The sequence below is a fragment of the Microcebus murinus genome, chromosome 10 (assembly GCF_040939455.1).
Source record: "Microcebus murinus isolate Inina chromosome 10, M.murinus_Inina_mat1.0, whole genome shotgun sequence".
In the NCBI taxonomy this organism is placed as follows: Eukaryota; Metazoa; Chordata; class Mammalia; order Primates; family Cheirogaleidae; genus Microcebus; species Microcebus murinus.
In genome coordinates, this window is record NC_134113.1 from 55,158,969 (window position 1) to 55,413,818 (window position 254,850).

The following is a 254,850-nucleotide window of genomic DNA, read 5'->3' on the forward strand; positions in this document are numbered from 1 at the left end:
GGATGACTAGAAGGCTGTTTTTAGTTGAGGCTGTTGGACAGAGCACCTCACAAGGCCTTCCATGTAGCTTGAGATTCTCCCTGCAAAGCTGCTGAGGTGAGGGCTGGGGAGAGACCTGATCTCCTAAAGGACCAATTTTGGATTAGCATGGAAATGAAAACACTGGAATCTCTCACATTGTGGGGGAAGAAATAATAAATTCAATCATCCCCATGTCCGAAAGTTAAATATTATAAAAGAAAACATGAAGACTCTATTTAAAGCATCTGCCCCAGCAGTTTCTGGTAAAAATACACCAATGTTTGGACCCTACTTATATTAAATTAAAATTAATTATTTTTGGAACACCATTAGGTCATATGCTGAGGAGGATAAAATTGGATGAAGAAAGTACCAAAGTTCCCTTCTAAGTCGTTAGAAGTCAAGGCAGGAGGAAGCGGATTCTCCCTTCCATTGTCTTTCTAAAAGCTGTAACGGAAACAGAAACAAAGCGCTCCGGGCAGATGGGCCCGGGAAGCTCCAGTGAAGGAGGTGGCCTGTGATCAGGTCCTTATAAATGGGTTAGGTGTCAATCAGGGGAAATGGAGAAGAGGACGAGACAAAAGACATACGTTACTAAGTCTAGTAGTGGAAAAAGTAAGGGCCGGCGCCCCTGAAAACTCCTTGCTCGAGACTCGAGAGTTCGTAAAAGGTAAAAGCTACGTGTCCACACAGCGGTAAAGCCGACGTCCACACCCTGAGCCCATTTCGCGTGGGAGAATTCGGGCGGGGGGCTTGGGCCCGCCGTTTCATAAGTTGCCCAGTAGAGGGCGCCATAAACACGTGCGTCCTCAGCCGGACCGCGCTGCGGAGGCGGTGCGTCCTCCCGGCTCGGGGGCGGGCCCGCCGCGCTCACGTGACCCTTGCTCATGGCGGTGGCGGCGGCGGCGCTGGCGGCGCTAGGCGGACGGAGCCGGATCCTGTAGCCGGGGTGTGGGCCCGCGTCAGTCCGTCCCTCCTTCAGCCCTCTCTCTAGTCTTCCGGAGTGTGGCTGGCGGAGCCGGGATGGCGGAGCGAGGCCTGGAGCCGTCGCCGGCCGCGGTGGCGGCGCTGCCGCCCGAAGTGCGGGCGCAGCTGGCGGAGCTGGAGCTGGAGCTCTCAGAGGGTAGGAGCCGGGGTGGGGGGCGGCCGCCCCGGGGCCCTGCGGGTCGCCGCGAGTCTGGAGACGGGTCCCCGCCGCGCGCCCTGGCGGCCGTGCAGCGAGGGGGACGAGGGTGCAGGAAATCTGGCCTGGCTCTCCACAGCCGTCCTCCCTCCTCTCCACCCCGCTAAGTGGTTTCCCGTGGCTTTCATTGTTTTCCCTTGGAGGGGGCTAAGCAATGGCTTGGAGGAGAGGTTCTCCCGGGGCAGGGTTGCTTCTGCGCTTTCTGCCCTCCAAACCTGAGACAAAGCTGCGCCCTCCGGCTTCTGCCCGGGCGTCTGGGCAACGTAGGGGTGTGGGGGAGGGCCGCGAGGAGGGTGGCTGACAGCTTTCCCCTTTCCTCCTCTACCCTGTACGTGGAGGGCCCCATGCCTTGTTCCAGCCCCCACTTACCCCCTTCAGAAAGAAAGACACATGGAAAATCCACAGCAGCATTTCTTCTCCCTCCTTTAACAATGAGAGATTCCTCCCCAGTGACAAGACAGGAGTGAGATACAAGCGGGTGAGCTGTTGAGGGTCCTAGAAGCAGTGACATTAACCCAGAGAGAGAGAGAGAGAGAGAGAGAGAGAGAGAGAGAGAGAGAGAGAGAGAGAGAGAGAGAGAGAAAAGACACGGTGTTGCTTTTAGACTACATTTGTCATAAGGTTTTTTTTTTTTTTTCCTGGTGCCTGTATTCGGGCACAATTACCGCACCTGATCACCTTTTGGAGTCTTTGAAGAAGGAAGGAGAGGTGACTACAGGTTACATGCAAATCCTGGCATGTAACCTTTTCTTTTGACAATGGATTGGTACAGGGAGAGTTGGATTTATTTTGATAATTTTTTAAAAAATGGAATAAATCAAGCCACAATTATTAGAGAAGTCCCTTGGACAACAATGAGAGAAACACAGTTCTCTATTGTGGGCATGTGATCAGGCTTTTGGGGCAGTTGTGATCAGTTCTCCGTAAAGTTCCTGTTTTTATCAGAGGCTGCCTCTGAAACAAAAGCAGTATTTTCTCCAGGCTTGATATCGGTACTTTGGTGGTGTCCCCAGAGTTGCACATTCTTACTGACTTCTTGCCAAAGGAACTCTTCCCTAGCATTTTTCAAGCGGATCGAAAACTGTTGATTGGAGAAGAAGAATGTGACCATTTCCCAGGGGAGTTCTGACTTTTTGTTTACTTATCTAGGCATTGTGGCCTCCCCGCCTTTCCAAAATCCCTTACAATAAAAAACCAGAAGCAGATTGTGTATTATAAATCCAGTTGGTTATTGAAGGAAATAATTATTTTTAATAACCCTTTTAGGTTTTCTTAATGTATAGGGGAGGTGCTGTTTTCACCTGCACTTAATTGCCAGCATATTATTATTTAATTAATCAGTTGGGAATTTATTCTTTGGCCAGCCCCCAGAATGCTGGTGGTGCGCAAGTTTGCGTCTGTGAAGTGTTTAGGAAGATAAGAATCCTGTGGGCTTGTCTGCTCGGTTATATCTTTCATTGAAATATTCACCAGGTGCACCCAGTTGCCTTCAGTTCAGCAGACATACGTTTTGTGCCTACTACGGGCAAGGGATACGGAGTTAAGCAGGTTACTGTGGTAGCTTTCAAGGAGTTCTGAGTCTGGTAGGGAAATCACTTAAAAATGCCAACAAAACAGTGCATGAGACCATAATAGAGTTAGGTACAGAGGCTGCCATCTAAAAAAAGGATACCTGCTTTGTCATTGTCGTGAAAAAGAAACTGGAGAATTATAAATACAAGATTGGATTGTGGGGCTAGTAGAGAGGGCTGTGATTTAGCCAGTGCAATTCAGTCATAAGTGTGAAGCAAAGAAGGATGTTTCTATACTTCTGTGGCATGTCGGAAGGAGCTCAAGTCTTTCAGTGTCTGAGAACAGTCCAAAGATGACAACTGGAAAGGTATTTAAGATAAAATAACACTTACAGGAAGGGATCCTCCCTTTTCTTTTTGAAAACTTCTCCTAGCACAAACAGCACACACGGTCACATCCTCCCTTTCTCCTGCCTATTTTATCACATACCTCTGTGGTCCTTTAAGCATGGCACAGGGTCTTTCTAGAAGGAGGGATAAAAGAAGGCTGCTTCCTAGAAGTTGCAGTGAATTTTCTCTAGGAGTGGGAAAGAGGTGGGAAGAGTTGAAGAGGAAAAGGAAAAGGTGCTGGATAAAGATTGCATTTCATAGTCTCAGAAGTGGGCAAGTAGACTTAAGCCACCAGATAAATCCTTTCTGCTTTGCCTATAATGGGAAATGGTACCATTTTCCCCAAAATATGTAGCTAAATCATGGATTCATATACCTTTATCAGAAAGTTCTAAGCAGCTGTAACACCTGATGCTGGCAGTATTAAGGAAAGCAGGAATGTAGATTTTTAAATAACCAAAAATGGGCATTATCTTAGTTGTCTTCCACCCAAAACTTGCATGTATGCATTTTTGGTGGGCTGGAACTCATCTTTAGGATTTGTTGTCAGAGCCTGTGACACATTCTTTTGAAAATCCTCATGGTGGCAAATCTTAATTCATTGAGGGTGGCATTTCATTTCATAGGATACTTGGAATCAAGTAGAGAAAAGCTGGTTAATGTTCTCTTGGAGCCCAAACTAGTTGTGACTGAAAAAAGTAGAGTGATTTTAATTGTGACTGTCAAAAAATCAAAATGATTGTAACCTGGTTTTGAGGGACATTCCGGAAGAGAAATTACAGACAAATTCCTTGGAAGAATGATTAACTTTATTGAAGAGTGGCTTGTTCAGACACCCTTGTTTTGGTGTGTATTTTGAAAGATTAATCTTGTTATTTGACAGTCCCATAGCATTGAGCTGTTTTTTTTTAATAAGATAAATCATAACTTGTGACTCTTAGATGAGCCCTTCGTTGCTGCTGACTTTTCCAGCCTGTGTAAGGCTTTACACCTCAGGGTCAAAGTTCAGATGATTGCCTAAAGAGGGTGTTCACACTATATTTGTATTATAGTTACTAAAGTTTTCTGTGGTTCTTTCTCATATGACTAAATCAGGAGTATTCTTTGAAATTCCTCTTCTTCCTTGTCCACAAAATTTCTCGCAATTCTTTAAGGGTTCTGCTAAAGTACTACTTTTTATGAACTTGTCCGTGACCAGTGTGATCTCTTGCTTCAAACCTAACAGTGCTTTCACTATATATCATTTCATCAGTCATATATTTTCTAATTAATTAAACTGCTTTTCATTTTACCTTAATATAAGCTCCTACAGAGGTCATTCATATCTTCTTTTAAATAACTCTCAATTCTTTATTTTGTTTTAGGAGTACAATAAATTTTTATTGACTTCAATTTGATTTGAATTAAAAAATAAAATCTGTCTTGGGGACTTGATTTTAGCTCAAGGTGGGGTTGTGTAATCATTTGAGAAGCACACATTTTGGAATCTGGTGTGCCTGAGTCCAAGTCCTGGCTGTACCACTTATTAGCTCTGTGACCTTGGACAAACAGCCTAACATCCCTGGTTTTAGTTTCATCAATCCTTAAAAAAGGAATGATATCCTCGTTAGAGTTGTAAGAAGGTTTAAAAGGAGATAACAGAAAATCTGAGTGTAGTACGGCACAGGGTAAGCACTCAGCACAAATGTTCTTTATTGCTGTTGATAGTGGATGGATACACAGTGAGTTGGCTGTTTTTTTGTTTTTTGTTTTTTTTTGAGACAGAGTCTCACTTTGTTGCCCAGGCTAGAGTGAGTGCTGTGGCGTCAGCCTAGCTCACAGCAACCTCAATCTCTTGGGCTCAAGCAATCCTGCTGCCTCAGCCTCTCGAGTAGTTGGGACTACAGGCATGCGCCACCATGCCTGGCTAATTCTTTCTACATATATTAATTGGCCAGTTAATTTCTTTCTATTTATAGTAGAGACGGGGTCTCGCTCTTGCTCAAGCTGGTTTCGAACTCCTGACCTGGAGCAATCCTAGCCTCAGCCTCTCAGAGTGCTAGGATTACAGGCGTGAGCCACCACGACTGGCCGAGTTGGCTGTTTTTAATATCTTGTGTTACTTAGTGGAATAGGGTTACATATGAAGTGATGAATGGAATCAATTCACCGGTGATGTATTTTTTAAAAAGTAAGGCTTCACTGCATCATCAGTTGTTCCTCCTGTCAGCACCTGTACCCTTATTCCAGCATATGTTGGGTCACTGCGAGCAGTTTGTCTGTTCGATACAGACATCTGACATATGTACACTTCTGAGCCTGTAGGTTGAGACAAAATGACTCTGACATGTAAGCATGGGTTCTGAGACTCAAGCATCTACAAGCTATGAAAAGGCACTTGTGCGTGTTCAGAACCTTCAAATAGTTTTTGACTCTTTTTCTTAGTCTGCTATTTGTCCTTCGTGAACATATCCTTTTGGTTCCTCTTTCAAAAGTTTTCTTGCATCCTCTTTTCCTTTGAATTGCATTTACCACCAGCCTTGTTGAGTCCTCTGTCTGAGACCTAACTGGTCTCATTGTGGTTTGTTTTGAGCTCTAGATTGCTGTTTCATCTATTTAAAATACTGCTTTTATTTACAGCCATTACTAAGTCTAAGGCTGTGTCACTCATTATCTTTAAATTTTAAATTTCCTAAAGGTAGAGATGGTCTCCTATATTCTGTACCCTTAGGGTCTAAGTTAAGTTAGTGCTTTTGTCCATCTCTTTTTGTGGCTAGTTTATATTATAGAGGATTAAGTGAGAGTTCTTCATATCTTTGTGTTTATACTGAGTGAGATACTTTCAGGTGTGGATGTTCTTCTCTGAACAGGATAGGTTCTAAAAGGCCATTTCTTTGGAATTCCGTAGCATCAAAGCTGACAGAATCTTGGGAAATATGGGTTGGCTTCATTAGATCTTAAAACTCTGAAATTGCATGCAGAATTTTGAGTGTGAGTGTTTATGCGTCGTTTTTGGGAGCTGGGTCCACAGCTTTTACCAGTTCCTTCATGAGTACTGTGAAGCAAAGTTAAGAACCTAGTCTGGGCTAGGTGGGGTGGCTCACACCTATAATCCTAGCACTCTGGGGGGCCGAGGCGGGCGGATTGCTCGAGGTTAGGAGTTCAAAACCAGCCTGAGCAAGAGCGAGACCCCGTCTCTACCATAAATAGAAATTAATTGGCCAACTAATATATATATATAAAATTAGCTGGGCATGGTGGCACATACCTGTATTCCCAGCTACTCGGGAGGCTGAGGCAGGAGGATCGCTTGAGCCCAGGAGTTTGAGGTTGCTGTGAGCTAGGCTGATGCCACGGCACTCACTCTAGCCTGGGCAACAAAGCGAGACTCTGTCTCAAAAAAAAAAAAAAAAAAAACCTAGTCTGGGGCAGGCGCAGTGGCTCACACTTGTAATTCTAGCACTTTGAGAGGCCAAAGAGGGAGGATCACTTGAGGTCAGGAGTTCAAGATCAGCCTGAGCAAGAGCAAGACCTCATATCTATCAAAAATACAAAAATTAGCCGGGTGTGGTGGAATGTGTGCCTATAGTCTCAGCTACTCCGGAGGCTGAGGCAGAAGGATTGCTTGAGCCCAGAAGTTTGAGGTTGCTGTGAGCTAGGATGATGCCACGACACTTACCTTTCATTTGCACTAGTTTATAAGGAAAGCCAAACTCCCTCAGCTTCCCTCCTCATCACCGATAGACTTATCTGTGTCAGTTCTCACCCATAGTCCCTTCCAGTCTTTTCTCAGGGGAAGAAATATCCCCTTCCTGTTCTAAACTGTCCCTCTATGTTCCCACTCCCATCCCTTCTCCTCTTCTGGGGTCTTGGGATCTTACTTCATTGATTGATGTATTCATTCATAGTCTTTTTGTCTCTTTCTCTCATCTTGAGCTTCTCCCTTAACACTTGGCCCTTAACTCCTCCTTTCAGCCTGTATATTTGCTCAAGCTTCTCCCTTCTTAAAAAGTTCCTACAATCTTATATGAGAATCTGCTTGCTCTCACATGTTGGCATTCTTTCCCTCTCTAGAGCCTAGAAAGTGTAGCCTACATTTCCTTCCTCTTATTTCTTGCCTTTGCTTACTGCTTGGTCCATTGCTTCTGTCTCAAAAAGCCTCTGAAACATCTGTCTCCAAGAACACCAATGATTTCTAATTTCAGACTGCAGAGTACCTGCTGGGTATGACATCTTTCTCTGCATCATTGGATGTTGTGCATGATCTTTATGAAACTTTCTCCTTAATAACTCTTATGGCATAATTTCCTCTGGCTTCCTAATTGTTCTTCTCATGACCTCTGTTGGACTTCTTTTTCTCTCTCTCTTTCGTGATGTGGGTGTTTCCCAGATAAGTCATTCTTCATCTCACTTCACATACACTTGCTGAGTAATCTCATCCATGCCCAGGGGTTCAGCTGTCACAGCCATGCAGATGGTTCCTTAGTTTGTATCTCTGGCACTGAGTGTCCTCTACTGCAGGCCTTTCATTGGTTCCCCCCACAGGCAACTATAACTTAGTAAGTCCCAAACTATTCCCTGTTTTAACCTCCTCCTCCATTCCCACCCATACCTTCCTGTTCCACAGATATTCCCTACTTTAGAATGTTCACTTACTGTCTCAGTGTGTTCCTGCTGCTATAACAAAATACCTTAGACTGAGTAATTTATAAACAATAGCAATTTATTGCTCAAAGTTTGGAAACTGAGAAGTCCAAGATAAAGGTGCCAGGAGACTTAGTGTCTGGTGAGGGCTTGCTGTCTGCTTCAAAGACGGCATCTTCTTACTGCATCCTCAAGTGGCTGACGGGGCAAACAGACTCCCTCAAGCCTCTTCACCTTCCTGACCTAATCACCTCCTAAAGGCCCCATCTCTTAATACTATTGCATTGGGGATTAAGTTTCAACATATGAATTTTGATGGGGGGCACCAACATTCAGGCCATGGTAACTTACCCAAGTAAAAAATTGGGGGTCATCCTTAACTTCTAATGGATCACTGAGTCTTGTTGATTCTACTTCCTCTTCTCCATTCTCATCTTTCCAGTGTTAGTTCAGGCAGTTATATTTTGCTTAGAATATTGTAGTAGTCTTCTAACTCATCTGCCCGCCTCCAGTCTCTTTTCCCTCCAGTCCCTATTACTGAGTGACCATTCTGAAACACAAACCTAATTGTGCCCTTTTCTCTGTTTAAAATTTTTCATTGCACCTTTTATAGAAGAGACTGTTCTTTTCCTACTATATGTTCTTGGCACCTTTGTCGAAAATAAGTTCACTGTAGATGGGTGGATTTATGTCTGGATTCTTTATTCTATTGGTCTATATGTCTGTTTTTATGCCAGTACCATGCTCTTTTGGTTACTACAGCTCTGTAGTATAATTTGATGTCAGGTAATGTGATTCCTCCGGTTTTGTTCTTTTTTGCTCGGGATGGCTTGGCTATTCTGGGTCTTTTTGTGGTTCTATATAAATTTTAGGATTATTTTTTCTATTTTTGTGAAAAATGTCATTGGTATTTTGATGGGGATTGCATTGAATCTGTAGGTTGCTTTGGGTAGTATGGACATTTTAACAATATAGATTCTTCCAATCCATTAGTTTGGAATGTCTTTCCATTTTATTGTGTCCTTTCAACTTGTTTCATCAATGTTTTATAGTTTTCATTATAGGGATCTTTTACTTCTTAAATTTATTCCTAGGTATTTTATTTGTAGCTATGGTAAATGGTATTATTCTCTTGGTTTCTTTTTCAGATTGTTTCATGTTGATATATAGAAATGCTACTGATTTTTGTATCCTGTAACTTTATTGAGTTTATTCATTTTAATAGTTTTTGGTTGGAGTCTTTAGGTTTCACTAGATATACGATCATATCATCTGCAAACAAGAATAATTTGACTTCCTTTCTAATTTGGATGCCTTTTATTTGTTTCTGTTGTCTGATTGCTCTAGCTAGAACTTTTAGCATTATTTTGAATAACAGTGGTGAAAGTGGGTATCCTTGTCTTGTTCCAGATATTAGAAGAAAGACTTTCAGTTTTTCCCCATTCAGTATGATACTTGCTGTGGATCTCTCACATATGGCTTTTATGGTGTTGAGGCTAAGTTCCTTCTATACCCAGTTTTTGGAGAGTTTTTATCATGAAAGGATGTTGAATTTTTTTTTTTTTTGAGACAGAGTCTTGCTTTGTTGCTCAGGCTAGAGTGAGTGCTGTGGCATCAGCCTAGCTCACAGCAACCTCCAACTCCTGGGCTCAAGTGATCCTTCTGCCTCAGCCTCCCGAGTAGCTGGGGCTACAGGCATGCGCCACCATGCCCGGCTAATTTTTTTCTATATATATTAGTTGGCCAATTAATTTCTTTCTATTTTATAGTAGAGATGGGGTCTCGCTCTTGCTCAGGCTACTTTTGAACTCCTGACCTCGAGCAATCCGCCAGCCTTGGCCTCCCAGAGTGCTAGGATTACAGGTGTGCTGTGCCTGGCCTTGAATTTTTCTTTTTCTTTTTTTTTTTTTTTTTTAATTTTTTTTTTTTTATTTTGGCATATTATGGGGGTACAGATTTTAAGGTTTCAATAAATGCCCATTTCCCCCCCTCCCCCCAAAAGTCTGAGTCTCCATCATGACCATCTCCCAGATGGTGCACATCTCACTCATTATGTATGTATATAACCGCCCCCCTCCCCCCTGCCCAATACCCTATTACTGTAGTACCTATGTGTCCACTTAGGTGCTACTCAGTTAATACCAGTTTGCTGGAGTTTTTCTTTTTTTTGAGATAGAGTCTCACTTCTGTTGTCTGGGCTAGAGTGCTGTGGCATTAGCCTAGCTCACAGCAACCTCAAACTCCTGGACTCAAGCGATCTTCCTGCCTCAGCCTCCAGAGTAGCTGGGACTTACAGGCATGTGCCACCATGCCCAGCCAATTTTTTTCTATATATCTTTAGTTGGCCAATTAATTTCTTTCTATTTTTTTAGTAGAGACGGGGTCTCTTGCTCAGGCTGGTCTCAAACTCCTGAGCTCAAGCCATCCTACCGTCTTGGCCTCCCAGAGTGCTAGGATTACAGATGTGAGCCACCATGCCCGGCTGGATGTTGAATTTTATCAAATGCTTTTCCAGCATCAATTGAAATGATCCTATGGTTTTTATCCTTGGTTCTGTTGTGAGCCTTCTTTGTATCCCGGGGATGAATCCCACTTGATCATCATGAATAAACTTTTTTTTTTTTTTTTTTTTGAGACAGAGTCTTGCTTTGTTGCCTAGGCTAGAGTGAGTGCCATGGCGTCAGCCTAGCTCACAGCAACCTCAAACTCCTGGGCTCAAGCAATCTTTCTGTCTCAGCCTCCCAAGTAGCTGGGACTACAGGCATGCGCCACCATGCCCGGCTAATTTTTTCTATGTATATTAGTTGGCCAATTAGTTTCTTTCTATTTATAGTAGAGACGGGGTCTCGCTCTTGCTCAGGCTGGTTTCGAACTCCCGACCTCAAGCAATCCACCCGCCTCGGCCTCCCAGAGAGCTAGGATTACAGGCGTGAGCCACCACGCCCGGCCATGAATAAACATTTTAATGTGTTGTTGAATTCAGTATGCTTGTATTTTATTGAGGATTTTTGCATCTATGTTCATCAGAGACTTGGCCTATAGTTTTCTCTGTTTTTTTTATTAGTCTGATGAAAGGTGTCAATTTTGTTTATCTTTTCAAAAAAACTTTTTGTTTCATTGATCTTTTGTAATTTTTTTGTTTTGTTTCAATTTCGTTTATTTTTTCTCTGATCTTTATTATTTCTTTTTTTCTAAAAAACAATATTTTCATTGGCTTACCTCATCTGCAGGATAAAATCTAAGCATCCTTCTCTATGTACAAGACCTACCTTTCTTTTTACTTCATTTTTTGCTCCTTCTTTGTTTTTTCTCTGCTCTCCAGTCTTGCTGAATGACTTGCACTTCCCTGAATGCATTGTGCTTTTCACTTCTGTGCTTTTGTACACGTTTCCTTTCTCTAAATGCCCATTCTGGCACGTTCTTCCCCTTTTTCTGCCTGGTTAACTTCTGTTCCATTCAATTTCCTGTGAGAAGCCAGCCTTTCCTAAGCTCTCTTAAGAAGTTAAGATCTCTGTATAAGTAGTCATCAATTATTGAATTCTCATTATGTAACAGGTTCTGTGCTTAGCACTTTATATACCCTGCCTGGCTGGTAAGGAGGTGCTAAATACATAGCTCCTATTATCATAATGAGGAGGGAACTGAGCTAGCAAGAAGCACCTGAACATTGTCTAGAATATGCTGCATGCCACCTCCCACCTGTGGTTACACATAGCCTACTCTTCCCCATCCTCCCTGGCAGTAACGGTAACATTCTCTGTGCATGGCACTGGGGAAGAGCACTAGCCTTAAGAGTCAAATAGAATCGAGTTCACATCCTGTGTCTGCTTAGGCCTTGGGCAAGGCTCCGAAATGTGTTTCTAATCTTAACTCCTAAAGATAGATGTGCGATTTCCATTTTGTAGAGACTTGTTTAAGAACATGAAACCTGAAAATATAGGATGCTGGGATTAGAACTCAGGTCTCTTTGGCTCCAAAACCCATGATGTTTCCATACTGCCATTTTACCTCCATTTCTCTGAATCACATTTCAAGTAATTTTGGCAAAGTTCTCTCCCATTTTAACTGGCAGGCCCCACTTTCCTTAGGATACAGCTTCTGTCTGAAGGTTTTTGGGTAGGGCTCCCTGAAGGAAGAAGAATGGGAATGTTCTAGTCCCAGAAAAATAGGTACAGGGGTGGAGTTTATTTCTGACCTTGCTTTGTCAGAACCAGAGGAGTCATTACTAAATTATATTTGTAGGGTTTTCTTTACACCAGTGTAACTGTTGGCAAGGTGTGACTTTTTTTTTTTTTTTTTGAGATAGCATCTTGCTCTGTCACCCCAGGTAGAGTGCAGTGGGGTGATCATAGCTCACCATAACCTCGAACTCCCGGGCTTAAGTTATCCTCCTGCCTCAGCCTCCCAAGTAGCTTGGACTACAGGTGGTGTGCCACCATACCATGCTAATTTTTTATATTTTTGGTAGAGACAGGTTTTGCTCTTGCTCAGGCTAGTCTTGAACTCCTGACCTCAATTGATCCTCCCACCTCAGCCTCTCAAAGTGCTAGGATTACGAGTGTGAGCCACTGTGCCTGGCCATTTCTTTTATTTCTTAAAATGACAAAAAATATTGGATAAGTTCCTAAAGACTATCTATGAAGTGAAAGACAAGTTTGTGTACATGTGTTTTGATGTGAAACTAATTTTCTTCTTTGAACTGAGGATGAGAAGCTGAAAGGGGAAACCCAGGAGGAAAATATTTTGGATGCTACATAGGACAGCCGTAAATGATAATCTACAGATCTGGTGTCTTTTAAAGGTCCATTGTGGCCTGGCGAGGTGGCTCATGCCTGCAATCCTAGCTCTCTGGGAGGCCGAGGCGGGCAGATTGTTTGAGTTCAGGAGTTCAAAACCAACCTGAGCAAGAGCGAGACCCCGTCTCTACTATAAAAATAGAAAGAAATTAATTAGCCAACTAATATATATAGAAAAAATTAGCCGGGCATGGTGGCGCATGCCTGTAGTCCCAGCTACTCGGGAGGCTGAGGCAGAAGGATCACTTGAGCCCAGGAGTTTGAGGTTGCCGTGAGCTAGGCTGATGCCACGGCACTCACTCTAGCCTGGGCAACAAAGTGAGACTCTGTCTCAAAAAAAAAAAAAAAAAAAAAAAAAAAAAAAAAGGTCCATTGTCTGCACCAGTCTTAGTCTTGAGCTTCTGGGCTGTTGTTACCAGGTTGTGCTTATATTCTGGTGCAGAAACAGTTTTTAGTCCCCTCCCTCCCCAGGATATTTAATTTAAAAAGCAATGTATAAATTAATGATATTTCTGTAAATGACATGCACTTTAATTGGATTTTCTTAGAGTTATTTTTTTTGTTAAGGAATAGTGCTGTAATACCACTTTATTTTCAGAAGACTGTTGCATTTAGAGATACATTAAAGCATCTATATGGGATTTTACTATCTTTAAGGATCTAGGAGGATCACATTGCTTTAAATTAGTCATAGAGTAGAACTTGTGGGTTTTGATTCAGTTCAGGCGCAAGTGACTTGTGGTGCTGAATGACCAGTCTTTTCACCGAATCTCCTGTTTAAAAATCAACCCAGCAGGAATTTTTAGGTAGAGGCTTCTGATAGTTTCTTGTTTTGTAAATCTGTAATGAAGGCAAAGAGACTGTCTTAAAATTTTAAAGAGTTGTCATTCCTACTTTATTGGACTTCCTTTCTGGTTTAGAGAAACTTTCATTTTTAAGTTGAACGTGTAGAAAAAGCATTGTTACAAATTTTCCTCCCGTAGTTCTTTGCTTGTTGTTTTTCTTCAAGGGGACCAAGGGAAGTACTAGAAAATGAACTTCCTGTTAAAAAAACAACTTCCCCTTTTGTTGGTTCTCTGAGCTCTAATCTCGAATGTTACTCTTATATTATAGCTATTTTAAAAACTATTAAGCTTGTGAAATTATCATTTGCATAAATATTCTCATCTCCCCCTTAGTAAGCTGCTTGAGGACAGCACACAGTATCTTTTAGCGTAAATGCTTTTCAGTTCAGCTAGTGAACAAATGTAAGCTCTGTCTCAACCTCCTCATCTATGCTTATTTCCTTACTAGCATATGCCTCTCTTCTGTTATGGTTAGATGTGTTTCCTCACTCTTCCCTGACAGCCTCATTCCCATCTCTGTGCTTTTGCAGTGAGTATTTCCCCTGTCAGGACTGCCTTTTCTCCTCTTAAATTCCTACTCTTGTTTAAAGGCCTGGCTGATGTTCCCCTGATCATGAAACCAGCTGACTGCTTAAGTCTATATTAATCTCTTCTATTTTTAGACTATTGTTATACTCAGCAACACAGTTTAACACTTTATTGACCCCTATTTGTTTGTTTCATTTATGCTATTTTTATCTTCTCAGTCAGACCTTAGGTTTTTTGAAGGTAACAACAAGGCCTTCTACATTTTGGAACTTCTGCATTTTTAGTAAGGTGCTAAACATACCAATATGTCAGTAAAGAGCTATTGAGCACCTGTATTTCCAGGATCTGTTGAGAAGGTGAGAGATGCATAGAAGGCAGATTTCCAGCTCTCAATGAGCTTTCATTCTAGTAGTTCTTAATAAATAGGTGTTGATGTTTTAAGAAGATTAATTTAGGTAACTGTCTTTTCTCTATTTTTGAGATAGAGTCTCACTCCGTTGCCTGGGCTAGAGTGCTTTGGTGTCATCCTGGCTCACAGCAACCTCAAACTCCTGGGCTCAAGCGATCTTCCTGCCTCAGCCTCCTGAGTAGCTGGGACTACAGGCATGTGCCACCATGCCTGGCTAATTTTTTCTATATATTTTTAGTTGGCCAATTAATTTCTTTCTATTTATAGTAGAGACAGGGTCTCACTCTTGCTCAGGCTGGTTTTGAACTCCTGACCTTGAGCGATCCTCCCGCCTCAGCCTTCCAGAGTTTTAGGATTACAGGTGTGAGCCACTTTGCCCGGCCTAGGTTGTTGTCTTTTGAACTCTTAGAAGCATTTTTATTTTCTTCTTGAGTGCTAAGAGAGCATTTAAACAATCACATTTGAAATGATTCTGAGAAGATGGCAGCTTGACCACATCCCTCTTAACCTCTTTAACTTTGTTCAAGTAACTTACAATTTCAGAGCTTTGAACAAAAATACCAAGAGATGGAATGGGAACTCATAAAGATGAAGTTAAAGGGCCTGGAGGATAGATCCAGGAAACTGAAAATTATAATATTATTATTATTATTATATTATATAAATAATTTTAGAAGGATAAATAATAATTTTAATAATAATTAATTATAATATAATCTATAATAATAATTTTAGAAGGATAAATACACAATAGAAGATACATTCCCTGTGCTGAAAAAAATATTGTAAATTGGAAAAGAATGAGTTCATTGTGTTCCAGGCAAGATTGACAAGAAAAGGTGCAAACCTAGGTGTATTCTGATAACATTTCTGAATTCAGTGATAAAAAAAAATCATTCGTACTTAGAAAGATAATGTTAAAACTACTGCAACAACAAAGCAGACTGTTTCTTTTGCAATACTAGAACTTTGATGATGGTGGAAGAAACTTCATTCATAGACTATTTAGAGACGAAGTCTACACTCCAGGAATCCTGTATGCAATCTAGATATTATTCACCTTTCATGGAAAAGAAAGCTCTATGTGAGTGTGCAAGGATTCAGAGATTATATGACCCATAGACTCCAGTATGAATAATATAATCAATGTGAAACAGAGATTCCAAGATAGAAGAGGAAACAGTGATGAACAATGGATTTTAATGTAGAGAAAGTCCTCCCCATCATGGATAGGTTCTTGGAAACTTCAACTTTAAGTGAAATGACATATAATGAAACCAGTTTTACCATAGGTTAATTGATTAAAAACAAGAGTTAAGTTCCTGTGGGATATTTCTGGTTACAAAATCATCACCAAACTTCTAAATAAGACCAAAACACTTGTAATATTGAACATTGAAATAAATGTGAACTATGTATACATTTAAGAAAGATTAATAAAAACGAGAGGATTATTTGCCTGCTTATTCTAGTTCAGGGTTGAGGGTGGTGGGAACCTGTCAGTGTAGCTCAGGGCTCAAGGCGGGAACCAGCTCTGGACACTGGCAGCCATTCCCTCGCAGGGCACACTCACACACAGACTGGGGCAGGTTAAACACACCATTTTACGTAATGGACACAGCTTTGGGATATGGGAGGAAACCAGAGTACCTGCAGAAAATCCACGCAGGCATACATACTTGGGGAGAACATACAGACTCCACACAGTGGCCCCCGCCAGGAATCACTTTTTTCTCATCAGTGTTATGATGAAATGTTGAGTGAAATGATGTTGTTGAAGGACCTGCTGTATATATAACTATATGTATTGAGAGTGACATGATGTGCAATATAAATGCTAAGTAAGGATCCTTGAAATAGAAGAGCCATATTGCAAGAGAAAACCTAGTTGTGTGAATGAAACATTCTAAATGATTTCAGCAGAACTCAGACATTGTGGACGGGGTGGGTGGGGAAAAAAAGCAGTCTTTGGTGTCATTAGGATGTTGGCAGAGGAAGAATGGGAATGAACTGCCTTGGTGAGGAGAAAAATATTTATAATTATAAAATACTTAAATATCACAAGCAAGGCACAAAATGTGTATGAAGCAAATTGTAAAATCTTAAGGATGTAAAAGCAAGATCTGAAGAAATGGAAATATATACAGTTTTCCCTTGGTTTCCATGAGGAATTGGTCCCAGGACTCCCTAAGGATACTGAAATCCTCAGATTCTCAAGTCCCTGATATAAAATGTTATAGTATTTGCATGTAACCTAAATATATTTTAAATCATCTCTAGATTACTTATAATACCCAATACAATGTAAACGCTGTGTAAATAGTTGTTATACTGCATTGTTTAGGGCAGGGGTCCTCAAACTTTTTAAACAGGGGGCCAGTTCACTGTCCCTCAGACCGTCGGAGGGCCAGGCTATAGTTTAAAAAAAACTATGAACAAATTCCTATGCACACTGCACATATCTTATTTTGAAGTAAATAAACAAATGAGCAAAATCACCCGCATGTGGCTCTCGGGCCGTAGTTTGAGGACGCCTGGTTTAGGGAGTAATGATAAGAAAAAAACCCCTACATGTTCAGTACAGATGCTTTTTTCCCCTCCCCAAATATTTTCTCCAAGATTGGTTGAATCCACAGATGTAGAACCCATGGATATGGAGGGCTGACTGTACCATGTTCTTGAATGAGAAGACTAAGATTATGTGTGTGTGTGTGTGTGTGTGTGTGTGTGTGTGTGTAAAAGTAAATTCAGTGGGACTGCAGTTCTACTGGAACTCTAGTGGAAGATTCTTTGGGGGATGGGAAATTAGTTAAAATGATCTCAGTGTTCATATGAAAGAATAAATGTTTTAGAATAGTCAAGACAATTTTGAAACAGACTAGTGAGGTGATACTTGCCTCACCGCATATTAAAACAGATTCTGAAACTACTATTTTCAAAACATCATTGTATGAGTGAACAGAATAGAGTGCCAATTTTTAAATTTTTTTTAAATTTTAGAAAGAGGGTCTCGCTCTGTCGCTCAGACTGGAGTGTGGTGGCATAATTACAGCTCACTGTAACCTCAAACTCCTGTCTGAATGAAACATTCTAAATGATTTCAGCAGAACTCAGTTGAGGGCTCAAGAGATCCTCTTGTCTCAGCCTCCTCAGTAGGTGTGTGCTACCATGCCTGGCTAATTTTTAAAGTTTTTGTAGAGATGGGTTTTTGCTATATTGCCCAAGCTGGTCTTGAACTTCTAGCCGCAAGTGATCCTCCCTCCTTGGCCTCACAGTGCACTGGTATTACAGGTGTGAGCCACCATGCCCAGCCCCAAATTCTTGTATATGTTGAAAAAAACAGTTATGGAAACAAAAGTTTTATTAATTTAGACAACTTGTCTTCCCACATGCCTCAAATTAGAAAAGATTTTAAATTAAGTTGACTAGGACTCATAGGACATCAGAAATATTGAACTTCTTGATATTCTGCTTATCCCGACAAGAGGGGGCACACTGGAACCAGAAAGAAAAGCCCCTGCTTGGAATATCTTTCTAGTACTCGCTATGGATAAAGCTTAACATCATGGTAGCTGGCAAAGGAAAAATATTTCAAGGTCTTATGTTAATTTTCACAGAGCAGGCAACAAAGGGTATATTCGGAGCTAAGAGACAATAGGTTGATAACTGACACATCCTTGATTCCTGTCCTCCTTTGAGCCCACCTCTCCAATCAAATCTATCAGTACTACCTTGAGAATATATTCAAGTCAGCTTCTCTCTCTCTCATCCCTGCTGATCATTGCCTTGCTCATGTTATTACATCTGTTGATTTGGTAGCCCCTTAACAGGTGTCCCTGCTTGCTTCTCTCTAACTGGTTTTCCACATAGCAGCTAGAGAGCTTTTTAAACTGCACATTAGCAGTTAGCTTGTATTACTTCCTTGCTTTAGAGCTCTCCAGTGGATTCTTTTTATTTTTTATTTATTTATTTTTGAGACAGAGAGTCTCACTCTGTCACCCTGGGTGGAGTACAGTGGCAACATCATAGCTCACTGCAACCTCAAACTCCTGAGCTCAAGCGCTTCTGCCTCAGTCTCCCAAGTAGTTGGGACTACAGGTGGGCGCCACCATGCCCAACTAATTTTTTCTATTTTTGGTAGAGACGTGGATCTCACTGTTGCTCAGGCTGGTCTTGAACTCCTGACCTCAAGCAATCCTGCGTCAGCCTCCCAGAGTGCTAGGATTACTGGTGTGAGCCACCACACCTGGCCTCAAGTGGATTCTTTTTTGTCTTTTTTTTTTTTTTTTTTTTTGAGACAGAGTCTCACTTTGTTGTCCAGGCTAGAGTGAGTGCCGTGGCGTCAGCCTAGCTCACAGCAACCTCAAACTCTTGGGCTCGAGCGATCCTTCTGCCTCAGCTTCCCGAGTAGCTGGGACTACAGGCATTTGCCACCATGCCCGGCTAATTTTTTATATACATATCAGTTGGCCAATTAATTTCTTTCTATTTAAAGTAGAGACAGGGTCTCGCTCTTGCTCAGGCTGGTTTTGAATTCCCGACCTTGAGCAATCCGCCCGCCTCACCTCGGCCTCCCAGAGAGCTAGGATTACAGGCGTGAGCCACCGCGCCCGGCCCTTTTTTGTCTTAAAAATAAAATTCAAACTTCTCTCCATGGTCTACAAGACATACAGTCTGCCCCCTTATCTTTTCATCTCACCACTGTGCTTCAGCTATACTGTTGCTTCAGCCACACGGGGTAACTCTTTTTCTTCTTCCCTTTTCCGACTCCTCCCTGCCTTTCTCCCTCTCTACCTCCTCTCCCCCTCCTCTCCTTTCTCCCTTCTTTCTTCTGTTTATTTAGCTGGTATTTACTCAGTGCCTACCATGTGCTAGGTACAGGTGATAGATATAGCAGTAATTAGCATAAAAAGTCTTTGCCCATATGGGGTTTACATTCTGTAGGAATAGACAGAAAATAATAAGTAATGTATATTGCTTGTCATATGGTAAAAATTTCAGTGGGAAAACAGCATAAAGGGGGACAGAGACTACTGGGGCAGGGTTGGTAGGTACAATTTGAAAGAAGGTAGTGAGGAAAGGCTTCATCATATGACATATGAACAAAATGGTGAGGCTTTCTTTCACTTCCTTGAACCACCATACTTGTTGACACCTCTATGTCGTATACCTTGGTTTTATTCTGCCTGAAATATTCTGTTCCAACTTTGTCTCCTTTTTGTCTCAGCTCAAAGTTAACTTTCTCAGAGATGCCTTCCCTGATCCCTAAGTTTAAATTAGCAACTCTTCCCATCATTCTCCATCTCACTGTTCTCATTTACTTTCTTTTCTTTCTGTTTTAAAATTTCTAATTAATACCACCATTCGAAATGATCTTGTTCATTCGTTTGTTTGTTACCGTGTTCTGCCCGGTGAAATGTTGGTTCTTTGAGTGCAGAGACTTTGTTGTCTTATTCCCTGCTATCTCTCCAGTGCCTAGAATAGAAGACTCTGGATAGACACTTGTTCGGGGAACACATGGACTTTGCAGGGAGAAGATTCCAATGGGATTCCTGAGATAGTGGCAGCTTTAAAGAGCAAGGAAGTGTAGGCTTTGCCCTCAGGGTCTCTATGGAAGCTGACTAGAGCTGCAACTCAGAGGTGTTTGCGTTTCCTGGCATTTGGTTAGTTCTAATGTTTGTTTTATTTATTTCTGTCACTGTTTATTTGGCCTCTGATTTTACATGTGATTTTTACAGTTGGATGATGTGTGACAACTTTCCGTTTCATTAGTCTGCCTGGCTACTTTGCGTGTTCAATTCAGTTGGTATTTGTTATGCAAATATGGAACAGACTGCTCCAAGCCTGGAGCGATACCTGTGTGAGAGCTGGAGCTCTGAGTGCCTGTGCTCCCCGCACAGGGGGTGTATACTTCTTGCTTTTCTTTGTACTTTGTGTTACCTTTTTCCACTGCTTTAACTAAATGTAATACCCATAAGATCTGATCTGAGGCACAAATTGATTAGGTGGGTTTTTCTGTAGACCAGACATTATCAGCAACCTTCGTTTTGGTCTAACTGGTCCTGGTTTGGGAAAAAACTGAATATCTCACATGCCTGGTTTTCCAGCATGTTTTCTTGGCAACTAACTTTATTACATCTTTTGCAAAATGTTGGAAAACTAGGGAAGTGAAATAGTTAGCCATATGGTAAATATTGGGTTTGTTGAACTAAGTCAGACCTTTGGTCAGTTTATTCTAGTTTACGCAAACAGTGTGGCCAGCTAGACTTCCAAGGACATTCATGGGCTGTGCATAACTTGTCCAACTGTATACACAAAACATTTGTCTCTTAGGTCTCACTGACTTTCTCACAGGTGGCTATTTGACTACCTATATCCGAGATACTGTTCAAACACTAAATATATTATAGTTTTGCACATAAGATAAATTCAATAAAATCTCAAAAATTTTATGTACTTATTCTGTCATGAACTTTGAATTTATCTTTGTGGCTGAGAAATAGAACTTATGAAACTTCCTAATAATTAAGATTATCCTATTTCACTAAAGATTGGAAGAAACATGATTAAAATGATTATTTAATGGTAAAACACGATTACAGTGATCGTTATATGTTAATTAACAGCAGATCACCCATTGTCAGAAGTAAATTGCTTAGAATCCTGAATTTGATTTGATTATCTTCTAACTTTTCCTTACAATTGTAGAAAAAAATGCTTTTCATGAGAGGTAGAGATTCTTTTTTTTTTGGTAATCAGATTCAGTTGTCTTAGTTTCCTCATCCTTAAAATGAGGATGATAATAGTATCTACATTACAGGATTGTGCCTGGCACATGGGAAACACTTGTAAGTTTTTATTAATCTGCTGTCCATCTATGCAGAAGTTGTGATCAGTGATCAGAATATCTAAACTGGGATATGGACTCAAATTTGGTTTCCAGCTTTTTCCAAAGCAGGATGATAATTAAAGCCATGAGAATAGATGAGTTTACGTAGGAAAGAGGGTTTGGGGTGAATAGAGAGAACTATTTCAGATAGAATCCTAAGGAATACTAACGTGGGCAGAGGAAAAGAAAGCCTGCAGAGACAATTAGGAAGACATGGTTGGAAGTTTAGCAAGAAAGCCAGAGAAGGAAAATCAGGAGAGTTTAGGGGCCAGGAAGACAAAGGAGAGAATGATCAAATGTTGCTCCAAGAATTAGAATAATGGTAATGATTAAGATGGATTTGTTAGATTTAGCCATGTGGTGATTTGTGAATTTAGTGAGAGTGGTTTTAATGCTAATGCAATGGTGTGCGGGTCAGAAGCCAGATTATAATGGGTTAAGGAGTGAATGGGAGGAAATGGATCAGTTTCAAAAACAAAACAGAACGGCTTTCAGTAAGTTTGTGGTTAGGAGGGGCAGGACATGGCAGTAATTTCTTGTAGTTATTTGGGGAGATAAGATATAAACAGAATCTTTATTGCATAATAAATGCCATAAAGGAGACACATACAAATACTTGAAGGTGCTTCAGTGACAGACATCAGTGTTTCTGTAGTATTCTGGGAAGGAGTCACTAAAGTATTATCTCTTAGACTTAGACTTAACAATAGTATAGGATTTTGGTAGGCAGATGGACAAGGGGAGGAAGATATTTTAGATTTGGAGAAAGGCATGGATTTGTGAATTACTGCAGTATGTTTGAGGAATTAAGATGATTTAGTCACCAATAGAGCATAAAGTATAAGCTCAGTAAGTTCAATAAGCCAGGACAGGTGGGCAGGGCTGAGAGCATGGCAGGGATGTGTGTGGGATGCCTTTTGGCAACCATAGAATCTTAAATTTTATCCTGTAGGTCTTTGCTTACCATTGGGGATTTGTGTTGATGTGGTACGAGTACTTAAAGCTATAAACATAGTGTATCTTCTTAGAATATCCATTTAATTGAATTTTGGGGGAAATTATACAATATTAAGGCATTGATGAATGTATTAAAATATAGAATTGAAAATCTAAGATAAAATATAGTCTTAAATTTTAAAATTAAAACATAATGCATTTTTCTCTAGTGGCTGGTTTGTACCTCTTCTAAACCCTCCATCCTACCATCACTTTCTGCATGGGAAAGAGTTTAAAAAGCATTCATGTCACAGGGAGTCTCTGAAGAATTGTAAGAGGAGTGGGTAGCATCTGTATTTGGTGGAGATCACCCTAGAGTAGCAGATCAGTTTCATGGCAGACAATTTTTCCACCGACCAGGATGGGGTGGGGTGGGAGGGGGATGGTTAGGGGATGGTTTCGGGATGATTCGGATGCATTACATTTATTATGCACTTTATTTCTATTACTATTACATTATAATATATAATGAAATAATTTTATAACTCACCATAATACAGAATCAGTGGGAGCCCTGAACTTGTTTTCCTGGAACTAGACGGTCCCATATGGGGGTGATGGGAGACAGTGACTGTAAATGCAGATGAAGCTTTGCTTGCTCACTGGCCACTCACCTCCTGTGCACCCCAGTTCCAAATAGGCCATGGACTGTTACCCAGGGGTTGGAGACTACAGCTCTAGAGGAGGATAGTTTCAGGTTCCTGTGTCACACAGCCAGGGGATACCATTCTCATAGAGTACGATGCAAAGTAGCCCTTAATAAATGAGAACGGCAAGAGGGCAAGACAGGACAGGAAGATTTATAAGGAGGCTACTGAAATGAGCTGCCCCTACAGTAGGATTAGGGAAGAGGGAATGAAAAGAGGTATTTAAAGAGAGAATTGATGAGATTAGTATGGAGAAGGAGGAGGGCACATAGATATGTAGCTATGATGGAAGAACCTAGGTAGACTCCCAGGTTTCTGTCTTAGGCATCTTGTGAGAAAGATGGCACCATTTTCTTATATAGGGGACAGAGAAAGAAGAATAATTTTGGATATGGGGGGAGGTCAGTTCAGTGTTACTGAATTTGAGTGGTCTGGGAGACATGCAAATGGAAATCTGCAAATGGAAAACCACAGGCAGTGTGGGTTTGGAGTTCTTTAGAAGATACAAATTCAGACTGAACACTGTGGCTCATTCCAATAATCCCAGCACTTTGGGAGGCTGAGGTGGGAGGAAGATTGCTTAAGGCCAGGAGTTTAAGACCAGCCTGAGCAACATAACAAGTGCCTGTAGTCATAGCTACTGGGGAGGCTGAGGCAGGAGGATTGCTTAAGCCCTGGAGTTAGATGCTACAGTGAACTATGATCTTACCACTGTATTTCAGCCTGGTTGACAGATTAAGAACCTGTCTCAAAAAAGAAAACAGAAGGTACACATTCAGTATTCCTTAGTGTATGTCACTGATAATAGAAGCAATGGACATGATCGATGATGCCTAAGGAGAGCATATTGAGTGAGAAGAGGCTAAATACAGAGCTCTGGGAAGCACCACCGTTTAAGGGGGAAGCTGAAAAAAGGAACCAGAAAAAGAATGGTCAAAGAGGGAGTAGAAGAACAAAGCAACAAGGTATTTCAAGAAGTGTCTGTTGACGCATAGAGTTTAACTAGGATGGGGACTGAGAAAATGCCATTGAGATTCACAAGTAGAGGTCATTGGTGGTGACCTTTGCCTGAGCTGTTTTAGTAGCAATGCTGGGAGGGGTTCAGGGGGGACTGGAGCCTGTCAGTAGTGGGTAAAGAATGCGAGGCAGAGAGAAAGTGGAGGTAGAGGCAGGCAGAGTACACTGCTCTTTCAAGCCTGGCTATGTGAAGGAGAGAAAGGACAGTATCTAGGATGCTTATACATTTATCTGTTCTTTGTCTCTCTCCCCACTAGAAAGTAAGTTGCCTGAGGGCAGGGACTTAGTTTCATTCACTGCTTTATCTCCAAGATTGAAAAGAGCTCCTGGTACATAGTAGGTGCTCAATAAATATTTGATGGCCAAATGAATGAATTCTGTCAAGAAGAGAGAATGAACCTGTTCATTTGTGATATGGAGGGGTAAGAGGTCTTGGGGAGGAAGGAATGAAGGTCTAGAGTAGAAAGGTGTGATGGAACAAGGTCATCCTGAGCCAGCAAAGTTTGAGATCTCCAGCACTACAGGAGTGATCATCCAAAATAGCATGAGTGACTTCTTTTCTGCTGAAAGAGAAGGGAAGGAGGCCGGGCGTGGTGGCTCACGCTTGTAATCCTAGCACTCTGGGAGGCCGAGGCGGGCGGATTGCTCAAGGTCAGGAGTTCAAAACCAGCCTGAGCGAGACCCTGTCTCTACTATAAAAATAGGAAGAAATTAATCGGCCAACTAATATATATATATAAAATTAGCTGGGCATGGTGGCGCGTGCCTGTAGTCCCAGCTACTCGGGAGGCTGAGGCAGAAGGATCGCTTGAGCCCAGGAGTTTGAGGTTGCTGTGAGCTAGGCTGACGCCATGGCACTCACTATAGCCTGGGCAACAAGCGAGACTCTGTCTCAAAAAAAAAAAAAAAAAAAAAAAGAGAAGGGAAGGAGGAAAGGATGGGAGCAGAGGCAGATATTTATAGGTTGTGGAGGAAGTTGAGGGAGTTCTTGCTTGATGGCCTTAGGAGTATCCTTTCGGTTAAAAATAAGTTAAGAGTGAGTGTCATGTGTGTATCCTTGGAAAACACTTTGTGGACACATACAAAAAACCCCACCCCCATTTGAGCAGCTATGCTTACATTGAAAGTCATAGCCATATAATTGTAGGTACACACAAGGTTGTGGCCGATGACAAAGGTTAGGAGAGGTGAGGATGAGTAAGAGGAGGTGAGACAAGTGGTCTCTCGTCCCAGCCGTGAGTGTGGGTGTGGCTGTGAGCTGAGAGAAGGGAACACGCACACCTGCGTGAACACCCTTTCTACCCCAGAAATAGCAGGACACTGTCTTTGAACTCTTAGGCAAGTGGGAGAAAAAAGGGCAGTACATGAGGCTCACACTTCCCTCTGTGAGAGAAAATGAACAGAAACTTGAGCCCTGAGTGAAGCAGAGTAACTCTTTGTCAGCAGCTCCTCTGGTCCTCACCAGGCTGGTTTTCCAGTGCTCTGTTTCTGATTCATCGGACAGGATACTGCTTTCCCAACTTTTTACAAGCTGTTATCTAAAATGGTTTATCGGCTTAGAAGGAAAGGTAGTAGTGAGAAAGGATGTGACACTGTCATGGTGAGTCATGAAGAGCAAGACATGACTGTATTTGTTTATCTTGCCAAGTTTCATCTAGAATTTATTGAAAGAACATTGCAGTGTCCCTTTTATTTTAATTAGCAGTTGTTTAGTAATAAGCTCTCACTTCTTTAGAATTGTCTTGTTTTCGGTCTAATCAAATTCAAGAATACATATTTCTCAGAAAGTTTCTGATAAAGAAAAGAGAGTAGTAAGAATGGATCTTACAATCTTCTAGTCTTTAGTTGAAATTAAATAACACAACCAAGCTGATTGTTTTTGCTTTTGTTATCAATGTTATCAGCCATTATTGGCCCATGACAATTAAGCCGTGCAAAGCAGGGTAGAGTTGGACTTGTGTTCTGGCTGCATATGTTTTGCATTTCTTACATGTTAGAACATTCTCTGTGAAGTGGGCACAGGGTCCTTTAGAAAGGGAGCAGATTCTAAGGGGAAGAAGGGATTTTGCTTACAGCAAGTTGCAGATTCTAATAATTTACTTAACTACCCTATTAGGGAAGACAACTTTATAATATAAAAAGCACCCGTTACTTTTTGGAGATGGAGAGAAATAACTTTTCTTCCCTCTGACAGAAGATGAAATCAGAGATTGACTAAGATGTGGTAATTGGAACTTGGTATCATTATAATTGGTTCAATACTTAGAATTTTTTTTTTTTTTTTTTTTTGAGACAGAGTCTCACTTTGTTGCCCAGGCTAGAGTGAGTGCCGTGGCGTCAGCCTATCTCATAGCAACCTCAATCTCCTGGGCTCAAGCAATCCTCCTGCCTCAGCCTCCAAGTAGCTGGGACTACAGGCATGCGCCACCATGCCCAGCTAATTTTTTTTTCTATATATATATTAGTTGACCAATTAATTTCTTTCTATTTATAGTAGAGACGGGGTCTTTCTCTTGCTCAGGCTGGTTTCGAACTCCTGACCTCGAGCAATCTGCCCGCCTTGGCCTCCCAGAGTGCTAGGATTTAGAATTTTTTTTTTTTTTCTAAGCCATCCCACTTCTGTCTGGGAATGGGGAAACCCTCTGTTTTCCCACCTCTTCCTAAAAATTCTAAGTTGTTTAGCCATTAGTTGAAGAGTTAGAACAACAGTTAGGCATTTATTTTGGGGAAGAAAAAAACGACTTTATCAGCATTTTGGGGAGAACTCAGGGAACAAAAGTCATGTGGTCAATTTGACATCAAGATGAGGACCCATTTCTCATTTTCGCAGAGGGCTAAGTTATAGCCATATATCTGTTTTCCTGGAAGTTAGATTGTGTGTGTGTATGTGAAAAATCACTTTCAAGAAAGGGACTCAGTATCTGTAGTATACACTTTTTATAGATTCTCACTTCCGTTGGTTTTTAGAGGAATCAACTGGAAGATATTCTGAGAATAGAGGTGTGTCAGAGGCAGTGAGATAACTAACATGGAAAAGATCCTGGGTTCAGGTTCTGCTTCTGGTATTTATAAGCTTTGTGACCTTGGGCAAGTCATTTAACCTCTCCTATCCTCTGGGAGATAAGTGGCTAGATGAGAGAATCTAGTTCTTTCTTTTAGTTTCTGAGATGACCTGTGATTGGATATGTTTGTGGAACTATATGAAAAGGAGATCCTATTTTGAATTCATCAAGACTGTTGTTGTTTAAACAAAATTCACTTTGGGCATGGTGGTACGTGCCTGTAGTCCCAGCTACTTGGGAGGTGGAGGCGAGAGGATTGTTTCAGCCCAGGAGTTTGAGGCTCAAGTAAGCTGTGATCACACCACTGCACTTCTGCACTTCAGCCTGGGTAACGGAGAAGACTCCATCTCTTAAAAAAAAGAAAGAAAGAAAAGAAAAGAAAAAAAGAAAATCCATGTATCATGAGAACCATCTTTACCTGATTTATACTCAGTCAAAACTTACACGTTGAATTTTTTAAAATTTTATTTTTCATTGAGTAATAATAATTGTATATATTTGTGGTGAATTTTCTTAAAGCAAGTGATACACTTAATTATTCAGAATGTGTGCTATTGTTTTGGCCTAGTGAGGGTTAGAGGACAGGATGTTATTTCTGACTTTTGACACTACAGCTTGTTGAATTCTCCTCTTAATTTATCTCTTCTCTCCTTTGCCCCCTACCTCCAGCCTCATCATCCGGTGCCTTTTGCTTTTGTAACACTTACTGGATCTCTCTATAATTGTTTGCTTATACTTCTCTTTATTTTTCCAGAGAGTGTCATATTCATGTTGCTTTCCCTATTGTAAAACATTGAGGAAAGGAAAGATGGTGAGATGAGAGAAAATAGGTAGTGATGGAGTCAAAGATGGCCCTGAGTTTGAGTTTGGGTAACCAGGAGAATGATAGTGTTATATATCGAAATACCTGAGATGCTGGTTTGGGAGAGGAATGTAATTTTGGACATGATGAAATCTATGGCATTGGCAGGACATTTGGGAAAGGCTGTTCAATAGGCAGTTAGAAGTGATGAATTATATCCTGGAGCACTGAAGGATTTGGTTGTCATTGTCGTCGTCATCATCATCAGGTTCATCAGGGTGAATCAAATCTTTGAAAGGGAAAGTAAAAAATGAAGCCAATGAGGAATGCTAGAGGAAAAAGAAGTCATCCAAGGTGCCAGGGATGATCACAGAAGAGGAGGCGAACTGAGGTGGGGTAGTATGGTGCTTTTGGGGAGACAAATATTCAACAGTATTAACCCCATGGAGAGGTTAAGAGAATTAGAGGAGGGAATATAGAGGATTGGATTAGTAAATTCTTTCTGGTTGTGTGGCTGGATCAGAGGTCAGTTTGGAAAAGGTGATGAGGACATAGAAATGATGAGTGTAGGCTTCTTATTTTGAAGTTGGGGAGAAAGAAATGAAAGAACAGGGGCAGATTTAGAGCATTACTTATTTATTTCCCTTTATTATTATTTGTTAATACTAGAGGATACTGAGGAATCTTCATAGGCCCAGGGAAGGAGGCTGAGGAAAGCAATGCTTGAGTCGGCTGGGGAGACTTGGCACAGGTTAAATCGCTTGGGTGTGAAAGAAGTGAGCTTGAGAGCAGGAGGGCAGGGCTGCCGTCTTGTTGGGGTGTAGGGCGGAGCACTTCTTGTTCCAAGATCGGAAGAAGGGCTTGGGTGAAAAAAATTGATCTTGGGAGAGGAGGTTGGTAAAGGGAAAAGATTCTTCAGAAAGGTGGAAGCATGAGAGTTGAGAAATGTGCAGAGAATTAGAGCAGCAGGTGAGGGGAGTGTGAGAGGAGGAGTTAATAATAAAACAATGAAAGCAGTACCAGGGCTAGTGAGGCGGGGGCCAGTGTGGTTGGCATGAATTTGGAGTGGAGTTGCATGATTTTTGTGTAGAGCTTCAAGATCAGGATGTCACACAGGTCCTCCATGTCAGGCCTCTGGGTAAAAGCAGGCCCTGGGCCTAGAGCACAGGAGGAACCAGGCTGTGAAGATGGAATGTGCTTCAAGGAGAAGTGGGCTTCGGGACTGCAGCAGGATTGGCCTTGACCTCACAGCGAAACTGACCCATGTTGATCACCGTGTGTTCCTGTGTCACTGTTGTTTAATCTCTGTGTAGGAAGCAGAAAAAAAGATTGTCTTATTTAAGGTTTACTGAAGTAGAAATAAGGTAGGAAAATAATTGTAAGGATGCTGTACATTTTTCCCTATTAATTAAAAAACAGCATGGAAACACTGTTGAACAGTTCAGAAGTATGAAATGGAAAATACCTCCACCTTACCATCATTCCCAGCCTCGCTTCCCAAAAGGTAGCTTTCTTTTAAAGTCAGTTTTGTATATCTTTCAATAATGTGTCAGTAGCATCTCTTGATTTCCTGCTGTGAACAATGAGAAATTTGCTCATTTCTTACGCTCTTTTTTTTTAATTTACTTATTCTATTTTCAGTTGGCCAATTAACTTTTTTTTTTTTTTTTTTTTTTAGTAGAGACGGGGTCTCGCTCTTGCTCAGGCTGGTCTTGAACTCCTGAGCTCAAATGATCCACCCGCCTCGGCCTCCCAGAGAGCTAGGATTACAGGCGTGAGCCACCGTGCCCGGTCTCTTACACTCTTTTCCTCCTTAAAATTTTTTTCTTCTAATATTATTTTTCTTATGTTGTCAAAATAAATAATGTTTATAATCTTTTAACAATAATTAGTCTTCGTGCTGTATGTATGAAATAAGCTTAAATATTTATACTCCACAAATACAGCTTTTCCAATATTATGAACTAAATATTATTTACTTTGGAGTCTGGAAGTGCTATTGAATACATGGAGAAGGAAATGTAATATTTTATCACCAAACCTCTGCTTCTCAAAGAGAATGACCCAAACATTAAGATCTAGTGAATCCTCTTTTAATTTTTTTTCAGCTTTCTATGCTCTTTCTAGGTCTTACTCAACTGCTATTATTTCTCATACTTTAAATTGTCATTTTTATTTATTTTTTAACTTCCAATAGTTATTTTTAATATGAGATGCATGAGTATTAAGCTTTAAATTCTTGCCTTTCAAAAATATCTTTATTTCAGTTGCTTGTCATTTCTTTGAATATAACCCATTTTTATATTCTGGAAGCTTTTAAGGTGTACTTTTATCTTTGGAATTGTGAAATTTTATTAGGATGTATCTAGGTGTGTGTCTTTTCTCTTTCATTTTGTTTGGGTCTTGGTAGACTCTTTCAATTTGTCTTTATAGGCTGTCTTTCTACAATTCTAGGGATTTTGTTTTATTTCTTTCCTTCTATGTGTAATGTTTTAATCTGTTTTGTGTTTGGTCTATTTTTTTTTTTTTTTTTAGACTTGAAAAGTTTCTAAACTTTTTGAGTAGAATCATGCCGTATGTATTCTTTTATCATTTGCGTTTTTTGCTCTGCATTATTTATGAGATTCATTCTTGCTGATGCAAGTTACTGTAGTTATTTTTTCCCCCAATTGCAATAGCATTCCATTGCGTGAATTCACCTTAATTTATTAATCCATTCATCAGTTGGAAGATGAGTTGTTTCAGGTTTTATGCTATTGTAAATATCACAGCTATGAACATTCTTATATAATCTTTCATATTTAAAAAATACAAATACCTTTAGTCGTGGATTTTCAGTTGTGTATTTAGCCGTCTAGAATAAGAGAACAAAATCTCGGGATAGGAAATTGTGAATAATTAAAAATTCTTTTATTTATTTCTTTTTATTTTCTATAGTTCTTTAAATGCATTTGGTTTTATATTCCAGAATTTAAAAAGACAGTTTAACATATTAACACTATTTTCCTTTGGAAAATACAGAAAAGAGTTAGGATTGCAAGAGATGTTAATAAATGTGGAAAGAATCAGAGTAACTTTCATATGTTAACTACGGTTTTTGCAAGCTTAATGATTGTGTAGAATCATTGACAAGGTTTTCTGTATCAATAAGTGTATTTTTAACTACTTTCAGTCTTTAATTATAGTGTTTCTGTTTGTAACTTTTTTTTTTTTTTCTTTTTGAGTCATAGTCTCACTCTGCTGCCGGGGCTAGAGTGCCATGGTGTCAGCCTAGCTCACAGCAACCTCAGACTCCTGGGCTGAAGCAATCCTCCTGCCTCAGCCTCCCGAGTAGCTGGGACTACAGATACGCGCCACCCTGCCCGGCTAATTTTTTCTGTATATTTTTAGTTGGCCATTTAATTTCTTTCTATTTTTAGTAGGGATGGGGGTCTCGCTCTTGCTCAGGCTGGTTTCGAACTCCTGACTTTGAGCGATTCATCCACCTTGGCCTCCCAGAGTGCTAGGATTACAGGTGCTAGCCACCACACCCAGCCGAGTTTGTAACTTTTTAAATAATTTAATTTAATTTTTTTGTAAAGATGGGGGTCTTGCTATGTTGCCCAGGCTGGTTTCAAACTCCTGGCCCAAGCGTTGTTCCTCCAGCCTCTGCCTCCCAAAGTGCTGGGATTACAGGCATGAGCCAACACTCTGGGCCTAAATTTGTAACTTTTTTTTTTTTTTTTTTTGAGACAGAGTCTTGCTTTCTTGCCTAGGCTAGAGTGAGTGCCGTGGCGTCAGCCTAGCTCACAGCAACCTCAAACTCCTGGGCTCAAGCGATCCTCCTGCCTCAGCCTCCCGAGTAGCTGGGACTACAGGCACGAGCCACCATGCCCGGCTGATTTTTATGTTATATATATTAGTTGGCCAATTAATTTCTTTCTATTTTTATGGTAGAGACGGGGTCTCGCTCAGGCTGGTTTTGAACTCCTGACCTTGAGCAATCCGCCCACCTCGGCCTCCCAGAGTGCTAGGATTACAGGCGTGAGCCACCGCGCCCGGCCCAAATTTGTAACTTTTAAAAACTTTTCTCTTATTTTCCTTTTTATCTATCTGTCATCACTCAAATTTCCTTTGTCAGCATTGTTTAGGATAAAGGAGACCCATCTAAAAGTTAGAGGATAAAGAACAAGGATAAAGAAGGATAAAGATACTCTTATCTTATCCTTTACCAAGGATAAAGAACATTCTTAAAGTGGTGAAATGATTTAAGAGATTTATTATAGGTTAATTGGGCTTTCAAACTGTAAAGGTTTTTTGTTTTTGTTTTCAAGCTAAAGTTTTTCAGACTAAGACATGCTATGTTTTTGATAATGACTTTTGGTACTCTCTGCCTAAATTAACATAGGCTTAGGTATTAAAAAAACAGGCTTACTTGGGCTAACAATTTTTTTTTTTAGAGACAAAGTCTCGCTTTGTTGCCCAGGCTAGAGTGAGTGCCGTGGTGTCAGCCTAGCTCACAGCAACCTTAAACTCCTGGGCTCAAGCAATCCTCCTGTCTCAGCCTCTCGAGTAGCTGGGACTACAGGCATGCGCCGCCATGCCCGGCTAATTTTTTCTATAGATATTAGTTGGCCAATTAATTTATTTCTATTTTATAGTAGAGACGGGGTCTTGCTCTTGCTCAGGCTGGTTTCGAACTCCTGACCTCGAGCTATCTGCCTGCCTTGGCCTCCCAGGGTGCTAGGATTATAGGCGTGAGCCACCGTGCCAGGCCAGCTAACAATTTTTTTATACCTCATTGACTCAGAGCTAAATGTGATTGAGCAGATAGAGGGATTCAAAACAACTGATTATAGAGCTCAGAAAAATTATATTCAATTTTGATTGATGGATAGATGCTAGACCTGATAAACTTGGCCTCAGGCATGGGGAGAAATCAACCCATTGTTTATACCGATAAACTTTGGGGAGCAGTTTGCTTCAGCCTTCATTAAAGATGCACCCCCCTGTGTTAAATATCACTTACAGGTCCCCTAAAGCAGACATCATTCACTTCAGTGTTTTTGGAAGTATAAAATTTGGTGATACATTCATTGAAACATGTTTCGGGAGTTGGTTGGAAATTTTTCTGATGATCCTTACGGTAATTAAATTTAGGTAGTGGAACGTGCTTGAACATGAGAAACCGTAAGTGGTTTTCCTCACTTGAGTTTATGAAAGAACCGAAACGTTGGGTTTTGGAGGGATCCTAGATGTCCTTCTCACCTGCATCAAGCCTTTGCAGCAGACACACATGAGAAAAATTTGACCACAGTGCCAGTCCTATTTCAGGAAAGTCAAGTTTCAGAGTTCAGGTGGATGAAGAAAGTTTCATGATAATAGCTCAGATTTATGTATGGCTGAGGAGATTAGAAAGTAAAAATTGCAGTTGATGCAACAACCCACTTAGTGTCAATATTAACTCCTAAAATGTGAGCAATTCATTGCCTGTATCATCTGCTTTTCCTGTTTTACCAAGTTTAATACTCTTGGTCCTTCTGTGCCCTGCTATGGGAAATGCCATTTAGAGCATTAAAAATATTTATAAGTTTATTGTAAAAGGAATGTTAGTTTTCCCCATACGGAATGTAATGCTCTTTATTTATTGATCAGCCAATCCCTATCAAAATTTATAGAGTCTAGAGGAAAAAATGGGGAGAAAATGACCCAAAATATTGTATTTAATATTTTTGTTATTATTTTTAAGACAAATTAATAAGTGAAAGGTATCCATATGTTGGGTCGAATAAGAATCAAAACCCCTAAAAGTGCTTAGGATGTTTGTAGTAGTTGAAATTCTGGTTCAAAATTTGCATCATTGCAGCATAAGAAGAACGGATGTCTTTATAGTTGGAAGGGACTGTTTTTTTAATCCATTGTCACAAACTAATGTTTGGAGAACAGAGAAAGTCAGACTGAGGAAAATACAAATAGAAAATGTTTACTCCTATATTGTGGCTTACTGTAGCATTATTTATTTCCTTATATTTTGGTCTAGACTGTCTCCCAAATCCTATAAACTTGGGGGATGTATGTGATTGCTGGCTGTCTGACACCTTTCTAGATTTGGAACTTTCTGAAATTTAATTCCTTTTAGTCTCTAGCCTGTAGTATGAGAAAGAAAGTAACGCGCGCGCGCGCACACAATTAAGGCAAGCTAGAAAGTATCATAAAGAGAATGGTAAAAGGCTATAGTTGTCTGGGAATTCATAAATGTGTACAAAAACTTTTTAAAAAATCCTGTTGATGTCTATTTTGGTAGTAGTTTTTCCTGTCTTCATTTTCCTTCATAAAGGAAAAGATTTGATGTTCGTGAGTTATCACTCTCCTAAAATCTACTTAGTTTTACTCAGACGTGTGCTATGTATAGAGTGTTACGTTCATGCCCATGTCTGATGTGGAAGGAAAGACACAGACAGGAGAGTGGGTGACTGACTCAGATGTAAATGATCTTATTATACTTGTGCTGCAACCACACCTAGAAACCTTGACAATAACAGGGCCTGTGTTTGATATACCTCACTTGTTAAGTCCTGTCTAGATTTTAGTATGTCATATGTCTGTTGTTCATCAGCAAAATTGAACAGGTGCTAGAACAATTACAAAGCCTTAATCAGACTTATGATTATACTCTTTCTCACTTTAGCTGTACAAAGAAAATGAAACACAATAACCAAAACAGACTTCTAGTTGTTTCTGTATTGTTGATTCTGGTTCAGTGGTTTCAGCGCTATATACCTTCCACCAAGATAGATTCATGGTTAAATCAATTAAGGTTAAGACAATCTCCATGTCTTGTGACGAACCTTTAATGGTTTTGTGTTTTTTTTTAAATAGAGGCAAGGTCTTGCACTGTTGCCCAGGCTGGAGTGCCATTGCATGATCATAGCTAACTGCAACCTTGCACTCTTAGGTTCAAGCGATCCTTCTGACTCAGTCTCCGGAGTAGCTGGGACTGCAGGCGCACCTCACCATGCCTGGCTACAATAAATGTTTTAATTCAATTATAACTTACATACAAAAAAGAGTCCAAATAATAAATATATAGTTTAGTGAATTTGTAATGAATTTTTACAAAGTTAGCATACCTTTGAAACTACCACCTGAATCAAGAAAGAGCACATCACCAGCATCCAGAAGTCATGCCCATTCCAAATTATTACCTCCCTCAAAATTAACCACTGTTCTCACTTTTGTCATCATTGATTGGTTTTGCCTGTTTTTGAAATTCATTTAGATGGGGTCATATGTATGTTCTCTTTCATGTATGGCTTCTGTTGCTCAACATTCTTTGAGTTTCATCCCTGTTGTTTCTGTATGTTTATTGGCTTTTTGGATATCCTCTTTTTTGTTTTGAGACAGTGTCTTGCTCTGTCGTCCAGGTTGGAGTGCAGTAGCTCAGTCATAGCTCACTGCAGCCTTAAACTCCTGGGCTCAAGTGATTCGTCCACCTCAGCCTCTCCAGTAGCTTGGACCACGGGCATGTGCTGTCATGCCTGGTTAATTTTTAAAATCCTTCATAGAGATGGAGTCTTGATTGTTGCCCAGGCTTGTCATGAACTCATAGGCTCAAGTGATCCTTCTGCGTTGGCCTCCCAAAGTGCTGGGATTACAGGTGTGAACCACCACACCTTGCCCTTTTTGAGCATCTTCTTTTGTGAAATATTAATACCTGTTCCAGTGTTTTGGTAGTTTTTAATTTGTGTTGTCTTTTTGTTATTGATTTGTAGGTGTTCTTTATGTATTGTGGATGTGAATTCTTTGGTTTTATACTTTGCAGGTGTCCTCTCTCTGTGTCTTGAATTTTTACTTTCTTTTAATGATGTCTCTGGATTACACAGTAAATTTTTAGAAATTGACAATCCTATTCTGATAAAAGAGTACAAACATCATATCTCCTTACGGGCCACTTACTTGGAGGACAATGCCTAAGAGAATAATAAGATCAGAGTACTGTTGTACTCTGTACAGCAGTGCTGGCTGTCTTACAAATAAATGTGGGCTTTTGGTTGCATGGGGAATCAGCCAAGTGTGTGACTGTATCAACATAAATTCATCTCTAACCCTGGAGACTACCAAAAGCTCAATCCCTGGTGATACTGGCTTAGTAGAGGCATGTTTTTATACAAAGTGTGGAACATACAAATTAATACTTAATTTGTGCACAGTGGTGTAGGATCTTGGTATGTTTTAATCTATCCATTTAAAAATTAGGTACATATAAGCAAGTTAAATTTACTTCAGTTTTCTCTAGAGTTAGAATAAAATTTAAAAGAGCTGTAAGCCAAAAGTTAAAAATGTAGATAAGTAAGGGCAAAAGACATAGAAGGGTGGTATTATTCAGTGGTTAAGACTTCAGACTCTATAGTTAGTTGAAATTCTAGCTCTTTCATTGAACAGTTTAGCAGTTTAGGTATGTAATTTAGCCCCCTTAAGTTTCAGTTTCCTTTTCTTTGAAATAATGAACCCACCTTATTAGGTTTTTGTGCAGATTGAATGAGATAATCCATGGTGGTTGGCCCATAGTGAGAGCTCACTAAATGGTTGCCATTATTAGGAAATAAAGGGTAAAAAGATGAGATTAAGAACATCTATTTATTTGTAAGGACAAATGGAATTTACATATGCTTTTGGGAAAACAGAATTTTTTTTTTTTTTTTTTTTTTTAAGAGACAAATCTTGCTATGTTGCCGACTGGAGTGCGGTTGCTGTTCACAGGTGCAATCCCACTACTGATCAGCATGGGAGTTTTGACCTGTTCCGTTTCCACCTGGGCCAGTTCACTTCTCCTTAGGCAACCTGGTGGTCCCATGCTCCCAGAAGGTCAGCATATTGATGCCAAACTGAGTGTGGACACCTGACTGGCATAGTACACTACAGCCCAGAACTCCTGGACTCAGGTGATCCTCCTGCCTCAGCCTCCCAAGTAGCTGGGACTACAGGCATACCACTGTGGCTGGTTGAAAACAGAATTTTTAGGAGAGTTAGGATAAAGATATTAGTCATCCCAAAGGTTTAAAAATTTACATATTCAAAAATTTTTTATCCCCATTTTCTTGCTTTTGGGTTCAAGGTCATATCTGGGTTTGAAGTTGCCTCCACTGTTGTCTAAGACTTTGTCATATGCAGCTAGCTCTTCCAGTCAGCACTTGGCAGTGGACACCACGAGTTCTGTTTATTCAGCACAATCAATTGCACTTAGAAAAAATAAAGTATTTTTAAAAATATGTAATATGCTGTTTTAAAACAATGTTTCTTTGTTAAAGAATGAATCTCCCACAGCTATAATTTTCTGTGTTACATCCTTTGATTCCTTTGGAGGACATTGTGGGGATCTTAGGATTAATTATCTTCTGTAAGGGTAGGGAAGTGACACAGGCATTGTCTCCTGGTTAGGAATTTGTTCTATCCTTTCTGTGATTTGAAGTTCTAAAAAGGAAACAAGATGTATCTGAAATATCTTATAAAAACAAAGGGAACTAGTGATTAGTTTTTAAATATTTCTTTTGCCATAGGTTTCTAAATGAACACAAGGCAGGAAGAAACTTCATTCTCTACTGTTATAGACTGTCTAGATTAGTGCTTTTAAAAAAATACTTTTTATTATGGAATATCTCAGACATACATACAAGTAGAGAGAATAGTGTAGTAAATCCTTATGTACTACTCATCCCCCAGTTTAACAGTATCAACTCATGATAATTATCAATAGTTATCAGTCTTCATTTATATTTCAACCGTCTTCTGCCACCCACATATTATTTTAAAGCAAATTCCAGATATGTTATTTCATCCATAAATATTCAGTATATATCTCTAAAAATGATTCTTACAAAACCACGTAGTAACATTAACACCTTAAATCAAAAGAAAAAAATTTCATTAGGGTGAGTATGTGGCTCATGCCTGTAATCCTAGCACTTTTAGAGGTTGAGGCCAGGAGTTTGAGACCATCCTGGCAACAGACCCTGTCTAGATAGACCCTATCTCTACAAAAAAATAAAAAAATTAGCTGGGTGTGGTGGCACACGTTTGTAGTACCCAGCTACTCAGGAGGCTGAGCTAGGAGGATTGCTTGAGCCCAGGAATTTGAGGTTGCAGTGAGTGATGATGATACCACTGCACTGTAGCCTGGGTGACAAAGCAAGACCCTGTCTCAAAAAAAAATAAAAATTCTTTTTTCATCAAATATTGAAGCATATGTTCAGAATTTCTCCATTTGGTTTATTTATTTATTTATTTTTAGTGGTTTGTTTAAACTGGGTGAATCAGTGCTTTTTTGGCTGCTGGCCTCATTTCCTATTCCTAGTATACTATATTTGGACATTATATTTCATGTGTGAATATTTTATAACCCTAGGATTTGGGGGAGGGGAATGTAGGGGATTTGGGTATCAGAATCGTATGAGAGTATATGAATTAGTAAGCCTGTTTGTGGCTCTGATTATTTGAACAGGAGAAATGCTGTCAGTAGTGGACAGCTGCAATTTTTTAAATTTCACCAAGGAGCTGTCTGTACTTGCTGTGGCTACTTTCTTCCTTCTAGTCCTCCCTACTTCAGTGTGACTTCTGCCTCTTCCACCTCTCTGGGTATGTTAACTCTGTATCTGAAATATTTTATCCTCTTTTGTTTTAAATTGTATTCTTACCTGTATTTAGGACCTTATCTCATGGTGTTGTAATTATCTTTTTACTTGCCTTTCTTCTTTAACCTGAATGTAAACCCCTCGATGGCAAGTACTTTCTTGTTTACAGTTATAATTCCAGTACCTAGCACAAATATTGTGGAATTATAACTAGATTTCAAAAATTAATATTTGCTATCATTTATTACAAGACTTCAGATCTGTTATAATATTTATCTCTTTGTATTAAAATAATAGTCATGACCAAAAATCCTCATTGCTTGGGTCCTTTACACAAAATTTCTCTAATCCTTATAAGAACCCTAATTGATAGATAAAATCCTAATTTTATATTTGAGGAAACTGAAGCTCAAGAGCTTAAGTAGTTTTCTTAAGGCCATAGTTGTCTATGCCTCTTTAACTTTTAAGCTAGTTGTCTTTCTATGACACCCCCCCTCATAAAAGGCTGATGTGTCTGCTGGGGGAGAGACTGATATGAAGCCCAGGACACTGCCTTAGCCTCCTGAGTTAGTATTCAGGAAGAATAAGCAGGGCCAAGTTAGAGGCCAGTTATCACTGCGGTCCCTAGCCCCTGGTACTGGTCTGTGGCCTGTTAGGAACTGGGCTACAGAGCTCTGCCTCCTGCCCCTGCCCTGCCATTCCATGGAAAAATTGTTTTCCATGAAACCGGTCCCTGGTGCCAAAAAGGTTGGGGACCACTGATTATCAGTTTCCGTGAAGGAACTAGGGAGCCGAGAAGTAGACCAGGAAATAAATTGGGAGGGTCAAAGAGGAAAACCTGCTTAGTTAGACATCAGATTGGAAGGACTAGAGCACATAGGAGGCAGGAGAGGAAAAGATAGGGAACAGAGAAGGGACAAGGGACAGGCATATCACTAACGGTTTTTTTTGTTTTTTTTTTTTGTGAGACAGAGTCTCACTTTGTTGCCCAGGCTAGAGTGAGTGCCATGGCGTCAGCCTCGCTCGCAGCAACCTCACACACCTGGGCTCAAGCGATCCTCCTGCCTCAGCCTCCCGAGTAGCTGGGACTACAGGCATGTGCCACCATGCCGGGCCAATTTTTTGTGTATATATTTTTAGTTGGTCAATTAATTTCTTTCTATTTTTGGTAGAGACGGGGTCTTGCTCAGGCTGGTTTCGAACTCCTGACCTTGAGCAATCCGCCCGCCTCGGCCTCCCAAAGTGCTAGGATTACAAGCGTGAGCCACCACGCCTGGCCTCACTAACGGTTTTGAGTCAAATCTCACAAAGAGTTCCTCTAGAAGCAATTTCCCTTAAAGCACAGTTTGATGTTTCTTACTGGGCTATGGGTAGATCCTCAAAGTAAAACACCAGACTGAAGAGAGCCTGAGAGCCAGGAACCAGGAATGCTTAATTAGTATTTTGAGGTCCATACACAGTACTTGACGCAAAGGAGACACTTAGTACATGCTTTTTTGAGTCAATGATGAAGGTTCCTTCTGTGGAGAAGATAAGAGTACAATTGAATATAGCAGGGTATGGTGCCTGTCAACTTTTGTTTCCACTCTGCACTGATTCCATTATCTTACTGTAATCCAGGCCAACCAGATGTTCTTCCTTTCTGATATAAGATGGTAACAGTTTGTTGTATATACATACATGTGCAGATATGTGTAAGTATTGCAAAAGTTGGTTCAGTCCTTCAGAAATATCATTAACTAGTATCAAGTGGTAGGCAACATGGTGTCCTGCAGGGACAGTATATAGTTTTAGATGCTTAACTCCTTCCAGTTGGTTGGAGTTCTGTGTTGTGAAGAATTCTGAGGCCATGCCTGAGATCAGTAATCTAGTGGTCCTGTCACTGAGTAGTCATATCTGTCCTTTTCGTAGGGGTGACAAGCATGCCACATTTTTGCCTTTCCATATGTGTTGGAACAAGGGAGAGTAAAGAACCTGACCATTGTAGGTATTTGTAACACTTATTTCTGGGCAAGTTATTTTGTTCTCTGAGACTCTCTGTGTCCTTATCTGGAAAATAGGACCTTATACACTTGCTAGGATTAAATAGGGTAATGCATGCAACGTACTTATCCAGTGCTGTGCAGATAATAGATGCCTAAATATAGGAATATTTTTAAACCATAGAATGATTGTATCACAGCCCCATGGCTCACTTTTCAGGGCCAATGTAGGAGGCAGTAGAGAAAGAAAAATAAATGAGATCTTTCTTTTGAAGTTATAACTGGTTTTATGTATAGATAATTGAGAAATGCATTACTTAGATACTGCTGACTCAAAGGTTAACAATTCACCTTGGCTTATTTTTACTCCTTTTGTCCTTGACTTTCATGGCCTGTTAACATTTGTAAAACTCTTTTATCCCTTTAGAGAAAACACTTTCTAAACAATGAATTTCATGGCTTCTTTTTTTTGAGGGGGCTTTCTTTTTATAGAGTTGACAAACTTGTATGTTTAACTTTGACCATTGATTATTGATTCAGTTGGTAGTAAAAATTAAAGTTTGGCTCAAAAGAGTGAAAAGTTTCTGAAAAGTGATTGATGACTGCCCAACACTAGACAAGCATAATTTAATAGTGGAAAAATGTTAATTGATACCATCTTTTTAAAGAAGCTAATTTAACAGTAACTCAGAGTAGTAACCTAAAATCCAGCAATCACATGTTTAGCAATCTGTTCCACAAAAATAGTAGTATGAATGGTAAAAATATATGAAGCCAGTTATTAATTGAAGCATTATTTATAATAGCAAAAAATGGGAAACAACTGGAATGGTTGTCATTAGAAAAATAACGAAATTATGATTTATCCTTACTATCCATCCTTTTTATTTATTTATTTATTTATTTTTTTTTTTTTGAGACAGAGTCTCGCTTTGTTGCCCAGGCTAGAGTGAGTGCCATGGCGTCAGCCTCGCTCACAGCAACCTCAAACTCCTGGCTCAGGCAATCCTGCTGCCTCAGCCTCCCAAGTAGCTGGGACTACAGGCATTCGCCACCATGCCCGGCTAACTTTTTCTATATATATTAGTTGGCCAATTAATTTCTTTCTATTTATAGTAGAGAGGGGGTCTCACTCTTGCTCAGGCTGGTTTTGAACTCCTGACCTTGAGCAATCCGCCCGCCTCAGCCTCCCAGAGAGCTAGGATTACCGGCGTGAGCCACTGCGCGCGGCCTCCATCCTTTTTAAAAATGATCTAGAATACATGGGGGCAAGGGATATATGGGAAGTCTGTACCTTCTGTTCAATTTTGCTGTGAACCTAAAACTGCTCAAAAAATAAGTCTATTAAAAGAGTTAGAGCTATAGATGTACTGAGCTAAAAAATATCTAATATATTGTTAAGTGAAAATAGACTGTGACATATATATAACATTATTGAATTTTTTGCTTAGAAAAACGGATGTATAGGGTAGGCATGGTGGCTCATGCCTGTGTAATCCTAGCACTCTGGGAGGCCAAGGCGGGAGGATCGTTTGAGCTCAGGAGTTGGAGACCAGTCTGAGCAAGGGCGAGACCCCATCTCTACTAAAAATAGAAAAAATTATCCTTTACTAAAAATAGAAAAATTAGCCGGCATCATGGCCTGTGCCTGTAGTCCCAGCTACTTGGAAGGCTGAGGCAAGAGGATCGCTTGAGCCCAAGAGTTTGAGGTTGCTGTGAGCTAGGCTGACACCATAGCACTCTAGCCTGGGTGACAGAGCGAGACTCTATCTCAAAAAGAAGAAAAATTGATATATAACATTTTTGTAAAGGAATAGAAAAACATCAATTTTAATGGTAATTTCCTCCAGAATTGGGTTTAGAGGGGCAGAGTAAGAAATTTTCACTTCTTACTAGATGTATTTCCAAAAAAAGTGGTAATTATGAGTGACACATTTGTGTGTGCTTTTCTATAATTTTTCAAACAAAACAATCTTAAGAAAGAACAAAATTAAAGGAGAACAGGAAAAGGGAGATAAGAATCCATCTAGCTACTTTAACTTTTAATTTAGCAAGAATGTCCTTTAAAAATGTTTGTATTTATATGCATACTCATGTATGTGTAAGTTATGTATATGGGAATATATACACACATAAAGTAACTACAGTCAGACATACAATTATGCTACAAAATGCATGGTATTGGCATGTATTCTTAAAGTGTAAGACACAAAAAAGTGTTTTTCCACACATCACAAGGTACAGTAGTTCTTAAGTTCTTTAAGAAGTGAAGGAATTTGTTTTGAAAATGTAGTTTTCTAGTGTTGTAGTAATATGAGTTCAGCTTTCCTTAACACAAGTTACAGCTTGTTCATGATTCCGAGTTAAAATTTAAATTTTATGGTAATTAACCAACTGTATGACCTTTGAATCTGAGCAAAGAAAGTATTCTAGAGCAGTGAAACTCTGAGTACAACTGCTTCGGGTTTGGACTATAAATTGGAATTGGAATTCCCTTCTGCTGAGCAAGTCAGGGATTAGAGTGGGGGCTGGTTAAAAAGCCATGTGGTTGGTTCATGATTTCTGAATTTTATGTTTAATAAGACGCTGAGCTGATAGCCTGTTTAAATTCATTTTATAATGGCCACTTAGAAATAATAGCTTAGTATTAATAGCTTATGTCTGTGTGCTCTTAATTATGTTTCATTCAGAAAAAGTTTTGAATAATTGGATCTTATGCCTTGTTCTTTTTTAGATTGAGAGATTTAAGTTCCTTTTGTAACTAAGGGAAGGTCCTATTCCAAATTTAACAATTAGAATACCAAGGTGTAGGCCAGGCGCGGTGGCTCACGCCTGTAATCCTAGCACTCTGGGAGGCTGAGGCGGGCGGATTGCTCCAGGTCAGGAGTTCGAAACCAGCCTGAGCAAGAGCAAGACCCCGTCTCTACTATAAATAGAAAGAAATTAATTGGCCAACTAATAAATATAGAAAAAATTAGCTGGGCATGGTGGTGCATGCCTGTAGTCCCAGCTACTCGGGAGGCTGAGGCAGCAGGATTGCTTGAGCCCAGGAGTGTGAGGTTGCTGTGAGCTAGGCTGACGCCACAGCACTCACTCTAGCCTGGGCAACAAAGCAAGACTCTGTCTCAAAAAAAAAAAAAGGATACCTAGGTGTATGACATTTGGACATTTTCTTAACCCTCCCCTTAGTCTTACTGGCCTTTGTAGATTTTCTAGGTACTCCGTGGTTTGCAGGTTATCAAGGCCTCATGTATTCAGTTCCTTGCCCAGGGAAGGAAAATGAGATGCCTAGAAAGCGAATCTTGCTTTTTGGACCAGATTCATTTTGTGTGTGATGGATAACGTTAAGTTTTCTAAAATTCTCCTGTGATTTTCTTGGGTTTAAAATGTAGGGCTTTAGTTGGTGGAGCAATTTGCCTAAAAAATAAATAAAATAAAATAATAAAATTGAGATCTTTGTAGCAATACTCTTGAGGCTACTTGAATTTTGAGAATTAAAGCTTCCTGCAGATTTATCGGACGGTTTCTTCATTGATTTGTTGTTGTTATTGTTCATCTTTTCCATGAGGTCAGGACATTCACAAGTGAATGGAGAAATTGAACGACTTAGAATCTAACTATGAATGTTTAATGAGAGACACCCAGTTTAAAAGAATGATTAGCCTCTAAGATATTATTCATAACCATTAGTTTATTAATACTGCTATAAAAGTTTTCCATATTCTAGGGTCCTGAGGGGAATGGTCTGGGTAACCTAACAAGCTTTTCTGTCTCTCATGATTCATTTTACCTGATTGAAAAATTATCTTAAAGAGAAGGAAATGAATAGGCCTGGTAGAACCAGATTCTAAACAGTGCTACTTCAGTGGGAAGGGAGTGGTTTGTCAATCAGTGCTTGTGGTAGCTGCTATTCCAGAAACAGCCAAACTTCTGTGCAGCTAACGCTACTGGAGGCTGCCAACAGGTGCTGCCTACATAAATCTCAAAGCTCATGACAAACTGTTATTTTTCTAGAGATTCCATTTAGATGTAAGGTTTATCAGTAGTATTTTCAAAACATGAAGTATTTTGAGGATTTGTCATTTGTTTTGAAGTCTGAGTCGAAAGCAGTTTTAGTTAATGTATATATTATTAATATTTCCACTTATCAAGAAACTTTTATGTATTGCGGACCTGCTTTGTGCTTGCACAGTGCTAAGTGCTTTTACAAAATAAATTATTTCTGCAGCAACCCTGCAAGGTGGGTATTGTTATTTTCATTTATGTATGAGAATCTACATATAGAACTTCTACAAGTCTTATTGATATTAAAACATTTAACTAGGCTGGGCGCGGTGGCTCATGTCTGTAATCCTAGCATTCTGGGAGGCTGAGGCAGGTGGATTGTTCAAGGTCAGGAGTTCAAAACCAGCCTGAGCAAGAGCAAGACCCCGTCTCTACTATAAATAGAAAGAAATTAATATATATAGAAAAAAATGAGCCGGGCATGGTGGCGCATGCCTGTAGTCCCAGCTACTCGGGAGGCTGAGGCAGTAGGATTGCTTGAGCCCAGGAGTTTGAGGTTGCTGTGAGCTACGCTGACACCACGGCACTCTAGCCCGGGCAACAAAAGTGAGACTGTGTCTAAAAAACATAAAAAATAAAACAAAACATTTAACTAATTGAGTAAAAGGCCTGGCATCTGGAAGAATATTAGACCCATTTTATTGATAAGAGTATTTCAAGCACTTACAACTATGTAACATAATACTATGTATTTGTTTTTTGTCTCTGCCCCACTAGGAGGGTGTAAGTTCCAACGTAACCTCTATGTGTTGTTTCATAATGTGCACTGGAACAATCATAGTCTTTAAAAACCTTAACTCTTCAGTCTTAGCCAATTATATATGATTTCTATTTCTATTATTAATTCTCCCCCCCCCCTTTTTTTTTTTGAGAGTCTCACTCTGTTGCACTGTCTCACTCTGTTGCAGAGTCTCACTCTGTTGCACTGGCTAGAGTGCTGTGGTGTCAGCCTAGCTCACAGCAACCTCCAACTCCTGGGCTTAAGCAATCCTTCTGCCTCAGCCTCCCGAGTAGCTGGGACTACAGGCTGAGGCTGGTTTCGAACTCCTGACCTTGACCGATACACCTGCCTCGGCCTCCCAGAGAGCTAGGATTACAGGTGTGAGCCACTGCACCTGGCCAATTCTCCCTTTTTTTTTTTTTTTTTAAAGAAAAATGTGGAGAGAGGGGAGTTCCTTAAAAATCTTGGACCTTTTATCACATTTCTTTTTGACTTTTGTTTTTTTTTCTCTCCTGTTTTCTTCTGTTTTTAAATAACTTTATTGAGATATAATTCACATTCCATAAAATTCACACTTTTAAAGTAAATGTACAATTTGATGGTATTTAGTATATTTACAGAGTTGTGCAACCCTCGCCACTAATTTTAGAGTATTTTCATCACTTCGTAAAGAAACCTCAAGCCCATTAGCATTTAGTCTCTGTTGTCCTCTCCCCCAGCCCCTGGCAACCACTAAACTACTTCCTGTCTCTATGGATTTGCTTGTTCTGGATTTTTCATATAAATGAAATTGTATGACAGTATGTGGTCTTTTGTGACTAGCTTCTTTGACTTATCCCTTTTCTTTTAAAACTATCAATTAAATGTTACATCATTCAGGGTAGTTGATTCAGAAGAATAAAGCAATAATAATGTGGTTGTTATTCTTTTATTGAGTAACATGATATTTTGGATATGTGCATTTCCCAGATGACTGATACTACCCTAAGTACATTTTAAGAGCTGAAACTATTTAATTTGAGTCATGGTTGATGGAAATCTTTTTAAATTGTAGGACATATTTCTGTAATTTCTTGGTAATAGCATAATTTAGGCTTTTATTCATAACCTGGGGTTTATTATTTTGAGTATTTATTGCCCTGTACTATATGACGGTTGTATCCTGGGGTATTTGAAGTGTATGACACTGTTCACCTTTTTTTTAATTTAAAAAAATTATTTTTTAAATAAATTATAATTTTTCTTTTTTGAGACAGAGTCTCGCTTTGTTGCCCAGGCTAGAGTGAGTACCGTGGCATCAGCCTAGCTCACAGCAACCTCAATCTCCTGGGCTCAAGCAATCCTATTGCCTCAGCCTCCCGAGTAGCTGGGACTATAGGCATGCGCCACCAGGCCTGGCTCATTTTTTTCTATATATATTAGTTGGCCAATTAATTTCTTTCTATTTATAGTAGAGATGGGGTCTTGCTCTTGCTCAGGCTGGTTTTGATCTCCTGACCTCAAGCAATCCGCCTGAGTCGGCCTCCCAGAATGCTAGGATTACAGGCGTGAGCCATCGCGCCCGGCCTAAATTTTAATTTTAAACAGCTAATTTCTTTATATTTTTAGTAGAGATTGGATCTTGCTCTTGCTCAGGCTGGTCTCGAACTCCTGGCCTTGAGCCATCCTCCTGCCTCGGCCTCCCAGAGTGCTAGGGTTACAGGTGTGAGCCACCATACCCGGCCAACACTGTTCACCTCTATAGTGAATGGCCTCAGCTTGCTGTGCTTTAATAATGTCTGATACTTCTGTCTGAGAGCAGTTAACTTAATGTTGAATTTGATTAAAATTTTTTCTTTATTTTTCTCATACACACCCAGCAGTGTATGTTCATTGTTAAAAAAAAGTAGAAAATCATAAATAAGCAGCAAGATGAAAAATTAGCCATGTAACAGAGATAATCATTATTAATATTTTGTCTTATATACCTATGTATATTCCATATAATTCCTTTTTTATGCACATATATATCTATAGGGGTGTATACGTTTATGTAAGGACTTAATATAATTCTAAACATATTTTAATTTTTTTCCCAAGTGGAATTATATTCTTTTTTTTTTTTTTTTTTTTTTTTTTTTTTGAGACAGAGTCTCACTTTGTTGCCCAGGCTAGAGTGAGTGCCGTGGCGTCAGCCTGGCTCACAGCAACCTCAGTCTCCTGGGCTCAGCGATCCTACTGCCTCAGCCTCCCGAGTAGCTGGGACTACAGGCATGCGCCACCATGCCCGGCTAATTTTTTGTATATATATTTTTAGTTGGTCAATTAGTTTCTTTCTATTTTTGGTAGAGACGGGGTCTCACTCAGGCTGGTTTCGAACTCCTGACCTTGAGCGATCCGCCCGCCTCGGCCTCCCAAAGTGCTAGGATTACAGGCGTGAGCCACCGCGCCCGGCTTGAAATTATATTCTTTTGTAATCTGCTCTTTACATTGTAATAAACATATCTCCACAGCATCACTTAGAAAAAAAATAAATGAACACATATCAAAGATTTTTTTTTTTTTTGAGATTGAGTCTCACTCTCTTGCCTGGGCTAGAGTGTCATGGCATCAGCGTAGCTCACAGCAAATTCAAACTCCTGGGCTCAAGTGATCCTCCTGCCTTAGCCTCCCCGGTAGCTGGGACTACAGGTGTCCACCACTACGCCCAACTAATTTTTCCTATTTTCAGTTGCCTGGCTAATTTTTTTTCTTTTTTCTTTTTTCAGTAGAGATGGGGTCTCGCACTTGCTCAGGCTGGTCTCAGAACTCTTCAGCTCAAGTGATGATCCCCCCTTGGCTTCCCAAAGTGCTAGGATTACAGGTGTGAGCCACTGCGCCTGGCCCAGAATCATTTTTAATAGTTGCAGGCTATTTCATAGTATGTTTGTAACCTAACTTACTTAACCCCTCCCTCATTCTTGGACATTTAAGCTATTTCTTGTTTTTCAACTGTATAAACAGCATGTATTACATAGGCTTAAGCACTGTATCTCATCTTATTTTTTAGAATCAATTCCTATGTTCTGCCTGCCTGCTTCTCTAGCCCTGTAGTAACTAACACTTGTGGGTCCTAGAGTAAGCCATGTCATTTATATCTCTGCTCTTTTGCTGAAATTACTCTTTTTTATTTACCATTCTCATCTTTTAGATCACAGCTCAGGGGATTCTTCTTCCTCCATCACCAGCACCCCAGGATGGGGTGGATTTCAAATGCTAGGTGGATTTCAAATGCTACCTTTTATTTATTTTTTTCCCTTAACTCTCTTGTAGCATTTCTCACACTGTTGTCTGTTGCTTGAACTCACTGTGGCAGTGTTGGCAGTTTTCTCTCTCCACAGCATTGAAGTGGTGTTGCCTGGCACATGATAGATTTCTTCATGTTTTATACAGGTGTTTTTTCCGTCTTTAGTATGGGAATCAAACTGTACCTTCTCTATTCTTGTACAGTACATACACCTGTAGTCTAGGGCTTACCATATACTACTTGGTATTATAGTTTAGTATGCCAAGTATGTCCTCTTCTTAGGTTGTCAGTTCTTAAGGCATGGCTACATCCCATTCATTTTATACCCCCGAGAGAATCCAGGGCAGTGCCTTGTGTGTAGCCATAAATGTTCACATTTAATTGAGTCATATGCCCCAGAGGGCCTAAGTTACTCATTGTGCTTCTCTTCCCATTTAGTTGCTTCATAAGCTTTGCTTGCTTCTCACCTATGCTATTTTCTTCAATTTCTTCATTTTTATTGTGGTAAAAAATATATAACATAAAATTTACCATCTTAACTGTTTTTAAGTATATAGGTCAGTAGAGTATATTCAGTTAGACAGATCTCCAGAACTTTTTCGTTGTGTAAATCTGACACTCTGTACCCATTAAGCAACTCCCTTTTCCTCCCTACTGCCAGCTCTTGGTGACTACTATTCTTTCTGTCTCTATGAATTGGACTACTTTAGATACAGCTATAAGTAGAATCATACTGTTTTTGTCTTTTTGTGCACCGGCTTATTTCAGTTAGCATAATTCCCCAAGATTCATCTATGTTGTAACATGTGACAGGATTTCCTTTTTTAAGGCTGAATAATATTCTGATGTATTTATATAGCCCATATTTTGTTTATCCATTCATCTGTAGATGGACATTTGAATTGCTTCTGCCACTTGGTGATCGAGAATAGTGCTAATGTAAACATGGGTGTACAGTATCTCCTTGTGACCTTGCTTTCAGTTCTTTTGGATATATATCCAGAAGTGGGATTGCTGGATAATGTGGTAGTTCTATTTTTAACTTTTTATCTTTTTTTAGGAGATGGGGTCTTGCTATGTTGCCCAGTCTGGAGTGCAGTGGCTTTTCACAGGTATAATTGTAGCACGCTGCAGCCCCCAACTCCTGGCCTAAAGTGGTCTTCTCAGCTTAGGCTCTGGAGTAGCTGGAACTATAGGCACATGCCACTGTGCTTCTATTTTTAATTTTTTGAGGAATCTCCCTACTGTTTTCTGTAGTAGCTCTACCATTTTATAGTCCCAACAACAATACACAAGAGACTGTGCACCTTTATCAACACTTGGTTATTTTCTGTGGTTTTTGTGAAATAGTAACTATCCTGATGACATTAGGTGATCTTTCATAGTGGTTTTGATTCGTATGTCTCTGTTGATTAGTGATGTTGAGTATTTTTTCATAGGCTCATTGGGCACCTTAGGTGAGATGCCTATTCAAGCCCTTTGTCCATTATTTTTTTTTTTGAGACAGAGTCTCACTTTGTTACCTAGGCTAGAGTGAGTGCCGTGGTGTCAGCCTAGCTCACAGCAACCCCACACTCCTGGGCTCAAGCAATCCTACTGCCTCAGCCTCCCGAGTAGCTGGAACTACAGGCATGCACCACCATGCCCGGCTGTTTTTTTTTTTTTTTTTTTTGAGACAGAGTCTCACTTGTTGCCCAGGCTAGAGTGAGTGCCGTGGCATCAGCCTAGCTCACAGTAACCTCAAACTCCTGGGCTCAAGTGATCCTTCTGCCTCAGCCTCCCGAGTAGCTGGGACTACAGGCATGCGCCACCATGCCTGGCTAATTTTTTCTATATATATTAGTTGGCCAATTAATTTCTGTCTATTTATAGTAGAGACAGGGTCTTGCTCTTGCTCAGGCTGGTTTCGAACTCCTGACCTCAAGCAATCCACCTGTCTCGGCCTCCCAGAGTGCTAGGATTATAGGCGTGAGGCACCGCGCCAGGCCCCTTTGTCCATTTTTTAATTGGATTTTTTTTATTGTTGAGTTACAGGGGTTCCTTGTATATTCTAATATTAACTCTTTATCAAATATATGATTTGCAAATATTTTCCCCATTCTGTAGGTTGCCATTTCACTGTGTTGATTGTATCCTTTGATACACATAAGTTCTTAAGTCTTTTATAGTCACATTTGGTTTTTTTTGCTTTTGTTTCCTTTTCTTAGTGTCATATCCAAGAAATCATTGCCATATCTCATGTCATGAACCTTTTCCTCTATGTTTTCTTCTAGAAGTTTTATAGTTTAGGTTCTTAATGTTTAGGTCTTTAATCTATTTTGAGTTAATTTTTGTATATGGTGTGAGATATAGGTCCAGCTTCATTCTTGTGCATGTGGATATCCAGTTTTCTCAGTACCATTTGTGTAAGAGACTTCCTTTCCCCATTGAGTGGTCTTAGCACCCTTTCACCTAAGCTATTTTTCAAACTGCCATTTTATTTGTGTGATCCTTTGATTACATCTCTCCCACTATATTGAAGTACCATAAGGGAGGGATTATGTTTGGTTTGTTGACCATTGTATCCCAGTACCTAGCACAGTGCCTGGCACTTAGCATAGGCACTCAATATTCATTTATTGAATAAATGCATTAAACAATCCTGAATATAACAAGAGACAGCTTGTATATTGCAGGTCAGTTTGATAAACATTGTCAGCGACACTAATAATTTTGTCTAAATAGGAATGTTATTCTGGCAGCTAGTATAAAGTCTTTTTAAAAGTCTCGCTAAAAGAGGACTTTTGGTTCGTTTCTGTTTTCCTTTATTCTTAGATTTTTACTGAAATTGTATTTTTTTTTTTTTGAGACAGAGTCTCACTGTGTTGCCCAGGCTAGAGTGAGTGCCGTGGCGTCAGCCTAGCTCACAGCAACCTCGAACTCCTGGGCTCAAGCAATCCTCCTGCCTCAGCCTCCCAAGTAGCTGGGACTATAGGCATGCGTCACCATGCCCGGCTAATTTTTTCCTCTCTCTATATATATATTAGTTGGCCAATTAATTTCTTTCTATTTATACTAGAGACGGGGTCTCGCTCTTGCTCAGGCTCGTTTCGAACTCCTGACCTCGAGCGATCCTCCCGCCTCGGCCTCCCAGAGCGCTAGGATTACAGGCGTGAGCCACCGCGCCCGGCCTGAAATTGTATTTGTATTAAAGGTTTCTACACACATATTTGGAAGAGTCAAATAATTTTTTAAGATAATCACCACAAACAACAGTCCTCTGTTTACCTCTTCCACCCAGTTTCCTCCTCCCCAGAGATAACTCCTTCTCCTCTTTAACTGATTTTTTAATGTTTTACCTTCATACATTTAAATAACATGCATACATTTCTTTTTGATTTTCAGTTCTTTTGCATTATGTATTGGCTTTCCACCTTAGCTACTCACCCATGTTTTCTATACCACCTTCCTCTCCATATAGTTACAGCATAATTTTGGTTAAGTGTTAGGTTGATACTCAGTATTTACATTATTATGACTGTGTAAATGTTATTGACAGCTAAATCATGTGGTACACCATTGATAATTTTTTTTTCTTTCCTGCTTAAATTTTGTTTTCTCTGGAATTGTTAAACTTTTATCTGCTTATTTTCTGTGTATTTATCATTGATAGGTCTCCACTCCTCTCTCTTATTGCATGCATCTCCCTCTAAATGATCATTCACATCAGATATTTTTTAGTTTCATCTTCTTGAATAAGTCTATCCTAGAATCTTCTGATGCACTTCAGTTTAGATGGGTTGATTGCTGAGTGGCAGAAGAATAGAATGGTTCAGCCTTCTTCAGCTTCTTAGGGATTTCCTTGGCTTCCATGGGTTGTATCCTTTCTTTTCTGGGTCTCGTGTCTTCTTCACCTTTTTGAGCTTACTCCCTCACTTTGGCTGAGTGCATCTCTGAAAGACGTCTCTACAGATCTTGTTTTTTCAGAATGGTGTCCTTGCCCTCAACTGTGCCTGGTGTCTCCCTAGAGACCTTCTGTTTTGCCTTTCTAGAAAATAAAATCTGTAGTCTTCTGCTCAGGTGAGGAAAGAACATTTTCTTGGCTGTATGGAGGAAGGAAGAGGATCTGTGAGTCTAACTTTTTAAAAATTTTCTGTGAATCTTCCTATTTATAACATTTTGCCCCCATTTGCAGAGGGAACTGGTCCTCCCATTCCTATGGATTTTCATAGTGTAAATTGCTTCAACACTCACCCCTCCACGCTTAGGATTCAGCTTTTTTGGGTCTCCTAAGACACTTATCACCTATCTGTCTGCTTTCCGGATTAGAAAATTTTGTTGCTACTGTCTATTCGCTTCTTTTTTGTCCTTGTGGGTTAATGCTTTTTTCCCCTTTTTACTGTCAGTGTGAGGTATGAGAAAGAACAGAGGCTGTGTATGCATTCTACTATCTCTGACTGGAAGTTCCCTGAGCTGCCCTTTATCTCTTCTTCCTCCCATGCTGGTCCTCTAGTCACTTTTATCTGCCTTTTATCTACTTGTTGTCTCTGACTTTTATCCTCATCTTGTTCCAACCCTAGTCACCTTTAATACTTATTTTTTCCAGGTTACTGGGCCTTACACCTCTCATTTCCTTTCACCCCACACTCCTTTGGTGCCTCATGTTCTCTAATTTCTAGGGGTCTCCTCTACGCAGAGTAGCCCTTCTCTCCCTTTGCTTCTTGTCAGTTTCCCTCCCCTCCTGTGCTTCCCCAAGCCACTAATATACAAAACACACCTCTTATAGGGTAGGTTCTGGCTATGTTTGGGTAGCTGCTCAAGAAACTATTCTGAATAACAGCAAAACCACACATCAGTCTCTAGAGATTAAATCTTTGTTGATTTAACGCATGTCCTGACTTTGCTTCTCTCATTCTTGTTACCCTTTATCCTGTGTCACCTCTCTTTGACTCCTTAGCTTTTTACTCATCTATTGATGTATCATCTTCCTTGCAGGGTTTTGCCATGGAGATGTGTGTTTTTAAGTCAAATGAACGTAACTAATAGTAGAACAACCATTATATTGGGAGTTAGATGGCTTAAATGACATTATATATTGTGAGTCACGGAGTCTTGATCCTTTATCTGTAAAATGGGGATAATAACCTCTTCCTACTTTATAGGACTTGGAGAAGCAAATAAGAAAAGCTGAGTGAAAGTGTTTGGGAAGCTGTAAAACAATTTATGCACCCCACCCATCTTGCCTTCCACAGATGGTCCAGGCTGAGATCTGTTTTCTTATGTGGTACATGGGCACAAGCAGGACCGAGTAGATCCCCAGAGGATTAGCTGCCACTTGAATGATCTCTCTCCTTTTGGGTAGATGCCATCCCAGCTCTGTCCTCTTAGCCTTGCAGATCTGAAGCATCAGCTGTACCATTCTTAGTATGGACACTAATGTTCTCACAACAGTGGCAGGGACTTCCTAGGCAGAGAACATCTGTAAAGAGTATATTATGCTGGCTGCCACCTGCTGAAGTGTGGCTAATGGGATGCTGGGGGGTGGGGGGAACATGGGGGAAATTCCCTGAGGGATCTGCTGGAGCCTACGGTGGGCAAAAGCCAGCAAAAAATTTATTATTGTTATTGTGACCACATCAATATTTATGGGCTGCTTAGACCTGGAGTATAAGCTTAGCAATTCTTAGCAAATGGATTCTAGAGTTCTTGCTGTTCCTCCAAGGTTGAGCTTGCATCTCGGCCATATAATTGGCAGTAATGATCTGTTTAGTTGACCATTTCTTCAAGAACAACGAAAAGTAGGTACATAAATGTTAGTGTTATAGATAGTAAAAAGTAAACTTCAATACAGTACAATATAAATTATCACAAATTTCAGTGTCTCAACAGTTGGTAACACCATTTTTCTGAAGTTGTATTCTACCAGCAAGGAGCATCTCAAGTAGCAAAAAATGGAAATAAAGAACAGTTGAGGTAGCTTCTGGTTAGAAATGGTGGAATAAATATTCCTAATAGCCTGTGTTCTTTCTCATACCTTACTAAATGATAGTAAAGAAAAATAAAAGCATTAGCTCAGAAGGACAAAACAGCTGCAGAAGAGACAGTAACAACAAAATTTTAGAAATTGGAAAGCAGGTAGATGAGTGATCACTGACTTAGTAAACTTGAGAAAACTGAATCCTTAGTGCAGTGGGGGAGCAAGGCGATGTACACTTTAAACCTAAGAGGCTTAGGAGTAAGTGGACCACTTCCCCCTAGAAATGGGGGTGAAAGTAGGTTGCAAGCAGATTATTGAAAGTTTAAAAGTCCCAGATCCTCTCCCTTCCTATGTGTAGCCAAGAGAATGTCTTCCCTCACTCTAGCAGAAGGCTTCAGATTAATTTTTTAGAAGGGCAAAATAGAGAGTCTCTAGAATGGGGAACACTAGGCACAGTTGAGGGCAAGGAGAACATGCTGTCAAGTACTTCTAATTTGTATATAATTCTGTCCATAACCAGTATCATATATTAGAGTTGTTTAGTTCCAAACTTGGAACGTGGGTAATTAGGTGATTACCCCCATTCTCCCATAAGTGTCAGCTTCTCATTAACTATTTTTCACTGAGTGAGTCATTTGGGTTTTTGGATAATGTTTCCTTTTCCTTTTTCTTTCTTCTCCTGTAATTTAGAAGTTAATTTTCACAGAAAAAAGGAAGGTAGTATAATGATGTTTGAAAGATTGAAAGGTAAATATTTTCTAGGGCATTATACCAGTTTTGTCCCAATGGTTTGATTGATCAACAATTGGTGCTTTAAAAAAAGTATTATTTTGCTAGTTCTGTAGATCTTTAGCACTTGCAAGGTATCTTAGATATTTTGGCCATGGGAGTGGGCGTGGCATATAAAGATATCTAAAATGTAGTTTTTGCAATTAGAGAAGGGATGAGATTGTAGCACACAAGTTCAATCCAGCCGTCATTCTTTGTGCACCAGTATACAAGTGTAAGCCTATGTAAAGATATTTTATGATATTTTTATTTTTTGAGACAGGGTCTCCTTCTGTTGCTGGGGTAGAGTGCAGTGGCATCATCGTAGCTCACTGCAGCCTCAAACTCCTGGGCTTCAGACTCCTGCCTCAGCCTCCAGAGTAGCTACTATTACGGTGCCCTACTAATTTTATTATTTTTAGTAGAGACAAGGTCTCGACTACAGGCATGCACCACCACGCCCGGCTAATTTTTTCTATATATTTTTAGTTGGACAATTAATTTCTTTCTATTTTTAGTAGAGATGGGGTCTCACTCTTGCTCAGGCTAGTCTTGAACTCCTGAGCTCAAATGATCCTCCCACTTTGGCCTCCCTGAGTGCTAGGATTACAGGCATGAGCCACCATGCCCGGCCTCAAATTATATTCTGATGGCCACTACTCTCAGTGAGATATTCCATCTATAAAAGATTTAGTGGTTTAATTTCTTCTCTTTGACAGTTATAGTAAATAGTATTAAAGGCTCAGGCAAGTGTCTGGCAAATAAACTGTTTTAACATTTTTATGCCTTAGTATTTCTCACATTTATTTCATAGAATAAAACTTTAGGGGAAATAACCTATGTAAGAGCTTACTCCTCTAAGCCCCATGCAAATAAGATTGCCAGTAAATTATATTTTAATCATCAGCCTTTTTCCTGTTTACTCAATATAGATTGCTTAAGAAAAATTAGACAACCTCCCTCCCATTCTTTGCCTTTCTCCACATAGCCAAGGTTGAATACTTGAGATTTTATTTTCATTTATTGTCCTTCATAAACTGTGCTTAGGGGTCATCATTTTGAATGTGAGACCTTTCTAGTTTCTTAAAGCACAGTGTGTTTTTATACTATATATTCTGCAGTTTGTCATAATATATTCAGAGTTAAACGGTGCAAGAATCTTATGTAGATATTTCCTAATGCTTCTAAATGCAGACTTTCATTCATTATCTGTGTGTTAGGTTGTGACTTTCACCTAGTTAATGTTGTTTTTTTTTAAAGAGAGCTACAGGCCAGGCATGGTGGCTCATGCCTGTAATCCTAGTACTTTGGGAGGCCAAGGTGGGAGGATCGCTTGAGGCCAAGAGTTTGAGACCATGTGAGCAAGAGTGAGACCCTGTCTCTACAAAAAATATAAAAATTAGCTGGGCATGGTGGCACACACCTGTAGTTCCTGCTACTCTGGAGGCTGAGGCAGGAGGGTCACTCAAGCCCAGGAGTTTGAGGTTGCTGTAAGCTATGATAGCACCACTACACTGTAAAGCATGTGACAGAGCAAAACCCTGTCTCAAAAAAAAACAAAAAACTACAAATTGATCTTAGGGCTTCTGTGGAACTATACAGAGTACAATAAGTTAAAGTAGCACACCCATAAACACATTGCATCTAGGATAACAGAATACCTTGATTTATGGAAATAATATTCCTGAGAGGCTTTCTATAAAGTAATTTTTAATATATAAATTTATTTTCCCATTTAATTGAGGAAATTAATTGGCTATAACATACTTTTCAATATCTTTTGTAATTATTGGTCTGCTTCCCTTTGAGGAGTTCTTAGTCTGGTAGTAAGGGACCATATTTTTACTTCTGTATTGCTAGGGCTATAAGTGCCTTTTGATTGAAATAAAGAGAATAAATAATGTAGTATCATAACTTAAATATTTGGAATCACTTTCTGAAGTGACGTGGGAATTGTTTTAGTTATCGCCCAGACCTTGACTGCCAGGAGCAGGCTTTTGAATAAAAAGAAATGGAGGGCCGGGCTTGGTGGCTCATGCCTGTAATCCTAGCACTCTGGGAGGCCGAGGTGGTGGATTGCTCAAGGTCAGGAGTTCAAAACCAGCCTGAGCAAGAGCAAGACCCCCTCTCTACTATAAATAGAAAGAAATTAATTGGCCAACTAATATATATATAGAAAAAATTAGCCGGGCATGGTGGCGCATGCCTGTAGTCCCAGCTACTTGGGAGGCTGAGGCAGGAGAATCGCTTGAGCCCAGGAGATTGAGGTTGCTGTGAGCTAGGCTGACGCCATGGCACTCACTTTAGCCTGGGCAACAAAGTGAGACTCTGTCTCAAAAAAAAAAAAAAAGAAAAGAAAAGAAAAGAAATGGGGGAGGGGGCATTGTGGACCGTGGAGAAAGTGTCACAGCTGTTCTTCTAGATTTCCTAGCAAGTCTTAGATGATGGTAATACCTGATTCTAAAATACAAAAGATTACGTAGCATAGTGAGGGAGTGTATATGGTAATAGAAATAGGAAGGAAGTCATTTGGCTGTCCTGGAGCAAATGCTTATAAGCATACAGCAAGGCCTTTCCATTCTATTTTAGCAATGCTGTTTATATATTTGAAAGTTAGAGTTAATTTTTCTTAAAAAAATCATCAGACTTTTTAATGATTAGGTTAAATTCTCACCTAAATACAATGGATATGACTTTATGGCTGTGAGTGTGTGAGAGAGAGACACAGAGAGAAGGAGAGGGAGAGAATGATTGATTATAATACAGTGATGTAACATAAGCCAAATAGTTTAGCCTTGTCAGTGCCAAGGGAATAATTTTAACTCTTGTCTTGTAAAATCAGTATCTCACTTGACTTAGCAGCCACAAAATAAATAATATAATAAAACTAGCTATAAAATGATTGTTTCAAGTTTTAAGATTATTAATTACAGTTTGATTTACTCATGGAAGCAACGGAAGACCTGTGCATCAATTTTCATTTGTTTCATTTGTTTGGGAGCTGCTGGTTGTTTAGTTTCACTGTATGTTTAAGTTTAGTTGAGTTGTAATTTCTTTCTCTCACTTTTTTTTTTTAAACCCTTTCCATGCGCCTTAACTTATTTGATCCTTCATTCTTGAAATTTTGACAGGCTATGTGGTAAATTTATTTTTTAGTCCTCAGGAGATGAGGATTGAGTGAATCACATAATGCACTTCACAACAGAGTATTAGCATTGGTCTATGTAAGTCCTCTCTCAGCTTTTGAGATTAATTTCCTTTTTATCTCCACTTCCCACTTGTTTCCCTTCCCCTATAGTCAACGGTTTTATTTATTTATTTATTTATTTATTTATTTATGAATGACAGTGTCTCACTTTGTTACCCAGGCTAGAGTGAGTGCCGTGGCGTCAGCCTAGCTCACAGCAACCTCAAACACCTGGGCTCAAGCAATCCTGCTGCCTCAGCCTCCTGAGTAGCTGGGACTACAGGCATGCACCACCATGCCCGGCTAATTTTTTCTATATGTATATTAGTTGGCCAATTAATTTCTTTCTATTTATAGTAGAGACGGGGGTCTCACTCTTGCTCAGGCTGGTTTTGAACTTCTGACCTGGAGCAATCCGCCCGCCTCAGCCTCCCAGAGTGCTAGGATTACAGGCGTGAGCCACTGCGCCCGGCCTAGTCAACTGTTCTAATGTGTCTGGTAAATATCCTGTGTATATGCATTTTTGTAAATATGTATTGCTATGTTTTGTGAGTGTTAAATTCACCTAAATAATATTGTGCTATATAGTCTTTGTTCTGCTTCTTATTTTCCCCTCTTGGTATTATTTAAGGACTATGTTGCAGTGTATGTATCTAGTTCTTTGTTTCTAACTGTCATCTACTCTTCCTTAAATGATTTGTTCTCTCAGTGATGGGCAGCAGATTATCTTCCACTCCTTTATATCACAAACTATGGGTTGAAACATCCTTCTCTTTGTTCTCTTATGGTCCTATGGGAGAATTTGTTTGGATGTATACAGAAGAGTGGATTGCTGTACTTAATTTGACTAAACACTGCCAGATTTGGGCTCTTTGTCAGAGTATGCAAAGGTTCCTATTTTTCCATCTTCCTGCTTGCACTTAGCTTTATCTGACTTTCAAATTTTGGCCTATCTGATAGGGTAAAGTGGTATCTTAATGTTGTTTTAATTTATATTCTCCATTTACTAATGAGTTGCAGCGTCTCTTTTTACTATCAGGACCATTTAGAATGTCCCCCGCCTTTGTTATTAGGAGCTCAGTTATACATATATTTTTTATTCTATTTTTTCTCTTTTTTTTTGTTTCAGAATATTATGGGAGTACAAATGTTTAGGATACATAGATGCCTTTGCACCACCCGAGTCAGAGCTACAAGTGTGCCCATGACCTAGAGAGTTCACACCTCACCAGTTAGAGTTCACACCTCACCATCTCCACCTCTCTTCCCACCTGCCCAAGGATGCCCCTTCCATGAATTACCTGTTCATGTCCTTTGCCCATTTCTTTAATTAGGTTCCTGTCTTTTCCTGTTTGATTTACAGAAGTCTTTTGTATAGTCTAGAATGTTAGCCTGGTATTTTTGCCTTTTCCTCATCTGTCAGACTATGTTAGTTTTGTCATTGATGCCTTTTGTTGACGAGGACTTAACTTTGATGTAATAAGTCTATAATCTTTTACCTTATGGCATTCTGAGTCTCATTAAATTTAATGAAGATATTCTACATTTTTTTTTTTTTTTAAGTCTAGGAGGCCTTGGGATATATTCTACATTTTTAATTATGCATTTTATAGTTCACCCTTTCACAGTAGGTCTTTAATCCATCTGAGTCTATCATTGTATATGACATAGAATAGTAATCCAATTTTATTTCTCTCCATGTGGTGAGACTTTTCCCAATCCTATGAACTAATTTGTGGTGCCACTATTTTTATATGTCATATTCCTGTATTTCCCAGGTACTCTCTCTAACAATTTTAGTCTGTTTATTGCGTATAGTGTAGTTTTTTTCTCACATGAGTACCAACTGTTTTTTGTTTTTTTTTTTTGAGACAGAGTCTCACTTTGTTGCCTAGGCTAGAGTGAGTGCCCTGGCGTCAGCCTAGCTCACAGCAACCTCAATCTCCTGAGCTCAAGCAATCCTGCTGCCTCAGCCTCCCGAGTAGCTGGGACTACAGGCATGCGCCACCATGCCCGGCTAATTTTTTTCTCTACATATTAGTTGGCCAATTAATTTCTTTCTATTTATAGTAGAGATGGGGTCTCGCTCTTGTGCAGGTTGGTTTGGAACTCCTGAGCTCAAACGATCCACCCGCCTCGGCCTCCCAGAAAGCTAGGATTACAGGCGTGAGCCACCGTGCCCGGCCTACCAACTGTTTTTATTCCAATGCTTTGTGCTGTATTTTAAAATCTGTACATCGATTAAAAATATATAATTTCTCTCTCAAATTAATCTAAAAGGTTAATGTAGTCCCAATTAAATTTCACCTATTATTTTCTTGAGGAATTTTGTAAACATTCTAAAATTTGAATGGAAAAATAAAGTCCTTTTCAAAATTGATTTACCCCTTCGTGGTCCTCTTACTGCTTAATTTATTTAAAGTCCTCTTATTGCTTTATTTAAGTTTATTAAGTTTATTTAATTTAACATAATTGCCATAGTTTTTCTTGTGCCAAATGTGGCATTTTATATTTTTCTTATTTTTAAAAATTCTATTTATTCATTTTTTTGAGACAGGGTCTCAGTAAAAACTCGGGCTAGAGTGCAGTGGTGTCATCATAGGATCACTGTAGCCTCAAACTCCTGGGCTTTAGCAATCCTTCTGCCTCAGCCTCCCAAGCAACTTGGACTACAGGTGTGTCCTGCCATTCCAGACTGATTTTTCTATTTTTTTTGTAGAGATAGGGTCTTGCTATCTTGCCCAGGCTTGTCTTGAACTCCTGGTCTCAAGTGATCCTCCTGCCTCAGCCTTCCAAAGTGCTGGGATTATAGGCATGGGCCACCATGCCCAGTCACATTTTTTTTTTTTAATTTTTTTTTTTTTTTTAGTAGAGACAGGATCTTGCTCTTGCTCAGGCTAGTCTTGAACCTCTGACTTCAAGAGATCCTCCCTCCTTGGTCTCCCAATGTGCTAGAAATGCAGGCGTGAGCTACTGCAGTTGGCCCAAAATTTTTATTATAGAACAATTTTATGTTTATAGAAAAACAGTGAAGACAGTACAGAAGTTTTCCACTCCTGCTGACAAATTCTTTTGCTTTTTTTCATCTTTGTTTTACCTTCATTCTTGAAGGATATCTTTACTGAATTTAGAATTCTGGATTGATAGTGCTTTTCTTTCAGTACTTTAAAAATGTTGCTCTACTGTCTTCTAGCTTCCATGATGTCTGATGAGAAATCCACATTTATTTTAATCATTGTTTCCTTATGTGTAACATATCTTTTTTTCTGGTTGATTTTAAATTTTTTTCCCCATAATGTTTGGTTTTCAGCATATTGATTATGATGTGTCTGGATGTGGTTTTCTTTAAGTTTATTCTGTTTGGGGTTCATTGAACTTCTTCCATCTGTGAATTTGTGTTTTTCATTGAGTTTGGGAAATTTGCAGCCATTATTTCTTCAATTACTTTTCTACGCTTCAATTTCTTTTCTTCTCTGATTGCAATGACATTGATGTTAGATCATTGATGTTAGATCTTTTGATGGTGTTTCATACATCTCTGAGGTTCTGTTAATTTTTTTTCAATCTCTTTTCTTTCTGTTCTTCAGATTGAATCATTCTGTTGATCTTTATGTTCACTGAATTTTTTCCCTGTTGTTGCAGTTTTACTATTCATCTCGTGTGATCTTTTTTCCCCTGCTTGTGTGATCTTTTTATCTGACATACTTTACTTTTCTGTTGTAAAATTTCCATTTGGTTTTTTTAAAAACACTTTTTATTTTGAAATAATTATGGAGTTTTATGAAGTTGCAAAGAAATGTATAGAAAGGTCCCATGAACTTTTTCCCTCCTCTGCCAATATTAACATTGTGCATAACTATAGTACATGATTAATACAAAGACACTGACATTAGTACAATCCATGGAGGTTATTCAGATTTCTCCCATTATACCTGTGTGTGTGTGCATGTGTGTATAGTTTTTTGCAGTATTACCACATGTGTAGTTTCATGTAACTACTGCCACAAAATGCAGAAGTTTACCATCATCCATTTATTTCTTTTTCATGATTTCTATTTCTCTGCTGAGAACTTCTATCTTTCAAGAGTATTTGCCTTTATCTCATGGAGCATGGTTATAACAACTGCTTTAAAATTCTTTAATAATTTTATCATTTGTTTAAGTCAATTTTAGCTTCTATTGATTGTCTCTCCTCCAAGAATTGGTCTTTTTTTTTTCTTTTGGTTCTTTGTATGTTGATTAATTTTGGATTGTGTCTTGGACATGTTGAATATTATGTTGTGAGACTTTTGGGTCCTGTTAAAATCCATCGGAGAATGTTGAGGGATTTTTTGTTTTTTTGTTTTTGTTTTTGTTCGCAGGCAGTCTGGTTAGGTCCAGATCTCAGGTTCGGTCTCAGCTTTTGTGGGTGGTGGTTCCAGTGTTACTTCAGTTCTCCGCATTTTGGGGCTGTTTGGAACCAGTCTGCCCACACACTAATTGGGTTAGTCTCGGACTTGATCATTATCTTATATCAGGTCTCAAAGCTTTTGCTATCTGCCTTTGGAACTGTGGTACACACATGAGCTAAGTCTTAGGCTGTATGTCAGCCTAAGACTTGTGTTTGTATGTAGAATTGGGGATCCCCTTTTCCAGCTTCCTCTTGTTTGGCATATCTCCTCATTGTTGGGTGAGGTGCCTCTTTTCCCAATATAGTCCTGTGACTAAGCCAGACCTCCAGGTAGGGTCAGCAGAGGAAAACAAAGGGAAAAAAGAAAAACAAGGAAGATTTATCTTGTACTGTTTGGCTTGTTGGGGCTCTATTTCAGTCCTCTTGCCAGGACAAGGGAGTTTCTCTCAGCATTTTTAGTGTGTGTGTCCCCTGTGCTGTTTTGTAAATTGGGCCACCAGGACCAAGGTCAAAGCCAAGAGATGAAGGAGTGAAAAACAAAACAGGCAGGAAACTCACCAGTTCTGTAATCCTGCAGTTCTGACTCCCCCTCCTATTTGCCTACTATTTTCTTTACTCATCTTAGTCCTCAAGTAGTTGCTTATTGTATTTAGTTTAGAATTTTTAGTTCCAGTCAGTAGGAAAGAAGGCTGTAATGAGCTTCCTTTTTGGCTGAAACCATAAATCTGTTTTGAATCATTTTTTTAAAACTCTAAAATTTTGATAAATCCACAAAAGTTGCAGGAAATCAAACTTTGTATGAATGATTTCAAAGTACACTGCCTGCTTATCCCAAATTAGAACAAAGAACCTATAAGCCTTGCTTTAAAGTGCTTTGTCAATTTTTTTCTCCATAAAAATTTTTCTTCCCTAGTCATGTTTCCCTCCCCTCTCAAGTAATGTGAAATAGTCCTTGAGTTCCATGCTGAAATTTGTTTTGATAGAGTATAATTTGTTAATTTCAAGTATCAAGTAATTTAAAGTATCAAGTAACAGAGAAACTAGTTAATGACACGGATTTGTGGAAGCAGAGAACTAACTGGTACTCAATATACGTTTTCCACTGCCTCTCAGTATGGGGAGAGCCTTGAGCTGTTCTCTACCAGTGTGTTCTATCTCATGGGGAGATTTGAGAGGTGGGCTGGGTGTGCACCTTTTGGTAGGCCATACAGATTAGGTTGTTTCACTGTGACATGTTCAGTGACTTTTTGTTATTGAAAATCTAGACTGTGTTTTAGGATTGGTAATGTCCCTTTTAGCATACCAGACATTTGCAGGTGGAATGGAATGTGTGTGTTATTTCCGCTGTCCTGAACCGATGGGCCCCTTCTGTTGGCCTGCTGTCTTGTCACAGTTATTTTCAGTGAGTTTATGGGAGAGAATGACAGTCCCAACTCCTTCATAGATGGCAAAGATTACTTAGCCTCACTGTTGGCCACCAGACTCTTTTTTTATTTCAGAAAATACATTTTACCAAAGCATGGCTTGAGAGTCAGCTGTGTTTTATAAAATTATACTCCATCTTTAAATAAACTATAATTATTAAGAGTTATTATATAAATATCAGGTAAATATTGATCTCTTTAAAGATTTTGCTTTTGTAGTTTTTATAATTACTACTTTAAGACTTATATAGCTATCAAATAAAATATTAGTGTTTTAATATATTTTATTTTTACATGTTTTTATATTTATTGTGAAACTAATAAGTTTAAAAATCATGTAACTTCCAGGGAGAAATAACAACTGAAGTTCTCTTGTGTTGACATCTGCTACTGGTTGTTAAACTTAGAAGTCTTTTGTGGTTTGGTTGTAGAAACTTGTCACTTTTATGAACGAAGTTCTCTGATTCTTTTTTTTTTTTTTTTTTTTTTGAGACAGTCTCACTTTGTTGTCCAGGCTAGAGTGAGTGCCGTGGCGTCAGCCTAGCTCACAGCAACCTCAAACTCCTGGGCTCAAGCGATCCTCCTGCCTCAGCCTCCCGAGTAGCTGGGACTACAGGCATGCGCCACCATGCCCGGCTAATTTTTTTTTTAATATATATATCAGTTGGCCAATTAATTTCTTTCTATTTATAGTAGAGACGGGGTCTTGCTCTTGCTCAGGCTGGTTTTGAACTCCTGACCTTGAGCAATCCGCCCGCCTCGGCCTCCTAAGAGCTAGGATTACAGGCGTGAGCCACAGCGCCCGGCCTTCTCTGATTCTTTTATGAGATTCAGTTGTTTGGGTTTTTGCTGTGTCATGATTCCTTTATCACATCTGAAAATCAACTCTAGAAGATTTTCCACGTCCTGATTTAGAATGAAAAAAAGTTTTATGATTTTCCTTTAGATACTATTTAAAATCTTGATATCTTGAAAAACAGACCTGGGGAATTTGTCTTATATTCTGTGGTGTATAAGATATATATATTCTGTATGTGTGTGTGTGTTTGTGTGTATATGTATATATATTTGAATACCCAGAATGTTCTAGATGTATTAACTGGATCAGCAAATATTTGAGGACCTACTAAATGCAATCATTGTTTACATGAGACAGTGCTGACATTTTAAGGTATAAAGATATAAGGCTGCGCGTGGTGGCTCACGCCTGTAATCCTAGCACTTTGGGAGGCTGAGGCGGGCGGATTGCTCAAGGTCAGGAGTTCGAAACCAGCCTGAGTGAGACCCCGTCTCTACCAAAAATAGAAATAAATTAATTGACCAACTAAAAATATATATACAAAAAATTAGCCGGACATGGTGGCGTATGCCTGTAGTCCCAGCTACTCGGGAGGCTGAGGCAGTAGGATCGCTTGAGCCCCGGAGATTGAGGTTGCTGTGAGCCAGGCTGACTCCACGGCACTCACTCTAGCCTGGGCAACAAAGCGAGACTCTGTCTCAAAAAAAAAAAAAAAAAAAAAAAAGATATAGTCAGATAGTATGTGCATACATGATGCGTAAACAAATAATTTTTGACAATACTTTAGGTTACTGGGAGCCTTCCTTTGAGTGAGTAGCTTTAGGTTTGCAAAACAAAGTTCTCAAAAGTTGGGCTTCATTCTCTCAACAAAACTTTTATTATTGCTTAACTATTTAGAAGATACTAGATGTAGCAAAATGACTGTGACCTAGCTCCTGTGGGCAAAGAGCTCATAGTCTGATCAGGAACTGATTTGTAATAAAAGGGAAATTAAAATATGATTGTAGGTTGAGGTAAGTGATAATAGGGGTATGAAAAGAAAATGCCATGGCAACTTCGGAGAGGGGTTGGGGAAGGATAAGGTTTTCAGGAAAGGCCTCACAGAGGATATTATTGTTAGCAGCCTGTTGAACGACTTGGCTGTAGGTAGATGGGAGTCAAATTCTCTGTGACCCTTGGAACCTAGGCCTTTTAATTATTTGTATAACTTTAACATGTATCCAGCACTGGAATTTTATTTAAAAGATGCATCTGTCTTTTCAGTTCAACTTTTAGTTTAACTATTCCTTTAGGAAAAGATATTTAGGGATGCAGCTGTATGACAGTAATACAAAAAGTTTGCTCTTTAGAATTAACAACATAGCTCTAGTTATTCTGCTTTGCTTACATTGTGCTTTGCTTTTTAACACAAAATATTTCTCATTTGTCTTCATCCAATCTATAAAAATAAAGGTAACTATTTAAAAAATCACAAACTTGGATTTGTTGTACTTTATCATCCTCATGTGTCTTCCTTTTCTCTTAAAAGCGAAGATGTCCATTACATGCTGATGTAAAAATATTACCCCCAGACTAAGACTGTAGTTATTTCAAACTGCTGAGTATGTGCGCCCCACCCCCACCTTTAAAAATTACACCTTATAGGAGATTCTGGTAATTTTCACTTATATATTGTGAAGTTAATATATATTTCCTAGAAGAAAAAATATTTTGCAATAAGGGGAACTGAAAGCATTTGCTAAGGAGAAGTTAAGCATTGCTAAACTTGGGGCATGCTGGATTGGTGGTGTGCTGGTAGTGCTTTTGCAAGAGTTTGATTCAGCAAACATTTTACTGAATGCTGTGGGCAAAGGACTTCTGCTAGACCCTTTGAGGGATAAGAAAATGAACAAAACACAGGCTCTGTTTTGTTGAAAAGACCTTCCACTTCACTGTTTCTGAATCTCCTCTCTTTCATTCTCCACCTTTGCCATTCCCCAGATAATGAAAATTGGAGCTTTAATTTATCAATTCTGTAAGCTGAAAAGTATGTAAAATGAGTTTTCTTAAAATGTTGGTTACAGGTTGTCCTTTATGCCGACACAACTTAGAATAAGAGAAAACATTTTGGTGTCTCAGTGCCTCCTTCCATAAATTAACATTTACTTAAGTGAGTGCTTTTCATGGAGCATCATGATCCAGCTCCTCTCATGCTGTCTCTCTTCATGGACAGTATTAAATCAGATCTGAGCAGCTCTAGGAGACAGTTGGGAGTTTGAGAATATTCCCAGTGTCAGCATCTTGGCTAGGGTGTGCTGTTAAAACAAAGAACTCTCTTGGCACTCAAAAACGGATTAGGCATGTACCATTCTACATGTGAGCTCTAATAAATAAAGCCACATAGGGTGTTCTTTGTTTCATTTGGGCTGAACTAAATAGTTAAGTATCCTTTTAGGATTCCCCCTAAATCTACTGCAGACTATTAGCACATAATCCAGAATAAGTAAATCCTATAAAATTTCCAAATACAGACAGTTATTCAGAAGCCAGAGTTCTGGCTTCATGAGCCAAAACACTCAGTTTCATTAAACAGATAACTGCTTGAACACCTACTAGTAATAATATAACTCTGTGCTGGGTGCTTCAGGATATAAAGAGACAAATAAGATTGAGTACCTATTAAGTAGCTTACAGATTTAGTAGAGCACCCTGCTCTCATTTCACTTGCAATCTCATTTTAACTCCTGTTTCTTCCTAGCCTATCCTGGTCTGTATCCACCTACAACTCAGTGTTGAGACAGACCCCTTCAATATGTTTATTACAACACAATCTGTATAACCTTATCCTTAATGTACAGTAGATGTTGAAAACAGTAGAGATGTGCCTTGAGCCCTGGACAGTCTCTGTAATGATTGATGGAAAAACTCATTGAAGTACTAATCACTTGAGGTACTTTTTCAGGGCAATTTTATTTTTCTAATGGAGTCCCACGATTGGCATCGTTCAAACAGGCTGAACCCAGACAGGAGGCAGTCTTTAAAAATAGTTAATCTAACTTTATGTTTCCTTTCTCTGCAGAATGTATTTCCCCTTCCTCAAACTAAAAATGTCACAGTGTAATGTATGATAATGTTGGAGGTTTTTTGCATGAAATCAGTAAATTCATTTATTCAAATAATTTGCCCTTTCAAGTATTTTTACAGTGACCAGAGATAAATATTTATGAATCATATTTAAGTATTTGGAGGGCATTTTGGAGATATTTTTTTCTTAAGAATAGAATTATGCTGTGATTACCTTGGTTATGTTTGATAATACTAAGAATTCTTAGAAATCTTTTCCAAAATCTTGCAATCTGAAAGTGGATAGAACATTCAAAGTTAGTTTCAGCCATAATGATGTCTTTAATGTTGGTAGTTTCTTGCCTGGTTCATTTTATAAACAAATGTGAGGTACAATATTTTCTGTATCAAAATACATAAAGAAACTTCCCTGCAAAAGGAAGACAGGGAACTAAGGTAGCCTTTCAAAAAATCTTGAATTAGGTCGGGCGAGGCTCCGGGAGGCCGAGGCAGGCGGATTGCTCAAGGTCAGGAGTTCGAAACCAGCAAGAGCAAGACCTTGTCTCTACTATAAATAGAAATAAATTAATTGGCCAACTATTATATATAGAAAAAATTAGCCAGGCATGGTGGCACATGCCTGTAGTCCCAGCTACTCGGGAGGCTGAGGCAGTAGGATCGCTTGAGCCCAGGAGTTTGAGGTTGCTGTGAGCTAGGCTGATGCCACAGCACTCAACTCTAGCCTGGCAACAAAGCGAGAATCTGTCTCAAAAAAAAAAAAAAAAAAAATCTTGAATTATTCTACTAGGATTAAAGTAGATTGATTAGATTAGATTAATCTAAAATTTGATCGTTGTTTAGTTAAGCCTGATGTTAGTTAGGATCTGGAAGTGGGGGGGGGGAGAGGGCAATCAAATCAATAGCATCTCTTTTCCACCTAGGTTCTGGATAAATGCGAAAAAACTAAAAGATTAGCAGATGAGGGCTATAGTATTAACCTTTACTATTATTATTTTTATTTTTTGAGACAGAGTCTCACTTTGTTGCCCAGGCTAGAGTGAGTGCCGTGGTGTCAGCCTAGCTCACAGCAACCTCAAACTCCTGGGCTCAAACGATCCTACTGCCTCAGCCTCCCGAGTAGCTGGGATTACAGGCATGCGCCACCATACCTGGCTAATTTTTTCTATATATTTTTAGTTGGCCAATTTCTATTTATAGTAGAGACAGGGGTCTCGCTCAGGCTGGTTTTGAACTCCTGACCTCGAGCAATCTGCCCGCCTTGGCCTCCCAGAGTGGTAGTATTACAGGTGTGAGCCACCGCACCCAGCCTAACCTTTATTATTGATAAAGGTGAAAGTAAAGGAAGCAGCTTAATGTTAGAGCCAAATTGGCTTGCTAACAGAATTCCATAATTAGGCAGACCAACCTCCTGGTCACAGTGGTGCTGGATTGGAGAAGGCATATACAAATCCCTCCACCGAAGACAGGCACAACTGGACTGTTTATTTTCCCCAGATATACCAATGAGATCAGTTGCTCCCTTCTCCAGGATAGAATCATCTAAGTGGCATGGAAATGCCAGAGATGTTAGAACCATTGGGCCTTGATTCATGGAAGGAGACCTCAGAAATGTTCCCTTGTAGCACTTGGTTCCTCCTTCCATGCATGGTTTATATGAAGAATGGGATGGTACTAGGGCAAGAAATAATAACATAACTAGGCCAAGGAATAAACCTTTGTTTTGGGAAAGAGACCTTATAATAATTGGCCTTTTGGAAATTGTAGCAAAACTTTTATTGGAATGATGGAAATTATTTTTCCTCAGGTAGTCCTTTCTGCCTTTCCGAAACATTTGTGATGTAGCATTATTCCTGGACAATAATAAGTCAAAGTCCACAACTTGGTTTTCTGCTGTCCATTAACGTTTTTTGTTTGTTTGTTTTGTTTTTTATTTTGACATATTATGGGGGTACAGATTTTAAGGTTTCAATAAATGCCCTTTTCCCCCCACCCCCCACAAGTCTGAGTTTCCATCATGACCATCCCCTAGATGGTGCACATCTCACTCATTATGTATGTATATACCCGCCCCCCTCCCCCCTCCCACCTGCCCAATACCCTATTACTGTAGTTCCTATGTGTCCACTTAGGTGCTGCTCAGTTAATACCAGTTTGCTGGTGAGTATATGTGGTGCTTGTTTCTCCATTCTTGGGATACTTCGCTTAGTAGTATGGGTTCCAACTCTAACCAGGAAAATATAAGATGTGCTATATCACCATTGTTTCTTAGAGCTGAATAGTACTCCATGGTATACATATACCACATTTTATTAATCCACTCATGGATTGATGGGCACTTAGGCTGTTTCCACAGCCTTGCAATTATGAATTGTGCTGCTATAAACATTCGAGTGCAGGTGTCTTTTTTGTAGAGTGTCATTGGATCTTTTGGGTAGATGCCCAGTAATGAGATTGCTGGATCAAATGGTAGATCCACTTGTATTGCTTTAAAGTATATCCATATTGCTTTCCACAGAGGTTGAACTAGTTTGCAGTCCCACCAGCAGTGTAGGAGTGTTCCTCTGTCTCTTCTTTTTTAGTTTTCTTCACAGACTCCTTATGTTTTCCTTCCCCCTTCAAGTGCTGGTGTTTCACGTGATTATAGTTAACTTTCTTTTCATTTGACATTCTCTCCTTGGCTAATGTCAGCTACATACACAGTTTTAACTATTACATGCCTTGATGATTTCCAAATCTCTATCTCCTACCCAGACCTAAGCTTCACATTTATTAGGTTATTGAGTATGAAATGCCTGATTTCCTTAAGAACTAAGTTTGACAGTTGATATCTCTGACATTTTATTTTGACACTTCTTGTTTTGTGCTTATTGTGAAGGTATATCATCATTCTTTCAAATGCACAGTTTGGCTTGTGATTATCTTTCAAATTTTTTTAGAGTAATTTTTGTGAATCCATGGATAAGTCAAAAATTAGTGTTATTTTCAAATATGTATTCTATTGTGGAACCAATGCAGTGCAGACAGCTTAAAATATCAGTGAAGTATTTAGGAAGGATGTGGCCAATGAACGCACAGATGATTTGAGAAGTTACGTTCTGGAGATTTTAATCTTGAAAATGAGCCGTGTGGATGACCTGAGACCAAGGTAGATAATGATGAACTGTAGTGCAAGTGAATCCATCTCAGCCTACGTGTGAGTTAGCAGCAAGGTTTGACGTTACTATTCCAACAGTATTGGAGCATTTGAAACAAATGGGCAAGGTATAGAGCTGGATAGATGGGTTTCTTGGGAATTAAATGAGCCTCAGAAGAGAAATCATCTCGAAGCTTGCCTTTATTTGCTGTCATGACATAAAGGTGAACCATTTCTACACTGTATTGTTATGTGTGATGAAAAATGGATTCTTTCTGACAATCACAAGCATTCAGCACAATGAGTGGATAAAGATGAAGTGCTGAAACACAGTCCAAAACTGAATATTCATCAGAAAAAGCTAATGGTGTCTGTTTGGTGGTCCAGAGCTGGTATTATCCACTATAGCTTCATGAAAACTGGTCAATCAATGGTAGCAGATGTTTACTGCAACCAATTGGATGAAATGATGAGAATGCTTGTGATTAAGCAGCTGAGATTGGTCAGTAGAGACAGTCCAGTCCTCTTGTAAGACAACACTTGACCACATGTCACACAAACAACACTGTTCAAACTAAAGACGCTGGACTTGGAAAAACTCTGTTATCCACTGTATTCACCAGACCTTGTACCTGCTGACTACCACTTCTTGCAAGGAAAAATATCCAATTCTCAACAAGCTGTGGAAAACGCCTTTTGTGATTTTATGGCCACTCACTCTCTAGGCTTTTTGGCTGCTGGCATAAATAAGCTACTGTTAAGATGGCAAAACTGTGTCAATAGTTTAGGTGCACACTTCAATTAATTGTACTACTTCTTGTTTGAGATATAATGAAGTACACTTTTGATTCAAAATCAGACTTTTCATAATTAATGACCTAATATATCCTATACTATTTAACAGTTCCACTTGGGCCATCAGAGCCCATATGTGGTCTATACTGCTTAAGTATGTATTTACTATCTGACCCTTTACGGAAGAAGATTGATTGCCCCTGCCCTCAGTCAGCCCTGTCAGTTCTCCCTCCAAAACACCACTTTTAATTGTTTCCTTCTCTGTCCATCCTCACTGCCCTCGAGATTTTTCCTGCCCTGTTTTCCCCCAGAACTAACATGGTAGCCTTCTCACTTGCCTCTTCCTCCACACCATTGTCAAATTTCTTTATGAAACACAAATTGAGTCATGTCTTCTCTTGTTTAAAATCCTGCAGTGTGTTTACTCTTCTCTCCTGTGTTTTCTTCCTTCAGCCATCTCTTCTCCCTTTATGATTCTGCTTACTTGTCTGTCACCTTTTCCATTAAACTGTCCTCTGAAGTTATGTGTCCACTCCACCTTGTATGTACTTCTGTTTTTTTGTTTGTTTGGGTTTTTTTTGAGACAGAGTCTCACTCTGTTGCCCGGGCTAGAGTGAGTGCCGTGGTGTCAGCCTCGCTCATAGCAACCTCAAACTCCTGGTCTCAGGCAATCCTTCTGCCTCAGCCTTCCGAGTAGCTGGGATTACAGGCATGTGTCACCATGCCTGGCTAATTTTTTCTATATATTTTTAGTTGGCCAATTAATTTCTTTCTATTTTTAGTAGAGACGGGGTCTCGCTCTTGCTCAGGCTGGTTTCAAACTCCTGACCTTGAGCGATCCGCCTGCCTCGGCCTCCCAGAGTGCTAGGATTACAGGCGTGAGCCACCGCACCTGGCCCTTGTATGTACTTCTGTTGCACATTCCCCATTGCATTCTCGGAACTCATTTGCCTTTCAGTCATCTGTACTGTGCACACCTTGAGGGCAGGTTCCATGTCCTCCTGTTTGTCTTTATATCCTCTTTACCTAGCACAGTGTCTGTCAGGATATATAGGACTGTAGTGAATTAATACTTACAATGGAATACATTGAGGAACAGTTTTTATTCCTAATATATGAAAGATATTAATAGTCTAAAGATAACGATCAGTTTGAGTTGATGGGCAGGATTTATAGCTTCTAGATTTTTTTTTTTTTTTTCCTGAGACAGAGTCTCACTTGTTGCCCAGGCTAGAGTGAGTGCCGTGGCGTCAGCCTAGCTCACAGCAACCTCAAACTCCTGGGCTCAAGCAATCCTTCTGCCTCAGCCTCCCAAGTAGCTGGGACTACAGGCATGCGCCACCATGCCCGGCTAATTTATATACATATATTAGTTGGCCAATTAATTTCTTTCTCTTTATAGTAGAGACGGGGTCTTGCTCTTGCTCAGGCTGGTTTCAAACTCCTGACCTCGAGCAATCCGCCCACCTCAGCCTCCCAGAGTGCTAGGATTACAGGCGTGAGCCACAGCGCCCGGCTGCTTCTAGATTTTTTTTTTTTTTTTTTTAAGACAGAGTCTCGCTTTGTTGCCTAGGCTAGAGTGAGTGCCGTGGCATCAGCCTAGCTCACAGCAACCTCAAACTCCTGGGCTCAAGCGATCCTTCTGTCTCAGCCTCCCAAGTAGCTGGGACTACAGGCATGCGCCACCATGCCCGGCTAATTTTTTCTATATATATTAGTTGGCCAATTAGTTTCTTTCTATTTATAGTAGAGACGGGGTCTTGCTCTTGCTTAGGCTGGTTTCGAACTCCCGACCTCGAGCAATCCACCCGCCTCGGCCTCCCAGAGAGCTAGGATTACAGGCGTGAGCCACCACGCCCGGCCTGCTTCTAGATTTTTGATACAACTGTGCGTGCCTCATTCTGTTGATCTGTTTCATAACTTAAACAATCACACTTTTTGAGTTAATTGTAGATTCACGTGCACTTATAAGAAATAATGGGAAGAGATCCCAATTACCTTTTACCTAGTTCCCCCGTGGTAACATATTGCAAAACTATAGTACAGTGTTACAACCATGATATTGATATTGATACAGTCAAGATACAGAACATTTCCATCACCACAAGGATCCTTCTATTGCCCTTTATAGCCACACCCACCTGCACTCCCTCCTTGTCCCCTGGCAACCTAACCTGTTCTCTATTTCTATGATTTTATCATCTTAAGAATGTTATATAAATGGAATCACAAAGTATATAACATTAAGGGACTGGATTGTTTTTACTCAGCATAATTTTCTAGAAATTCATCCAGGTTGCTCTGAGTATCACTTGTTATTTTTGTTGTTCAATTTTCATAGCTTTTAAGAGATGAAATAATCCCCTGTTTTTATGTACCACTGCAGGTTTTTTTCTTCAATTTAATTTTATTATTTTAATTTTATTTTTTGAGAGACAGGTTCTGTCTCTGTTGCCCAGGATGAAGTGCAGTGGTATGATCATAGCTCACTGCAGTCTCAATGCCTGTGCTCAAGCAATCCTCCAACCTCAACCTCCTGAGTAGCTGGGACTACAGATGATCACTTGGCTAATTTTTAAATTTTTTGTGGAGACAAGGTCTCTCTGTAATGCCCAGGCTGGTCTTGAACTCCTGGCTTCAAACAATCATTCCTTGGCCTCCCAAAGTGCTGGGATTACAGGCATGAGCCGCTGTGCTTGGCCCCACTGCAGTTTCTTTAAAAGCTGTTTAAACTTATTACCTTTTGTTCTTTATCTGCAACAGTGGTTTTCTAACTCTTTTAGAGCTTTTGTTTATTAGCGTTGTATCTATCACTATTTACCATATTAGAAATTGAAATGTTCATCTTAATAATAATCTATTATATGTAATATATTTTTATATGAGAAATAACTATGCTTTCCGAAAGAAAAAATGTTTAATGAGAAGAAAAATATTGTTCTACATTTTTGTGAATCTCTTTAATGTTTGGATTCTCATGTGTTGTTTCATGTAATCTATTATAATAAATTGTTTTGATTGGTATATATGAAGAAAATCTGGCCTCATGCAGCAATGTAGTTGGAAAAGTCAGGAATATGGTATTTTTTGTTTGTCTGTTTGTTTTTTTAGACAGGTCTCACTCTGTTGCCCAACTAGAGTGCCATGGCATCAGCCTACCTCACAGCAACCTCAAATTCCTGGGCTCAAGCAATCCTTCTGCCTCAGCTTCCTGAGTAGCTGGGACTATGGGCATGCGCCACCATGCCTGGCTAGTTTTTTCTATATATGTTTAGTTGGCCAATTAATTTCTTTCTATTTTTAGTAGCAACTGGATCTTGCTCTTGCTCAGGCTGGTTTCGAACTCCTGACCTTGAGTGATCCTCCTGCCTGGGCCTCCCAGAGTGCTAGGATTACAGGCATTAGCCCTCCCCAGCCAGGAGTATGGTATTTTATTAGTCTTATCAGATAACTGTGGCTAGTCTTCTCTGATACCACATCCAAACTCCACAAGTGGTAGTTACTTAAAGATGAGTTACAATATAGAATGTGAAACTGTATCAGTTAACTTTTCTTACCATGTTACTTAAAACCCATTGATCTGTCTTGGTACTTTGAATGAATCTGTTACCCATGCATATTTTTTTAAAGTATTATGTGTTGGTCATTTGGAAGATATTGAATCACTGAGTTACATACATCTTCCAACTTTTGATATTTTTCATTATGCAATATCAAAAAATCATATTTGTTAATATCACCTCCTTGTTAATAAGAAAAAGTGGTATTGGGAAGCTGTAAAATTCAGGTTTCTGCAATTGTGATTATTGCTTGAAATCATTTATTGAATTTATCATTGTTAACAAATGCTGCCAGTGACAGGCTCATTTCATTCATTTTTTAGAAAATGTCTACCAGATACCCAAATCTAACCAAGTTTACCTCTCATTTGTTCTTTGAAGTAGAAATGGTGTTAAAGAAAAAGGCAGGCAGTTCGGCTCACAACTCAAACAGTTGTAGAAGTGCTTTTCCTTGAGACAACACATAGTATTAAAAGGATAGGGACTCAGGAGTCAAGATGTAGTAAATTAGTAACTTTTACTGTGAGTGCATGGTTTAGGTTGCCACTGTCTTGGTCTGTTCTAAGGCTCCAGCAGTTGTACTCAGCCATTGCTTTTGCACCATCAGTGCTAATAATTTTAGAGTGTAAAGTTGGAGAACCATTATTGTAAATAAAGAACAAGAGATAAACATTTAAAGCAGCCTTTAGGGCAAATAATATCTTAATATCATTATTGAAATCCTTTTTACTTGGTGGACCCCTATAAGTTCTTGGGGGACCCCCAAAAACCTGTGGACCACACTTTGGATAACTGCTCGTTTAGAGTAAGCAATATCTGACTTGACTGTATTTCTCTCATTTTCTCTCTTTGCCTTTACCTTTGCTGAGATAGGCTCAGTAGGTGCACCGATCTGGGTTGAATACCATTCCCAGTCAGATTGCCACTCCTGACTGGTTGCCTCAGGACAGGCACTAGACAAATGCTGGGAATAATGTTGGGCACAAAGGAAAAGACCGGTTCACAGCCTCACCTCAAGCCTTGAGAGGCAAAAGCAACAGGGAAGGGCCACAAACCTGCTAACCTTGTCGGCTTGCTAGTGTGTGCATTCAGAAATTGGTCACATCACATGGACTTGAGTCTACAATGAGACATTAGTTATGAGTCAAGTGCTTTCCTTCTAAAACGTCTTTGGGCTCCATGGTGGGAGAGACTCAGGCTGAAAAGGGCCCTCCAGAGGTCTCAGGACTGCACACTCTAGTCCCAAACCTTCTGAGTCATACCATAGTCATTTCATTCTAGTTCATTCTAATTATCTCCAGGAAAAGGTCTCTAATTTCCTGACTGTAATATACCTTCAGAATTAAGAGATTTTCCTTATGAGTACTGTAGATGCCTCCTTTTGTTATTGAAACCTATTTCCTTTAGGTTTTTTTTTAAGTTAAAAATAAATAGTTAATAACAGTGCTTTTTATACTTTTTCTTTATATTTTGAAGACAATTTTGTTTTCTGTATCCTCACCTCAGTCTACTTTAGCCTTTCTTAATCCTATTTTTCATACAGTTTCTTCATTCTAATGGTTCTGAACTGGGGCAGTTTTGCCTCCCAGGGGACATTTGGTAAAGTCTAGAGACATTTTTAGTTCTCAGAACTTGGGATGGAAGGGTGGGATTGCTACTGGCATCTAGTGGGTAGAGGTCAGGGATCTTGCCTTCATTTCAGTAAAATCAGTAATTTTGTTGTTACAATAAGATTTTCACAGACTTTATGTTCTAATGATAGAACATTCTGCAATGTGCAAGGCAGCCTCCATCAACAAAGAATTATCTAGCCCAAAATGTCAATAATGCCAGTCTTGAATGACCCTGCTTTAGTCCTTCATTGTAATTTGTTACCTCTTTCTTAATGTTTTTCTGCTGAATTAAGAATTCTGTTTTAGGTCAGGCGCCATGGCTCACGCCTGTAATCCTAGCCTTCTGGGAGGTTGAGGTGCGTGGATTGCTCAAAGTCTGGAGTTCAAAACCAGCCTGAGCAAGAGCGAGACCCTGTCTCTACTAAAAATAGAAAGAAATTAATTGGCTAATTAAAAATATGTAGAAAAAATGAGCCAGGCATGGTGGCGCATGCCTGTAGTCCCAGCTACTCGGGACTGAGGCAGGAGGATGGCTTGAGCCCAGGAGTTTGAGGTTGCTGTGAGCGAGGCTGACACCACGGCATTTACTCTAGCCTGGGCGACAGAGTGAGACTCTGTCTCAAAAAAAAAAAAAAAAAAATTGGTTTTACTTTATAGAATTATGGTTTTATTTTGGAGAAAATATTTTGACAGTGTTCAGAATAACAAAACAGATTTTAGAGGTAGCTTACTTTTTGATGATGACTTACATTTGTGCCTTAGGTCATGCTAGATCATTTTTTTCTAAACCAGAATGGGCACAATTATCTGATGACTTTTAAAAATGCAGATTTCTGGGCCCCAGTGAGTGATTAAAAGAACTCCTCTAGAAATGCCTGTAATTAGGCAAATTTGGGAATCAGTGAAACAGGTATGTATATTCATAAGCTAAAAAAACCAGGTGGGCTTTTAAGACTGCTACTGTGTAAAGAAAACGTCCTCTGTGGCTCTCAGAACTAATATACACCCTCCTGGGCAACCAGTTCCGTCAGTAAAACCAGTCAGGTCACCCTCAGGTTGGCAAGACTGGGGGTGTCAAATAGGAGTTTGGCTCTTTCCCGCTGTATGCTGTACAGTTCATCTTGTTTGCCACAAGTTAGTTGTTTGAAGGGGGAAGGGTGAAAACTAATGTGGGAGGGGATGGAGGAGATTGCTAGGAGAATCAAATGCTATTTACCTTGTATCCTAGCAGGGGAATTACCTAGTACTGATTTTTCCTCGGTAGCATCTGTTTGCTACCCACATTCACCACAATGGTAGGTGTCCTTAAAAGCTACTTCTGGTATAAGTTAACCTGCTCAAGGCAGTGGGTGACACTGGGAAACACAAGTGATGTCCATTCCACTCCTGCTGTCAAGGACATACTTGTCCCCATCCACATACTGTACTTCTTGGCTAAAAGGAAAGTTAACAAAGGTGAGCTTATTTATTGCAATGGTTTTATGAGCTGTATAGATGAGAAATTTCTTGAGGAAGGAAAGAAAAAAAATACCTTTTCTTTTACTTTTCATTTCTTTGTTTGTGGCCAAGATGTCACTTTTAATACTGACAGAGACAGTTTAGCGTGAGAACCAGGTGAGCCTGCACTGAACCCTTGAGTTCAAGCCACACACACAGTGTAAAGCACATAGCATGGTAGAGCAGGCTTGATCCCTGAAAAAGAGAAGAAGGGCAGAAAATTCTGAAATGAAGTGAATTTTGTTTAGAAGGATAATATTAATAGCTTCTTTTTCTGATTAGTTGTTAAGGAAGCAGACTAGAATTTTATGAAACTCTGTAATATTAGTTTATATTGGAAGCATAAAATAAATATTGGTTCCATTTTGGCCCTCTGGATTTTTTTTATTACATTTTTTACCCCCCTTTTTTATTTTTAAAGACAGTCTTCCTCTGTCACCCTGGCTAGAGTGCTGTGGCATCAGCATAGTTCACTGCAACCTCAAACTATTGGGCTCAGACAGTCCTCCTGCCTCAGCCTCCCAAGTGACTAGGACTCAGGTGCAGGCTACTGCACCCAGCTAGCTTTTCCTATTTTTAGGAAAGAGATGAGGTCTCACTCTTGCTCAGGGTGGTCTCGAATTTCTGACCTCAAGTGATTTGCCTGCCTCAGCTGCCCAGAGTGCTAGGATTACAGGTGTGATCACCGTTACTTTTTTTGGTGGAATTTTCCAACATACACCAGAATAGAGAGATTAGTGAATCTCTATATGCTCATTACCCAGCATCAACATATATAACACATGGCCAGTCTAGTTTCATCTATGCCTCCAACCTCAGTTATTTTAAAGCATATCAGTATATAATTTCATCCAGAAGTATGTGAGATGGTCTGTGGTTATATAACCTATACCCATGCTTCAGTCCTTCCATCTATGCTGAGCATCCAGCTCCTTCACAAGGACTTTGATGCTGCTGTGGTCCCCTTTCCACTTCCCTGTCTGCAGGCTCTTCTCCTGGGGCATACTATTGATATACAGATGGTTTCCGATTTAGGATTTTTCCACTTTATGATGGTGAGAATGTGACACACGTTCAAGTACACTCCTTGACTTATAATGGAGCTACATCCAAATTAACCCATCCTAAACTGAAAATATCCTAAGTTGAAAATGCCCTTCTGACTTACAGTATTTTCAAATGATGATAAGTTTATCTGCATATAGCCCCATTGTAAGTCAAAGAGCATCTGTACAGATGTGCTGTGGTGTACTACATCTCTTCCATTTACTCTTTTTTTTTTTTTGTAAGAGTTGGGGTCTCTGTTGCCTTGTCTGGAGGCATTCATAGTTCACTGTAGCCTCGAACTCTTATGCTCAAGCGATCCTCCTACTTTAGCATCCTGAGTCATTGGGATTATAGGTGTGAGCCACTGCGCCCAGCTTTTGTCTGACCTCTAAATCTTGGAGTGCCTCTGAGCTCACTGTTGGGCCTCACTTCTCTTTATTTGCACTCTCTTCCTATCTGATTTTACCCATTCCCATGACTTTAAATGCCATCTTTATACTGATGACTTTTAAATCTATATCCACAGCCTAGACCCATGCTTTGAGTCCCACCTGGATATTGGTAACCTGTGATCCAGACTTCACAAGTGCAAAAGAGAGTTCTAACTTTACCTTTTTCATTTTAGTAAGTGGACCCAATACACCCAGTTGCTCAAGTCAGATGCCTGAGAGTCATCATAAATCCTTTCCTGCCCCCATCCAGCCCTTCAGCATGTCTTATCAGTTCTACCTCAGTACCTTTCTCAAATGCATTCGCTTCTCTCTGCATTTCCATGACTAATCACCATCATTTGTCAACTGGAAAACTTCCTAATTGGCCCCCCTGCTTCCACTTTTGTCTCCTGTATACTGTTTTCACAGCAGGCAGAGTGCTCTATTAAAAATGTTTAACCATATCATGTAACTCCTTGCTTAGGCCTTAATGACTGGATTTCATGTAGAATCAGTTACTGACTCCTTCTGGATCCTGTCTGCTTCTCCTGACTCATCTCTACTACTTTTCCTGTTCTTCGTTATGCTGTGGCTTCACTTGTCCTTTCACACCAAGGTCTTTCATGCCTCAGTGCCTTGACTCTTGCTGTTCCTTCTCCAGAACTCCTGTTCTCTTCCTGACTCTAGTTCTTATTCTTCAAAAGGCAGCTTCATTGTCATCTCTTCTGAGAGCCCTTTTCTGATCACTCTTCCCAGAGTAGTCACTTACCTACTTCAGTCTCTTCTTTGTCATATTATCTGTTTTCTCCAGCATATATTTATTGAGTGCCTACTCTGTGCCCAGCACTGTTCCAGGTACTGGAGATATAGCAGGAACAAGGTAGATACATTCAGGAAGCTTAAACATAGCTTCAGATAAATCATATGCTGACTTATCTGTGTCATCTACACACATGAAACAGGCTAAGGGAATTGAAGGATAGCTTGTTCTTTTAGACAGAGTGGTCAGAGGAGGAGGCATTTTGGCAAGGACTCCAATGAAGTGAGAGAACATCTTGTGAAGATTTTGGGGAAGAGTGTCCTGGCAAAGGTGACCAGCAGTTAGGCCCCAAGAAAGAATGAGTTTTCTCCCTTGGAAAACAAGGTTAGTAGGCATGTGGTCAGAGTGGAATCAGGAAGAGCAGAGAGGGAAGAGCTGACTGAGAGGCAGACAGGAGTCAGATCACTTGGAGCTTCATAGGCCATGGAAAGGAGTTTGGTTTTATTCCTAGTGTGGGAGGTATTGAGCAAGGTATAGATACGATCTGATTTATATTTAAAAAGGATCATTCTTGAGTGGCAATTAGTGCTTAGGCAAAGAGAAGACAGAGACTCCCCAGAAGTTGACTGCAATAATCTAGATAAGAGGATAATGCTTTTATAATTATTTTGAGTATTGCTTCTTTTCTAGAAATGTATCTAGAAATAAAGCTCAATAAAGTCAGGGATCTTGTCGATCTGTTCACTGCAGCTCCTGATACCTGTCAAATTGCCTGACCTTCAGTAAATACTTTTGAATGAGTGAATAATCTTTAGCTTCCCACATACTTGTGGCATTCTGAGAACCTGTGCATTCTAGCTGTGGCCCATTTTCTTGTCTCTGAGGGCCTTAGTCTTTTCATGTGTTCTACAAGGGTATCCAACTCTGGAGGTGATTTCTAAAGGCTTTGTCAGCCTCACTGTGGACAACCATATATCTGTTCTTGGTTTTACCAATGGAGTTGAACATTCACTGAAAATGAGATTTGCATTTAAAAATTATTTCAGCTGTAGTCCTGAGTACACTGGCTTGGGGGAGGCAAAAGGTAGATTATTTGGAGGATGTGGAGAGACCGGGGCAAGTCCAGGCAGATGATGTTGTGGCCTGGACTCAGTGGTAGCCAAGGAGATAAGGGAGCATGCCAAAGAAGTGATGAGACTTTCCCAGACTTGCACAGAGTTGAGGCTGGAACCCATACTCCCAGTGCCTAGTCTAGCACTTTCACTCTGCCGCCTCTTTTGATACTTTAAAAAATGTCTTAAAGGAGTCAGCCTTTTAGACAAGTTATAACGGATGTGTATGTGTGATGCCAGTGAGTTTAGTTAAAGATCTACTTTTTAAAAAATTATGAACATATGGATCAAAATTTATCTATATGAAAACATGTTTTTGCTTGTATATGCCTCTTTGGGAGGGTTCTCAGGATAGCGTTTTACTGGAAAACAGGAGAGGGAAGGATATTTCCACTGTATGTGTCTGTTTTTGTACCTTTGGGTTTTGAACCATGGGTGAGTCTATTACAAAAATGGTCTATAGTAATTAAAACTTAAGCTGGTCTGCTCTTAAGGTCTTCTCATTTTCAGGTGCAGCCATTTAGTTGTTACACCTGTACAAGTTAGGCAGGTGGGCATAGTCTTTCTTCACTGCAGGTGGAAGTACATGTGAAGCTTAGATAAAATCAGAGCTTGCCACAAGTTAAGATCCCCTTGTCTCTTACCCTTTCCCTTGTCTTCTTAGCTTCTGTGGCTGTTCTTTATTGACCCCGCCCAGCCTTTAGACCACTCCTTGTTTTGCCCTTCACTTGATATATGGACCTTATTAAAATATTTACTTGATGGTTAATTAATGCTGTTACCTTTTTGCCATTTTGGGTTTTTTTGGACACCTGGCCTTGCTAGAAGTTACCTGAGGGGCAGGGAAGATTTTTCATGAGGCAGCTTGTTAAATTCTGTCCAAAATAAAACTAACAGCATACCATTTTAATTCATACAGGTGTATAGAAAGAAATGCCTTAGGCCAGATTGTGATAGTCCAGGAATTTGTCAATACTATCTTACTACTTCAATCCTAGTTTCTCCATTTTCAGTTTTTTCTTCCTTCCCTCAGTGTCTCCCGTGTTTTGAGATCTCATATGGAAGGAACAACCCTAAAAATATTTTTACCTTTAACAATTGATTTTCAAAAGCTGAAAATCCACGCACATGTTGCCTGCTACCGCTGCTTCTCTACTCTTCCCACTGGTTCTTTTGAGTTTATCATTTGTCAGGTATTGCAGTTGTTCTGCATACATTCTGTATGCTATCTGAATAAGATATCTTTCTATGCCCCTGGGTTGGGTCCCCCTGCTGGGTGGAGAGCAGGTGCCAATAATAAGACCATGTTAGCTAGAATTCATTCTTAACCCAGCTGCTGGGTTCTATAAATACAGCATCTGTCCAACTGGATTTTGTGCTTGCTTCTGTACAATATTATCAATTTGGGGGGTAGAGAGTGGTGGGGTCTGATGAAATGAAGTATAAGAGAAAATTTCTTAATTGCCGGAATTTATATTTGCTCACCTTTAAAGTCAGTTGAATCAGGTGATCAGCAAGCGTCTCATTAATTTAAAATTTGTGGTAATCATGCTGGTTGCCTTAAAATGGATTGGTTTTCCTTGACTGTCGTGACAAGTAATTGTTGCTACAGTGTGTTGTTTGCCATTTTTAGTAAAATTAAATTAGAGGGCTAGAGAGTGCTGCTTTCTCCAGGCTGGTCAGAACAGCCTTTCTGAAGAAGTGACCTTTGAGATGAGACCTGCATAATGAGAGGGAGCCAGTTTATGAGAAAATCTGGGGAAAGTGTGTCTCAGGCACAGGAAATAATTGGTGCAAGGATCCTAAAACTTGGTATATCTGAGGAACTGCAAGGAGTGTAAGTAAGGGAATGAGTAAGGAGGGTGGTGGGAGACGGGGCCCATAGGCACAGGCAAGCAGGGCCTGATAATGTAGGCTCTTGGGGGCCGGCCAGAGAGTGCATCTTTTGTGTTACCTAAATTTTTAACAACAGAATGATTTTGGACTATTTTGAAAGAAAAACTGGTGGAAATATATGCTAATCAGGAACTGATTATCTTCCAAAATCTTCTTGCTGATCTCTTTTCTCTCTTATCTACCTTGTAACTGGTGAAAGTAAGGGGGCAGAGGAGATAGGCATAATAACATTTTCAGCATGGTTTCCCTCTGCTCTTTCTCTGTCTTTTTGAAGATATCATTTGTGGGCCCCACTGGAGAAGTGATTGAGGGTTAATAGTTGTGACCCAATGAGTGAATCTTTGTCTTAACTGTCACAGCACCTGCTGTTAGAGGATCATTATAGTGATCATCATTTCCAGTGAAAGCATTTTAAAAAAACACACGCACACTTGTGGAGCCTGAGGCAGGAGGATCACTTGAACTCAGGAGTTGGAGACCAGCCTGAGCAAGAGCAAGACCCCATCTCTGCTAAAAAAAAAAAAAAAAAATACAAAAATTAGCAGAGTGTCTGGCACATGCCTGTAGTCCCAGCTTCTCAGGAGGCCAAGGCAGGGGGATTGCTTGAGGCCCGAAGTTTGAGGTTGCTGTGAGCTACGATGACATCACTGTACTCTACCTGGGGCAACAGAGTAAGACTCTGTCCCCCCCAAATAAAATAAAATAAGTAAACACACAGGAATTTAGACTTTAATACAAAATTGTAGATTAATCAAAATATGGTGATATAAAATTCTAGGTTGTTTATGGACTAAAATCTACTTCTATAAGTTAGATATACTGTCTGCTATGGTTTGAATGTGTTGCCTCCAAAATTCAGATGTTGCCAATGTGATAGTTTTAAGAGGTGGGGCTTTTAAGAGGCGATTAGACCATGATGACTCTTCCCTTGGGAATGGGACTAAGGCCCTTATTAAAGAGGCTTTATGCAGGTTCAGCTAGCTTGCCCTTTCACCTCTGCCATGTGAGGACTCAGCAGGAAGGCCCTCATCGGACACCAAATATGATTCCTTGATCTTGAACTTCACAGTCTCCAGAACTATGAGAAATAAATTTCTGTTCTTTATATATTACACAGTCTTAGGTATTATGTTATGGCAGCCCAAAATGGACCAAGAAACTGTCTTTTCAGAGAGCAGGAATTCTGTCTCACTTTTCCACAGACTTTGAAGGCCAAGAAGCTGAAAGCTAAATTTTATGGCCAATTATTAAACCTGAAGTTACTCTAGCTTTTTATTATATTGATTTTTTCTTTTTGTTTATCCATCTGGTATACATTATTTTTATTCTTATTTTTTCCCTTCCATTGTATTCCTTTTCTAATCCTTTTGGGATAAGTGAGATCCAGATGATACATGATAAAATTCTTAGACTACATTGCATAAATGAGAGGTTTTGCATTTGGCTGCTATTTTACATATCAGGGGACTAAAATGGTACCATCTCTTAAATTTTTTTTTTTTTTTTTTTTTTTTTTTGAGACAGAGTCTCGGTTTGTTGCCCAGGCTAGAGTGAGTGCCATGGCTTCAGCCTAGCTCACAGCAACCTCAGTCCCCTGGGCTCAGGCAATCCTGCTGCCTCAGCCTCCTGAGTAGCTGGGACTATAGCATGTGCCACCATGCCCGGCTAATTTTTTCTATATATATTAGTTGGCCAATTATTTTCTTTCTATTTATAGTAGAGACGGGGTCTCAATCTTTCTCAGACTGGTTTCGAACTCCTGACCTTGAGCAATCCACCCACCTCGGCTTCCCAGAGTGCTAGGATTACAGGCGTGAGCCACTGTGCCTGGCCCATTTCCTAAATTTTAGATTCTTTTCTCTGTCTCTCTCTCTGTCTCTCTCTCTCTCTCTGTCTCTCTCTCTCTGTGTCTGTCTGTCTGTCTGTCTCTCTCTCTCTAGACAGAGTCTTCCTCAGTTGCCCTGGCTAGAGTGCAGTGCTGTGATCATAGCTCACTGCAACCTCAAACTCCTAGGTTCAAGCGATCCTCCTGCCTCAGCCTCCTGAGTAGTTCTGACTACAGGTGCCCACCATGACTCCTGGCTAGTTTTTCATAGAGACAGAGGTCTCACTCTTTCTCAGGCTGGTCTTCAACTCTCCTGAGCTCATCAAGCAACCCTCCTGCCTTGGCCTCCCATAGTGCTAGGATTACAGGTGTGAACCACTGTGTCCCGCCTAGATTATTTAATTTTCCATAGCTAGAACATTAAAGATTAATGCTTTTAAATAAAATAATGGGTCTTAAGGTCTCTAGCCTGTCACTAATAGGTGCTTCTTAAATGTTAGTATCCTCCTTCTCTTTGAACTCCAAAGCAATTGGGCATTATTCTCTGGGCACCTGTGACAGACCTATCCACTGGAGAATTTAAATATGACAAGTTGTTAATGTCATCACTTGCCTTTAGACCTATTCTCTATACTTTGAATTTGCACACATGGCAACTATAATAAATTTCAGTCTGAGCTAAACTTGACTTTTACACGTTTACAACTTTTCTCTTTGGTTTTGACACTTGCTGGAATTAAAACTTATACACTATGTAGAATTTATGTATGGCTCTAGACTTAATGTTCTAGTGTAGGACCATAGCTCAGTTCAGTCTTTTAGAAATGTAGAACATGTTGACTTTACGATAAACACAAAGCAACCCATTAAGGATGTGTCCCAACCTAACAAATTATTTTACTCGGTTTGCAGATGAGAAAGAGCTCATCAGAGATTAATGAATCACCTACAGCCACAAGTGGAGATTAAGTGTGGGCATTATCAGGAAATCAGTAGTTCCTGCTAGGAACACACCCTTTGTTTTATTTTAAGTAAGAGGTATCACAGCCCAACCAATCCTTCTCTGCTGCCTCAGTAATTAGAGCACAGAACCAAATGTCATCCTGAGTTTGAATATGAACCATGACATCTTTTGCTATTTTCTCTTTGATCTGAATTCCCACATCTGAAAGGATAGTGTTTACTTCAAGGGATTGTGTGAGAATTAATTTAAGTTTAATTTTATAGATGAGGCATTTACAAGGACAGAAATTCCTTTTCCCTTTTGCATTTGGCTGATGTTTAGGCCAACTTTAGAATTTAGCAGAATTTTTATAGAGTAAAGTCAAGTATATATCAATGTTAAGCTTGGTACATGTATTACCTCATCATGTGATATAGATTAAGACATATTTAATCAGTACCATGCTTTTTATGTAGATGTGAAACAGCTTAAACATCACATTATTAATCGAGAGCTTGACATTGTCACATAGGAAAAGATCAACAAAAATATTAAAATACTATATTTTAAAAGTTTAGCCCAGTTCAAATACAACATATCTATTAAAGGACATTTATAGTTTGATATGTAATAAAATATGCTTTGCTAATCTGTCTTTGTCTTATATCAGTTTAAATGTTTTGCTGTTTTTATTTTGCCTAACTAGTTTTTAGATAAGATTATCTGGCTTATTTAATTTTTGTTTTGTTTTCTGCCCCATATGACCTGTAGGAATGGCTTATTTTAACAATGAATAATAACAGTGTCAGGTTTCACAAATCTTCATGGGCTTGTCCTGTGGAGTATGAGATTCACCTTTTCACTTTTAGCTGTAGTGTAGTTCTTTCTATGACATTTTCTTCATGTTGAGTGGGAGGAGCTCTACTTTGAATAACATGATATGTTTAAAAATGATTTTCAAACTACCGTTGAGTTAAATTTGCCATATAAATTACCATGGAGCTCAGGTTCAAGGTTTAAAAAGAATAACCCATTGGCAGCTGTTGACTCTAATGAGAGTAAGACCATGCCAACTCTGGTAGTGCATGTCAGCAAGCGCATGGTGCACACAGCTGGTAGATTCTCTGGCCCTTTGTGTATTGGTAAATATATTTAGAACTGGAGAGTAAACCGCTAAAGTTTTTATTAACAGAAAGCTTCAAGTAAACCAAGATTATAGTTACTGTGGCCATTGAGGAGAATACCATATACATGTTCAGATATGGTTTCCTGTTACATTGTGACAATTGAATGTATTCAGCAAAAAGTTTATGTATAAAAGAAGACATTTATTCACAGAAGAAAAATCTCCAGATGGACTCAAGTAAAAATATATGATAATTAAATAATGGCCTTGGTGCATGGCCTCCTGGGAATATATTGAAGTTTGCCTACCTTCTTCCCCTCCACTCTCAGCCTTCCCTTATTGACCCTCAAGGAGTAAGATTTCTTTGTGATCTCTTAACTCTAGTAGGTCCTGGGACATAGTTTCTTTCCTATTGTATTTTAGGTATATACAATGTTCAATAAAGCTGAATAATTTTATCACACTTTGCCAACAGGCACGCCCATCTTGCATCTTGCATGTTGTATTCTAGCCTGAGAAGTTCATGGCTTTAAGACTGGTTTATATAGGAAAAATTCAATCTCATTTATCAGTGCTTTATATTTGAAGTTCCATGTTTCTGAATTTATTTGTAAGATAACTTAGTATATCAGAAGGGGTCTTTGGGAGGGATAGAATTGTTTGAGAAATATAAAAGAAACATAAGTAGAAATATTGGGAGAGAGTCTTAATGACTGTTTTAACTGTACAAGTTTGGTTATGTCTGTTTTGCATGGCAGTAAAACAGGTTAACAAAAGCAATGTGTGGATAGTTGGAGGAGGGTCGTTCATATCCACTGCCAGTCTTGGGCTGTGGAACCTAACAATTTTCCTGCTTGCCTCTTCCCCATAGCTATGTAAATGCCAGGCCAGCCTGGGCTTCTCCTTTGTCATGTATCCAGGACCAGGAGCCTCTCAGACCTGGTTTGGATGGTCCTAAAAGAGACAGTTTTCAAGTGGAACTAACATAAAATAGACTGAGGATTCAGTATCTAAAGAGTTGAATAACAACCCACGGTATTTAGATATATCTGATTTGCATGTTTTTAAAAATACCTATCACTTGTTTCAATTAGTTTTATTTCCTTAAAACTGGTGGTTGTTACTTTTTATGACAGAAATTAAGTAATATTTGCTTTAAGTGTAGTCAGATACTTATATAAGGTTAGTAAATATTTCCACTAATGTTTTTTTACTTAAGCTAGTTTTTTTGTTATATAGGTAGTTTAAAACTTACCCATTTCCCTAGTCTGTGAATCCTCCTATTAATTTGTCTTTTAGGCAAAACTAGAGTATACACACAGAGGTACTCTTTTTATAGAGGCACTGTACTATACAGACTCATCTGCTCTTCATTTTTCCCTTAATGTATCTTAGAAAACTTTTCATGTCAACATGCAAATTTGCTTGATTTTTTTTTAAGGGCTCGATAGTGCATGTTGGAATCGGAAAACTATCATTTGAAAACATAATTACTTAAATCATTTTTTAAAAGCTCATTTAAAAAATCATTTTAACCATTTCGATACGAGCGTCAACTATAGGCAGCAGCCACAGGTGAATACGCACAGTGACTATAGCCGACACCTGTGATATGAAGGTGCACAGCCGAGCATTGACTTTAGCCGACAGCCGTGATATGACTTTTCTCATTTTTCATTTATCAAAATAAAATTGTGAACATTTAAAAATAATGTAATAGGCTGGGCGTGGTGGCTCACGCCTGTAATCCTAGCTCTCTGGGAGGCTGAGGTGGGCGGATTGTTTGAGCTCAGGAGTTCGAAACCAGCCTGAGCAAGAGCGAGACCCCGTCTCTACTATAAATAGAAAGAAATTAATTGGCCAACTAATATATATAGAAAAAATTAGCTGGGCATGGTGGCGCATGCCTGTAGTCCCAGCTACTCAGGAGGCTGAGGCAGTAGGATTGCTTGAGCCCAGGAGTGTGAGGTTGCTGTGAGCTAGGCTGATGCCATGGTACTCACTCTAGGCTGGACAACAAAAGTGAGACTCAAAAAAAAAAAAAGATAAAGATAACATAAAAACATATATGTATATGTTACCTATTCTGATTTACATTACAAGTAAAGCTGCCTATAAAGTAAAACAAGCTTTCAGTACTTTAAAGCTTTCCTCATCACCTGAGCAAAACAGATTTGTCAGTGCACAGCACAAACTATCGTGAGGACTATGAGTGCTGGCCGTGGGCAAGGTTTCGCGGCCAGTGAGCGCCGTACCGAAGTGGTTAAGAAAAGGCATTTGAAAGTCTGGCATCTTATTGAAATGTTTGGATTCTCTGTCAGCATTATGTTGCTTATAAATGATTTTTTCAGTTTATACATTGTGCTAATAACTAGAGTTTGCAGAAAGCGGCTACCTCACTATTCTGATTACTCTAGAGAGGGAAAAGGTAAAAAATAAGAATGTTACCTTAATATAAGACCATTAGGCAGTACTGAGGCCTTCTGTGCGTGGAGGAGTGTTATTAAAAATGAATATCACTTTGAATCAGATGGTGGTGTTGGGATGCATGTTGTCTGATGGATCTGAGGGAGTTTGAGAGGAGGGGTGTCATGACAATCCAGCATATGGGAGTCAGTGAGGGTGGCTCATGCACGTTTCCTGCTGTTTCTTGACTGAGTCACAGGTGACACAGACTGACATATGTGTTATGAATGCTGGCTCCTGTTTAGCTGAATTAACAGAGTGCTTTAATAATATTTTAGAGCTTTTTTGTAATTATCTTTTCAATCTTTGTGAATACAAAGTATATGTTAAAGTAAATTCTCAATTTAAGGAAATGGTTGAAAACTGAACAGTAAAGTTCTTCTTTTTTTTTTTTAGACAGACTCTCATTCTGTTGCCCAGGCTAGAGTGCCATGGCGTTGGCTTAGCTCACAGCAACCTCAAACTCCTGAGCTCAAGCAGTCCTATTGCCTCAGCCTCCCGAGTAGCTGGGACTACAGGCATGCGCCACCATGCCTGGCTAATTTTTTCTATATTTTTAGTTGGCCAATTAATTTCTTTCTATTTTTAGTAGAGAAGGGGTCTTGCTCTTGCTCAGGCTGGTTTCAAACTCCTGACCTTGAGTGATCTGCCCACCTCGGCTTTCCAGAGTGCTAGGAGTACAGGCGTGAGCCGCGCCCGGCCAGTAAAGTTCTTTTAATGGTTTTACTCATTGACTTCGTTGTTTCAAGTCTTTCAAACTTCTTTTTTTAATCACATTTGGCAAGTTTGCTTTTCTTCCTCCCACTGGCATGAAGTGAGCACTGTTGCAGAATGTGATCACATTTAATTCCATCAGGTTGGGTCCAAAATAGTCATGTGATTGACTGATGTAAGGTTCAGAGATAACTTAAGTAATTTCTAAATACGAGTTTGATATACCTTTTTTAATGCCATCAAATCATCCTTACCTTTACCTGCTTCTGCATTGATGAGCAAAGGACTTTTTTTGTTTTTTTTAAAGGAAAGATGGTCTAGGAACCCTGATAATTTATAAACTGGGTAAGCCACTTAAGTAAGGTAATTATGATGATACTGTCTTGGGAACAGTGGGTACAACCTATATCACAGAAGGTACTCTTCTTGAACATAATGTTATTAAGTATTTTTAACCCTAGACTTATAACCTTAGGGAGAATCTTTGGCAGGACCTACCTCCTGTCCCTCAGTCACGCTGCCCTCTTCTGTCCCTCCCTCAACCCCCACCCTATCCTCCTCTTCTTAGAGACTTTGGAACATATTATTTTACCTGGTTTCCGACTGCTTCTCACATTGCTCTAAGATGTATCCTTGTACAACACCAGATTCTTCATGACTGCCCCATCTCTCAGGTCATCTATAAATGGGTGCTTCTACAAAGCAGCCTGCTCACCTTCTCTTTTGTCTAATGAGCATATAAAATATCTCCTTTCTCTTTTTTATTTCCTTCACATGCAATTTTGATAATGATCATCCTTTACTTTTGAATTTATTATCTTCCTTTGGTCCTTATACATACCAAAGCACCGAGGTAGCTGAATTGGATATTCATATCCCCGTTTTACAGATGAGGAAACTAACAGAAGGCTGGAAATGACCTGTTTAGGGTCACATAGCTAGTTGGGAGTGGAACCAAATCACCAACCACATCATTTTATTCCAACATCAGTGCTTTTTACACTGTACTATATTGTCTATATTGAATATTTAAAAAGGTATTTTCTTAAAGATAGTTCTTTTTGTTAGAGAAATTCTTAGCATCTTCTTTGCTGGTTACATAATATTCCAGGATAATTTATTAAACTGTTTCTGAGGCCAGGCAAGGTGGCTCATACCTATAATCTCAGCACTTTGGGAGGCCAAAGCCAGAGGATTGCTTGAGGCTAGGAGTTTGAGAACAGCCTGGGCAACGTAGTGAGACCCCATCTCTTAAAAAAAAAAAAAGTGGCTGGGCATGGGAGTGTAGTACCAGCTACTCAGGAGGCTGAGGCAGGTGGATCACTTGAGCCCAGGAATTCAAGGGTACAGTGAGCTATGACCATGGTGTTGCACTGTAGCCTCGGTGACAGAGCAAGACCCTGTCTCTTTAAACAAACAAAAACCTATTCCTGATTGTTGAGCATTTAAATATTTTATGATTGTCACTGTAAAAATAACAATTTTTCATCTTTCTTTTGGGTAGATTCTTTGAAAAGCTATTGGATCAAAACATATAAGCATTTTGAAGACTCTTGAACACTCCACAATTATTCCCTCTGGGAGGATGTTCTAATTTCATTATTTCTTCTTCTTCTTCTTCTTTTTTTTTTTCCTAAGAGGTTTCCCCGACTGGATTTGAACTCCAGGGCTCAAGCAATCCTCCTGTCTCAGCCTCCCAATTAGTTGGGACTAGTAGCATGCACCACTATGGCCAGTTTATTTTTTCATTTTAGCCAGATATCCATATAACATTGAAAGCTTGACAAGGGTGTAATTATAGCCTTTGCCCAGGGAGATTGGAGTCACTTGTTATTTATTGGTGTAACAGTTATCACCAACACCATTTCTATAAAAATTACCTGTTTTCTGTGATGGCAGTAGGAGATTTTGAGATTATGATCTTTTGTATTGTTTTGCTCTTTTCCTGATCATGTAATTTATGACAGCAGTTCTGTAAGGACATCCGTGTTTACATTCACATTCAACTGCTTCCATTTCCTGCAGTTCAACTGAGCAGGAAAAAAAAATTGAAATATTGGGAACCTTTGTTTTTAATAAGTAAGCTACCTCAGATGTCTGGGAGATGGTGTCAGCTTTTTAGAACCAAAAAGTTATTTTCATGGGGCTTAGTAATTAGTATTTACTCATTCAGGGTAGGAGTCTTGTCTCCACAAGTAAATTCAAGAATCATATATGTTTGAATGGAATACATCTCCACCCCTTAGTTTTTAAAATACTCCAGAGCAGTTGATTCAGACATCTTTTGATGTTTCAAAGTGATTTCCAAAACCACACCTGGCTCCTACCAGCTAGTATTTGATAAGAAGAAAATATTTTCTGAAAACTCACTGTTTTAATTATTAACAGTATTTATACTAGAATAAGTTATCCACAGAAACATCATTGTTATAGTATGCATAAATGTGGGTGTAAAGAACACTTTCCAAATGAGAAAAACAAATCTCCCAGTTACCAGACATAGGTCAGGTGTCAATGTCATGGAGCATAGTGTTCAGATAGCCATGTAGCGAAGATGTACTCACTGGAAGCTGAGGTTGGGTCAGGCCTTCTGTAGAGAGCAGGGGGGCTAGGCCCCAGGAACCTGGCCTGGGATTACTGTCCCCAGGCTCATCCTTCCCCCTGTTGGGTGATTCAGAAGAACATTTACCTGCCTGTTTAGATAACCATTTTAATTGGTTAGTTTTAAAACCAGTGGCATGTTTTTAGAAATGTTTCTGTAAAATCCAGGTGTTCTTATTTCTTTTTTCCCTTCCAAATATTATTTTCCAAAGATAAGTGGGAGAAGCCTCATATTTGTTTGCTTCAAGTGTTACAGACTAGAACATATGCTTATATTTCTCAGTTCATTGGTTTGCATAGCTGTTCTCTCTTCCTGGAGGGCTTCAGCTAGAAGGCTCTTCCCAAGGTATCTGTATGGCTGACACCTCCTCCTCCAAGTTACTCAAATCTCACGTTCTCAATGAGTTCATCTTGATTGCCCTGTTCAGGGCCACAACCTGGCTCACCCATCTGAAGCCCCCATACCCTACTCTCTTTTTTCTAACTTTTTCCTTAGCACTTTCCACCCTCTAACATTCTATTTTAATTTATCTATTACGTTTATAATTTGTCTGTCTTGTCCCTCAAATGTAAGCTCCACAAGGGGATCTTTGTCTGCTTTGGCACACCCTAAGTTCCTAGACCAGTACCTGACTCTTAGCAGGCAATCAACATTTGCCTGAGTGAGAGATTAGTAACATGTATATTTACATGTATAGTAAAATATGTGTGGAATAAGATGTCTAGAGAGAGTCATTTAAAGGATGTTTGCTTTTTATATTTTATATAAAATATTTTATGATTTTCTGTATTTGGTTTTTACATTTTTAGCCAGTTCATTGAACACTTTTCTTCCTTCTTTAAACTGTTTTTGTTGACTTCGTAGTGTTTATTTTATTTTCTTTTTTAAAGACTAGTCAGGTGCAGTAGTGAGGATGGGGAAAAGTAGTAGAACAAGGAGTTCTGTCTATAACTGACTGTGAACAATCAAGTAAGGTAACTCACTACCTACAGACCAGCCTAACCTGTTATTTTTATTCTAGCACTTAAATTTTACCCTATCTCATGTGTGGTCTCGAAAGACTCTGATCTGTTTGCCTGTGAGTTTGGTGCTAGGCACCATCATCACCCCTGTGTTCTCTGCTCTGTCCCTTCTGGGTGTGCTACAGTACTGCTCCTGTTGGGTACTTCAACTTTTTGGTCTTGTGATCAGAAAACAAAAATTTTCTCATTCATGTTATCAGCTACTCAGGGCTGGATCACAAATGAGCCTTTGGGGTTCTGGAAATCCCCCTTGTCAACCTTCAGAAGGTTCATATATTTCAAACCCCAAGCTTTTATATTAATGTACTGAAGTAGTTTCCTTTTCCCTCTTAGGAATCTATTAATAGAAATGGATTTCAATACAGTATATAAAAAGAAGAAAAAAAGAATGGTGTAGGACTTTTCACACTCACAAATGGTATGGTAGCACCAAAGGTGCTTGCGTATAATTTAATGCATACATATCTCTTAGCAATGTAATCAGCATCTACATTAAAATTCAGTATTTTAATATTTGCATATAACTATTTTCCTCAAGCAAATAAACAAGTGTTGGTAGTTTAAAGAGAAAAATAGACAAGGTTATTCCCTTTTTTACAAATTAGCAAAGAATATAGTGTTCCTGTGATAGGTCCAGGTCTGAAAGGAGGACTAGGCAGGGTGAGAGGAACTGGGAAGAGAAAGTATCACAGTGTAAGAAGCGCACACTTGGTTTAGTCTCCATCTGACTGGCTAACAAAACAAGTAAAGTATTTTACAACTGGATCTTTAAAAAAAAAAAAAGGCTCAAATCATATCATGATAATATTTAGCCTGGAAAAGAGAGGGGAGAGGGATGACTTGGTATACCATTTTAGTAGTGAGGAAGATTATTGGTTGTCTTTCAGATTTCTAAGCTATTTTTTCACCTCAAGTGATTGAAGCTGTTTTTTCTGCTGGTGCCTTTTCTCAGGAACTGCTCGAGGATAAATTCACAATGATGATAAAGCCATGGACTGGTTCCAGGCTTTGGCTTGCTGAATTAGAAGAACATTTAGGGGAAATGTTGACCTTGGCACTGACCAGAACACCAAATTCCTTTCTCTGCATTGTTTTTCATCTCATGCAAGCTCTTGGATTGTACTTTTTCAGATAGTGATAGTACAGAAGTCCCCAACCTTTTTGGCACCAAGGACTGGTTTCATGGAAGACAGTTTTTCCATGGACTGGGGTGGGGGCATGGGGGGATGGAGTGGGGAATGGTTTTAGGATGATCAAAGCACATTACATTTATTATGTACCTTTATTTCCATTATTATTACATTGTAATATATAATGAAATAATTATATAACTCACCATAATGCAGAATCAGTGAGAACCCTGAGCTTGTTTTCCTTCAACTAGATGGTCCCATCTGGGGGTGATAGGAGATAGGGACTGACCTGACAGGAGGTGGAGCTCAGGTGATGATGCAAGTGATGGGGAACAGCTATAAATACAGGTGAAGCTTTGCTCACCCACCACTGCTCCCCCCCCTGCTGTGTGGCCTGGTTCCTAACAGACTTTGGACCAGTACCAGTCTTGCATCCTAAGGGTTGGGGACTGCAGTAATAGTGCATTGAATATGATGCCAAATACAGAATAAGCTTTTTTTTTTTTTTTTTTTTTTTTGAGACAGAGTCCTACTCTGTTGCCCAGGATAGAGTGCCATGGCATCAGCCTGGCTCACAGCAACCTCAAACTCCTGGGCTCAAGCGATCCTCCTGCCTCAGCCTCCTGAGTAGCTGGGACTACAGGCATGTGCCACCATGCCTGGCTAATTTTTTCTATATATTTTTGGTTGGCCAATTAATTTCTTTCTGTGTTTAGTAAAAATGGAGTCTTGCTCTTTCTCAGGCTGGTCTGGAGCTCAAACGATCCTCCTGCCTAGGCCTCCCAGACTGCTAGGATTACAGGCGTGAGCCACTGTGCCAGGCCCTGAATAAGCTTTTGAAAGAATTAAATGCAGATGAGTTAGGCAATGATTATTTGTAGTACAAAAAGATTTACTCTATGAATCTTTTAAATGGCAAATTCCCTAATGTTCCTAAATATGAATGATTATATACAGTTTTTGAGAAACAAATGTATTAAATTTAATAAGGAAATTTGTTGGCAATATGCAAATATGTATCTAACCTCATTTTATTTCCTTGTGAGCTAACATTGTCAAGTGGCAGTATGTACGTATTATATGTGCTGTGTACATTATAAGTAAATGGCACAGTCGTAGGCTATTTTTTATGACCTTTCCTTTAAAAAGGTTATCTTTTATTGATTTAAGTGGTTTGTATGATACCATTTCTTTGAAATTTTTATAACTTGCTTTATGATCTGGTACGTAGTTAATTTTTATAAATGTTCTATTGTTTTAAAAGAATATATATCAATGAAAGTTCTACAAAATGATTAAGCTAAAAAAAAATTAAGTGATTCTTCCCAGTTTTCCCAAGGATGGTACATAGCTGGTATCATTTCAGATGCATAAGAAATAAAGTATTCATTTTATGTAAAGAGTAGAAAGAAACCTGATGAATTGCTTAAATATTCTTGTAATTGACTTAGAAGTTTGTATTTACATACCCACTAATGTGTAGCCTATTTTCTAAATGACAGTATCTTTTGAACAGCTATGATTTGATTTATTAAATTTTATATACAGTAAGGTTTTTTTTAAAAAATGGCTTTATTGAGGTATAATTCACATACTACACAATTTACTTGTTAACATGTACAATTTAGGCCGGGCACGGTGGCTCACACCTGTAATCCTAGCACTCTAGGAGGCCAAGGCAGGCAGATTGCTCAAGGTCAGGAGTTCGAAACCAGCCTGAGCAAGACCAAGACCCCGTCTCTACTAAAAATAGAAAGAGATTATTTGGCTAACTAAAAATATATAGAAAAAATTAGCCAGGCATAGTGGCGCATGCCAGTAGTCCCAGCTACTCAGTAGGCTGAGGCAGAAGGATTACTTGAGCCCAGGAGTTTGAGGTTGCTGTGAACTAGGCTGAGGCCATGGCACTCTAGCCCGGGCACAGAGTGAGACTCTGTCTCAAAAAAGAAAAAAATATGTGCAATTTAATGTTTTTTAATAAGTTCATAGTGTTGTGCAACCATCACTAAAATCTGATTTTAGAACATTTTCAGTACCCCAAAAAGAAAACCTATATCCACTAGTACTCACTTCCCAATGCCCCCTACTTGTCCCCTGGGAACCACTAATCTATCTTCTGTCTATGGATTTGCCCCTTCTGGACATTTCGTATAACTGGAATCATACAAAATATAGTCCTTTATAAGTGGTTTCTTTTACTTGGCATAATGTTTTCAAGGTTTAACTATGTAGTAGCATGTATCAGTACTTTATTCCTTTTTTATTGCTGAATAATTTTTTGTGGGTATGCCACGTTTTATCCAGTCATCATTGGTGGATGTTTGGGTTATTTACATTTTTTGGTTATAAATAATGCTATTAACATGGGTGTACAAATATTTGTACGAATGTGTATTTTCATCCAAAGAGGTGTTTTTAGCTGATCTTCAACACATCAACCATTGCAAAAAGACATACAACCCACGTCAGAACCCTTTCATTTGTTATTTTTTTCCTGAGGTCTTGATGGTTGTTGGTAGGGACTGAGTAGAGAGGGGAACTAACATTTATTGAGTGTCCACCCTGGACCAGGCACTCTGCCAGGAACTTCATGTACATAATCTATCTCACTTAATCTTGGTAACAATCCTGTTAGATGAGTGCAGATTTCCTCATTTTAGACTTATCAAGAGGATTTGCAGTGAAAAGTTTATAAGAATTATGTCTCATCTACATAAGAGTTAAATTAGCTTTAAAAAGGTTTTGTACCAGGCTGGTGTGGTGGCTCAGGCCTGTAATCCTAGCATTCTGGGAGGCCGAGTAGGAGGATTGCTCAAGGTCAGGAGTTCGAAACCAGCCTGAGCAAGAGCGAGACCCCATCTCTACTAAAAATAGAAAGAAATTAATTGGCCAACTAAAAATATAGAAAAAATTAGCCGGGCATGGTGGTGCATGCCTGTAGTCTCAGCTACTTGGAAGGCTGAGGCAGAAGGATCGCTTGAGCCCAGGAGTTTGAGGTTGCTGTGAGCCAGGCTGACCCTGCAGCACTCTAGCCTGGGCAACAGAGTGAGACTCTGTCTCAAAAAAAAAAAAAAAGAGTCTTAGTACCAGAAGTTTGTGGTTCTGGTGGGGACACCGTGTAGCAACAACTGATTAAAAATGGCTTCATTTACTATGTATTTGTTGGATTATGGGTTCCAGCACATGACTCCAAATAATAGTACTTAAGCAAGATAGAAGTTGATTTTTATGTCATGTATTAGTCTGAACTAATATGGCAGCTCCATGTCAGGAGGACATCGGGCTTCAGTTACTTTCTGTCCTGTTCCTTCATCATTCTTGGGTCTGGCTTTCAACCCTGGTCCAAAATGGCTGATTTTAGCCATCAGGAAGAGTGAAAGGGAAGGGAGGATATGCCCTTTCCTTTTAAGAGCAAAACCTGGAAGTTACGCACATTCTTTTTGTTGGTACTACATTGGTCAGACTTAGTTATTTGAGCATACCTAGCAATGGGGGGACTGGGAAATGTGGTCTTTATTCTGAGTAGTTGATTGCTCAGCTAAAAATTCTATTATGAAAGACAAAAGAAGAGATGATAGAGGCCACTTTTCTTTCCTCAAACCCACTGGCACACAAACTGCCTATGCATGGCTTTTTTTCTTTTATGTTTGGCTTTTATAATGATGTTTCCTTTTCTTTCATGTTCTGTTAACGCATCATGATTGCATTCTTAAAAACTGCTTCATTCTAGAAACAAACTACATCACAAAAATATTTTTTACAACTAGGAAAGGGTATAGGAAATAGTATTCTAAATTCATGACAATGAAGTGTTTTTAATGCAAGACTTTTAATAAAGCTTAAAAAAATTTTAAGGATATAGCTATAATACCTAAATGTAATCGAAGAAACCGAATATTTGATTATTCCTAGTTTTTATTCTAGAATAATAATGACTTTTTAAATTACTATCATCACTGTCCTTGTAAATAATGCTTAGACTGTTTAATGTATACATTTCCATATAATTAACAGGCTTGAAAGTTTGTTATTTTTTTTATAATATTCAGACATGTAGTGGTGTTTTGTTGTTTGGGGAATGATGGCTGGAAAAGAATGGTGTGTAGGGTTTTTGCTATTATTGGGAGTAGTGTTTTTTTCCTTGTAATTCCTACTTTTGATTGTGATTAGTACATTGAGTGAAGTACAGGAAATATCTGTTAGAACTCTGAAGTATTATTCCTCGCATTGTTGTCTTTGCTATTTTAGGATTGTTGTGCCCCTCACCTCCACCCCAACTGAAACTGCAGGAAAGGAGTAGATTTTTCTGTAGTGATACCAGAGATTTAAATATCTCTAGGGGGACAATAGATACATGAATTACAGAAAGAGATAAAGCACTCTATATCAGCCAAACCAAAAGTTATCTCTCTTAAACATTGGTGGATAGGTGTTTATAAATTACAAGTCATTTAGAAGAATCCTTAAGCAGTTCATCGTGTTCCTTTTGTTTCACTTTACTTTAAGCACTTTCTTACCTGCTAAGAATATCAGCTCCTGTATTACCAAAATGCCATAGACAGCTTTCTATTACACATTATGTAGCTTCAGGATTTTTTTTTTTCTTTTCTTTTTTTGGTTGCTTCTCCACCCTTTCTCAGTAGCCTCTATTCCTAAGAGTGTTATTAACATTTATTCTTTTGCTGAGCTGCATTCAGGGGTGTGGGTTGTTTTTATTTAATCTTTGAAAATAGTGACCACCAGCTAGTTGTTTAAAAATTTGCCAGGGTGTAAAAGAGGAACCAGAAGCAACAGCTGGTGTCTTTGTTGAAAATAGAAATGTAGGCCCCAGAGTGGACCCAGTGGGGTTTAAGAGCTCCTTTTCCTTCCCTACCACTGTTTCTGGTGATTTTATTATTTTCTTCTCCTCCAGTAATCAAGTAATCATCTCATTAGTCACTCTTTCACCAGACCTGACCCCCCTAAACTTCTACCACCATGTCCCCCCAAATCTGCTATGTGGATCAACAATTTCTTCACTTAGCATCTGCCCTTCCCACGGGCTCTTACGAGTAAATGCCCAAGAAAATTTCAATTTTAGCATTTCCTCTAAGACAAATTAATCTTCAGTCTTTTCTATTCTTGATCACTTGTTCATGGCTTTTGTCTTTCTGTCTAGGCTCAAAATGAGAAAAGAAAAGCAGGTATGGGAAGTAGGGAAGGAAAATTAGCCCAGGAGGAACCTTTCTCTATACACCCTCCTGAGGGCCCTTCCCCTATTCCCTTCAGGGCTCTTTCCTTTTGGAATCCTGTTATTTCTTCCTGACGGTGATGTCTTCTGCCATCTCAAGATAAATTCTGAGTTTACTTCCCATAGAAACTTTTGAAAGTTACAGAAGTTAGGTCAATAGTGCCATAAATAATTTGTTCATATGTTTTTTATTGATTAATCAATTACTGATGAATAAATATTTGCTAGCGTGGATCCTTGCTTCCTTTCACCTCCTTTTCTATTCCACCTCAGCTCCAAGTTATTCGAACATCAACCTTCTCTCAGGCACTGCTGGAAAAAAAAAATCACAAAACTTTGGAAATTGACATCACTAAAAAAAGTTGTTTTCCTGTCTCCCTGACTCTCAGCACTGCCTGGCACACTCTACATTTCTTTAGTTAACTTCCTCTGCCATTAGAGTGGCAGATGTCATTGAGTGTTTAATCTGTGCTAGGAACTAAGAACTTTGCATGTATTATCTCTTTTAATCTTCACATTAATGTGTAGGTTCTGTTATCCTCATTTTACAGTTGAGGAAATTGACTTAATGAACTTAACTTTTTTCAGACTTATCACTGGCAGAGCTGGACCACAGTTCTATATGAACTTCAGAGCATGTGCCTCCCATTCCTGTAGTGGCAACTGTACGGAAACTCTCTCTCCCAATTCTTCCATCCCTCTCAGCAAAGAGCTTAGAGAGGCAGCATTAAGTAGTGGTTAGGAGTTTGGACCCTGCAGACTATCTTGCTGGTGTTTCCATAGTCTTGTGTCCTTGTGCAAGTCACTTAATCTTCCTGTGCCTCACTTTCTCACCTGAAAACTGGAATTCATGATACCACCCCCTAGGATTGTTTTGAAGATTAAAGAGTTAATACATGTGAATGCTTAGATGAATGGTACCTGGTGTGAAATAAGCAGTTAATGAATGTAGTGGGGAAATAGACAAGAAAATCTTTACTCTGACTCCTGCACAGAAAGAAATTTAGAGGTCAGCAAGCCAGAGCCCTGTCATCTTCCTATTGCTCCCCTAAATCTATACCTACCTACTCATCCTTATCTTCTTTTGTTTTTTTCTTTTATACTCAAGATCAGAATTGATTTTTTAATAGTCAAGGCATCTGCTTTCTTAGAGAAAAAGATATTATTAAAGTCCTACAATGCTTTCAACCTTTTACATATCCTGACAAACACAGAAAAGGATAATATTTGTTCAATACAGTGGGATAAAAAGACTGCCTATTCAAGGTGACTTGCTTGGGCCTTCCAGTTCCTGCAAGCTCTGCCAGGCTGCTTCAAGGACTGAGGATAAACATTTTCACGTTCATAAAGCACTCATAGATCAAGGACAAGTACCACATTCCTAGCACAGATTGGGAAGCCCTGAAGCTAACCATTGAAGGGTACTCTCTGTAGTGGTGTGGTGCTGAGGCCCTGCCAATGTCTGTTTAAGCTCTCAGCCCCCCACAGCAAACTTGTAATTAAATCATTAATTATAGAATTGGTTTTGGTCTCTCTATACTGGGAGAAACTATAAACTTCATGACCAGGTCATGTTGGGATCATGTTCCACTCTAAAGTAGTGCTTTGCACATAGGAAATTCTTAGTATTTGTTGATCAGTGTTTCAACCTCTTTCTAATAGCTCTTTCTCTATAACTTATATATTTGTCCATCTTTAGGAAAAAGAAAGCCTGGGCAACATAGTAAGACCCCATCCCTACAAAAAATTAGCTGGATGTGTTGGTGCATGCTGGTAGTCCCAGCTACTCGGGTGACTGAGGTGGGAGGATCACTTGGGCCCAGGAGTTTGAGGTTGCTGTGAGCTATGATGACACCACTACACTCTAGCCTGGGTGACAGAAACTGACACTCTCAAAAAAGAAAAAACAAAACAAAACAAAAAACCCAGAAATAAGAAAAAGTCTCACCCTCCTTGACTCTAGCCTTCTGTAGATACTGTACCATATCTCATTCCCTTTATAATAAAACATATGGAAAGAAAGAAATCTGTTACTCTCACTGCACATCTTATTCATTCTTCATTACCCTAAATAATCTGTCTTGTTCCTTCACTGTTACTTTAAAATTATTCTTAACTGGACCACTGGTGATCTACCTGCGGGAATATTTTGATCCTATTTTACACTAGTGACAGTGTATATTCATCATTATCTTCTCTCTTTCTTCTCCCTCCTTTCTCCCCATTCCCTCCTAGTCTCCCCACCATGTCTCAGTATTATCTCCATTTCCTCTGCCTGTTCTTTAAATGTTAGTTTACCCCAGGATTCCTTTTCTGGCTGCCTTCTCTCCTCATGCTACATTCCTTCTGGGTGATAACATTCACACCGAAGGCTTCAATTGTAGACGCCTACGCTTGATAGTTCCCAAAATCTATATAACCATGCTAGAGCTTAGCTCCTATTGCCTACTAAATATCCTCCCTTGGTTTTAAAAATTTTTTTAATAGATGCAGGGTCTCACTATGTTGTTCAGGCTGGTCTCCAGCTCTTGGCCTCAAGCGATCCTCCTACCTTGACCTCCTAAAATGCTGGGATCGCAGGCATGAGTCACTGCGCCTGGCACTCCCTTGTGTTTGACTTGCCACATGTAACAGTGCCAGGCAAGTGGCATTCATCAAACATTGAGCTAAAGCAGGCTTAGAGCTCATGGGATCCTCATTCTTACAAATGAGGAAACTGAGGCCAGAGAAGTATTAACGGCTTGCCCAGTATCAGAGGACTAGTTTGTAGCAAAATAGGGAGGAAAACCTAAATCTCCAGATACCTGGAACCCGAGATTATGAATCTGTGCCAAACACAGAATGATGATCTGTTTTCTACCTGATTGGAAAGACTCTTTTCCATTCTGACCTAAGTGACCTTATTTTGTGATCCACATGCTATGGCATAGCAATATTTTTCCTACTTGTATTTTTCCCTGTGCATCTCTGATTTCTGGAGCAGTGTGAATTGGTTACCAACAAAACTCTTCATCTCTTTAAAAATTTTTAATTATTTTGCACTTGCAAGAGGACATACTTGGATTTTGAACACTTAATTTTTGCTAGACTATTGATAAAGAATTCTTGGCATAAGAACCATTTAATTCAGATTCAATGGTTGATATAGATGTTATTATTTATTGTCTATTTTCTTAAAAATGCACTGATGGATGCCAGAATAAAGGCAGAATAATTGAATATACCTGTTAATGCTAAAAATAGTTTTCTAAATTTTAGAGAAAAATTAAAGATAAAAGTCAGGGAAAAGAAGAAGTCAAAATGAAAGTTATCTTTTTTCTGTGCCATCTTTTCCCTGGGAGTTTGGCAATATCCATAATTAAATGCATGTAGTCCAGTTTTGTGCATAATGGCACTGTTTTATTTACATATATTTACATATATGCATTTTAACTAATCTCTGCTCATTTCTGGTTTAGTTATTTCTACCTCCTCTTTGAAACATCAGTTTTCATTCTTTTAGCCTTTTAGCATCCAAAAGCACTTTGTTGGCTCTTAATGCTAATAGTCTAGCCCTACCATGTGTGTTTAGTGACACTTAATGCGCTCCCTCTTCTCTTTTTTTTAAAAGAGAATCTACCAACCCAGAATTTTCTAAGTAATCTTTTTAAAGATAAACTTACTCTTAGGACTTAAGGGTGGGGTTGGAGCTTGGGTGGTGTCAACTAAAACTAGTTGAGTATGTGCTATGTGCCAGGGACTTTTGCATTTATTCTCTCATTGAAGACTCATCATAAGCGCTCAAGGTAGGTGTTATTCCAGTTTTACCTATTATGAAACTGAGGCACAAAGTTGTTAAGTAACTTGTTAAGTAGCAAGTAAATGGCAGACTCAGAGTCCAAACCCAGATCTGCCTTCTGCTAGAAACCGTGCTTTTTCTACTGACTGAACCATCCCATGGGTACCTCCTGTTCCTTTTAACATTCAAGTCATTCGTGTAGCAAATTTCTTATTTGCAGGCTTGGTTTTTCTAAGTGGACAAATGAACATACCTTTTGCATTAGATGGATTAATTTAACCAGCTGCCTAATGATGTAGTCAGACTTACAGATCAGTTTCCCAGTGTTTTAAGTGTTTTACTTTGTTGCATTTTATTTGTTTGAACTTGCTTGGTGCCTTAGGTGAAATACCATTTGTAAGAAGTCATATATATTTGACCTAGAAAACAGAGCTGTGCAGCCAAAATAATTCTGTGGTTTGAGTTTTGGGAGAAAGCAATCTGGGTTTATCCTGTAGTTGTTGACATGGTAAATGTCTAGTCATTTTCCTAAATGAAGTGAGAGGATATCTACTGAGAATGGAAATTTGAATGTTCCAAAGTTAATTTACTTGAAAAATCTTATGTAAGATTAGCAAGGTTGAGTTGAAAAAAGAGAAGAGTATAGCTTTTATAGACTGCTAGTTGAAGACTTTTAGAACCACTGATTTTCTTCCAAAAAATTAGATCAAATAAAAATTTTCATTCTCTTTCAACAGCTTAAAGTATTTTATTTTATTTATTTATTTTTATTTATTTTTTTGAGACAGAGTCTCGCTTTGTTGCCCAGGCTAGAGTGAGTGCTGTGGCGTCAGCCTAGCTCACAGCAACCTCAAACTCCTGGGCTCAAGCAATCCTCCTGCCTCAGCCTCCCAAGTAGCTGGGACTACAGGCATGCACCACCATGCCCAGCTAATTTTTTCTATATATATATATTAGTTGGCCAATTAATTTCTTTCTATTTATAGTAGAGACAGGGTCTTTCTCTTGCTCAGGCTGGTTTTGAACTCCTGACCTGGAGCAATCCACCCGCCTCGGCCTCCCAGAGTGCTAGGATTACAGGCATGAGCCACCTCGCCCGGCCCTGATTAAAGTATTTTTTTTTTTTTTTTTTTTTTTTTTTTGAGACAGAGTCTCACTTTGTTGTCCAGGCTAGAGTGAGTGCCGTGGCGTCAGCCTAGCTCACAGCAACCTCAAACTCCTGGGCTCGAGTGATCCTTCTGCCTCAGCCTCCCAAGTAGCTGGGACTACAGGCATGCGCCACCATGCCCGGCTAATTTTTTTATATATATATATCAGTTGGCCAATTAATTTCTTTCTATTTATAGTAGAGACGGGGTCTCGCTCTTGATCAGGCTGGTTTTGAACTCCTGACCTTGAGCAATCCGCCCGCCTCGGCCTCCCAAGAGCTAGGATTACAGGCGTGAGCCACAGCGCCCGGCCCTGATTAAAGTATTTTAATAGAGCTTTATTTCTGGCTAAACTATGAAAATGTTACATCCTTTTACTTTCTTTTCGTCATAAGATTAATTCTGCCTCCCTATAGAAAGAAACTACAAAAAGTTCTTTGAATTATTCAAAGTTTTTAATTCTTTAGGGTCCCTTTAGACACTTTCAGTAAGATATAGCAAGAAAAATAGGGAAAGACAAAGGCCAATAGCTGGTTTAAGGGTTAAGGCTGTTTTATATGACTATGAGCTTTATTTATTTATATATTTATTTTGAGACAGAGTCTCGCTTTGTTGCCCAGGCTAGAGTGAGTGCCGTGGCGTCAGCCTAGCTCACAGCAACCTCAATCTCCTGAGCTCAAGCCATCCTCCTGCCTCAGCCTTCCGAGTAGCTGGGACTACAGGCCTGCACCACCATGCCCGGCTCATTTTTTCTATATATATTAGTTGGCCAATTAATTTCTTTCTATTTTATAGTAGAGATGGGGTCTTGCTCTTGCTCAGGCTGGTTTCGAACTCCTGACCTCGAGCAATCTGCCTGCCTTGGCCTCCCAGAGTGCTAGGATTACAGGCGTGAGCCACCGCGCCCGGCTGAGCTTTATTTTGTAAGTTTGTGAGCCTTTCTGTATCATTTCTAGAGAAGGAGGATGTTTGAAGATGGATGACTGCTATATGTAATTTTTTGAATAGAATTATCATTGTGAGGAGAATATGATAAAATTGAATACAAGAAAACCCAAAAACGTTCTTCGTTTTCTAGCCAGCACCTTCTGGATATGATTAAAATCCTCTACTTTTTTCAGCGTTGCTTTAAGATTGACCTCATTCCCACTCTCAGCTGTATTTTTGTCTCTCTCTTTATAGTCCTACTTATATCCCCTGTGTGTAAGTGGTCATAACCCCAGTCCAGCCAAAGCCAACACATACCACTTCCTGGTCTAAAATTTACTATAAAGGATAGAATAGGTTGATTAGATACAAGTATAGATTTGAAGGTGATGACTCGTAGAACTTTTCCTCCTTAGTCTCTCATTTCTTTCTCTCCTGATTACTCCTTAACAAAACAGAAAGGCCACATTCTACATGTAGATGAATAGTGATGTACAATGACTTCTTGCTGACTATTTTTAAATAGCAGTTGGACATCGTTTCCACAGTCGGCTGTCTCATTTAAAAGATGAAAGGGATTAAAAGAGACAGTTCACTCAGGATCTTGTTAAGGAGTGGGGGAAGTGTTGTTAACATGTTTTGAAAAGTCATCTGTATTTCGGAGTGAATCATAAGAATTGCTTATTCTGTGTTGTTCATCTTATGAACAATAGGTTAGTTTTATTTTATTTTATTGTATCTGATTTGGGGGCCACCTACAAATAAATAACAATGGACAAAGAATAGTAAGAAAAAGCCAGAGACCCAGATTCTAGTCTGGCTGTGTATCTGTGTCTTTTTTTAAGTAGAGTTTAGGTATTGCTTTGTCATCCAGGCTGGAGAGCAGTGGCACAACCGTAGCTCACTGCAGCCTTGAGCTCCCAGCTCAGTCGATCCTCCCACCTCCGGCTTCCGAGAAGCTGGGATTACAGGCTAGCTGTGTGTCCTTAAGAAAGACATTTACCTTTTCTCATCTCAGTTTCTTAGTCTGTCATGAATGTAATGCCTTTTTTGGTTATTAAAGTGAGTTTTTAGCAAAATCAAAAAAATTGATTTCAGAACGTTTTCAAAAGTTAGAATGGTGGTTGTGTTATATAGAGCTATTAATATTTAATGAGGAGGGAAATAAATTGACGGGCCCATGAGGTAATTACCAACCCTGCATGTCAAGTGTCAGAGGATTTCATGGTGAGGTACAAACTGTGGAGTCCTCCCTCTTGGTAGGCCAGCAGGAGTAGCAGCAGGGCCAGTGTCCTGTTCATCAGAGATAGAATTTACAGCTTTTATATCTCTTTTATTGCTCCAAGCATGCCATTCTCTTCCAAGCTGTGGGCTTGATGGACTGTGCCTTTGCCTCAGTGTCTCTCTCTTCTGACAGTCGTCCTTTAAGACTCAAGCCAAGAGCCACTTTTCAATGTCTTTCCAGTCTTTCTGAAGCAGAATTTGGAGTTTCTCTCTGAGAATGAATGTAGGGTAGTAATTAAGAACAGGGGCTCGGGAGCCAAGTCTGCTTGGGTTCAAATCCTAATCATAGCACTTATTAGATGTGACCGTAAACAAGTTGTTCAAACTTCCTACGTCTCGATATCCTTACCTACATAATAAGAATGATGATAATACCACCTGATAGGGCTGCTGTGAGACTCTTGGAACAGAGACTGATACATAGTAAGCCCTCAGTAAGTGTTATTTACTTATTTGTGTTGAGTATGATAATTTTTATTACCATTTTCTTGCTTCTATGAGACTTTGCACATAATCTCTAGGGTAGTACAAGTGTCACTTTTATTGTAATATTTGTTTAGACTGGGAACTTCCTGAAGGCAATGATACTGTTTTATTCGTCTTTGCTTAATACTCTGCACGTCATCCATTCAGTGCTCTAGAATGCTTTTCTTGCACTTCCAGGGTCCCCCCTACCCCATTTCCACCTCTGACTAAATAGGTGTGACTTTGAGGCAGGGCTACAGTGGCACTTGCCTTTTTGTTTACACTGGAGCAGAAAGTTTATGGCTGGAGCTGTAATCCTTGCCCTCTATTCTGTCAAGATTGTTCTCTGTGGGAATATGCGATTTGGTGACCCTCCAGAATTTCCCAAATCCTGTGTTTATTTAGCACCTAATTGCTCAGGGTGCTGCATAAGGTCATAAATGAAAATTACGTAGCATTGCCCCATTTCTCTGGGAGATAAGAATCCTAAAGCAACTACCAAACATGGTCATGCCCATACAGAGCCAGTCAGCAGCAGAGTAAAACTAGCAAACCACTAAGTGACTACATCATTAGGAATTTATATTACATTTCTGATATTGGAATGAAAGGCCTGACCCAAACCAAACATCATCCGCTCTGTAAAGCTTTCCTTTTCTCTACTCAGGCAGAGTTCTTGATGTGTCCTTCAGGGTTCCACGCTGCATTTGGTATGGATCTCTCCCATGACCCTTAATTGTGGAGGGTTAGCAATGTTTGTTTGCCTGTCTCCTCTCTACCACCATAGTTGCCTCCCCCTAACCCCACCTGGCCAATAGGGTAGACTTCAGTAGGCCTTTGGTAAATGTTTTTTGATAATGCTGTTTTTTCTAGCCCACACCTTATGCTTTTAATCACAATAAAAACTTTGCAAGATAGGTATTATTCCCCATTTCACAGGCATAGAAACTGAGACTTATTTAGAAGTAAAAGTTGTCTAGAGTCCTATAGCCCAGAAGTGGGAAGGCTCTGTTCCAGATATAGTTCTGTGTAGCTTAAACTCTTTAAGTTCTTCACCACAGCACAGTGCCACAGTCTCATTAGTGTAATTATACACTTGAACAGCTCACTGCTTGTAGGACTGTTCTCCCTGTCACCTTGTGGCCTTTAAGAGGCTTGGGTTGGCTGGTAGGCTCATACACACCTCCTCATAGCTCCTCTGTGAATCAAGTTGAAGATGATTCGTGAGCTCTTGGTGACAAGCTGCTTTCATTGATCCCAGGTGGGGAGGAAGGATGTTGGGAATATAATGTTTGCACTTAGCCTCACATGTGTATCTTTCCATATGGCTGATATTAGCTATTCAAGACTGTGCTAGTGCTGATGCAGCTGGACAGTGTCAAGTCATGTGGCTCCCAGACTGCTCACGGCTTGTCTCTTAATTGTTTGGGTCACCATCTTATGTGGCTCTGTGCCTCCACACCTGCCAGGCACTCGCTGCAGAGCCCTGGTTGTGGCTGCTCTTCTAAAGTGTACATATGGGTGGAGAAGTACGTTACCCTAGTGGGAGGAAAGGCTAATCCTCCCTCTATTTGTTTATTTCTCAAAAAACTTGAACAACAGGTTTCCTTTCGACATAATGTCATTTAATGCAAATTTTATACAGGTATAGTTATGACACTCCTTCTTGTTCCATATGCCAGAGGGCAAAAAATCTGTTCTGAGTAAGAATAGCTGCGATGTGACTTAGTGTCTGTGAGCTCTGAAGGTTCTGTGCTCTCCCTTGAGGCTGGATAGCCGAGACACCATTCTTTCCCCTTGTACCCTCTTCACATTAAGTCAGCGGAGCCAGCCAGCACACTCCAGACAGTATTCTTTACAGCTGCTGTTTTCAAACTTGCCTGATTTTTAAAACTCATTGGAAGGTAATTGTTAGAAGTATAGATTTCTGAATCAGAATCTCCATGGGAGGGGCCTGGGAATTTGTATTTTTACAAGTTCCTCAGGTGATTCTTAATAATTGGGCAAGTTTGGAAACATTGCTTTAGTGCAGTGAAATCTGTTTACAGGTGGTAAGAATGATTTAAAGGCACAAACTACAGGTAGACAATTACAGAAGTGTGGGACAACAGATTCTCATTGAATTCCTTCTTTCTGGTCTTGCTGTCTAGCTAAGGGATGTATCTATATCTGGCTTGGAGTTCCTTTGGTTTTTAGTGTCCTGTGATTTATATACAGTTGTCTTCAGGCAGTCCAAGTGTTGCTTTTCTGGTCACCTCTAAGGTTTAGCTGTCAAGTTTCAGTAAACTTCTGGCTCCTTAGATTCCTTTCTCTGGGCCTTTGAGCTCTAACTGAAGTAAAGACCTCTTTTCCTCCCATTTCCAGTTTTCCACCCAAGTACACATGTCTCTTTGATTTACTTTTCTCTCACTGCCTCCATTTTATTAATTCAGTCATTCAACAAGCATCTATTGTTCCAAGCTGTGGGCAGGCTACAGAGATGAACAAGACATAATCCGTGCCCTCAAGTGCACAGTCTAGTAGGAAGATGGAGGGTGTAAACACATAATTAAATTCTAGTGATGTGCTAAGTACTATCTCACATGCATGCACAGTTGTAGGAGCACCAGGAGGAGGTGGCTAACAAGTGGTGGAAAGCATCACAGAGGAGCTGACTTTTGAGCAGGACCTGTAGTCAGAGAAGGGGGAGAACAGTTTTAAGTTATTGTATAGCCCAGCATCATAGTCCTCACATTGTCACCGCAGCTCAGCTTTTTCGAAGTATCCTTAATTTCCTTGCTAGTTATGGATCTGATGGAGCTAATTGGCATGGCTGAACGAGACTCTCTTGATTGATCTCTTTAAAAACCTGAGATGGTTAGTAGTTGATTAAAGTTCAGGTTGCCAAGTCTAACGTTTTGTCCCAAGATCATTTACTGACAGTGAATGATTGAGACTGTAATCCTTGAAGAAAGCTTTTTGAAAAAGGCCTTTTACTTTGTCACTTTGCCAGATGTGTTCTGAGCCATCAGAATTGGTCTTTGTGTCTGAGGGGGAGGGGGGAGGGTAAGAGGTAGGGGAAGTGACCCTGTGAGTGGGGAGTGGATTGGGAGAATGCTCTGTTATTTCTTTTCCAATAGAAGACATGGTTTTCTGTTTCTGATGAAGGTTTCCTTGGTAGGCTTCTGTACCTCCATTAGTTGTGTATATTATTTGAAATTACCTAAACTCTTAAGTTGGCTAATTTGAAAATATTTGGTTTTTATTTTTGAAATAATACACTGAGGGTTTTTATATTTCAACAGAGAAACAGAGAAGAAGGAACGTTGTGATTAAATTTGTACAGTGTAGTAAGTAGTCATGATTAAAGTTTTAAAATACTGTTTCCTTATTTCTGCAGGCTGGATGGAAGAACAAAAATAAATAAATAAGATATTTATTTCTTGAAATAACAGATGTTCATTGTAAAAAATTAGAAAATATGGGTAAAAAGGAAAGAAGGTAAAACCAGTCCATAATCTTGCAAGCCATAGGTAACAACTGTTAATATTTTGGTGTATGAACATCCACATTTTTTCTGTGCGCACATTGAAAAAATTTTATGTGTATATAAAAATATTCTTAAAATCGAATATACTGTGTAAACTGTTTAGTATCTTGCTTTTTTCTGCTAAATATTGTTACCATCTTGTCATGTTAGCAAATGCACATCTACAGGCTGTTCGTTCTTAATGAAAAAATTCTGTGTTTTTATTGATTGAATGAGACAGGGTTTCACTCTGTTACCCAGCTAGAGCATAATGACATCATCATAACTCACTGCAGCCTCAAACTCCGGGTCTCAAGTGATCCTCCTGCCTCAGGCTCCTGAGTAGCTGGGACTACCGGTGCAAGTCATCATGTCCGGCTAATTTTTCTTATTTTTTGTAATGATGGGGTCTTACTATGCTCCCCAGGCTGGTCTTGAACTCCTGGCCTTATGTGATCTTCCAGCCTCTCCCACCTCAGCCTCCTAAAGTGTGAGCCAGTACACTTGGCCAAAAATATCTGTATTTTTGAGATTATATAAATCAGACTTAATTTTTGAAATCAAACTCTGTTAAGTATATAAAACAAAGTGAAAATCCCCATAATCTCATCTCCCAATGATAAAATACTTTAGTAGATAGTCTTCCCAATTATTTTTAGTATATATGTAAATATGTTACTGATTTTTTTTTTATTACAGAATCAGGTCATATTATACCTACTGTTCTGCAGCTTGCCTTTTACACTAACATATTATAGATATCTCCTGCGCCAGTATATTTGGAATACCTGCATATTATTATATAGATTGGGGTTTTTCATCCTTAGCACTGTTGACCTGTTGGGCTGGATAAATCTCTGTTGTGGGATTGGCCTGTGCATTGTAGAATGTTAGTAATGTCCGTGGCCTCTCTCTTCTAGATGCCAGTAGCACCTCTTCCTCCAGTTGTGACAAAAATGCTTTCCAACATCATCACATGTTCCCTGGGTGGCAAAATTGTTTCTAGTTGAAAGCCCCTGGTAGAGATGGTCTTTATAAGCATCTAGGTTACTTCCAGTTTTTTGTTGTTGTTGGTATTGTTTTTACTACAAAGAATGGAGCACAGAATTTTTTTTTTTTTAAGAGACAGAGTCTTGCTATGTTGCCTAGGCTGGGGTGCAGTGGCTATTCATAGGCACGATCATAGCTCCTTGCAGCCCCAACTCCTAGGCTAAAGTGATTCTCCTGCCTCAGCCTTTCTAGTAATTGGGACTGTTGCCACATGCCATCATGCCCAACTATGGAATATTCTTATGTTGATACTTTTGTACCTGTGTGAAATATTATTGAATAAATTCTTAGTAGTACAGTTGCTAAATTGAAATTTTGATAGAAAGTTCCAGTGACCCCAAGAAGATAATATTTTATTTTTCAACTATAATGATGATTCCAAATCTATATTTCTTTCCTGAGTTCCAGATCTATATAACCAACTGTTGATTGACCATCTCTTCTTGTGTGTCCCACAGGCCTGTCCCAAATTCAACTCTTCTTCTTTGCCCCCACGAAACATGCACATCAAGCCGGAAACCTCTCCCCTTACACCTTACATTCAACTGGTTAGCAAATCCTGTTCGATCTTCTTCCTTAATGTCTCTTTTAAAAAACTCATTCACTTCCTTTTCATCCCTTCTACCACTGTCTTAAATTTAAGCTACTACTATCTCTTAGTCAAATCTCTGTAGTAGCATTTGGGCAATATATTGTCTCTCTGGCTTTTGGTTTTGGTCCCTAACAACTCATCCTGCCAAGAAAGAGTGAACTTGCTGCAGTGCAGATCTGTAGTTGTTACTCCCCTGTTAAGCCCTGCTACCTCTTCCTTCTATTCTAGCAGTTAGATGCTGAGGCCAATAGCACATGACATTTACCACTCTTGATTTCAAATTTCTGTGTCCATCAAAATATGCTTCCTTACATCAATTGGCTATATAAGAGAATGTTAAAAATTTGAAGGTTTAAAGCACTTTTTTATACTACATTTTGACTTTTTTGGTTTCGTATATTGGGTTCTTTGTAAGGCTTCATTTTAAATAAAATTATCTCTGATTATAAAGGTTCTTTTTTGGAAAACAATGCTCTATCATGTCACCCCACCACATGTCTTTCTTCCCTCTGCTTGAATTGCTCATTCTCCTTTGAATATCTTCGTCTTCCTCCGCCTATCCCGTTCTTTTCAACCCTGCTGTCTCCCCATCCATATCCTCCTCTTTCCTTAGTACTGAGAATATTTCTTGCCTCTTTAACCACTTATTTTCTCCTCTGTTTATCACTTTATCATTATTGCATTTGTTGTTTATGCACTTTGTGTGTGCTTGATGTATATTTAACGTTGTGGAAAAGAGAACCATATGTATAAATAAGATAAACCAGTGAACTGGGGGAAGAGGATGTGGGAATTCCAGTCCAGGTTCCAGCACAGGTGTTAGGGTACAGAAAAGCCTTTTAAATATCTCATCCCACTGCCCGAACCTTGACTTCTCCTAACTAGACTTTTAATTTTATGTGGTTCTTTATGGCAATATAAGTGAATACTTCACAAACCAGTTGCACTTATTTGGTTAAAATGAAAATAGAAGATCATTGTTTGTCAGCCTTGTAGCATTCTATTTTGGGATATCTTAAATACCAAAGAAGCTAGGGGTACCCAGAAACTCGGGAATCTCTGTCGTGGTATGCAGTGCAAAGATTGGTGTAGGGACGAGCCCTGTAATTTTCCACAAAAGAAGTCATCTCCAGGACTATGGGAGATCATATATAGCAAAATCCTTGGCAAAGAACCATACATTCCCCGCCCCATCCCCATTCTATATGTAGTAGTTCCATAACACTCTGTAATTAATTTTATTTTCACAGTGGACAACCACAGAGTAAGAATAATGCATAACCTATTTCTGTTTCTTGCTTTTTTAGGGGATATCACACAGAAGGGATATGAAAAGAAAAGGTCCAAACTCCTGTCTCCTTACAGCCCACAGACACAAGGTAGGCAATGAGAAATGGTTTCAACTTTTTCAGTATTTTTACACGACAGAGATGCTGTCTTATAAGAGATCTGTCTTTTGTTCCTGTTTTTCTCTCCCTTCCTTATCAAGTAAGAGAAAAAAACGGAAGGAAGGAAAGGAGGAAATGAATCTTTATTGAGCATCTGCTGTGTGCTAGGCAGTTTACAAATACCCAGGGTCATCAAATAATTTACACAGAGCTTAGGTGGTAGTGTATGAAAGACTCTGTGCATAACTGAGATGATTCAATGGCAGAAAATCCCAGGCCAGGGAAAAGCTGCATCTTATTTATGCTGGAACATGAACTGTGGCAAAGAAGAGCAAGACCTCTTTTTGGATCTGGAAAGGACAGATCTAGTTTTGCAAGGCAGCTCAAGGATTGGAGTGCTTGAGGATTTGGGGCAAGACCCCAAATGAACCTGTAGATTAATTCAGAGCCTGACCTACTCCTTCTCTAAAGAAACTAGCATGTTCTTAATATATCAGAAAGTCCTGAGTCATTTTCATGCTGAATTCCAAAGGGGTTGCCCTAACCTTTGCCTCTAAGTAGGGCTGTCTCTAAATCTTCATATTTTTTAAGTTACTCAGATTCCAGGATTTCCTTTGTTAGCTGTTTCTGCTTTAATCACTTTTACTATAAAGAATTTTTTCTTTATTGCTAATTTCCCTCCTATTATCAAAGTATGTTTTTGCAAACTTGTTCTTTATGGACTAATTGCTTTTATTATTGGATTATGAATACCATGAGGACTTTGTATGTCTCACGATTCTCTTAGTAAGCCTTGCACAGGGTTTATGGTCTCTTAATATTTGTTGAATGAACAATGGAATAAATAAATAATGGTGGTATACCAATATATTTCACTGAGGTCCTTAGTTTATTTCCTGTATTATTCTTATAAATGCCTTTCCATAGAAACTGTACTGGGTCAGTACAGTTACAACTAATTTAGAGTAATGAACAGGTACATGTAGAAATGAATTGAGAGAGAAGAGGTAGAAATTGGGCCAGTGACAGCTAATGAAAAGCTAGCTTTTGCTGAGCAAGGCATGACCTGGAGAGTGGGGGTGTTAGCCTGATTTGTTGCTTAATTGTGGATTTGGCTCATGCCTCTGAAGGCCTAGAGATTTACTTTAGTCACTTGTACAAAAGCAGCCAGATCCTTAGAGAATAACTCAGTGAGAAATGTAACTATAAAAAGGACCATGATCTGTCTGTTATCTGTAATCAGGCTACACAGAAACTAAATCATGTTCAAAAACCGGTTTATGAGAAATCTTTGTGATCAACACATTCTTGCCCCATGGATGAATCTACATGAGAAGCCAAATCATAAATAGAAGGTTGCTTAGGGAGTATGGATTTGACGAACCAGACTTTTAATTGCAGTAAGCCAAGAGGATGTGACATATCTAGTTCCCAATAGGAATGGCCTTGCAGGTGACCTCACAGAGGAAATAGAAGGTATTTGATGATAGGTCCCTAAACTTCCTGCTACCACACTTCAAACTTCCCACATCTGTGCCCCTTTATGTTTACCTTCGTCCTTCTGGTTAAAAAGATGATCTATCCCTCCTACCCAAGGACAGTGGTCCACCTGTGTTTTGGATACCAACTGGTCCTCTCTTTTCCCAAACGTTGTAGTGGCAGAAGGAGCAGTCCACCTGGGTGCAGGTAATAGGCATACAGTATCCGTAAAGAATTAAAAAAGCAATAAAACCAAGAAGGCCAGGCGCGGTAGCTCATGCCTGTAATCCTAGCACCCTGGGAGGCTGAGGCGGGAGGATTGCTTGAGCTTAGGAGTTCAAGACCAGCCTGAGCAAGAGCTAGACCCTGTCCCGACTATAAATAGAAAGAAATTAACCAAACAACTAAAAATAGAAAAAAATTAGCCAGGTGTGATGGCACGTGCCTGTAGTCCCAGCTTCTCAGGAGGCTGAGGCAGGAGGATGGCTTGAGCCCAGGAGTTTGAGGTTGCTGTGAGCTGGGCTGATGCCACGGCACTCTAGCCCGGGCAACACAGGGAGACTCTTTCTAAAAAAAAAAAAAACGATGGTCTGCTTTTGAGTATCACTGTGTGCAGCAGTTCTCAACATTGTCAGTAATAAAATGTTTCTCCTCCTGAGGCAGACAGCTGCATTGCCCATTTGGTGTGCCATTGCTGTCATTTCCTGATCCCTCTCATGCATTCATATTTTTCCCTCAACAGTTCATCATGCTCATTAGTGTCCTATTACAAAAAAACCCTCCGCTTACTTGTCAACCACTTCCCTCTCGACCCTCTCTATCGCCTCTTTATAATCAATCTGCACAGAACTGTCTATCCTTACTATCTGTTTTCTTAACTGCTCACTTCTTAGCCCATTCCCGTCCCTTCTGGAGCTATTGCCATGTAATCTCAGTAGTATTCAGCACTATCTCTTGAAACACTTCTTTTGAAACACTCCTCATTTTCTTACCTTTCTCTTCCTGCTGCTCTTAGTCATTCTTGCAGGCTCATCCTCCTTTGTTAAGTGTTGGAATTCTCAAGGCAAGACCCAAGCCCTCTTGACTTCTCATTCTGTATCAGTGGTTCTCAAGTTGTAACCTGCATCAGAATCACTGGAGGGCAGGTTAGTACACAGATTACAAGTCCCTATGCTCAGAGTTTCTGATTCATCTGGTCTAGATTGGGGCCTGAGAATTTGCATTTCTGTCAAGTTCCCAGGTAATGTTGAGGTTGCTGGTCCAGAGACCACACTTTGAGAACCAGTGCTCTATCTTCCTAGATTATTTCAGTCATCCCTGTGGCTTTAATTATTATTCAAATACAGGTAACTCCCAAATATGTATCTTCAACCCAAATCTCTCCTGAGCTCCTCATCCAACTGTATACTTAATATCTCCACTATTGTATACCTTAAAGGCACCTCCATTTCAACATACCCAAAATTAAATTTATGATTCTGCATACCACCACTGCCACCACAACCACCAACCTCTCCCTGTAAGCACCCCTCCCCCCAAAAACTAACCGCAACATCCAACCTGCTCCTGTGCTTCTGTTCTGGTTTTCCCTTCTGAGTGGTCACAACTCGTATCCATAAGCCTAGCAAGTTAGAGGTTTAAAAGTCACCCTCAACATTCCCTTCATCATTCCCATCTCTTGTCTGTCACCAAGTCCTGTCAGTTTTCTGTTTCTTCTTGAGCCAGTTTTGGTAAATTTCGTTTTTCTAGGAAATTATCTGTTTTGTGTAAGTTTTAAAATTTATTATTTACAATATTCTCTTTATTTTTAAAGAGAATTGTTTATATTGTTTTGTTTATATTGTTCACTTGTGTCTCTTCTCTCTCTCTCTTTTTTTCTTGATCAGTCTTCCCAGAGGTTTGTCTTTTCGATGAACATGGTTTTGGTTTTGTTGATTTTTATTTTATTTTATTTTTTTAGTATGTTTTTATTTATTTGTTTATTTTGAGACAGAGTCTCACTTTGTTGCCCGGGCTAGAGTGCTGTGGTGTCAGCCTAGCACAGAGCAACCTCAAACTCCTGGGCTCAAGCAATCCTCCTGCTTCAGCCTCCCAAGTAGCTGGGACTACAGGCATGTGCCACCATGCCTGGCTAATTTGTATATATATATGTGTGTGTGTGTGTGTGTGTGTGTTTAGTTGGCCAATTAATTTCTTTCTATTTTTAGTAGAGATGGGGTCTTGCTCTTGCTCAGGCTGGTCTGGAACTTGTGAGCTCAAACAATCCACCCACCTTGGCCTCCCAGAGTGCTAGGATTATGGTCGTGAGCCACTGCACCCAGCCTGTTTTTATTTTTTGATTTATTATTTTGGGCTCCTATGTGTGTTTCCTTACTTGTATTTTTTCTGTTCACTCTTTAGCATATTCTCTAAATTTTTTGAGTTGGCTATTTAGGATTGTCTGTCTTCTTTCCTGAGATAAGTATTTCTTAATTTTACCATGGTCAGAGAATATGCCTAGACAAAATCAAGTCTTGGTTATTTGTTAAGACATGCCTAGTCTTTAAATTTCTATAACTCATCTATTTGTTTTTATTGTTAAGTAGATGGTTCTGTGTCCATTAGCACAAACTAGTTCATTGTGTTATTCAAGTCTTTCCTTACAAACTTTTTGACTATTTGATCTGTCAATTCTGATAGAAATGTGTTGAAAAACCTGTACTGTGACTGTGAATTTGCCAGTTTTTCTTGTAATTCTGTCAAGTTTTGCTTTATATGTTTTAAAACTATGTTACTAGGTACACTTAAATTAAGCATGATTGTCTTCTTTGGGAAATGTTCCTTTTTTCGTAAATGTCTTTGTCTCTATAGTATTTTTTATCCTAGCATTCTGTAAAAAAATATAAATATGGTCTAGTGTAACTAGTCATCTTAATTCTCCTCCCAAATAACATAAGGACTTTAGAATGCTTTAATGTTGATCACCACCACTCCCCATCTTACATTTTAGTTTCACCTTTTTTGGCATACTCCCTCAGTTATCAATTATTGTTTCATGTAGTTAATGATAGTTAATGTTCATTTCTTCACTATTCTTTCTTATATTTTACTCCTTTTTCTCATCTTCCTAAAGTGCATTTTTAATAGTTACATACTTTAGTGAGAATTTCTTAGTAGTAAATTCTCTCAGTTTGTCTTTAGCACTTTCTTTGACTATTTTGTTCTTGAACTGTGTCTTTCCCAAGAAGAAATGAGTTGTAGTATTGGGTAATCTATATTATACAGATTCTAAATTATCCCTTGGTATATTTACCACATGTATCTTTGTAGATTTTGAGGAAGACATTCAGTTTGACTTTTTAAATGCCATTGGAATCCAAATTTAAAACTTAGTAAATTATATTAAAGTCTGATAGAGAATCAAATGAAATGAAAATCATGTTAACACTTTTGGTGGGCGCTTTCTGTAATACTTCTTACTTCTAGAGGGGTTCAACTTCTTTCAGAGTCTTTCGATTGCCTTCTTAGATTTCATTCATTCCTATTGGGAGATGCTTCATTGTGAAAGTGGCTACTTGAGTATAGTGTATAAAAGTAACATCCCCACTAATACCTATTGCAATAAAAATTTAATACCACAATATTGTATTACTAGAAGATTTCTTTTTTCAAATATTATATAAATCTTTAAAACAGGACTTCAGAAAAAATTTAACAGTGTGGCTGGGTGCAGTGGCTCATGCCTGTAATCCTAGCAGTCAGGGTGGCTGAGGCAGGAAGATCACTTGAGGTTGGGAGTTAGAGACCCTGTCCCTACTAAAAATAGAAAAATTATCTGGGCATGGTGATACATGCCTGTAGATCCAGTTACTTGGGAGGCTGAGGCAGGAGGATTGCTTGAGCATAGGACTTTGAGGTTGCAGTGAGCTATGATGATGCCACTGTAGTCTAGCCAGGGTAACAGAGCAAGACTCTGTCTCAAAAAAACAAACAGAAAAATCATTGTAACAGAGAGAAAAGAGAAATGTGGAGGATAACATAAGTTTGAAGAAAATAAGTAGTGGAAATTGAGTAAGGACAATTTTTTTTTTTTTTTTGAGACAGAGTCTCGCTCTGTTGCCCAGGCTAGAGTGAGTGCCGTGGCGTCAGCCTAGCTCACAGCAACCTCAAACTCCTGGGCTCAAGCGATCCTCCAGCCTCAGCCTCCCGAGTAGCTGGGACTACAGGCATGCGCCACCATGCCCGGCTAATTTTTTTATATATATATGAGTTGGCCAATTAATTTCTTTCTATTTATAGTAGAGACGGGGTCTCGCTCAGGCTGGTTTTGAACTCCTGACCTTGAGCAATCCGCCCGCCTCGGCCTCCCAAGAGCTAGGATTACAGGCGTGAGCCACAGCGCCCGGCCTAAGGACAATTTTAGTTAATATTAAGCATAGCTTATTACTTCAGTAACATCATAGGGATTAGGTTCTAAAGTTACTGTATAGCAGAAATCTGATAGTCAAAATTAACCTTGAAAACCACTTAAACTTCACAGCAATGGAACTGATTGTTGTTATTGTTTTAAGATAAATAAAAGCCAAACTTTATCTGGTATTTAAGGACTAATGCTATCTTTTAAAGATATATCTTCATAAAGATTAAAATCATATTCATGGCCTCAAAACTCTCCCACTTCGAGAGGCATGGGAGAAATGAAGGTATGGCAGATTTACACCTCCCATCTCCCACTCATTCTGAGCTGTGTGCTCTTTGAAAGGAATGGCCCACAGAACATCTTTCAATAGTTAGAAACTACCAGGGCCAAGTATAAAGCTTCCCACATGCCTCAATTAGCATATTTCCAGGGAGAAGGGGCCACAAAATTCTCTCTCATTTGCCATGGCCCAGAGAACTGAATTTTCTTTTATTTACTTGATTGGCTATGTCTGTGGAAAAAGAACTGAATTTTGAAACCACATACATTCTAACTCCTCTATAAATTAGTCTGTCTTGACCACTCATAGAATTGCAGGAAAGTGGAAGGTTTTGTGTGGGAAGGCAACTTACCTGTGCTGATCCTGTGGTCTAATCTTTAAGTTAAGATACTTTGAATACAAGTAAGTGATAACTCCAGTTAGCTTTAATAGAAAAAGAGTTTACTCTTAAGATACAGAGGTTACTGACAGAACTTAAGGACAGTACATACAATACATATTTAGTAAGTGCCTACTATGTTCCAGGTACTATTTAGATATCAAGGAGACAGCATTGGACAATGCTGCCTTCATGTATATCTGCTGCCTCTGCACAGAACGCACCTGGCTTGCTCCTTTATTCTACTAAGGGGTTTAACTAGGGAAGTCCTAGGGAAGCCTTCCTTGATTACCTTATAAAGAGTAGTCCCCATCCCATTATTGCATATTTATTTAATTTTTTGGAGTTGCGTTTTTAAAAAGCTCTGTTTGTCCCATTGATTATGGTCTATTTATATGTCTTACTTCCTTGTTGAACCCTTAAGGTCTTTAAAGTCAGGAACATTCTTTATTATTATATTATTCATGTCCCCAGTTTCTAGCATTAGTGCCTCACATATAGCAGATGAGACTAATGCACAGTGTGTCAATTCTCACCTGATATTCTAGCATTTCCTTTTTTTAAAATGTTTAAGTAAAATTAGCGTATGTGTTTTAAATAGTACCACAACGTTTTAGAAAGTACAACAGAAATGAACAGTGCTGTGCCTTGCCTGTTGTTCTTCCCTAGAGACAGCTTCTTTTCAGGTCTTTTAATTATTTCTTCTGATATTTACCTCTGTATTTCTAAACATCTTTTTGCTATTTCTTTTTTTTTAAGCAAATTTATTTATTTATTTTTAATTTTAGTGTATTATGGGGGTACAAGTGTTAAGGTTATGTATATTGCCCATGCCCCCCTCCCCCTTGAGTAAGAGCTTCAGGCGTGTCCATCCCCCAAACGTTGCACATCTTACATTGCACATCATTGTGGTTGTATATACCCATCCCCTCCTCCTCCCTCCCACCCTCCTGACACCCGATAAATGTTACTCCTATATGTCCACTTAGGTGTTGATCCGTTAATACCAATTTGCTGGTGAGTACATGTGGTGCTGGTTTTTCCATTCTTGAGATACTTCACTTAGTAGAATGGGTTCCAGCTCTATCCAGGAATATACAAGAGATGCTATATCACTATTGTTTCTTAAAGCTGAGTAGTACTCCATGGTATACATATACCACATTTTATTAATCCACTCATGAATTGATGGGCACTTGGGTTGTTTCCACAGCTTTGCCATTGTGAATTGTGCTGCTATAAACATTCGAGTGCATGTGTCTTTTTCATAGTGACTTTTGATCTTTTGGGTAGATGCCCAGTAGTGGAATTGCTGGATCAAATGGTAGATCTACTTGTATCGCTTTGAGGTATCTCCATATTGCTTTGCACAGAGGTTGAACTAGTTTGCAGTCCCACCAGCAGTCTAGGAGTGTTCCTCTCTCTCCACATCCACGCCAGCATTTATTGTTTGGGGACTTTTTGATAAAGGCCATTCTCACTGGAGTTAAGTGGTATCTCATTGTGGTTTTGATTTGCATTTCCCTGATGATTAGAGATGTTGAACATTTTTTCATATGTTTGTTGGCCATTATTCTGTCTTCTTTTAAGAAGTTTCTGTTCATGTCCTTTGCCCATTTTTTGATAGGGTTGTTTGATTTTTTTCTTGCTGATTTTCCTGAGTTCTAAATAGATTCTACTTATCAGCCCTTTATCAGATGAGTAGCTGCAAAAATTTTCTCCCATTCTGTGGGTTGTCTGTTTGCTCTCTTGACAGTTTCTTTGGCTGTGCAGAAGCTTTTTAATTTGATCAGGTCCCATTTGTTTATTTTTGTTGCTGTTGTGATTGCCTTTGGTGTCTGCTTCATAAATTCTTTGCCTAGGCCAATGTCTAGAAGGGTATTTCCAACATTTTCCTCTAGAATTCTAATAGTTTCACACCTAAGGTTCAAGGCTGTTACCCAGCGTGAGTTGATTTTTGTGAGAGGTGAAAGGTGTGGGTCTTATTTTAGTCTTCTACATGTGGCTATCCAGTTTTCCCAGCACCATTTATTGAATACGGATTCTTTTCCCCAGTGTATGTTTTTGTCTGTTTTGTCGAAGATTAGTTGGCTATATGAGGATGGTTTTATATCTGGGTTCTCTATTCTGTTCCACTGGTCAATGCCCTTGTTCTTGTGCCAGTACCACTTTGTTCTTGTGCCAATACCATGCTGTTTAAATGACTATAGCCTTGTAGTATAGTTTGAAGTCTGGTAAATGGATACCTCCTATTTTGTTTTTATTGACTAGGATTGATTTTGCTATACGGGGTCTTCTCTGGTTCCATACAAAGTGTAATATTATTTTTTCTATATCTGTGAAAAATGATGATGGTATTTTGATAGGGATTGCATTGACTCTGTAGGTCACTTTGGGTAGTGTAGACATTTTAACAATGTTGATTCTGCTGACCCATGAGCATGGTATATTCTTCCATCTGTTTATTTCCTCTGCTATTTCCTTCTTCATTGTTTCATAGTTCTCCCTGTAGAGGTCTTTTACCTCCTTAGTTAAATATATTCCAAGGTACTTTGTTTTCTTTATTGCTATTTTGAGGGGAATTGAGTCTTGATTTGGTTCTCACTTTTACTGTTGGCGTATATGAATTCCTCTGATTTCTTTGTATTGATTTTGTATCCTAGACTTTACCAAATTCATTTATCCATTCAAGGAGTCTCTTGGTTGAATCCTTGGGGTTTTCTAGGTATAATAACATGTCATCAGCAAAGAGTGAGAGTTTGATCTCTTCTGCTCCCATTTGGACGTCCTTAATTCCACTCTCTTGTCTGATTGCTGTAGCGAGGACTTCCAGCACTATGTTGAACAGAAGTGGAGATAGTGGGCAACCTTGTCTTGTTCCAGTTCTAAGTGGGAATGCTTTCAGCTTTTCCCCATTCAGTATGATATTGGCTGTGGGTTTGTCGTATATGGCTTGTATCATTTTTAGGTAAGCCCTGTCTATGCCTATTTTTTGAGCGTTCTTATCATAAAAGGGTGTTGAATTTTGCCAAATGCTTTCTCTGCATCTATTGAGAGGATCATATGGTCTCTGTTTTTGCTTCTGTTTATATGGTGAATTACATGTATAGATTTGTGTATGTTGAACCATCCCTGCATCCCTGGGATGAAGCCCACTTGGTTGTGATGAATTATTTTCTTGACAAGCACCTGGATTCGATTGGCTAGGATTTTGTTGAGGATTTTTGCATCTATATTCATAAGGGATATTGGTCTGTAGTTTTCTTTTTTTGTTGCTTCCTTTCTTGCTCTTGGTATCAGGGTTATGTTTGCTTCATAAAATGTGTTGGGGAGGATTCCATCCTTCTCGATGTTGTGGAATAATTTCTGCAGGATAGGCACCAGTTCTTTGTAGGTGTGGTAAAATTCGGGTGTGAAACCATCTGGTCCAGGACTTTTCTTTTTGGAAGTTTTTTTTTTTTTTTTTTTTTTTGAGACAGAGTCTCACTTGTTGCCCAGGCTAGAGTGAGTGCTGTGGCGTCAGCCTGGCTCACAGCAACCTCAATCTCCTGGGTTCAGCGATCCTATTGCCTCAGCCTCCCGAGTAGCTGGGACTACAGGTATGCGCCACCATGCCCGGCTAATTTTTTGTATATATATATTTTTTTAGTTGGTCAATTAATATCTTTCTATTTTTGGTAGAGACGGGATCTCGCTCAGGCTGGTTTCGAACTCCTGACCTTGAGCAATCCACCCGCCTTGGCCTCCCAAAGTGCTAGGATTACAGGCGTGAGCCACCACGCCCGGCCTTTTTTGGAAGGTTTTTTATTGCTGTTTCAATTTCCGTACTTGATAGTGGTCTGTTTAGGAATTCTGTTTCTTCCTGGTTGAGCCTAGGGAGGCTGTGTGTTTCTAAGAAATTGTCCATTTCCTCCACATTTTCCAGTTTGTGTGCATAGAGGTTTTTGTAGTATTCATAAAGTATATCTTGTATCTCCGTGGCATCAGTTGTAATTTCTCCTTTATTGTTTCTGATGGAGCTTATTAGAGATTTTTTTTTTCTAGTTTTTGTTAGTCTAGCCAATAGTGTGTCAATTTTGTTTATATTTTCAAAGAGCCAACTTTTTGTTTTATTAATCATCGGTATAGTTTCCCTGTTGTCTATTTCATTTAGTTCTGATTTGATCTTAATGATTTCACTTCTTCTGCTGGGTTTAGGGTTGATCTGTTCTTCTTTTTCCCTATTTCTTGACTTTATTCAATTTGAGGCATTATTTATTCATTTCCTACTGTAAAAAGAGAATTTTTCTCTTATAGCTCCCTCTCTCCAACACATAGACACCACATACTCCCCTTTCCCCTTACTTCACAAATCTCCTATCATATACTCTCTCTCGGGGCTGTGTGCTCAATATATTACCTTACTTGCATTCAGGGTGTACATTATTATGACTATGTAAATATTCATCACTAAGCCATGTGGTTTACTATGATTACATTTCCTTTCTTAAACAACTTTTTGTTTTTCTCAGAGTTAATGTATCAGTTACGGTTTTATTTTTGTAGAGCCAAGTCCTGGTGTCATCTCTCTTCTTGTGTTTACCTGAACTGATTGTTTTCTTGTCTTGCTATAGCCCTTCATTATTATCCTATTTGCCTTTTTTGGAAGGAGTAGGCATAGATAGTAGTGTTCATTTTGCCACATTCATTCAGAATTCTTTATCCTAACATTTCTATTTAAGGATTGTTCACAATTTGGACAAAGATAATCTGTATCAATTTAAAAGGTCTTGGAGATCTTAGTACCTCATTTTGGCTGTTCACCAGCAAGTTGATAATATGGTTTCCACAACAGCCCAGCCAGTGTGGAAATTGAGAGGCTTCCCTCTTCTGGATGGGCCTGAGATGAGTCAGTGGGAGCCCTGCCTCAGCTCTGTTGGGCATTTCTCTGCTATTTAAAATTGCCTTGAAGTTCTATAGTGCTGTCTTCTCTTAGACCCCACATCTTTTGTTTTAGGACATTACTGCCGCTTCTATTTTTTTTTCCTTTCATCCTTTGACTTTCTTCCACTCTTTCACTTCATTTAATTGTTTCCTGCTTCAGAACAAGATTTCACCTTTTACTCATTCCTTCTTGGTTTGTAGGTTTCCACATTGTTTTTTCCCCAGACCCTCACCTACTGCCTTTTTAGGGTAAGACATAATCAGTTTATGAACATGGTTATGTGTTCATGTTTTGTACCTTATCTTGGTAAGAAGTTCTGGTGACCCAAAGGTTTTCCCAAACTTGGATTCCTTTTGTGATTGTAGCTTTCTTTGCTAAAAGCAACAGTCACCAGTGTTGGAGCACAAATACATGTACCTGCATTTGCCAGCTGCTCCACACCCCTTTGTCACAATTCTTCTAAGTTCAGTTTCCTTTGAGGTTGTTCAAGCATGTATGTGAACGAGTTATAACAAAACAAAGGAAAACTCTTGCTGTCTCTCAAGCCTCTTGAGAATAGTCTATAGCCCTATTTTTCTCAATGGCCTCATATAAATATATGAAAATAGTCACAGATTTTTATATAAGATTTGTATGACTTAGAGGTACATAGATAAGCAGGATTTTTAGGTTAACTTTTTAAATTAGTATCTCTTCGTTTTTCTCAGCCACCTGTTATCATTGGTAGAGATAGGGAGACAGACACAATCTTAATTATTTATTTTAACCAAAATATTAGGTACCTGCAATGTAAAAAATTGAGGGCCAATTATTATAAGAGATACAAGATGAATAAGACCAGCCCCTGACCTCAAATTATTTATACTATCATAGGAGAGATAAGATAGTTATACAAATGAGGATAATAACCAAGTAAAATAAGCACTGTAAGAGGGCTCTAAATAAAGTACTGTGGAAATTCAGAGTGATATAAACTTAAACCAGTTATTGAAATCAGAAACAGCATTTTGGAATGCTGCAGGACATTTCCAAATATAAATGTTAAGTAGGCAGTGTGTCTGTATGTGTGTGCATGTGCACATGTTGAGTTTGGGGAGTAGAATCTATTTTGTTTAATCTATCCCATTTTGATTTAAAACTTCCTTCCCAAGTAAGGCTTATAGCATAATGGAAAGAACCTGGAATTTTTCTTTCCAGTCCCAGTTCTGCTCTTCCATTTGTTGGGTTTGGATGGTTTTAGAATCACTGTGAACTAGAGTACACACTGCAATTTTATCTGCTCCCATATATCTTATCAGAAGGAAGTCTAGTATCTTCTTCTTGGGTCTTCTTTTTCTTCCTGAATTGTCCAGGAACCCCCAGGGATGTAGGCAGTGTAAAAGGAAAGATGGTAGGTCCAGCTTTCACCCCTAAATGGGGAGAGCCCCACAATCTGCTGTTTGATTTCCAGCATGTCACAGGGTGCTATTGAAAACCAGTCCTCACTATGTGACTGACCGGTAATGCTGACTCACTACTAAGTCTGCTTCCTGCATCAGCTACTCTGATGCCTTCTGAGGGAGGAGCCCACTCTGCTCAGCTCAGCCCAGGTACTCCACTTGGAATCCAGAGCAAAGCACCTGCTCTTGTGCTCCTTTAGCCTAATGCACAGCCATTTCCTGATGTCAGATGGCCCAGGAAGCTTGGGTCTGGATCTGTTCACCTGCCACTTCACAGACCTGGAACTTCTGACCACTTCTCTTCCAGAATCCTCCTGTAGCAATCAGGCAGGCTGCCTCTTTTCCAGACTCCAAACACCAACATTCTCCTCCTTCCCCTTCCCCAAGTGGGAGGTTAATCACCCACCCTTCCAAGGAAGGCTCACCTCAGTGATTCATGGGTGCTTTAGCACCTCAAGAAAGACTAAGTGATTCAAGGTACCCTTACCCACACTTCTTGGATGGAGTGGAAGTGAGGACTCTATTTATAATGATTCAAGATGATTATTGGCACTCTCACTATAGGAAAACAAATCTGTACCAGACTGAGCAAGAGTGAGACCCTGTCTCTGCAAAAAATAGAAAAACTTAGCTGGGTGTGGTGTCACATGCCTGAAGGCCCAGCTCCTTGGGAGGCTGAGGCAAGAGGATCACTTGAGCCCAGGAGTTTGAGGTTGCTGTGAGCTATGATGATGGTACTGCACTCTACCCTGGGGTGGAAGAGTGAGACCCTGTCTCAAAAATAAATAAATAAATAATAAATAAAAGCAAATCTGTGATATGGTCATCCCGCTTTGTTAATAGTATTTCTCAGTGTCATTGTGAAGACATAGTGAAGATAGTGTTATAAAAGTTTAAAGAGCCATAGCCATGTTGTTGTCATTGTTATTCTGTCATTTCCTGTTTAAATCCCTTCAAAGACTGCCCATTTGGCTTAGGACAAGTGACTTGACCCTGCTCTTCTTCTCCACTCTTCATTTTGTAACACCCTACTCTTTCACTGTGCTTTTAGCCCCACCAGTCTGTCCTAGACTTGTTAGGGGTTTTCTCCCTCACTGGGCTTCTACAGACAGCATGCTTTTGAATGAGGTGGATTTCCTCTCTCTCTGCCTAGCTAAGTCCTGCATCATCATCTCCTTTTAACAGACATTCACCTTCCCTGAAACTCTAATGCAAGTTAAACTCCTCATTATGTGGGCTCAGAGAGCCTCGTTCTTTTCCTTCTCAGCACATATCACAATGTAAAAGATATATGTATGGTGATAACATGTTTAATATACTTCTTCTCTGGACACTAGCACCAAGAACAGTGAGCAGGTCTGCTCTGTTCACCCCTAAGAAGTTGAATTATTATGTTACTTGTTTTGCAGAGTCCATCCTGCTTCACTCTGTTACTCTTATAAATGAGAATATCGCAGGCAGAGTTGAAATATAAGAAGCTGAGGTTGGCTTTCTTTCCTCTTCCTGAATGGAAATTTTGTGTAGTTTTATATACCTAAATATTAGTATTTTTTCCAGATTATTATTATGTTGAAACAATAGAAACGTATAAGACTCTGATGTCTCTTTTTGCCAAAGAACAATAAATTGTGCACATGTTGATCACTGAGGAAGAAGGCTTTGTATTATAGAAAAACTTAAAATTTGTGGTTTTTCTTAAATTCATTATTACTAAACCTTCTAACATCATCACTATTTAAACTTAATGGTGACCCCTAGTGGATACTCTGCATAACAGACTGTTGGAGAGATCAGGAACTTCCAAACTGAAGCTGGTACTGTGTAATAATCAGCAAGTGATCTTTTTCTTTGGATCTATTATACAAGGCTTAGAAGTTATGAAGAAGAATTACTTTGTGAGACTAGAAGCTTCCATCTTAGCATTTATCTGTATTTAATGTCTCTTAAAATTACTTTGATTCTGTATATGATTATCTTTCTATAAACAAAGCAATAAAAATGGTAATGAAATAAGTACCTAATCAGTACCATAATCCAAATACTTATGGAATTTTTATGTTCCATTTGATCTTTATAATAATTGTATATAAATAGTTTTTATATATAGTTATATTGTGTACATAATATTTTATGGTTTTTTATCACCTGACATTATTTCATTTAGACTGAAGTGTCTGCATAGTCTACGTATTTTTTTTAATTTTTAATGGCATTTAATGGCATTAACACATGTGGTTAGTTCCATTTTCGCTTTTGGCTTTTCCTTACCATGGTAGTGAAACTGTGCACATCTTATTCAGACACAGGAATCTATATTAGCACCCCATGTAATTTCTGAGATCTGGTGGGAGTGTGATACCATAGCCAGAGAATGCTTCACCTTGAGGCAGTATCTTGCCTGCCCAGCTGACATTACATTTGCTGGTAAATAATGCCCTGCTGTCCTCCCATGCCCCTAGACTCTCTCACTCTTATCTGTGATGAAGCCTGAAGTACAGGTTGAGTATCCCTTATCTGAAATGCTTGAGACCAGAAATGTTTCAGATTTTGGAATATTTGCATATATATACCAGTTGAATATCTGAAATGGAAAAATCCAAAATGTGAAATGCTCCAATGAGCATTTCTTCCCAGTGTCAGATAGGAGCTCAACAAGTTTCAGATTTGGGAGCATTTCAGATATTGGATATTCAGATTTGGAGAGCCCAACCTGTACATTGTTTTCTACCCCTTGTTCATGATAAATTGTTACCCTTGAAAGTAAGCTAAGATGGGAATAGCCTTCCAAAATTCTTTTAATCCATCCAGGACATAGTTTCTTCCCTCTCACCCCGAAATATGCATTGATTTTCCAGTTGCTTTTAGGGAAAGGAAAATTAGATAATTGATTTTTAGAAGGTTAGAAAATCCTGCTCATAGTGTCATAATTTACCTAGAAAGCTAACAACTGAATATTACCTTATTTTGGGTAGGAATCTGCTTATGTGGTTATGACCTTTAAGTATAATTTTTATTTTCTTCTTTACACTTAGCTGTTTCCTTGGTGTTCTGTAGTGAACATCTTTTATTTTTATATTCAGAAAAATAACTTTTCTAAATTATTGAAAACTTGTAAAACCCAGGAAAGCCTATGGAAAAATATATAAATCATCCAAAATCTCATCACGTAGGATAATTGCTATTCATATTTTACTGTATTGGCTTCCAGTATTTTCAATGCACATTTAAGTGTATTTGTGAATCTTATATTTTAAAAAGAACTACGGTATGTGAAAATAAAAATTCATAAAGTTTACATAAATTAGAGTGATTATTCACATCTCAAGAAGATTGACTACAAGGTTTTGTTACTAAGCTCTCCTGTTATATTTGAAGTGATTCAATTCCTAGAAAATTGCTCTACTTTTTTTTTCTTTCACAACTTTTAAAAATAGCCTCTTGTCATCTTGAAGCAGGTGTATTACACTTTTGAACCAAGGTTGTTCTATCAGAAATCCATGTTTTTGTGGCGTTGTGCTTTGGGCACCTGAGGAATACTCACTGAATGTGCTTGTCAGCCACTTACTGAAACTGCAGTTGAGAGTCAATAAGGAAACCCGGACGCCGCCTCCCCTCTCTTTTCTCCAGGAGGCCAGAAAGATGGCGGACATTCAGACGGAGCGTGCCTACCAAAAGCAGTCCACTATCTTTCAAAACAAGAAGAGGGTCTTGCTGGGAGAATCTGGCAAGGAGAAGCTCCCTTGGTACTACAAGAACATTGGTCTGGGCTTCAAGACTCTCAAAGAGGCCATTGAGGGCATCTACATTGACAAGGAATGCCCCTTCACTGGTAACGTCTCCATCTGAGCGCAGATCCTGTCTGGTGTGGTGACCAAAATGAAGATGGAGAGGACCATTGTCATCTGGCGAGACTATCTCCACTGCATCCGCAAGTACAATCGCTTTGAGAAGCGCCACAAGAACATGTCTGTGCACCTGTCCCCCCTGCTCAGGGACGTCCAGATTGGTGACGTTGTCATGGTGGGCGAGTGCTGGCCCCTAAGCAAGACAGCGCACTTCAGTGTGCTCAAGGTCACCAAGGCTGCCGGCACCAAGAAGCAGTTCCAGAAGTTCTGAGACTGGATGTCTGCCCACTCCCCAAAACGAAATGAAGTTATTTTCTCATTCAAAAGAAAAAAAAGAAACTGCAGTTGACTTTTTGGTTTTATTTCTGGCCAACTATAATAATGAAATGTTCATCGTGATTTTAGACCCAAAAGAGACCTGGTCTGTTTTGGGTCAGGATGACTAACGTCCTGAGGAAACTGAGATAAACATTTGCAGAGCATCATATTAATGTTGCTTGGTGAAAAGCATGTTGTGAGGCTTTTTTTTTTTTGGTGCCAGTGCAGTAGATCTCTTGTCTGTCATCTGACTCTCAGTTCTCATCAGATGTCTTTATTCGTGTTGTATTTCCTTGTGTTTTATGTGTAATAACCTCTAGATAATCCTGAGCAGAAATGTTCATTTTCTCTAGTTCTTCCTCAAACAAATGTTTTCAACTACCAGTTCCCTTATCACATCCCTATCATTACTTTGTAATAATTTTTATTCTTTAGCCCACATTGTCTTCTTTCTCCTATTCTAATTAATTACATTGAAAAACACAGAAGCATAGGTGAGAGAGGAATGGTAAAAATAAAATACATAAAAAATAAAATACATTTTGCGCCCATATTTTGTGAAGTAAGAATCCATATTCTTTTCATTCTTTATTAGCTGTCTAATTTGAAGGCACCATGTTTCTTAGCAAGGTGGTTTCGTATGTCCTGGCAAATCTGCTTATTTAATTAATAAAATAATCAGTGATAGATATTAGTTATATATTCATTATTATTTAAAAAGTAATAATAAAAGCTAGTGTTTTAAGCTGGACATGGTGGCTCATACCTGTAATCCTAGCACTTTGGGAGGCCAAGATGGGAGATTGCTTGAGGCCAGGAGTTGGGGACCAGCCTGAGTAAGAGTGAGACCTACAAAATAAAATACAAAATAAATACAAAAATAAATAGAAAAATTAGCTGGATGTGGAAGTGCACGCTTGTGGTAGTCCCAGCTACTCTGGAGGCTGAGGCAGGAGGATCACTTGAGTCCAAGAGTTTGAGGTTGCAGTGAGCTGTAATGACACCATTACACTCTAGCCCAAGAGACAGAGTGAGATTCTGTTCCCCCTTCCCCCAAAAGCAAAAAAAAAACTCACTAATGTTTTAAAACTTAGTGCTCTGTTTAAGTCAAACCATTTTCTCTGTACATATTTACAAGCAAAGTAGCTCATGTGTGCTAATCTAATTTCCTTCCTGTATATATCATCTGACCATACAAATAAAAATAGCCCCTTTCTATTTTTTGTTCTCTAAAGTTATTAATAATTGGAATATATTTTAAGTAATTTCTCTGAGTGGCTGAAAACTTTATTTGAAGAGTTTTTTGCAGAATTTTTTGCATGAGGGCAGGTGTTTTTTTTTTTTAAACCATTATCTAACTGCTGACTATAAATGCTAAAACATTTACATGTTCGTAAACTAAATTGTTAATTCTGATTACTTTCCTTTTAAGAGTCTTTGGAGAATTTTTACAACTTTTCATAACCTTTTCTGGTTGAGGAATTAAACAGATCTGGATTTGAAACCAGTGGGATTAAATGGAATTAAACAGATCTGGATTTGAAACCCTGGCTCTGTGATTTTTTTTTTTTTTTTTTTTTTTTTTTTTTTTTTGAGAGAGTCTCACTTTGTTGCCCAGGCTAGAGTGAGCCTAGCTCACAGCAACCTCAAACTCCTGGGCTCAAGCGATCTACTGCCTCAGCCTCCTGAGTAGCTGGGACTACAGGCATGCGCCACCATGCCTGGCTAATTTTTTCTATATATATTAGTTGGCCAATTAATTTCTTTCTATTTATAGCGGGGTCTCACTCTTGCTCAGGCTGGTCTTGAACTCCTGACCTTGAGCGATCCACCTGCCTCGGCCTCCCAGAGTGCTAGGATTACAGGTGTGAGCCACCGTGCCCAGCCTGGCTCTGTGATTTTTGAATAAACTAATCCGTGTCTCTCTTCCCTTTTCTGTAAAAAGATGATAATGGTAGCACCAGCTTCATAGGGTTGTTGTGAGGAATAATAAGATAAAGTGTGTATATGTGCAATGCCTGGCACAAAGGAAACACTTAAATTTTAGCTTTTATTGTTATAGACCAGTAGTTGGTAAACTTTTTCTATAAAGGGCCAGCTACTAAGTATTTTAGGCTTTGAAGACCATACAGTCTCTGTCACAATTACTCAACTCTGCCTTAGTGTGAGAGCAGCCACCGACAGTATGTGAACAGATGAGTGTGGCTGTGTTCCAATAAATCTATTTATAAAACAGATCATATTAGCCCATAGGCTATGGTTGGTGACCCTATTCTAGACTAATAAAACTAAATGAAACAAGGTATGGAAAATACTAAGAATTCAGTATAGCTCTTCTGTGAAATGGATTATCAAGAGAAATTAGGTTGATTAAACTTCAGTGTACAACCCCAGACATTTCAAAATCTCTGTGTCTGAAACATGTTATGCTCAGTTAAAAATTTAAAAAGAAAAATCTCAGTTGCCAGGAACCATCAAACCATTTATGCATTTTTAGATCCATAAAAACATGTTAGTGGTAGCTGGGCGTGGTGGCTCACGCCTGTAATCCTAGCACTTTGGGAGGCCGAGGCGGGCGGATTGCTCAAGGTCAGGAGTTCGAAACCAGCCTGAGCGAGACCCCGTCTCTACCAAAAATAGAAGTAAATTAATTGACCAACTAAAAATATATATACAAAAAATTAGCCGGGCATGGTGGCGCATGCCTGTAGTCCCAGCTACTCGGGAGGCTGAGGCAGTAGGATCGCTGAGCCCAGGAGATTGAGGTTGCTGTGAGCCAGGCTGACGCCACGGCACTCACTCTAGCCTGGGCAACAAAGTGAGACTCTGTCTCAAAAAAAAAAAAAAAAAAAAAAAAAAAACATGTTAGTGGAGAGCACCCTTAAGTGTATATATTCTTTCTTGCTTTCTTAACCACAGTATATAAAAAATAATCTAACCATTTAAAAAAGTTTTTTTATTCTATCTTATAGTTTTGTGGATCAGGAATTTGGGCAGGGCTCATTATGGTGATTCTTTTGTCCTATGTGGTGCCAACTGGGTTCATTCGGTGATTCTCTACCCCCTCCTCCCCCAACCCACCTAGCAGATGGGATGCTCTGGACAGTCTAAGATGGCTTATTCACGTTTGGTGCCTTGGCAGGGGCAGGTGGAAGCCTAAGCCAGGACTGTTGCTAGAGCTTCTACACATGGCTTCTCTAGCATGCTAGCTTTCTTTTCTTTTCCTTTTTTTTTTTTTTTTTTTTAAAGATATGACGTTGTCATTATGAGTCTCAGTTCCTATAATGCTTTGATACTGTCAGCCTTTACCAGGGTATGTGGGACTGTTGCTTTTACTCCCTGGACCATTGTGCTTTATTTTTGGCTTGATAAGCTGATTCTCAGCTGCAGTCTGAAGCAGTGCATTTGCTGCATAGATGACATCATACTATATTGGGCATTTAATTTGCTAGATGTATATGTGCCTTCCTGGGCACAACAAAGCACTGTTTAAGAAACTTAAATATACCTTAAAGAAGGAAGTCTTGCAATATGTGACAACGTGGATGAACCCAGAGAACATTATGCTAAGTGAAATAAACTAGTCACAAAAGGACAAATAGTATATGATTTCACTTATATAAGGTTTCTAAAAGAGTCATAGAAGCAGAGAGTAGAATGGTGGTCATCAGGGACTAAGAGGAGGGGGAAGCGGGGCATTGCTATTCAACAGGTAGAAAGTTTCAGTTATGCAAGATGAATAAATTCTTCTGTACAACATTGTGCCTATGGTTAAAAATAACTATATTGTACACCTAAAATTTTGTAAGGATACATTTCATGTTAAATGTTCTTACTATAATTTTTTAAGGAAATGACTTAGGAGCTAATCATTTTTTAAAAGGTAGTAAAATATCAGAACTTAGTACTTTTTCTTCAGCTTATATACTTGCTTATTTCCCTCTTCCCCATATTCTTGATAAGACAGCAGATGCCAAGAGGGCAGAGTGTGGGGACAGGTTCAGTGGTGACTCCAGTGGAAGAGGGGCTGGTAGACTTGAAGCTATGCTTGCATAATAAGTACTTTCTTTTACATGTTTATCTGGGATGACTTACAGTATGGTGGCTGAAGCTTCCCAAGCTATTCTTTGTGCAGGATTGAGGGGTCATGTGCACCCACCCCAATTCCTTCATTACCACTACTCTTTGGAGTCTCTAGAATGGCCTTTCATTTTACATGTATCTTCTTGCTATTTCTCTCCTATCAGCCTATGATAATTAAGGCTCTAAGATGGTATTTTTTAGCCTGGATGTCTTTGTATTATACTTACGTGTATATGTTAAAGTTCTCTAACCCTTTACTATAGATAGAGAAATTGTACCTACCTCAGAGTGTTGTGAGAATGCTTAAAGTACTCAGAAAATGTCAGCTATTGCTGTTATTGGATAATCATCTTCCAAACTTCCTTTTTTAGAAACTGATTCAGCAGTACAGAAAGAACTTAGGAACCAGACACCTGCTCCATCTGCAGCTCAAACTTCCGCTCCCTCTAAGTACCACCGAACTCGATCTGGGGGAGCCAGGGATGAACGATATCGATCAGGTGAGAAGGAAATGCAAAAGGACCAGCTGAATAGTTTTTACTGACTATAGTTATGAACTGTGTGTCCTGAGAGCTTCTGCTATTTGTTTTGGTTTTTTCCCTTGAGGCACCAACATGTCTATATTAATTCATTCATCAGTCATTTATTTTATATGATGGAATATTGAGTATCTTCTTTGTGTCAGGTATAGTGGATATTCAACATTTGCTGGAGATACAGCAGCAAATGAGACCCTTTCTGCTCTCAAGGAATTTAACAGTCTAAGAAGGGGAGCTAGACAAGCACAAAGGCAATGGAAATAAATAAGTTAACAAGAAAATGAGGGGTTTAGGCCATGTGGGATGGTACTGGGAGCTCAGTGGACTCTGTTGGAAAAGGCAGGTCCTTCTGTGTTTGCCAGGGCTGTTGAGTAACTAATCTCTTAACTGATGGAGTGAGAAGAAAAACTCTCAATGAAATTTCCGATTAGTAAACTCTTAAACTTTATTCTAACCCAAAAATTAGCCATGGGAAGGGAAAAGGCACGGTGTGCTTGTCTGGCAGTAGGGGTATACTCCTGTTCATACTTTGCCCAGGACCACCTGGCCAGAAGTACTAGATGTGCCTCTGAGGAGCAGAGAAACAAATCGTAGACCCCCAGTGGATGTGTGGCATAGGGAGCCCACCAGTGGTGGTCTCTGCAGCACATTTTTTGTTTTAAGAAGTGGCAGGATTGGCTGGACATGGTGGCTTACGCCTGCGATCCCAGCACTTTGGGAAGCTGAGATGGGAGGATTGCTTGAGGCCAGGAGTTGGAGAACAGTCTGGGCAACATAGAGAGATCCCGTCTCTACAGAAAATTGAAAAATTAGCTGGGTGTGGTGGCACATGCCTGTAGTCCTAGCTACTCAGGAGGCTGAAGCAGCAGGATCGCATGAGCCCAGGAGTTCAAGGCTGCAGTGAGCTAGGATCACACTACTGCACTCCAGCCTGATGGGGGAGCGAGATCCCATCTCTCAAAATAAGTAGCAGGATTAAGGTGAAAGACTAACGGGAATATTATTTTACTTTTTCCAGATTTTTGTCTCCCTTGTACCAATCAAGGTTGCTTAACCTTTTCTTGAATCTAACCTTTTCTTGAATGTCACTGAATCTAAAACTGTTTATTACATCCTCTCAGAAACTGCTTTAGAGAAAAATGAGGAAAGGACAGTTGTGGAGCTGTGTTGACCATTTTGTGGGCTTATTTTACTAGATAGATACTTTACACACTAGAAGGAGGAGATGAGAAATATTGGGGGTGGGGGGAAGGTTGCACACCACACCAAGATTTTCTCTTGTACCTAACCTGGTCTTGAATGATCAGGGGAGCCTGCTCAGAGAATAAGACATCTAAGCTGAGTCATGGCAGGCAGACATGAGTTAGCCAGGTAAACAGTGCCCAGAACTTAGAATGCAAAGCCAGAGAGAGGTGGGAGATGAGGATAGAAGGATTGCCAGAGATCAGATCTTGAGGGATCTTGACTGTCATTGAAGGATTTTCAATGGAGCAGTAACACCATCAGATATTTATTTGTTCTAGTAGCTCACTCCAGCTACAGAGTGCATGCTTTACCACTCCCTGGCACAGGGCCTAACACATATAAGAGCTAAATAGGTGTTTTACAGAAACGAAGGAATAAAGGTAGTTATTAGTTATAAGGAATGGATTGGGGGAAGGTCAGGCTGGAGGTAGCAAAGCATATCAGGAGCTCCTATTTGTTGCCAGCCGCTGAAGCCTGATTTCCGAGGCACCCGGTGTCGCCCTTTGTGGCTCAGTCCAGTTCAGCAGCAGCAGCAGGTTCTAACCTGTCCAGAAGAGTTTTAGCCTTCATAGCTTTCATCCCTGGCTCTCAGGGAGTCTGGGAGTTTTTGTGTTTTTCCTTTGTTTGAAAAGATGATTCTCTATGTCCTATGTCCAAGCCAGTCACATACAGAAAAGACCTTTAGTGAGTTCATTTAGGAATGTAAAGTTTTGAGCCTCACCTACAAAAACCCAGATGTAATCTCTAGTTTAGCAGTTGAGTTTTGATATTTATCTCACTGGGACTCCTCCCCTACCCTCCCCTCTTTCTTTCCTTCCCCTTTCTCTTTCCCTTTCTTTTCCTTTTTTTCTTCTTTTCTTTTCTTTTTTTGGATAGTAGCAAAAAGTAGGCCAGAAAGAAGGTGAAATAGGGAAGAAAAGGTGATTTTTAAAAACCCTGAAGATATTAAAAGCTATAATAGTACTGCATTACTCTAATGAGGGGGAACACCAAAGAGGCATGCAAGTGTAGACTTTGGGTGAAAACCATATTTTTCAATATATTAGGAATTGCTGAAATAGCAAAAGAAAGCTCAGCACATTCTCTGAATAAGAAGAAACCAACAGCAGCAGCAGAGGTGGAGTGGATGAGTTGCAGAGGTTGATGGGAGCTCACATCCACCTCTTTGGTACTCCAGTCATAGAAAGGGTTTACATGTCATGTGCAAAAATGCTTAAGAACATAGAGTATGTTTAGTAAAAGTTGCAAAAATTCAGAATAAAGTGATGGGTACATAGGAAGGATTTAATAGTAATGTCAGTAAGTATAACTGGAAAATCCTCTTATTTGGTGGAGGCTTGTTAACACATACATTTAAATCAATCATAATCAAATCTAAATAGACTTAGTGTTTCATATTTCAGACATAGGAAAAAAGCTTGTCTTTATTTAGAGTTTAGATCATCTAACCTGATTCTATTCTTTGTGTTTAGCCAAGAGGGACCTTACATTTCCAAAATATACTACTTACTGAGTATATTTCTTTTTCTTGTACATCAAGGCATGATGCATCTTTCTGCACACATGTGGTAAGATCCCAAGTATAGAAAACACACAGGTAATGCCTGAGATGGAAAGTGATCTTACTTTAAGTCATTCTGTCAATTCCTTTGATGTTAATCTCTTGAGAAATTAGCCACCTCAAACAAAACAATAAAAATAAAACAAAAATAGACTTTAAGGGAGTATTTGTTACACCTTACTCAGCTCAAACATTAGTGCTGGAAAGTGATACCCAGCTTCCCCATGCTTTTGGCAGAGATGTCCAAAGTCAGCTGCGTCTGGGGACTAAACTTGGGAAGTGACTTATTTATCAAAGATCATGATGAATTGTATGCTGGTGAATGAGTCAAATTCAATTGAGAGCTGCCTGTTCTTATCAGTAAGAGTGTTTGCTAATAGAGTTACTGTGAACATCTCCTTTTGACACCGGTGTGTGGCCCAAGGTTTATCATCTTAGAAAATAATTGGATGGTTTGATTTGTTCTGTGGTCTGATGCGATGAATGCTGTGGCAGGGAAGAACATGCTCCATAATTAATTATCCAGATGTTACAGGCCTTCTACAGCTTTATTAAGGTGACTAATTCCCTAACTTTGTCAAGTTTGCTATCACATGTAAACCTACTTTGGGAAATGTACTATCTTTTAATTAATAATTTATCAATTATTTTAAGATAATTATAATTATCTTTTAATCAATAATAATTAATAATTATTACTTTAATTAATAAATATGAGAATTTGATTTGCTGTTGTCTGTTACTGAGAAAGTGCTTTCTTACAATATAAGTGATTATTAATCATTTATTTTTCCAAGGCAGCTAAGAACCGTATTTCTTCTAATAAAAAAGGGGCACTTCCCACACTTTAACATGTCTGAAATAATATGTTTGATAAAAGATGGCTTTATAAATTCCATTAAAAATGGCAATTTTGATTCAACTAAATAAACCTCAGTGTCACTAAAATAGTATAATCAATATAAATGCAGTATTAAAATGTGCTATAAAATTATTTCATTTCAGAGCCAAAAATAAGTTGGTATGGTGGTCTTAAAAGTAACAACCTAACATTTTGGCAGTATCTTTAAAACTTTAAATATTCATATTCTTTGACCCAGAAATTCTACTTCTAGGAATTTATTTTATATATATATGCACAAAGATAGATATCTATACACACACACACACACACACGGATGTTTGTTATTAAATCAGTTATTGTTCTTAATGACTTTGACTCTGAATATGAATTCTTCTGATTTAATGGTAGGACCTAAATGCAACAATAATTCCTCTGCCACTCTCATTGTGAGCTCTCCTGTCTCTGTCCAAATCTGATCTCTGATTCATGACATTTGCTGAGATGGTTGGTACTGGTGTACCAGGATCATTTTATTTCTATAGTAATACACTTCTTGTACCATGAAAGGTAAATTGAGGTCAGTTCAGCAAGCATTTATTATAAACCTCCTATGATTTGAGCAGAATGTTCCATGCCAGAGAAACAGATGGAAATACAGCATCCTTTTTTTTGAGGGATGTTCTATACAAGCTATAGAAGCAGCTTAGAAAAGGGATATAGGAGAAAGCATACAGTGTCAAGGACAGGCTTTACGGAGATAGTGATGTCTGAGCCATTTTGAAGGATGAATAGCTATTTGCTATGTAGATGTTCCAGGCAAAAGAAACAATTTGTCAAGACAGGGGAATGTGAAATGCAAAATTAAAATTTCCCACCTCTCCCCACCCAGCATATAAGAGTAGTGCCAAAATTAATGTGATATCTTAATGTTTCAGAACTTAATCATTTCTGCCTCTGCCATAATTAAAAATGCTAAAGAGGTCAGTACCTTAGAAATTGGTAAAAATGGCATGACTGCTTGTTGGCTTGCAGGTAGCTCTTTGAATGATACTTCTCTATTTTATGACTCAACCCACCCATATATTTGCTTTTCACTCTGTCCCTATCTGTCTGTCTACAGAAGTGTCCTCATAGGTAAGGGAGCTTGGTGTCTGTTTTGTCCCTGGTCCTTAAAGCCCAGCTATGCCATTCATCTACCATGTCTTTTTTTTTTTTTTTTTTTTTTTTTGAGACAGTCTCACTTTGTTGCCCAGGCTAGAGTGAGTGCCATGGCGTCAGCCTTGCTCACAGCAACCTCAAACTCCTGAGCTCAAGCGATCCTCCTGTCTCAGCCTCCCGAGTAGCTGGGACTACAGGCAAGCGCCACCATGCCCAGCTGATTTTTTTTTTATATATATATTAGTTGGCCAATTAATTTCTTTCTATTTATAGTAGAGACAGGGTCTCGCTCTTGCTCTGGCTGGTTTCGAACTCCTGACCTCGTGCAATCCACCGCCTCGGCCTCCCAAAGTGCTAGGATTACAGGCGTGAGCCACCGTGCCTGGCCCATCTACCATGTCTTAACCATTTCATAAAAACAAGCCAAGAATAGGGAGCAGCTGCTTTAAAACTGAAAAAATAACATTTTCCACTTATCTTTTTAGGAAAGATGAGAAAGGAAATGGTCCAGTGTTATCCATAGTTGTGGGGAAATAGACATTCCTATCCAGTGGCTAAAAGTGTTATTTCTTTTATTACTGATGAGATTGGACATTTGAAGATATATTTAGTGGCCATTTGTGCTGCTTCTGTAAACTACCTGTCCGTTGCCTAAGCTTATTTTTTTAATTGGATTTTTAAAATTATTTACAAGGGTTTTTTTTTAATCCTAAAGACACTAACATTTAAGTTGTACTAGAGAGAGGTATTGGCTGATGCAAATAGACAAGAAAAATCAATTAGAAGTGTGAGAATTAGAAAAGAAGTAAAACTATATTTGCAGTTGATACAGTTTATTTAGAAAACCCAAGACAATGACAAAATTAACTTAATAAAATAATTGTCAGATAGCAGGATATAAATTAGTACAGAAATCAGTAGATAATGGTAGAGCAAACCTCATTTAAAAAAACAATAGCTTTCTCTGCTGGCACCAGCGCTGCTGCCTGCTCCTCCCCGGCCATGGCGTTCATGTTCGCGGCCTTTTGCTACATGCTGGCACTGCTGCTCACTGCCACGCTCATCTTCTTCGCTATCTGGCACATTATAGCATTTGATGAGCTGAAGACTGATTACAAGAATCCCACAGACCAGTGTAATACCCTGAATCCTCTTGTACTTCCAGAGTACCTCATCCATGCTTTCTTCTGTGTCATGTTTCTTTGTGCAGCAGAGTGGCTTACACTGGGTCTCAATATGCCCCTCTTGGCATATCATATTTGGAGGTATATGAATAGACCAGTGATGAGTGGACCAGGATTCTATGACCCTACAACCATCATGAATGCAGATATTCTAGCATATTGTCAGAAAGAAGGATGGTGCAAATTAGCTTTTTATCTTCTAGCATTTTTTTACTACTTATACGGCATGATCTGTGTTTTGGTAAGCTCTTAGAACAACACACAGAAGATTCGGTCCAGTTAAGTGCATGCAAAAAGCCACCATATGAAGGGATTCTATCCAGCAAGATCCTGTTTCCAAGAGTAGCCTATGGAATCTGATCAGTTACTTTAAAAAAATGACTCCTTATTTTTTAAATGTTCCACATTTTTGCTTGTGGAAAGACTTTTCATATGTTATACTCAGATAAAGAATTTAAATGGAATTATGTATAAATTAATATAAAATGATTACCTCTGGTATTGACAGGTTTGAACTTGCACTCCTTAAGGAACAGCCATAATCCTCTGAATGATTGCATTAATTACTTAGTCCATTAGAAGCTTTTGTTTATAGGAATTGGTAGGGCTCATTTTTGGTTTTATTGAAAGGACATCTAATTATAAATGAGCTATGGATATCAGGTGCTTCTGATGAGCTGGAAATGTATATCTGACTCATGGGAAACTTCATGGGTTTCCTCATCTATCATGTAGATGATTATATATGGGTACATTTACAAAAATAAGAGTGGGATTTTTTCCCTTCAACTTTAATATTATCCCTATATATTGCATGAATGAGAGATTTCCCATATTTCCACCAGAGTAAGAAATATACTTGCTTTAATTCTTAAGCATAAGTGAACATGATCTAAAAAATATGCTGAATTACTTGTGAAGAATGCATTTAAAGCTATTTTAAATGTGTTTTTATTTGTAAGACGTTACTTGTTAAGAAATTTGTTATTATGCTTACTGTTCTAATCTGGTAGTAAAGGTATTCTTAAGAATTTGCAAGTACTTTAGATTTTCAAAACTGAATAAGAGAGAAAATTATATAACCATCCTGCTGTTCCTTTAGTGCAATACAATAAAACTCTGAAATTAAAACAAACAAAAAAAACAATAAAGTTTTCCTCCCTGGCTGCTTGAGGATCAACCACCATCATGAATGACACAGTAAGTTTATGACTAATCGACTACTTCAGAGGAAACAAATGGTCATTGATGTCCTTCACCCAAGGAAGGCAACAGTACCTAAGATAGAAATTTGGGGAAAACTAGCCAAAATGTACAAGACCACACTGGATGTTATCTTTGTATTTGGATTCAGAACTCACTTTGGTGGGGGCAAGACAACTGGCTTTGACATGATTTGCAAAAAAAAAAAAAATGAACCCAAAGATAGACTTGCAAGACATGGCCTGTATGAGAAGAAAAAGACTTCAAGAAATCAAGGAAAGGAACACAAAAACAGAATGAAGAAAGTCAGGGGAACTGCAAAGGCCAACGTTGGTATTAGCAAAAAGCTTGAAGGAGTAAATGTTCTGCAGTGACGTTACCTGCAGCCATTGTGTGGATTTTTCATAAGATGATTAATAAACTAAAAACTTTCAAAAAATACAGAAGCAACAAAGAAGATAAAATATATTTAGGAATATACTTAAGAAACATATAAAACCTTTATGAAGAAAACTTTAAAACACCCCTAGAAGACAGAAAAGTAGATGTGATAAATGGAAAGGCATCCTTTGTTTTTAGATAGGGTGATTTAACAACATGAAGATGTCAGGTCTTCCTAAATCAGTTTATAAATTTAATCCCAATAAAAAAAATAATCAAATTTATTTATGGAGCTAGAAAAAAAAATTTTTTTTTTTTTGAGACAGGGTCTTGCCCTGTCACCCTGGATAGAGTGCAGTGGCATCCTCATAGCTCACTGCACCCTCAAACTCCTGGGTTCAAGCAATCCTGTCTCGGGTTCCCGAATAGCTAGGACTACAGGCATGTGCCATCTGTAGTCTCAGGCTAATTTTTTCTATTTTTGGTAGAGATGGAGGTCTTGCTCTTGCTCAGACTGGTCTCGAACTCCTGACCTCAAGTGATCCTCCTGCCTCAGCCTTACTGGGTGCTAGGATTAGAAGCCTGAGCCAATGCCCGCACCCACCATTTACTGTTTTTTTTTTTTTTTATACAGATACAACATTCTAATGAGTGGGAGCTGTGGCTCTCCTAACGGGTGTGAGGTGATAACTCATTGTGGTTTTCATTTACATTCCCCTGATGAAAGCGATGTTGAACATCTTTTCATGTTTATTGGTCATTTGTATATCTTCTTTGGGGAAATGCCTATTTACACCGTTTGCCTATTTCTTAAATTGGGTTATTTTTTTGTTACTGAGTTGTAGGAGTTCTTTATATATTCTGGATGCTAACCCCTTATCCAACATGTGGTATGTAAATATTTTCTCCTGTGGGTTGTCTTTTTACTCTATTGATTGTTTCCTTTACTGTACAGGAATTTTTAAGTTTAATGTAGTTCCATTTGTCTATTTTTGCTCTTGTTGCCTGTGTTCTTGGTGTCACATCCAATAAATCATTGTCAAATCCAATGTCATGCAGTGTTTTCTCTGTGTTTTCTCCTAAAAGTTTTAGTTTCAGTCCTTATGTTTGTTTAGGTCTGTTTGAGTCAACTTTGAATATCATGTAAAGTAAGGATCTATGCTCATTCTTTTGCATGTCCAGGTTTTCCTAATGCTATTTGTTGAAGAGACTGTCCTTTCCTTATTGTGTAGTCTTGGCACCTTTGTTGAAGATCCATTTGACTTTATGTGAGAGGGTGTATTTCTGGGCTCTATATTCTGTTCCGTGTCAGTCCTTATGCCAGTACCAAACTATTTTGAATACTGTAGTTTTGTAGTAGATGTTGAAATCAGAAAGTATGAGACCTCCAACTTTGTTCTTTCTCAAGATTGTTTTGTCTACTTGGGGTCCTTTGAGGTTCCATTTGAAATTTAGGGTTTTCTATTTCTGCAAAAACAAAAAACAAAACAAAAGTGCCATTGGGATTTTGATAGGGATTACATTGACTTTTTAGATCACTTTGGGCAGTATGGACATTTTAACAATATTAAGTCTTCCAATTCATGAATGCAGGATGTCTTTCCTTTGTTGTCTTTAATTTATTTCAGTGATATTTTAGATTAGGTCATTAAATGTGAAATACCCAATTTTGAATCAAAAGTTTAGTTTAGGCCGGGCATGGTGGCTCACGCCTGTAATCCTAGCACTCTGGGAGGCCAAGGCAGTCGGATTATTTGAGCTCAGAAGTTTGAGACCAGCCTGAACAAGAACGAAACCCCATCTCTATTAAAAATAGAAATAAATTAGCTGGACAACTAAAAATATATAGAAAAAATTAGCTGGGCATGGTGGCACATGCCTGTAGTCCCAGCTACTCGGGAGGCTGAGGCAGGAGGACTACTTGAGCCCAGGAGTTTGAGGTTGCTGTGAGCTAGGCTGATGCCACGGCACTCACTCTAGCCTAGGCAACAGTTCGAGACTCTATCTAAAAAAAAAAAAAAAAAAAAAAAGTATAGTTTATTATATCTCAAACAAGAATCAGTACAATTAAACATTTGTACCCCCGTAATATGCTGAAATAACATCAAATTTTTAAAAAAGCAGTACAATTAAAGTCTGCGCCTAAACTATCGATACAGCATTGCCATCTTAACAGTAGCTTGTTTATGCCAGCAGTGAAGAAACCTGGAGAGCGAGTGGTGATGAAATCACAAAAGTCATTTTCTACAGCGTGTTGAGAATTGAATATTTTTCCTTGCAAGAAGTGGTCCAAAGCCTAGAAGAAGTGGTAATCAGATGATGCAAGGTCTGGTGAATATGGTGGATGACAAAAGAGTTTCCAAGTTCAGTGTCTTTAGTTTGAGTAGCGTTTGTGTGACATGTGGTCAGGCATTGTCTTGCAAGAGGATTAGTCTGTCTCTATTAACACTCGGCTGCTTAATGGTAAACATCCTCATCATTTTGTCCAGTTGGTTGCAGTAGACATCTGCTATAATGGATTGACCAGGTTTCATGAAGCTGTAGTGGATTATATCACCACAACCACCAAACAAACACTATTAGGTTTTTTTGATGAATATTCAGTTTTGGACTGTGTTTCGGCACTTCATCTTTATCCACCCATTGTGCCAAATGCTTGTGATTGTCAAAAAGAATCTCGTTTTCATCTCACATTACAATACAGAATAGAAATGGTTCACCTTCATGTCGTGACAGCAAAGAAGGGCAAGCTTTGAGAAGATTTCTTTTCTGAGGCTCTTTTAATTCACGCGATACGCATCTATCCAGCTTCTTTACCTTGCCCATTTGTTTCAGATGCTCCAATGTTGTTGGAGTAGTAACGTCAAACCTTGCTGCTAATTCACATGTAGGTTGAGATGGATTCACTTGCACTACAGTTCATCATTATCTACCTTGGTCTCAGGTTGCCCACGTGGCTCATTTTCAAGATTAAAATCACCAGAATGGAACTTCTCAAACTCCTTTTTTTTTTTTGAAACAGAGTCTCGCTTTGTTGCCCAGGTTAGAGTGAGTGCTGTGGCGTTAGCCTAGCTCACAGCAACCTCAAACTCCTGGGATCAAGCGATCCTCCTGCCTCAGCCTCCCGAGTAGCTGGACTACAGGCATGCACCACCATGTCTGGCTAATTTTTTCTATATATATTAGTTGGCCAATTAATTTGTTTCTATTTATAGTAGAGACAGGGTCTCGCTCAGGCTGGTTACGAACTCCTGACCTTGAGCAATCCGCCTGCCTGGGCCTCCCAGAGTGCTAGGAATACAGGCGTGAGTCACCATGCGGGGCCTAGAATGGAACTTCTCAAACCATCAACATACTGCGCATTCATTAGCCACATCCTTCTGAAACACTTTGTTGATATTTTGAGCTGTCTGCACTGCATTGGTTCCATGACAGAGCTCATATTTGAAAATAACACTGATTTTTTACTTATCCATGGTTTCACAAAAATTGCTCTAAAATTTTTTTGAAAGATAATCACAAGCCAAACTGCATTTGAAAGACAAAGGATGTACCTTCACAATAAAAATTTTAAAAAGAAGTGTCAAAATGAAATATCAAGGATACTTAAGGAAATCATATATTTCATACTTAATAAGCTGATAGTTTTCAATGTACAGGTCTTCTGCCTCCTTGGTTGAGTTTATTTCTTTTTTGTTTTGTTTTGTTTTGTTTTTGAGACAGAGTCTCTCTTTGTTACCCAGGCTAGAGTGAGTGCTGTGGCATCAGCCTAGCTCACAGCAACCTCAAACTCCTGGGCTCAAGCAGTCCTTCTGCCTCAGCCTCCCGAGTAGCTGGGACTACAGGCATGTGCCACCATGCCCGGCTAATTTTTTCTATATATATTAGTTGGCCAATTAGTTATAGTAGAGACGGGGTCTCGCTCTTGCTCAGGCTGGTTTCGAACTCCTGACCTCGAGCAATCCGCCCACTTCGGCATCCCAGAGTGCTAGGATTACAGGCGTGAGCCACCACGCCTGGCCAGTTGAGTTTATTTCTAAGTATTTTATTCTTTATGATGCTATTTTAAGTGGCATTGGTTTCTTAATTTTCTTTTCAGGTAGTTCATTGTTAATGTATAGAAACACAACTGATTTTTGAGTGTTGATTTTGTATCCCCCAACTTTGCTGAATTTGTTTATTAATTCTAGCAGAGATCATTTTACTTCTTCCATCCCCATTTGGTTGCCTTTTATTTCTTTTTCTTGCCTGATGGCTCTGGCTACTACTTCTAGTACTATGTTGAATAGAAGTGTTAAGAGCGTACATCCTTGTCTTGTTCCTGATTTTAGAGGAACAGCGTTCAGATTTTCACCATTAGGTATGATATTAGCTGTGGGTATTTCATATAGGACCTTATTTTGTTGAGACAATTTCCTTCTATTCCTGGATTTTTGAGTATTTATCAGGAAAGGATGTTGAGTATTTTTTTCTGTATCAATTGAAATGATCAGGTGATTTCTATCCTTGGTTCTGTTAATGTAGTGTGTACAGTAGTCCCTCCTTACTCAAGATGGATGTGTTCTAAGATCCCCCTTGGGTGCCTGAAGCTGCAGATAATACTGAATCCCATATATAATAAGAACTATGTTTTTTTGATCTGATAACCAAGATGGCCACTAAGTTACTAGCGTGTCCCAGGCAAGATGGAGTGGGTAGGAGATTTCATTACACTATTCAGAATGGTGTACAATTTTTTTTTTTGAAACAGAGTCTCACTCTGTTGCCCATGCTAGAGTACCCATGGCGTCAGCCTAGCTCACAGCAACCTCAAACTCCTGGGCAAAAGCCATCCTTCTGCCTCAGCCTCCTGAGTAGCTGAGACTATAGGCATGTGCCACCATGCCTGGCTAATTTTTTCTATATATTTTTAGTTGGCCAATTAATTTCTGTCTATTTTTAGTAGAAATGGGGTCTCACGCTTGCTCAGGCTGGTTCGAACTCCTGACCCTGAGCAATACACCCGCCTCGGCCTCCCAGAGTGCTAGGATAACAGGCGTGAGCCACTGCACCTGGCTCAGAATGGTGTACAATTTAAAACATCACTTATGTGTGGAATTTCCATTTAATATTTTTGGACCACGGTTGACCACAATAACACATTGTAGAAAGCAAAACTGTGGATAAGAGGGGACTACTGTATTATTAACTACATTTATTGATTTTTGTATATTGAGCCATCTTTACATCCCAGGAATAAATCCCACCTGGTAATGGTATATAATTCTTCTAATGTGTTGTTCAATTTAGTTTGTCAGTGATGTATTTTGTTTAAGATTTTTGGCATCAGTTTTCATCGGGGATATAAATCTGTAGGTTTTATTTATGTATTTATTTTTTTCCTGTGATAGTATCTTTGACTGGATTGGGTACCAAGTTAGTACTTGCCTTATAAAATATTAATAAGTTTGGAAGCTTTCCCTCCTCTTCAGTTTTTTGGAATAGTTCAAGGAAGATTGGTGTTAATTCTTCTTTAAATGTTTGGTAGAATTCTCCAGTGAAATGTCAGGTCCTGATCTTTTCTTTGTTGGGCAATTTTTGGTTACTAATTCAATCTCCTTACTAGTTATTTCTGTTCACATTGTCTGTTTCTTCAGGATTCTGTCTTGATAGGTTATATGTTTCTAAAAATTTATTGATTTTTTTTGTAGTTTATCCAATTTGTTGGCATATAATTATTCATAGTAGTCTCTTATAGTTTTTATTTATGTTATCAATTATAATATCTCCTTTTTCATTCCTTATTTTAGTTATTTACGTCTTTTTTTCTTAGTTAATTTAGCTAAAGGTTTGTCCATTTTATTGATATTCTCAAAAAACCAAACTCTTGTTGATTTCTCCCCATATTTTTCTGTTTTCTTTTTCATTTAATTCTGCTCTAATTTGTATTACTTTTTTCCTGCTAACTTTGGGTTTAGATTGTTCTTTCTTTGGTTTCTTGAGGATTAGATTGGTGATTTGAGATCTTTCTTCTATGACAATTTTTCAAAACTTGTGCATGGTTAAAAAATAAACAATGTCAAAAGACAAATAAAAAACTGAAAGAAAATATTTTTAACATTTCCCAGAGATAAAGGGCTAGTTTTTCTTACATAAGAAGAACACTTAAAAATTAAGGGAAAATAAACACAAGTGCAATAGAAAAAATGGTCAAGTGAAATGAACATTGATTTTACTTAAAAACAAACAACATAAGCCGGGCGCGGTGGCTCACGCCTGTAATCCTAGCACTCTGGGAAGCTAAGGCGGGCGGAATGCTCGAGGTCAGGAGTTCGAAACCAGCCTGAGCAAGACCCCGTCTCTACTATAAAGAGAAAGAAATTAATTGGCCAACTAATATATATATATAATTAGCTGGGCATGGTGGCACATGCCTGTAGTCCCAGCTACTCGGGAGGCTGAGGCAGAAGGATTGCTTGAGCCCAGGAGTTTGAGGTTGCTGTGAGCTAGGCTGATGCCACGGCACTCACTCTAGCCTGGTCAACAAGCGAGACTCTGTCTCAAAAACAAACAAACAAACAAACAAACAACATAAAATGGTCTGTATATTCTCTGTAAAGATGCTTAATCTCACTAATGATAAAAGAAATGCAAATTAAAAGTATAATAAGGCCATGGTGGTTTATGCTTTTAATCCCAACACTTAGAGAGGCTGAGGCAAAAGAATTGCTTGAGGCCAGAAGTAGAAGTTCAAGACAAGCCTGGGCAACACAGTAAGACCCCTATCTCTACAAAAAAATAAGAAAAATTAGCTGGGCATGGTGGCATGCTTGTAATCCCAGCTACTCAGGAAGCTGAGGCAGGAGGATCATTGGAGCCCAGGAGTTTGAGGTTACAGTGATTTATGATTGCACATTGCACTCCAGCCAGGGTAACAGAGTGAAATGCTGTCTCTAAAACAACAACAAAAAACACAAAACTATACTGAGTTGCCAATTCTCAGCTATTGAGTTGGCAACAATCAAAATTTTGAAAATGTAACAAAATTTTTAAAGTATTCACTTTTTGGTTTAGGGGGGGTCTCACTTGTAGGAATTTACTTTGAAGATATACCTCATTGGTATAAAAATATATTTGTGTAAGTCTATTTGTTGCAGTATCATTAGTAATTGTAAAGTACTGGAAACACATGTCCAAACATAGGGTTGTGGTTGAATAAACTGTGGTATACAATGACAAAGTATGCAGCTATACAAAGGAATAAAGATCTTTAGTAGCTGATGGAGAACGATTTCCAGGATATATTGTTAAGTAGAAAAAGGAAAGTGCAAAAAAAAGTATAATATGCTACCTTTTATATATGAAAGATGGAGAAATGAGAAAATGCACTTATGCTTATTTTTGCAAAAACGTGTGTGTGTGTGTGTGTGTGTGTGTGTGTGTATTTATATATAGGAAGGATAAACTAATACCTAAAGAGTTAAATTACCTAATTCAGGTAGAAATGATTGTTGCGGTAGTGATATTTCTTTAAGTTTACTTTTTGGTATAGTTTTAACTTTTGGAATCTTATTAATGTTTAATCAGCAAGGTTGGGAGAGATCTGCAGAATATAAACAAACAAACAAAATGAACCTAACTATATGAATAATATAACCAAACCAAAGCAGGGAAGGATGAGAACTAACTCAGATAGCTTTTGAACACAGTACTTTAACTATTAATGTATGCCCTCCATCTGAAGACAAAAAGGACTGTAAACTAATATTGAACTCTAGTTAAAATATTTGTCACATTGGTATAAGATAGCAATTTTGTAACTATTTTCTATGTATTATAGGATTGAGTGAATGAGTATAATATATTGAGAGTATTTTGAACCAAGTTTCTTACTATGGAGTGGAATTACAAGTGGAAAGGGGTTATGTTAACTAGAAAGATGTTGAATTGGAAGTGGAGGTATTAGTATGAACTAACCATTTTTAATATAGATATAGTTAGAAATAGGTATAGCTGTATGTGTGTGAACATGTGTGTTTATGTTTATATTCCTTTGTCCACTGAAAGGGCTTAGAATAGTCACCCCAATAGCACTGAGTACCGCTAGTTCTAAGATCTTGATTTCGTAATACCATTTATTTAGAATGAATACCATTTATTCTTCACTAAAAGGAGCCAAGGCTCCTTAAAGAAATGTATAATTCCAGAGTTGGCATAGTGAAAGTGCTAGATGAGCATGGAACTAAGAGTCCATGCCATAAAACAACTGCTCAAAATCATGGGACTGTGTCAAAAGTATGTAAGATCCAGTTTGGGGGACTCCTGATGGCCAAATCTGGAATACTGTGAGCATCAAAATAAATAATGATGGAAACAGAATAGTCATGGAATAAAATGAGTATCAGTGGATCCATGATGATATAAAGAAACGGGGAGAAAGGAAAGCTTTTTTTTTTTTTTTGAGACAGGGTCTCACTCTGTCATCCCAGCTAGAGTGCAGTGGCATCATCACAATTCACAGCAACCTCAAACTCCTGGGCTCAAACGATCTTCCTGCCTCAGCCTCCAAAGTAGCTGGGACTATAGGCATGTACCACAATGCCCAGCTAATTTTTCTATTTTTATTCTTTTTTTTGAGACAGAGTCTCACCCTGTTGCCTGGGCTAGAGTACCGTGGCATCAGCCTAGCTCACAGCAACCTGAAACTCCTAGGCTGATGCAATCCTACTGCCTCAGCCTCCCAAGTAGCTGGGACTACAGGCATATGCCACCATGCCCAGCTAATTTTTATATATGTACACACACATTTACTTTTAGTTGTCCAGCTAATATCTATCTTTTTTTTTTTTTTTTTTTTTTTTTTTTTTAGTAGAGATGGGGCCTCGCTCTTGCTCAGGCTGGTCTCAAACCCCTGAGCTCAAACGATCTGCCTGCCTCAGCCACCCAGAGTGCTAGGATTACAGGCATGAGCCACTATGCCTGGTCTAATTTTTCTGTTTTTAGAAGAGACAGGTCTCACTCTTGCTCAGGCTGGTCTCAAACTCCTGAGCTCAAGCAATCCTCCTCCCTTGGCCTCCCAGAGTGCTAGGATTACAGGCATGAGCCACCGTGCCCAGCCAGCTTTTTCTTAATAAATACCAACTAATAAATATGGAAAAAATGATGAAGTTATGAAATCATCATATTGTAATTGTTATAATAGTAACTGCTTTGGCCAAAAACCATCAATGGATGCAAAAACTAGTGTATGAAAGTTTATGATGTATATAATGTTAACATAGTCTCATAACATTGTCAAAGTTGTATCACCAGTAATGGGGCAGATGCATCCCGACATAATGTTTTGAGAAGGACATAATACTTCCATGGTATTCCTGTTAAAATGCATAATCTGAAATGATGGAGGAAATACCAAATAAGCCAAAATTAAAGGAGATTTTCCAAAATAACTAGTCTGTACAAAAATGTCAGAATAATAAAGGACAAAGTAAGACTGGGAAACTGTTCCAAATTATAGGAGAACAAAGAGGCAGAACAACTAAATACAATGATGTGATATCTGCATTAGATCCTGGATCAGAAAAAAAGGAGGAAAGAAACTGTAAAGGACATTATTGAGACAACTTGCTAAATTGGAATATGGATTATGAGTTAAATAATAGTTTGTGTCAATGTTGAATTTCTGGATTTTGATAAATGTAGTGAGATTAGGTAGGAGAAGACTTGCTCTTAGGAAATACGTCTCGAAAAGTATTTCTGGGAAAAGGGGTATGTATACTTTGATCTCAGCAATTGTTGGAATTAATGCTGAGGAAATAATTAGATGTGTTAAGGTAAAAATACTGAATTATTCTATGAATAGTTGCTATGAATTGTAGCAAAACTTTGGAAACAAGCTCATCTCTGACAATGAGGGGTTGCTTAAATAAATCAGGGCCCATTTATACAGTGGAATACTATGCAGCCCTCTGAATTTATGTTGTAGGTTTATATTTACAGAATGAGATGTTTCTAGTTCTATTGGTAAAGTTTTGTGGAGTTTTTTTTTGTTTTTTTGTGTTTTTTTGTTTGTTTGTTTTTTTACTGGAAACAGAGGTCCACTTAGGCTACCTTTAGTTGCTAAAGTAGGTCGAAGAAGCAAAAGGAATAGATGAGAAATCCCTAGTAAGGGATAACTAACTCTGAGGATCTCAACCTTGAAGTTCAAAGACCTTTTTTCTTTCTAGGGCACTGTTATTAAAATGACTCAACTCTAGGACCTGCAGTTCTTTGATTCAGAGTTTAAATTTCGAAAAAGGGATCTGATTAGTCTAGATTTTCTAAGGGTACATTTATATAACAGAGACGTGGAAGGATACATGTGGATTGAGCCTGTTCCTAGACAAGAGGAAATTGATTTTTGTGAAATAGGAAGCTACCTCAGTGGTTATTTACCTGAGAAGGATTTTGTAAGAATTCTTTTAAAAAGCAGAGCACAAATACCATGTACTGCATGATCCTATTTTGTAGAAATATAGAGTGTATTTTGGGGTGGTGGTGGAGAACCAAGAGTTCTGTTTGTATATGTTGATTTTGCGATTCCTATTAGACATTCAAGTAGAGAGCTGAATTCATTTGTGCCCGAATTGGCAAACAAGTAACATCTGCCCTTGTGTTTTTCTAGATCAATATCAGTCCTTCTGTTCCTGTGGCATAGAACTGAGGGGTCTCAACCAAGTTTTCTTTCAGACAGTTAAGCAAAATCCTAAGCTTCTTTTCTTAAAAAATAATGAGTGTTCTCCAGGCACCTGCACAGCACTCATTCCATTTAGAGACAGAAGTCCCTGCCTGGCACAGATGCATGTTAGACTCTGTTCTCTCCCTACCCCCTACCCCCACATCTCTGTCAACTCTTTGTCTGGTATTTTAAGCTGTCACATATTCATTCTGGTTTTTATTTTCCTCCTCTGTAAAATTATCCTTGAATTATTTTGTTTCTATTTTTTTTTATTTTTATTTTTAATTGGTTTCAATCAAATGATAAATAAAAATCATCTAAACACCCGTTTTACCTTTTTTAACAATTGAGACTGTGATAGTTCATCTCATGGTGGCAAACACTTCAAGAGCCAGGAGATATTAAATGCAAATATTTAATTTTTCAGATATCCACACGGAAGCAGTTCAAGCTGCACTGGCAAAGCATAAAGAACAGAAGATGGCCTTGCCCATGCCAACCAAAAGACGATCCACATTTGTTCAGTCTCCTGCAGATGCCTGCACGCCTCCTGGTAGGTTTATCAGAACTTTTTCTCTCTGACAGTTACTACCTTGATGTTCCTGAAATAAGTTCTGCTTGCTTATTCTGAGGTAAGAGCCAGAACTCTCTTCCTTGTCACTTTGTAAACAACACAAAAAAGGAGCCTTAAGAGTAAAACTATTATTTTTAAAAAATGCTGAATTTCTAGCATATCCTTGATGTAACCCCCAAACTCATGTAGTTGTAAATAAATGCCAGCCAAAGCGTAGGCCAAAATCCTGCTGTGCTTAAAGTAGCTATTTTCACTGTCACCCAAATTATGACCTATATATACATTTAACTCAATTATACTCCTAAACTGGATTCTTCATCTTTGCAGCAGGCATATGAGTAGTTGGACTTAGGACAAAATTTTGTCATTAAAGATTATGGGAGAGCAGTCATGCAAAGTTGTAATAGATATGAAAATGTATATAAGTGTGTTAATGTGTATGTTAATATATTTTGTATACATTTATATATTTTTAAGAATCCTCTTTTTATAATAGAGTCATAAGATCAGTGGGAGCTCAGTATCTTCACTTGGAATCCTTACTCCTCCTAAAGTAAATTTTATTTCATATTTGAGGAATAACTGCAAACATCCTTGTTATCTGTTCAGAATATTTCCTGAAGTTTTTAAAAACCTTAAAAAACATTTTTTTAGATCAAGTTCCAGACAAGATCTTGATATAGGGCTCTGAGACTAAACATAGCAAATCTATTTCAGAGCCTCAATATAGGGTCTACTATCATGTTACTGGTAATGAAATCATTGGCAGAAAATTTCCCCATACTGTTTTGGTTTACCAGACAAAAGATATAGTCTACTTACCATGTCTTTGGGGTGATTCCTAGGAAGGTTGAATTGTTGTGGTTGACTTTTATTGACAGCTGTCAAGTTGTTGAGCTATTTGTACTGATCCTATTCACTGATCCATGTTCATATGAATAGTTCTCTCCTAGGTTTTGGTTAATTTCTTAAAGGGTATGCTGTGGGCTCATTAACTGTGTGTGCTTTTCTTCTTCACATCTGTGGTGTCAATATGTTTGGAAGAGAAATAGCTCTGTGGCTTCAAGTGTTTCTTAAAATGTAACACAGGATACCTCTAGCAGACCATCATAATAAAACATTTTGTGTCTATAATGGTACATACTTCAAACCTACTCATTCAAAATCTTGGATGGTTTCCCTTCCGCATTCAGTACAGCCCAAGTTGGATCCTCATGGACGAAGGGGGCTCTCAGTTTAGTAGCTATTCCTTGTTGGCAGAGTCCAGTGTGGCAAAGGGTTTAGTTGCAGTAAATGGCAAAGGGTAGGGAACAATGTGACATATAGTTCTTAGAAACAATCCCCTCCAAAGCTGTATCAGAGAAATGTAGTTTGACAGTAAATAGGCTGCTCTTATGGCTTCAGGTTAAATGTGAGAGTATAGCAAAGGATCTTGAGAATGCTGAGGAGTAAAAACCTTTTTTAGCCCTTTTACCAAAAGTCACTGCCTGAGGGGAATTTACCAACTCTAGAAACAAATTGTTACTGTTCATTGCTGAATGAGACCATAGTCCTTTGGAATTCACTATATAGGCCTCATATTTCTAAACACTAATGTTCTCCTCTGTCTGCAGCCTTCAAGATGTGACATAATGTTCTTGATCACTTTACGTATTTTAATAATTTCATGAGTACAAAGATTGGATCCTTTCTCCTAAGACCTGTATTCAGCAGAGTAGAGTAATGAAAAGGTTCCCTGTCCATTTATCTCCTGGGGATCTCTGACTAGTTTTTGATAAGCCTTTATGTTCTGTTGTTAGGGACATCTGTGCTGTCAAAATAGAAGAGGAATTTTAGCTCAACAAGGGGAAACACTGAGTGCGCGCCCTACATAGTGATTTCTTGCACAACTTCCACATGGAATAGATCTTGATGCCTCATTCAACAATTATGCACATACCTAGGACAAATACTTTAATGAGGGAATGTGGGAAGAACTATATCCTAAGAGTTCCATTAACACCTTTCATTTTGGGGGTTGGAATTTGCTGTTCCCACATTATGATTCAGATTCCATTCTCTCCAAGCTTCTAAAAGCTATGAGTTTAGAGACTTGACTGTTTCCAATTCCTATTATAGTTTAATCCTAGTCAGTATCTCCCAGAACCTGTTACAGCAGGGATGCCAAATAGGTTTTATCTTATATATCTACTCTGACAGCCCCTGAAACACTGAAGTTTAGAACACTGAGGCTGCATTCAAGGGATGGGGAAGAAGAGAATTAACATTAATTATTGCTTTTTATAGGCTGGTTTTGAAAAATAAGCTTCTGACCAGTTATAAAAGGGATGTTAAAGTGTTGTGCCACTCTTACAGGGAAAAATTAAGCTAATATTTCACGATATTTTAGTTGTTTCCTTTTTTGTACGCTAAGATGTCATGCCACGTATCACGAAGCACATTTCATATCAAGGCCCTCATCTGCCTGTGCTGTCCTGTGTGCACAGTTTCTGGGCTAACTTCTAGAGTGTACTAGCCAGTCTGCTTCTTTGGGAAACACTCAACACATAAGTTTGAATTACTGAATTGCTGAAAATTTAAAGCTACTTTTGGAGGGATTTAATAGAAAAAAATTAAGGAGTAAACTATGTCAAATCTTGGCTTTATTTATAGTATCATATAGTCTGGAAAATATGGTAAATAGTTGGCAGGGGAAATAATCTGCCTTTTATTCATAAATCACTCTCAAATAATAAGATGTCAGTCAACTTAAAATTTGCTTATTGGTATCCACTAATTTCTATCTTGTGGATTGGGAATTTTAAGTTCTCTAAACTGGTAGCAATCAGCAGTCTATGGTTCTTTTAGTGCCTGTGGCCTTTTCAGAGTCTTTTAGACTGCTTGAATTACTGCCATCCAGTTCCCTTTATGTGCTGAAATCATTACTAATGTCATGAGGCGATTACCTCAGCTTTTTCTTTGTACGGGTTCTTTGTGTAACACTATTACTCATTCATACGGAAAAACACAATGCAAAAACTACAGCATATATTTTTTCCCTCTAAGCTTTTTCTGCACCCTTGTGCACTTACCCTTTGCTACATTCTGAGGGTGCATAGATGACCAAATAGACCACATAATGACCCTAAAGCACAATAAGCTATTTCAGCTGGCATGGGTAGAATGAAGCTTAAATTTAGACATCTGTCTCTTATAGGGCCCTGCTTGAGAGTGGCTATAGTAATTCAAAGGGCCAGAAGACAAGGAGAAATTTACCTCTTTGGATTTCTAAATATGAAAATAATGCCCACAAACAGACTGGGATATTGTTATACTTTTAACAATGCTTTATGGAATTACAGTACATTACACTATGCAAAAGACTTTCGTATACCGCTGGCTCCCTGCCTCATTTGTTCCTCATGAGTACTCAGTAAAGTAGGAAGGGCAGATTTCTTTAGAGATGGGCAAATAAACAGGTTGATATTAAGTGATTTGCCCCAGGTTGAACAGCAATTAGGTATCAGATTAGGTATTGAAATCTTCTTGGCTGTGTTGTTACTTTACTAAAGTGTCATGTTTAGGAAATCCTCTTTACCTAGTAGATACTCATGTATGCATGGTACTGGTTTGGGTATTTTCCCAAACAAATAGCTACTGCTTTCTGGGTGCTTATAGCCCAAAACAGGTATCAGTTAATTTGAACTTAGAAGAGAATACCAGCTGAATTACCAATTTAGGGAGTTTTTCCTAAATATTCTAATTTTATTCAAAACCACAAAGTAAACGGAGTTGGCAAATTGAACCTTAATAAATGTGCTCTAATTAATTGATTTGAATCATTTCAATAGTATACTTTGATTATTGGTATAGGTTATGAGCAGTGATCCATAATTACTTGGGAGATTAATGAATATTCAAGGTTCCTTAAGCCAAAGCACAATAAAAACCCACTCTATTAGGTTGAATTTGTTTGTTTCAATAGCTAATTGTAAAATTTAAGGTTTGCCAATAAGAGTAATTTTATTGTTACCATTTAAGTACTCTCAGTGTACCAAAGGGATAAGTGCTTAACGTATTTTTTAATTTTTAGTACTCTCAACAATCCTCTACCCTATTTTATAGATGAGAAACTAGGTTTAGAGAGGCTCAATAACTTGCTCAGACTTCTGTTTTTAGATGTGTGGTCAATTAGAACCTGAAAATTCTCTCCTAGACACATGGTGGAAAGAAAATTTCCCTGTAGAAATGCTGGGTAAAATATAACCAGCTTTCTTTTTAATACGTACAGGAGCGAGAAAGAGAATGGTGAACACTGAAAATCAGACTGGTAAGATGGTGCTGCCCTGGAGGAGAAGAGGCAATAAACAAGGGATCTAGATGTTAATTAAAATAATAAAATCTTGGACCAATATTAGGTAGAAAGCCGATATGAAGATCTTTGGAGGCACTTACATCTTCAGCAGAAGAGTGAATTAGAAAAAATTAGCCTGCCAGCACAAGAAGACGTTGAGAAAGCCTGCCTTGTGCCTTATCTTGGGATAACTGAGGCAGAGACCTTCCCTGGTAGTTTGTGGTCAGTGGGTACAAGGTTTGAGTTTCACTATTTGCCTGGTAAGAGCTAACATTAAAAAGTGATCGTAGGCTGATGATAACCCTGGGGCACAAATGGTCTCCTGAAAGGATAGAGCCTCAACCAGGGACTTGGGATTCCCATAGAGAAAGATCCACTGAATGTGAGCTAAGAAATAAAAACACTAGTGGAAATAATTTACCATGAGTGACAGAAGAAAGAAAACAACAAAGAGCAGAATTAAGACCCTTAAGATCTGATTTGCTTTAACAGCTATTGGTGGCTAGCTAAGCTAAGATCTAAATCCAGAGCAGCCTGACTTTAAAAGCCCACTGCTTAAACCACTTGGCGTATTGCTTCTCATTCTAGCATGCTGTCAAGTAAATATTTTATGGTGAATTTTAGAGCTTTAACAATTGCTGCATATTTGATCTAAGTTTCAAATAGGCAATACATGAGAAAAATTGTCATCTTCTACTAGTATTATTTATAATATTAATTAGTTTTATAAGCTGTTTTTTCATAGATGTTTGAAAATACCTAGAAAAACAGTTGAGATACATTGTAGGTAGATTGTCCTGGAGTAATTATTAATGATGAGTACCCCTTCTCTCAAAAGTATCCCAGCTTGTCGGGCAATTCCTAGACCTCCTGCCACTTAGCCTATTGGACCAGTTTTTCAGTCCCCAGCCAGCTTTCTGTACACACAGATTATTATAGGATGCTAAAACTCTTTTGGGTAGTTCTAAAATTCTCCCTAACCTTTGTCTGGTGAATCAGTGCCCACCCTAGTTAAGTTTAGTGTTAGATTAGACTGCTCAGAATTTGTAGCCCAAGGTAGGTTCCGGTTCGCCTGCTTCCAGAACTCACCTTTTACTCTTCTATGAATGGTTTTATTCCAAGGTTGCTCCCTCTTGGGTCTCTAAATTTTCCTTCTTAAACTTCAAACTTTAACCTGGCCTGCATAGAAACTTCCTTTGCCTCTCTTGAAGGTATTTCTGGAAGTCCTAAACTCTCCCGATCCACCAAAGTGAGAGAAAATGACACTTTCCTGCCTGACACCACCCCATCCCCCCAAGCACACACACTTCTTTCGATGGGCTCCAGATTATACATCAGCTGTCCTAGTGGTTGTGTGATTTATTTGTTCTTTGAAGCTCCTACTTGGCAATCACGTTAGATGGCATATTTTATAGTGGTTGTTAGAATGAGATCCTCAGTGAATCTTTACTTACTTGTTCTAAGCTAAAATTTGGGCCTAATTTTGGTATCAGCTGTATGAACCCAGTGTCAGGCACTATCTTTCCAGGAACTTATTCAGCTTACACAATATCTGTCAGGTAGACTGACTCTCAGATATTACTGTCCTTTCACCAAAAGCATAATTTTTACCCCCATAAATAAAGGTGTAAAAATTAGGGTTGTTTTTTTTTTTTTACAGCTTCATTGAGTTATAATTGACATAATAAACAGCGCATATTTAACCCTTTACACTCGCTTTTTTCTTGATTCCTTTATTCTACTCGGGATTTAATTTTTTAAATACCCCAGATTTTACAAAGCGTGGCAGTAGAATAAAAAACTGGAGTTTCTTTTCATGCAAACTTATTTATTTGGATTTTTTATATTTCAAATTATTGATACATTCAAAGAGTAGTTTTAATCTCTATAATTTTTGCTAACCGTGTCGAGTCACACTCGACATCCGAGTGCAAAGGGTTAAGGTGCATCCATTACTAAGTTTTGACAGAGCACAATCATGAAACCATCACCACAATTAAGATAATGAATGTATCCATCACCGCCCCAAAATTCCCACATGCCTCCCTCCCACTTCTCCCCATCCCCGTCCCTACCCCCTAACCATTTGATCTGTTTTCTGTCACTGTACCTTAGCTTGCATTTTCTAGAATTTTATATAAATAGAATCATACAGTTTTACTTCTTTTTTTTTTTTTTTTTTGCAAGGAGGAGGCCTGGCTTCTTTCACCCAGCATAATGACTTTGAGATTCATCCATGTTGTTGTGTAGATCACAACAGTAGATCATTCCCTTATACTGTGGAGTAGTATTCCATTATGTGGATATACTGCAGTTTGTTTATGCATTCATTTGTTGATGGTCATTTGCATTGTTTCCCATTTTTAGCTATTACAAATAAAGCTCCTATGAACATTCATGTACAAGCCTTTGTATAGATATATGCTTTCCTTTCTCTTGGGTAATACACAGGAGTGGAATGGATAAATGATACAGTAACTAAATTTTTAAAAAACATTTTTAGGTAATATATTTTCCACTAAGAAGAATTGTTTCCATATATGGCTAAAGAATAAAAGTGCTACAACAGTTAACAAGTTAGTAAATTCAGCACTTTCTTCCCTTAAAATCAATAAGCTAACTGTTTCTGTGTTGCCTAATTGGTTATAAATGGATTGTAGGCTTCTAGTGACCAGTATTAAATGATACTGTCATAACCCAAATTATGAACCAAAAGGCAAACTATGTTTTCAAAATTGTTTTCTGTTATGTAGACATATTATATTTATCATATACAAGAACTTAGGCAAGGGACTTTTGGATTAACAGTTGCGAGTTCATGTTAACCAGTGTAGAATCAGTAAGAAAATAACCATATTTCTATTAATATTAATTTAATCTTGGCCAAATTTCTACAAATCCCTAGCAATTTCCTGTGTGACAATGGCTTAAGAAAAAGAAGAAATTTAAGGACCTTGTTTTGATTTTTAAAAAGATAGAGTCCTGGAGTAGTGCTTACAGTTTCTGTAAACTTAGCCATGTGGTCATCTTTTAAGCCTTGACCAGCCAGCTTTGTGTCTGTGAGCTAGCATAGGGAGGGGTTATGCATAGCAAGCGCCACATTTCTCAGGTTGTGTGATTGGCATAGTATTTTTTTCTTCTACCAACCTTTAATCAATTTCTGTCATCTTTCCCTTCATGTTTATAGGAAGAAAGTAGCCATTTAAATTATTCTTAGGGAAAATTTCATATGCTACGGCAAATCAAAACCAGGTAAACACCCCTTTTAACCATCCTTCTGGGATGAGAAGGGGAAATAATGTTTATTGGCCAGCTACCATGGGCTGGAAGCACGCATGGCACACCCATGAGGTGTGAGCCACCGTGCTCTCCCTCTGTCATTAGAATGAAGACTAGTTTCTTTGGCATGTCTCATAAGTCCCTTAGCAACCTAACACTACCTACTTTCCAGCCTCGTCTTCATTACTATCTGTCTTGCATCCTATGCTTCTGCTAATCTCAGGTTAAGATCTTCAGATGTGCTTTGCTTTCTATCCCCTCCAAGCTTTCTCGCATGCTGGCCCCTTTACCTGACTCTGCTCTCCTTGCCCCTACCCCTGTGCCCCTCATAACTGATTCCTATTTACCTAGTGGGCCTTGCTTTAAGTCTCACTTCCTTGGGTGCCTGCCCTGAACTCCTATTAAGACTCTTACGTCTGCCCGGCACGGTGGCTCACACCTGTAATGCTAACACTCTGGGAGGCTGAGGTGGGAGGACCGCTTGGGGTGACAAGTTTGAACCCAGTCTGAGCAAGAGCAAGATCCTGTCTCTACTGAAAATAGCCAGGCATGGTGGCTGGTGTCTCGTGCTTGTATTCCCAGGTACTTGGGAGGCTGGGGCTGGAAGATTGCTCAATCCCAGGAGTTTGAGGTTGCAGTGAGCTGTGATTACGTCACAACACTCTAGCTGGGGTGACAGAGCGAGGCTGTGTCTAACTCAATCAATCAGTCAAAATAAATAAATACAAAGACTCTTAAGTCCTGTAAGAGTAGGGACTGTGTCTTCTTGCTCAACATTTCATTCCTACCAACAAGTGTAGTGCTTAGTGGTATTTGCTGAATGGATAAACAAGCAGACAGCCTTTTCAGATGGGTAATTTTATCCCCAAGTCACATAGTTGTTAAGTGATAGATCCCAAAATTCGAAGGGAAGACTGACACCAGAACCATGTTTTTTCCACTACACTAAGCTGCTCCACAGTTGTAAGTCATTAAGCACTCAGAGGAGGACTGGCAGGCAAATTAGGTAATTGAATTGAAACAATACATCTAATTACATAATTGATTCAATATAGAAACATAATGAAACCACTCTTCCATAAACCTAATCATGAAAATACTAGTTTTATATCTTTTGAAAATTGGGTTATCAGATTTTAGACTTACACAAATTAAAATGAATGACTCAGTAAAGGCAGCCTGCAAATCAGTGGATTTTGTGGGATCCTGATATAAGTTACCTTGCAAATATTTTATTCTTTTTTTTTTACATTTTTTTATTACACTTTTATTCTTCTCTGGTCCTGTAACTGCTTTAGTCCAGAAGCAAATATTTAATTCTATGGGCAAGTTCACCTGTCTTATGGGCCCACCACCCATTTTAGCATGTTTAAAAAGACAAGAATCTTTGCGTCCCAAAGTACAGATTGAAACATTAGCATATTTTCTGAAAATTATAGAAAATGCTTTTTTTAAAGTGTTACAGGTGTTGTTACTTTTTTTCCTTTACATTTTCCTCTAATTATCCCTGCTTGTATTATAGATCTCTTTCTCCTTTAAGGGCCTTATCACTTTATCTCTTAGGGATCCAGTCACTGTTTTCCTCTCTAGCCTCATTTTTGCCCCTCAAAGTCCTTGCTCCATTTACACAGAAGTGCTTGAAATCCCCGACTGAGGTTGGTCCCTGTCCTGTGAAACCCTTTGCATACCCCCCATTTCTTAGCATCTGTTATATTCTTTTGAAATAGTCTATGGACTTGTATGTCTCTTGTTCTAGACACTACAGCTTTTTTGGGCACTTACTGTCTCATAAGCACTGGTACATTTCAGAATTCCCAGGACCTGACATAGTTGTCAGCACATATTGTGGTTATGTATAATAGCACATTATAAAACAAAAACAGGCCAGCACAGTGGCTCATACCTGTAATCCTAGCACTCTGAGAGGCTGAGGCGAGTGGATCATTTAAGGCCAGGAGTTTGAGACCAGCCTAAGCAAGAGTGAGACCCCATCTCTACTAAAAATAGAAAAATTGACCCTTAGTGGTGGTGTGCACCTATAGTCTCAGCAGTTAGTGCACCTATAGTCTCAGCAGTTAGGAAGGCTGAGGCAGGAGGATCACTTGATCCCAGGAGTTTGATGTTGCACTGCACTCTAGCCCTGGAGACAGCACAATCCTGTCAAAAAAAAGAAAGAAAGAAAAGTCTTGGGCCTCAGATATCCCTCAATATGAACTAATAAGTTGGCTGTGGTACAGAGCAAGAAACAAGAATATAGTCATTTTTTTTTTTCTTTCTTACTCTGGGCCTACAGAATTTGACTTCTGGATTAGATTAAGTCTTTTGTGGTTCAGGTTCCCATTGTGAGGTGCTAGCAATTTTCCAGTCCCTTTAGTTATGTCTTTAGTTCTTTGAACCAAGCAGGACATGGAGCCTACAGTTTCACCTGGGTTTAGAGGAAAGTGTTCTGCAGGACTAACCACAGAATGTATAATTTTTAAAAATTACATAAAATTCAGTCTATAAATTATAACCCCAAAAAATCATTTAGAAGGGTTTATCCCACATCAAGCCAAATGCTCCCCTTAACTGTATGCCTCCTAAGCTTAGAACCCTGTAATAAATTCCTGACTTCTGTTTTCCTCAGCTTTTGCTTCCCTATATTTGGTTAAATTTTTTTTCAGCATGCTTTGCTAATTTAGGCCTATTTTTCTGAAGTCAAAGCCAGGCTAAATACAGACATCAGTGAATTTCTCACAATTCTTCTCTGAGAATTAGGAAAGAAATCCTGACACTGTGCCCTCTTCCTGTCATGTTCAGGAAGTTTACCTGTGCCCCCTGACCAACTGACTTTTCCTCTAAAACCATGAGTGCGTCGAGGCTAAGGACTATTTCTTGCCCCACTTCAGTTCCCCAGCATCAAGCTCACTCATTGACACATAAGTTTTTCTATCTCCCTAACAAGATCTTTTCCTTTTAAGTAGAGACTAATAGATACTTGTCACAAAATTAGTGCCGCAACCTATCAACATAGTTTTTTTTGGTTTTTTTTTTGAGACAGAGTCTCGCTTTGTTGCCCAGGCTAGAGTGAGTGCCGTGGCGTCAGCCTAGCTCACAGCAACCTCAAACTCCTGGGCGATCCTTCTGCCTCAACCTCAAGCAATCCTGCTGCCTCAGCCTCCCGAGTAGCTGGGACTACAGGCATGTGCCACCATGCCCGGCTAATTTTTTCTATATGTATTAGTTGGCCAATTAATTTCTTTCTATTTATAGTAGAGACGGGGTCTCGCTCTTGCTCAGGCTGGTTTCGAACTCCTGACCTCGAGCAATCCGCCCGCCTAGGCCTCCCAGAGTGCTAGGATTACAGGCGTGAGCCACCACGCCTGGCCTCAACATAGTTTTCTAATATAGAGATTGAGGAAGATATATAAGCATGTCAATATTAGTTTTTTCTTCTTCTGTTTTCTTTTTGAGACAGGGTCTCGCTTTGTTGCCTAGGCTATAACTCAGTGGTATCATCATAGCTCACTGCAGCCTCAAACTCCTGGGCTCAAGTGATCCTCCTGCCTCAGCCAGAGTGCTAGGGTTACAGCTGTAAGCCAGCGCTCCTGGCCTATGTCAGTATTATTTGAAGATAAATAAACTAGAAGAATTTAGATACTGAGTAAGCCCAGAACAGGAAAAAAACAGTGAATGATGTTTAAATGTTCTTAAAGGGTTTAAAAAAAAAAAAAAACCTCAAAATTATTATGGAGTTAGGCTATTTTATTTTTGTAGGCTTTGGTCTATAGATCCTTCCTTGAGATTCTTGATAAACTTTACATATTAATCTACCATAAAAACGAGAATGTTTTGCTGGTGTCAAAATTGAATGTGTGATCATTGAGCACAAGGTGAAAAGTCTCTGTTCTAGGCAGGATCGAGAACTTCTTTTTTTTAATTCCACACAGACACGTCTTCGGCCTCTGAGGATGAGGGCTCTCTGAGACGCCAAGCTGCGCTCTCTGCTGCCTTGCAACAGAGCTTACAGAATGCGGAGTCCTGGATCAACCGTTCAATTCAGGGATCGTCCACTTCTTCATCCGCATCTTCTACGCTGTCCCATGGAGAGGTCAAAGGAACCAGTGGGTCTCTAGCTGATGTATTTGCCAATACTCGAATAGGTAGGAGCTGGATCTACCCAAAAAGCCCAAATTATGTTCCATTTGGCTCCCAGTGTACAGGAAATAGTTTATAATTTGTATTAGATTTTTTAGTGTGGTCTAAAAAAATAATCATAGAGAACATGACAGTTAATGAGGCAAAGAAGGAAACACCAGCAATACATTTGTTGCAGGAACGATAGGTGCCATCTGCATTATTGGTGCATAGTGTTGCCCACCTGAAGCCATAGCTATTTCCATAAGCAATATTCAAGCTGCAAGATATAAGACCAGTCTTAGTGTGGGTTTATCCCAGTTGAAGAATATTCTGTATATTAAAAGATGTTAAAATATGTAACATCTTAGATTTTCCCAGGATCATTGTCTGTATTCTGCCAAACATAAAAAAAAAAACATTAAACCTGAACAAAATCTACACTAAGCCAATATCAGTGAGGCCTTTTGTCCTTAGCATAAAGACTGGATTTATTGTCCTTGCTGCTGTGATATTGCTACAACTGGAGTGTGCAGGCTGAGGATGTTGGTACTCTGTGAGCTGCTACCTGCTGCTGCTGCTGCTATATACAGTGTAGCTTTTGCTTGGCTCTGCTTTATGTTTGTGTGTGTGTGTGTGTGTGTGTGTGTGTGTACATGTATGTGTTTTAAGATTTGTGACATCGGCAAATAAGATATATAGCTCAGATTTCTACTTTTGCTTAATTGGTACAAATTACAGTAATGTGTATTAACGTATGTGACATTTTTCCCTTTTTGCTTAACAATGTAATTTTTATGTCTTAATTTTCATCTCAGTGACCATTTTTTATCACTTGATATCTTTATTTTATTAATTGATTTCTGAAAAAGAAAAACTTCGGAAATTTTTAATTCATGGCTGTAATTTTTGAAGAAAATACTCTGAGGGTCTGATTGCCCTCACTAAATGCGAAGTGCCAACAGCTGATAACTTAGGCTGCACTCTTAGCTCTGCACTGTAATTCACTGAGCTTCCTAGAGCAGCTGCAGATAGATGTGCGTATTCACCACCTATTCTGTTATGAAGGGTAAGCAACAGAGCCAACGTTGGTGAAGTTTTTCTTCCACTTTTGTCTAAAAGAGAACCATTTCACTTGTTAAAAGTATGTCCTAATATCCAATTAACTTTATCTGGATTTTTATTAACAAGATGATTTCATCTGACAACATATTTTCCATTGCTTCTGCTACTCTGTGAAAAGTTATTGGTGCAGTTACTCACAGAAACCATTTTATCCAACATTATTGCTTTTTTGGGTGCGTGTTCTAACAGAAGGAATTGATGTTCCTAATAGAAAAATTCAAAAATACAGGTGAAGCTGGGTGTGGTGGGTCACGTCTGTAATCCTAGCACTCTGGGAGGCCCAGGCGGGTGGATCATTTGAGCTCAGGAGTTCAAGACCAGCCTGAGCAAGAGCGAGACCCCGTCTCTACTATAAAATAGAAAGAAATTAATTGGCCAACTAATATATATAGAAAAAATTAGCCGGGCATGGTGGCACACATCTATAGTCCCAGCTACTTGGGAGGCTGAGGCAGAAGGATCGCTTGAGCCCAGGAGTTTGAGGTTGCTGTGAGCTAGGCTGATGCCACGGCACTCTAGCCTGGGCAACAGACTGAGATTCTGTCAAAAAAAAAAAAACACGGTAAAAGAAAAGTAAAATAACCTATGAACCTACCTCCCATGGATAACACGTTAGTATATATTCTTTCAGAGTTTATTTACATATGAATGTGCAGGATTTTAGTTTTTATTTTACAAAAATGAAATTATCCTAAATATAATGTTCATAACCTGCTTTTCTTAATAGTATATCATGAACACCTTTTATATTACTATAATTATGCTATCATTTTTATGGTTTCAAGGCATACGTTGTATGGCTCTTTGCCTTGGTTTATTTAGCTATTCCCCCATTTTGGAGATTTAAATAGTATCCAGTTTTTTTCTGTTATAAAAACTGAACATTCTTGAACATACAACCTTGTGCATTTGTCTGATTATTTCCTTAGGATATATTCCTATAAGTTGAATTGCTGGGTCAAATAAAAATGTCCATTTTAATGTTTTTGTTACCATATTATCCTATAGAAAGGTATATGCAATATACTTGTGCTAGTATATTTAAAACTTGAAAAACTATTAAAATAGTTAATCATAGACTTTGGGGGCATAGAGACCTTACCTGCAAATTAATTTTAGAAATTGTTATTGTTAAACTTTTTCCTTTTTCATAATTTTTAGTAGCTTTTCATTAATCTTATAAATCACATTTTTCCTTCCCACTAATTTTATTTCTCTAGATATTTTCTTCTAAGTTTTTTGTAACACATTCCGGTTGAATGGATCTCTTCCAGTTTACATCATTGAATTCTCTATGTTAAGAATCCCTTACAACTGTATTAACTCCCCTTAAAAAAAAAAAAAGAATCCCTATCTGAAGTAGAGTAGATAATCCTATTTAATCTCTTCTTAGAGCAAGGGAAGAAACTTGTCAAGGAGATCCAAGTTACCTGTGGGTTATTTTATAAAAATTAGAAGTGGGCTTTAACTTGTTTTTTAACATACTGCTACACCAGAAAACTTTTTTTTTGCCTTGGGGCTATGGTGTTTTATTATAAAAACAGAACAAAAACTTCTAAAACAAAATCCTCCTTTCTAATTTAATGAAAAATTTATTATTTTTTGTTTTCTGTGGGTGAATTACATGCAATTAAATTGTCAACATTGGCCAGGTGCAGTGGTTCACACCTGTAATCCTAGCACACTGGAAGGCTGACGCAGGAGGATCGCTTGAAGTCAAGAGTTTGAGACTAGCCTGAGCAAGAGTGAGACCCCGTCCTTACTAAAAATAGAAAAATAATTAGCCAGGCGTGGTGGCAAATACCTGTAGTCCCAGCTACTCGGGAGGCTGAGACAGGAGGATCACTTGAGCTCGGGAATTTGAGATTGCTGTGAGCTAGGCTGATGACATTGCACTCTAGCCCAAGCAACAGAGCGAGATTCTGTCTCAAAAAATAAATAAATAAACTAACTAGTCAATATTAATTATAACATATTGACTCCCAAGGTAAAGAGATGTGTAAATTACATGTTTCATGAGGCCCTGGGCTCAAAACTAGTGTGAGTTAAACACAGCTCACATGGCAGTTTATATGTTAATCTGGAAACAAGCAGTCTGAGCCACTTCCAAGACATTATTTTGGTCTTCAGTAGAAGGGGATAGATTCTAGATAAACCATGGAATCATGAAGAAATGTTCAAAAGACTAGAATAACATCGGATATGTGATTTGATCTTGCTAAGGGTACTCAAGCCTTGAAAATATGTTCAAAAAGCTGGTATACTCCAGCTTAACTTTTCTCATTATATCTTGCTAGTAGAATTTGATCTAAAAGGTTGTTTTATAAGAGTTAATGCCCTATTTATGTAGTTTTCTTTCTTGTTAAAAAATAAAGATTTGAAGGTTCTTAGTTTTGCTGCTAATGTAATATAATTCTAAACTTTGTTTTCTCTCCCCTCTTAGAGAATTTCTCTGCTCCCCCTGATGTCACTACAACTACCTCTTCCTCTTCCTCATCTTCCTCAATACGCCCAGCTAATATTGACCTGCCCCCTTCGGGGATAGTTAAAGGCATGCACAAAGGATCCAACAGGTCCAGCCTTATGGATACAGCTGATGGTAAGAAGTTCTTTTGGGTAGCTAAATAAGGATTGTAAAGTAAACTGGAAAAATTCAAGTTATACACAGTAGCTCCTGACTGGGCTAGCAGCTGCAGAACTGTGTTGTAGTTGGCCCTCTACAAGTCATCCTGAGTGCCCTCTTTACACAGTTTGCACAGTGGCACCATTAATCCCTGTTCAAACCTATGTTGAACAACATACCTGTACCTATTTGGCCCAACTGAAATAAAATGAGACTGTGTGGGCAAAGGCCAAACATCAGTAGAAATAAAAGCTCCTGTGGAAATTGAGGAACTGAAAGATCCCTATAAAATCAGTGAATTGTAACTTACCATTTTGTTCCCTTATAGGTGTTCCTGTCAATAGCAGAGTATCCACAAAAATCCAGCAACTGCTCAACACTCTGAAACGACCCAAAAGGCCTCCCTTAAAGGAATTTTTTGTGGATGACTCTGAAGAAATTGTGGAAGGTAGTTGTGGAAATACCAAAAACATACATTCATTAAACAACTATTTTTTAAGCAGTTAGTACATGTCAGGTACTATAGGGTTAAAGGATGAATAAGACATAGTTCTTGATTCAAAGAGTTCATAGTTCTGCTTTCTTCTCTAAGAATCATTTATATTTTAGATCTCAGATGAAAGTTGAGAGAAGGAGAGGGAAGAAAGGCAAAGAGATAACTATGTGGCTTAGAACTATCTTTGGAAATACACTCTGAAATTAGGAACTATCACAAATACATGATTTTACATTTTTAATTTATATTTGGCATTTTCCTAGGCTGTGGATATCAAATTCGACCTCAAAAGTTTACCCATTCTTTTTTTCATATAACATAGTCCTTTTATTAAATCTGCCAATCAGTGCATATATGTCTGCTTTCTACAAGACAGTGTCGCAGACCAGGCACAGTGGCTCACACCTGTAATCCCAGCACTTTGGAAAGCTGAGGTGGGAAATTGCTTGAGGTCAGAAGTTCAAGACCAGCTTGGGCAACATAATGAGACTCTGTCTCTACAAAATAAAAAAAAATTATCCAGGTGTGGTATTGTGCACCTGTAGTCCTAGCTACTTGAGAGGCTTCAGGCAGGAGGATCCCTTGAGCCCAGGAGTTTGAGGTTGTAGCGAGCTAAAAGGGCCACAGAGCAAGACTTTGTCTAAAAAGAAAAAAAAACAAAAACAAAACCAGTGTGGTAGATCATGAGAAAAGTTAAAAGATTTATGAAAATACAGTCACTTCCTTTATGTTGTTTATAGCTAATAAAATATATACATATGAAAACTTAGTTTAGCTAATAAGTATATATCAACTCATATAGGCAGTTCAAAGAAGGGAAGAAACCAGTTCCATCTGTGTGATCAAGGAAGGTGTCGTAGAGTGTTATAGTCAGTGATTTATTCAATATTTTAAAAAGTATTTATAGATGAAATCATATGATATCTAGGATTTAATAGGGATGGATGGGAAGGGAATGAGTATGAGTATAGATAAAATGAGAATGACCGTTTCATTGAAGCTAAGTGATGAATAGATATATCTATCATAAGCTTTTGTCAAAAGAACAAAGTTTTGCTAGCTTTGTGGTTCATTTTTAAGTCCTGAGACTGATAGCAGGTTTTGATGTCATCAGACCTATTAATAGAATTAGGCACATTGGTAGACTAGATCTGGTCTTACTTAGCCCAATTTATGCAACAAAAAGCAACCTGACAAATGAGGTTAAGATGAGTTTCTATTTCTTTAGGAGTCACTAACCTCTTTGCACTGTGGACTTCTTTCTTAATGCACTGATGTTGAAACTGCTGATGCCAGTAATAACCTCACCAGTGTTTCTAACACTATATATTGACCAGACACATGAAGGTCAAGGTATAACAGGAATCTTACTTGAACAGTTTGCATTGGCACAATAGAGCTAAAAGCTTTGCACTAATTATAAATAAGCAACAATTATTTATTTGAATAATTGTTAACCTTTGGAAAAGGAAAATACTAGCATGTCTGTGGAAATCTGAATGACTATGCCCCAGAGTCTGCAGTGAGGCCTAATAGATAATGACAATAATCTGGACTTCTGTGGCCTAAGGACTATGCCTACCATATATACAGTCTGTCCATAAAAATAAAACAATTTATTTAGAATCACTCATATTAATTTTTTTTAGTTAACATGGTGGTTCAAAGTCTGGGAATATACAAAGTAGAAGGGCAGCTGAAACACTATTTGCCTAAGGCAGTGAATTGGGACCTGAAACTATTTCATGAGTTTTATGCCAGTAAAAAAATGAACCAAGACACTTTAAGTACATTTCCCAAATCTGTCGTTGTATTAAACTATAAAACACAATTTACTTCATATTTCATTTGCCCATCAAATATTTATTGGTCATTCTGTCCCTTCTCTCTGTGGCTTTTTTCTCATTCACCTGGCTAACTCTTATCCTTGAAAACTCAGCTCAGCCATCCCCTCCTCCGGGTGATGATGTCCTCTTCCTGCACATGTGTCTGTCATGCACTGCTCACACTGTCTTTTCCATAGCTCTGAGCATGTGCATGCATGTGTCCTCCAGTGCACACTAGGTACTCCTCAAGGGCTTGAACTCTGTATACAGCACTTAGCAGGCACAATAAATGTTTGTTAAAAGAATGATATGTGCAGCATTTATTTTATTGATGTTTATTATATCCTGTGTATGTATTGGGCACTCAGTAAATACTTGATTTTTTGTTCCATATATAAATTACTAATATCTTTTCTGTAGTGAAAATGTAGGATTTTTGTTTTGTTCTTTATTTGAATAATACTTGTTCATTGCAGAAAAATTAACAAGACTTTAGTTTTATATGTACGAAAGAATATGAGATATTCACCTTGATTCCTGGAATGACCATGTTAATAATCTAACTTTTTTTTTTCCCTCTAAATTCAGTTCAATTCAACTAGCATTGTTAAGCAGCCTTTATGTATTAGGCACTATAGGCAATAAGAACCTTCCCTTCCTATAGGAAGCCATAAGTCTTTGCAGGGGAAGAGTTGTACAATAAAAAAGTTGTTTAGGATCCTCAGTGTTTTAATAAGGGCAGACTACCACATAGTGTGGGAGCACTAATGTGGGAATAGACTCAAGGAATGGTTGGAGGTGGTTCCTAGAGACTCTGCTGTTTGAGCTAAGTCCTGAGAAGGATGAGTAAGACTTCACCAGGAGGCAAAGGAATTGGCTATATTAGATGTGTGCAGAGGTATAGAGACATGGAACATTGTGATTTATGCCCACTATCTCTTTGAGTCTAATAATGATCCTGTGGTATAACTGTTACTATCCCCATTTTACAGATGAGGAAAGCAAGGCTCAGGTAAATCAGTTTCCCTAATGTATTACTAGTAAAAAGTGAATGTGAACTTTGGTTTTCTGACTCACCAAGTAATGCTTTTTCATTAAACATAACCTGGTGACATGGATTCTGGCTCTCTAACACTGGACACAAACTGTAAAGAGTTAAAAACAAGTTTACTAAAAATTGTGAAATTGCTGAAAAGAAATTTACACTTTGTGCTTTTCTGTATGTGCAGCAATTTGCTTTGTCAGAGTCAGGATTTGTTTGTTGCAGAAAAAATTAAATGCCTGTAATCCTAGTGCTTTGGGAAGCTGAGGGGGGGATCACTTGAGCCCAGGAGTTCAAGGTTACAGTGGGCTATGATGATACCACTGAACTCCAGCCTGGGTAACAGAGCAAAACCTTGTCTCAAAGAAAACAAAAAAACTATTAAATACGATTTCACATTTAAGTGGAAAATTGAACTAAGGCCCAGTTGTGTAAGTATTGTACTTGGCATCTGTACTTATTTTATCCATTGGGGGCTTTTTGGTACAGTACCTCAGCCAGACCCCAACCAGCCCAAGCCGGAGGGACGGCAGATGACCCCTGTGAAGGGAGAGCCTTTGGGAGTCATCTGTAACTGGCCTCCTGCTCTTGAGTCTGCGCTGCAGCGCTGGGGTACCACTCAAGCAAAATGCTCCTGCCTGACTGCACTGGACGTGACAGGGAAACCGGTTTACACTCTTACCTATGGTGAGTTTACAAGATTCCAGATCCTTTCTTTTCTCCTAAGAATTCTTCTGAATATCATGGTAGTGTTTTTAACTTGATATTTAACAGCTGCTGGTCATTATGTTTCAACAGATCTTTTCAGTTATTTAAAAGTTATTTCAGTTATTTAAAATATTTTCATTTACTAAAGTGCCATTTGCATGCCAGCTAATATTTAAAACTCAGCAAAAAGAAGAGACTTTGTAGATCTACTGATGTTTTAATATTAGAAGAGCATTTTAGAAAACCATTTGGTCAGTATTAATGATGTATGGTGGAAATCAGATGGTTTTTGCCAAAAATTAATACGGATTACTTTTTATTTTATTTATTTATTTTCTATTTTTAGTTGGCCAGTTAATTTCTTTCTATTTTTAGTAGAGACAGGGTCTTGCTCTTGCTCAGGCTGCTCTCAACTCCTGAGCTCAAACAATCCACCTGCCTCGGCCTCCCAGAGTGCTAGGATTACAGGTGTGAGCCACTGCCCAGCCAAAACAGATTACTTTTTAGATCTTTATTCCATCCGGCTTCTTGCTTATAATAGGCAAAAAATTGTGTAATGAACAAAGAATCAGTACTTTCCCATTTAATTTTGCATCTTATCTAAAGTTTTTATTTTTCTTTTTAAAATAACTTCAAGGAAAATGTAGTCAACCCTCAGCTGTGAGATTTTGTACTAGTTTATTCAGATTCTTTTTTCCCTTCACAGGGGAGCACAATGTCCATAGACCTAGATACAAAATAATCTTGAGGAAAAATAAGTTTTTATTTAAAGGATTATGCAGGTTGAAATAGTTTAAATCTTGGATGTGCCTCTGAATAAATTGTATATAAAACTAACATAGCTATTTAAAATAACATGGACTGGGCACAGTGGCTCACATCTATATAATCCCAGTGCTTTGGGAAGCTGAGGTGGGACAGTCACTTGAGCCCAAGAGTTTGAAGCTGCAGTGAGCTATGATGGCACCCCTGTACTCTATCCTGAGTTGTTGAGAGGAGGGAGTAGGAACAGGGAAAAAATTTTTTGTTTTGCCAAAATAGTTTTAACATTTACCTCTGAAGCTGTATATTAATTTCATCCATATAACCCTTAAAGAAAGCATTCAGCTGGCCAAATCTTTGCATGTCTATTTAATATCTATAAATATATCTACATGTTTCATACAGATAATTTCCATTGTATTGTCTGTTTTCATTGACTTACAGTGGTATGGAATGTTTAATCATTTGAGTCATACATTTGCTTTGCAGTTACCACAAGTATCTAACAACCACCTATGTAAGTGGTTCTTCAGAACAAGCTTAGAACAGAAGTAGCCTTCTGGTTTTTAGTTCTGTGGTAAAAAAAAGAACCCAAACTTGCCCCCTCCCCCAAGTGTGATCAACTCATATCAAATTATTTCTAAGAATATTTGAATTATTCCAGAAAAGAATTTGGAATATTATATAAACTAGGTTGAGCATCTGGTGATGTTTTATTTTTGTTTTAAGACAGGACTGGCTTTTTTGTAAACTAGAATGAATATAAAACTTTTGGGGGAAGGTGCTTTTTGTGTGTTGGGGGGTAATGCTCATCTAATGCATCATTTGGAAATGGCTATTGTCTTAGTAAATGTGCTGATAAATTGAATGATCTCTTACTGAGCTAGGCTTGTATTTTTTCTATAAGACTGTTCTATTTTCTTTTTTCCAGGAAAGTTGTGGAGCAGAAGTTTGAAGTTGGCCTACACATTGCTTAATAAACTGGGGACCAAAAATGAACCTGTGTTAAAACCTGGAGACAGGGTAATTGGTATTTTGGTTTTGGGGAGGTGGAGCTTATTGTTTGTTAATATGCACATTCTGAGTTTTTAATGTACAACAGGAAAATTTATATAAGTTTTATTTTTGAAAACTAAAAGTGCTTTGGTTCCAACCCAGGTTAGCCTGATGCTAGGTGATAATTCTTGCATTCATAAATTGAAGGAAAAAAAAAAAAAAAAAAGAAAAGAAAAAATAAAGACGAGAAAAAAAAAAACCAAACACATAAATTGAAGGAAATTCACATGTCTTTTTATGTGGTTGCCAATCAGTAAACTCTTGAGGTGCTAATAACAAGAAAGAGAAACCTAAGCCTTTCTAGAAATAAATATTTCAATATTTAAGCAATAAAAGCAACAAAACTTACCCTTTGATATTTTTTCTTTACAAGATGCCTTATACACCTTTTAAAAACAATTTTTTCTGTGGTTTTATGTATAAAAGAAAGGAGAAGCTTGGCGCTGTGGCTCATACCTGTAATCCAAGCACTTGCCAGGTTGAGGCTGGAGGATCACTTGAGGCCAGGAGTTCAAGACTACCCTGAGCAATATAGTGCGACCTCATCTCTACAAAAAATAGAAAAATTAGCTGGGTACGGTGGCTCGCACCTATAGTCCCAGCTACTTACTTGGGAGGCTGAGGTGGGAGGTTCACTTGAACCCAGGAGTTCAAGGCTTCAGGGCTACAGTGAACTATGATGATGCCACTACCCTGGGTGACAGAGCAAGACCCTGTTTCTTAAAAAAATAAAAAAAAAGAAGGAAGGGTGATTCATGTTACTTTTAAGAAAAAATAAATTGATATCATTTTATTTCTTCTTTGATTATAGATGACGTTTAAAATGTATTTTTAACTTTTGCAGTTGTTTTCGTATTAGTGACTTTCTAAATATGATTACTTCTTACCATTAAGCATTATTTTTCATTGGAAATTTATATAAACTACACAACAGACTTCTTTTTAGTAGGCTCATGATTACAGAGTCTCCTAAAATAAGACTTTTAAAAACACTTTTGCATTGTGGCAAAGGGCATCTAAGGTGTCTTTTACTTATAAATGCAACCCATAAGTGTTTCCTAATCCTCACTGAACGTTAAGGTGATTTTGTGTCTACCTAGCAAGGTGGACACTATTATACAGGAAAGAAACGGGTTGTTTAAATGTCTTATGGAATTGAACTTTTCTTGGGAGTGAGTTAAGAGAATTTGAAAACAAAAGAAGAGGAAACAAGAGTTTAGTGACATGATTAAGTTTCAGAAGTCATGGTGATGCCTTCTGTGTTTTTGCATTCCTGGAGTTAATTAGGGAAAGTCGTTAATCCTTGTGCATTATAGGTGAGATCACGTATTATAGAGATTTCACTGTTTAACATTTGTTATTGAATTACTTTTATATCCATAATTGTTTCTGCCAATATTATTTACACCTATTACCAAATACCTTCCTGCTAGAAGGTATTTGGTAATACTCAACTTGCATTGTTGAGTAAGTGAATAAGGATTAATGCAATGAATTAAATAGTAAGAAACCTTAGGTTGGCCCGAAGGTGATGATCAAGTCAATCAGTGATTGTACGCTCTGTCACTTTTTTTTTTTTTTTGAGACACAGTCTCACTCTGTCGCCCAGGCTAGAGTGCCGTAGCATCAGCCTAGCTCATAGCAACCTCAAACCCGGCCGAGGCTTATTCTTTAATATGCTGTTTTATCTAGAGAGGTCCATTACATTTATTTTATCACTGTAGTCCTGCACTAAAGTAAATTGCCTTAGGTTTCCTAGGTATTAATAATTAACTTAATACCTAAGATGAATTGTTTACTGCTAAATCACCAATATAATTAAGTGAAAAATTCTTACGATGTTGGCAAATTGCATTATACTTCCTAGAATATGTAGTATAATCATGAGCCTGCTGGAGATCTTTTCTTTTTAATGGGCATGATGGAGATCTTGTTTTTTAGATTTGTGTGTCTCAGCTGGGTGTGGTGGCTCACGCCTGTAATCCTAGCACTCTGGGAGGCCGAGGGGGACGGATCGCTCGAGGTCAGGAGTTCAAAACCAGACTGAGTGAGACCCCGTCTCTACCAAAAATAGAAAGAAATTAATCGACCAACTAAAAATATATATACAAAAAATTAGCCGGGCATGGTGGCACATGCCTGTAGTCCCAGCTACTCAGGAGGCTGAGGCAGTAGGATCACTTGAGCCCAGGAATTTGAGGTTGCTGTGAGCTAGGCTGATGCCATGGCACTCACTTTAGCCTGGGCAACAAAGAGAGACTCTGTCTCAAAAAAAAAAAGATTTGTATGTCTCTGTAACTTAATTTCCTTTAGAGCAAATGACTATTAAATAGTTTGATTTACATGTTCATGTTAAATGTTATATATCTTAGGGAATGACACTGAAAGCGTAAGCATGTTTTTATTCCTTTATTATTGAATGTCATTATGAATTTTAGGTAGCCCTGGTTTACCCCAACAATGATCCAGTCATGTTTATGGTGGCTTTTTATGGATGTCTCCTGGCAGAAGTGATTCCAGTGCCTATAGAGGTACCTCTTACCAGAAAGGTAACATTGCTGAATTTAAGAGGAATGTAGCCTGTGTGACATGGCAGGCATCAGGTTCTTCCTGGGTTGATTGACTCAGTAATGACGTTACAAACGGTCTGATCATTTTCTGAAGTCCTCACCTTCACTTTCTAAAAACATGAAATTGGTAGAAAAATTATTAATATTTACTAGTGTCATGTAAATTACATAAGTTTTCAACTAAGAGAATTTTTACTATGTTGTATATTATTTACAATAGCATGGCATACTTGACTTCGAACAATTATCATTTATAAGGAGTACCACTCTTGTTTCAGAGACTGTAGATAACCACATTTACAATAGCTGTGACCTTTTCATAAAGCAATTTCCTTTAAATATATCATACAACCTAGAATTTCCATTAAGTGGATGGGTGATGTAGTGATTGCATGTTATTCTCCAATTTATAGGGTTTTACTTTAACAACACATCAGCCTTACTAAAATGGAGCATATGTGACAGATTTCCATGTTCAACCAAATGATTTCTCCATGAGCTGCTTGAACTAATTTTCTCATGTTGTTTATTACTAAGTGTCGAAGTCAAAGATGAATCTGGTGGAAAATGTGGATTTATAAAAAAAATTATTTTTTGGAAGGAATAAAAAACAAGTTGGTAACATCCCTGGAGCTCTAGTGGATGGGATATAGTATCCTTCAATTTGTCAGGAAATCATAGGGTCATTCATAAATTATTAAGTTGGCAGTGTTTGTGTGGTTTCATAATGATACTCTTAAGATGACATTTTAATGGAAGTACTTTAGACTGTATCTTTTGTTTTTTGCTCTTGCTTTTGCTGCTGTTACAAGGCTTAAATCTACCTTCTTTAAAATAGAATAATAAAAGGAGTATATGGATTTGGTATAACCATCCATTGACTTTCATTGTAAATCTGGACATTTGGTATCCATTTACATTATTTATTTTATTATGACCTAAAGTGCTTTGCCCTTGGATCTGGGGGTGGGGCAAGAGGAAGACTACTTAACCATGTTAGCATTTATTTAATTTGTCTGAAACTAATCTAAAAGAGCATCATTGCTGACCCTTGAATAAAGTGGTCACATTTGGCTAGTAGGATTCATTAGCAATGCCAGGTTAATAAAATGCTTGATTTGTACTCAAGAAATAGTTGTACAAATTATTTGGAAGAACATAATGTCATTGGATTTTGACAATTGCTAGATGTCGGTGGGGCTCCATGAATGTTATCTCACAAGTGCCAGAGCATTACTAAGTGTTAGAGTTTGGGCCTGGGGTATGCTCATATTCACTCCCCTACTGTGTTCATTATCTTTTCTCCACAGGATGCTGGAGGTCAGCAGATTGGCTTCTTGCTAGGAAGCTGTGGTATTGCCTTAGCTCTTACCAGTGAAGTTTGTCTAAAGGGACTGCCAAAAACCCAGAATGGAGAAATTGTACAGTTTAAAGGTTAGTAATATTTGCACCTGATTTTAGTCAAAAGTTGAAACTTAATGCTTTAATTAGCATTTTAATTTAATAATAGCTAAGTACTTTACATATATTTTCTTATTTAATTCTCATACTCTTATGAAGTAGGTACCATTATTATCCCCATTCTACAGGTGAGGAAACTGAGAAACAGAGAGGTTAAGTAACTTACCCAAAGTCACAGCTAATAAATGGCAGAACAGCGATTTGAACCCAAATCTGTCTGATTCCACAGCCCACACCCTTTATCTTTATGCTGATGGCTGGAAAAAGCTACCACTCTGTACATTAAAGCTAAATGCTACATATAGAGACAGAGGATAGACCACTAACCTCAGTGGACTTCCACTGCCAAATGGACCTCCCAGTTGTTGAGGTAATGTCAAGGCCTGGAATTAGCATGTGGAACGATTGTACTTTTGAAAGAAGGTATAATTGTCTGGTGATTTATCACTAAAAACTAATAAAAAAAATAAAGTATTTTATTGATTACAAAATGATCTTAATTTGGTCTCTTGATATTTAAAATGACCAACTCAGTGTGAATTCCTTCCCTGATGGCTTAGGCAATTCAATTTTTACTTTGGGTTTGATTTAGGTTGGCCCCGGCTCAAATGGGTTGTAACAGATTCCAAGTATCTTTCAAAGCCGCCTAAAGACTGGCAACCACACATCTCACCTGCAGGTACAGAACCAGCATACATCGAGGTAAGTCCTGAGACTGTAAAATGTGCTTTCTGGCTTTTCCTTTGGCTTCAGTTGCCATCTTTCAAAATACAAATCTAACTTTTTGCAGTTTTAATGTTAGAAGATCCTCCTGCTTTGTGAAGTTACTATCTTTTGGCTTGTAAAATGCCTTGTAGTGAACCTTCTATTGTAATCATTTTGATCACAAATACACACTGAAGAGAAAGAGCAAAGAAATTGATCCTTCACATAAGAAAGTTACAGAAGATTTCCAAGAAGTACAAAGGCTTAAGGAATGATTTACTGGCAGAGAAATTTCTCTGCTGCTTTTTAAGGGAAGTTGGTAGCAAAGGAATAAGAAATAAGGAAGGAAAATAGCTATGCTTGAAAAGTACATATTCAACAGATGAAAAATAAAGAGCAAGAAAAAACAAATGGCTAGCAGGTTTGGTATTGAAGGTTAGCGCAGCAAGTGATTGATTTGCAACAGGATCTTGTTGAGGGATTAAGTCCTACTGCAAACCAGGTACCAAACTAAGTGCTTTAAATGCATTTTCTCATTTAGTCCTCATGACCACACTGTGGGGTTCAAATTTTTACTAAACCTTTTTTATAGATGAGGAGACTAAGATTTAAAAAGACTTGAGTAACTGACCAAAGGTCATATGACTCGAAAATGGCAGAGGTGGAACTCAAAGTCAGATCTGTCTGACTCTAAAAGCTATACCTTTCACTGCTCTGCATCCTGCTTGAGACATATGTTCTCCAGTTATTTGCTAAATTAATGAATAGGTAAATTAGGCGCAGTGGCTCAGTAATCCTAGCACTCGGGGAGGCCAAGGCGGGCAGATTGCTCGAGGCCAGGAGTTCGAAACCAGCCTGAGCAAGAGCGAGACCCCATCTCTACTATAAATAGAAAGAAATTAATTGGCCAACTAATATATATAGAAAAAATGAGCCGGGCATGGTGGCGCATGCCTGTAGTCCCATCTACTCGGGAGGCTGGGGCAGCAGGATTGCTTGAGCCCAGGAGTTTGAAGTTGCTGTGAGCTAGGCTGATGCCACGGCACTCACTCTAGCCTGGGCAACAAAGTGAGACTCTGTCTCAAAAAAAAAAAAAAGGAATAGGCAAATTTAACTGGACACATTGGCTCATGCCTGTAATCCTAGCACTTTGGGAGACTGAGGTGGGAGAATCGCTTAAGGCAGGAGTTCGTGACCAGCCTGAGCAACATAGTGAGACCTTCATCACTACAAAAAACAGAAACATTAACCAGGCATAGTGGCATGCACATGTTGTCTCCGATACTTGGGAGGCTGAGATGGTAGGATCAATTGAGCCCAGGAGTTCAAGGTTGCAGTGAGCTATGATGACACCAGTGCACTCTAGCTCGGGCAAGACTGTGTCTCCAAAAAAAAAGAAACAACAAAATTACAAATCAATAAATTTAAAAAAAGATTCGGGAAATATCACTCAAACTTGAACATTGTGGTGACAAATATAGATAACTTTAATGACTTTGACTATAAAAAGGAAGAAAGTCAGTAGTAGCGTGAGAGGTGATGGGATAATGTTGGCTACAAGGATGATTGTTTTTAAAGATGGAATAAATCTGAGTATTTTTGAAAGGTAGACAAGCAATTAAAATACCAGGTTTAGTGATAAACTCTCAATCCATGTCCTGTCTCAGTGATGACACGTTTCATCACTCCATCCATGTTAAAGCTCTATTCACTGGCTTCCTGGATTACTCTCTCAGTTTTTCTGCCTCATTGACTATTCCTTTTCAGTCTTCATTGGTGCTTTCTGATAGGCATAGGGCCCTTCATTAAGTGGCTCTTGCTTAGCTCTCTGGCCTCATTAGAACTACTGTTCTCTGTATTTCTAGGCTCCTGCTATTTAGAACTAACTTGCAGTTCTCACTTGGGATCCCTCTATTACCAACAGGACTCTGCTAGTGAGTTGAAAGTAAAGTATCTGTGGATAATAGGAAGCTGTTAAAGTGTTATCAGCGGGAGAGTGACAAGAATGAGTTTTTTATCAAAAAATTCATCTGGATTGGTTAGGTTAAGAAAAGAAGTAGGAAGACCAACTTTTACAGTTACTCAGGTGAGCCCAAGCTCATGGGGATGGGAACAGAGAGAAGTGGTTGGAGTCAAGAGACAATAAGAAGCAGAATAGGCAGGGCTTGGTGACTGATACTGCAGAGGGATGAGGAAAGAAAGACTCAGGTTTCTGACTTGGGCAACTGAATTGATGGCAGCATCATTCATTAAGACAGAAAATACAGCAGGAGGAGTTTTCCTGGGCGGGGCTGAGGGGATAAAGAATGCAGTGTTAGATATGTTGGGTTTTATGGGACTACAGGACATTCCAGGGGGACACTTAACTTTGTGAGTCTGGATCTCTCTGGAGGAGAGGCCTGGGTTAGAGATAGAGAACTGGAAGTCATCCGGAATGTGACATGCTGATGGAATAAGGTGAAAAGAGAAGAGGAAGGAGAGTAGGACTCATAGGGAGTGCCAACATTGAAGGATTGAGCAGAGAAGGTAAAGGAGCAATGGGAGAGAGACAGACAGAAACAGAGAGGTTATGAGGAGAATGTCACCAAAACTAAACAAGGAGAAGGAGTCAAGAGAGTAGTCAAATGTTGCAAAAAATTCTGATAAGGTATGCAAAATGTCCTTCTAAAAATCAAAAGTTGAGGCTGATCTGAGAGCAGCGAGTTATCTCAATTCATTGTTTACAGTCTGTTACAAATCAAACTCCTGTTCTACTCCCCCCCCCCCTTCTTACTACTTACTTCTTACTTACTTACTTACAAAAAAAAAAAATCATGCAGGGCAGGGTGGCGCACACCTGTAGTCCCAGCTACTGGAGAGGCTAAGGCAGGAGGATCATTTGAGCCCAGGATTTCAAGGTTATAGCGTGCAATTATCAGGCCTGTGAATAGCCGCTGCACTCTAGCACAGGCAACATAGCAAGACCCTGTGTCTTAAAAATTAAAAAAAGTTTTTGATCTTGGTAAAAAGCAACTTGAATAGAGCAATGAGGGTAAAAGCAAAATTATAGGTGAATGATTTGTAATGCGAATAGGCTATTCATTTCTAGGTCTCCCTCTATGAGACTGGGAGCTTCTGATGTACAGGGACCACATCTAACACACCTTTAACTCTGCAGTGCCATGCTTGACATGTATTTATTTGGTATTGTGCTTCTGTTAATACAGCTCTAGTCACTTATTTCTTGTAGCTTTTTTAGCAGCCACTTCACACTGATGACTAACTGTGGCCTTTTTCACACATACTTTTGTTGAGCTTTGTCATCCTCCAAACCCATCTTTGTGTAATTAGAGTTTGGGACCCACATCCAAAGCCTTAAATACTCCTGTTAAACATCTTAAATTCAGCCCATTATGATGGCTTATCTGGGTTTCGTTTTTGGATTCTAGCTTTGTCATTTGAAATAACCCATTTTATTGTGTTTCTTATGTTTTTGGTTTTTGGTGTGTTTTTTTCTAGTATAAAACAAGCAAAGAAGGGAGTGTAATGGGAGTTACAGTGTCCCGGCTTGCAATGTTGTCTCACTGCCAAGCTCTGTCACAGGCCTGCAATTATTCTGAAGGTCAGACCTCATCCCATGACTGCCCTCATTGTTAGCTTCAGATATGTGTGACTGTGAGCACAATGCTCGGTGATTAGATTCCATTTAATGACCAAATTCAGAGTGAAATGTTCTAAGACACATTCTTGGCTTGCTTTTGTTTCTTCTTTTTCAGAAATATGCTATAATTTAAAGGAACTAAAATTCTGGGCGAACTAAATATGTAAAGCATGATTTCTAGAGTACATAAATAGAAAACCCCGATTAAAACCATATGTTTATTAATGGTGGAATGTCAGATATCTCCATCTTTCCATGTATAGAGAGCTATCAGCTATACATTTGGAGTCAAAGAAATTCAGTTAACACAAAGCACAAATTAAAGCACAAAAAAATGTTCTGTATTTTTGAACTTTAGATGTGTTAATATGTATTGTATGACTATTTGTCTTAGAATGTTCTTTGCAATATTGACTTTTTAGTGTTTTATTTTCCTTTCGCAACATGAAACAAGTTAATATGTGTGCATTATAAAACAACATTGTTGTCTGGTCAAAGATATATATATAAAGGGAACAATCAAAATGCCCCCAATAGAGATTAAATTATAATGCATTCATACAATGGGATATACCCTGAGACATTAAAACTCATGTTCCTGAATATTAAAGATATGGACGGATTGTTTCAGTATATCATTAAGTAGAAAAAAATTAGATACAGAGCTTTGTGTACTACCAATTTTGCTATGTTAGATATCTATCTATATGTAAATACCTTAAAGTATATGTATGTGAATATAGATATATCTTTATATACACCCACATTTTTATTAGGAAGTATAATTTTTTACACATATTTGTGAAACTTTCAGAGTTTCTAAAATAAGCATGTGTTCCTTATATAATTAGGGGAAAAGAAATTATCTCTTGGAAGAAATGCCCAAGTCATAAGAAGTTTCTGACTCATTGTCTCTGCTGTTCCCACATCACCCTATCTATGATCTGTTCTCCAAGGGACCCTCAGACAGTCAAAAGACCCAGAGAACTTTTAGTCATTTCTCTAAAAGCACCAAATCAGTTGTTTAGTAGAGGCAAATGACATGATGATTTCTTTGTGTTTTTTCACTAATGATGATTTCTTTGTGTTTTTTCCTATTTTTTCTATTTTAGGGGAAACAGTAGTAAATGTTTTAGACTTTAAGAAGGATGCTGGGCTGTGGCATGGCATGTTTGCGGTAAGCTACTCAGATTTAAGGCCTTTGGTATAAATTGCTTATGGTTAAGCCAGCATGCTGTGTAACTAGAGCATCTATCAGTGCTTGTTTGAAATTTAAGCCTCCAAAAGATGAGTAATATTTTCTAGACAACATTTAACCTTTTGTTTTGACAAAATGTACTGAATGACTGCCATGCGTAAACTGCATGCTGCAACTGAAGAAGACAGTAACAAAGTAGGTGGCATGCTTTCCATCAGAGAGGAACAGGTAACGTGCTGTGGGCATTAGAGAAAGCTGGCTTCCTTCTGGCACTGAGCTTCAAGGCTGTTTTTGAGGAAGAGATGAAAGCTAAGCTGGACTTTGAAAAATAGGTTAGCTTTAGCTGTGTGCACATTTGGGGGGAGAAAGGTAGAAAAAAAGAGGGGACAATTTAAGTGGGAAAGCTACCAAATGTAACATGCCATTTAGGAGGAGAGAAAGAAAAGAAATATAGGATCTCTGAGTTGAAGAAGACCTCAGAGAGTATCTAGTGCCACTTCCTTAGATCTTGCAGGAGCTGGGATGGAGTGGGAAATGAAGCGTGAGGGAAGAGGAGAAGGATCCTTCTTCACCCAGGATCCCCCAAATTAGTAAGAGCTTTATTCCTTGAGTGTACCTATTTTCTAGCTCTTTTCCGAAAACTTTGTCATTTTCTTTTTTATCGTAAGTTAAAAACTCTTGTGAGCAGTTAAGAGAACTCTCCTCCCTGTGATACAAAGTGCAAGATAGGGACGTGTATGCAGAGTTAGTTATAAACACCTTTTCCTGAAGCCCAAAGTTTGTCATCAGAGCTAGAAACTTGGGGGGGGGGGAGGAAATGGTATCTTGGTTTCTTTAGGCAACTTAGGTAGTGAACCAAATAGCCAGTCTAAACACCAAGGCTTGCATACTCTGCCAGGCTGGGTCTCTTTGAGGCATCCTGGGTATGCTTGATTTGGTGGCAGGAAAGACACCAAATTGCATGAACCCTCCACTCCCTCAGCTTTATCTAACCAAACACTTAATAAGTGTAGGTGGGACCTCCTGTAAGAAACAGGGACACTTTGATTTCTTGCTCTGCAATACCTACTCACCCCTTGTGGTGTGTGGCAAGCATGAGCACGATGAAAATGCTCAGTGGGTAGAAGTGGCACTATTTGTTAACATTTTAAAAGCATTTACCAGTCCCGGCTACTCTGGAGGCTGAGGTAAGATGAACTTTTGAGGCCAGCCTGGGCAACATAACAAGACCCCATCTCTTTAAAAAAACATATACCCCATGACCCAACAGTACTACTTTTCTGTATGTACCCTAGAGAAACACTTGCGTGTGAGCTCAGAGCCCAGGGAAGCAAATACAAATATGCTCCTTGAAACATTGCTTGTAATAGCAAAAATTGTTATTAATTGGGAAATGCCTTAAATAATTGTGATATAGATATACTATGGAATACTATGCAGCAGTTCCAAAAGAATTATGTGGATCTCTTATACCAATGGGCATAGATTGAGCTCTGAAGCAATTTAAATGAAAAAAAAATCCAAGCAGTAGATATGTATTTAATATGATGCCTTTTACCTTAAAAATAATACTTCAGGCTGGGCCCAGTGGCTCATACCTGTTTTCCTGGCACTCTGGGAGGCTGAGGTCAGAGGATCCTTTGAGGTCAGGAGTTCAAGACCAGCCTGAGCAAGAGCCAGACCCTGTCTCTAGATAGATAGATAGATAGATAGATAGATAGATAGATAGATAGATAGATAGATAGATAGATAGATAGATAGATAGCGAGCCAGACCCTGTCTCTAGATAGATAGATATCAATCAATCAATCATACTTCATGCTTTTATGGGCACACATATATAAATGTAAATGCATTGAAAAGGGACTGGAAGGATATGTATCAAATTCGTAACTGTGATTATCTCTGGGGAGGAAAGGAGGGAACCAGGTTTGAGGGCAGGCATCAAAGGAAGTTTGTCCTTACAGTTAATATTTCAGATCTTTTTTAAGGAGCATGTATTAGAGTATTATTTGTGCAATTAGAATTGTTAACAAAATATCAGCTCAGTTTTAAAATGCAGTGTGTTTGGTATTGATTACTTTTCCTTTTTCTTTACCTTTCAGAATGTAATGAATAAGATGCACACGATTAGTGTACCCTATTCTGTCATGAAGACATGCCCTCTCTCTTGGGTCCAGAGAGTACATGCCCACAAAGGTAGTTACCCACTGCATCTAAACTTTATTTATATGATTGTTTAAATTAAGATTTCAGGGATTTTCAGATTGCTCTTTGTGGACACATTTCTGTGCATTGGTGGCTTAAAAATTTTAGAGTTCAGTTACTACAGAATTGGGTATATTGTCTGTTTCATCTCACTAATGTCCTTAGTTAAGAATTGAGATGAATTCTCCCGAATCTGAGCCTTGAATTAGATATGAATGCTGTAGTGTTTAAAATTCCCTTGGTTGGGATACTGGGACCTGCCTAGAGGTCACAGTGAATAAACAATTGCGGATCCAGTCAGTCATCTAAATATGGTGCTTTCTGTTTGTGAGCCACTGGTACAATCTCTTTGAAACCTCTTTTATTTTCTCCAAGTAAAAAATCATGATTTCCAAAATAAGTAAAAATATTTTTATGATAGTATATTAAATGTATACCAAGTGTAGTGTGGGTGTGTATGTTAACTTCATCCCTTTTGAATTTATAGCCAAGGTAGCTTTAGTAAAATGTCGAGATTTGCACTGGGCTATGATGGCACATCGGGACCAAAGAGATGTGAGCTTGAGCTCCCTCCGAATGTTAATTGTGACTGATGGAGCTAATCCCTGTGAGTATTTCTGCAGTGTGGGTCTGGGAATATCCTTTCCTTTGGTAGATAAGGGTTTTTTTTGTCTCTTTCTATAAGCTTTTTAAAAAACATCTATATGGAAATATAATTCACATACTGTAAAACTCACCCATTTAAAGGATACAATTATTTGGTTTTGATATATTCGCAGTTATGCAGTAGTCACCATGATCTAAGTTTAGAACATTTTCCTTACCCCAAAAAGAAATCGGTCACTCCCCATTTCTCTCCACTGCCCCAGCGCTCGGCAACTGCTAATCTACACTCTGTCTCCCTAGAAATCTAGGGATAAAAATAATGCATTCATACAGTATGTGATCAAATAAATGCAGTCATATAGTATGTGGTCTTTTGTGATGGGCATCTTTCACCTAGCAAAATGTTTTCTAGGTTCATCCATGTTGTAACATTTGCCAGTACTTTATTCTGTTTTATTGCCAAATAATATTTCGTTGTATAGATAAACCACATTTTATTTGTTCATCTTCTGATGAATCTATAAGTTTTTAAACCACTCTTTTTTATTTTAAACCACTCACGTTTATTTTCTTTTCTTGCTCATTTGTATCCTCTTTCTGTCATGTAAGTGTGGGTATTCCTTAAAAGAGCAGTGTAAGGATGACTTAATGTAAACAGTCATCTGGACTTTATGTAAATTCCCCCTAGCAGAAAATCCAAAGAGTTTAGAAAATCTTTTAGTGATATTATTGTGGTACCTGCTTTTTCCTATAAGCACAAAAATCCTGATCCTTCACACAGTAAAATCAGGTAAAGCATTACATACTATGATCTTTGTCGTAAATGGATTTTTGTCATTAGTCACATTAATGTCCCTGGTTTAAAGCACAGACATTACATTGACCTTGATAAGAAAAAAGTCAGAGAATATCACATAGAAGAAGGTGGAACTAAGCCAATACTATATTGCATTGGCTGTAATAGTTCTTCAGAAAGACTTGCTAAATTATAAACCGGCTGCATATTGCCTGCAGTGTTATCTCTGATATTGATTTGTCGGTTTGGTAGGAATAGCCATATTCCAGGTTGTAACTTTAAATAGTGTCAGTGACCTTTTGTGGGATGGATGAGCATTAATTTGTCCTTGGAATGTATCAAACCTCCTCACAAGCACAATAAAACATTTGTATATAATTAACAATATACAATATGAGTTCTCATGAGAAACAAATATGTTAGCTGTCCATTCTTTCGCATTTTCCTGCGGTAATGAAAATCACAATTTTAGCTTTAGGTTTATCTGTTCCAACTCCTTAGGGTCTGTGTCATCCTGTGATGCCTTCCTGAGTCTGTTCCAAAGCCATGGACTGAAACCGGAGGCCATCTGTCCGTGTGCCACGTCTGCTGAAGCCATGACTGTAGCAATCCGCAGGTACCGTTCAGATGTCAGATGCTCTTGATGTGTGTGACAACTTGGATAGAATATGTAATATTTACCAGGTGACGCCGAAGGGATGCTAACTAATTTTCTGCTTCATAAGCATAAAAGTGAAAATTATTTTGTAAAATAGTTTCAAGCACCTCATTTATTTTTCCCACTCTTGCCCAAAGTATCTGTGGTAAACTGGAAATTTAATTAATCTCATCTCATATTTGTAAATTATTTCTTTTTTGTGTCATTTTACACTTTAGAATCCTTAGCATCTTAGACTAGAAATAGTTCTTGTTGGTAGCTTAAGTATGGATAGTACATTTATAATATACACAAGACTAGTATATTCTTAACAACTGATTAACATTTACTGTTTCCACCTGCTTGCAAGTTGGCCATGATTTTTACATTCAAATTTGATTAATTTGACATATTTTTGGTAGAGAAAATGGAGATTATTTTTGTATTTTAGCCAGAGGAAGTTTGTTTTCTTATGTATCCATATTTTTCTCTTGATATTATTTAATTTGCCAAACTTGATTCGTTTATTTTCTTTTCAGGCCTGGGGTTCCAGGGGCCCCTTTGCCAGGAAGAGCCATTCTCTCAATGAATGGATTGAGCTATGGGGTGATACGGGTCAATACTGAAGATAAAAATTCAGCACTGACGGTCCAGGATGTGGGGCATGTAATGCCTGGTGGTGAGTTTTGAGGAGCACCATTTGGTTTTTCGTAAAGATTTGCCATCAGAGATAATAGAGCCTAATAAAATAGGAGAGCCAAACCAGGAATCCTAAATTCAGCACTTAGTCGTTTAATTTTTCAAAACCTCTAGAAAAGGTAAGTAGTTATAATTATGCTGACCTTCCAATAGTATTGTATGGTTTATTAATTGTGAGTGCTCTAAGTACACTTCTTCACGTGGAATGCTAAATACTGAGTGATACTAAAGTTACCTGGTTTTCACTGTAATTGCTAAGCCATTGAAATTGGGAGAAAGTTAGAGCATACTGCTTTTGTGAGTGTTTGAATTTAATCTGCCTAGGGATAACACCTAATTAATCTAACCAGTTTCTTTGGACTTTGCATGTCACTGTCTCTACAAGCTTTACATTTCAAATATACCAGTGTAGTTTCAGGTTTATTTTTAGCATTCTGGTTTGGCATTCTTAATGCCACTCAGTAAATACAAAAACTCTCCTAGGTTCACAGGATGGACCTTTTATTTTACAAAGGTTTTCCAGAATATTTGTCCCTTACCTGTATTTTCTGTACCTTAGGGATGATGTGCATTGTGAAACCAGATGGACCTCCGCAGCTCTGCAAAACAGATGAAATTGGAGAAATCTGTGTTAGCTCCAGAACTGGAGGCATGATGTACTTTGGGCTTGCTGGTGTGACAAAAAATACATTTGAGGTACGTGATATTAATATTAGACAGAAAAAAAAATAAACACAAAGAAGTTTCTAAAAGATACGAAATGCTATAATTTTTCTGTCCAAAATGAGATTAAAGTTTATTTTTGAACTCAAACTTAATTTTTTTTAGGTTATTTAGCTTACAAACATCTTTTTAATGGCCAAAACAAACAATTGACTTATATACTAACTTGCAGAACTAACCTACTCATAAATTGGAAGCTTTCAGAATTATTCTTCTGAGGTCAATCATTTGCCAGATTGAGAAACTTAATTTAGGCTAAGTAATTTCCATAAAAGTTTCAGAGTCAAAAATGACTAGAAATTCTGAGACACATGCACTCTACAGCTTTTTCATCTCATTTACCCTGCAGATTGTTATTTTGTTCAGATATAAACTTGTCAAAAAATGAGCCAAAGTATTGCTCCAAGTGAAATTTAAAATGTGAACATTTTTATAAAAAAGTCCTTTTGGGTAGGCAAGACAGTAGATTTTAACTCTCAATTCTTCCATGATTCAGTGGGAAGAATCAGTTCTAATACTGCCTTCACCATTCCAGTGTTCAAATAAACCTCATTTTAAAAACTATTAAAAAAACTTCACAGAGAAAATGTTTGGTGAGGTCAAGATATTACCAGGGCAGATCCACTGGCTGATGGAACATAGCATAATGTGGTAGTTAGAGTGTGTACTCTGGAGCTAGACTGCCTAAGTTTGAATTCTGACTCTGCCACTCAGTAGCTGACCTTGGGTGAGTTGCCTAACCTCTTTGTGCCCCAATTTCCCTGTCTTTAAAATGTGAGTAATAATAGTACCTATACCTCATAGGACTAAGGTCGAAATGAATGTTTATAAAGTACTTAGATTAGCACCTGGTACATAGGAAGTGCTATTGTATATCCATTAGACAAATTAAGGATAAGAGCCCTCATGAAAAGAGGCCTCTGGTGAATTTGCTGTGGCTTGAGCTTTATAAGCTCAAAATTTTATTCTTGAGAGTACAGTGACAGTGGCTCCATCTCTCAAGAGTAAACTCAAGCTATCGCCAGATTACTAATTAAAAGTAAAGAACCATCCAAGCATGGTGGCTTATGCCTGTAATCTTGGCACTTTGTGAGACTAAGGAAGGAGGATCACTTGAGACCAGGAGTTCAAGACCAGCCTGAGCAACATTGTGACACCCTGTCTCAACAAAAAATAGAAAAATTAGCCAACATGATAGTCCCAGCTACTACATGGGAGGCTGAGGCAGGAGTATCTCTCGTGTCCAGGAGTTCAAGGCTGCAGTGAGCTATGATCATACTACCATACTCTGGCCAGGATGATAAAGTGAGACCCTGTCTCAAAAAAAAAAAAGTTGTGCTCAATTCACCTTGACAGGAATGGACATTTCCAAGCTCCTCAAACATATGTTTACTGCCAGTCTCTTGGGTTACTTTCACAGGTGACTACCTCTCCTCCCTTAGGTGTATATAAATTTAACTAATGTAAATATCACTATGTTTCTTTTCTGTTTTTAAGGGCTTAGACTACATGTGTAATTCTTCTTTATTGAATTTTCCTTACTAAAAACAAAATCCTCAAAAGTGTTTGAAGATATTGATAATATTTTATTACTTACCTTTCCTACAAGGCAGTTGCCCAACCCAGAACTCTGAAACATAACAACTACCTGCAAGGTCCCTAGTGATGAAGAAAATTTGAAATCTCTAGTATATATTTAATGATAGCAAATAAAAATAATAGAATAAAATAATAGAATAATAGAATAAAAATCCCAACCAAAAAAGGAGAAAACTATACGTTTTAAACATTAAAATTAAAGTTCCCAATATTTTTCTTACACAATTCTTACATTTAAATTCTGAGAGAGTTTTCCACCATGGTTAACATTTTATTAGCACAAAAGATCTATTATTATTATTTTATTTATTCATTTATTTATTTTTTGAGATGGAGTCTCAGGGCTGTGTTGCCCTATCTAGAGTGCCATGGCATCAGCCTAGCTCACAGCAACCTCAAACTTCTGAGCTCAAGTGATTCTCCTGCCTCAGCCTCCCAAGTAGCTGGGATTACAGGCACACACCACAACGCCAGGCTAATTTTTCTATTTTTAGTAAAGACAGGGTCTTACTCTTGCTCAGGCTGGTGTTGAACTCCTGACCTCAAGCTGTCCTCCCACCTGGGCCTCCCAAAGTGCTAGGATTACAGGCTTGAGCCATCACACCGGGCCAAAAGATCTATTATTGACTAGTCAAAAAATAAAAGTATGTTTTAAAAATAAGCTACTGGGGAGAAAAAATTTTGTGGCATAAATGAGAGCAAAGAGATGATTTTCAATCTACCACATGCTAGCTGGAGGCAAATGAAACTCACTTTCTCATATGTAAAATGAAAATCATAATCCTGGCTGGGCGTAGTGCCTCATGCCTATAATCCTAGCTCTCTGGAAGGCTGAGGCAGGAGGATCGCTCGAGGTCAGGATTTTTGAAACCAAGCGTGAGCAAGAGCGAGACCCTGTCTCTACTAAAAATAGAAAATAATTAGCCAGACAATTAAAAAATATACAGAAAAGTTAGCCGAGCACGGTGGCACATGTCTGTAGTCCCAGCTACTTGGGAGGCTGAGGCAGGAGGATTGCTTGAGCCCAGAAGTTTGAGGTTGCTGTGAGCTAGGCTGATGCTACGGGACTCTAGTCCAGGCAATAGAGTGAGACTGTCCCAAAAAAAAAAGAACACTGTTTCATAGGGTTGACTTGAGAATTAACTGTAAAACAAGTAGACATGTGCTTGGTATATGATAAGCATTTAATAAATAAATGTTAGCTCTTGTTTTAATTGTTCTCCTATATAAAAAAGAAATCTTAAAAATCTTACCGAAGTAGCCAGTTCTGAATCAAGGACCAGAAAGGGGAAAAAAGGAAAGAAAAATTAGCCAGATGTGGTGCATGCCTCTGGTCCCAGCTACTCGGGAGGATTGCTTGAGCCCAGGAGTTTGAGACCACAGTGTACGGTGGTCTCACCATTGCACTCCAGCCTGGGGGACAAGTGAGACCCCATCTCTTAAAAAAAAAAAAAAAATTAAAGGGGAAAAAACTACTCAGATAGAAAAAATAGACAGGAGACATGAATAGCTTACTCATGAAAGAAATATAAAAGGCCAATAAACTGAGGAAAAGAAATACAACCATATTATAATACTAATAAGGAAATGTGTTTAAAGTAACAGTGGATATCTTTTTTTGTACCAGATTGGCAAAGTTCGGAAAAATAGACAACACAAATATTAGCCAGGATATGGGAAAAACAGACATTCTAAAATGGTACTAGTAGAATGTAAATTGATACAACAGTTTTATAGACTAGCCTGTTAAAATTGAAAAGATTCATGCCTTTTGTACAAATGCACAAAAATATGTACAGCAGTATTCATGAAAGCACCATTTATAATGGCGAAAAATTAGAGTGACCCTACGAAGCCATAATAAAAGGCTGGTTACATTCTAATAGCTACCATTTCCTGAGTACTGACTCTGGGCCAGGCAGCGTGATTATGTTTGCATTCCTTAATCTTACTCCAAGCCTGTGAGAGGTGTTGAGAGAACTTTGTTTTATGGCAGAAAAAACTGAAACTCAGAAAAGTCCAGAACTTGCCCAAAGTCCACATTAGTAGTAAGTAACAGATCCAGAAACTGAACTGAACTCCAAGGACTATGCTATCGGGTCCCTTCCTGAAATGGTATATTATAAAGCTATTTACAAAGTGGGCTGGGTATACTCTTACTGACTTGGAAATGTATTCAAGTGTATTCAGGCCAGGCACAGTGGCTCACGCCTGTAATCCTAGCACTCTGGGAGCCCGACGTGGGTGGATTGCTCAAGGTCAGTAGTTCGAAACCAGCCTGAGCAGGACCCCATCTCTACTAAAAATAGAAAGAAACTAATTGACCAACTAAAAATATATATAGAAAAAATTAGCCAGGCATGGTGGCACATGCCTATAGTCCCAGCTACTCGGAAGGCTGAGGCAGTAGGATCCCTTGAGCCTAGGAGATTGAGATTGCTGTGAGCTAGGCTGATGCCACCGCACTCACTCTAGCCTGAACAACAAAGTGAGACTCTGTCTCAAAAAAAAACAATCAAGTGTATTCAGTGTGAGAAAGTAAACTGCAGAACAGTTATATAATATGATCCCTTCAAAAAAACTCTTAATATGTTAACATATGTGTCTTTTAAAAAGTCCAGAGAGATAACAAATTGTAAATGTTATCACTTAAGAGGATGGAATTACTGGATTCACTATTTATATAATGTTAGTTTTTCAGTGAGCATGATTACTATTGTAATTTGTTTTAATAAGACCTAAAAATTCAAATATATTTCCTAAGAAAAAGAAATTTTCCACTTTCTTCCTTTTGTCTTTTAGGTGATTCCAGTGAATTCTGCAGGCTCTCCTGTTGGGGACGTGCCATTCATCCGGTCAGGATTGCTGGGGTTTGTAGGGCCAGTAAGTGATGCTTTCATGATGATTTTGGTATATCTGATCCAAATATTTGGACTTGACTTAACAGAGCAAATTCTGATTAGTCCAAGAATGTTACAGGGCCACTTATATTTAGAGCAGTTCCAGTGAGGATGCCATAAAATGAGTTAATGTTTATTGTTTCCATTACCCAAGTTCATTTGACACCTTCAAACTAAGGCATTATTTTTTATTTTCAAAACACTTTTCACTTATTCTTGCTACCTTTGTTTGATTTCATTAACATGTTGCAATAAATTAAAAGAGTGCTAGAAAAAGTTACTTTTGGTAACAAAGGGAAATCATAATAGTGTACAAAGCATTTTCACATAAATTATTGGCACTACACTATGTGTAATAGTAAATTCTCTTAATGAAAACAATTTGTTATTCAGCACATGGTATTTATAGGCACTGGGTTTACAGAGATAATCAGGGCATGAAAAACCTGTTCCCAAACAGCTCACAGTGAACTTCATGAGCCCACGAGGACAGCAGAGAGTCAGATCATGAAGGGCTTTGCATGACATAATGGGAAGTGAGATTTATTTTGTAAATAATAGGCAGTCATTATTCCTCGTTAAGCCCATATCCTCCCATCCATCTCTAATTACCTCCTATCCTCTCTTTTCCTCTTAACAGCTTAAGTCATTTCAGAGAAGATCTAATTTTATTTTATTTCTTCCTTGCCATTTGTGAGAGGTGCATTGAGTATATAGGTCTAGGAGACTCACTCTCCTAGAAATAGTATCTGCACCTATTGTCTTAACTTTTTCATTCAGCACAAGGAAATTTTCAAAGATGTAGCTCCTTTTAGCTTGCTGCTCTACTGTTTAGGTCCAAGATGGAGCTTACATCTGCATGCCAAGAAACAGGAAAAGATGCAGTCCTACTCTCTTTTAAGGCAGATTCCCTGAAGCTGTGCAACACTTCTGCTTAAATCTCATTGGTCTGAACTAGTCCCACAGGTCCACCTAGCTGCAAGGGAGGCTGAAATGCAGTCTTTATTTTGGTCAGCCATACCCAGCTAAAAATTCTCTTACTGTAAAAGAAATAGAGAACAGACATTGGGGGACTGGCAATGACTGTTTCATTCTCTTATTAGCACCATAGCTTTTCAGGCTGTGTTGGAAATGGCTGCTTCTTTCCTATCATCTGTGATGGACCAGTAGCTTCTTGAGGCTATAGGTTATGTGTGTTTTATATAGCCCAGTCACAGTGAATGACATTAGTAGTGGAGGTACTCCACTACTAGATAATTGAATATATGTAAATGGTCCAAGAAATTTAGGAATTTTGCAATGAATAAGAAAAGTTAATTTTCTATAAATGGGTCTGAGAAGATTATTTATACAGTGATGCTTTGAGGCTTTGATAGTAGGGTTTCTTGCTGCTCTGTTATCTTACTAGAAAAGAAAGGCTCCTGTGGTGTTCCTTACACCTTTCTTTATTAGCGTATTTCTAATCTTGCCAGATGGAACAGCATTACCCTTATGAACTTGAAGCAATCATTCTTATATTAAAACTGTTTTAGTCTCCTCTTGATTTCAGTAGCAAATGAATTAACCTTTTTCCCCTCTGCATTCATTTTGTGAATAGGTACAGAAGATGAGCTAATAATATAATCATGGCTGGGAAAATAAACTGTGTTTGTGTAGAATGCTAGTTGCTTTCTTATAAAATTATTCCCTAAAATAACTATGAACAAATTCCCTTCCTGTATATTATAAGACCTCATTGGCTGTAAGATGCTACTGATTTCCACACTGCTTTTAGAGATGTCAAGATCTGAAACATTTTCCCTAGAATCAAAAAAATATGGCATTGTTGTTTTACGTATATTTTTTATGAGATTTATTTCAAGGCAGAAAGTAAAATATATCTGTTTTACTATCTAAATCATGGAAATCAAGGTAAATCATTGTTACCTTTCAGGGTAGTTTGGTGTTCGTGGTTGGAAAAATGGATGGATTACTGATGGTTAGTGGTCGAAGACATAATGCTGATGACATTGTTGCTACTGGATTGGCTGTTGAGTCAATAAAGACTGTTTATAGAGGAAGGTGAGTTGTACAAAGTTAAATCTTAGCACTTCTAATGGAATCTGAATAGATCACCACAGAGTGATTTAAGTTGTATTCTATGGATTCTCTTTCCGAGTTATTAGGTTGTTTTTGGTTAAGCATAGCAGAAACCTCACTTTGAATATATATATCTCACAATGTATGGTTCTTTGACTATAATTAAGAGGATTAAGACATTACTCTATCCTGTATTTCAGATTTTAATTATTACTATTTGTTGAATCTTGAGAACTGAGGAAGACTCTAAGACATTGAACTTCCTGCATTTCTTCAGTACAGAAGTAGTGCCATTCAGACTAATTGAGACAGATGCTACTCTGTAGGAGTTTCCATCAAAGAATTATTTATCTTGCCATTTCTAACTACATTATTATATTGTTTTAATGTGGAAATTGACATAGCACATAAATGCTAATTTTAAATTCCATGGACAAAATCAATTAGACATCTTTTTTTCTTTGCTTATTAACGTAAGAAAAGATAATTACTTCCTACTGAGTAGTTACTGTCCTATTCAGCAGTTTACAATCATGGATATATATCTCTTTAAAGCAACCTTGGTGTCCCTTTAGTTTTTTAAGAAGAAAAATTAATGAAAACAAAAAAGAACCAGTTTCTGGGATGTGTGTTTTTTGCAATGGTGTGGCTTCCTATTAGATGAGAACTCCATGGGGCACTAGACCTGTCTTTGATCACAGTCCTATGCCCAGCACTCAGCACAGTGCCTGGCACCTAGTAGGTGTTCTGTAAATATGTGTGAGGAAGTCAGGCAGGTGTGCTGCTATACGCAGCTCTCTAGTGGCTGCCATTCTTTCATACATGTATTCAACAAATACTGGGTACCAACTATGTGCCACTGTTCTGTATGCTCCAGCTATGGCTATGAACAAAACAGGCTGAGCTTCTGCCCTTGTGAAGCTGACATTCTCATTGCAAGAAACAGGCAGTGACCACATAAACGGAAAAAGATAAAGTTAGATAGATGGTTGATGAGTACTGTGGAGAAAAAACACATGGCGGGTGGGGGTGGCTTGCTAGTTTCTATCAGGTGGTCTGGGAGTGCCTCACTAGTAAGGGGACATTTGAGCGGAGACCTCACTCAGAACCAACTCCATCTTCCTCCCTTGGCCTCCCAGGTCCTCCGCAATCCACCCTTACCTGGGTCTGACCTCTCCCTCCCGCTCTCTGCTTCACACTTTGCTCCAGGCACACTGGCCTTCTTGCTGTTCCTCAAACCTGCCAAGCTCGTCCCTACCTCAGAACCTTTTCGCTTTCCGTTCCTTCTGCCCGGAAACCTCTTCCTCCAGATCTTCGCGTGGCTCGCGTCCTCACTTCATTCAGGTCTCTGCTCCAATGTCCACTCCTCAGGGAGGCGCCCCCAGCCACCCTGCCTTCAGTAATAGACCACCCGCAAACCACTCCACCCCCCTGTATATTGCAACATGGCATTATTATATCTTTGTTTGTTCTGTCTCTAACACATAAGTGCCACCAAGACAGGAACTTTGTCTTACTTACCACTATGTCCCCTACATTCATGACAGTCGTGCTTAATACATGTTTCTTGAATGAATGAATCTTCATTTTGATGGTAATGATTGTGACATTTTCTTTTCTCAACTACTCATTTCTGGGTGGTGGTGTGGGGGTGGGTGTCTCTTCTCTGTAATTCCAATTAAGCAAAGCAAATGGGACTGGTTGTGAAGGGAGTCCTGATGTGTTTGATCTGTCTCTCTTAGAATTGCTGTGTTTTCTGTGTCTGTATTTTATGATGAGCGGATTGTGGTGGTTGCGGAACAAAGACCCGATGCTTCTGAGGAAGATAGCTTCCAGTGGATGAGCCGTGTGCTGCAGGTGAGCGCACCGTGGGGTTTGTGTCCGGTCAGAGGTGGCAGCAACCGCTGCTTAAGCACTTTCTTTGATGGGCCACTAAGCTACCTTATTTTTTTCTTGCCAATCATTGCTCACATATTCTGGGTACTATTAGCAAAATCAGATAATACCATTCCTCCATGTGGAGACCACATAGTATTTTTCTGCTCAGTTTGCCAAAAACAATGGAATTGACTTGCCTCAGCATATTCTTTCATGCCTGAGTATTCGCTACTCATGAAAGTTTTCACTGTCCATGTGTGGAACACATCTTTGACAATAATCAATCCGCTTGTCAACAGTTAGTTACAGTTTTACTGTTGGCCATGAGCAGTGCCTATAGGGTGAGAGATTCCAAGAAAATATGTTATCCTTACTCTGAAAGAGTTGTATTGTGGAGTTAGAGAAGATGCTATGTGAGATAAACCATTAGGGAAGGAGCATGATTTGGACTCAGCATAAGAAATGTGCTTCTAGGGCAGCAGGGGAGCATGATGAAAAGAGCCTAGTCTTCATTTAGAATCATAGACTTGAAATCCCAGTTCCCCTTCTTTCTAGATATGTGCCCTGAGGCAAGTTACTTAACTTCACTGACTTTATTTCCTAACTTATAAAGTGGGAATAAAAAGTATCTATTTTATAGAGTTACTGGAAGGATTAAAGGATACTATTAATTGAAGTATATCATATCTGCATTCAGAAGGTAATGATCATGATTATTACTGATGTTGAAAATAATAAGCCAGTCATGGTGGCATGTACCTGGATTCCCAGCTGCGTGGGAGACTGAGGCAGGATTGCTTGAGCCCAGGAGTTTGAGGCTGCAGTGAGCTCTGATTGTACCTATGAATAGCCACTATACTCTAACCTAGGCAACATAGCAAGACACTGTCTTTTTAAAAAAAAGATTATAAGCATAATCTCCAATAAGGAGATAGAGAAGTTTGTTCGATCTAAAGTAATACTCCCTCTCACTCTCTGTCCCTCCATTCTTCTTTATTTTTCTACTTAGCATTTATCACTATATAAGCATATTTACATTTCTTAATTGTTTTCTACATCCACTATAATATAAGCCTTATGGAGGCCAAGAGTTCTTTGTCTCTTTTGTTCAGAGCTCAGTCCCCTGATAGATATGCTAGTGCATAGCATGGTAGGCTCAGTATATGTTTGTTGACTAAATGGATGGTACAAAGAAAGCTTAGACTATCCTTGCCATAACAACTTGTATGTTCCTGGAAATGTCTGCAATGCCTATAACTTCTCTACTTGGGGCATTTGAATTTATTAACTGCCAGTTAGTACTAATGTTGTAGAAATAATGCACACATAAGATGAGTGGTGGGGCTAGATGACTTTTAAAATTATTTCTATCCTCACGGCCTGTGATTCTGAATTATTAGCTGGTATAGCATAGGCTATTTGTAGTAGAAAATCAGAGAAAAGAAAATCTACTAAAGATAGACTGTGAAGAAGGACGGACTGGGCTGATCTCTGAAAGATGGCTAAAAGGCAGACATGCAAAGAGAATAGTTTTAATACCATCCATATTTTCAAGCAAACAAAAACCTGCCTATTTATTTCAGAATGAACTTTGAGGCATTAATGGTAGAGCCTTTGGTGAATTACACATTTTTTTTCCTATTATAGAAAAATGAGTATACCTAAAATTTCCCAAGATAATTGTTACTTTTCCCTGAAAAGCAACTATAGAAATAAAATGCTGTGCCAGCTTACTAATTCAAATTATTGCAAAAGTTATTTGAGATCTGATTTGGGCATGAAATAAGAGGCTGTTATTTTCCCATCTCTAACTTCTCAGTGTGGGGCACTTGGGTCTACAGTAGAACCGTTAGGAATGCCATATGTTCTAGTAGGTTAAAGACCAGAGGTTGCTTAATTCCAGGTCTCTGTATAATATTAACTAAATACCTAACTCAGTACCTTCTGAGGAAAGGCAGTAGTAGATGACTTACCAGATGTTGTGTTTTCAGTGGAGAATCCAAGTTACATGTACTATATTTGCTAACTTTCTGTATATTCTAAAAAAAAAGAGACTTAGGAACTCTGCCAGACTTTGAATTTCCTAGTCACCTAGGTTGGTTAGTAGACTAGTAGAAGGAATATGATTTTCAAGCTTATTCCTTTGCCTTTTTAAGTTGTTTTAATAGGCAGGGGCATGGTGGCTCACACCTGTAATGCCAGGATTTTCAGAGGCCAAGGCAAGAGGATCACTTGAGACTAGGAGTTTGAGACCAGTCTAGGCAATATAGCAAGTCCTTGTCTCTACAAAAAAAATTTTTTTAATTAGCCCAGCATGATGGTATACACCTTTAGCTCCAGCTACTTGGGGGGCTGAGGCAGGAGGATGGCTTGAGCCCAGGAGTTTGAGTTTGTAATGAGCTGTGATCATGCCACTACATCCCAGCCTGGCCTATCTTTTATGATTGACCTTTTTGACTGTTCATTCTCCTTCTAAAGTTGTATCTCCTATTCAGTAAGATGTGTGGGTAATGCAATAGAACCGTCCCAACTGGGATTAATAGTTGGTCAATTTTAAAAGGTGGTTGAAGCAGAAAATCATAAAAATGAGAAATTCTTCAAGTATTAGATTTTAATACAAAACATATAAATGTGTATTCATTTGATGTAGACAAGTGGGTCTATGAGTGTGCTAATTTGAGTTCCAAGTCAACTTATTTCCATAAATTATATCCAAATGGATTGTCTTTGGTTTCTGGTTTTATTTTCTGTAAGTTAGAATTAGAATGGGTGTATTTGAAAAGTAACTGGAATAGATAATCCTTAACTTTTAAAATTAACTTGCCCCTACCTATATCAAAAGTAGTTTTTTAGGAACTCACGTTTAGTGTCTTTCTAAAGCATAACTCCCACTTTTATATCTTATCTGTAGATATAATATTTAATCACATTGTGTGAACACAGTAACCACAACCATATCATAAGTGTGTAGAAACAAGCACAGCTGACTCTCAGCAAACATGCAGCTACATGGCTGGGAGCATAGGGACACTGAGAGTAGCTTGTGGCCTCCAGTGCTTAGTGTGCTGTGGGCCTCACTGCAGATGTTTTGCAGAGGGGATGCATGGTAACATGGTGAGTCACTTTAGTGGGGGCCTCTTTAGAGCTGCTGTTACATTCATAATAAAAATACTTTGCCTCTATTTAATCGGGCTATGTTGTATAGCTAAAAGAGTAAAACACCAAGACAAACTTACAGGTTTTTGACATTATCATTTAAGAGAGAACATGTTTAAGTTTACAAATCAATAACCACCTCTCCCAGTTAGATTGTATTTTTAACTTTTTTTTTGAGATGAGGTTTCACTGTGTTGCCCATGCTAGCCTCAAACTCCTGGGCTCAAGAGATCCTCCCAAGTAACTGGGACTACAGGTGTGTGCCACTGCACTGGCTTAATGATTATCGTTAGGTCTTTAGAGGTGTGGGATCTTAATGATGTACCAGATTCTAGACGTAGAATAGAGATAGAGAAAGAAATGGATAGAGAAAGAAAAATTTTAGTGTAAAATAATGGATTATGTCAGAAGTATATCAAGTGTAGTAAAAGTAATTTCACTGAATATTTTTCTTTGGATTTTTCTAGGCAATCGATAGCATTCATCAAGTGGGGGTTTATTGTCTTGCTCTGGTGCCTGCCAATACATTGCCAAAAACTCCACTAGGAGGGATCCATATATCTCAGACGAAACAGCTCTTTCTGGAGGGATCTCTACATCCTTGCAATATCCTCATGTGCCCACACACATGTGTGACAAATTTGCCAAAACCCCGGCAGAAGCAACCAGGTAATATGCTGACTTCAAGACATAGCATCAGAATTGTAACTTCAGAAAGCTGTGTGTTCCCGGCATGATTCTTTCTCTAGAATTAGACTTTACAAAGATTAGTAATACAAGAATAGCGTCAACTGACCAAAAGGAAGAATTGAGACCCTGCAGAATAGGCTTCTTCGAGTGTTCTACTGTTTCCCTTTTGTAATTCTCTGTAGTCTGCCTCTATTTCCCCTGAATGCGAGGTATAACTCAAGATGATGAGAGTCTCACTTGTACTTGCTGTGTGTTACTAGTCAAGAAATGTATAAAAAGAGATCTTAAACGTATTACCTGCTTAAGCATATGACTGACATGTAAAAACACACAAATCCTTCTTTATTTCAAATCCTGTTACACTGAAGTCCCACATTCTTTTGTCATATGGGTAGCATTTAATCTAGGATCCTTATAACAAAACATTCATGTTATAGTACTTACTTAAAAGATGTTGCCTAGAGACATAGCAGATTCTTAGAATAGGGCTTTTGCATTTAACAATATTATTAAATGATAAAAGCTATATAAAATATTTATTCCTAAGCCCCCAAAGATATAACATCCATTTCATCTTACGTGATGAAGCATTATGTTTGGATTTACTATTTTTGCTTTCTATTATGATGGCCTGCTAAGGTCTTGGTTGCATATGAGTAGGACCAAAGCAGTTTGAAAATGATGGTACAGACAAGGGTGGAGATGGTGAGGTAATAGCATGAGAGTTTAGGGTTTAAGAAGAATATAGGAAGGTGGAGAAGTAAGAAGTGAGGCATGAAAGGAAAGGAGAGGAAAAGGAAGATGGGAAATATGTTAAGGCGGCCTAGAGGCGAAGTCTCCTCAAGATGCCTGTTGGAGCTGTTGTGGAAAGAATGAGAATATGTTAGTTAGGGCTGGTCTTGCCTGAAAATTGCAGAAAAACATAATAGTGGCTTAAATAAGAAACAGGTTTATTTTTTTTTTTTGAGGTAAAAGAAATTCAGAGCTAGGCAGTCCAGGGCTAGGTGGTCATGCAATCATGTTCTTCCACCTTCTCATCTTTTTGCTCTGGTGTTTTATCAATCAACTATCATTATAGATATTTACATAACAAATGATCCTAAAATTCAGTGCCTTGAAATAACAAGCATTTATTTTTCATTCATGGAATGTGGATCTGCTTGGCTTGGCTGGAATCAGCTGGACTTGATTTGGCTCCAGGCTGGAGGTTAGGTTCCAGATTGTTCCATGTGTCTCCTCATCATGGGACCAGCAGCTACCTGGGCCATATTTTTTTCAAGGCAGATGGCAAAAGCAAGAAAGCAAGCCAAACCACAATAGCATATTTAAAGCTCCTGTTTGTGTCATGTTTCCTAACATTTCATTGTCCAAAACAAGTCAGACCAGCCCAAAGTCAGTGACGCAGATAATTCTATTCCTCCCATCTAACTACCACTAGGGCAGGAAGGAAAGGAAGGATTGTGAGAAAAATAAAACAATCTACCACAATCATCTTTAGCATACTGCCTCAGGACCCAGCTAGCAGGTAGGAGGAAAAGGTAAAGAAGATAATATCCTTCCCTTTGTACATAGTTTCTAGAAATTACACATATTACTTCCTCTTACATATTTTTCTCCCATACTATTAATATGTATAGTCTTTATTCCAGGTACATGTCCAGCTAAAAACTAGGAATTCTGTTGTTAAGGAAGAATAAAATAATAAATATTAGAATTGATAACTGGCAGTTTTTGCCACAGGAAATTTACAGAGTTTTGTGGGGAAAAATAAGAAGGCATATTTACAGGTACAGCAATGTCTGCAGTTAGCTTCCTGAAGTTACTGCTTTCAGTATTTTTCAATCTCTGTGACCCATAGACTCAAGAAATGTACACAAAATAACCTCAAGAAATTGCTGCTGGATTATTTTTGTTGTTTTAAACTACCCTGCAAAATCTACTTTTTAAAAGGTCATACCTTTATCAATTTTACAGTGTGAATGCAGAATTGGACAGTTTACACAATCAAATACACTCAGAGTCCCTGGCTGTATAAAAGGCTGTCTCCAACAGTATACAGTTTGTAGACTAAAATTATTCGGCAGTCAGTATGTTGGAATACTTTATCATTTCTTGAATTATTTATTTGATTTTTAAATTTTTTAAGCTTTTCATTTTGAAATAATTTCACACTCACCAAAAAGTTGCCAAATGATACAAAGAATTTCCTTATATCCTATCCTTTTAAAAGTGATTATCAGCTGGGGGAAGGTGGCTAATACATAATCCCAGCACTTTGGGAGGTCGAGGTGGGAGGATCACTTGAGGCCAAGAATTTGAGACCAGCCTAGGCAATAGAGTGAGACTCTGTCTCTACAAAAAAAAAAAAAGGTGATTATATGATTGAAGAGATTTTGTTTTATCTGTTTCTGTATATTCAGGATCAACATATTTTGGCAGTAGAAGATATTTAATATTAGTCCAGTGTAGCATCAGCATTGTTCAAAACCCAGCTGATAATAAGTTTTGTTTTGTCATCTTTTTGCCGTCTCCCTAGTTCCATGAGGTGGGGTCTTAATCTTTAAGTGACCAGCAAAGGAAGGTTTACAGCACCTGTAGTACTTATTTCTTGAGGGAGGAGGGCTCTCCCTACTTACTTGGAAATGTCAAACCTATGGAAAAATTGGAAGAATAATACAGTGAACAGAAGTCATGCATCTTCCCCTAGATTCACCAATTGCTGACATTTTTTCACTGAGCCCTTTTAAAGCAAATTGCAGACATCATGGCACCTTACCCCACAGTATTTCAGATGTGTATTTCTAAAGAACAAAAAACATTTCCTTAAAATTTTCCTAATCAACCACAGTGCCATTATCCTATTAAGGAATATAACTTATACAATGCTATCATCTAAAAATAAACAGTCCATATTCAGATTTTTCTATTTATTATAGCTGATTTTTAAAAAGTCCATTATCCAATCAAGATCATGAATTGCATTTGGCCATCATGTCCTTCAATTTAGAAGCTCCCAACCTAATTTTGTCTCGAAGATATGGGCGATTTTAAAGAGTTCAAGCCAGTTATTTTGTAAAATGTCCCACAATCTGGATTTCATTATTTACTTTTAATAGAGCACTTTCTGATATTCCTGATAAACTCACTCTTAGTTCTCATAGATGGCAAATTTCTTTCCCAACCAGATATTTATTACAGCTAAGCCCCTTTTAGAGGTGGATCATAATTGGAACAGATGAAATTATTTATAGTTGGTACCAGTGCAACCAGCTGTCACTTCCTCAGAGTGAAAACTTCCTGTATACCCAAGCTACAGTAGCCCACCTGTTCCCCTCCATCCCCAACCCCTCTTTGATGTGGTCCTGTTTTGTTTTTTTTCTAGTACTTCCCACTACCTGAGTTTATGTATTTGTATATGTACTCTTGATTGCCTTTCTCCACTAGACTTACAAACTCTGTCCTATTTGCTACTGTGTTCACAGTGCCTAGAAGAGTGCTCAGTCAGTATTGTCGAATAACATTTGAGCCAGTCTGGAAATGCTTTGGGGATACATAGTTTGAATTGCCATCTCCAGAGAGTTGAGAGTTGGTTTTTGCCTTTGTTTACAGGAGTAGGCCCTGCTTCCGTAATGGTTGGGAATCTGGTTGCTGGAAAGCGCATAGCACAAGCTGCTGGAAGGGATCTGGGGCAGATTGAAGAGAATGATTTGGTGAGGAAGGTAAGTGTTCCAGAATTGTTGACTTCTTACAAACAAGTCAAGGACAGAACTTACACTTCAGGTAGCAGATGGGGGATGCGTTATATAACTTTTTAAAAGTTGCTGACCCTGAGTCTTTTTTTTTTTTTTTTGCTTTGTGATTTCAGCACCAGTTTCTGGCAGAGATTTTACAGTGGCGAGCCCAGGCAACTCCTGACCATGTACTCTTCATGCTGTTGAATGCCAAGGTATCAAAAATTCACTTGTATGTCTAATCAGCTCAGTGCTGTGGGAGTATTTTAGGCATTCTTGATCTCTTTCATCAGAAAATTTCCGTTGCAACCTCTGAGGAAGGAGTTATTGCTTTCTCTGTTTTGACATATGAGGAGAAACTATGCAATCACTATAAGGTTGCAATGAGACCTCCAGGAGTGTTATTTAATGATGTTTTTTCTTATGTTATGATCAAATCGTCTTTATTTGGTTCTAATAGGGGCAGTGGGGCCACGAATGCAATTATTATAGATATACAAATGTGTAGAATGCATTGTCATATAGTTTTTACCCAGTGGACTTTTAATTCTTTGATTTCTGCCAGGAAGAAAATGACTGTAGACCAACATTTTAAGAACCTAAGTTATTTTTAGTGCATAGTTAAATGATTTATTGCTAAAAAATAAAAAGCAAATTAAAAATTATTCAGGAGTATATTTAACTGCTGGTGTCTAATGGTTGGTTTGCCGTAATATTGTATTTTTTAAGTTATGCGTTCTGTGGAAGTCTTCTGAGTTTTGTTTTAATGGCCGAGTCACAGGCTCAAAGTACTGTGACCATGTGTATACTAGTATTTTTCACCAGCAAGGGTAAGACTGGGAGGGCCTATTGGACCTCATAGAGGACTTATCTGAGTTGCCCCCATCTGCCCTAATCCCCTTAGAATCTGACTTTTTTAAAGAATTTGTATCGACATGCAAAATCCTGTAAAAAGTAAAAAAATAGAAAAAAAAATTTGTACAATGATAGAACTTAATAAGTTTAATGTGCTTTGCATCTTAGTGAAAAGTCATTAAAAACTATAAGAACTACTGTTTTAATGATAGAAAACTTTAGGACTTCCTTGCTCCACCTCTACATGAAGTGGGCTTCTCTTAAGCCCATGGATTCATTAAGGTCCTTACATTTCATTAAGCAGGTGTCAATCCAGCTCACTTTACCAGCTCACTTCCCCACCTCACTCCCAGGCTTGGCCATGGTTAAAGTTATGGCGCTGTGACATCCATACCCCAGATATTTGTTCAGGAGCATAAGTTTAAGTTTGCTTCATGGCTAGAGAAATAATATATGTGAATGACTGCCAAAAGGACATGTAGTCCATTTACTCTTCTGTATATTGTAATATTTACCTTGGAGTAGCACAGACCACCAGAAAACTCAGTAACCATACAGCATTGTTCCCTCATGCACAGAACATTGTTTTTACTGAACTTTAGTTTGCTGCTATACCATTGACCAAAAAAGAGGAAAGTTATAAAAAATGGCTTTATGAATTTAACCCTGACGTTAGCCAAAGGGATATTTCTTTTAGTGTTAAAGTAGTTCCCCCTTATCCATAGGGGATGCATGTAAGACCCCCAGAGGATGCCTGAAACTGCAGATAGTACTGGACCCTACATATACTGCTTTTTCCTATACATACATACCTATAATCAAGTTTAATTTATAAATTAAACACAGTAAGAGATTAACAGCAGTAGCTAATAATAAAATAGAACTATAGCAATAAACTATAATAAAAGTTATATGAATGTGGTCTTTCTCTCTGTCAATATCTTAGTGTACTATACTCACCTATTTTCAGACCGTGGTTGACCATGGGTAACTGAAACTGCAGAAAGCAAAACCAGAAATAACCTGGTTATTGTATAACCTTAGTGTCTAACAATAGACAATTAGCTAAATTAATTATGCATATAAGCATGATAAAATACTATGTAGCCATTCATAAAAATGTTGTAGAAAAGTATTTGATGACCCAGAAGATATTCATAATGTAAAAGTAGGAAAAATAGGATATAGAACTTTAACAGTTGAGTATTTAGTGAAGACCCTATTCTAGGTGCTTTACATTTCATAGTTTATTTTAAGGTTGAGGAAACTGAGGCATGGAGATCACAAAGCTAGTAAGTGGTAAAGCTAGGAAATTGTCTCTTTACTTTTATTTAAACCCATGCAGACTTTAGCGCCTACATTCTTTTTTTTTTTTTTTTTTTTTTTTTTTTTTTGAGACAGAGTCTCACTTTGTTGTCCAGGCTAGAGTGAGTGCCGTGGCGTCAGCCTAGCTCACAGCAACCTCAAACTCCTGGGCTTGAGTGATCCTTCTGCCTCAGCCTCCCGAGTAGCTGGGACTACAGGCATGCGCCACCATGCCCGGCTAATTTTTTATATATATATCAGTTGGCCAATTAATTTCTTTCTATTTATAGTAGAGACGGGGTCTCGCTCTTGCTCAGGCTGGTTTTGAACTCCTGACCTTGAGCAATCCGCCCGCCTCGGCCTCCCAAGAGCTAGGATTACAGGCGTGAGCCACAGCGCCCGGCCTAGCGCCTACATTCTTAACCATCATTAATACTATACAGCCTCTCACAGATGACATAGGATACTATCCATTTTTGTTTTATTTTTAAAAAGTGTTGCAGCCGGGTGCAGTGGCTTGCACCTGTAATCCTGGCACTTTGGGAGACAGAGGTGGGTGGATTGCTTGAGGCCAGGAGTTCGAGACCAGCCTGAGCAAGAGCCAAGACCCTGTCTCTACAAAAAAATAGAAAAATTAGCCAGGCATGGTAGTGTCCCAGCTATTTGGAAGGCTGACACCACTACACTCTAGCCTGGGTGACAGAGTGAGACTCTGTCTCCAAACAAACAAAAAAAAAGTGTTGCATGTATATATTTATATATAATATATACTCATTTTTAAAAGACCAGGCAAATAATATTCTGAAATGTTAATAGTGGTTACATTTTAGCAGACGAATTATGTTTACTTATCTATATTTTCCAGTTTTCTATACTGAACATATGCTATATGCTATTGAGATAAAAGTTATTTTATAAAAGAAATAGCTCAGTAAAACTTGTGCTTATTGGGATATTTTTATGAGTTTAAAATTATTGATGTAGTGTGGTATTGGCATGATAGACAAAGAACAACCTTCTGCAGTACGATTTGGCACTGTCCAGTAAAGTGGAGATTGGCAACCCAGTGGCCCAGAAATTTCATTTCTAGGTCTTTATCAAAACTCATATATTTAAGCACCAGGATACATGTACAAGAATGACAGTGCCCATTAGCAGTAGCATAGATGAATAAATTGTTGCATGTTCATACAGTGAAATGCTATATACAACAACAAACACAAATGAACTACACCTACACACAGCAGCATAGATGAACTCTTAAAATAAAGTTGAATAAAGAAACAAGTACAAAAGAGTCTCTATACGTTATCATTCTAATTGTGCAAAACTAAAAATCTCATGGGTGGTAAAATTACAAAGAAAAAGAAATCAATGGTAACATAAAAATATCCAGATAGTGATTACTTATGGAAGGATAGAGAAAGCAAGTAGGGGGGGCCCTGTGGGTGCTTTGGATCTGCTAGAGGATGTCTTTGTTATGTTATGCTAGTTCTTACACAGATGCTTGCTTTATAATTTTTCATTAAAATATATACATATTTTATGTACTTTCCCTTATAAGTGTTGTATTTTATAAAGCAAAGGGATTCAAATAAGGCCCAGCTCAGGGAAATTTATAGAGACTCGAAGGAGAAATTATTCTCAGGATTAGGAATAGTTAGCCATCTTCTTATCTCCTAATCTTTATTAGCTATTGGGCTCTGATTCATTACTAATGTTTTTGTTTATATCTTGACTGTTAGAAAACTCAGAGCCAAATGTGTGTTTTTGCACAGCAAATGTACATGATCACATGGCCAGCATTTACTGTCCTGACCTCACTCCTGCCCTCATGCTACTTTTTGGGGGGGGGCATGGAGAACAGTCTTACTCTGTCATCCTGGCTAGAGTGCAGTGGCATCATCATAGCTTACTGTAGCCTCAAACTCCTGGGCTCAAGCGATCCTCCTGCCTCAGCCTCCTGGATAGCTGGGACTACAAGCACACACCACCACGCCCAGCTAAGTTTTCTATTTTTTGTAGAGTTGGGGTCCATCTCTTGCTCAGGCTGGTCTCAAAATCCTGACTTCAAGCAATCCTCCCACCTTTGCCTCACAGAGTGGTAGGATTATAGACATGAGCCACCACACCCGGCCTCTACCTTAAGAAAAACTATAAATTTAAATATGTTTAATTTAAATGAATGTTACTATTCCCTAAGTACCTTAATTCCCTAAGATATTAAGGAAGAAAAGGAATCCCCCACTTGTCTTTTGATGCTAGCGGAATTTTCACTAGAATTGATAACTTGCTAAGGATAATCCACCAAGGCACAAGCCTTTCAGGCATGGTGTCGAATTGGCTGTACTTGTTACTGTTTATTTCCTTGTTGAGCTTTGACCTGCTTATCCTTTTTCTTATTTAAAGGGAACTACTGTGTGCACAGCCAGTTGTCTTCAGCTTCATAAGCGAGCAGAGAGGATTGCATCAGTTCTTGGTGATAAGGGACATCTAAATGCAGGGGATAATGTGGTGTTACTCTATCCACCTGGTAAGTGTTGGATTTATAGACTAGACTTCAAGCTCCGTTACTAGAGTACAACCTGTAAGAGAACAGGAACCTTGTGGGTTGTGTACTTCCAACACTGAGAGCACTATGCTCACAGGCTAAGGTGGGAACCAAGCCTCACCCCTCAAGTTATGCAGTACAATGGCTTTGCTGGGACTATGTCTATTTCATTTACTCTTGTATTTCCATTATCAACTCCTGGCACATAAAAGGCACTCAGTAAACATTGAATAAATGAAGACATTAGCTACCTGACTTTTGGAAACCCTCAAAACAGATGCTTTGTTTCTAAAAGCACTCAGGAATGGGACCATTTCATGTAGTGTCTAAAACAACATTGTGCATTAACTCTGTTGACTTAACATTTTTCATATCATGATTAATGTTTAATATTTGTCTGGGATTGCTGTTTTCATCTTTCATGTTCTAATTTATTATTTATTTTTAAATCAACATTTATATTAATGAGATATTTCATGTTATTTTTCTCATACTCAGTATTTTTTTTTTTTTTAAGACTAGGTCTCACTATGTTACCCAGGCTAGTCTCAAACTCCCCGAGCTCAAGGGATCCTCCCACCTCAGCCTCCTGAGAAACTGAGACTACAGGGTGCACCATGGTGCCTTGCCCATGTTCTAATTTAATTCAACAACCTCTCTAGCCCAGGCAACAGAATGAGACTGTCTCAAAAAAACAAAAAAACCTTCCCTTCATAGTAAGAGCAACTCAGAATTATTGGGTGACAGTTTGGTGAAAGGATTCAAAATTTTAGGTGATATGTTTGAGTTGTCCCTTTATTCCTTCTGCCATCTAACCCTACAGTCCCCAATTCCTGGGCACAGACTACTACTAACTGGTCTGTGACCTGTTAGGAACCCGGCTTCAGGAATTGAGCACCGGGTGAGTGAAGCTTCATCTGTACTTACAGCTGCTCCCATCACTTGCATCACTGTATAAGCTCTGCCTCCTGTTAGATCAGCGGCTGCATTAGATTCTCATAGGAGCATGAACCCTACTGTAAACTGCGCATGCCAGGGATCTAGGTTGTGCACTTCTTATGAGAATCCAATGCCTGTTGATCTGAGGTGGAGCCAAAGCAGTGATGCTAGTGCTAGGGAGCACCTGTAAATATAGATTATCATTAGCAGAGAGGTTTGACTGCACAATAAATACAATGCACTTGAATCATCCCAAAACCATCCCCCACCTTGTGGCCCATGGAAAAATTGTCTTCCGTGAAACTGGTCTCTGGTACCAAAAAGGCTGGGAATTGCTGATCTAACCCACTCATACATCTAGCCTTCTTTGGTCTTTTATCCCCCTTATTTCATTCATTTCATTCCCTTTAATTTTCTTCTACTCCTATTTCCTCACTGTGAAATAAGAATACTCCATACTCCACTCTTTTATTTACGTGGATGCTAAGATTTCTTAGAAGATCATCTTGTATAGAAATCCCTCCTACGGCATTCCCATGAGAATGTCTTGTACCTCGCTCTTAATGACATGGTGGTAGACCAGCACACTCCTGAGGAGGCCTCTCCCCCTAAAGTTTTCTTCATATTGAGTCATGCTTTGCCTCCTTAAAACTCATAACCACAGGGGGGAGGGGGAGCATGAGCAATATACATAACCTTAACATTTGTACCCCCAAAAACTTATAACCACTAACATCTAAGTAGTCTAATTGCTTTTCATATTCTTCTAAATATTTAAAGAAAGCTCAGGTGTTCCTCATCACTTTTTTCTTTATTTTCCTAGTTAATCATCCCTGATTTCTGCAGTTTTCTTCTAAGTAATATTAAGTAATAATATCAAAATATCTTCTTCACTCTACTTCTAATTTCCTTCCTTGTTATTTATTCTTGGTTTCTCTGTATTCTTTTAAATTGTTTGATATGCTTCCTGCTTTACTTTCATGTCCTTCTTAATTTTTAAAATTTCTTCAGCTGGTGTCTCTGTTAAATTATGGTCTGAATAACCCACCTAGTACATGATTTATTAAACTGGCTTTGGAAGATCTGCCTGTTAGTTTCTCAGTGGTACAGGTAATGCTGTGGCTCTCCTGACAAGCAGGGTCCCCTGTCTTGCAGGCATCGAGTTAATTGCTGCCTTCTACGGCTGCCTGTATGCGGGGTGCATACCAGTGACCGTCCGACCTCCTCACGCTCAGAACCTTACTGCCACGTTACCCACTGTGCGTATGATTGTCGATGTAAGTACCAGCTATATCTTGCCTTGTCCCCAACTCATAAATTCCAGATTCAGACAACTAAGGATGCTCACTAATTTTCCAGTTTTGTTGAGTCAGGAAGTCAAATTTATCTCCTGAAAACCACCTCCTTTACCTTAATGTGGCCAAGGCAACCATCTTTATTCATTGAAGAAACCAGGGCAAAGTGGTTATGAGTGAGCTAGAGCTGCAAAATTTCCAAACCCCTAGGCCATGGCCCAGTACTGGTCCATGGCCTGTTAGAGACCAGGCAAAGCATCACCTCCTGAGCCCCACACCTCCCCCTTCCATGAAAAAATTGTCATCCATGAAACTTAGGAACTAGGCTGCACAACAGGAGGTGAGCAGTGGGCGAATGAGAGAAGCTTCATCTGTATTTACAGCTGCTCCCCATCATTCACATCACCACCTGAGCTCCGCCTTCTCCCCCGCCCCCAGTCCATGGAAAAATTGTCTTCCATGAAACTGGGCCCTCATGGCAAAAAGGTTGGGAACCACTGAGCTAGAGCATTTCATGTATTTATCATGAACATGAAGGAGATGATGTGGTCATTAGTAATTCTTCATAGAATGTCTTTCCCCCCCCCTTCTTAAAACATGCCACCTGTCTTGATATTTTTTTTCCACAGTAACCAAGATGATATTATGTGCCAAACTCTGAATTCTCCCCAGTGTCAGGTCACTTTTGTTTCAGTTAATTTTGTAAATTCACTTGGTATGGCATTAAAGGGTATCTAAACCTTCCTGTGGAGGTGATAGAAGTTTTTACAGGATCTGAGAATTGAAGAAAATAAGTGTGTATTGCATCATATTCTAATGTACTTTAAAACAAAGGGCAGCCTTGGCCAGTGTAGTGATAGATTACAAAATTCCAATTTATGTAGCGTTTGCTTCTCTGAGAACTGCTGCTCTGTCAGCAACTTGAGCCCACAGCATAAAAGCCACGTTCACCATAGATGATTTTATTACAAAGTTTAATTCAGCAAAGTGCCCTTGTTATGCTCTATAAAGTGGGCCAGAAAAGCAGGGAGGGGAGTTTCTTTCTGTTGTCGCAGTTTGTGGGCAAAGTAGGTCACTTTGCATTTCCATGTGTAGCTGGGTAGGAGGACTTAGTGTCTGTGAGAGTTTATATCTACACCAGGGTATTCAGATGCAGGGTATTTTAGGTCTAGTAAGTCTCACCATTCACTAAACTATTGCAAACACTAACTCTTTCAAATATGATTATCTGATTCCTCTCATTCCTTGGGCACTACATAATCCATGTCTTTATTTTATTGTGGTCTCCATGAAGTCATGGGATTATAGAACCCATACTGAGATTATAAGTATGAAATATTTCAGAATTACTGTTGTAAATGATAACTTGTATTGTGAACAAGTCCATCATTCTGAGATAATTAAGTGTTACACATTTCCAGAAAGAAAAATGTAAGAGAAAACAACCTCCTTTCTGCTATATGTATTCTTTGAAAAACTGATACTACCCTGTCCGGTATGGTGTGTGAGCCTGTGGTGCTACATCAGGGCTAAGCCTCCTGGTGCTTATGCTGTCCATTTGTTCTCTAGGTCAGCAAAGCAGCCTGTATTCTCACCACTCAGACCCTCATGAGGCTACTGAGGTCTCGAGAGGCAGCAGCAGCTGTGGATGTGAAAACCTGGCCGACCATCATTGACACAGGTGAAGGGAGACTGCTCTCGAGCTATTTAGGGAGCAAGAACATGTGCTACCTGAGATTCCCTAGATCCCCATGCAAAACATGTTTACCCTGCTTTTATGTCACAACACATTCTGCTTGCTAAGACAGGACAAAGCCTACCGTCAGTCAAGCTTATGCTACCACAGGACTGGACACTGTGTCAGCCAGATGCAAAGAACCAGATCACAACTCGCTAAGAGCTCTTTAAATAAAAATTGCCTTGCTGTTAGCTTGGTGTCATCTAAAGGTGGTTACGTTTTTGTGCTGGGTGTGACCATGTACATGTAGGGCCAAATAAAATATTGAGATTATCTGATCTTTCAATTCTAGATGTGATATTGCTGAAACAACATTAGACTAAGAGTCAGAAGACCTGGGTTCTAGTTTGAGCTTCATTACTCATTGCCTGTATAACTTTGTATGAGATTACCCTCTCCTAAGCTACTGCCTACCCTACCACAATTTTTTTTTTTTAAGAGATGAGGTTTTGCTCTGTTGCCCAGGCTGAAGTGCAGTGGTGCAATCACAGCACAATGCTACAAAATTCAAGATGTTTCTACCATTTAGCATTAGTCTATATCTTGCCAGACAAGCATTGTTTCTGACTAAAATACTATGACAAACAATTACGTTTGCCAAAATTGACTTCAAAGATGAGCATATGATTTTGATAATTTGTTGTTTACACAAAAATCGGTCACCAACTAGGATATTTTAACTTTTTAGGATGAGGTACAATTTTTTTTACTCAATATAGTTTATATCATTTTGGTTGATTACATCTTTATCTGTTTGCAACCTTGAACTCCTAGGCTCAAGTGATCTTCCTGAGTATCTGGGACTACAGGTGCATGCCACCAGCCCAGCTAAGATTTTTCTTTTTCTTTTTCTTTTTTTTTGAGATAGGGTCTTGCTATGTTGCCCAGGCTGGTCTGAAACTCCTGGCCTCAGGCAATCTTCCTGCCTCAGCCTTCCAAGTAACTGAGATTACATGCACAAGCCACTGCACCATATTTATTGAGAAGATCAAATACAATATAATGTGAAAATACTGTACTTTGAAAACCACAAAGTGCATGAATTTTAGATGATATTTATGTTAAAGAAGGGGGGTAAGACACAGGGCTAACTGGAGAATCCACGACAAAGAGTGTGGGTTTTGGAGTTAAGCAGAGGGGTTTGAATCCTGGCATATCTGCTACTCTCTGAGCATCCTTACTATCCCAGGTAAAACTGTCAGTAATTATTACCAAGGATATGTGCATTAAGAAAAAGAAAAAAAAAACTGTCAGTAAAATGGGAGTTGGCTATAAAGAGTAAACCATGTAATGTAATCATAATGATAGCTTCTAAATGTTATTGAGCCCTTATGATGTCAGTTATTTAACATGTGTTACCTAATTTTATCCTTACAATAACCCTATTAAATAGATGCTATTTTTATCCTCATTTTGCAGACTAGAAAACTTGAGGCACAGGGAAGCAGCAAAAGTGAAACTCAAACCCAGCCAGATAGGCTCCATTCCTGGCCTCTAACCCATTCACTTCCTCCCGACCTTTTTTTCACTGAGTACCATATAGTATCCACCTCAGCAACATTTGTGTGGATTTAAATGCAGAGATGGCATGTATTTGTGGTTCCTGTGTGCCAGGTGCTAACTAGATTTTTTTATATTTATTACTTAAGGACAGAAGCACAGTCACAGATAATATATAAACAAACAGATGGTGTTAGTGTTAATGGTCTGAGATCTACTTTGGTTAATGGACTCAGTCACATTTCAGGAAGATCTGAAATGTGGACTGTGGCCAAGACAATAGGAAGGTTTCTTAGGTACATAAGGGTTATTTTTTTTTTCATTCATTCATTCATTCATACATTCATTTTGAGACAGAGTCTCACTTTGTTGCCCAGGCTAGAGTGAGTGCTGTGGTGTCACCCTAGCTCACAGCAACCTCCAACTCCTGGGCTCAAGCGATCCTACTGCCTCAGCCTCCCAAGTAGCTGGGACTACAGGCATGCGCCACCATGCCCAGCTAATTTTTTTTTGTATATATATTGTTAGTTGGTCAATTAATTTCTATTTTTTAGTAGAGACAGAGTCTCGCTCAGGCTGGTTTTGAACTCCTGACCTCAAGCAATCTGCCCGCCTCGGCCTCCCAGAGTGTTAGGATTACAGGCGTGAGCCACCTCGCCTGGCCCTTTTTATTTGTTTTTTATTTTTAATATCTTATAATACTTTTCTTTTTTTCTCTCTCTCTCTTTTTCCCACTCAGGTACCCTTTCTGTTCTAGGCACATAAGAGTTATATGAGTGACCCTGCCCTACACAAAAGTAGGTGGGAGGTGATAGAGAAGGTCTTTGGTTTGACCCAATGACATGGAGATTTAAAACTCAGAGTTAAAATTGCTTCTTGATCCAGAAAGCCAAGGCAGCCATTAAAGAGGCATAGTTGGGGCAAGAGAAATCCTGGGCATCCTTGGTTTTGACAGACTTACAAAGCTAATTTGGGGGGAAAGGGAGAGGTATTATAAATGAGTGAAAGAAAATAACTCCCAATTCTAGATTACCAATTAAAAATCTGCCAGGTTAACTTGGAGAAAAATTTTCCAGCTTTTACAGCTACTCATGATTAACCTAATACATCCTAAATGGTAAATAATGAACTTTAACTTAAAACCAGCGTAGTAACAACAACTAATGCTTTTTGAGTTTTTACTCAGTCAGTTGTTGTTTTAAAAGTACTTTATGTGGATAAACTTCCCGACCATTCTGTGAGGTATTATTTTAGAGATCCATTTTAGGGTTAGGGTTAGGATTTTCTATTTTAGAGAAAAGGAAAACAGACACAAAGGAGTGAAAGCATCACTGATAGATGGTAGCACTGGTATTGAAACTGCATCAGTTTACTTCCTACCATAGTATATTACTCCTTACTGAACTTCTATTAAATAAATTACTTGATATAGATCTGCTTGCTTATCTTGTGTAGTGGTGTCCTCAACCCCAGTCCACCTCTAAGAGTGACATACATGAGCTGCTTGGTTAAATATGAGAAGCCTAAGCTTTAGCAAATCCCAGAAGCTAAATTTGGCCATAGCAAGGCCACAGAAAACCCGTTGAGGAGCAATGATTTTCATGTCCAGCATGTCGGATTGACATCAGGTTTTTCTTTTCGTTGCAGATGATTTACCCAGGAAAAGGTTACCTCAGCTGTATAAACCACCCACTCCTGAGATGCTGGCATATCTTGATTTTAGTGTTTCCACAACTGGCATGCTTACAGGAGTGAAGGTAAAGTAGTCTGGAGATACTCAATGAATGCTGGAAACGTGCCAGCTCTGCAGAAAATAGAGATGACCACTGCCCCAGGGACTTCAGATGTAGAGGCCAAGTGGGTGTACCAGAGACCAGTAGGTGGAGGATCAAGGGTTCCTGCTATATTTAAATAAAAGCATTGGCTCTTCCGGAATAAGTTATCCCAAGGAATTTGTATTGGGAAGTGTCTGAACCGAGCATAGAAGCTAACAAATAATAAGAGTTCTAGTTTAAGACAGTGTAAAATCACTAGTTCATGTGTCATGAAACTCAGTATTACCTAATGAACAGAAATATGTTACCTTAATTTAGACTTAGATTAGGCTTTGAAGCACTAAAAAATGTACATCGTTTTGAGTAGTTTGGGGAGTGGAAACTTCCCCAAGCTATTATTAGAGCCATTTCTCTGCCTGTGGGATGACAGTTCCATCCTGTTCCATGTTCCTTACTTTCCAGATGTCCCACTCTGCGGTGAATGCTCTTTGCAGAGCCATCAAGCTCCAGTGTGAGTTGTATTCTTCTCGGCAGATCGCCATCTGCCTCGACCCTTACTGTGGACTTGGCTTTGCACTCTGGTGTCTCTGCAGGTAGGGATGGAAAAGCCAAGGAAACAGAATGCGCGGGGTGTACTGGGGACTGTAACCACCTCATCCTTCCCTTTGCTCCCTCAATTGGGTAAAGTTTCTGTAAATGCTGATGTTTCCAGAATTTATGAACCTAATGCATCTCATGTTTGTTTAGTTTTGTCTGTATTCCCTTTTTTCTTTTCTGTTTTATGCCTCTTACAAAATGGCAGTGATCCTATTACCTGTTCTCTGCTCCATCCTATAATCCTTGTTTAGAAGCAGAGCCAAGTACAAGGATGATACCTGGGTGAAATATGTCATGCTTTGACAGCCAGAATGTATCCCGTAGACTCAGCAGGAAGGAGTATGATGAGATGGGATGACAGCATGTGGATGTAGCACATTTGCGCCAGCCAGGTTGCTTCTTGTGGAACACAGATCCTAACTCCTTCCGCTCTCCTCCCAGAGAACCTTATCTTAGACCTGCATTTTCACCTCTTTGGTATATAGCACAAATGCCAGCAACTCAACATTCTCCTTCTGTGTCCCCATCTTTGTTAGGATAGGATCATCCACCTGGTGGCCCAAACCAGAAACTTGGGCATTATCTTCAACTTCTATATCTTTTAAGTCTCACATCTAATCAAATGTTATGTCCTTTGGCTCAGTTGTTCCTATACCTGTCTTTACATAAGAATCACCTAGGGGTCTTTAAGAAACAAAGCAAATTAACAGGGAACTTCCCCAGACTTACTAACTTAGATCTACAGAGGTGGAGCCTACAACTCCAGTACTTTTTTAATAGAGGATCCCTGGGCTCCTAGTGATTCTGAGCTATACTTGGGTTTAGGATATTTTAAACTTCGTGGCTATAAATTGGACGTAAGATATATGATTCTGCCATTCTTTCCTTTTTATCCTGGTGCTGCACTGTTGGGCTCAAGTCTTTGTCATCGCTCATAGTTGCAGCCTCTCCTAACCATCTCTCAGGCTTCAGTGGCTTGTATTAGTAGCTCCAGTCCCTATTCCATGTTGCTAGTTTTGCCCCAACTTAAAGCTGCAATGACTGCCTGCTGGGTAAAGTCTAAACTTCTTCATATGATAGTTAAGCCCTTTCACAGTTTGGCCCCAGCCTTTCTGGCCTTACTCCCACATGCACCCTGTGCTCCAGGATTTCACTTGAACACTATTTCTGATGGCCTTAAACACACCATACTTCTCTGGCTTTGTCTGTGCTGTTCCTCTGCCCAAAACACCCTCGCCACCATCCCCACTTCTAGCCAAATTCCTACTTACTCTTCAAGCCCCAACTCAAGTGTCGCCTACTCAGTGAAAACTACTACTCCCCCGCCTGGCTTTCCCAGCTTGAATGAATTGCTCTTTATTCTACAATCTCAATGTTCTTTTTTCACATCTCAGTTACCACACCAACCACAATCTGCTTTATTTTATAGTTACTGTGTCTTGGGAGTTACACAGGAAACAAGACTGCTTCTTAGACCTTTATGTCTCATATGACCCTACACTGTCCTTCATGCTCCATAAATATTTGTGGAATTGGCGGTGGTCTAAACCATAAAGATGTCTAGGATAAATTGATAATGCCAGCTCTTGCCTTTCTTCATTGCAGTGTCTATTCGGGTCACCAGTCCATCTTAATTCCTCCTATGGAGTTAGAAAACAACCTTTTCCTCTGGCTCACCACCGTCAACCAGTATAAAATAAGGGACACTTTCTGCTCCTATTCAGTAATGGAGCTTTGCACTAAAGGACTTGGCAACCAAGTGGAGGTGCTAAAGGTAAGAAGCATCTCTCAGCAGGTAGCCAGTCACAGGAGGTTTTAAAGAAATACAGGAAGTTTTGAAGAAATAGGCCAGGATTGGCCGGGCGCGGTGGCTCACACCTGTAATCCTAGCACTCTGGGAGGCCAAGGCCTCAAGATTGCTTGAGGTCAGGAATTCGAAACCAGCCTGAGCAAGAGTGAGATCCCATCTCTACTATAAATAGAAAGCAATTAATTGGCCAACTAATATAGAGAGAGAAAAAATTAGCCGGGCATGGCGGCACATGCCTGTAGTCCCAGCTACTCGGGAGGCTGAGGCAGGAGGATTACTTGAGCCCAGGAGTTTGAGGTTGCTGTGAGCTAGGCTGACGCCACGGCACTCACTCTAGCCTGGGCAACAAAGTGAGACTCTGTCTCAAAACAAAAAGAAATAGGCCAGGGCATGACAGTGTCAGGGTTGGGGCTAATAGACGTGTTTGTCTGCCTTTTCCTAGCCAGTCAGTTAAATGGGTGTTTTGTAAAAATCAGGAAGTTTATGTCTTCTACCTTCCTAATATAATGTACTTTTCTAGAGTTTAACCTAATTCTTACTTTATGGAGAAGAAGATGAAATTGGCTGGGAGGCTAAATGGAAATGACTTTATGTAAAGATAAAAGAGAACTCTGACCCCCAATAGTGTTTTTCCCAATAGAATTTGAAACCTCAGAATATGAGAGATTGTAGACTGCCCCGAAATGGTTCATTCACATGTGTATGAAATGATCACATGTCTGACTGTCATATGAGAAAATCAGAAAATACTGAATTTTCTTTGATAGAGAAATATGACCTTAAGAGAAAAAAAGAGATTAGTTCTTTAGGGTTCTAAATTTATTTTTCACTCAGTCCCATCAAATAGGGAGAAAAAAATCTAAGGTTCGGAAATGAGGAGGGATAAAAATGTATTGTTAAAGAACCTAAAATTTTTAGATGAAAGAGAAAAGAAATAGAGAATGTGCAAATTTACCAGTGGGTGATGCTTTTAATGGAATGCCTTGACAGTTTCCTCTTTTTTGAAAGCTGCTTTTCTCTGTGAGTCTGAAATAAAAATACATAGTTCCTTTTCCTGACCAAGCTGCTAAGAGCAGTGGCCCTGCGCATTCAGTTCTTCTGTGACCCGACTGACTTAGCTCCTGTGCTCGGGTGTTTTGCAGACCAGAGGGATCAACCTCTCCTGCATCCGGACCTGCGTCGTGGTGGCAGAGGAGCGGCCCCGCATTGCCCTCCAGCAGTCCTTCTCCAAGCTCTTCAAGGACATCGGGCTGTCCCCTCGGGCTGTCAGCACCACATTTGGATCAAGAGTCAATGTGGCAATATGTTTACAGGTGACCCTCATGAATCTTGTTTACTCATGAACTGGAGAAGGATGCTGAGTGCCCCAGAGCATGTGCTCTGAAGTCAGGCTGCCTGGGCTTGAGCCCCAGCTCCGCTTACTTGCTATGGGACTTGTGCTTGTTATTTGTCTCTGTGTCTCATTTTGCTCATCAATAAAAGGAAGATTGGCCGGGCGCTGTGGCTCACGCCTGTAATCCTAGCTCTTGGGAGGCCGAGGCGGGCGGATTGCTCAAGGTCAGGAGTTCAAAACCAGCCTGAGCGAGACCCCGTCTCTACTATAAATAGAAAGAAATTAATTGGCCAACTGATATATATAAAAAAAAAAAATTAGCCGGGCATGGTGGCGCATGCCTGTAGTCCCAGCTACCCGGGAGGCTGAGGCAGAAGGATCACTCGAGCCCAGGAGTTTGAGGTTGCTGTGAGCTAGGCTGACGCCACGGCACTCACTCTAGCCTGGGCAACAAAGCGAGACTCTGTCTCAAAAAAATAAATAAATAAATAAAAGGAAGATAGTGATACTGTATTTTGCAGGGTCTTTCTGTGGAATCACTGGGTTGCCTGGCGCACTCAGTGCTGGAAGTAAGCACCAATGTCAGTGTTTACTTTAGTAGTCATTGCCATGTGGTCCTTGATGATGAGTCAGAAAGATTTTTAGAGCCCTATTTGGATTTTATTTGTACTTGACCTTCTGTTTTTCTGTCTCCTCCATTTTTAAAAAAAAATTTTTTGCAAACAAAGCACAGATAAGCCTGTATTCTCTTGTCCAGCCAAATGGCAACTTTGCCAGGTTATTCCTGGTGGGTAAATAACAGAATAGGGGCTAGAGAGGAGTCTAATTTTATGTAGCTTGGAGGATGATAAGGCAAATACAGATATGGACGAGAGTGAAAAGGTAGCACACATGGGTGGATGCTTTCAGGTCTTCTGTGACTGTGGTCCGGTGACTTTTAAGAAGCGTAATGATGCTTTAACCCTGGAGCAACCAAAGTGGGCCCACTGCCGTCATTTGGGGCCAGTGTTGGTTTTACAAATCCTTGGACGATGGCTTGTCTCATCTGTGTTTTGAGTCCAGGGATGACAACCCTCCTCAGCTTGGCAATGTTTCAGTGTGCTGATACAGCCCCGGTAATGAGAGACGGAGGACAGAGGGCCTACTCCCCGCCAGGGGAGGGAAGGAGAGAACCACTAGGATAATGCCAGGCCAGGCGTCTCTTCCGGTTGTTGACTCCAACTCAGCTTCGCTTTGTTGAAGAGAGGAGCTTTCAAAATAGAATTTGGGGCCAGGTGCAGTGGCTCATGTCTGTAATCCTAGCACTTCAGAGGGCACAGGCGGGAGGCTTGCTTGAGACCAGGAGTTCAGGACCAGCCTGGGCAATATAGCAAGATCCCATCTCTATCAAAAAGTTAAATTTTAAAAAAGAATAAAGTTTGGATTTTTTGTGTATAAGGCTAAATTATCTATTTGATTTGAAATGTGTAATAGAGAAATATATTTTTTAAAGTTTATTTAAATTTCAAATAAACAATATATTGATTTATTTTTCTTTAGGGAACCTCAGGGCCTGATCCGACTACTGTGTATGTAGATCTGAAATCATTAAGACATGACAGGTACAGTAGATTTATTATGCTCATTCCCTAGTAGAGTTCCTAAGTATAACAAGTTCTGAACCTCAAAGCCAGTGTTTTCTGTCATTCCTTTTATGTTTGTATCTTCTAGAAGGGGTATAGGAAGAGGGAAGGAATTTTTTTTTTATCATTAATACATAATAAGGCTTACATTTATAAGGATAAATCTTTAATTCTCAGTTGCTGCACTGTTCTTTTTTTTTTTTAATCTTTTTTCTTTAACTGGCTTCGTAAGCAAGATGCACTGTTCTTTAATAATAAAATGTAATACTTAGTTCCTGCTTGTATAAAAGTATTTTGTGACATTTGATATAAATTAAACTAAAATGGATAGTCTGTTTCCTCCAAGAGTTTAAAAATAAAAGATGGGACAGACACGATAAATGAGGCAGAGTAGGGTCTTTGAAACTGTTTTGTCTGAACCCCACGGGCAAAAGCCTGCCTCCTCCCTCTCCACTTAGATGGAAACTTTAGCTGTGTCCGGAGGTGAGCACTGGCCCAAGCCCCACTGAGTGACTTGAGTGCCTTGAGTGCCCTGTGGCACTGACCCAACCTGCATGGGTGGAGCATCTCATGCAGTGGTCTGAAACCTGGGGAGATTTTGCCTCCCCAGAGGACATAGGACAATGGTTGGAGACATTTTTGGTGATCACAAAAAGGGGATTGCTACTGACATCTAGTGGCTAGAGGCCGGAGATGTTGCTAAACACCCTGCAATGCACAGGATGGCCCCTTATAACAAAAAATTATCTGACCCAAAATATTAGTAGTGCTGAGTTTGAGAAATTGTGCTCCAGTGTGAGAAGGAGAAACAAATTACAGGTCTCAGTACTCAGCTGCAGTAGATGTGGTGAATTCATTTTTTAAAAGGCCTATATATAGTAAATATTGTTTTTCTGCAGGGTTCGTCTTGTGGAACGGGGTGCCCCCCAGAGTTTGCTCCTCTCAGAGTCTGGAAAGGTAATTTCTTCTGTTAACCATAGGGAAGGGAGGCTGCGTGGAGAAGTGGTTCAGTGGAAAGAAACCTGAAGCCATGTAATATGTATATATTAGTATCTAAGGCTTTATTGAAATCTGGAGATAATTCAACAATTTCAGCTTTGCTAATACTTTAAAATTCATATGGGGCCGGGCGCTGTGGCTCATGCCTGTAATCCTAGCTCTTGGGAGGCCGAGGCGGGCGGATTGCTCAAGGTCAGGAGTTCGAAACCAGCCTGAGCAAGAGCGAGACCCCGTCTCTACTATAAATAGAAAGAAATTAATTGGCCAACTGATATATATATAAAAAATTAGCCGGGCATGGTGGCGCATGCCTGTAGTCCCAGCTACCCGGGAGGCTGAGGCAGAAGGATCACTCGAGCCCAGGAGTTTGAGGTTGCTGTGAGCTAGGCTGACGCCACGGCACTCACTCTAGCCTGGGCAACAAAGCGAGACTCTGTCTCAAAAAAAAAAAAAAAAAAAAATTCATATGGGTACATAGATAAGAAGATTATTAGATTTGAACTTTCTTAATTCCCATAGATATTTTTTTTTAAATCCAACTGAAATATTATTGACAAATCAGCAAAATGCAGTGTTCATTATATGCAAGGTGGACAAGTGGTTTAAGATCAAAATGGAGATGAAATGAAAGATGTTCAAGAGTTAACATCTATGGGGATAAGCATTCTTAGATTAAAATGAGGCTTTAAAATGTCAGAGAAAAGGCCAGGCACGGTGGGTCATGCCTGTAATCCTAGCACTTTGGGAAGCCTAGGCGGGCAGATCACTCAAGGTCAGAGTTCGAAACTAGCCTGAACAAGAGCAAGACCCCGTCTCTACTAAAAATAGAAAGAAATTGAATGGCCAACTAAAAACATTTATAGAAAAAATTAGCCAGGCATGGTGGCACATGCCTGTAGTCCCAGCTACTTGGGAGGCTGAGGCAGAAGGATCACTTGAGCCCAGGAGTTTGAGGTTGCTGTGAGCTAGGCTGATGCCACGGCACTCTAGCCCAGGCAACAGAGTGAGACTCTGTCTCAAAAAAAAAAAAAAATCAGAGAAAAGTTATGAGTAGCTTACTACACATGATAGGACACTCACATGAACTATCAAGATAGATGGCAGTTTCTCATCCCTTTGATGAGATAGTGATGATGCCTTAGAATCCCTTCTAGTAATTCTGAAAGGCACAGGGATTGAGAAGGTAAAAAAGAATCCTGCCAAGCCTGCCCGGTGGTGTTTCAACTATATGTAAGCTAGCTTCAGCTTTACTCTTGCATTTGCACACTTCACAGTGAGGTTTGGTTGATTTCATTACTGCCTGGTCGAATCTTCACTTGCCTTGGTTAGCAGTCAAGTATGCCACTCCAGCTAAAGGGAACAGCCTCTTCTCTGCCTTCCTTGAGGTTTTAGAGGTTTGCACCCAAATGATCACTGTAGGGCTTCTTAGGTAACCTCAGACTTTAGAAACCCAAGATAAAAAGGGAGGTTTCAGTGGGCAGAAAATGGGTAACCAGAGAGGCTTTTCTTTTGTTAGAATGACTGAGCCATTCTCTCAGTGAGCATGTTTCTTCCTTTTCCCTCCTGAGAAGATCTCGGGCATGTAATGTCTTTCACAATCCCAGGGACGTGGATGTCTTTTCATTCTCCTGCAAAGCTGCTGCTTTCCTCTCTCACTCTTTAAGTTCCTCCAACTCTAGCACCAGCTGTGGACTGGAGTGCAGTCTCTGTGCTGTCCCTCCCCGCTGCCCTTTCTGTTTTTGGGGTCTTTACTGCCATCATTGCAGTAAACGAAGATAGATCGTGAAAGAGGGAAGTTATGTGGTTATGGTACTCTATAAATTCTTACTGTTATGGTCCTGGTCTGCAGTTTCTCATCCCTTTGAAGAGATGATAGACTGGTTCCCTGTTTTATTTTTGAAAATAAATCTTATTATACCTCATCTTCCCTCAACTGAGGAAGATTCAGTGAGAGCAAAACAGATGTCTGCAATTGTCCCCTCAGGGTGGCCACTGTGATGGGCAATTCAGCTAGCTCAAGCCCTTGTGCCACTCCCACCTCTCCAGCAAGTAGCTACATTTCCAAGGTCATTAGATTTCATCGAACCCAATCTTTGTGTTTTCCCTTTGATTTTTAGATTTTACCTGGAGTGAAAGTGGTTATTGTGAATCCTGAGACCAAAGGGCCTGTTGGAGATTCTCACCTTGGAGAGGTTTGTATCATTTTCATTTTTACTCTGAAAAATCAGCAGTAAAAAACATTAGGGTTCACGTTTTAGAAATCAGTGAAATTGTGGATTTAGTGTTTCCCCCATTGTGAATAGAATTAGTCTTTTCCTGTAAGGCATGAGACTGAAATGGGCAGATGAGGGAGGTTGGGATCAAAAGAAGATTAGGCACCTAAACTAGAAATAGTCCCAGATTTGTCCACTGACACTCCCTTAGCTGGAAAGGAAAATGGGCAAGTCCTATCTATTCCCACCTGTTAAGGGGTAGAACTAAAATGAGCCACATATCAAAATTTTTTTTAAGTCATGCCAATGCTATATTGTTCTCTAAAATGTATCCATTTTTATATTGTTATAAAAATATTCAAAAAGACTTACTTTTTCCCCCCAAAACCTTTGAAGGACACTGATGTTTCATCCTGCAGCTTAGTGGGAGGAGTATTGTACGTGCAGAAGCTGGATGACCTGGGCTCTGCCACTTATCAGTTTTTCAATATTGGGCAAGTTACTTAAGCTCTCTGGGCCTCGGTTTCCTCATCCATAATTATAATAGCACCACCAAGTAGAGTCATTGTAACAATTAAATGCATTAATACCTGCACCTGTAATGCACATGGAACAGTGTCACATAGTAAATTCTCAATAAATACTAGCTGTTATTATTACCATCGTTAGCTATTGCTCTGTTTACATTGTAAACTCAAATACCCTGTGGTGTTTCCCTGAGGGCTTTATACTGTCTTTATACCCAAGGCACAGAGACGATCCCTTGAGGTATTTGTGGGACTCCAGGAGAACAGGAGAAGTGAGCCAGGGAGGCAGTGTAGCCTTGTGGTTAAGAGTGTGGTCTGTGGAGACACACAGGTGTGGATGTTGTGAGTCTCCTAGTTCCTGCATCGTAGATGGATTACTGAACTCCTGTTTTCTCATCTGTGAAGTGGGAACAACAGTAGTGTGAACTGTATTATCATGTCAGGATCGATAGAGGTTAGGCATGTAACTATGTTCAGCACATAGTAGATAAACACTTGTTAAATGTCAGATGCCTCTATTGTTATAGTTGTATTGTCAATATAAAAATGAGATTCAAAAAATTAAAATAATCTGTCCCAAGAGAATAGAATTGATACAGTTGTGTGTTCCTCGTGAATTGTGACCAGTGCCCTTCTCTTGTAGATTTGGGTGAACAGTCCACATACGGCCAGCGGCTACTACACCATCTATGATAGTGAGACTCTTCAAGCTGATCACTTCAACACTCGCCTCAGCTTTGGGGATGCTGCTCAGACACTCTGGGCTCGGACAGGATACCTAGGCTTCGTGCGCCGGACTGAGCTCACCGCGGCCACTGGAGGTATCACCTGCTACAGCTGCTCCCTTCTGTCCTGCTTCAAGTTTCTGTGGCACTGGCCGACCTTTTTCAGCCTGCCCTTGGACTGTGGGTGGGGGGGGGGGGGAGAGAGAGAGAGAGAGAGAGAGAGTGTGTGTGTGTGTGTGTGTGTGTGTGTGTGTGTGTGTGTGTGTGTTCATTTGTCCCTTTCTGTGACTCTTGGACCCATAAGTGAACTTATACTCATTTGAAGTAACACTTTGCCCCATGAGGAGCATCTAGGAGGTGAGCACTCGATGCCACCATATCAGTGTCCCCAAACTATGGGTCAGGACAGCGGGGCAGTTGTGGAGATGTGCCTGGCGATGCGTAAATACCCATGGCAGATCTTGGATTTACAGCCCCTATAGGCTGATTCCAAACCTGAACGAGCTCCTGGGGTGCTATTACATCTTTTAGCTTTTCTATCGCTGCGCACTGGGGAGCAGGAGGAACAGCCTCAATCCCCGCGAGGGCTGTCAGTCCTGAAGAGCCATCTTGCTGAAGTGCTCTAGCCCCTGAGTGTCTCGCGGTGGATACCAGCCTGCTCTGTGGCAAGGCACTGGTGTGAGGATTCCCTCCAGTCATCCGCCCAGTTGGTTGTCCTGGCGTGACTGCTGCCTCCCTCACCCTTTCTTCCTGACTGGCACTGATAGCCATTTAAAAACACTCAACATTAGCCATATCATGCATTTGAAGAACTGATACGATAACTTCCTGGGCTTTACAGGCCTAAATTGGACCATGCTGTTTCTCCTTAGCTCTATTTGTCTGTTCCATACTGTCCCCTGGTCTCCCTGTGTCACATGAAGAAGCAGGACAGAGGACAGCACAGTGGAGAAGAGGGCAGCATCCGCCCCTGGTGCCCTGGCTTTGCAGCCCTTCTGTGCCACTAGCTGTGTGACCTTGAGCAATCACTTAACTTCTGTTTCCCACCTAGAAAATAGGAGTGGCTGTGTTTCTTGTCTCGTGGAGATGATGTGAGAATAAACGATGGGATGCATTTAGACACCTGGAACGGTGCCTGGCATGCAGAAAGCACTCATTTGTTGTTAACCGCTGTGTTTATGAGTTCATCCCTGGTGTTGGGAACCTCTGCTAGACCTCCTCATCCTTCTTACTCCAACAGCTTCAGTCACTTTGTTTTGCTGAGTTTTTCAGAAATCTACCTTTTCCAGAAATTTTTACAAAATCATCTCCCTGGCACATAATAGTAATAAGAATAGCCAATTTTTTTTGTAGCATTTACAAAGCACCACACACCACATTAACTGCCTTGCACAGATTAACTCAGTCCTCAGAGGAGCCATTTATTATCATCCCTGTCTCACAGAGGGGAAGCAGGACTCAGCCTTAAAGAATTTGCCCAAAGTGACACAGCTGGTAAGAGGTAGAGTGAGCCAGGTGACAGGTGGTCTGAACCTTGTGCTCTTGACTCCAACGTGATGTTGTACTCAATATGTGTCTGAGCCACATTTGTCTCTCTCTGCCAGAGCGTCATGACGCATTATATGTGGTGGGAGCTCTGGATGAAACACTGGAGCTGAGAGGACTGCGATACCACCCGATCGACATTGAGACCTCGGTGTCTCGGATCCACAGAAGCATTGCCGAATGGTAAATTCCCCAGCACAGGTTGGGTTTCCCACCTCAGCTTTAGCAGTCATTTGAATCTATCTAATTAGTCAGCCATCTGTACCAAATACCTGCCTGCAGATGTAGAACTCCATGAGGAGTAAGGAAGTAGACTGATTCTTGTCTTGGGTGTACAGTCTGCTGTGGCCAACAAGACCTATTCACAGGAACCAGGTGAGGCCACAGGGACACTGTGAGATTGAGTCCTTTTTTTTTTTTGAGACATAGAGTCTCACTTTGTTGCCCAGGCTAGAGTGAGTGCCATGGCATCAGCCTAGCTCACAGCAACCTCAAACTCCTGGGCTCAAGCAATCCTGCTGCCTCAGCCTCCCACGTAGCTGGGACTAGAGGCATGCACCACCATGCCCGGCTCATTTTTTCTATATATATTAGTTGGCCAATTAATTTCTTTCTATTTATAGTAGAGACGGGGTCTCGCTTTTGCTCAGGCTGGTTTCGAACTCCTGACCTCAGCAATGTGAGCCACCGCGCCTGGCTGGATTGAGTCCATTTTTAATGATAGACTCTCGTAATTGGAAGGGACTAACAGATCATCTACCTCTAGGAAGTTGGGGTAGCATGGTAGAAAGGACCATGACTTTATGGTCAGAAGACCCAGCTTAAGGCCGGGCGCTGTGGCTCACGCCTGTAATCCTAGCTCTTGGGAGGCCGAGGCGGGCGGATTGCTCAAGGTCAGGAGTTCAAAACCAGCCTGAGCAAGAGCGAGACCCCGTCTCTACTATAAATAGAAAGAAATTAATTGGCCAACTGATATATATATAAAAAATTAGCCGGGCATGGTGGCGCATGCCTGTAGTCCCAGCTACTCGGGAGGCTGAGGCAGGAGGATCGCTTGAGCCCAGGAGTTTGAGGTTGCTGTGAGCTAGGCTGACGCCATGGCACTCACTCTAGCCTGGACAACAAAGTGAGACTCTGTCTTAAAAAAAAAAAAAAAAAAAAAAAAAAGACCCAGCTTAAAGGTTCAGCTCTCCCACCCTGCATTCTTCATCTGTAAAACATTCTCTCCACTACTTCTAATTATCAGAAGGATCAAATGAGAATGTACTTTGTTAAACTGTTAAGAAGCAAGCAGATGAAAAGGATCATTATTAGCATCTCATCCAATTTCCCTCTCTTTACAGGAATTCCCCCTACATTATCCCTGATAAAGGATCATCCAACCTCATGATGAGTTAAAATTCCATAAAATTAAAACTCTATAGTTTTTAACATTCTGGGTTCTTGATTATACAGAATCCATCCAGTTTCTTTTCTGTGTAGTTAAGTCAGTGTGCTCTCCCTCAGGTTTTTTTCCCATAGCCATAGTTCTTTTAATACTTGCTCATGCTTTCCAAATACTTCTTTGTCTGAAGATTTTCTTGTCTTGGTCAGAGTCTCTCCCTAGACCTGAACAAGACTCTGACCAAGGCAAGAACATCTTCAGACAAAGAACCCTCTGGGAAGCATGCAGAGAAGCTGGATGCCATGGTTACCCTCTAATTTTAGGCATTCGACTTTTTTTTTTTTTTTTTTTTTGAGACAGAGTCTCACTTGTTGCCCAGGCTAGAGTGAGTGCCGTGGCGTCAGCCTGGCTCACAGCAACCTCAAACTCCTGGGCTCAGCGATCCTACTGCCTCAGCCTCCCGAGTAGCTGGGACTACAGGCATGCGCCACCATGCCCGGCTAATTTTTTGTATATATTTTTTTAGTTGGTCAATTAATTTCTTTCTATTTTTGGTAGAGACGGGGTCTCGCTCAGGCTGGTTTCGAACTCCTGACCTTGAGCAATCCACCCGCCTCAGCCTCCCAAAGTGCTAGGATTACAGGCGTGAGCCACCGCGCCCGGCTTGGCATTCGACTTTTAATGGAACCAGATATTGTGTACATTTTTTTCTTTAATGATCAGAATCTGTTTTTAAAGCAGTTTAGCACTGTATATCCCAGGTCAGGCTATACTTTCTAACCCAGTAACCCTTCTCAGTGGAGGGCAACTTTCTGCTCTATGGCACATTTGCATGACAGGAGACACTGTGTGGGATACCGGTAGCTCATATAAAGGTCAGGCAGATGCTCTTCCTGTTGGACTCAAGAATATTAGGCCGGTCTGAAGGTATGGAGTTATCTCAGTCAGTTATTCACAGTTGGTTACAGATTGAGCTTCTTGTTCTACTCTTTCCCCCCTTCTCACTACTGCACTTGACTGGTCTATTAGGGAAAAAAAGCCAAAAACAAGAGAATATTATCTTAGTCAAAGCTCTTATGTTGCAGATAACAGACATGCTCTTCAGAAAAGCTAAAGTGAAAGAGAGAATTTAATGGAAAGTAATTCTAGCTATCTCAGAAGTTCCAAAAAGACTAACTCTGGGTCTCAGGCAAAGGTAGGAACAGAAGGCATCATGAATCACTATCCTCTCTTACTCAAGTCTAGAGACATAGGGACATTCCCTTCATTCTTTCTCTCCTCCCTGACGAGCCATTCTCCGTATGTCTCTGCACCCCTGGCTACCCCAGAACATTCAAATCCACATGTCCAGTTCAGGTGACCAGCTAACAACTTCCAAACTCCCAGGAGATTTTGGATAGGTCAGCTAATCAGCTGTGACCACAGGGCAAGGTGTCATATATCGTAGACATGATCCTGACCTTCTGGTTGGGATCCAGGAGAGAAGGCAGTTCTCAGGGAAATGGGCATAAGTCTTGGGCAGATACCATAAAAGATGACTGATAAAGATGACAACATGTTAACTGACTGTCATTGGCATTTCAGTGCCGTGTTCACGTGGACCAACTTGCTTGTGGTGGTCGTGGAACTGTGCGGCTCTGAGCAGGAAGCTCTGGATCTGGTCCCATTAGTGACCAACGTGGTCCTGGAAGAGCATTACCTCATCGTTGGCGTCGTGGTTGTGGTGGACCCAGGTGTCATCCCGATCAACTCCAGAGGAGAGAAGCAGAGGATGCACCTTCGTGACAGCTTCCTAGCTGACCAGTTAGACCCCATCTATGTGGCTTATAACATGTAGCCAGCCTTGGGGGCACTGCAGGGCCATCCTGAAGAATTACCCAGACTGAAGACCCATGGCTAGGAACAAGCTTTTAAATGATGTGAAATAAGCTGAGATGGCTACATTATATTTTTCATCTCATCCTGTGGGATTCCGCAATCACACAACACACAGGAAAGGGGAATTCTGTGGTGGCAAATGAAAAAAATGGTAACAGGCCAGTAGACAGCTTTGACATAGCGTGAGCAGCACGACATGAAAGCAGTTACGTGCATGTTGCATTTTTTTCATCTGTTGTACATACTTGTATTTTTATCTAATGCCGTTTTAGAATTTTGTAAGGGAGTTTAATGAATTCACATGAAGAGGGTAGTCTGAGTTACACAGTTCCTCACTCTGTACTGTATTTTGCCATTTTGCCGTAGCTAGATGTTCTGCGGGTTTTGTTAACATGGAACTACTCACTCAGCTTACTTGCAGTCAACCCATATGCAAAACATAACCCACTGAATATGAGAATTTATATATATAATTCTTGACTGTAAAACATTTTGACCAGTGTTTTAAACATGTAAATAGGAATACACATAATTCAGCTAAAGAATTGAAGAATTGGCTTGTATAATTGCAACCAAAGTAGAAACATTTCTACTTTGAGAGAATTTCGATATTCTCTTAATGTAGTATAATTGATTAGGTAACGAAAAAATGCAAACTGTTTGCAGATTTTGCTGCGCGCTGTTCTATGTCTTTGTTGGCTGGTGTATTTTATAAACTAATGCTGCCTATGTTTGTTTTTAAAGCTTGCATTCCCAGAATCAGCTTAAGCTTCTTATGAATTCAGCCTGTTTCTATAAGCTGAGAATCTCAGTTTAAAAATCAAAATGTTAAGAAAAAGCTAAGATTTATCAGATCCCACCCTATTCTAAGGAACCACTGTAACTTACTCTGGCCCAGTGTTTGAAACTATCTTTCAAATTAAGAGTGACTTACATAAGAATTTAGAAGTTCTTCTTTTTCCAGGCCCATTGTAAACTGTGTCTACAGTTTATACATACAGCTTCTCTTTTCTGAAAACTGAAGAGTGTCCTCTATTCTTCCAATTCATGAGGGCGGGGAGTTTAAAAACAAGAATTACAGGCCAGGAAGGCGGTGGGATCAACCATCACATGAAACTATAAGGCCACATAACTACACAAATCTGACCAATTTGGGTTGCCAAAATAGCCAGGCTTATGCTGAAATGGGGGAAGTCTGATGTATGCAAGAAACTCTTTTGAAATAACTTGTGCCCAGGCCAAGCAGACAGTATGGGACTGAGTTTGGCCTCTGGCTCGGTTTCCTTTCTTTGGTCTGATACTTCATGTATTTGAATATAGTTGAATCTTATTATTTTTTTCTTACAGAAATATTTTTAAAAATTAAAAAATACTCAAAAGTGAAAAGAGTTAACTTGTTAAATCAGAATGGTTCTCTTTGACCCACTCTGGTCTATTGTGTAAATATTTATTTAGACTATTTTAATAATACATATTATTTACCCCACTGTAACATCATGTAAACTAAATATGTTTTTAAACAATTTTTAAGACTTGTAATTACCCTGAAAATAAGGTTTATAATACAAAAACAGACCCTTTGCTATGGCAGCAATCTCGGGCTGCCTTTACCCAGTCTTGTTACTCAGAGCCACTTTATGACTCCCTTTTACATAATCCTCTTTTCCTCCCAACTCATTCTCCATAGAGGGCAGACCTCAAGACATTTTCCAGTTCCAGATCTCTTTTGCAACATTTTAGATGGAATTAATTTACACATAATGGGGGAGGTTCTAGGATGTACAGGAATAAAGCACTTACACTGGGGCAAACAAGAAATCCTAGCATCTAGTAATGGTTTGGTTTGCAGAGTAAACAGCCTAATATTTGGAAAGTAATTCTCTTAAAACTATTTTTAATGATTCATTAAAGCAAGGGATCCTGAAGATTATATAAATCTCTCTCCATAATCCCCAAGTTCTAAGAAATAAATTATAGGTACATTCTGTCCTATAGGTTGCTTTGATAATTCTTTAACACAAGTTAGGACATAAGCATCTAGAGATGCATTGTCCACTATAAAAACTATAAGGTGAGCCACATCTGTAATTTAAAATTTTCTAGTAACCTCATTTTAAAAAGTAAAAAGAAACAAGTGATGTTGATTTTAATATATTCTATTTAACCCAGTATCTCAAAAAGACTATTACTTCAACATGGAATCAATATAAAAGTTATTAATGAGATATTTTACATTCTTCTATTACGCCTTTGGAATCCATTGTGTATGAAACACAAATCAAATTAGCCAAATTTCAAGCCTTCAGTATACCCATCCCCTCAAACAAATTACTCCTTTAATCTGAGTAAGGCCAACTCCTAGTTACTTAGGAACTGATTATCCAGTTTTGTAGTTCCTCAGGCCTCTAATTTATCTTTATTTCTTGCTTTCTGCCACATGGCTACATTATTGACCTTTTATATATCCCCCACAGCTAGAATATGCTAGTGGAAGAAGGAAGGATGAGAATTGTCCGTGGGGGACTTCTTCAGTAACTCTGGTCAGGTATCCTCTTCGGAGAGAGAGAGTCATTAGCTTAGATGGTGTTTGTAGGGCCATCTGCAGATTTAAGGCCTACTCTGTCACAGACTCAAGTAAGAAAACTTTCTTGATGACACGATGTTCTTGCTCTTTCCGTGTTAAATGGAACCTTTGTGGTAGAACTGATTCTTAAGACAGGCCTGAAAGGCCATTATTGATAAGAAGAAGAAAAAAAAACAAAAAACAGCCTTTCTAATCCTCTGGGACACAATTCTGTCTGGGTTTTTATGTCTGTGGAAAAAAACTAAACAGCAAGCCCCCATCTCAGTTAAGAGAAATCTATTGGTCCAAAGATTTCTGAACCTCTTTCTGGTTCTTAGCAAAAGTTAACTGAAGTAGATCAGGAAGGGGCTGCCTCAGGAAAATTCCTAGGCCCTAGGAATTCTTAGAGCTGCACAAATGCCACCTTCTGCATCAGTGAGACCCTAGGAATAACCAGCATGCTAATCAGCATCAGTGAATTGCACAGTCTTCACTTCCTGCCTCATAAAGGGCCTGTTCTCCCCAGTACCGGGTCCTTTCCTCATGAAGTCATGTTGCCTCAGGCTGTTTAGGGACCATTGCCTGTCTTGGTCATGAGTGTGTCTCCTTACTGTAGTCCCTGGGCAATGCTTGCTTAGTGCTTTTGTTGACTCAACAAAGGGCCTGAGGCCTTAGGTTTTTTGTTAAGGTCTCTGCCCCAGGCATGGTGCTCAATATCTTGGCCAAATAAATTCCTTTCCTTGAATATCCAGGAATCTTTTAGACTAAAGCAATGAGGAGTTATCACTTCACCCTCAAACTCCAATAAGATCTATGCCTTAGTGTTGTTTTTGTTGTCTGCTTTGATGTAAAAGCAAGAGTATTTGGAGCAAGAAGCTGCAGTACTCCAAATACACAATAGGCCTTTTCTTTATCATTCATACAACATTTCTGGTTTAGGTATGTGTAGACGGGCCATGTTATTTGTCCAGAGGAAGAGATTGTAAAGTTACAAGAATAATTTTTTAGTCCTAAATGCTGTTTTGTTTACTTTCTGTCAAGATATTTACCCGTGTCAAATTCAAACTACAGTACTGTGTAATTATGTATAAAGTTTTTTTATTTATTTGAAATTAGAGTAGATATACATTTTTAAATTTAACATCTGGCTGGACAGTGTTCTATTAACTCATTGAATGTGTTTCCTTTGTCTTGTGTTAATAAATATTGATGCCTGATGGTGTTTAATCCTTCACATACTGAGTGGGCACCAGGGATTGGATGGATTTTAAATGTAACTTCAGGTGGTGAGACCCAGGTGGAATGGTCTAAGGAAAGTGAACAGAGAGCCAGAGTCAGTGCTACTAAGGGATACCAGATCAAGGAATAATAGTGTCATTTTGAAAACTAAGGAGTCTCTTGTCAGGACTTTTCAAGGTCATAATTATGGTTTAGTCTTCGTCTTTACCCATGTGGCATTTGGTAGTTTTAAACTATTGATCATAGTTTTTTCTAATCTGTAATTGGGCCAGATTTTAGCTTTTCCTAAAATGATACGTCATTTGCTCTTCCATTTCCTGGTTTCGAGAAACTTCATGGGAGCCCATCAAATTATGCATGTTCTCAGACACTGAAACTAGTCTTTGAATTGTGGTCCAAGCTATTTTGGTAGCTGAGGACATTTTTTCATTGAACAAACATCAAGTGCCTACCCACTGAGCAGAAGGCACTATGATAAGAGCTGAAACTAGAGAGAAAGAAACACTAAGCCACCGCCCTTGAGATACAGGATAACAATCACAATACAAGTACAGTAAGGGTTTACAGTGGAGTGGACTGTGAGAAAAGGCAGAGTAGGCTCCCAGCCCAATGGTGAGGAGGAATACTGTGCTGGAGGAGCTAACGTCTTACCTGAGTCTTGAAAAAACGAGGCAGCCAGATAAGGTAAAGACAGCAGGGAAATGGAGTCTGAGGAAAAAAAAGATAGCAAGTGGGGGCCAGAGAGGTGGTTCACGCCTGTAATCCTGGCACTCTGGGAGGCTGAGGTGGGAGGATAGCTTGAACTCAGGAGTTTGAGACCAGCCTGAGTAAGAGCGAGACCCCATTTCTACTAAAATAAAAATTAGTCTTTCCAGCCGGGCACAGTGGCTCACGCCTATAATCCCAGCACTCTGGGAGGCCAAGGCGGGAAGATCGCTCAAGGTCAGGAGTTTGAAACCAGCCTGAGCAAGAGCAAAACCCTATCTCTACTAAAAATAGAAATTAATTGGCCAACTAAAAAATATATAGAAAAAATTAGCCAGGCATGGTGGCGCATGCCTATAGTCCCAGCTACTGGGGAAGCTGTGGCAGAAGGATCGCTTGAGCCCAAGAGCTTAAGGTTGCTGTGAGCTAGGCTGATGCCACGGCACTCTAGCCTGGGTGACAGGGTGAGACTCTGTCTCAAAAAAAAAAAACAAATTAGTCTTTCCTAAAAATAGAAGAATTACCCAGTCGTTGTGCACACCTGTAGTTCCAGCTACTCCAGAGGCGAAGCCAGAAGATCCTACTAATCCCACTGTTAATTGGATATTGGTTGTGTGTAACCCCAAGAAGCGTATAAAACTGGAGAGAAATAAGGAAGCGGGGCTCAGTATTTGGTGGTATTCCCCTCTGAGCCCGCCAGCGAAACCCTCTGTGTGCAGCTCGGTTATTTTCCTGGTCAATAGCTGGTCACTTGCCACAACATTTTGGTTTCCGGACCAGGAAAGCCCACTGCGCTGGCCCCATGAAGCCACCAGATCGAGGACAAGCACAGCAGACAGCAGGACCTCTGAGCTCCTGCTGGCCACAGAGCCTGGGACTCACCCAGACACTCTGGAGGGAAGGACCAGTCAGAGGCCAGGACGTCGGACAAGGTAGGGTCCCAGGACCCGCCCGGGATAGGCCCTCAGCAAGACAGAAGAGGAACTTGACCTCCTAAGGATAGGGACCTCCCCAGGGCAGGGAATGTGTAACCTCTTTGTGAATGTGTGAGTGGAAGGAACTCGGTGACTGCTTGCAGTCATTGTGTCTGTGGCCCCATGGCTTCGGCTACGGGGTTTGAGTGGGTCCTACCCTGTGGTTCTGTGGCGGCGGCGTACAGCATAACGGCGATTCACTCCCCGTGATAGGGAGTGACTGGGCCCAGGCTCTGTACGGGGACGCCTTAGCCAAGGCGCACCTAAGTTCCCTCGAGGGATGCAGCCAGGCGGACACCTGAAAGAAGCCCCTACCCCTTGTCTGTGTGGTCTGTCTTGCAACGAAGGAGAAAGGGGAGGAGCCGGGGCAGGGACTAGAGTCTGGGCAGGGACAAGGTTCAGAAAAGGAGTGTTGTCAGTGGTGTAGGGAATGGAAGTGCTGGTTAAACCAGTTAAAACATGGGAGGGTTCGTGTCCAAGCCAACAGTTCTAAGGTGTATGCTCATAAATTTCATATGTTCAGCATGGAGAGTGATGACTGGGGCTCCGGGTCACCCAGGGCAATTCCCATACATACATTCATGGCTGGAGATCACCCAAACTATGTCCCCTTGGGTTTGGTTCTGCACTGACAAGGGACAGAGTAGGAATCCCACAAGTCACGCCACCCTCCCGGGCACCCCCGGCTGCACCTGCTCCACCGCCGGCATCTCCACCACTCGTCCGCCAGTTGCGGTCTGCCCAACCCCTTACCCCGGCCTTCCAGATGCCTCTGCGGGAAATGCGAGGTCCGCCGCAGGTTTGGGATGACAGAACCATCCAGCCGGGGCAACATGCCCTATATTATCAGCCTTTCTCCACCACCAACCTATTGAATTGGAAACACTATAGCCCGTCCTACTCGGAGAGACCGCAGGCCCTCGTTGACCTCCTGGAATTTATCTTCCGGACTCACTGTCCCACGTGGGAAGAGTGGCAACTCCTGCTGACCCTTTTCAGTACCGAAGAACTTGGAAGTGGCTGCAGGAACGGGCGCTGGCGGGCACCCTGGATGTGGAATAATGGGCATCACAAGCAGTGCCCGAGACCAACCCAGAGTAGGATTTCAATGCACCAGAAGGACAAGTGGTACCGAGAGGCTCTTCTCCAAGGAGTGCGGGAAGGGGCCAAAAAGCCGACCAACATGAACAAGGTTGCCCTAATTACCCAGAAGCCAGAGGAGTTGCCCTATGACTCTACGAGCGCCTCTGTGAGGCGTACTGAATATACACACCTCTTGACCTGGTCGCAGCCGAAAACCAGAGAATGGTGAATGCAGCATTCATCGGGCAATCGGCCTCCAACAGCCGGAGGAAGCTGCAGAAACTTGAAGGATTCGCAGGCATGAGTATCACACAGTTAATGGAGGTGGCCCACAAGGTGTATGTCAATCGGGACCGGACCACTCAGAGGGAGAAAGATCAGAGGATGAAGAAAAAGGCTGCCCTCCAGGCTGCTGCCCTCAGTAGACCCAACCCGTCCAAGCAGCCCAGACCCCCATGAAAGGGGGGAACCAGAGGACAGGCACCCCTGGCAAGAGACCAGTGTGCCAATTGCAAGGGGTTTGGCCACTAGAAGAATGAATGCCCCCACAAGAGAAGTCACCTGTCACAAGGAAGGGCCCCGTTCAGGACTATCCAACAGAAACCAGAAGCCCAAGAGCTTGTGGGGCTCGCTAGCATTGACTCCGAGTTGGGCTGACCGGGTTCCTTCAGTCTTGGCCCTCGGGAACCTACGGTGAAGACGAAAATAGGGGGCCAACAAATGACATTTATGGTGGACACTGGAGCAGAACACTCAGTTGTGACAACCCCCATGGCCCCGCTTACAAAGCGGGAAACAACTATAGTCAGAGCTACCAGGACTCGGGTAGCCAGACCCTTCTGCCAGTCCCGGGTATGCCAAATGGGGGGCCATCAGATAAGGCACGAGGTCCTCTGCATGCCAGACTGTCCGGTGTCTCTCTTGGGATGGGACTTGCTGAGCAAGTATGAGGCAGATGCCATCCAGAGGACCGAGGAGCTGAGGGAGACCAAGACCCTGCGGATCCAGCTAGAGCTCTCCCAGGTCAAGGCTGAAGTGGACTGGAAGCTGGTGGAGAAAGATAAGGCGTGTGCTGACCTGAGGCGCAACCACCAGCAGGCAGTGGAGTCCCTGCAGGCCTCCCTGGATGCTGAGACCTGGGCGCCCAACAAAGCACTGAGGCTCAAGAAGAAGATGGAGGGTGACTTCAGTGACCTGGAGCTGCAGCTGGGCCATGCTACCCAGCAGGCCATGGAGGCCCAGGCGGCTACATGGCTGCTGCAGGCCCAGCTGAAGGAGGAGCAGGCAGGGCGGGCTGAGGAGCAGCAGCTGGCAGCTGAGCTCCGAGAGCAGCCGCAGGCCCTGGAGCGCCGGGCTGCGCTGCTGGCTTCTGAGCTGGAGGAGGTGCGGGCTGCGCTGGAGCAGGGTGAGCGCGGCTGGCGGAGCAGGAGCTGTTGGAGGCCACTGAGTGCCTCAACCTCCTGCATTCGCAGAACCCAGGCCTTCTGAACCAGAAGCAACAGCTTGAGGCGGATTTGGCCCAGCTGAGTGGGGAGATGGAGGAGGCTGCCCAGGAGAGGCGGGAGGCAGAGAAGGCCAAAAAGTCCATCACCGATGCCGCCATGATGGCTGAGGAGCTGAAGAAGGAGCAGGACACAAGTGCACACCTGGAACAGATGAAGAGACACTGGAACAGACGGTGCAGGAGCTCCAGGCCCAGCTTGAGGCTGAACAGGCTGGCCTCAGAGGTGGGAAGAAGGTAGCTATGGGGGTACACAGACTGTGGGCCCCTGGCAGAGGCCAGTAGCCTATCCGTCCAAACAACTGGACTCAGTAGCATAAGGATGGCCACCTCGCCTGCGAGCACTGGCAGCAACTGTCTTGCTAATCAAGGAGGTGGACAAGCTTATGCTTGGGCAAAATATCCGTGTGCAGGTCCCGCACGCAGTAGTGGCTTTGGAGAACACATGAGGGCACTGATGGCTTTCTAGCAGTCATCTGGCACAGTACCAGGGACTACTGTGTGAAAACCCACGAGTCACCATTGAGACTGTATGGACCTTAAACCCTGCCACCTTCCTTCCTACAGGGCCAGGGCCCCCAGACCATGACTGTGCCAAGGCCACGGAGGAGGTCTACACAAGTTGGCCAGGCTCGAAAGACAGTCTGTTGCTGGTGCCGGCCCTGGAGCTCTACACCGACGGCAGCAGCTGTCCTCTCAAGGCATTAGGTATTCGGTGGACAGGCCGCAGAGCTCGGGGGAAGTGGAGCGCATGAACTGAACCCTTAAGGTTACGTTGGCCAAGCTCTGTCAAGAGACACAACTACCCTGGGTAGATATGTTAAGCATCTCCTTACTGCGGGTGAGATGCACCCCTGGTGTGAAACGAGCTGAGACAGAGGATGTGACCAGCCATTGGACAGTGCAACAAAGTCAACAGGATGGATTGCCCCTGAATCTGGCTGGAAGCCAAGGACTGAATGGAACCACTGTCTTGGACTCTTATAGGACTGACAGTCTTCTTGGGAATTGGACTCAGGGCCTCTGCCCCAAGAGACTGGGATAACTTCTTGGCAATCCTTTTCTGGGTCCACATGGGGTACCTCTGTATCGTTCTTGGTTGGGGCTCTCTGGGCCCCTGCTCCAAAACACACAACCAACTGCCCCTCAAGTATAGAGGGAGGGATAGCAGCTGGGATAGGACTCCCTGCTATCTCTCCAGAGTCAGAGACTCCTTGGCAAACCCTGCAGAATAGATGGGCACTTGAAAAGGGGGGGGCGGCTTGTGTGTTCCCGGGGGGAAGAATGCTGTTACTATGTAAACCAATCAGGAATTGTAACTCCCAAAGTTAAAGGGCTAAAAGAAAGAATCTACAAGAGAGAACAGGAGTTAGAACAGGCTTGGGGCTTTAATTTAGCTATTGCCCCTAGCGGAACCTCTATCATTCTGATGGTGACCGTGGCACCCTGTTTGCTCAATGCAGTTATTAGATCCATAGAGAGTTTGATGCTGCTGTGTTAACTGATAAGGGCATCAAAAGGGGGGAATGATAGGGAAAGCCCCCGCCCAGGGGCCCTAAGACAAAAAGCACAGCTGATTGGATACATGTGAGGCTTACAGCTGATCCTACTAATCCCACTGTTAATTGGATATTGGTTGTGTGTAACCCCAAGAAGTATATAAAACTGGAGAGAAATAAGGAACCAGGGCTCAGTATTTGGTGGTATGCCCCTCTGAGCCCGCCAGCGAAATAAAAGCTGATTCTCCGACCCTCTGTGTGCCGCTCGGTTCTTTCCCTGGTCAATCGCTGGTCACTTGCAGCAGCAGTGGCACATGCCTGTAGTCCCAGCTACTCGGAAGGCTGAGGCAGGAGGATCACTTGATTCCAGGAGTTTGAGGTTGCTGTGAGCTAGGCTGACGCCACGGCACTCACTCTAGCCTGGGCAACAGAGTGAGACTCTGTCCCTCCCCCCAAAAAAAGACTAGAAGAGGGACCATGCATGAAAACTTGGGAAGCATTAAGATTTCAATCACTAGGCCGGGCGTGGTGGCTCACACCTATAATCCTAGCACTCTGGGAGGCCAAGGCAAGCGGATTGCTCGAGGTCAGGAGTTCAAAACCAGCCTGAGCGAGACCCCGTCTCTACTAAAAATAGAAAGAAATTAATTGACCAACTAAAAATATATATACAAAAAATTAGCTGGGCATGGTGGCACATGCCTGTAGTCCCAGCTACTAGGGAGGCTGAGGCAGGAGGATTGCTTGAGCCCAGGAGTTTGAGGTTGCTGTGAGTTAGGCTGATGCCACGGCACTCACTCTAGCCTGGGGGCAACAGAGTGAGACTCTGTCTCAAAAAAAAAAAAAGATTTCAATCACTTAATATTCAGGATAAGGAAGAAAGAGGAATCCAAAATAACTCCTAGGTTTCTGGCATGGGGGGTTAGGTGGATGGGGGGCCATTTACCAAGACAGGGAACAAAGAGGAACAGACTTGGGAAAGAAGATGCTGTGTCTGTCCTGGTGAAGAGGCCCAACAAACTGCTGAATATTCAGGTCTTTACGTCAGGAGAGCTCTGGCCTAGAACTATACATCTGCGAGACATCATTTTAAGAGTGGAAGTTGAAGCCATGGAAGTGGATGATACTGCCAAGGAAGAGCGTGTAGCGTGAGAAAACACCGCTGGGGAACAACAGCATCTAAAGGAAGGTTGGTGGAGCAAGAGAAGAAGCCTGCGAAAGGGAGAAGGGATGACTGGAGAGGTCAGGGCAAAACCAAGAAAGAGCCTCTGCACAGCAGCTGCAGGGAGTTTCACGGAGGAGGAAGGGAGCGGTCAGTGGTGGGGAAGGCTACGATGAAGCTAGTAAAATGGCGGCTGGCAGTGTCTGCTGTGGCTGGCAGCGAGACAGCACTGGTGGTCTTGATGAGAGAGTGTTGGTGTGGCTACAGGGGCAGAGGCCAGGACGCTGGTTCAGGAGAGGAGCGATGGGAGGCGAGACTGAGCACAGACTACTCTTTCCAGAGGCTTTGTCTGCAACTAGGAAGGAAAGATTTGGGATGGCAGTTAAAAGAGGGATGTAGAATTGATCTTGGAGTTCCCAGCCTTAGATTGAGGGAGGCTGTTTTAAAGATGGAAGAAATAAATTATTCCTGTGTCAAGAGAAAGAGCCACAATAGAGGGAAAGTTTCCAAATATAGCAGTAAGGGATAAATGACAGAGCTAAGTCACTGAGGAAGCAGGAGGGGAAGGACTCCAGAGAGCAGGTGAGAGGATTAATCTCTGAGGGGAAGAAGCACTTTTTGTCCCCCAAATAACACTGAGTACAGGCAAGATCCTGACAGTAAGAAGTTGCTAGAAGTGCACCTGCTGGCCTCATTCACTTCTCTGAATCTCTCTATTCCTTGTCAACAAAGATGAACACTTGTTTCTCAGATCATTTCTATAATTTTCAATTTCTATTGTCAGATAGACTTGACAAAATGTAACATGCTGTGCAAATAATGGGAGTTTCTAAAGAAGTATATATACGAGGGAATTTTACAGCACATACATGCATTAAAGAACAAACTGAAAATAAGTTGTATTCAAATTCAGAATCTAGGAAAAGAAAAAAGAACATCATCTGGGAAAGCATTAAGAAGGAAATAGTGAAGAGAAATGCAGAAATTAATAAATAGAAAAGAATTAGGCTGGGTGCGGTGGCTAAGGGAAAGGTGGCACAACCTCCCAGAGTGCTGTAATCTTAGCACTCTGGGAGGTCAAGGCTGGTGGATTGCTCAAGGTCAGAAGTTTGAAACCAGCCTAAGCAAGAGCAAGACCCCGTGTCCTCTAAAAATAGAAAGAAAATTAATTGGCCAACTAAAATATATAGAAAAAATTAGCCAGGCATGGTGGCCCATGCCTGTAGTCCCAGCAACTAGGGAGGCTGAGGCGGGAGGATCGCTTGAGCCCAGCAGTTTGAGGTTGCTGTGAGCTAGGCTGGCGCCACGGCACTCACTCTAGCCTGGGCAACAAAGTGAGACTCTGTCTCAAAAAAAAAGAATCAAATATGGGACAGTCCCCAACTTAATAGCAGTTCAACTTATAATTTTTCAATTTTGCAATGATGTGAAAGTGATACACATTCAGTGGGAACCATACTTTTATTTATTTATTTTTTTTTTGTTTTGTTTAGCGAGGTAAGACTGCTACAAGAACCATACTTTTAGTACCCATACGACCGTTCTGTTTGTCACTTTCAGTTCAGTATTCAATAAATTAAATAAGATAGTCAACACTTTATCATAAAATAGATTTTTCTCAATTTCAAAAAGAAAAAATAGTAGGCTTTGTGTTAGATGATTTTACCCAACTGTAAGGCTAATGTACGTGTTCTGAGCACATTTCGGGTAAACTAGGCTAAGCTATGATATTCGGCAGATTAGTTGTATTAAATGCATTTTCACTTTATGATATTTTCAACTAACAGTGGGTCTATCAGGATGTAACCCTATAATAAGTTGAGGAGCATCTTTACTTATATATGTAATCAAAGCACAAACTTGTACACTGAAAATTATAAAACACTGTTAAAATTAAATGACCTAAATAAAAGAAAACGTATCCCATATTCATGGGTTGGAAGATTTATTAATAATGTTAAGATGGCAATACTCCCCAAATTGATCCATAGTTTCACTACAATCCCTGTCAAAATTCCAGTTGTCTATTTTGCAGAAATGGATGGGTTGATTCTAAAATTCATATGGAAATGCAAGACTCAGAACAGTCAAAACAACCTTGAAAAAGAAGACCAGAGTTGGAGTACTCACACTTCCATATTTCAAAACCTCCTACAAAATTTTCAATAATGAAGACAGTGTAGTACTGGTATAAAAACAGACCTATCAATCAGTGGACTAGAATTGTGAGTCCAGAAATAAGCCTATGCATCTATGGTCAATTGACAGGAGTGCCAAGACCACATCAAAAGGATAAGTATAATCTTTCCAACAAATTGTTACTGGAACAATTGTATATTCAAAGGCAAAAGAATGATTTTGGACCCCTACCTCACACCATAAACAAAATTAACTCAATATGGATCACATACCTAAATGGAAGAGCAAAAACTATAAAACTTTTAGAACAACATAGGAGTAAATCTTTGTGACCTTGGATGAAGCAACAGTTTCTTATAATAACACCTAAAGCACAAAGAAAAAAATAGATAAACTCTACTTCATCAAAATGAAAAAGTTCTGTGCATCAAATCAAATAGCACATCAAGAAAGCTAACGCTGTGTTAACTCTCCTTTTTATCCTTGGCAACAATTTGGATTATTAGGCCCTGAAGTAAAAGAGGTCAGGTGGCAGGCAACTACAAGATGGCTGGGGGAAGGAGGGGTGGTCACAATTATTGTAATGATTGACAACATTGGAATGGCAGCCAAAGGAACTTGACATGCAGAGAGTAGTGAAGACAGTTATTCAAACATATCATCCCTAGGGGAAAATAGACAGGCAGCTAACAGGATAATGCTTAAACAGTAATAATAATTTAATAATTTCTTTAGTCATCAAATTTCTAATAAAAGAAAGCAAGAATAGATGACCAGGAGGCTAAGGACAGTTGTCCCCCAAAATGTCATAATTTCTCGCCCAGTTCCTGAACCTGAGCAAGTTTTCAGACCTGGAGCCAGTTAACTGAAGAGGTGGTCATTTCTCCAGGGTCAAGAACCCCAAAGAAACTCGTCAATTATACACTATAATGGTTCTTCCAGTCCTTTCCTAAAGAAGAAGACTGTCTACTGGAGAAAAGGGACAATTCAAGACTATTGGATAGACATCTGGTTGACATGCCATCATGGCTCTCTTGTTAGAATAAAGGCAGTATGGGAGCTAGATCATAAATGGAGTCCTGGCCAAAGCTGGCCCCCTGAATTATGGAGCTACTCAATAGTCATTTCTCTAAATTTATAATTAGAATTGACATACCTAGCAGTTGGGCCTTTGGCCTCTGGAATAAGAGCTAGTATAATGGGGAAACCACTAAAATGGTCCCCAACCCACCCATCCATGATAATAAATCAATAACAATAACGGTCAATCCCAGGGGGAATAGTGGAGATCAATGCCAGCTGTAAGGATGTCAGGATTCAAAGATGGTGGTTCCTATCACAGCTGTTTAACTGTCTGATCCCTGTAGAAACTCCTGGATCCTGGCAGACAACAGTACACTACTGTAAGCTCAGCCAAATAGCAGCCCAATTGTAGCTCCTGTACCTAATCTGATATTTTTGCCAGATCAGATTAACGTGGTCTCAAGTATGTGGTATGTAGCCATTGATTTGACAAATGTGTCCTTTTCTATCCTAATCAAGAATCAGAAATAGTTCACATTAACATGGAACAGACAAGAATATACATTTATAGTTTTCCCCAATCACATTACATGATATCAATTTGATCAGACAGGGCAATAAATAGTGGCTAGTACACTGAGGGCCTTGGTAGGTCACATGCAATCCAGAGGGTGGGAAATAAACTCTAAAGATTCAGAGGTCCAGGCTAGGTGCAGTGGCTCACGCCTGTAATCCTAGCACTCTGGGAGGCTGAGGTGGGAGGATTGCTCAAGGGCAGGACTTCGAAACCAACCTGAGCAAGAATGAGACCCTGTCTCTACTAAAAAAATATAAAGAAATTAATTGGCCAACTAAAAATATATAGAAAAAATGAGCCGGGCATGGTGGTGCATGCCTATAGTCCCAGCTCCTTGGGAGGCTGAGGCAGGAGGATCACTTGAGCCCAGGAGTTTGAGGTTGCTGTGAGCTAGGCTGATGCCACGGCACTCTAGCCCGGGCAACAAAGTGAGACTCTGTCTCAAAAAAAAAAAAAAAAAAAAAAAAATTCAGAGGTCCAGTGATCAGGGGCATGTTGGGATATCCTCTAAAATATTAGAAAAAATTGCTGCATCTTGCATCCCCTTACTCAAAGAAGAAAGCGCAATCCCTGGGAAGCCTCTTCAGGTTCTGGAGATAACACATTCCATCTAATACTGCGGTGGCTCATATACCAGGTGACAACTTTAAGATTTGGAGCCATGTGACCTGGCAGATCCCAGGGTGGTAGAGATGACACTGGTGAGAAAAGAAACAGTGTTAAGTTTGTGGCAAAACCCAATGGGACGATCACAACACAAACACTTGGGATGCTGGAGGAAGAACATGCCAGCTGTAGGAGAGAATCATATACCTTTTCAGAACAGCTTCTGGTGTGCTACTGGGCCATGGAGGAAGGGAAACTTGACCAGGGCATGCCAAGTGACTATGCCTCTGTAACTTTCCATCATTAGCTGGATTCTGTCAGACACACTGCATCATAGAGTCAGATGGGCCCGGCACCCACTCATCATCATAAGATGGAAATGTTATCACATGCTTCATATTTGGCTATGGAAAAAAATATATGGAAATGTGATACCTGAGAGCAAGCCCAAGCAGGATCAGAGTGTGCAAGTAAGCTGCACAGGCAGGCAACCCAGAAACCCATGTTACCCACTACAGTTCCAACAGCGTCTTTCACTCAACTCATACCTGTGGCCATATTGGAAGATGGGGGAGGGTCCAGCTGTAGCAGGCAGAAAGAGCCCAAGTTTGGTTTATAGGTTGGTCATCTCAGTATGTGAGTGCAAGCCAAAAACTGATGGCAACTGAAACAGAGCCATTCTCAGGTGACTCTGTTGGCAGTGTCAAAGGAAATCTTCCCAATTGGTAGAGAGTAAAGTGACTGCCCACTTTGTGTGAAAGGAGAAGGGGCTCAAAGTGAGACTATATATGGACTCATGGACAGAGGCAAAGAGCTGGATGGTCAGAATCTTAGAAGGAAAAAGGCTGGAGGATTGGATATAACAAAGTCTGGAGTAGAGGTACATGCATGAATATGGGGAGAGAGCACAAAGTGTGAAGATCTTTGCCTCACATGTCAACGCCCACTGAACTGCACCCACCATCGAAGAAACCAAGTAGACAAAATGACTTGGCTGGTTATGTCAGCCAGCTATTGACCATTTTGGAACTGGCACAAGGAACACACGAATGGACTGGCCAAGTGGCAGAAATGGAGGCTATGCAATGGCCCAGCAGCATGGACTCCCAACTTACCAAGGCCAATTTAACAACTACTGTCTCTGAATCTTCAACTATGCATTGGTAGAGACCAATACTAATCTCCTAACATTGCACTCTTTCTCCAGACTAGTTGGCTGCTTGATAGCAAGTTGACAACACTGGGCTTCTTTCATCCTAGAAGGGCCAGTGATTTGTTCTCATGTGGCTAGATTTGCTTTTTCTGGGTAAGGATTTGACTTTCCTGTCTTCTGAGCCTCAGTCAGTATCACTACCTGGGGGCTTACAGGTGCTTGATATTTGTGGTTGCTCTGATCAACATAGATTCCTCCAGTAATATCCATTCCAAGCTGTCCTGCTACAACTTTAATTATAATCTTGAAGGTAATTTATTTGCTTATGCAATCCAACTAATGTAACAATAACCAGTACTATTCCACTATAGGGTTTTACTAGTAGAACCAGCTAGGAGGTTACTGCAGAATACAATGCAAGAAATGATGGCTTGGACTAAGCTGGTGGTGGAGCAGAGAGAAGAGGAAGGCCACAAAGAAATCATTTCTCCTATATCTAGGTGTATTAGCTGTGACTTTGGAAATAACAGCAACCAAAGTAAGCTAGTTTAAATAGGAAAGGGCTATTCATTACAAGGACAAAGGGTCCTCATAGAATCTATGGATTATGACAGGCACCTGTCACAGGTAGATTATAAAACTGGGGCCTAGAAACACTGGGTTGTTTGCATCTGTATTGTTTGCAGGTAGAAGATGCTCACTAGAAAGCTCCTAACCTTTAGGTCCATTCACTTAAACAGAAATTCATTTTTGTTCCAAGCCAAATTTCCATGGGGAGATTCTGATGGCCCAGCCTGGGTCAGGTGTCCACTGTTAGTAAGATATGGATGACTGAGAAGTTCCTGTAAAAAGGGGGAGGGAGGGGACTGGCCGTATTGAAAAAGCATGGCGTGGGTACCAGCAGAGTCTGCAGTGGAAGAGTTGATGCCCCGGCTGCTGCCGGTGGAACCCTGCGACTTGACGGAAGCTTTCTATCCCTCAGTACCTCTGAGGACACCTCAGGAATACCTGAGGCGGGTCCAGATTGAAGCAGCTCAATGTCCAGATGTTGTAGTAGCTCAAATTGACCCAAAGAAGTTGAAAAGGAAGCAAAGTGTCAATATTTCTCTTTCAGGATGCCAACCTGCCCCTGAAGGTTATTCCCCAACATTTTAGTGGCAGTAACAAGTAGCACAGTTTTCAACTGTTCGACAAAGTGTGAACAAACATAGAAGTCACTGGAAATCACAGCAATTTGGATAGTAATGTGACTATGCCAAAATCTGAAGATGAAGAACGCTGGAAAAAATTTTGTCTGGGTGAAAGATTATGTGCTGAAGGGGCAATTGGACCAGCTACATATGAAAGTCCTGGAATCGATTATGTACAAATTGGTTTTCCTCCCTTGCTTAGTATTGTTAGCAGAATGAATCAGGGAAGATGGCTTTAAGCTTTGTTGGCTTGTCTTGAAAAACCTTTATTACCTGAGGCTCATTCACTGATCCGGCAGCTTGCAAGGTGTTCTGAAGTGAGGCTCTTAGTGGATAGCAAAGATGATGACAGGGTTCCTGCTTTGAATTTATTGATCTGCTTGGTTAGCAGGTATTTTGACCAGCATGATTTAGCTGATGAGCCATCTTGATGTAGCTGATCTCACAGGGATAGAAGATATTTCTGATGAAAGCAGCCTAAATCTGAAGAAATGCAATGCCAATTTAAGTACAGATTGTATCACATCTTCAAAATTATATGAAGGGTCCTCATCTTAGCCTGTGCAACTCAAGTTGATATTCAGAATATAATTGTATTGATTTGAATGTCTGAAACATCCATGGAAAATCACATCCAGTGTTTAATGAATAATTTGAACAGTTTTCTGCAATCACATGCATTTAAAACAAATCAAGTGCCATTTATTGGTGAAGCAGCCAGCATAGAAACTGTATGATGGAATTTTACAGAGGTCCTTGGTGCTGTTTTATTGTTTATTTACATATATGTATAAAATTTTATTGAAAATGTGTTTTGGTTACTAAAATTTTGACTTTTGAACAAAACAAATGATGGATTTCCTTAGTATTAGAATTAACATAACATAGGTTAAATAGCTAATGTGTTCAGAGTCAGCAATAAAATTAATCTGATACTTCCCCTTTAAAAAAAAGGGGGGGGGAGGGAGGGAAGGACAGCCCTGTAGTAGTCCATGACCCCAAGGGCTTTCACAGACTTCTATGGATTCAACTCAAACTTAGATAACATGAGGCAACTGCGGTCTCAAAGTTATCTGGGTCATTCCTGCTTCAGCAGTGTACCTGAAATTGTATGGGTGTACAATACAGTACCTACAGGGATTTAGGATGTCTAGATAGGTTTTCCTATGTGTTTAGACCTGAGTATTGACAGACAAACAAAAACAATTCCATTTTGTAGGCCACAAAGCCTACATCTATTAGTTTAAAAAATTTGTCTTTCGAGAGGTGGGATGTTTCAGACACTGTCTCACACCTCGTAAGTCTTCCATTCCAGCTCAGTCCCTCTGTTAACCCAAGGCATCTCTGAATGTGTAGCCACTTAGTGATTGTTTGCTAAGTTTCCAGTAGTTACACTGCAGTACCTTCCATATTAACTTCCAACATTTATTTAGTGCTTACTCCGTGCCAGGCACAGCTCTAATTTTATATGTATTAGCCAGGTGTGTTGGCTCAAGCCTGTAATCCTAGCACTTTGGGAGGGTGAGAAGGGAGGATTGCTTGAGGCCAGGAGTTCAAGACCAGCCTGACCAAGAGCAAGACCCTGTCTCTACTAACAATAGAAAAAAAAAAAAAAAATTAGTGCACGCCTGTAGTCCCCAGCTACTTGGGAGTCTGAGGCAGGATTGCTGGAGCCCAGGAGTTTGATTGCAGTGAGCTATGATGATGCCACTGCACTCTACTTTGGGGCAACAGAGCCAGGTCTCAACTGTCTCCAAAAAAAAAAAAAAGATGCTTTACAACTGGAAGAGGAACTAAAGAAGTTAATCATGCACATTTTGAAGGTTTCATTTTTCAATAAAATTTCAGTTTTTTTCATGGTAAGATTAGTGTCCGGTTCTCTGCCCACCCACCCCCTCCTCCAGCTTTCTACTGACAAAGCATTCTGTGTTCTAGAATGATTGAGGTTGGACTTGGTTAATGAGAAAAGGCTAATGTCTGAGAACCTCTTCGCTGCCCTTACCTGTGCAGGACATATACCTGTATATAACGTATGATATTTTCTTCCAGTAATTTTGGGACATGTACTTAGTAGTATTAATAATTTCTCTAATTTTGATATTGAGAAGACAAACTCAGAAAGGCTGGGTTGCCTAATTAAAAACCTAATACTCCTAAATAAGCAAAATAAGAGTAAGTCACCTGTATTACCTTTTTTTTTTTTTTTTTTTTGAGACAGAGTCTCACTTTGTTGCCCAGGCTAGAGTGAGTGCCGTGGCGTCAGCCTGGCTCACAGCAACCTCAATCTCCGGGGCTCAGTGATCCTACTGCCTCAGCCTCCCGAGTAGCTGGGACTACAGGCATGCGCCACCATGCCCGGCTAATTTTTTTTTTGCATATATATTTTTAGTTGGTCAATTAATTTCTTTCTATTTTTGGTAGAGACGGGGTCTCGCTCAGGCTGGTTTCAAACTCCTGACCTTGAGCAATCAGCCCGCCTCGGCCTCCCACTGTATTACCTTTTAATAGGTAGGCAACAATGTTTACTCAATGAGTGAAAATGGCTAAATATTAGTGATCTTCTTAAGAGTGTCAGCCAGAGTAACTCGTTAGCTTTAAATCACATTTTCTGGCCTAAGGGTCAAAAACAGGAAGAGCTTTTACCACTAAATCAGTTTACTGCATTGGGGCTCTCTAGTAAA

The 254,850-nt window shown here is 39.5% G+C and overlaps 1 protein-coding gene and 3 pseudogenes across 3 annotated transcripts; all 4 read left to right on the forward strand.

Moving 5' to 3' along the window:
- The first annotated feature begins 868 nt into the window (after positions 1-868).
- Positions 869-238,535, forward strand: DIP2B (disco interacting protein 2 homolog B). Of its 3 annotated transcripts, none has more exons than XM_012762119.2 (38): positions 869-1,144; positions 114,911-114,982; positions 136,509-136,637; positions 155,376-155,501; positions 167,064-167,276; positions 170,819-170,974; positions 171,327-171,446; positions 174,852-175,049; positions 176,764-176,855; positions 179,327-179,437; positions 180,769-180,892; positions 181,512-181,621; positions 185,123-185,225; positions 186,377-186,441; positions 188,568-188,661; positions 189,158-189,277; positions 190,574-190,688; positions 191,249-191,388; positions 191,968-192,104; positions 196,533-196,613; positions 198,564-198,691; positions 200,452-200,566; positions 204,211-204,412; positions 208,043-208,152; positions 208,299-208,379; positions 212,734-212,857; positions 214,970-215,091; positions 216,679-216,790; positions 219,995-220,104; positions 220,585-220,715; positions 222,325-222,493; positions 223,672-223,842; positions 225,402-225,463; positions 226,384-226,441; positions 228,601-228,675; positions 229,867-230,044; positions 231,553-231,676; positions 234,462-238,535. In XM_012762119.2, the coding sequence occupies exons 1-38, from the start codon at positions 1,045-1,047 to the stop codon at positions 234,712-234,714; spliced, it is 4,731 nt and encodes a 1,576-aa protein (XP_012617573.1). In that variant the 5' UTR covers positions 869-1,044; the 3' UTR covers positions 234,715-238,535. The 3 variants fall into 3 exon arrangements, with proteins under 3 accessions (XP_012617573.1, XP_012617582.1, XP_012617590.1); XM_012762128.2 differs by having other exon boundaries at positions 179,327-179,419; XM_012762136.2 differs by lacking the exon at positions 167,064-167,276.
- Positions 118,626-132,075, forward strand: LOC142873367 (small ribosomal subunit protein uS17-like; annotated as a pseudogene).
- On the forward strand, positions 140,140-146,251 carry LOC105870026 (protein cornichon homolog 1 pseudogene; annotated as a pseudogene).
- A 12,513-nt stretch (positions 238,536-251,048) lies between the features above and the next one.
- Positions 251,049-252,779, forward strand: LOC105870021 (gem-associated protein 2 pseudogene; annotated as a pseudogene).
- The last annotated feature ends 2,071 nt before the right edge of the window (positions 252,780-254,850 follow it).

Excerpts from the sequence above, each read along its gene's own strand:
- DIP2B (XM_012762119.2), top strand. The coding sequence starts at position 1,045 with ATGGCGGAGCGAGGCCTGGAGCCGTCGCCGGCCGCGGTGGCGGCGCTG. Across the intron at positions 204,413-208,042 it reads ACCCCGGCAGAAGCAACCAG|GAGTAGGCCCTGCTTCCGTA; the intron begins GTAATATGCTGA and ends CTTTGTTTACAG. Across the intron at positions 220,105-220,584 it reads GCATGCTTACAGGAGTGAAG|ATGTCCCACTCTGCGGTGAA; the intron begins GTAAAGTAGTCT and ends CTTACTTTCCAG.